This window comes from Microcaecilia unicolor, chromosome 10 (assembly GCF_901765095.1).
Source record: "Microcaecilia unicolor chromosome 10, aMicUni1.1, whole genome shotgun sequence".
Classification (NCBI taxonomy): Eukaryota; Metazoa; Chordata; class Amphibia; order Gymnophiona; family Siphonopidae; genus Microcaecilia; species Microcaecilia unicolor.
In genome coordinates, this window is record NC_044040.1 from 210,682,126 (window position 1) to 210,970,483 (window position 288,358).

Sequence of the window (288,358 nt, forward strand, 5' to 3'; positions counted from 1 at the left end):
TTTAAAATCAAACCCTCATCTGTTTTCTATAATTACTCACAATCACGTTAGTACAATGAGAATCAGCTACAGATCCACTGTATTCTGGGAGCTGTAAACTACTTACCCATGAGTATCTGATATCAATAAATAAAATGCAATTGAAATAAATAATTGCAGCCAATACATCTCCATTCTGGAAATTGAAGAAGATGTCAGAGCATTGTAGTGGCCTCTTTCATGTTTCACTTTCCATACTCTTCAGAGAAACAGAAATGAGATTATACCCTGTGACTATTTATGAGGACCGGCCAGGGGAGGAGTGGCCCATAAATACATTCTTTTTACAGCCCTGGACTTTTCAGGAAGTTGAACTGATTTTCCAAGATATGGCTGTAAAATGTAAGCCAAGGTAGAGAGAACTACTTAAAAATGAATTATACAACAGAGAGACTGGTAGTCATAATGAAATGTACTAGCACTTGAAGAGTGGTTTCTCGGGCCTGTCAAATCAAATCCTATTCAAGAAATGTGATCAGCAGGTTATCAATTGGTTATACCTCCTGTTTTAAGAAGGAGGTGAAAGCCTGGCTCCTCTCCCAAGCCTTTAATACACCACTACTTAGTCCATACCTGGACTAGCTCATTGAACAAATGTACATATAATTCAACACCCATCCATTTATCCCAATGACTCTTTCTTGTCCTGTCTATATATATATTGGCAGCATGTATCCCCTTGGTTAACTATTAGGATGTTTCATTGTATTGTACAAACAATATTACAATCATATCTGTGTTAATTAAATGTTCTAATGCATATATGTTAATGTGTTTCATTTGTGTTTGACATCCTATCATACGTATGCTATATGAATGTTCTTCCACACTGTCTATTATGGTATCATTTGCATTCTGATTACATTTAACATATTTCTGTTACATGATTCGTTTTACTGTGCAGTGAAGAATGATTATATTTCTTTTTTTTTTTTTTTTTATTTTATTTATGAATTTTAACAAGTTTATTACAAGAACACTTGTAAATGAAAAAATGGAGGAAAATATACATAACTTTCATAGGAAAATCAAAGTATAAGGAAATTACTTAATCTCATCCATTTCAAGTCCACAATATGGAGAAAAAAACAAGGTACAATTCCAGGAAAAATTGTTTCATTAATACAAGATCAGGAAAAAAGGAAGAGAACCTAACATGCCTGTTATAGTCCTTTACGGAGTAGAAGAGAATGATTATATTTCTGATGCTGTATCATGTTCATCCTATTATTATAATTCAATTTGCCATCTCCAAATTTACCTCACTGATCATATTTTTCCTTATTTGGTCATTTTATTCCTAATACTTGGACGGTTTTCTGCCATAATAGAACGAAACAAAAACATCCAGGGCTGTAAGTTGGACGTTTTGGTCTAGACCTGTTTACTAATGAATAAGCCACAAAAAAGTGCCCTAAATGACTAGATGACCACTGGAGGGAATCAGGAATGACCTCCCGTTACTCCCTCAGTGGTCACTAACCCCCTTTCACCATCCCAAAATTGTGATTAAAAACATTACCTACCAGCCTCTATGCCAGCCTCAGATGTAATACTCGGGTCCATTAGAACAGCATGCAGGTCCTTGGAGTAGTTTAGTGGTGGGTAGGTGGACCCAGGCCCATACCTCCCTCTACCTGTTACACTTGTGGTGAAAATTGTGAGCCCTCCAAAACTACTCACCAGAAACCCAGTGTATCCACATATAGGTGCCTCCTTCACCTATAAGGGCTACTGTAGTGGTGTACAGTTAGGGGTAGTGGGTTTTGAGTGTGTTTTTTTTTTTTGGGGGGGGGGGGGGCTCAGCAGACAAGATAAGGGAGCAATGGTGAGATGTGTACCTGGGAGCATTTATTTGAAGTCCACTTCAGTGCCCTCTAGGGTGCCCCATTTTTCTCCTGGGATGTCTGTATTGCCAGTCTACTAAGAATGCTGGCTCCTCCTACATCCCAATGACTTGATTTTGTGTGTTTTTCACTTGGACTTTTTTTTTTAATGGCCCAAAAAGATAAACAAATATATCTAGCAAATAGCCATTTTCAGAAAAAAAGATAGACTTTTTTTCTGATTTGAAAATAGCTATATTCCCTACTTGAATTTTGGATGTTTTTAGCAAAACATCCAAAGTTGGCCTTAATCATCACATCGAAAATGCCCCTCCACGGAACGTCTTCAAATGCCCAAATGTACATTCATATGCTTGAAACATGCAAATCCCAATCTTGCAAAGGCAGAAAAGGGACATCCAACATTGTAGAATGTCCAAATAGCAGAGGGGCATATTTTGGGCAGGACTAGGGAGGGCCCACAATCTGGTCGTCCAACAGCAATTACCAAATGGGAAGGCTATTAAAGTGGTGTATATTCAGGTACAGTATGTATTTTTATCTTCCTGGAGAGCTCACAATTAAAAATAGGATTTCAACCTGGGTCCCTTGGTTTAAAGTCCACTGAACTGATACTGGGACACGCCTCTGCTCTTCACGGACGTCTGTGTGGCTATTTTTTAAGAATGCTGCCAGACAGATTACCTTGTCCATGCTTTTTGGCTGTTCATTTGTTGGACATTCCAGTTTGTTAAATGGCTGTTCATGCTGGGTATCCTCAGCACATGGACTTCATGTCATGTATTTTCGAACAGGAAATTCTGGCACATTTCCTGTTGGAAACTACATATTGAAATGAAGGTCCATGTTGGACATTATGAGCTGGACGTCTCTATTCTGACTTGGATGTCCTTTCAAAAATGCCCTGTGTTTACATAGTGTCAGTAAGTATCAGTGTACACTTAGGACTTTGACCTGAGCATGCATAAGAACATAAGAGTAGCCATAATGGGTCAGATCAATGGTCCATCTAGTCCAGTATCCTGCTTCCAACAGTGGGCAAGAAACCCAAATCGTGGCAACATTCCATGCTACAAATCCTAGTTGCTTCCCCATGTCTATCTCAATAGCAGATTAGGGACCTTTCCTTCAGGAACTTGTCCAAACCATTTTTAAACCCAGATACGCTAACCACTGTTACTACAGCCTCCAGCAAAGAGTTCCAGAGCTGAACTATTCATTGATTGAAAAAATATTTCCTCCGATTTGTTTTAAAAGTATTTCCATATAACATCCTTGAGTGTCCCCTAGACTTTGTACTTTTGGAGCAAGTAAAAAATTGATTCATTTCTACTCATTCTACACCACTCAGGATTTTGTAGACCTCAATCATATTTCCCCTCATCCGTCTCTTTTCCATTCTGAAGAGGCCTAACCTCTTTAGCCTTTCCTCTTACAAGAGGAGTTCCATCCCATTTATCATTGTGGTTGCTCTTCTTTGAATCTTTTCTAATTCCGTTATATCTTTTTTGAGATAGGGCGACCAAAACTGAATGCAGTACTCAAGGTGCTGTCGCACCATGGAGCAATACAGAGGCATAATAGTATTTTTGGTATTATTCACCATCCCTTTCCTAATAATTCCTAGCATCCTGTTTGCTTTTTTGTCTGCCGCCGCACACTAAGCGGAAGATTTAAGCATATTACCTACAATGACACCTAGATCTTTTTCTTGGTTGCTGACCCACAAGGTGGAACCTAGCATCAGGTAACTATGATTTGGATTATTCTTTCCAATATGCATCACCTTGCATTTGTCCACATTAAATTTAATCTGCCATTTGGATGCCCAGTCTTCCAGTTTCCTAAGGTCTTCCTGCAATATTTCACAGTCCACAAGTTTCAACAACCTTGAATAGTTTTGTATCATCTGAAACTTTAAGCACCTCAGTCGTCATTCCGATTTCCATATAATTTATAAATATGTTAAATAGCACTGGTCCCAGTGCCGATCCCTGCGGCACTCCACTGTTCACCCTCCTCCATTGACAGAAATGACCATTTAACCCTACCCTCTGTTTTCTATCCATGCAGAACTCAGGAGCCCTATTGAATTATTTTTTAGTGGATTCTACTAACGTGAATACAGCTTTTATCCTTTGCTGAGTTTGCCCAGAAGAGGCTGGTTTATTTGTAATACTGGTGAGAGGACAGCAAGAGAGAATTTGTTTTACCAAAGTTATGTCTTTTGCATGGTTTATGATTGTCTTTAAACATTTCTGCTCATTAAATTAAGCTTCCTCTACAAAGTGACTGGGTAAAAGTCTCAGAGAAGCTTATGAGCTGTAGCACTACAGGAAGTGAACTGTGCACTAGCCTAAACTCTGTCCATGCACCCTACTATGAGATGTAGGTGGGAGGGGAGCAAGGAAGATGGGAGCTGCTCCCATATCTTCTAAGGTGGACCCCTCTGCTTTCTAAACTTGTTGCTTAGGAGACCTTAAATTGAACTTATCCCCCTTGGAAGCACAGGTGGTCTTGGTGGAGATTTGGTTGTGTTGAAACCTTGTGGCATATTTCTTGTGTACAGTGCTGAGTTTGTATAAATCAGGTGAAAATAGATGAAAGCATGCCCTAAATTATGTAGAGAAGACATCTGTTCACATCTTCCCTTCCTCGTCCTCCACCTTACCACATCTTTTTGAAGTATATCTTAATGAAGTGCCTTTCCTTGGCATATGCAACCTTTGATGTTAAGCTGATTTAGCTGAGCAAGGCAAATGGCTGCTGATAACTCCCACTGCAGATAAAACCTCCCTCTCTTCACTCCTATACTGCCCAGGTGGGGGACTTTGGACTTGACTAAGATGAGAGAAATAATGTGGCGAATTTTAGAAAGTGTTAAGAAACACAGTGACCTTTCTCCTTTTCCACACATTCCAGATTTACATATAAGCTAGACAAGCTACAGCTTAAGACTTCACATTACAAGAGGCCTCACCCTTCACTTAAAAAAAAGTAAATGCATTTGTAAATAATGAAAATTTCCCTCTAAAATCATCTTAAGTATTGTTTTTATTATCAACTATTGTTAGTTGTTTTTATAGTTTTTTTTAATTTATCATCCATTAAATCTAAAATTTACTTCCTACATCGAGGGGGTTTCTTAAATATTACAGCTAGGGCCCACAATATGCATAAATAGAACCCCCCCCCCCCTTTTTTTTTTTAATAAACTGACCGGTCAGTGTAATGAACTCTGAAAAAATATGTTACATTCCATGGCGAGAATCCCTAAACAGAGAAGAGCCCCACAGAACAATTCAAACCACTGAGAGGTTCAGATGGTGGTGTGTGGGGGGGGGGGGGGGGGAGACTGAGTTTACTGTATGGAAGGTGGGTGAAAATCTCAGGCCATTTCTGTGTTCACAGTGTGTGCAAAAGTGTGACTGCTCTAAGGAATGTGGGAGAGACACAGCTTCAGACACAATTCTCTTATCTATGGCCTTGGACAGGAACTTTACTGTACCTGGTATATCCCTGCTATAGCACAACCAGGTGCCCCAGAGTGTTTTGGGGGTCCTGCTTTTAAAATATTGCTGTGTCTTTAAGCCCTCACCAATCAGTTTAAGAAACCCATTTGGGCTGATATTCAAAGGAAATTATACATTCATTGGCACCATAAGGATACTATAGGGACAAAAATCCCTTTGACAGGTCTGACGCTATCCATATAGTGAACAAGCAGAAGGAGTGTCGAGTAAGGGAGGAGCCACAATATTATCTGGATGGGGCAATGTTCAGCTGCTATACATTAGAATCTGTTGAATAACAGGCCTGAGCTAAACGGATAGTGATGGCGGTGGTCAATGTTCCATCTAAGTTAAGTGGGAGTCCTCCACCTACAGTCCTGCCAGTAGGTGGTGCTGTTTCACTATCGCATCTTCAAGAGTGAGGGACAGGCAAGCTCTGCAGGACTCCAGGGAACCTGCCTGTCTCTAAATATGGAACACATAATATTGAAGCACCGCCCCTCACTGGTAGTAGTGCAGTTAGAGGAACTCCCACTCAGAAGGAACACTGGTGGTGGTCACTGCACTGTATGTATGTTCAGCACTGCTGACCATAAGAAGAATTCTATAAACTGATACCTAGACTTATGCACCACTTAAGCTTATAAATGCTGACTTAATAGGCACCAACGCATGCGTGTGCACTAGGCACTATTCTATAAGATAGCATGCAAGTTCTATGGTATGTATTATCCCCTGGTAAACCGAGTTTGGAAATTTCCTTGGAGGATTACTAGACCGCTGTAGAACTTTCCAGTCACTGGGGGGGGAGGGAGAACAGAGTCAGTAGGTGGGAGTAGAGTCCAACCCAGAGAGAGGATTTACAGAGAGTAACTGACAATAAATGTCATCAGTGGGGTGGAGCTGAGAAGTTATAAAAGTGATAGGATTAGTGAGCACATGGTCTTTCATTGCTTTCACCCCTGCCAGGACCCGTGAGGAGAAGGGGTGACCTGGATAGGTCCAATAACCTAAGGCTGAATCAGTGGCGTACCTTGGTTGGCTGCCACCCGGGATGGGTTGCTGCTGTGCCCCCTCCCCCGACACGCATCACCCATATCCCCCTCCTCCGAAGCGCATCATCCTAACCTCCTTGATCCTCACCACCTGGGGGGTGCACGGAGCAGTCGTGTGGCTGTCGCCTCCGCCAGTCCCCTTCCCCAGAACAGGAACTAATGTCAAAGGGGGTAGGGAACCGGCGTAGCCAACAGCCATGAGACTGCTCCGTGCAACAACTTGCTGGCTACACCTGGGGAGAACCGCCCCCAATGTCCAACCCTTGGTACTCTAGAGGGCTGAATTAAGAGGAAGCTTTGCCAACAAAAGCATTAACTGGAGAGTGAGGAGTGTGCCGGAAGGGTACAAAGGGTTAACCCAGGAAAGAGCCTGTTCGGTGCTAGAGGCAGTAGCTCAAAGAAGTGCACCTTTGGAGGAAGGACAGACAGGGAGATCTGATCCTGAGTGGGTCTGGGAGCTGGATAAAGCCTTGGATTATTCTACCCAAAAGGATGGATATTGGACGGGTGGTGCTGTAAATATGTATATACCTTAGGATTTATAAATAGACTATTAAGAATTGGATCTGTTACAGCAAAAGTCTTGGTCTGGCATGAAAACCTCTTTCAGTAAAGTGAACTGTTTAGATACAGATTGAACTGTTTTGTTACAAGAAAGTATGATGGTTGTCAGTGGCGTACCTAGGGGGGCTGACACCCGGGCTGGATCGCCGATGCGCCCCACCCCCCGGGTGCAGCACCCCCCCCCCCAATGCAGTGCCCCCCATGAAAGGACACCGCCCCCGCGAAAGAACCCCCCCCCCGGATGCACGCCGCTGGGGCGGTGCCGCGCACACCTGTCCTTCGTTCGTTCCATGCTCCCTCTGCCCCGGAACAGGAACCTGTTCCGGGGCAGAGGGAGCATGGAACAAACGAAGGACAGGCGCACGTGGCACCCCCCCAGCGGCGTGCACCTGGGGCGGACCGCACCCACCGCCCCCCCCCTCCCCCCAGGAACGCCACTGATGGTTGTATATCTGCCTGTTGCAGCGTTCCAGTAAAGTTTTGCATTTGTTTCATAAATCCTGGAGTGGAGAGTTTCTTTGGAGTGAGAGTGGTTAATTTGCTCCCAGACTGAGAAAGAAAGAAAGTAAAAGTGAGGCTTAAAACCCTACGGCCTATCAGGATCAAGCCCAACCCTGGCCTGCGCCCATCTCAGTAAGAAATACAACTTTTGTAGTGACCTTGGTTCAGGTGCTGATCCCAGGAGCTAGCTGGTGCCCGGATCTTTGTGGTGAGACCAGGGTTACAAGTTAAACTGCAAGGGGGTGTACATATGGACAAAGCATGGGTTGGCCTTGGGTGTGCTGCCAATTTACATGTGTAACTCATAGATTACTATGCTCATTGCATGGTGCACTGGGCACATTCATATAGGTCAGCCTTTGACCTGGTGTAAACGATCGTGCCTAAATATCAACATGCCAATGTAGCTCTGCACTAGCATTTGATTATAGCTTAGGCAATGCCCAGACACCATTATAAAATTGGCACTAGTTTTCATCTAAAGGCACAAAGTTATAGAATGTAGAATCATGAGCATAGGTCAGCACCCCAGCACAGGTCAAAAAGGGCAGAGGCTAACAAGCCGGTGCGACTCTGGAATCTATCAGAGATTGAGAAGCCTGCAATTTATTAAAGAACATGAGCCTGTGTAAACTCAGGAATTTATGGTCTATTATGATATCCTTACGGAAACTAGTATAAACAACAAGAGAATGTGATTTAGCAACTTAAGGGAAAATAGATGATGAGAACAGAGAACAGAATGATATCTGAGGAAGATAAGTGCTGAAGTAATGTGAAGCATTGCTTAACACAAAAGGTATAAAAACAGCTGTACCAGAGCAGTACATTGGAAGAGACAGTCACAGATTACATTTCTATGTAACAGTGCTGCTTTCCCATATAAGAAAATACTAATTTGTAAGTAATAAAAGAATTGTTTTTCTCATACGCGTGGCCTTCCTAGTCTTTTATCTCTCTAAATTGTGGGTGGCTGGTGAGTACTAATTTGGGGAGATGGTAAAAAGACTAGTGATTTAAAACAAGAATTACCCCCCTATCACCTGGATTCTTTATGGCACCCAATGAGCAATTAATTTCATTGACTGGTGTTGATTGGCGCTCACTTGGGTTTATGCCTGCATCTGCCCTGCAATACTATTCTGTAAAGCGCCCACCTAAATGCTATAGTGTGCAGTTCATAAGGGAACTTGGCCATGGGCAGGGCATAAGCAAGTCAGTGGTGTTTCCAAAGATTAGGCATGATGTTACAGAATAGGGTCATTTACATGCCCAACTGCCATAAAGTACCTCGCCCAAAGTTAGGTGCAAGATCCACACAAAGCTAGGGCACGCACCCTTTGCAGAATAGTAGTTTAGCGTCACTCTTCCTGATTCCTAATTTTAATTTCACCATCTATAGTGTGTCAAATATACATATTAATTAAATGCCGACACTGCTGAACATCAGCCTCGTTATGTCTTATTTATTTATTTCTTCTCGGTACTTGTAATACTGCAATTTGTCTATGAAAGCGACTATGCAGATTACAACTCTAAAAACAGGGTTCTGAGAGACAAAAGGGGAGAGGAAATGCAAACCAAAGGCTTCTTTGAATAGGAAAGTTTTAAGTAAAGACTTAAACTTAGGATACGGAGGTTCTAGGCGAATGTGAGCGGGAAGAGAGGTCCGGAGGGATGGTCCTTGAAAGCTAAAGCTGGTCTCTCTTGAAATGGAAAAGCGAAGAGAGTGGACCGATACAAGATTACCAGATGAGGCGCAAAGAAAACGAGAGGGTGTATAAGGGGTGAGGAGAGATATTGGGGGTGGGGGGCAGAAGGAAGACGGGACTTGAAAACAAGACAGAGCTGTTTAAACTTAATCCGAGAGGAGATCGGTAGCCAGTGCTCAGTGCGAAGGAGGTGACATGATCAAAGCGGTGTGCTGAGTAAAGACAGCGGTTGTTTTGTAAGCCCGGAGGAGGTCTCTCCCTTCAAGATCTGCAAGAGTTCAGCAGGATTTAGGAAATTAGTAAGGTCACCTCTTCTCTAGCACTAGGCTCTAATCTATTCAGGAAGGACAGGGCTAAGAAAAAGAGGAGTGGCATATATATTAAAGCAACCAAATTGAAGGATTTATGAACTAATTAGGAAGTACTGTGGGTTAATCTGGAAAGAGGGAATGGAACACTATGTACGATGGTGTGATATAAAGGCCTCCTTTGCAGGCTGAAGAAGTGGACAGAGATTTGATTGAAGACATTCACAACATTGCTATGAAAAGTGAAGCACTATTGATAAGTGATTTCAATATGCTGGATGGTGAGTGGGACATTCCTGCTTCAATGTCATCTAGAGACAGAGAACTGTTCCAGCCACAAGTAATCGGGGAGGACCATACTGGGTGACCATCTAGCATCCAGTGATCACCAAATAGTTTGGTTCAATGTTAGCACACACATTGAGAGGGTTCATTCAAAAATGAGGGTATTAGACTTTGGGAAAACTAACTTTACTCAAATGGGGGAATACCGTAAGGACTGAATAGTTGAATGGGAACATCTGGGAGAAGTTGAAAATTGGTGGACAAAACTGGAAGGAGATATTTTAATAGCAACAAACTTCTTTTGTTAAGAAAGTGTATAAAAGTAATAGAAAACGGAAGGAAAACAACTGAAAAGGTAAAGAAAAAGAGGTTAGTCTTCATAAACAACAAGAGATCACAGAAAGAGGAAAACAGGTGGCAATACCTGAAAAAGGTAGAAGAAGTTGGAAATCAGGAAAGTAAAGATGCAAATGAAAGAAAAAAATAGCCTACATGGTAAAACTGTGGGGCATGACTTTATATGTTAGTGCTAGGAGGAAGTGCAAAAGTGGCGCTGTGAGACTCAAGGGTGAAATATGAGGAAGCTGATAAGGATAAAGCAGAATTGCTTAACAAATATTTCTGTTTTGGATGAAAGACCAGGAGCAGGACTACAGAAAATAAACTGAGATAGGAATAGAAGTGAGGTAGACCCTGAACAATTTTCAGAAGACTGTGCTCATGAGGGGCTATTGAAACTAAAAGTAGACAAAGCAACGGGCCAAATAGCATACATCTGAGGGAACTGAAGGAACTTAGGAAGTTCTGGGGGCTCTGCTGTTTGACCATTTCAACGCTTCTTTAGTGTCAGGAGTGGTCCCAGAAGACTGGAGAAGGGCAGATGTGGTCCTTCTCTTAAAAAAAAAAAAAGGAAGTAAGGTGGAGAGTGGAAACTACAGGCTGGTTAGTCTGACCTCTGTGGTGAGTAATTTGGCGGGAATGTTTCTAAAACTGCATTAGTTTCTGGAATCCAATGGGTTGCTAGCGAAGGCAGCATGTGGTTGTGTCAGACAAATCTGACTGATATCTCTGACTAGGTGACCAGACAGTTGGATTGAGGGGAAGTGCTAGATGGGGTGTATTTAGATTTTAGCAAAGCCTTTGACATGGTACTGTATAGGCAATTTATAAATAAACTGAAAGCCCTCAGCATGGGCCCTAAAGTGACTGACTAGGTTAGCAACAGTTGAGTGAGAGGCAACAAAGGGTAGTGATAAATGGGGTTCACACTGAGGAAAAGAGTGTCGCCAGTGGTGTGCCACCGAGATCAGTCCTTGGTCCAGTTCTTTTTGACATTTTTGTAAGTGATATTGTGAAAAGGCTGCTGGAATGGTCCACATTTCATCCTCTTACCCTCGCAGCCCTTGAAAAACATTTCAGTACCCTTCATCCTACCTCCTCTCCCTTTGGTCCTTGGCCAACTCTTGTTACCATCAAATTTGCCTTACTAGTCCTACCACTCTATTTTTCAATAATAAAAAAATAGCCTATCCACTAGTTTGGTGCCCTCTTTACGGAAACATGCCATTGTTTCACTGATCTTCAAAAAGTGTAACCTAGACCCCTATCTCCAACCTTCTCCTTATGTTTAAGCTTCTTGATTGAATGCATCATGGCCTCCAAACTCACTTAGTTCACTTGTTATTTCACCCACGTCCATCAGGATTTAGCTAATCACACAGTACTGAGACTCTCCTCACAGCACTATACAATGAGATTTGGTGCACTCGTGACCAAACACATTCTGTAATTTTTGTTTCACTTTGTTAGAAGATCTGATTATACCTTATTAGGTATTACCTGAATAACCTCCCAATGCTATGCTTTATTTAAGCGAGAAGTGCTCAGTGAATAGAACTTTGCTAGGGAATTAATGTATGGCTTTTATTTAGCTCAAATGAATAGGTACACAGATTAATTAACAAATGTGATTAAGGTCTGATTTAAAGAAATACATAGAAACTTACAATCTCTGTGTTTCATTAAAATGTTATATTTAATGTTTCCACACAGAGTCAATACCACATATTTACTCTAGCTTACACCCAGTTTGGTTAATGGACTTAGACTTTGCCAGCTGTTGTCAGGCCAGAACTGTTTCAAAAAGTGCCTAATTTTAAAACAGAATTTCACTGTAGCAGCATTTCTGATGTTAGCTCAATCTGAATAGAAATGGGAGAGATCCTTGTTCCATTTAGCTATTACTGGTAGTGTCCTCTCCTGGTTTCACTTCTGTCTCTCTGAGATTCTACCAAGTGTGGGCACTTTTCCTTCAAGCTTGTCTTCTACTTATCCTTCACTCTGTGGTGCCCACCCTATTCTAATACTTACTGACAATTGGTTGACAATGCTCTTCCTTCAAAAAATGAACTTCAGCAGATAAGGAACATCAAAGCTACAGATTATTTTTCTCTGGAACAATTTTTTTAATCAATTGTCATCTTTCACGTTACAGTCGCATGTATGTTTTTTGTGCTTCTGGAAAGACTTATTTTGTATTTTGTTGTCTCATCCTTGAATCCGGCAAGATTAAAAACAAAATAGACTTGGTTTGGTGCCCTTCACCTGTTCTTACCTGTCATTCCCAGCAAAGTATCTTGATCTATCTTTAGAAAGAACAGGTCACAAGGCAATGAACTTCTTTTCTATAAATGTAGGACCTAGCTGGCTCCTGAACATTTTACTTCTTAAATCATCTGCATTTTTAAAGAACCCTATTTGATTTTTTTTTCTTTGTGAAAGACAAGTGCTATGTGAGTCTTGGAAGAAGAGGGAGTGGAAGTAACTTGCACAAGATTCTAAGAGTCAATGGCCAAGAATGTCTCGTAACTTTTGAGTCACAGTGGAACAGTCTAATTGAAGCTACACTGCAACATTTTATCTACTCCACACCCCCTCCCCTTTATTCAGTGTATTTTATCCTGAAAATCTATTTACCTAGTAAAAAGGGATGCAATAGGTACCACACAGTAGTATCTTGGAATCGCCATGATGAGGACAATTGTGGAAAAGATTTAACTGAGAATTACGAAAATCTCCAGCTAGATTGCATGTCAGAGTGGCTAAATGTAAGCTGCTTAGTTTAATCAGGCAGGTAAATTTAGAACAAGCAAAAATGGGTCACCCCAGGTGTGGTGATAGGTTGTGGAAAGGAAAATACACATTCAAATTTGATTTTCAAATCTAGACACATACTTTCAAGCATACAACTGACCCACAGAAACAGCTACTGGGCAAGAACACATTGAATCTTCTTTCCCCAGCCCCCATTTCTTTCACCAGGTTCAGGATACCCCCTTAGCTTCTAGGGTTTTTGTGGAGGTTGGGGCTACCAAAGACCTTGCGCAGGTTCCTGCTAGCCTTTTTATTACCCAGACCCCACCCCCAATTTAATAACACTTGTCACTCATCTTTTGCCATAACAATATTTACTGAAGTCAATTATAGCTTCTTCCCCTCTAAACCACTGGGCTATTCCCCAGAGGCATAGTGAGGCTACTGCCATATCTAGTAACCTCCAGGGAAACCCATCCCTTAATCCATGAGCCCGCCAGGGTTTCTCTGAGGGGGCTACATCCATTTTGCACTTATACTGTAACCTAATTGTTACTTTTCTTTGAAATAAATAAATTGTAGAATATTCAGTGATGAATATGAATTTTACAGTAAAGCCATTATCCCCCGGGCTCTAAATATGGTGCCCGGATTGGCTAACAAGCAATACTTGGGCGCTAATAACAAGTTATTGACACTAATTGGCACCAATTGAGATTTGCGTGTGCATCTGGCTGCACTATTCTATAACGCCAGGCATTCAAGTCCAAGATTGTGGAAGTCCAACAGGGGGCGTGGCCATGGGAGGTGCAAGGGTGTGTCATTCCAAAAAGTTGCCCACATTTTTACTGAATAATTGGTCAGTGCACCCGACTTGGACACCAGCATTTACAACAGGTTTCAGCAGGTTTAAGTCTGGTACCCAACGTTAGGGCACAGGAATCGCTGCTAAGCACGATTCAGTATAGAGTTGCTTTTAGCAGTGATCTTTTCCGGTACCCATTTTTGAATGCTACATATAGAATCCGGCCCTAGACTTGTGAGTACATATGAACTGACATTTTGGATATAACCATCTGTCCACCAGGAAACCAAAGACCGGGGCCTCATCTGAGAATCCCAGACCACAAACAGCTATAGCAAATGCAGATAAAGAATGACCAGTGGTCTTCTGCTGTCCATAGCCTGTTCTTCAAAAATGCTTTACATTCCTGAGTTGTTTTTTTGTTAGCTACCCCAGGCTTCATGCAGATGGAAAATCCTTTTACAATAAATAGCAAAACAACCTTTACAAACGAGACTGCCCTTTGAGCTTATCGGGTTCCATAAATTTAAACACTAATAAAAATGTTTCTATCTTATCTCTAACATTGTGAAACAAGAATTTTATTCAATTCTAAAATTGTTTCAACTTTTCAGGAGAGAAAAGCAAGCACTTTTTATTGAATTGATATTAGGCACATCTACATAGGTCTAGGAGCACTGTTTATTGAATAATATTTACATTACACATGAAATGCATCAGAGCTGAAAAAAAACGAAATTAATCTTGCCTTTTATTGCCATCAACTGTGCTCTTTTCCATGTAACCCTGGTCCCACTCAATGCAGTTCGGGATGCCAGCTATGCTCTTTGGGGTGGTACCTGGACCAGGATTCACAAATATCACAAGGTGCCTCTCTGTCCATCTTTCCACAAGCAAGTTTGTTTGCACATGTGTAGACAGCCGGAGACATATATGGAAAGCCGGGAGCCATGGGGAGTGGGGGTGGGGTGGGGGAAGACCAGGTTCCACTAACTATTGAAGAGAAGAATTAGCAGCAAAACAACTAAGAGGTTGCAGGAAGACTTTGCCACCCAGAGAAGTGGCAGAATGGTAGCCAGCTGAGTGACTTCAAATAGAGCCGTGGCAGGCAGAGCAGCACAGAGTAAAGGTTGAGAAGTGGTAGATGAAGCTAAGGAGTGGCAAGAAGACTAGCCAGCTTATTTTTGAAAGAGATGGGCGCCCATCTTTTTTGACACAAATTGGGAGATGGGTGCCCTTCTCTCAGGGGCACCCGAATCGGCATAATCAAAAGCCGATTTTGGGCGCCCTCAACTGCTTTCCGTCGCAGGGACAGCCAAAGTTCCAGGGGGCATGCTGGAAGGGTAGCGAAGGTGGGACAGGGGCGTGCCAGGTGTGCAGACCCAGGCCCATTCCCCCCTACCTGTTACACTTGTGGTGCTAAATGTTGAGCCCTCAAAATACCCCCAAAACCCACTGTACCCACATGTTGGTGCCCCCTTCACCTGTAAGGGCTATGGTAGTGGTGTACAGTTGTGGGGGTGTGGGTTTGGGTGGCTCAGCACCAAAGGTAAGGGAGCTATGGACTTGGGAGCATTTTGTGAAGTCCACTGCAGTGCCCCCTAGGTTGCCCGGGAGGTGTCCTGGCATGTGAGGAGGACCAGTGCACTACGAATGCTGGCTCCTCCCATGACCAAATGCCTTCGATGTGTTCATTTTTGAGATGGGTGCCCTCGGTTTCCATTATCGGCAAAACTGAGCCCGCCCATCTCTAAGGTCAACGATCTGAGCATAGTCAACCTAAATGTTGGATTTGGGCGTCCCGAACCATATTATCGAAACAAAAGATGGGCGTCCATCTCGTTTCGATAATACGGTTTGGTCCGCTCTTTTTTGCGCCGTCCCCAGAGATGGGCATCCTTAGCAATGGGCGCCCCCGTTCAAAAATGCCCCTCCACGTGTCACCAGCTGAGGACATCCAAGCAGCAATAGAGAGTGAGGCCTCAGGTGGTGAGGAGTCCAGACCCTACCAACCAAGTAGAAGATGAAGTTGATTGGATTATAGTGACAGCAGAGTGAAGGGAGGGGGAATAAAAGGGAGTACATAAGTACATAAGTAGTGCCATACTGGGAAAGACCAAAGGTCCATCTAGCCCAGCATCCTGTCACCGACAGTGGCCAATCCAGGTCAAGGGCACCTGGCACGCTCCCCAAACGTAAAAACATTCCAGACAAGTTATACCTAAAAATGAGGAATTTTTCCAGTCCATTTAATAGCGGTCTATGGACTTGTCCTTTAGGAATCTATCTAACCCCTTTTTAAACTCCGTCAAGCTAACCGCCCGTACCACGTTCTCCGGCAATGAATTCCAGAGTCTAATTACACGTTGGGTGAAGAAAAATTTTCTCCGATTCGTTTTAAATTTACCACACTGTAGCTTCAACTCATGCCCTCTAGTCCTAGTATTTTTGGATAGCGTGAACAGTCGCTTCACATCCACCCGATCCATTCCACTCATTATTTTATACACTTCTATCATATCTCCCCTCAGCCGTCTCTTCTCCAAGCTGAAAAGCCCTAGCCTTCTCAGCCTCTCTTCATAGGAAAGTCGTCCCATCCCCACTATCATTTTCGTCGCCCTTCGCTGTACCTTTTCCAATTCTACTATATCTTTTTTGAGATACGGAGACCAGTACTGAACACAATACTCCAGGTGCGGTCGCACCATGGAGCGATACAACGGCATTATAACATCCGCACACCTGGACTCCATACCCTTCTTAATAACACCCAACATTCTATTCGCTTTCCTAGCCGCAGCAGCACACTGAGCAGAAGGTTTCAGCGTATCATCGACGACGACACCCAGATCCCTTTCTTGATCCGTAACTCCTAACGCGGAACCTTGCAAGACGTAGCTATAATTCGGGTTCCTCTTACCCACATGCATCACTTTGCACTTGTCAACATTGAACTTCATCTGCCACTTGCACGCCCATTCTCCCAGTCTCGCAAGGTCCTCCTGTAATCGTTCACATTCCTCCTGCGACTTGACGACCCTGAATAATTTTGTGTCATCGGCGAATTTAATTACCTCACTAGTTATTCCCATCTCTAGGTCATTTATAAATACATTAAAAAGCAACGGACCCAGCACAGACCCCTGCGGGACCCCACTAACTACCCTCCTCCACTGAGAATACTGGCCACGCAATCCTACTCTCTGCTTCCTATCTTTCAACCAGTTCTTAATCCATAATAATACCCTACCTCCGATTCCATGACTCTGCAATTTCTTCAGGAGTCTTTCGTGCGGCACTTTGTCAAACGCCTTCTGAAAATCCAGATATACAATATCAACCGGCTCCCCATTGTCCACATGTTTGCTTACCCCCTCAAAAAAATGCATTAGATTGGTGAGGCAAGACTTCCCTTCACTAAATCCGTGCTGACTTTGTCTCATCAGTCCATGTTTTTGTATATGCTCTGCAATTTTATTCTTAATAATAGCCTCCACCATCTTGCCCGGCACCGACGTCAGACTCACCGGTCTATAATTTCCCGGATCTCCTCTGGAACCTTTCTTAAAAATCGGAGTAACATTGGCTACCCTCCAGTCTTCCGGTATTACACTCGATTTTAGGGACAGATTGCATATTTCTAACAGTAGCTCCGCAAGTTCATTTTTTAGTTCTATTAATACTCTGGGATGAATACCATCAGGTCCCGGTGATTTACTACTCTTCAGCTTGCTGAACTGACCCATTACATCCTCCAAGGTTACAGAGAATTTGTTTAGTTTCTCCGACTCCCCCGCTTCAAATATTCTTTCCGGCACCGGTGTCCCCCCCAAATCCTCCTCGGTGAAGACCGAAGCAAAGAATTCATTTAATTTCTCCGCTACGGCTTTGTCCTCCTTGATCGCCCCTTTAACACCATTTTCGTCCAGCGGCCCAACCGACTCTTTGGCCGGTTTCCTGCTTTTAATGTATCTAAAAAAGTTTTTACTATGTATTTTTGCTTCCAACGCTAATTTCTTCTCAAAGTCCTTTTTTGCCCTCCTTATCTCCGCTTTGCATTTGGCTTGGCATTCCTTATGATCTATCTTGTTACTTTCAGTTGGTTCTCTTCTCCACTTTCTGAAGGATTGTTTTTTGGCTCTAATGATTTCCTTTATCTTACTGTTTAGCCACGCCGGCTGACGTTTAGTCTTTTTTCCCTTTTTCCTAATACGTGGAATATATTTGTCCTGAACCTCCAGGATGGTGTTTTTAAACAGCATCCACGCCTGATGCAAGTTTTTTACTCTGCGAGCTGCTCCTTTCAGTCTTTTTTTCACCATTTTTCTCATTTTGTCGTAATCACCTTTTCTATAGTTAAACGCTAGCGTACTTGATTTCCTAGTTTCACTTCCTTCAATGCCAATATCAAAACCGATCATATTATGATCACTGTTATCAAGCGGCCCTCGTATCGTTACCCCCTGCACTAGATCATGAGCACCACTAAGGACTAAGTCTAGTATTTTTCCTTCTCTTGTCGGCTCCTGAACTAGCTGTTCCATGAAGCTGTCCTTGATTTCATCAAGAAATCTTATGTCCCTTGCGTGTACAGATGTTACATTACCCCAGTCTATATGCGGGTAATTGAAATCCCCCATTATTATTGTGTTGCCCAGTTTGTTTGCGTCCCTGATTTCCTTTAACATTTCCGCATCCGTCTGTTCGTCCTGGCCAGGCGGACGGTAGTACACTCCTATCACTATCCTTTTCCCCTTTGCACATGGAATTTCAATCCACAGTGATTCCAAGGAGTGTTTTGCTTCCTGCAGAATTTTCAATCTATTTGATTCAAGGCTCTCGTTAATATACAATGCTACCCCTCCACCAATCCGATTCACCCTATCACTACGATATAATTTGTACCCCGGTATGACAGTGTCCCACTGGTTATCCTCCTTCCACCAGGTCTCCTTATGCAACACCTCCCTTCATCCTGTGTGCGTACTTGCATATGTCTCCACACATAAACCCTCGGTACAAACCTCATAGACACATTCAAACATCACTCCAATATCCTGTGTGTACAAACACACATACACACACACCGTGGTACATACTTGCACACTCACACATACACACAGAGCCTTGACACCTAACTCTAACTTTTCCTTTCTGCCCTCTACAAACACCCTCATGATTATCAAACCCTTCAAATATGTTTGCCCAGAGGGGAGAGGAGAAGCCTTCCACCCTGTGCCTCCACCACAGAAGCTGCAGAAGTACTATTCAGGGCTGCCAGTCCACAGCGTGGATTTTTCCCGGAGCACCGACAACATCACCGTCCAGCAGAGAGATACTGCCACCCTCAGAGGTAATCTATTTGACTCCTGAATCAGGCGCTTAAAGCACTGAAACGCTGGACTGCGTCAGGTCTGTTTTTAATAAACCTCCTCTTTTGGAAACACATTGGTCTACCCCCTTCCTTTTCTTTTTTACCCCCTCTTACTTCCAGGTACAGACATGTACAAAAAAACTAAACACACCATTTCTGAATCTTCAAATAGTAAAAAGAGAATGTATCGTAGTATTCCACTTGTGGAAGGTAAGTCTCTAACAAAGTGCTTAGCTGTCAAGGCGTATAGTTGTATATTCTTAAAAAGGCCCGAAGCAAAGCAGGCACATGCATTTATATGTGCACCAAGACACGTGTAATCGTGTGTGTGTGCCTGTAAGAACAGCTTCATATGCAAGTGTTTTATAAAATGTGCCCCCTGATAATCAACCAGGAAGTGTTTTCAGAGAAAAGTTCAACAGACTGAAATTGCTTTGGCAAGGTGGATCATTATGCAAATTAGAAGGAGCTCTAAGGAAGACACTGTCACATAATAAACCCTCAGATATTCTCCTGCTGAATTATCTACAGGAGTGGCCTAGTGGTTAGGGTGGTGGACTTTGGTCCTGAGGAACTGAGTTTGATTCCCACTTCAGGCACAGGCAGCTCCTTGTGACTCTGGGCAAGTCACTTAACCCTCCATTGCCCCCATGTAAGCCGCATTGAGCCTGCCAAGAGTGGGAAAGTGTGGGGTACAAATGTAACAAAAATAAAATAAAAAAAATATTAACCCGGAGACTCAGACTGGAATCATTGCATCACAAAAGGCAAAAGGTTTTGTCAGGCTACCGTACATGCTAAAAAGAAATTATAACCAGATTTTCCAGAACTGACTCTTTTGCAGTCCAAGGGCCAGCCCTACTAAATCTGATTCCCACAGAGAAAATGAGAAAAAATTTTTAATAATCTGCCCAAGATTCTTTCATGGCAATGTTGAAAGACCATGAACTAAACAAGTTCATCTGTCCATCCCAATTTGGAAATAGGGATGGGCAGGCAGAATGTTTTAAATTAATTTTGTGTCAGTCCCATGTCGTTTCCCAGAATTTTCATTTCAATCATTTTCGTTGAATAATTTTGCTTCTCGAGAGCAAAGTCATTGGTGCGCACTCTTTAGAAAGAGGACTCACTATTTGGAAAAAGACGCAATCTTTCTGAAACAGCACTCGCTCCTTTCCTGATAGCACACACATGCACGGTCCCCCAAATTCTAAATATGGCGCCTTAAGTTGTGCACACTAATATGGCCGCATGGCCAAATTGCATGCACAACTTAATTGATTAACAAGCCAATTGGCGCCAATAATAGATACTTAACCAATTAGCTGCACTAATTGGCTTTAATTAGAATTTATGTACAGAGCTTTCTAGGCGTATTCTATAATGTGGTGCACGTAAATTACACACTCACCATGCATAGTATTATAGAATACATCCAATCTGCACCTATCTTAAGTGCAGGTATTTGTGCTCCTAAATGGGTGCGCCTAAATTTTAGTCGCAAGAACGGCATGTGAGCATATTCTATAAACTACATGGAACTTTAGACATAGTTTATAGAATCATGCTAACCATGTGGTTTGTTGGCGCTGATTTTTAAAGGCCAATGTTCACACATGCACAATGACATGCTGGAGAAGCAGGGCAGGGGAAGTCATTGTAAAAAAACAGCTTAACACATGTAACCCGGGTCTCACCACTACCACTAGCTCATTTCCACTCTCCGACCTGGGTCACAGAGATATACCACTTTCTCTCTATTCTCTATGCACCACATTCTCGCTCACTCCACACTCTCCATTCAGCATAGTCCTTCAGGTTCGAACTTGGGAGTGGATCAAGGTTGGGAATAGAGATCTGGGGGTTGGGAAAGTTTAAGCGAAGACCTTTCAGTGTTTACCAGGGAGCAAGCGTCCTTACTCCCACTTCCAGGAACCAAATGGTATTCCAAGGATGTTGATTTAATGCAAACTCAACTTTACTGAACATTCTGCAACCAGCAGTTAAATCAATGTCTTTATAACTCCATATGTACAGAGGAACTCCTCCTGTCTTTTCAAGACTATGTATTCAGTGATGTTCCTTGATCAGCTGCCACCTGGGGCAGATTGCTGCTGCGCATCCCTCCCCCCTGGGTTCAGCGCCCCCCCCCCAGGTGCAGCGTCATCATCCCCCCCCATGCAGTCATCCCCATCCCCCAGCACAGCGTTGTCCCCACTCCCCCAGTGCATCACCTCCACCCCCCACCCCCCCGCATTGCTGTTACCTCCTGCCCTTGGTACGTAGCTGTGTTTATTACAATCTCAACCCACGTTTTTACCAAACGATCTTCCTAGTGACTTTAGTATTTACACATTTACAGATACTCCTGTCCTTTACCCATTCCAGAGGCTGATAATGATCCAAGGCTGCTCCTGAACTTCTCTGATTTCAATCCACTTCCCTTGGGCACAGATCCTTTAGGCTATCCTCCTTCCAGAGATGTCCTTCTGGAGCTGTACCAACTGGCTTCCCCTGCTATAGTCCTGCTGTTGGGCTGGATTCCTCTTGCCCACCCAGCAGTGGCGTACCATGGGTGGAGCGGTGGGGGCGTCCCACCCCGGATGCACACTGCAAGGGGGTTCAGGGAGCAGCCGCGTGGCTGTCAGCTCCACCTCTGACATTACTTTCTGTTCCGGGGCAGCCACACAACTGTTCCCTGCACCCCCGGGGGCTGGGGGGGGGGGGGGTGGCTCACAGTGGTGGGTGGCAGCCGACATAGGAACACCACTGCCACCCAGAGCTTCACACACGTCTCATTTGCCAGTTGTATAAGCAGGAACTACTTCTCACTTTAGCCTGAGCTTATTTAGTAATTTTGGGATCCCCCTTACCACCAAGGATCCAGGCTGGGGTACAAACAACCAAAGACCCCGCAAGTCGGAGCCTTTATTACCACCAGCTCTACTTCCCCTGTCAATCAAACAACAAACTCACTTTCTTTCTGCAGTTTATTTCAACACCACACCTCTTGGGCTGGGCTTCCTTCCTACCCAGGGACATCCCATGCTCTCCCCCCAGTGACTCCCGGGAAAGCTCTCATCAGTAATCCCCATACAATGGGGGATTCCAGGCATATGAAATCATGTTCTGCACAAGAAAAGAGCCTTTCCTCAGATAACACACAGGATGCAGAGCGAGCAAACCTACAGATCATTTTTTTTAAAGGGATGTTCCCAATGTCAGAATTGGGTAGAGTTTAAGGTTTAGTTGTATAATTTGCTAAATAATCACAGAAGATACATACGTGTGTATTTACACTGCTCCAGATTAAACAAAAATATACAAATGTACCCAGGGCCACCGAGAGACAAAGCTGGCCCTGGGGCAAACAATCTTCTGGGCCCCACCGCTGACCCCCCCCCCCCACCACCACCACTACAGCCACCACTTCCCTTGCCTCCACTGCCATCCCCCTCCTGCAGCAACGAACGAGAGTCTGCCGGCTATAGGTCCTACCTCCTTTGAAGTAACTTTCTGTTTCCGCAGAGGCAGGACACGGCAGGAAGAAGGACCTGTGGCTGGCAGAGTAGTCTCACCTGATTGTTGGTGGTGGACCCTCCTTGGAGGCCGGGCCTGGGGAATCTTGGCCCATCCCCCCCCCCCCCCCCCCCCCCCAGCAGCCCTGAATGTACCTTGTGCTATTAGATATGTGTGAGTGACAGGTTGGAAAGGGAAAGCGTTGGTGAACTTCCCCTTTCTAAACTGCTGCTAGTTACGGACACTGGTTGAATCCACTTATGCAGCCAGTTCTACAATTTCCCTGCATGATGTGTTTCCTCATGGACTGGCAACACAGTATAGTGACTGGTGCACTGGGAAATGCCACTTCAGAGTCCATGTCTGGATGAGGTCTTTGGCTGTGTGACCTGGAGTTCAGACACAGGGTGTAAGTGTAGAAATCAAGCTGATCTACCGATAATTGTGAATCAGCAACCAATTCCTATCTTTTGACTCCATCAGTCAAGAATTTCAGTGTTTTTCAGCAGCTGGTTTCAAAAGGAAAGCATGTGGGCACTTTTTCTGAGAACTAGTGCAAAGCCTACAGGTAAAAAAGATGCACCGTCTTTGTCCCAGGATCAACCACTACTACTACTACTACTATTTCTAAAGCGCTACTAGGGTTACGCAGCGCTGTACAGTTTAACAACCGCCTCATCTTTAGCCACGCTTTTTCACACCTTCAAAGAAATGAAACAAATTAATAAGGCAAGACTTCCCTCAGCTGAACCCATGCTGACTCTCTCCTATTAAACTATGTTTATCTATGTATTCTGTAACTTTATTCTTCATAATAGTTTCCACTATTTTTCCCAGCATTGATGTCAGACTTATCGGTCCGTAATTTCCCAGATCACCCCTGGAACCATTTAAAAAAATCGGCGTCACATTGGCCACCCTCTAATCTTCAGGTACTATGGATGATTTTATCGACAGGTTACATATTACTAACAGCAAATCAGCAATCTCATGTTTGAGTTATTTTAGTATGCTAGGGTGCATACCATACGGTCTAGGTGATTTCTTACTCTTTAATTTGTTGATTTGGTTTAATACATTTTCCAGGTTCACCGAGATTTCTTTCAGTTCCTCTGCATCATCACCCTTGAAAAACATTTCTGGTAAAGGTAGATCTCTTGCATCTTCTTCCGTGAAGACCGAAGCAAAGAATTCATTCAGTTTCTCTGCTATGGCCTTGTCCTCCCTGAGTGCCCCTTTTGCTCCTTCATGATCTAACTACCCTATGAATTCCTTTGCAGTCTTTCTGCTTCTGATGTACCTGAAAAAGTTGTTACTATGAGTTTTAGCCTGTGTGGCAAGTTTCTCCTCATATTCTCTTTTAGCCTTCTTTATTTATGCTTTGCATCTGACTTGCCAGTGCTTATGTTGCTTCTTCATTTGGGTCATTTTTCCATTCTTTGAAGGACATTCTTTGGCTGTAGGCTCTTTCACTTCACCTTTTAACTTTGGGTTCTGGCCCCCTCCCACCGTGAGGTCTGGCTACGCCCCCGGCACCCACACAACAGGATTGTAAGTAGGTTCCTGGTTGGCCTTAATGGTTGCAAGTCCCTATTGTCTGTTGTTTTTTGTGAGCCTGGTAGCTAGGAATTTCTATATATGGTAAGTAGTGTCTTGCTGGTCCTCAGAGAAAGTGAAGTAACTCAGCTATAGCAGGTGTTCTCTGAGGACTGCAGGACACACATTACCACATAAAGGAATCCAGAAGGAATGGATCCTCATGAGCTTAGCCGAGATTGGGTGGCAGAGCCAGTGGTGGGAGGCGGGGCTGGTGGTTGGGAGGCGGGGATAGTGCTGGGCAGACTTATATGGTCTGTGCCAGAGCCGGTGGTGGGAGGCGGGACTGGTGGTTGGGAGGGGGGATAGTGCTGGGCAGACTTATACGGTCTGTGCCAGAGCCGGTGGTGGGAGGCGGGGCTGGTGGTTGGGAGGCGGGGATAGTGCTGGGCAGACTTATACGGTCTGTGCCCTGAAGAGGACAGGTACAAATCAAGGTAGGGTATACACAAAAAGTAGCATATATGAGTTTATCTTGTTGGGCAGACTGGATGGACCGTGCAGGTCTTTTTCTGCCGTCATCTACTATGTTACTATGTATGTTACCACGTAATCTCCTACCTCCTCATAGGAGTTGTATTCCTTAAGCTTTTTTTTCTTTTTACTGTACTCCTGATCTCACACACTCATATAGGGTGGGAAGGTATGCGTACATGCATGGTACAGTACTGCGAAGGGCTTCAAGAAATATGGTTAGTATGATGTATCAGTGCTGGGCTTCGTCAGATGATGTTGCCCATATGTAGTAATGTGTGTCCCGCTGTCTTCGGAGAACACCTGCTTCAAATGAGTAACTTTGCTTTTCTCACATTTCTTGATCCGTCTTATATTTAAGAGATTCATATATTTTTTGTCTATTGTTATTTGTTTGTTGCTTGAAGAAGAGGCATTCTCTGGCTTCATCCATCAGACATTAGCAGCAGATCAAAAAGATCTGGTCTGTTCTTATCTGTTTGTTTTTCATGCCAATACTCCAGCACCTAAGTTTTTTCTAGCACTTTACATGAAAAGTCCTGACCTCGAGACAGCAGTGCAAAACACTGGCCAACGTTAGTTGGGGGACTTTTCTGTTGAGCTGGAGAAGGCCAGATAAGTGCACCTTATTATTGCTATAACATTGAGAAACTTATAAATTTTGATTGCACATTAAGTTTGAAGTTAGTTTTTGCATTTATATATGTGATGTGGGTTTTGCCAGTGATGAAGAGTTTTCTTGAGCTCTGAAAGGGTTTCCCTGGAGCTCTTTGAGGCTTTTTCCACCAACTGTAATTATTCTGATATTTATAGACATCTGCACAGATTTCTATTTGATTGAGGATAGTATATCTGATTATATTCTTTGGACTAATCATGAATGGGTCCTTTAACTAAGGTGCACTGAAAAATGTCCTACGGTAGTGTAGATGCGTGTTTCGTGTGTGTGCAGAATTATTTTTTAGCTCATCTACAAAAGGGTCTCACGTGGTAACCGAGCGGTAATGGTCTACGCGCATCAAATGCCATGCGCCAGAAAATAAAAAAAATATTTTTCAGACGCACATAACGGATGCACACCAAAATCTGAAATTACCGCAAGGGCCACGCAATAACCGGGCAGTGACACCAATTTGGCACAGGTTGGGCGCACGTAGGTGCCTACGTGGCATAGTAAATGGGCCCCAAAGAGACCTGTTCCAAGTAAACTATCTCACAATCTACTTGTGAACTGCATTACTCAAATAATTTGTGGTAGCTGGTTCCTAAAAACATTCCTACTTTTCCTAACAGAGCTGCTTTTATACAGAGTGACCAGAGGATGGCAGCATTCTACTTCCAGTGCAATTACCAGCTCATTTATAAAGGAGCTATCTGAACAGTCATTGAAATCAGGGAGCAATTTTTTAATAGGCCTGACAGGGTTGCCAATGTATCTGAGCACTTTTAGTGCATGTAAACTGGAAAATTTGCTGCAGGTCCATATCTAAAACCATCAGATCTACAAGAAAGCACTACTACTACTACTATTTAGCATTTCTATAGCGCTACAAGGCGTACGTAGCACTGCACAAACATAGAAGAAAGACAGTCCCTGCTCAAAGAGCTTACAATCTAATAGACTAGGTGTAACCATCATGAAGCAGTTTGAAAGGCTGAGTGAGGGACAGAGTGGATTGAGAAGTGGGTATTGGGTTCCATATGGGAATCTGATTGCACACAAACCCAAAGTGGCCAAAAGGGCTGCTGAGTGGATTGGATTGGCCATTTTACTCTTTTATATTCCAACAAAAAAGTAGCGAGATCAACACGACACTTCCAAAACACCGTGGAGGCGAGTAATAAATAAAAAATGCTTTATTAAAAAAGTTAAAAGAACTCAAAAGACTCGACACAGAGTCATGTTTTGGCGGAAACTGCTTGCTTCAGGAGTCTGTTTATTGTGTAAGCCAATGAGTGAAGCACCATTAGGGAGGAAACCAAATCAGGCCTTTAAAAAGGCTGATGATAGGTGATTGTACAAAGCACAAGCTTAGAATGACAATAAAGATTGAGAGGAAAGTCAACTGAGGAGGTGCTTAACAAAAAGCACTTGGACAGCAACCTGGGTTCAATTCCCACTGCAGCTTCTAATGACCTTGGGCAAATCACTTAACCCTCCATTGCCCCAGGTCCAAAAACATAGATTGTGAGCCCTCTGGGGACAAAGTACCTGAATATAATGTGTACAGTGCTGCATACATCTAGTAGCACTATAGAAATGATTAGTAGTTAGATCTGAAGCTTGTGAGCACCTGTGCTAGCTGTGAAGGCTTTAAGCCTGGCTACCGTCCATTCACACATCTTTCATACACATTCATGCTATGTTATGTTAGGCTTTTCTAACCCACTTTATTATCCCCCAAAAGGTTCCAAACAAGGTGAAAGAAGGTGACTAATCAATACATAAGTACATAAGTATTGCCATATTGGGAAAGACCAAAGGTCCATTGAGCCCAGCATCCTGTTTCCAACAGTGGCCAATCCAGGTCGCAAATACCTGTCAAGATCCCAAAAATGTACAAAACATTTTATACTGCTTATCCCAGAAATAGTGGATTTTCCCCAAGTCCATTTAATAACAATCTATGGACTTTCCCTTTAGGAAGCCATCCAAACCTTTTTTAAACTCCGCTAAGCTAACCGCCTTTCCCACATTCTCTGGCAACAAATTCCAGAGTTTAATTACACATTGAGTGAAGAAACATTTTCTCTGATTCATTTTAAATTTACTACATTGTAGCTTCATCGCATGCCCCCTAGTCCTAGTATTTTTGGAAAGCGTGAACAGATGCTTCACATCTACCCGTTCAACTCCACTCATTATTTTATAGACCTCTATCATATCTCCCCTCAGCCGCCTTTTCTCCAAGCTGAAGAGCCCTAGCCGCTTTAGCCCTCCTCATAGGGAAGTCATCCCATCCCCTTTATCATTTTTGTCACCCTTCTCTGCACCTTTTCTAATTCCACTATATCTTTTTTGAGATGCGGCGACCAGAATTGAACACAATATTCGAAGTGCGGTCGCACCATGGAGCAATACAAAGGCATTATAACATCCTCATTTTTGTTTTCCATTCCTTTCCTAATAATACCCAACATTCTATTTGCTTTCTTAGCCGCAGCAGCACACTGAGCAGTTTCAACGTATCATCAATGAAGATACCTAGATCCCTTTCTGGGTCCGTGACTCCTAACGTGGAACCTTACATGACGTAGCTATAATTTGGGTTCCTCTTTCCCACATGCATCACTTTGCACTTGCTCACATTAAACGTCATCTACCATTTAGACGCCCAGTCTCCGAGTCTTGTAAGGTCCTCTTGTAATTTTTCACAATCCTGCCACGATCAGCAATAATACATAATAATACATAATTGTATAATCAAAAAAGAAATGTCTTCAATCATTTACAAAATATAAGATAAGATGTACTGGCTCGTATTGCTTTTGGTAAGGAATTCCATATCCCTTCTGATTGATAGAAAAAAGAATTTTCATGAAAACCTTTACGCTTCAGACCTTTTGAGGAAATGATCAACATGGAGACACATATGACCAGAGCTTAACAAATCTTCAGAAGAACATTCATTTGAAGTTTTGAAAACCAGACAACAGATGTTAAACAAAATATGAGCCTTCAATTGAATGAGAATATCTCGCTCAGAGGCCCTTATAATAAGCTGCAGTAAAAAGTGGCCTGCGGTGGTCTGGACACATGAATTTGGCGTGCGTTAGGCCATTTTTTACTGCAGCTGGGAAAAAGGACTTTTTTTAGTGGGGCGGTAAATGGTCATGTGCTAAAATTAAAAGTAGCGTGTGGCTATTTACTGCCTGAGCGCTTACTACCACCCATTGACCTAGCTGCTTGTGCAGTAATCAGTTAGCATGCACAAATGTATGCGAGCTACCGATTACTGCCGGGAACACACCCTGCGGTAGAAATTAGAAAAATATTTTCTACCACGGGAAATAGCACACAACAACTTCGAAATTACCACTGGGCACCCACACTACCTGGGCAGTAGTGTCGATTTGGCACACGCTACCCTGCGTTAGCCCTACCACAGCTTAGTAAAAGGCAGTGGCGTAGCCACAGGTGGGCCTGGGTGGGCTGGGGCCCACCCATTTAGTGCTCAGGCCCACCCAACAGTAGCACACATTTAGCAGTAGCTGATGGGGATCTCAAGCTCGGCCAGCTGAAGACTTCCTCCTGGTGGTAACAAAAATTCTACTCTCCATGATACTGGCACCTGCACATGCTCAGTTTTCAGCACATGCCTGCTGCAGACTGCCAAGGTGGAAAGAAGCATTTTCCCGCCAGTTGAAATATATTTTTGGTGGTGGTTGGAAGGGGGGAGAACACTTGGTGCCCACCACTTCTTGCCTAGACCCACCCAAAATTTGTTGTCTGGCTACGCCCCTGGTAAAAGGGACCCTCACATAGGAGCCAATTCTGTGGGTGCTTGAGCTGAAAATGAGAAATATATAGAATTGGGTTAACCTGCACCTAAGTTAAGTGCTTTTAGCAGGCGTAAGTTTCATGCCCAACAATTAGGCGCAGATCCAATTCATAAAGTATGCACCCGCCTTATAGAATCTAGCTTTGTGCCGATTTTTTTTTTTTTTTTGGGGGGGGTGGAATTTTGAGAGCCATTTACTGAATTCCCTCTATTATTTGAAGTGTCTTGAACTTATTCAGTTTGAACAGAGAAAATACCCTGGGCATTTGTGTTGGAAGGTCGAATGCCAGATAGTTCTCTAACAGTAAACCTAGGGTAGATAAATAAAGAAATGTTCTGCAATTTAGTATTAAGGAAAAGTTGTGTATTAAAGTTCAGTTAATGAATTCTTGCCTGATATTGCTGCTCATTGTAATACAAGTGAAAGAGGGCTCTGCAAAAAATTGTTTTGGGAGACAAGAAAGAATTGTATTTCCCAAGTTTGTGTAACATGTTTAACTTTTTAACATCTTGGAGCTGATGATAATACCTAGTTTCAATAATACCTTCACTATAGAAATAAAACCCAACAAAATAACATAAATAACCATAACTCAACAAAATAAAATAATCATAAATGTATTGCTACTTAGTGTCCACAACTTATTATTTATACTATAATCATACTGATTTCAAAACAGTAATTTACACTGTCCTACCCTACCTCTGGGGAGAACCTTGGTTTCACTGTTCCCTCTAAACTGAGTGGGAGTCCTCCAACTGCATTGGGGTATTTTCATTTGCTAGGGGCAAGCAGATTCCCTGGAATCCTGCAGAGCTTACCTGTTCCTCACTATTGAAAATGTGATAGTGAAACAGCACTTCCCACTGGCAGGGCTGTAGGTGGAGGATTCCTGCTCAGCTTAGAGGGAACAGTGCTTGGTGTTTGTTAATAATGATAGCATGAGACCAGAGTTGAATGAGAACAGGAGTTTTTTTTTCTTTGTTTTCTTTTCTTTTTTTCTTTTTTGTAGCTACTGCCCTGACCTTCCTCTGAAGTAAAATTTTGAGCTTGGCTGTCAGAAGGTGATCAGGTATGCATTGAAGGTTGACTGTAAGGTGGCCTCTTCTAAAACCAGGCTAAGCGAGGCTTACGTACAGAAAGAACATTCTGGGTCTCTGCTCCAGAAATAGTGCCAGTCAAACCTGGATCGGAGGATATAAGTTTGGGTAGTGTGTTTTGTCATCTTTTTAAGTGGAACAGACAAATCTTTTATTTTGTACACCATCTTGATATCTGTTGAAAGGCGGTATAACACATTTTACTAAATAAATTCCTGAGAAAATGGCTGAATAACATTTGAGCTTGAGCTTTTGCAGGAAAATATAAAACACCAGTGTCTTCCCCTAGAGAGTGTCCAGCAATGAAGACATAGAACAGCAGTAGGTCAGATACCCCACCTAGAGACCCAGCAGAACCTTAGCTCCCTGATCTAGGGACTAAAGTATAAAGAAGGAAGGAAGGAAGGACTGCCAATCTGACTCATAGCTGTCCCCTGGTGAACTATGGAACAACATAGATTGTTCCCAAACTAATCTCAGTAGTGGTTGCCAGGCTGATCCACAGTTGCCCCTGAAGGCCAAGGAAAAATAGATCTTGTTGCAGGGAGACTAGATCTTGATTCTTCATCAGGAAAAGTCAAGCATGAAGCTACTGACAACAAACCAAAGGGGAAGAGAGTGGGAAACTGCCAGTGGAGCAGTGAGTGGAATAAATCACCCACCCTGCATCCTTTCAGTTAACACGTTTACATATAAGAAGATCATAGCATTTGAGGAACATAGAGTCCTATGACGGAGACAGAAGGAAAAGAGCACAGAAAGATCGCCTTGCCATCTGAGAGACAGAGACCCTAGGTTGAATCTTGCCTCCAGAGATACAACCCACCTGTGGAAAGGAGATGAAGGCCTACAGAGTAACAGGGACAGGGAAAAGAAGAATGAATGAATAATGTTGACTTTGAGGTACCTGATACTGAGCAGAGGAGATCAAAGTCTACAACAATTATAAAACTGTTTGGCTTCTGTTGCAATTGTTTTATTTCAATTTGAAGGACATTCTTACTGTACAGCGCCTTGAGTGCATTCCTTCAAAAGGATGGTAAATAATTCCTTTGCCTTTTCATTTGCCTTTTTCTATGTGTACTGGTGCCTTACTGGAGAATCTATTAAAGGGAACTTATGTTGTTGTTGTTGTTTTTAATGTAAAATGGTCTCCTGTCCTTTACTGTACCTAAATGCCATCTGTCTGTGTGCCATGAAGAAGATTGTTGAGTTTCAATGTATTTTGGCCATAGATACTACTGATTTGATTATGTGCTCGCCTCTGGGGTAACCCTCAGCAGGGAGTTGCTGAAGGTATATATACACGTAAAAAGGGAAGCTTTTATGAACTGTTTTCATGTGAAAAGGCCGCTTATAAAATTAGTCATGCCTAAAAGTATGAGTGGTGCAAGATGACACATGGTATCCCCAGAGAAATTGTTTGAGCAGAATAGAGACAAAGTCACGATTTACTGTATATGAATACTTTATGCAGTAACCATAAATATCAGTGCCCACAATCTATGTGTCATTATACAATAGATTAATAAAGCAGGAAGGTGCCTATTTTTTGCCTACTTGCCCTCCATCAGGGCAGTTTCCAAAAGCTATCTATCTGGTCAACTGAGTTATCTGTAAACTGGACTCCTTCCCTGTATACAAAAGTGCATGCTGATGGTTCTTTGAGATATCTAGCTGTCAGGATCTCTTGTTTTGCTTTAATTGAAGCTGCTCGGTGCCACTCTGCAGTAATGGTGTAGCCACTTTGGACTCAGGCCTACCCAAAATTCTGGCACCCTTGTGGGATTCCCCAGCCCTGCCAGCTAAAGAGATCTTCCGGTGGCCAGAACAAATCACTCCGCTATTCAATGCAGTCATTGTGCCAGCCTCTTTCCTCCTGTACATGCTCAGTTTTCCTGTATATGCGAAAGCCAAGCATGCAATGTGTGTGTGGGGGGGGGGGGGGGGGGGGAACAGTGCCACTAGATGTATCGATTAGGGGAGCGACTTCTTCTGGCCATCAGAGGATCTCAGGATCTCTTCAGCTAGCGTGGCTTGGGGAGGCATAAATTGTGTGCCTACCCACTTTGGACTCAAGCCCACTCAAAATAGCTTGTCTGGCTATGCCACCGCTCTCCTGAAGCTGCTGTCTTATATAACTACTTGGTTTGCCTTATGGTTAAGCTGATTCTACCCGTTTCCTTCAGGGAAGAAGGAAAGGAAACAGAGAGATTTCTATATTTTATACATGTAGTATTCAAGGTTAGGGTGGCTGAAATAATTAACTTATTATGTTTTGAAAAGCACAGCATAGGGTGGAGGCTGGAGTGCAGTTGTGAAGAAGTAGCCTTGTGTGACTAGAACAGTAAGCCACAATCCAGGATTGGTAGCCAATTTCTGCTAATACACCTTGTGAATTTGGGCAAGTCACTTCACCTTCCTCAGGTATCTGCTTAGATTGTAATTTCTTGTACCTATTTTTAATTGTGTTGAAAAATACCCTGTGGAAATGTTATTTGTTTCATTTGTATCCCACATTTTCCCACCTATTTGCAGGCTCAATGTGGCTTACATGGTACTGCAACGGCATTCGCCAGTTGTGGTATGAACAAATACAGGTGTTATTGTGGTAAAAGAAGGTTCGTGTTTGGTAGATACATTGGGGAAGTTAGGGAGGGGGGTGAGGGTTAAGGTATGTCCATTACAGTCTTTGGTTTTGCAGTGTCGCAGGAACTTGGGTTTTTATGTTGGGTCGGTGGGGTACGCCTTTTGAACAGGTTTGTGTTTAGTTCTTTCCAGAAACTGAGGTGGTCATTCGTTGTTTTTATTATCTTTGGCAGAGCATTCCATAGTTGTGCGCTTAAGTAAGAAAAGCTGGATGCATAAGTTGATTTGTATTTGAGTCCTTTAGTACTTGGGTAGTGGAGATTTAGGTAAGTTCATGCTGATCTTGTTGTGTTTCTGGTTGGTAGGTCTATGAGGTCTGTCATATATCCCGGGGCTTCGCCGTATATAATTTTATGAACCATGGTGCAGACCTTAAAAGCAATGCTTACTTTGATTGGGAGCCAGTGCAGTTTTGCTCGGAGGGGTTTGGCGCTATCATAACGTGTTTTTCCAAATATAAGCCTGACTGCTGTATTCTGGGTGGTCCTGAAGTTTCTTTATAATTTGTTCTTTGCATCCCACAAATGCCGAAAGAAATCAACAGTTTTTTTTTTTTTACATTTGTACCCCACACTTTCCCACTCATGGCAAGCTCAATGCAGCTTACATGGGGCAATGGAGAGTTAAGTGACTTGCCCAGAGTCACAAGGAGCTGCCTGTGCCTGAAGTGGGAATCAAACTCAGTTCCTCAGGACCAAAGTCCACCACCCTAACCACTAGGCCACTCCTGCACTTAATGAGTTTGTCTACTAAACTGCTTTTAGCCTACTGGTTAGAGTAGAAAGTTGAGCGTCCGGTTTTTTTTTTTTTTTACTTATTTATTCATTTACCTCAGGTCGTCTATGGAGCTTTGTGCATTTCTGCTTCTGGCATTAAGTAATGCTGTGACCTTGACATTCATGCAACCCTCTGTGTATAAATGTTGTCCTCCCCTGATCTACAGTGACATTTTTATGGGGTGGGGGTGGAGAAGTAAGAACCAAACTTAATATCCTCACTAAGATATCCTGAAATTCTTTCTTGCTGCATAAAGAGAAAACACAATGAACCCCATTTGTGTGACTTAGGAATTCTTGCAGGTTTAAAGTCTACATTCCTTTTGTACTGGTGTCACAAACTGAAGTGGTGCTGAGAGCAGTCATTAAGTACATAATAAGGACTGAAATCTGAGAGGACATTTCCTGGCAGTTAGACAGTATCACTCTGTGCTTGTCTCAAGAGTTTCTCACCTTCTGTTTTGGTGGGGAAACAATTCTGATAAATGAGGCTGCAGTCTCCTGCTGTAGCAGATTTTCCTGTTGCTTTTCTCATATTTAACTATGAATCTGTTCTATTGTCAGTATGGGTCCTGTCTTCTGACTATAGACATATGTTACAATAGCAATCAAAGAATTCAACATCACCTATAGTAGCCCTAGGCTGATACCCAGGAAAGCCCGGTTCAAATCCTGCTGTGTTCTTTGGCAAGTCACTTAACTGTCCATTGCTTTAAGAACAATTTTGTTTGTAGGCACAGAAAGGCAGTATATTGAATAAAAGTAACAACATTCTGCTACCTCTCACTTAAGGGGTAATGAAACCCAGTCTATATAGAATATAAAGTACAAATAAAATACAATCAATGCTGGGGAGGGATGGGCTGAACCAGGCCGAGGGTGCTAGTGAGAGCCATAGGAGACAGAAGGCTTTGTGTAAATTCCTACATGTAAGGTGTAGCTCCCAGGGTGGAGGACAAGAAATGAGGAGGAGCTAATACGCCATCTGCACAGATCATCCTGTTGCTGCTGGAAGCTGCCCCAGTCCAGAAGGTGGCAGCACTGTGGACTCCCGTCCCTTTGCAAATGCTGGAAATTATCCCTATACTCAGGGCTGTTTTTGAGGGGGTACTCAGGGGTACTGAGTACTGGCACCTTTTCCAGTGTCTGCTAAAATTGACCCATGGACCACAAGTTTTAATGAAAGAGCTCAGGCCCAAGACACCAATTCTGCCTTGTCATAGATTCTGTGACTGGTTGCAGGGGGCCTGGCTATTGTGGGGTGGCTCCCTCAGTGATCACCCCACCCCTGAAGGGTGGCCTTAGCATTTGAGTACCGGCACCTCATTTACTAGAACAAACGCACTGGATAAAGGGACCCACGTGTAGGTGATCAGGCCATTGTGACATCACTGATGAGGTTGGCTGTTAGCCATTGGTGGAATGAGGCATTATGACATCACAGTATCAAAAGTGAGCCAAGTATAGAACAATCAAGCTAATTACAAGTTAACAGTAAAATAACCTGTCTTAACAATAGCTCATGTTGATAAGCCTCTAAATGAATGAAAAAAGAGATGCCTGTAGAAATCAAAATCAACTGCTACATGTGATAAAAGCAGGGCTTTTTTTGAGGGGGTACTGAGTACCGGCACCTTTCCCACTGTCTGCTAAAATTGATCCCTGATCCCCAAGTTCTAATGAAAGAGCTCAGGCTCTACACACCAATTCTACCTTGTCATAGATTCTGTGATTGGTTGCAGGGGGCCTGGCTATTGTGGGGTGGGTCCCTCAGTGATCACCCCACCCCTGAAGGGTGGCCTTAGCATTTGAGTACCGGCACCTCATTTGCTAGAACAAACGCACTGGATAAAGGGACCCACATGTAGGTGATCAGGCCATTGTGACATCACTGATGAGGTTGGCTGTTAGCCATTGGTGGAATGAGGCATTATGACATCACAGTATCAAAAGTGAGCCAAGTATAGAACAATCAAGCTAATTACAAGTTAACAGTAAAATAACCTGGCTTAACAATAGCTCATGTTGATAAGCCTCTAAATGAATGAAAAAAGAGATGCCTGAAGAAATCAAAATCAACTGCTACATGTGATAAAAGCAGGGCTTTTTTTGAGGGGGTACTTGGGGGTACTGAGTACCGGCACCTTTTCCATTGTCTGCTAAAACTGACCCGTGGACCCCCAAGTTTTAATGAAAGAACTCAGGCTCTACACACCAACTCTGCCTTGTCAGAGATTCTGTGACTGGTTGCAGGGGGCCTCAGTGATCACCCCACCCCTGAAGGGTGGCCTGGCATTTGAGTACCGGCACCTTTTTTGCTAGAAAAATTGCACTGCCTATACTGGAGGCACCGCTCCAGTTTAGGAGACAGTGGTGCTGTGGACCCATTCTGCCACCGCCACTGGAGGTCTCCCTGGACTGGAAGAAGGCAGGGTCGCTGACTCCATCCCATTTGCAATGCCGGAAGCTGCCCCCAGAGGGACAGAGGAAGCACAATGGAGTCTTTTCCACTGCTGCTGCTGGAGGTTGTGCTGAGACAGAAGAAAGCCTGTCCTGACATTGCCAGCAAAGGCTGTCCTTGTCCTAGAGGAATGAACACATGAAAAATAAATATATAAATAATGAAAAGGCAGGAGAGAATTCCCCATCCCCGCCTGCAAAGATTGACCTGAACTGCAAAACATAGTAACATAGTAGATAACGGCAGAAAAAGACCTGCACGGTCCATCCAGTCTGCCCAACAAGATAACTCATATTTGCTGCTTTTTGTGTATACCCTACTTTGATTTGTACCTGTGCTCTTCAGGGCACAGACCGTATAAGTCTGCCCCGCACTATCCCCACCTCCCAACCACCAGCCCCACCTCCCAACCACCGGCTCTGGCACAGGCACAGACCGTATAAGTCTGCCCAGCACTATCCTCACCTCCCAACCACCAGCCCTGCCTCCCAACCACCGGCTCTGGCACAGACCGTACAAGTCTGTCCAGCACTATCCCTGCCTCCCAACCACCAGTCCTGCTGCCCACCACCGGCTCTGGCACAGACCGTATAAGTCTGCCCAGCCCTATCCCCGCCTCCCAACCACCAGCCCCGCCTCCCGATCTTGGCTAAGCTCCTGAGGATCCATTCCTTCGGCACAGGATTCCTTTATGCTTATCCCACGCATGTTTGAATTCCGTTACCGTTTTCATTTCCACCACCTCCCGCGGGAGGGCATTCCAAGCATCCACTACTCTCTCCGTGAAAAAATACTTCCTGACATTTTTCTTGAGTCTGCCCCCCTTCAATCTCATTTCATGTCCTCTCGTTCTACCACCTTCCCATCTCCGGAAAAGGTTCGTTTGCGGATTAATAGTCAAAAGGAGATCCTGGGGGGGTGGGGGGGGGTGAAGAGTAAATGGAAAGAAAGGGGATAGGCCTTGGATAAGAGGGGGAAAAAAGGAGGCTATACATACAGCCCTTGAGGTCTACAACCCATCCTGATTTTCAGGATTTCCACAATGAATATGTATGAGATCTATTTCATGCAATGAAACCAGTGAATACAAATAGACTTCATACATATTCATTGTGGAAATCCTGAAAACCAGGCTGGGTTGTGAACCTCAAGGAATGAAGTTAAGGACCCCTGGAGTAGGTGGTTGAACTCACACACATTTGCATACATATCCCCTGAACTCACGGACACCATCCCCCGTTCCCACACTGCTGCATTTATAGTCCGTCACACAGCTATCACACCCAAGCCACACTTTCTAACATCATCCCCCGCAGTGATATACAACTCATATCCCTCTGCACTCATAGCCGCTAACGCCTTGCCTCCACTCACTCTGTGAAATGCACCTTTGTACCAGGCTCAGAGCAGGCACTTTTCAACCTGTTAATGTTTTATCTTGGAGAAGATTTTTTTTTCTTGTTTCTGGTCTTATAATTTAAAGCAACATTTCAATGCGAATTATTAGAACTATGAAAATGTTCATCAGAACAAATTGGAATTTCATATGGGTTAATTGAAAGAAGCCAGCATTTGGTGCAGATTAATAGCTCAGATACACACAGGCCGCTATTTTTGGCTTTGTCTGCTCCTAATTCAAGCATCCCTAGGAAAGGCAGCAGTGCATCACTGCTGCCTACAAGAACTGCCATCTAGAAATCCAAGTGCGCCAGATCTCAGTAAATGTCATCAAATCACTCTAAAGAAGCTTTCTAAAGCAGAAACCTCTTTCCAGATTAATTGCATTGATAGCAGCACAGAGCTACAGTACAGTAATGCACAAGATAGCAGATAAAGACCAATTGACACCTCCAGTGTACTCAGTTATACTGCAGATATATCCCTGCTGCTAGTCCTCACTTATATGAGTTTAGTTCTGCATCTCCTTCTTTGTGGAATTTATTTCCTGCTCAGCTTGAGGTGGAGCTCTTCCTTTAAGAAGTTTAAATCTTCTCTTAAACCTAGGGACAGATGCTCAAAACCTAGGAGTGATTAGCACCGGAAATGCACACATTACTGTACGCAACATGCACAAAACCCTCCTGCGAGCATGCTAATCTGTGCACTGAAGATCTGCTCAAACCCTGGGATTCTATATATGGCGCCTTAATTTCCGCATGGAAATCGAAGCGTATTCTGTAACAACGCATGCATCTTAATTGGTTAACTAGTTGATCAGTGCTTTGCACTTCCTGTTTTGCCTGGCGCATAGGCACAGGAGTTTCATGGTAAATGCAGTTCTTGTGCATCAGTCACATACCTCCCCCTTGATTTTGCTGTACTAGCGCACATAAAATTTGCATCCCATTTGGGGAGGGAGAGCTTGTTTTCAGCGCTATTCTTGCACTATGGGATGTGCGGCTTAGCCTCTAGCACCAGAGATTTGAACAGGCCCTTGTTTTTTTTTTTTTAATCATGCATATAGGGCTAGATTCTATACATCATGCCTAAAAAATCAGTGCTGAAAGAAAATACACCTAGGCGCATTATATAAACCGAACCTAAATTTAGGCATGGTTTATAGAATATGCCTAAATCTAGGCATAGTTTACAAAATACGCCCAACACCCATTTTCTGTGATTATATTTGGTCAGAGCCATTTGCGCCAATGAAAACCTGGTGTAAATGCCGACACCTAAATTACACATGGAACGGGCCAATTCTATAATAGCACATGCAAATTCTAAGAACACCCACGACCTGACCATTACCCTTCTGTGGCCACGCCCCTTTTCAGAGCCACTTCTTAAAATTTACATGCATCGCTTTACAGAATATGCTTAGACATTTGTGCATGTAAATTCTAATTAATGCCAATAATTGCTTAAGTCCAATTATTGGCAGATTGGCTTGTTAACCTTAAGTTGCATGCACAAATCTAAATACGACCAAATTTGTGCATGCAACTGAAGCTGATAATTCCTTATTTATCTGGCAATTTTCTCTTAGTCATTGCCTGGCCGGTTTCTCTAACCCTTATGGTTTAATCTTTTGTATTCCATTTGTTTGTTTGCAATTTGTATCTTGTTTATTAATATTCCCTCCCTGTTTGTTTGGTTATATGATTTTATTTTTGTTTCTGTATTGTTCTGTTCTGCTTTTTATTATTATGTACACTGACTTGATATGCTTATGAAAGATGGTGTGTCAAATCATTCTCAGTAACTAAATACTGTTGGAGCTGATTTTGAAGAATAAGCCAGCAAAGCACTGGCCCAGGGCATCTCACCAGTTCACCTTTTGCAGTGGCGGGAACTTGTTCCTTTGCTCAGGTCTCTCTTTCCTTCTTCAGCCAGCTCTGCTGCCAGCACTGTGGGAGGATTTGAAATGTGAGAACAGTCACAGTAAAATAGTACAACAGAGAAATGCAGATTCTGTAGCACTGAAGTAGAAATGGTTGTACATCTCCTTGCATGGTTTGATGTGCTAAGGCCTGTGTACAGAAATGCATAATAAGATAGCCCAGCTCATCAACTGTAAGCCATGTAAACGCTACGATGTTGCTGTACCACAGTTTTAGTGCAGGATAGCAATGCAGGAAGTGTTTCAGCAGGAGTGTTAACTCGCACAGAAACCCTTAAGATAGACTGCATTAACATGCATTTAAATGCATGTTAATGTGGTCATTATCTATCCTGTGCCCATGCAAAAAAAAAAAAAAAAAAAAGGGTTTTCCTATGGGAAATTATGTGCCAGGTATGGGGGAGCATAGAAAGATGGGTTGAGAGTGACTTCACTCACTCCTGCCCTGAGTGTAGAAATCTCCCTTCCCCCCTCTGCCCACCACACCCCCCCGAACAGAATATATATATATATATGGTGGTCTAGTGGGCTCCTCACCCATCTGATCTGACCCTCCACCCCCTCCTTCAACCCCAACATCTACACAAAAGTCCACAGTGGTCTAATGCTTCCCTCTCCGGTGAGATCCTGTCTCCGGTTTTTAAAAGTAAAAAATCCCAGGTGTCTAGCAGTGTGTCCCCCAACTCCCCCAGAAACCATACCTCAAAAGAGGCAGAAGCAATGCCCACTCGTTCCTGCCTCTGACATCACTCTCTTCAAATTGACAGTACCTGCCCCAATATGGTGTACCAAGTGGGGCCAGTGTATCATGTAAGAGAATTTCTTTCTTATGTCACACATTGACGCTGCCCATTACATCCCAGGATGCATCATGTGGGGGCTGGGTGCTGCCATTTTGAAGATGGTGGCATCAGAGGCAGGAACAAGTGGCCATTGCTCCTACTTCTTTTGAGGTATGGGTCTGGGAGGCTCGGAGGGAAGGGTTGGAGGGGTGCCATTATACAGCAAGGATTTTTCTTTTAAAAATTTAGGACAGGGATCTGGACAGGGGGGTGGGGGACACTAGACCACCAGGGACTTTTGTGTAGATGGGGTCAAATCAGCTGGGTGGAGGGCCACTGGACCACCACGTAATTTGTTCTTTACTGTTGGGGTATGGGGAAGTCATGTTGAGTTGGATATAGGAGAGAGAGGGAGAAAGGCCAGGGCTCTGCAGAAAACAGAGTTGGGGTACAAGCAGTTCTTGTTTTCTTCTCTTCAATGCCACTCTTCCTGTCAATGCCTGAGCCACTCACGCACTGACAGGAAATGTGATCAACTATGGATTATGCCACGATTTTAACACAGTGGTAATTTGATTATAAACATGCTGTGGTAATTTTGTGGTAGAGTGTCAGTTCTACTGCAAATCGTATGAGTTTCACTGGCCCGGTTTAAAGGAATCGACTCCAGGTCTTGCCTTTAGCTGTAGGCTACCTCTGCGGGAGTCCCATGACAGGTAGCACTGTCCCTGCCTCTGGATTTTACTCCAACCAAGCTGAAGGGGACAAGATATCTAGATATCCTCCTATCTAAGCTCCAGCTTCTCTGCCTTCAGGCAATAACCAAGATTTCACTTTGTTCTTGAAGATTAGGCACCACAGTACAGATGGGAATGCAAGCAAGAGGCTGTTCCACAGAACTGGAGCTGCCACCAAAAAAAAAAGCCTCATATAATGAAACTTTTTAGTTAAATTTTAAAAAAATATAATATAATTAAAAATATAAGAAGGGCAGAAGTCACAGAATAAAGCATTTAAACATAATAAAACATAAGTATAGTATGATGGATATTGGAAAAAGAATTATATTGATATAAAATTAGAATAAGATGAAGTAAGATAAAATATATGGTAAGCCATATTGTAGAAAACCTTTAGCACCATATCTCTGTTAGCTGAATGATCTAATGCTTCTTAGGCATATCATTAGTATTATGCTGACATTGTATTATATCTGGTATTTGTATTCCAGTGCTGTTAAATGTGTGTATTTTTTATACTGTTTCATGGTAGTTCTATTACTAGGTTTCAATATATTGTTTTCAAGTTTACTTAATTTATAGTATGTTTATTCTTGGTTATTTTGCTATTGTTATGATGTTAACAAAATTGTAAGTTTTATGTTAAACTGTACCTGCTGTACACCACCTTTGGCGGTTAATAAATCACAATAAATAAATTAAATTAAATAAAAGTGAGGTTACATTGAGCCTGCAAACAGGTGGGAAAATGTGGGGTACAAATGCAGCAAATAAAATAAAAAATAAATGAAGTCAATGGGAGTTAGATTGAGCCAAATAAAAGTCCACTGGCTTCCGTGTCTTTACGGGCCCTTTTACTAAGTCGTGTAAGTATCTATGCACGCCCAATGCGTGCCAAAATGGAGTTACCGCCCAACTACCGCATGGCTCTTGTGGTAATTTCATTTTTGGTGCGCTTCCGATATGTGCGTCTGAAATTTTTTTATTTTATTTTCGGGCTTGCTTAATGGATGCGCACCAAGTGGTATTTGGCGCACATAGGTCATTACCGCCTGGTTACCATGTAAATCTTTACCACTAGGTCAATGGCTGGCAGTGAGGTTTCAGACCCAAAATGGACGTGCAACAATTTTGATTTTGCTGCACGTCTATTTTTGGCAAAAATTTTAAAAAGGCCTTTTTTACAGGCAGGCTAAAAAAGTGGATTGGTGCGTGCCCAAAACCCACGCCTACACTACCGCAAGCCATTTTTCAGTGCGCTTTTGTAAAAGGACCTCTAATTTTGTTATATCTGAAAGGTTGGCAGATGGAGTGCCACCAGAATGTAGAATTTAGACTGGAAGCATGTTTCATAAATACATAAGTATTGCCATACTGGGAAAGACCAAAGGTCCATCGAGCCAAGCATCCTGTTTCCAACAGTGGCCAATCCAGGTCACAAATACCTGGCAAGATCCCCAAAAAGTACAAAACATTCTATACTGCTTACCTGAGAAATAGTGGATTTTCCCCAAGTCCATTTAATAACGGTCTATGGACTTTTCCTTTAGGAAGCCATCCAAACCTTTTTTAAACTCCGTAAGCTAACCACCTTTACCACATTCTCTGGCAAGTAATTCCAGAGTTTAATTTCCAATTACCTAAAATCATTTGAATGGTAACTGTGATTAAAGTATCACATAGAATGTGGTGTGTGGAGAATAATCCCAAATCTGCGACTAGGTATTACTGTAATATTCATTTTTTTTGTACAATTTGCCATATTTTTTCCGGAATTTGTGGACTATGTGACATTCAAACACCCAAGGGCCATCATTTGTTCGAATTTGCCCAGCGGGGAATGTTGAATTCAGCCCAGGTCAGCTCTTTGCAGATGGCACAGCAGGTCCAGAGTTCGGAGTCTTTTTCCCGTATGATCATGCTACAATTCGTTTACTGTCATAGTGCCACAGTTAATTTTGGAAAACAGGTGAATCGGTTAAAATCACAAAAAAATTTCCCTCCAATTTGGAACGATTCTGGGGGCAAAATCAGTTGTTAAATTTGTCTATTGCCACCTTAAGAACCACAGGAAATCAGGGGGAGAGGACGGGTCGTGCTGTGCAGAATTTCATCGTATTCTCATACAGGGGTTACCTGGGTACATTTTAAAGAAACTTAACAATGCACAAAGAAAACGATAATCCAGGAATAAAAGATGCACATTCAATGAAATTCAAAACTAGAAGTATAAGCAATACAATGTTACTAATGTGAAAACCTGCAAATAAGAAACATGACGGCAGATAAAGGCCATATGACCCATCCAGTCTGCCCATCCTCTGGAACCCCTAATTCTTCCTGTTCCTCAGCGATCCCACATGCTTATCCCATGCCTTTTTAAATTCTGGAACAGTCCTTGACTCCACCACCTCCACTGGGAGGCCATTCCACACCTGCACCACCCTTTATGTGAAATAAGCCTAGTCCCTCTTACTTTGTCGTATGCCCCCTCATTCCAGAGCTCTCTTTCATTTGAAAAAGGCTCTCTTCCTGTACATAAATGCCCTTGAGATATTTAAACGTTTCTATCATGTCTCCTCTCTCCCTCCTCTCTTCCAGCATATACATGTTGAGGTTCATAAGCCCAAAAAAAGAGAATTGAGGGGACCAGGCAATGTGCCCTTTGGAAGAATGTAGTGAGTACTAGTATTACATACCTCAAGTCACAGAAGCCAATGTTTCATAATAACCAGGGGTGCTAAACACAGAAGAAATAACACCTCCCAGGACACAAAGGGGGGAATGGGGCTTGATATACCGCCTTTCTGTGGCCTACAATCAAAGTGGTTTTACATATTATATACAGTGCATTAATTTTGTTCCTGGGGCAATGGAGGCTTAAGTCACAAGGAGCTGTAGTGGGAATCGAACCCACTTCCCACGATCAAAGTCTGCACAATGAAAGAACTTGCTCAGTATGGTGGGGGGTGTCTTTGCAACTATACCACATTTAAGGGGACGTCTGACAGAGGCTGCAGAGTTTAGCATACATTGAACGCATTTTTCTGTAAAAATTCAAATTAAGCTACATTCATGTCCTGTATATCCCTATCCCTAAACGTAACCTGGCCAGTCTAAGATCACTAAAACAATCTTGCACCCCAGCTTCCCTGATACCCAGCCCACTGCTCTGTTAAGCTGGTCCTTCGCTGCAGAGGTGCAATTTTCAGCTATTTCGTTACACGCGCATCTTTTGCTGTCGCGCAAAAGTAGCTAAAGTATTTAGATTCACGGTAAATGTAACACTTTGTTGCAAGATCCCTCTTTTGCTGCCCAGCTGAAAGAAATGTCACGGCAGCCGCGGGACCGAAGGCAGGACTTCCTTCCCTGGCTGCTCTGGAATGGGCTTTTCTCGTAGCCCCGGGCGCGGGTGTCACGTGGCTCGCCGGAGAAAAGGGCGGACGGGTGCCCGTTCGTGCAAAACCTGCCCATTCCCAATGCACGGCTAACGGGGGTCGGGGAGGGGAGCCGAGGAAACGCTGGGGTGGGGTTAAGGTCCCTTTAAGTGCCCCTCCAGCAGCTTGTTGATCATTGACTCCCCCCCCCCCCCACCTCCTCCACTGCCCCCGCCTGGTGTGGTTCTGCACATTCACGCCGGGGATCCGGCGGCGGGTTGCACGGCCGCCCCCTGCCCGCCGATCGCTCCCGGGTGAAAGATCGGGAGAGGGAAAAGGAGGAAAAAGCAGCGGCTGCAACGAAACAAAAAAGAAAAAGGGGGCTCGGGGTGTGTGTGTGATTCAGCTGAAGATGGCGGCTCCCACTGTCTGCAAAGCCGGAGGCTCCCTCGGCGGTGGTGGTGGCGGCGGTACCGGCACCAAACCGGCCTTCCCGGAACTGGACTTCAGGTCGGGAGCCCGGATCGAGGAATTAAACAAACTGATCCAAGAATACGCCAAGCACGACCAGCGCGAATACGACGATCAGAGGGCCCTGGAGATCCACACGGCCAAAGACTTCATCTTCTCCATGCTAGGTAACAACAGGCTGCTCCCGGGGGGAGGGAGAGACCCCCACCCAAAACTGCTGCTTTTGGACGGGCTGTAGGAGGTGTTGGAAATGTTGCATGTGCGATGCACGTTGGGATCTGCTCGAATCTATCCGTGTATATAACCTCAGCTTGCTTTCCTAACTTGCTAAGTAGAGTGCACAATGGGGGGAGGGGGGGGGGGTTGCAGAGCCCCTGGTTCATGGGATCAGATAACCCTACGTTACCAGTCTGTCCTCAGTCCACCCCGCAGACAACAACCACCGGCACCTGAAAAGCTGCCTCCTTGGCTTGCTCTCGCTTCTCGCCATGTGCAGCAGGGTCACTCGCTGTGGAGATCGTAACCCAGGGGTGAAAGGTGGCAGGCTTAAGGGGGTGCCCTGGAAGAAATCGGGGTGGCCCTCATCCAGCTCAGTTTATGGCACCTGTGCAAATAGATTCTGTTTCTTCAGCGTAAAATGATAGTACTGTTTTTTTTTAATTATTATTATTATTTATTTGTAAATAAGCTTTGGCTGGATACAGAAGGCCCTTCCGTTTCAGGCAGACTATTATTCCTCTAATAAAGCCAATCTGGTAGGAAGGATATGAAACCAATTTGACTGAATGGACGTCAGTGATTTTTTTTTTTTTTACAGAATGCTTCAGAGGAAGGTAATTTGCAGAACTGTCTTTCTGGTGAGCTCAGAGTCTGCCAGTCCAGGACAAATCATGAGGTTTAAACAGGGACACTAAATATTTGAAGGAAAATCAAGGCAGTCCAAGGCCAAACCCTGTTACTCCAGTAGACAACATATGTGTGTGTATATTTAAGGAATTTGCTGTCTTCTTGCATGAAGGGGAAGATGAGACTTTTGTATAATATCTGGCTCCTTTATGTTGTACGTGCATGCATTAAATACTTTGGGGGTGGGGGGGTCCTTTTACTAAGCTGCAGTAAAAGGGGACCTGCGCTAGCATCGACGCATGTTTTTGACACGTGATGAGCAAAAGAAATGGACGTGCAGTAAGTCAACGACTTACCGTACGGCCATTTTGCTACAAAATTGAGATGGCAGTAGGGGCTCCCATGCTAGCCTGCCGGTAACCGGTCAGTGCGTGGCGCTGCCCAGATACCTCCAGTTAAGTTCTGGTGCTACAAAAAATTTTTTTTTAAATTTCCTGTAGCGCCGGAAATGGCATGTGCTGGAGGTGGGAGATAACACTGGGCTTTTGCGGTAGCCTGGGAGTAGTTCCGGAATGGTGCGTGGCAGGCCCATTGCTGCACACAAACCCTTTGGTAAAAGGGCCCCTTGAGTTTTCCGATCTCGCTTGATCCAGTACATATGCCTGTTAACATATTGCCTTGCTATCTTTGTATTTAGGGCACTGTTAGTATAGTCAAATAGTTTTGAGCCTTCAGGGCTAAGCTAGAGTTCTGTCCTTTCCCCCCTCCTCTTTGGGGTTTTTGGTTCGGAATCCTAAGTCCATAGAGGTCAGAACCAGAATTGGTTTGGCCTATCCTTGGTGACCCCGGTATATAAAAGGAGCCCTCCCATAACATTGGAAGGGACCTTTCTCATCTTTTATACATACACAGAAGAGGAACAGGAGAACAACAAAAAAAATATGTAGCCGGCCAGGGGGATAATAATGTTACTGGAGCCACACTTTGGTTATAAATTTTATTATTGACCCGACACGGCTGTGTTTCGGCAAATGCCAGCATCAGGCATCCTTGCTTTTCAACGTAAGCTCTATTTGTTCACAAACCAGGGGGATAATGATATTACTGGCCACACTTTGGTTATAAATTTAATTGTTGACCCTACATGGCCGTGTTTCAGCAAGTTCCAGAGGTCTTTGCTTTTCAGTGTAAGCTCAATTTGTTCACGGACCTTAGCCTCTCATGTAATCAGTCAGTCTAACAAAATACTGTTAAAACACCATTCAGAATGGCTTTGAGGTGGATCATCCTCACAAACTCATTCCTTAATGGTCTTTTAGCTGTATTTTGTTGGACCGACTAATTATACGAGAGGCTAAGGTTTGTGAACACATTAAGCTTACTCATGTTGAAAAGGAAGGACCCCTGACACAGGCAGTGTGTAGGGTCAACAATTAAATTTATAACCAGAGCGTGGCTCTAATAATGATGGCATCCCCCTGGCTGTTTCCGCTTTTTGCTGCTTTTATACATACATTCCATTATATAGCTTAATATGTTACCACAGGTGTGTATTTGAACATATATTTATTAGAGAGATGTATTTGTACAGTGCTGAATTCACTTGTAGTGCTCTGTAAGTATTTAGTAGGTGGTGGTTAAACAGGTTTATGGTATCTTTGTAACTGCAGAATTCTGCATGGTTTTAAAATCCAGCTGGCTGTGGGGTCCTCCGTGAGCCCTGGGGTAGAAAGTGTTAAATAATGTTTAAATGGAATATGTAGGGGGTGTGTAGAATCATTTAACACCATTTCCATTGGGAGGCACATGGGGGGTGTCCTTTACAAAGGTGCAGCAGTGTTTTGGGCACTAAAATGCTAGAGACATCCATAGGAATATATGGGTGGCTCAAGTGTTTAGCACACCCTTATTTTCAGTGTGTGTTAAAAACGCTAGCACACCTTTGTAAAAGGACCCTATAGGAAGAGTTAGATAGCAAACCATTTTCAAAGCTGATTTTTTTTTTTAATTTCTTGCCTATCCTAATTGAATGTGTAATGGTTGGAAAGTTCTATGGTATTTAATTTTTATTTCCAAATTACTTGCATTAGAAAGTTAATTGGAAGCCTTCTGTAACACAGATTTGGCTGTAGCATTTAATCACGTTGGGGTCCAATCTGCTTGCAGACGTGTTCCCAGAGACCTCAATACTGAAGGAGGGGTTTAGTCTGTTTCTGTGTAGTTTTTCTCTTTATTCTCTTACTATGTTAAGAAAATTCTTCCTGCTTATCATTCAGTCAAATGTAAGTTTCCATGGTTAACAGGCTTTGAAGCTCATGCGTTTTTGGCCCAGTGTTTTTGGAGATCGGAGGCCAGAAAGGGCTGCAGGAGGTGCTGTGGGAGAGGCCAAACTAGTGAGGATTGAAGGGAAAAGGGAAGGAGAGAATGGGTTGGTGGGGGTGGAAGAAGAGATGTGAGGAGGGTTGGGCAGTGACGGTGAGAAAGTTGTGTGGGGTGGGGGTTGTGCATTCACTGTGTACTCCAGCCATCTCCTCCTCTTCAACAAATTAATGGGGTGGGCGGTCAGGGTTCATCAGCTGGGCATACTTAGAGCATATATAATCCAAGCATCAAGCACACTTATCTTGTACTCCTAATGGGGTCCCATTTTGCCCAAAGTTTTCTCGTGGGAAAATGTGCCCAGCATAATCTGAATATCCAAAATGTAGATAAACCTGTGACAGTGTATCTATGATGGCTCAAATCCATTTCAACTTTGACATATTTGCAAAAAACTAATACAGAAAAAATATTGAAGTAGTTGAATGTTGAATCTCAACACAGCATTTAGGGGCCCCTTTACTAAGCCACGTAAGGCTCTACGCATGACAAAATGGAGTTACCATCCAGCTACCGTGTGGCTCTTGCGGTAATTTCATTTTTGGTGCGTGGCCGATACGTGCAGCCGAAAAATAATTTTTTGGGGGGACGCGCGCCAAGTGGCACCTGACATGCGTAGGTCAATACCGCCCAAATTCTTTACCACAAGGTCTATGGCTGGTGATAAGGTCACAGACCCAAAATGGACACGCAGCAATTTTCAGCAAACAATTTTAAAATGGCCTTTTTACAGACATGGATCGGCGTGCGCCCAAAACCCACGCTTACACTACCGAAATGATTTTACAGCATGCCTTTGTAAAAGGACCCCTTACTTGCCTCTCTCCGCCACAGATATCAAACATGGCGCCCACATTTAACTAAGACTCTCCCACATAGCTGAAGCATGACATCATACAATTATGGTATGCAGTAAAGGACAGAAAGTCTCGTATTACGCACTTTGTTCTATGCTGATGACATAACGATTTTGTTGCCAGTAGCTCAGACTGGAAAAAACTGCAGCTAGGACAAAAGATTGTATCTCCCTCTTCGAAATGTGGATTAATTACCACTCTCTGAAACTAAACAATGATTAAAAAAAAGTTTTTGTTCTTAGGGCAATTAGATGAAATATGGAATAACGGTCTACTCAAGCCAAATGGTCTGAATTTTGTTTTCGAGGAAGCTATTAAGATATTCGGAATTACTTTTTCTGATTCTCTTACTTTAGCATCACAAGTTAATCCTTTTATTAAGAAGTCTTTTCTCCTACTAAAAAATCTTAGAAAAATCCGCAATATGTTGGACACCCGTATGTTGACTCGTTCAAAGTTTACTTCTCTCAACCTTGGATTATAGTAATAGTGTTTATGTTGGCTGTCAAAAAAAAAATCTTCTGAGAAAAATTCAAACAATTCAAACTACAACTGCACATTTGATTTTTTTTTTCAGCTCACAAAAGTGATAGTTACGCCTTTGCTGTTAGACCTTCATTGGTTGCCAGTGGAGGTATGTGTTCAGTTTAAGATGTGCACGATGGTTTTTAAGATCTTCCTTGGAGTAACTCCAGCCTATTTGTCCAATTGGGTCCAAAGTGCTACTAAAATGAAGGGCCTCCGAGCTAATTTCCAACTTCACTATCCTACTCCCAATAGGATTAAGTCCAAGACCAGTTTTTCAGCTAGTCTTTTATATTGGACGCCTGCTATCTGGAATTCAATTCCATTAAATATTAGAAGAATGACTAATTTTATGCTGTTTTTAGGAAATGTTTTAAAAACATTTCTTTTAAAGAAGTCTGTAGCCTAATAATTGTGTATGTTGTACTTGATTTTTGCATTTCTTAGTCGTAGGGTATTCCTGTCCTCCTTCATCCTGGTCCGCACTAAACTCTCAGGGTAGTTGCGGACTACAAGAATCGATGTGATGTAATGAGCAGGTTGATTAGTCACAACATGGAAGCAAGTGACACTGGAGCCGGAGCATTCGAAATAGTCAATAATAACGTTTTGATTTGAATTCTTCTTTTAACTGAGAGCCAGTGGCGCTCGCTCAAAATTGGTGACATATATATGACTAAAATCTAGATGATCCAATTAACAAACATGTTGCCACCTTCTAGTAAATGTGATGGAGAACATAGTGGTAGTCAAAATGTGGGGCACTATTCCTGTGACAGAATCAAAGGTACGAGAAGGGAGTGAGGGGGCCACTAGACTACGAGGCTGGGGCTGGAGGTCCACCGGACCTCCAGCCCTTTTCTTCTGGCTGAGAGGGAGGGATTGAGTCAGGGTAAGGGGGTGTTGTCCTACTGTCTATGTATAAATGAACAGCTTTTCTACTTTTTTTTGTATGGCGTTCCTTTCTTTTTGTAAAATTATCTGTGTTATACTTTTTATGTGAACTGCTCTGTTCTGCCTTGGCAGTTGAGTGGTATAGTAAGTTTTAATAAAGCATAAACAGTGAGGTCTTTTCTGTCGAGGGGGGGGGGGGCGGGTTGGGGTAAGAGGGGGGTGCTAGACCACCAGTGAGGTCTTTTCTGTCATGAGGGTGGGGCAGTCATCGGTGGTTCTTCTGTCAGGGGGAGGGTGGTCAGGTCTGCTCTGTCCGTGGGGGAGGGGGGAATCCCTTCGAATGTTTGACAAGTCTAAGCTTTTTTTTTTGACAGTCCGGGTCTGTCAAACAACTTCTGAGATAATTGTGCCTTGGGTGCGTGCCCAGGCACAATCTTCCCGCAGACGTACCCCTATGATCTGAGCTGATAGCATGCCTATACTTGCATGCTATTCTTTCTGATCGTAGGGGTGGTATAGCCCTGTGCTGTTCCGGTGCTAATTTTAGAGCGCTGTTTGGAACTGCGGGGGCTTCTGATCATCTGCCTGTTAAACCTTTATCCAGGGAGGAGGGAGGGGATACAGTCTTTAAACCATAGCTCGAAGCTCAACAAAGAGGTATGATCTGCTTGCATACAAGCAAAAAATGTGGCTCAGAGTTTACCTAAAAGAGTTTCCAGCTTGCATTTTGCAGTTAGAACTCAGAGAAGCCTATTGGATCTTCCTTTCCCCCTTGTTTAAGGGTGGAGGTACAGATGAAAATGACGGCGAAAGGGCTTTCTCTGGTTCAGGTTGGAGCAGCTGCGGCTGTGGCACAGATATGGCCAGTCTTGTGTGCATGTGCTGGGCATATCTGCCCCTCCCCCTTATTCCCCAATACTCAGCGCTAACCACATGCATAAAATTTGCATGCCGTTAGCACTGAGCATTGGGAAGTTCTTTTGCCGCGTTGTAATGGCGGTATTTTCTCTTGCTGTTTTGTATAGCGCTGGAGTTATTAGCATTTGGCCATGAATGATTTGTTCTTCCTGCTCTGTGTTTGGTTCCTTATCTTCAGTGTTTGTGGTCGCAGTCAGTGGCTTCTGAACCCCAGGTGGTTCTTTGTGGCTCTCTGTTAACTATTTCCCTGCCAGCCCCAGCAGAAGGGGGGACCATTAGCTTATGATCATGTCTGAAGTGCTAGCCTCCTGTGAAACCAAGTTGCAAATAAAACCCAACACTTGAGGCTAATTTAAACAGCAGGAGTATAACCCACAAAACAGACCCAGACCGACGTGGTCCATGTTTCGTGAATCTGCTTCAGGGTCTGGTAAAAGCATTAGGGCCAGACCCTGAAGCAGGCTCACGAAACGTGGACCGTGTCGGTGTAGGTCAATTTTTGATTCTTTAAAGATTACAGCAAAAGCACCTATGCATCAACTTTCTCCTACACTAGCGCTCCTCTCTGGAATGATCTGCCTAAATTGGTGAAACTTACTACTGACCCTCGAGACCTTTCTATTTGGCAAAGCGTACGCACCACTCCCGCCAGGCATCTCTACTTTCTGTCACATTAATCACCGCTGCTCTTTCTCTTTACCTCGCGTTTGCCTTTTCCCCATTATACTTCTAGGACATTAATTGTTTGACCCCTGACTTGCTGTGTGTTTATGGAGATTGTTGTAAGCCACACTGGGCATGCCCATGGGTGGGAAATTGTGGGATATAAATGCTGTAAATAAATAAATAAACCAGGCTAAGCAGCATTTTGTGCTCTATAAGAAATTTAATTTGCAACATAATCGGAAATTAGAACACGTGATTATGTGAATTGATAATATAAATATTTAAATATATACCCACCTGTTATGACTGATGACGTCTGAAATGAGTCACTGCTGAGATCATTTGTGGGTCATACTCCTGTTTAAATTAGACTCAAGTGTTGGATTTTATTTGATGTAGTCTCCTGTGAAACACTTGTCTGGGGCTACAGAACAAAGTCCCAGGAAATTACCCTCAGTTTGTTGGGGTGGCCCAGGGCTCCCATCAGCAGCTTGTGCACAGAGGAGTAGCTGCTAGTCTGCTTGGGGTGGGGGTGGGGGGGGGGGGACCTCAAACAAAAAAACCCTTGCTTGGTCCTCAAATGTACCTCTGTGCATGATTCAAATAAAATTCAGGCACTGTGGGGCTGACCTTTGTCCTGGAAAATGTTGATCCTAATTTACAAACTCTTTTGAAATGTACATAATCAAGGCCTCATCCAAATGCAGCAGAACTACTTTGGCTACAGAGGATGTTTAATAGCCCTATGATAAGGTTTTGACCTGGAGCTGTATCTTTCTGTATGTTGAATTAATGTCCTAAGACCCAATCTGCATTTCTTTTATTTTTATTTATTTATTGCATTTGTATCCCACATTTTCCCACCTTTTTGCGGGTTCAGTGTGGCTTACAATATGAGATGAATGATGGAAGTACAGTTGTTACAAATTGGTTATGGATTACATTGTGCAGAGTTATGCGAGACAATCGAAGTGTCCTTAAGGAAAGTAACGATGGAACACAAACATTGAAATGATGGAAGGAGACAATGGGAGCTTAAAGGGGGGGGGGGGGGAGGGAGGTGGTGGTGGTGGTGACTGATGGTCAGGGGATGCTTGTACTTCACCTCTTCAGACTGGAGTTGGTCTGCAGTTCTTCATGTCCCTCACCCTGCCTGTGTCTGCCACTATCATTTTAAAAGGAAAATAAAGTCCTACGTTCCCCTCTTCACCATCGATCCTGTGTTTGCTAACCTTTTTATTCAAACTCATTCACCTACGCTCCAGGCTGCACTGATAAACATTTCAGTTTTTCTTTCCTGGACTAGTCTCCTGGGTTTGCAGTGAAAGATAATAAACCTGTAGGTAGTCTTTGGCAAGATTTACTTGTCAGAGGCATAAGGATGTTAATCTAATGCTTTCTGTGGACTCCTTAATCATTTTAAAACATTCAGACTATGTTCTGGTGAGTTCTAAAGTCCAGTGAACGTTTCAAATAGTTACAGGCTCATCCATACCAGTCTGCCGTGACTACCCCCGCTAATAAGCGTGCCGTGCCGCCTGTGCTGGTGTTTTGTCCATGATTGAATCATAGTTGGGCTTGCTTTTTTTATTATTTTTTATGAGGGTTAATTTCTTTCTGAAAGTGTGTGTGTCCATGTTTTATTCTTCTTGAAATAAACTATGAGAAAATAAAACAGTGGAAGAAAATGACTTGCTCTTTTTCCCAGTAAATGTTAGAGGTTGGTTTTTTTTTTGTTTTTTGTGGAGAGCTGATAACATGTACTTTGAAACAACTGTTATACTTTGGTATTCTGTACACTAAATATGGTTATCTCTTGCACCAGTTAGGTAGGTCATCTTAGTGGTTTAAGTATAGGCTCTGTATATTAAGCATTTTCCCAAACTGGGGACAAGGGATAGAGCTGGGTCCTGATGACCGTAAAAAGTATTTTTCTGGGACTTGATGGGGTGCTGCTGGCACTCATTATTCACTCACTCTCCTAGCTTTGAGACGCTTGGAACTGCATGCTGTGCCCATAGTAATGAGATTCTGCCCACTCTTTCCAAGAAACAGAATAGTATATGGCTTTGTTTGTCTGAGCCCTGCAGAGCGGAGAGTCAGCTGTCTGTGCTTCACTCAGAAATGCTGTTTTTTTTTCCTCAGAGAGAATCTGGTCTGGGGTTGGGGCTATGATTATGAATTTTAAAAGGCAACTACAAGGGCAGGATTATGGCATAGGCAAACTAGGCATGTGTTTAGAAGAAGCCCTCTAAGACGTTTTTTTTTATCTCAAAGAAGAATGGGGACAGAGGGAGCTAGAGCCAACACTGCTGGCAGAGATCAGTCTGTTCCCCACCCTCCCTGCATTATCCGCAAATCAACAGGAGAAGTTGGTGAGCAGTGCTGGGGTACATATTATGCATGTATTGCCTAGGACCCTCCCAAGGGTTAATCTTGCCCTGGCAGCTATTGTGGGTGATTATTAGGACAAAAACTGATTTCAGTGTAAGCCAAGCTTCTGTGCTTGGAGTCCAAAGGCATTTTGTAGACTGTGAAAGCTGAGAAGGGGATATTTGTTCTGCAGCTCTTTTGTGCAAGAAGAGATTTCACAGTCTGCAAAAATGCCAGTTTCCCTTTTTTTAGGACCCAAAATAACCGCTGAGAGAACTACACCCAGCTTGGGTGGACCAGATTCAGTCTCAGCCCTCCCCTGCACCAGCTGATCACTGAGCCATCCAGGACTTTAACACTTTACTTTGACAGGATGTCAACAGTAGCCTGGTCATTCTTCTTCCAGCTGTAATAAATAGGTGTGCGGGAGGTTTTATGCATTTAATTCAGGCAGCTCTGTATTGATTCCACTGTGCTTCCTTGAAGCTGAAGGGATCGAAATGTCTCACAGGTTCTTCTACTAACCATTAGAAACCCATCTCCTCCTAGGTCTCTGCCGTGGAAACCAAGAACATCTGAACTAAATTACCATAAGCTGTTTGCTTCTGATAATTATGTGATATAAACATTAGAATGTATTTTGGACATTTTGAGTCAGTTGCCCTGGTATTTCTTCAGAGTGAAGGAGCTTCACGTACGCTGTGTGGGTTAGTGCAGTGGGCTGAGAACCTGGGGAACTGGGTTCAATTCCCACTGTGGCTCCTTGTGACCCCGGGCAAGTCACTTAATCCTTCATTGTCCCAGATACAAAGATTGGGAGCTCACTAGGACAAGTATCTGCATATAGGACCAGATTCTATATATGATATCTAAAAAAATCTGCATGGTAAACATTTCTGCCTAGGTATATTCTATAAGCAAGCAGTTGTGGAATGCATTGCCACTTAACTTAAAAACAATTTACGAACTAATTAACTTTCCGTAAATCTCTGAAGACCTATCTCTTCAACAAGGCATACCACAACGATCAATAATTGTAATTGTAACACATCACCACCTTACCTTATATTCTGAATGTTTTCTTTCTATATCTGTTTGCTTAATTCTATTATGTCGTCCATGTTCTCTGTGTAACACGAATTGTATCTTTTACTCTGGAATGGCGAATGCCATAACGGAACGTTGTAAGCCACATTGAGCCTGCAAATAAGTGGGAAAATGTGGGATACAAATGCAACAAATAAATAAGCGGCACCTAAATTTAGGCATGGTATGGACAATACGCCTAGGTGGAATTCAGTGCCTAAAATTACGTGCATCCATTTACACCAGTGAAAATGTGGCGTAAAATGTACACACACTAGGCCATATTGTATAACTGCATGTAAATTTTGGAATGTGCATGAAATGCCCATTTTCCCACCTATAACCAAGCTCATTTTTGCCTGCATGCGTTAGAATTTAGGGGCAGTGCTTTACAGAATATGTGTAGGCATGTTGTGTGTGAATTCTAATTTGTCCTAATTAGTGTTCATTATTGCTCGTTAAGATAGAAAACAGAGAGTAGGGTTAAATGGTCAGTATTCTCAATGGAGAAGGGTAGATAGTGGGGTTCCGCAGGGGTCTGTGCTGAGACCGCTGCTTTTAAACATATGTATACATGATCTAGATATAGGAATAACTAGTGAAGTAATTACATTTACTGATGACGCAAAGTTATTCAAAGTTCTTAAATCACAAGAGGATTGTGAAAACTTATAAGAGGACCTTACGAGACTGGGAGACTGGGCAGCCAAATTGCAGGCGACGTTTAATGTGAACAAGTGCAAAGTGATGCATGTGGGAAAGAGGAACCCGAACTATAGCTACGTGATGCAAGGTTCCACGTTATTGGCTGGACAGAGTTTTTAGCTGTTAAGGCGATGAAATGCCACTGGAACTGGAGGGGGTACCAGAGTGTAAGAGGTGGTTTATGCTTGTGGCCTGTTTCTTGGTGAAGAGATGTATTTTATGGTTCTGGGTACAGTAAGATTTATTTATTTATTTATTGCATTTGTATCCCACATTTTCCCACCTTTTTGCGGGCTCAGTGTGGCTTATAATACATTATGAATAGTGGAAATACAATTTGTTACAATTCAGGTTATGGATTACATTGTGAAGAGTTGACGAGATGAAATCAAAATCATTAAGGAATCAATCAATGAGAAGAACAATGATGCACCCCTCCCCCCCAATATGTGTGTGAGGGGGGAGGAGGGGAGGAGGAGTTTTAGATATGGCAGAGTAACATAAGAATAGCCATACTGGATCAGACCAATGGTCCATCTAGTCAAGTATTCTGCTTCCAACAATGGCCAATTCAGGTCACAAGTACCTGGCAGAATCCCAAAATAATGGCAGTATTCCATGCTATGAATCCCAGGGCAAGCAGTGGCTTTCCCCATGTGTGTCTCAATAGCAGCCTATGGACTTTACTTCCAGGAACTTGTCCAAACCTTTTTTAAACCCAGATACACTAACCGCTGTAACCACATCCTCCCATAATGAGTTCCAGAGATTAACCATTCTTTGAGTGAAAAAATATTTTGTCTTATTTGTTTAAAAAGTATTTCCATATTATAATTTCATTGACTATCCCCTGGTCTTTGCGTTTTTTTCAAAGACTGAAAAATTAATTCACTTTTTCATCCGTTCTACACTAGTTAGGATTTTGTACACCTCCATCATAGCTGTGTATTTAGCACTAGTAACAAGCTGGAGAGAATGCAGTACTGTGCATTATAGAAAAGGTGTAAGAACATGTGTTCCCTCTAAGAGTTGCAGAGTTGAACTGGGTTAGCTATTTTCTATAATATGGAAGAGTCTCTTTTTGAGAGCATACTCTTATCGACAGATTCCCCCTGTCTGTTTACCGGTATCTAAGTTCTGTATATGAACTCAGATTTGTTATGCCTCTGATGAAGATTTTCTGAAACATGGCCACGTTGTTTTGTTTGTTATTTCTTGCGAAGACTGGTTTCTTCTGTTTTTTGCACTCACGTTGAGCATTATGCATCTATAAGATTATAAAGTCTTTTACACATCCTGCTGTTTATGTTAGTTTCTCTTTGGGGTTTTCTATTGTTCATATGTCATCAAATGTGGCAAGTTGGTCAAATTTTGAGACTTTTGAGTTTCTGTTACCGACCTTGAACCATTTTCTCTGCATCTTGGAAACTTTGAATCCATATTTTTTTTTGCTTAACATCTTTGAAACGTTCTGATGTTCTTTGAACTTTTGTTCTAGTTGGGTGGTAACCTGCTAAGAAATCATTAAAAAAAAATGAAATTCTTTCAAGACTTGCTTCAGTTGTCACATTGGTGTGATACAGAAAAAAAATGTCAGGTGGACAGATCAGTCAATGTTTGTCCACTGAAACGCTCCACAGTTACCCTGTCCTGTTCTGAACATGCATATGTAAAATTCAGACACTGAAAATAGTGGAACAAGGAATGCTTTGTTTGAAGGGAAGAACATTTTCTCACCTGCAGAGCAGATCAAAAGGCTGTTGGCATCTGAATTAAGCATAATAGTAGAGTGTGATCTAGGATAGGATATTGACATACCTGTTCTAGGAAGAAATTGTGGTGAGGTTGGATAATAATTCATTCCAAAGGACAAAAGAATTCTGAATTATTGTGGTTTATCAGCTGCAGTGCGTTTATTCTACCAAAAAAGGTGTCGGTACTCTTTAGGACTGGGGAGATCACTGAGGGACCCACCCCACAATAGCCAGGCCCCCTGCAACCAGTCACAGAATCTATGACAAGGCAGAATTGGTGTGTAGAGCCTGAGCTCTTTCATTAAAACTTTGGGTCCATGGGTCAATTTTAGCAGACAATGGAAAAGGTGCCGGTACTCAGTACCCCCTCAAAAAAAACCCTGATCAGCTGAAACCTAAAAGAGGGGAGTAAAAGTGTGGCAGAAAACAGAGAGGATTAAACCAGTGCTACTGCTTGGTTCCTTTAAAAAAAAAAAATCTTTAATTCTATCAGAAAATAAGATAATCAGGATTGCAATATAGGCATAGTCAAAGACTTAGTTTTAAGTGAAACGATCTTCTCAGTTCAAGACCCAGAGCATCGGAATAAACTACCATAGCCCCTCTGTCTCCAAATCTGAGCTTTAACCCTTACTTAAAACGCTTTTCCCTCCCTGAAGTGAGCCCGAATGATTCCATCCCTCCTGTACCACCCTTTCTGTCCTATCGCTATTGTAGTTTTACAATATTCCCCTTTATTCCCCTTCCGGTCTTTGCCTCGCTCTCCCTCTCCTTCCACACTTTTAGATTATAAGCCGCCTAGATATTTTTATGATGGGGAAGATAGCAAATCTCAGAATTACAATAGAGATGTAAGACCAAATTTCAGTGATTGAAAGGAAAGTGACTGAAGAAAAGTTGAATCAATAAAATTTAAATAAAAAGGATTTTTGGACCAAATAATGAGACATAATCACAATTGATGTTGATAAATGAGCAACTTGCATGACATTAACAGCGGTGGTTTCTGAGTTCCTTTCCCTATATAAAATAAAAAATAGTGTTTACTGCTGTTTTTAGTGAGACCTTTTTTGTTTCGCCATTGAAGGTAATCAATAGAAATCAAACAAAATTAAAACATGGAAAAGAAAATAAGATGATACCTTTTTTATTGGACATAACTTAGTGAATTTCTTGATTAGCTTTCGAAGGTTGCCCTTCTTCATCAGATCATAAATACGCAAATGTGGTAGCTGACAGTGTATATAACAGTCTCTCATAGACAGTCTAGCAGGGTGGGTAGGAGATGTGCATGGGGACTTCAAAGCATTCCATAGATAGTCTAGCAGGATGTTTGTGGGGAGGGGAGGGTGATAAGCAGAGAAATACAACTTTATGGTTTATAATGGACTAGAAAACCCAGATCCTTATTAAGTCCTGTCTGTTGGGTGTCGAAATATTCAATCATTCTGACTTCAAAGGTTTTGCGTTCCTGTATTGTTTTAAAGTTACCTTTCAGCAAAGGTTGTGTCTAATAAAAAAGGTATCATCTTATTTTCTTTTCCATGTTTTAATTTTGTTTGATTTCTATTGATTACCTTTAAGAGTGGAGTAACACGGCTACCACACCTCTCTACTTCACCATTGAAGAAAGCAAATCCCAAATAAATGAACGGTTGCAGCAGACATGGGTGCTAACATTTCAAAGTGATGGGAGGTGCTAAATACAGTAGTAACATAGATGATGGCAGATAAAGACCTGCATGGCTCATCCAAACCGCCCAACAAGATAAGCTCATAGTATATGATAACATATGAGCTTGGTGGGAAAGCCATTCCACACAAAAATGCAATTATACTATGTAGTCACGTTTTTCAATGCATAAACAGAATTGTACAATACTCGTGTATCCATAGCTGTGTTTCATGGGGCTCGGTAACGCAATTCAAAAATGCATGGGATAAACATAAAGGAATACTGTTTAGAAGAAATGGATCCTCAGAAGCTTAGCAGAGATTGGGTGGCATTACCAGTGGTTAGGAGGTGGGGCTAGTGCTGGGCAAACTTATACAGTCTGTGCCCTGAAAATGGCAGATACAAATCAAGGTCAGGTATACATATAAAGTAGCACATATGAGTTTATCTTGTTGGGCAGACTGGATAGACCGTACAGGTCTTTTTCTGCCATCATCTACTATGTTACTATGTATATTTGATCCTGATCTAGTGTCTTTAGCCTGAAAAAGGCAAGGATAGAAGTGGGCCCAGCACTAGCTTAATTTTTCCCTCCCTGGACATGGTGAAGGGACTTCTTCAGCACCCACCAACATCCACACAGCTGGTTTCATGATAGGAAATTATCGAAGGTGGAATATCTCAGGCGAACTAGAAAATTTTAATAATAGAGAATAGAAAGGAGTCTAAGGAGATGACAAAAATTGAGAAGATGAAGGAGTAGTGTGATCAACAAGACACTTCCAAGCTAAACCAAGGAGACGAGAGATGGAAAAAATGTTCTTTAATAGTGGATAAGACTCAACACGGCACCGTGTTTCGGCAAACAAGTCCTGCCTCAGGAGTCTGTATATGGTGATTGCTTGTAGATGCAGCTGAAGAGCGAGCAAACCAAATCAAGTCTTTAAAAAGACTAATGATTGGTAAATGTGCAAGTGACGGTACTTAAAAGCACAAGGGAAACTTAAAAAGAATCGAGTCCCATAAGAACCGAACAGAGAAATCGCTTGAGATCTGAAAACGCAAGCAAATTAGAAGAAAGCTGAGCACCATGATTCCTGACCTTCATGTTAAAGACGTCGCCTGATGATGGTGGATTCCGCTTTGCTTGGGGTTCTTGGTTTTTAGGTCTTCCTAAGTTCCCATCTTCAGTAGGTCATAGTACAGCACTGGATACACGTCGCCTGATGATGGTGGATTCTGTTTTGCTCGGGGCTGTTGGTTTTTAGGTCTTCCTAAGTTCCCATCTTCGGTAGGTCATAGTACAGCACTGGATACTTCAAATGAAGGCACCGATCAGCACTGGCAAGAGCAAGTGGTGGTTATTCTGTGTGTGAAAATTGTAAACTGCCTAGAAAGTTTGATAGTACGGTACAGAAACTGTATAATAAATACAATAAATAAAGTATTGAGACCGATGAAGGTATCAGTGCTTGCAAAGTTTCTCTTCCAGCACTGCCTCTAGTGTAGAGGATCATCTGAGTGCGAAGTTCTGGGGACACGGAGATGGCTGCATTCTTGGCCAAACTTTTTTAAAGCTATGGAACAGAACCCAAAAATATCACCAAGGATTGATTATTTTGTTCTAGCAGAAATAACGTTGGGTAAAATGATTGGATATGAATGATTTTTGTTTAATAAGATGCCTATAGAAGCTTTAAGAAGACATTGGCTAGACCTTTCCCAAAAAGTAAATAATTAATTTGTGTTTAGTGTGTTGCAGTTTATCAGAATTCCTCATTTGACCTGCCTCTTTTCTGACTCTCTTCCTTTCAGATATCCGATTAAATCGTTGGGAATTTTCCATTATCAAGTATTTCAAACTATAAATTGTCCCCTTGTTTGGAGTGTAGGGGTAAATATCTGGAGTCCAGGATTTGTGCTTTCTGCTGTCACTGCTAAAGCCTCAAAGAACAGAATTTTTTTTTTTGTTACATTTGTACCCCGCGCTTTCCCACTCATGGCAGGCTCAATGCGGCAGGCAATGGAGGGTTAAGTGACTTGCCCAGAGTCACAAGGAGCTGCCTGTGCCGGAAATTGAACTCAGTTCCTCAGTTCCCCAGGACAAAAGTCCACCACCTTAACCACTAGGCCACAATGTTTATTTAAAAGGGCAGTTTGTTTTTCAGTATTTATTAAATAGTGTACCTGGCAATCCCCCACCTTTCCCCCCCCCCCCCCCCCCCCAAGAAAAAGCCACATTTTTAAAAGAACATCCAGCAATATCCAGTATCTTGGGTTTCTGCAAGGTCCTTGTGACCTGGCTTGGCCACTGTTTGGAAAACGGGATACTGGGCTAGATGGACCATTGGTCTGACCCAGTATGGCCACTCTTATGTTCTTATAGGCATCACAGAAGTAGGTGTGTTTCTCAGAGAAATTGGAGTTTTTAGATTATGGATCCAGTATTGGAAACCCAGGAATAGCTCAGCTTTTCAGGATAACATGGAGCTAACTGGTAAACCTAATATTCTTTGTTTTCTTAAGCCTTAGAGGATATCTCGCCAGCTCAATGCTTTCAAGATGTTTGCATGCAACAGCCTTTTTCTTTAATGATTCTTTTTATGCAAACTTTTGTCAGACGTATACGAGATGTGTTCAATAGCATACAATAACAATTATGGGAAAAACAAATAGGTATGGAATGAATTACATGACACTGTGTATTGATATGTAATGTTATAACAACAGCCTTTTTCAGGTGCTGTGTGATGCTACTCAGTAACAACTGCTAGTTAGGTGAAGTACTGGTATTTTAGACTATGTAATGTCGCTGTAGGGCATAGCCAGCTTTTAGCCTGAACTATTAACATGGCTGGTGCTCTCTTACTCTGTGGCCTGTTCTATTAATACGGTAGAAAAATGGGGATATGGCTGTGATTGACAGCTGTTCCCACTAACACCTATTGGTCTTTTCCATAAACTGACTTGCAGCATATGTAGAAATATTATGTGGCATCTGGCTGCACAATGGTTTCTCAGGCTGTATTGAACCCATGGGGACAGTTCAGCGTAAAGTACAATAAGATGCTGACGGGGGTCAGATGAGCGAGCCCTTGAAAACTCACTTGTTTCCTATTTGATAAGCTTTTTAAAAAAGTTAAGACTGGGCCGGGTCTATGCAGAGCGGTGCCCTGGGTGGTGCTTGTCAATAGCCCTTCTTGCTGGAGAGACAGTTGCAGGTTGTTTCAGTTGGATTTTACATAGCTGAGAGGCACTCCTGGTTTCTGTGCACTCAGGATGGGCGAAAGGTCTGTCTGGTGCTCTGGTGACATCCCACCCCCCCATTCTAATGCCAGTCCTAGGTTAAGCTGGTGAGCTGGATGTAGTGTTCTCTTATGTGGCGGTTAACTTGTAGGTTGACTGTTGGGTATGGTGCCTTCTTTTTTTTGTTGCTGATTTGTGTGGTATTGGAAATTTAATTATTTTTTTTTTGTTTTATGTAATTTTGTTTGTACTTTATAAATTTGTTTTTTGAACCCTCTCTGAGTGTTTCAGGAGAGTATGATAAATAATTGTTTTTTAGTGCCATAGTCTGTATGATCACTGCTAGTGTCGCAGTCGGCAACTTCCTCAATCACCATCTCATCCTCTGAACAGAGGCAGAATTTACGCACTCAGCTTTTCCCGTATGGTGTTCTTTCCTGCTGTACTTATCAAAGGTCTCTTTTTATTGAGAGGACAGTTGATATGAGAAATGTGAGAGTTTGTGCACCCTGTGGGACTTGTCACTGCCTCTGCATTTATTGCTTTTTTGATCCTTTGAAATACTTGGAGTGTAAGGCTTAATTTTTCTCTGCGTTGGGGGTTTAGCTTCAGAACTGCAGAAATGAAAGGCAGGAAAATGCACAAACGGAAACAGGATTGCATACACTTGAAACACTTGGTATCCATTTTGAGAAACATACACCTGTCTCGAAGCTGCATTAGCTTTCGGCATTGAGCAAGGTCTATACAGTTCATCCATCTCTATCTCCTTTGTTTATCAGACATGTAGCTAAGATATGTTGGAGAACTCTCTTTCCATTAGCCTAATACTTTTGTTCAGTGCAAGACTGATGATGTGTTGAGTTCCCCTGTCACAAATTTTGGCTCTGGAGGTTACAAATAAAAAGCCCATTGGCTCAGTTATTCTAGTCCATACTTCAGGCATTTGTCCTGGTTGCCAGCCATAGATGCGCCTACTCAATCTGTTTTGGTAGTCCACCATCCTTGGTCCTCTACCATTCCAGATAAATGAACCTAGACAATCCGCGTTCTTAAACTCCTAGAGTTTCCCCACTGGTGAATGTGCTGAAAACTGGGGACGATGGAGGAGTTTGAGCACAGCAGTTCCCTATTAATAGAGAAATTATAAAACAAAGACAGCCCTTATTTGGGGGTATGTCAACTGAGAATACGTTAGTCTATTAATGATTATTGTTATTGAACTTGGTATTTAGGCATCAAGTAGCCAACTTTCATTAGTTCCCTTTAATATTTTTGGGGAGAAGGGGTGTTCTATTTCTGCAGTTTTAAAATATTCCAAATAAACAAAAAATCTAAAATAACTGGTAATATATAATACCCCAAATGCAAAACCAGTATATAACAGCGTCACAAATAATGTTCTATCAATGAAGACAAAATTTGTTTTATCTATATCTATAAAAAGACTATACATGCTAAAGTATAGGCTATAACATTGGCTAAGCAGGAGAGAGCACTGTTGGAAACAGGATACTGGGTTAGACGAAGCCTTAGTTTGACCCAGTAGGTCAACATTTAGCCAACAAGCCTTTTTGTTACTGAGCGACTTCTTATTTTCCGTTTTTACCTTCAGGTCCTCTAATTTTTTAAAATTGTAATGAGATCCTGGGTCCCATTTTACTGCACCTGCCAGATGCTGCTTTTTTTTTTTTTCTGGATTTCCCTTCTGTAGCTATTTACTGAGTAGGTGTTGGGGAGGAGGGGAGCTGCCTCTTGACACATGCTTTGCCGCAGTGTGTTGCATCTTTGCTGAAACGTACTCGCTCTTAATGAGAATTTCACAAGAGAGGACAGGAACTGAACTCCTTGGCTTCCAGGCTATATTAATTTATAACCTCCAGCATGGCAGAGTTGACCAGGGGAGCAGGGTCTGTTTGCTAATCTGCTTTTTTAGCTGTTGGTGAAGCAATATTTTGAATGTTACTGTCTTTCACCTTTGGAAGTAGATTTTATCTTCTTTTAATTCCAGAAGCTGTTTCAGTAGATAAAACAACAGGGTCCTAATTTATGCTCCTCTCAGACTGGGAAAAGACTCTTAGCTAAATCGAAACCAGGATCAATGGCTTGAAATTCACAGAACTAAATTTAAAATAAAAGATATAGCAGTCTAAGAGCATCAATGGAGAAATAAAAAAATAAAAATGTAACGAGGGTCACTCAAGAAAAGCTGTTCCGGGCAATCGATGCTCAATGCACTGAAAGCTGCAGACTTCTGATCTTTTGGTTTTCTTACTAATGTGTCCATCGTCCACATTGTATTTTATTTACCTTTTTAGAAAATTATTTTTATAGTTAATAAAAGTAGTTAAATTTGGTAATTTAAACAAAATGGAAAATAACAGTTGTAAAAAGTAGCAGATTAAGAAAGTGGGGCGTTTGTTATACTTCTTTCAATCGGTGGCCAATTCCAAAAGAGCAGAGAGTTTGTTTCAACCAAAGACTATGTTGAGGGGAAATTTAGTTAAAGTATCTGTGCTGCCTTTCTGGGATTAAACAGTCTCCCAACTGAAGTAAACCCTGATGCACTTGTAGCATTTGGAACATAGTCAACCAATTGTTTTGATCTTACAACAAATCCCAAATGTCAACATTTGGCACTTTGGTAGGTTCTCATCATAGGGGAGGAAGTGGAAACAGTGATGATGGGTCTCGCCTATATATAAATGTGTGTAGCTGACCCCCAACCCCCAGTGCAGTCTGAGTGATTAGCAAACCAAAGTACATGAGCAAATTCAGGCTTTTCCCCAAGGGACAGAACATTAAAACATTCTGTGCCATCTTATGATTTGCATCAGCTAGGGCATAAGAATAGCCATACTGGGCCAGACCAATGGTCCCTTTAGCCCAGTATCCTGTTTCCAGTAGTGGCCAATCCAGGTCACAAGTACCTAGCAGAATCCAAGGGATAGCAAGATTCTGGAATCCCAAATAGTAGCAACGTTCCATGCTACCAATCCCAGGGCAAGCAGTGGCTTCCCCATGTCTGTCTCAATAACAATGGGCTTTTCCTCCAGGAACTTGTCCAAACATTTTTTTTAACCCAGATACAGTAACTGCTCTTACTGCATCCTCTGGCAGTGAGTTCCAGAGCTTAATTATTCATTGAGTGAAGAAAATTCTTCCTATTTGTGGAGGAGTGGCCTAGTGGTTAGGGTGGTGGACTTTGGTCCTGGGGAACTGAGGAACTGAGTTTGATTCCCGGCCCAGGCAGCTCCTTGTGACTCTGGGCAAGTCACTTAACCCTCCATTGCCTGCCGCATTGAGCCTGCCATGAGTGGGAAAAAGTGTGGGGTACAAATGTAACAAAAATAAAACAATAAAAAAAATAAATTTCCATGCAACTTCATTGAGTGTCCACATTTGATCTGTGATAACTTCTTCTCCCTCTCCCTTTCCCACCAATTTATTTACACCTGATCATTTGTAAAATAGTTTTAAAATCTATGTGAAGTGGTTAAATTATGTTCCATCAGAGGAGCCTTGATCTGATATAAGTTAATGCAGCTCTGATGCTCCACTGCATGGTTCCCAGGCCTTGTCCTGGAGACACCCCAGCAAGTTGGGTTTTCTGGATACTCCTGGTGAATGTCCATGAAAGAGATGTGCAGGCACTGCCTTCACTGCATGCAAATGTCTCTCATGAATGTTCATTGTGGATGTCCTGGGGGCTTGGCTGGCTGGAGTGCCTCCAGGACCAGTTTGGAAACCCCTGGCTTTAACCATGTGTGTCAGATTGCAATCTGTGTGACCCCCACCCCCTCTAGGCCCCATTCAAAAATATTTCCAGTTCTTTGATGTTGAAATTGGGCAAAGTAGACTGTAAGCACCATTGAGCAGCACCTATGTTTGCCATGCAGGACTAGAGGGATTTGCTTTGAAAAAGTTAATATTCAAAGCAGGCGTTGATCTGAATACTTTGGCTGGAAGAAGACCTTTTTTTTTTTTTCTAGTTTTCTTTGGTTTCAGCAATCTAGTGGAATGGTCAGCCTTGTTTACCCTGTCTTTAACCCGGTTCACAGTAACATCTGTGGTGCTGATTATTCTGTCTGGATGTTGACTCCCTCATGTGTGATTTAAGTGTTACAACATTTGCTGTGTTTTATCCAGTATAATAGCTTAGGGAAATAAAAGTGGAAAAGGGGGGGGGGGGGGGGAGTGCTAGGTCAACCCCTCTCTTTCCGAGGCCATGCGTAATGAGGGTAAACAAAATTAATATTGGGTGGGTGTTAAGATCACCTTTCCCTTCCCACAGGAAAAAAAATAGTGTTTACTAGACGATTTACGGTGATGTGATGCTAGTATTTCTTCTTAAGAAATCAGTTTGCCAGTTACTTGTTACAGTTCAGCCCACCTGATAGGAGGCCTGGGGGATAGAGATTGTGTTACCCTAATGCTAACCAGGCTTCATTGGCTGCTGGTTTTGAGGGATGTTAAACACTGATGGGACATATGTAGAATGGCAAAATCAGGCTGTAACTGAGCAATAGTGCTGTACCCAAGCCAGCAATGATCAAAACCTTAGCCTCAAAATCTTGAGGCCAGCAATTGGAGTCAGCAAGGCTGCTGTGAGCGTAGGGCCCTCCCCTATGGAGCAAGGAGGCTTGTACTGAGCAATAACCAGGCCCAGCCTGAGCCTTCTCATGATACGGGGGTTCTCCAGACTGACATGGCAACTCTTATCCTCTATAGGTTGCCCTCATCACTTTAAACATCAGTAGTTGATCCAGAAGATTCAACTCTGGCTCAGGTTTTCCTACAGCTGGGGCAATCCACATACAAGCATCTCCCTAAGTACATGGGGGGGGGGGGGGGTGGAAAGCATTGTAAAAGACGTCTTCTCCTATGTGATCTGGACTTCACATGCAGTGGCTGGCCTACTTGACAACAGACTCAGCATGCTAGGGACCCGGTCATGGCAGGAAGTGGCAACCACAGCTCCTGCGATACATGGGAGTTACAAGCTTGGGGGAGGGGGCAAAGTCATCTTGGAAGGATATGTTATGTGTACCTTTTGTAGGGATGTTTGCCACAGGTTACTAAGAAAAGGGCTTTCACTGTCTTCACAGCTTTGGAATAATTTGCTGGCGTCTCCATATGGCAAGAGAGACTATTTGTTTTTGTAAGGTGGTGAAGGTATGATGATTAGTGGCGTACATTTGAAAGTAATCGACACGGATGCATTGGATTGCTTTAACCCAAGTCCCTGAGAAAATCTTTGAAACCCGCGGAGTCGGGCGTCTCCAGGGGAAGCCGTTTGAGCAGTTATATTGCGAGCTGAGCATTCAAAAACTTCTCAAAAAAACATTTTCAGATAAGTTCACGTTTTTATTTTTTGACACTAGATTATGTTTTAGCACTTTTGATTCAGGCATTAGCACTTACACTTATGCATAAGAGTGGCCCTATGAAAGATGTGCTATGCCACTCGAATAAATGATTGAGATACATAAGGTATTATTGCATGACTATACCAAAGTTGCGTTGTGTTGACATATATTGTTGCTAGCCTGAACTGTTCTTTATATAGCAGTTTATATCTTTGGTTCTCTATGGTATATGTACATTTGAAGGTGGCATAGAATAGCTGGGGGAAATAGGATAGTATAAGATTCGGGTGATTGCATTAGGCCATGGGCTTTTATATTTTGAAATATTTTATATTTAATATGTATTGTGTGTTTAAGTATTGAGTTTTGTTTATTGTTCAAAATCACTTTGTTTGTTGTAGAGGCAATCAATAAGCTTTTAAATAAATAGCCAATCTCATTTCAATATGCAGGACCCTCATTGGCTGGTCTCAGCTACCCAGGGTATCTGTCCTGACAAGGCCAACATCTGGAGTTCAGAGGAAGAGAAATGCTAAGCATGCTGCCACCCAGGAGTCAGATGGAACGTAGGCAGGAAACCAGAGCCACTTGACCACACCGTCAAAATTCAGCTTCATTTAGATAGGCTCAAAACAACCTTTATGACCCAGCTCCTTAGAAGCAGTGAGAGAGAGAGAAACAGAATGCTTTCTTTCCTGGTGGGAATAATCGAAGCTTTATTTAGAAGAGGGTTAGATGTTTGACAAATGCGCAGACATCCAGGCTATGAAAATGACATCTCTTCATCCCATTTACACACTTGAGCAATTAGGGAAAAGAAATCTTTTGCACCCGAGAAGGGGAAGAAGAAAGACTTTAACATTCTCTCTCCTGGGTTAAGACCCTTCTTGAGTTAAGGTAGAAATGCAGAATGGGCCCAGGATTGCTGCAATGATCCTTGCTTGATATATATCTTTTAAATTCTTGCAGTGAGCTGTGGTAGTGGAGGCCTTCTTACAGCCTCCACACAGAATGTTGACTGTAAACGATACTTTCTGAGCTTGCTGTTCTCACAGAAGAAATATTTCGCATTATCACGTCTTCCCTCTGACAGCTCCAGCGGATCGATACCTGCTGTTCTGAATTCTGGTAGCTGTGACCGCATTACAAGGAGATGGGGAGGGAGCTGGGGGAAGGTTGATATTTTTAGATTTGCCTGCACTGCAAAAATGTCTTCTCCGGGTAATTTTTAAGCCTGTATATGTATGAGTTCAGGACCTGAGCGTTTTTGATGAATTACTTCATTATAGTGGGTTGATAGGTTTATTCTGGCTGGTAAAACCATGCAGAAGGATCCTTTGCATTGCTGAATTAAATATATAGACTTATTTTTCACTCATTGCATGCATTTTCGTTAATATATATATAGCTCTGTAGCTGATGGGATCATGTCCTCAGCCTAGGAATATGGACCATTTTTTAATAGTGAGATTTCAGTTTTTACATAGAGTAAATATTAGCATGAATTAACAAACTTACCATGTTGAATTAACCCTCAGATTCTACCCTAGAGGAGAGGAGGGACAGGTGAAATATGATAGACGTTTAAGGTATTAATATAGAAATGTTTTTCCAGAGAAGAGAAAATGGTAAAAAAAAAAACTGGCGGAATTCAAAAAGGCATGGGATGAACACAGAGGATCTCTAATTGGAAAATGAATGGTATAAAAAACAAAACTTAAAGGATTGCGTATGTGTTTGCATTTTACATAGCAACTCTGGCTGTATCAACTAAGGCTGGTGCTGGACTGGCTTGTACGGTCTGGTCTGAGTCCCGCATATGGCGATCCAGTTTAGGATGGGCTGGAGGGGGCTTTGACAGAAACTCCAGTAATTTGGAACATAAGGACAGTGCTGGGCAGACTTTTATGGTCTGTGTTCCGCAAATGACAAGATGGATTCGGATAGGCTGGAGTGGGCTTTGATGGCAACTCCAGTAGTTGGAACATAAAGGACAGAGACGGGTGGACTTCTGTGGTCTATGATCAAGTATATAATATAATGTTCATTGTTTGATTTAATCTTGAATTGAGAATGAAAGTGACTGTTGGGTAGACTGGATGGAGAGTTCAGATCTTTATATGCCATCATTTATTATGTTACTATATTACTGTGTAATCCAACTGCAGTACTGAAGCTAGTCCGCCACTAAAAGGGGGTCAAAAAACCTAATCAAATTCAAGATGAGGGATGTGCATAGGGAGGGGTCTGGACCTAAGATACGAGTGTGCTCAAGATCAGATAATATGCACCCTTGAGTATGCTGTACCCTGGCTAGACCAGCTTCCGGCACCATTAGTTCCCAGACAATGGCCTTGTGCATCAACCCCATCCTTTCCAACACATAGCCTCAATTCCAGGGGCAGATGCAGGGTAAGTTGCAGTTGCACCTGCAGCTGCCTCTAGAACTGCCAGAGCCTCAGCTCTCTGTGTTGAAGAGGAGGGGGAGAAGATTCAGGAGGCCGTTGTCCTCTCCCTGAGAGCTACCAAGCCCATCTTGAGGCTGGTCCAACTGTTCCTGGAGTGACACATGGGGTCCAGGGTGCCAGATGGTGGTGGGAATTTGTGCTGTGGGGGCAGTTGAGATGCATCCATCCTCCTCTTCCTGCTCCCTGCTCCTCCTCCTCTGGTCCTTCCTTAGTCTCCACCATGACCATCTACTCTGGTCCTTCTCCTGTCTCCTCCTCCTCCTCTTCATTCTCTACCTCTTCTTCTTCTGTTAAGGCTGCTGGGCCTGGTACAGCTGGTGACTGAGCTACAAAGGTGGGAAACATTGGTTACAGTCATTCTCTCCATCACCTGCACACATTACATATTCTAAGGTGGTTTGGGAGTTGACCATGAGGATTAGGGACCAACCTTTGCCTGTTGGTTATACATTGGTACCTATACGTTGTGGTGCCATAGCTGACTGCCATAGAGATGAGCAAGAAGTGAAGAGGGTCATTTGATACTGTAGTGGTACTCACCTGCCTGGGCCCATAGCTCATCTCGCACCCCCTGAAGGAAGTCCCAGTTGTGCTGCTGTAGGTACCTGCCCTATTTCCTCAAGCTCTCCATCTGTATGGAGACAAGGGTTGGAAGGGGAGAGGGAGAGGATGGTTAAATACTAGGTACATGAGAGATGTTTTATACTGCTGTTTAACATGACATGCCCGCTCCTACCTCCACCTCCCACTCCCAAAGTGTAGCATGCCATGGATAGGCTGTTGTGATGGCTTCAGCAATCTTATTTTCAGGTTGTGATATATATGCTCATTTATGGAATTCCATACCTTGTACTTTTAAGGAGAATTAGTTTGTATTTCTTGTTTAGGATGCACCTAAAGACTTTCCTTTTTAATAAACAGAGTTAAGAAATTTGATATTTTTCTTTTTACATTTTTCACTTATTATTTTGGTTTTTACATTTCTATAATACTAGTAAATAAAAGCCCTGTTTCTGATGCAAATGAAACGGGGGCTAGCAATGTTTTCTTCTGTGTGCATGTGGGAGTGTGTGTGTCCCTGCCCTCTGGCCTCTCTCCCCTCCCCCCTCTGAGTCCTTCACTGTTACAGAGCCAGCGATTTGATTTCGTGCTCTGCTGTTTTCCTTCACTGACTGTGTTACAGAGAGGGCGGGGCAGACACTCATAGGGAAACCAGATATCTCGCCCTCTTCACACTTCCGGCTGGAGGCTTCATAGAACGTTGGTGTTGCCTTTTATATAGAGAGATGTAATCCCCAAAAACTGTTCGGTCTCTTATACTGTCAGTCCACATTGAACCTTGCACTATTTGTATAAGATTAATTTCCATTTGACAATCATACACTCTGCCATGAACACGCTGCCCTCCTAATGGATCATTAAAGATACCGGACACATTGCAGAGGAGGTGGCATTCAGGAGATAGTGTAATGGTTAGAGCACTTGAGTTATTCAGGGGTGGTAGGTTCCTTTTAGATTGTAAGCTCTTTGAGCAGGGACTGTCCTTCTATGTTTAAATTGTACAGCGCTGCGTAACCCTAGTAGCGCTTTAGAAATGCTAGTTAGTAGTAGTAGGTTGAAATTACATCACAAACACCTATTGCCCTGATCTGTTCACCTCGCCCTCCATCAGCACAGGAACATAATTAGCATGCAAACAGTGCTTTTTTTGTGCTGGGGGACTGATTGCTCAGCCCTGTAACCTGCTTGCATGTTGCACTTGTCTCCCTAGGGAAGGAGGCTTCCCCATTCTAAGAGGCATTGCTGTGAAGGGCAGGAGGTAGCCTATGTAGAGGAGGTTATACTACTACTACTACTTATCATTTCTATAGCACTACTAGATGTACGCAGCGCTGTACACTGGACATGAAGAGACAGTTCCTGGTTGACAGAGCTTACAATCTAATCGGGACAGACAAACAGGACAAATATGGGATAAGGACATTACTAAGGGTGGGATGATAAAATAAGGGTACTGAACAAGTGAGTAAGAGTTAGGAGTTAAAAGCAGCATCAAAAAGGTGACCTTTTAGCCTAGATTTGAAGACGGCTAGAGATGGATCTTGACGTACCGGCTCAGGAAGTCTCTTCCAGGCATATGGTGCAGCAAGATAAAAGGAACGGAGTGTGGAGTTGGCATTGGAAGAGAAGGGTGCAGATAAGAAAGATTTACCCAGTGAATGGAGTTGGGGAGAAGTGTTGGGAGAGATGAGAGTGGAGAGGTACTGAGGAGCTACAGAATGAATGCACTTGTAAGTCAATAAGAGGAGTTTGAACTGTATGCGGAAATGGATAGGGAGCCAATGAAGTGACTTGAGGAGAGGGCTAATATGAGCATAGTGACGCAGGTGGAATATGTCATGCAGCAGAATTTTGAATGCTTGACTGATCAAACAGGGGTGGCCTGTCTAAATCCCAGCACTGGTTCCTGTCACCTTGAGCCCGTTCACCTTCCCCTGCACTGCCTCAGCTACAGCTGACCAATGTAATCAGAAGCTTAACTTGTGCACAGTACCCTACTTAGTTTTTGTGCTGACATCTCTGGGGAAGGAGGCTTGTGCATTATATTGTACTGTCAGCTGCTCCCAGGCCTTCCGGTATCTCAGGTAGGATCTCTTCCTGTGGCTTGGGAGGATGACATACAGAGCCTGGCCAACAGCAAGGTGTCGGCATTGTTGAAGTTTGCCTACTGACATCTGGATGCCATTTTTCTCGCTATTTTCTTCACGTGTAACATCATTAAACACCAACGTTTAAATCAGTGCCGATACTTCAGTGGATTATATAAACAATGCAGAAATTGCCGCTAAGCATAATTCTGTAAATGGCATTTTATAGAATTCTGCTTAGCGACTATTTTTTTTCCATGCTGATTTTTCTGTGACTTTTGTGGAATTCAGCCCTAAAAAGGGTGATTCTAAAAAAAGGGAGGGGCCTATATTTCGATATGGCTAGAAGACACCTATTAAGGAGTCCATTTCTTAAGGAATGCTATGCAGATTGCTAGTGTAACTGGGTGTTTACACACACGTGCTTAGGCTGGTGTAAACTCTACTACTACTTAACATTTCTAAAGCGCTACCAGGGTCACGCAGCACTGTACAGTTTAACAAGGAAGGACAGTCCCTGCTCAAAGGAGCTTACAATCTAAAGGACAAAGTATGCAGTCAATCAAATTGGGGCAGTCTAGGTTTCCTGAATAGAGGTAAATGGTTATGTGCCGAAAGCTACATTGAAGAGGTGGGCTTTGAGCAAGGATTTGAAGATGGGCAGGGAGGGGGCTTGGTGTATGGGTTCGGGAAGTTTATTCCAAGCATAGGGTGAGGTGAGGGAGAAAGGGCAGAGCCTGGAGTTGGCGGTGGTGGAGAAGGGTACTGATAGGAGGGATTTGTCTTGTGAGCGGAGGTTACGGGTAGGAGCGTAAGGGGAAACGTGTGTAACTTAAGTTCGCAAAGAACAAAAACCAGGAAGTTCCTCTATGATGATCCAAAGGCAACAGGAAAGTAGAGGATGACACATGACTCACAGACTGGGAGTTGCAGAAAACACTTTATTGTAACATCAATAAATAAAGTCCCAACATGGGTCTGTATTTCAGTGGAAAAGCCGCCCGCTTCAGGGGGTCACATACAAGCAATCTATTATGGTTGTAGTGTGTTGTACTGGTGCAATACACTGGATGTTCAACAGAACAATCTGTCAGATAAACAGCTATGATCCAAAAACTGGGCAGTACAACACACTACAACCATAATAGATTGCTTGTATGTGACCCCTGAAGCAGGCGGCTTGTCCGCCGACACGTGGACCCATGTCTGTGCTACAATGAAGTGGGTTTTTTTCTGCAACTCCAAGCCTATGAGTCGTGTAACTTAAGTTTGCGCGCTGCCCAGACTCAAGCCATTTGTATGCCTACCTGTAAAATACACAGAATACCCGGATTTTATATACAGTGCTGATATTGGTGCTGAAATTTAGGCACGGCATCGAGATGTGTGCACAACTAAGCTGTCAAGTGTGAATTAAAGAGCCTTAACAATCAATAATTGCACTTAATTGGCACCAATTGGAATTTGCACGCACATCTTGAACGTTATCATATAACAACCAGTACCTAAATCCTCTAGCGTGCAACTCAGAAGGGGCGTGGTCATATCAAAAAGCTGTTCTCACTGTTCTAGAACAGCGCCATTTACATACTGAAATGCCATGGGCTGCTGCGGTTTCCCAGCGATACTTCCTGTATAGCAAGCAGCCCGCATTGGGCTTACCGCCATTTAGTAAAAGGAGCCCTTATCTAGCCACCTTTTATGAAGAGATTTATCCAAGGCTTATTTAGCAGGTAGAGTTTAACATAAAACTTCAATTTTATTAACAGCATAACAATATTAAAATGACCAAATTAAAACAGAAATGCAATAAATTGAATTGATCACAACTGAACCCTTCTCCTTATTCCCTGATGTGTTTATCCTACACAAACCTTCTACATTGTCACTCTGTATCTGCTATACCAGAACTGGCGATCGCCATCATGGTTACTATCCAGCTTATAATCGAAAGAGAAAAACGCCTATATTTCGACCCAAATCGGGAGATGGGCGTTTTTCTCGCAAAGGCGCCCAAATCGGTATAATCGAAAGCCGATTTTGGGCGTTTCCAACTGCACTCCTTCGCATGTATGCAGGTCCCTGGAGCACTTTTAGTGGGTACCGCAGTGCACTTCAGGCAGGTGGACCCAGGCCCATTCTTCCCCCCCCCCCCCCCACCTGCAACACTTGTGCTGGTAAATGGGAGGCCTCCAAAACCCACTGTACCCACATGTAGGTGCCCCCTTCACCCCAAAGAGCTATGGTAGTGTTGTACATTTGTGGGTAGTGGGTTTTGGGGGAGGGGGGTTGGGAGCTCGGCACCCGTGGTAAGGGAGCTATGCATGTGGGAGCTTTTTCTGAAGTCCACCGCACTGACCTAGGGTGCCCAGTTGGTGTCCTGGCATATCAGGGGGGGGGCAGTGTACTACCAATCCTGGCCCCTCCCACGGCCAAATGGCTCGGATTAGGACGTTTTTGAGCTGGGCGTATTTAGTTTCCATTATCGCTAAAAGAAACAAACGCCCAGTTTAAAAACGTCCATTTTTTCGAAAATACGGTTCGGCCCGCCCCTTCACGGACCCGTTCTCAGAAATAAACGCCCATGGAGATAGGCGTTTGCGTTCGATTATGCCCCTCCACGTAAGCCACATTGAGCCTGCAAATAGGTGGGAAAATGTGGGATACGAATGCAATAAATAAATAAATAAATGAGGTAAACTTGTAATAGAGCAGTTAGGAACATTTTACTTTTTACTTTTCAAAACTGCCCTTTCCTCTTCAGGTCCTAGATTCTGAGTGCTTCAAGGGAGGGGAGGGGGGAGTCTGGGGGCCTGTGCATTGGTATTTCCAGGACAGGGATCAATTTGCTTTAGATCCTGGTATCTCAGGAATGCTACTTCTGGCCTTGGACATGAGATTGTGGGATTACAAAGAAAAAGAGCAGCTGCATCAGGGCTAGTAGACTTGGTGATAAAGATCCATTGTAATTGTTTCCAGCATTAATTAATTAAAGATTTATTTGCATTGTGGAGTTTCCATTAGAACAGCAGGGGCTAAACATTAAAGCAACTCAATCAGAGGGTCCTTTTAATTTTTGTAGTGCTTGTTAAAAGCCACTAAAATTTAGTGATTAGGTTATTAAGAAGATCTGTTAACATTTTGCGCTATACTAATGAGAGACTACTTTTAAGTATGCAATTTTTTTTGTATTAATCTGTTTTCTTCTAAGTGGATAGAAAAGAAAAAAATAACTGGTTCCTAGAAGCTGAATTTGACCCTGGAAATTCATTTCCAATTCTTCTTTGTCAAGCTTTATTCCTACGTTTTGTTTGCAGCTCTGTCATATCTGGGTTTCTCAATAATTACATATAAAGATGACAAATCAAAGTTTCTCAATTGTCGTATTCTTCCGTTTAACATTTTAAAAAAATTAAACGTTTGAGCTTTGCAAAATCTCTTTCAGAATGACCAACAGTACTATAAATTGATGCACACCAGGGTGCGTGGGGGGGAGGGGGAGGGGAGGTCCAGTTGCCCCGTTTGTCATAGAAAATCTGTGGCTAACAGCCCAATAGATCCAGCACTCTAGTCAGTATAAAAGGCAAAAGTATGGCTTTAAAACAGGGAGCATGAAGTACTACTGATCTTCCCCCCCCCCCCCCCCCCCGCCATCATAGGCCCTAGCCTTGTTGCCAACGGCAGGGGTCAGCAAATGGTCAATCACAGAAGTTCCCCAAGTTTGTGACCAAAAAATTCAATAGCTATACTCTCTCACTCTTGGGCCCTGGCTTATTTCAACGTCCACTCACTTTCCTCTCCACCCTGGTACTTGCTGGTATTTGTGCGCTAGCCAAAACAAACAAGGGGAGGAGTAGACATGGGCGACCTTCATCCCTTATGTTGTCGGGGACGTACAGAGATCTCGAGTGGGGCAATGTGGTGTGTAGTAACATTTTTTTTTTTTGAGAGGCGTGTGTGGGGTTTTTTTTTCCTCAGCTCTCTCATTGCTACCTGCAGTTAAGAATGAGCACATAAAAAACAGTGGCGATGTACCATTCCATTACACTGTGCATGATGGTTCCTGCCCTGCAAAATCAGTCCAGTTTAGACTTACTAGTAATGAAAAAAAACATTTCTGACAAATACATTTCTGTTCGATCTAGGTTAGATTAAAAGTTTGAAAGTAGCACTCTACACTGAAACATAGGCCGATCCCTGGCCTACAGGGTAGCTGACTTTTCGGGGTCTTACTCATTCATTGGCCTAGAAGACGTCCCCTGCCAACTTCAGTGCAGGTGGCATGCCCCTTTTTTTCATGTGTGTACTCTTTCATCTTGCTGCTGTAATCCCCCCCCCCCCCGGTAGAAGGTCACGGGGGGGGGGGGAGGGGGGGAGAGTATCCTGTAGGTCCCTGGGTGGGGAGTAAGCCCAGCCCAAGGGGACGGGTCAAGAAATAAAATACAACAAGATGGTGCAGAAAGAGATGAGTGACATGTTGGTAGGAGTTAGGAGAAGATAACAAGGTTATGTGCTTGCACCTGGTGTTTTGGTGGTCCAGGTTTCCAGGAGATCAATGAAGAGAGAAAGGGGATAACCCTGGTTAAGAACCGGAAACCCATGGCTGGAGGGAGAGAGAAGTCAAAGGACAGAGACTGTCAGCGAGCTCTGGCAAATGGATCAAGGGGATCACTTCCAGGAGCGGGAGTTGGGAAATGGGGAGAGTTCCCATCTCGTAGAGGGATCCGGGACATTGGAGCCCGGGACCTGCGTGAAAGAGGAGTATAGCCCGTTTGAGGTTGATGCCATTTTGAAGGGATGGACAAGGAGAGGCGTTTGTATAAAGTGTACTTCTTTTAGATATATTTTGGATCTGTATTCCTATAAATATTCTGCCAAAATCAATTTATCTTGAACTATTTCTTTGGTTTGAATAGACTGAACTGCTGGTTGCACAGGTTAAATTCCAGTTAATTTTCATATAAACTGATGGACTGTGGAGTGATTTAATCTTGGAAAGTGTTTCAGGAATCAGTGGCCCTCTGGGGTCGTTCTAACTGCCAGCTTGCATCCCACAGAGGGTTTGAACCCAAGACTGAACCCAAGAGTGAATTCCTGGGAGGAGAAGAGGGTCTCTGAACCCACTAACCACTTGTTTTTCCCAGGTGAAGGCACCAAGTGTCAACTGTGAAGTGAAAGGGTCTGAAGGAGTCTGCCCGTTGAGGAGGCTCCCCGCCCGCTCGGACCCCAGACCCATTTCACTACACGTTACGTGTTTCTTGAGGAGCCCTCCAGGCTAGGCTAGATCCTCTTTACCAGTGTATGGATATAGTCTGGAGGTTTGTACGCTCCCTTCCCACAGTGCCCATCTGTTCTCACAGCATCTTCTCTCCTGGAACATGCTGACAGCGCGGGTGCAGCAGTCTCGCCACCTCGGCACAAAATGTGGGAGCTGCCGTGGTCTGAATGCTAATTGAGCTGGGGCCTCCACTGTTGCCTTGCTAGGCACATGCAAATGTAGTCATTAAGAACTCACTTCAGTTAATGAACACTATTTAAGGCTGTTCTGTGTGAGGGTATAGGGCAAAGTTGAATGCTGTAGAAACAAAAGGCCATTTTCTTTAATGCAAGTTACAAAGCTCGAACTTGATGCTTTTTTTTTCTGAGGTGGAATTGTACATGGATGATACAGAGTGAAAAACATGGTCTCTTATTTCCATTTAGTATTGAGACAACTCCAGCAGACTACTGTCAGCTTCCTAAACACACAGGAGGTGTCTGTGTTTATCAGGGTAGCAACTGTGTACAGCCATTTCTGGGTGGAGGTCCTCCACAGGGTTCATCTCATAGGGACTGCTTGGATGGTAGGGTGGGGCACGGCAGAGACATGCAAAAGAATTGTAGCTAAGGTTGCAGGATAGGGAACCAACAGTGGCTGGCATGAGGCTACACACAGAGGTTCTGAAGCCAGTCCCTGGAGACAACCAGCCAGTTGAGTTTTCAGGATATCCAAAATGCATGATGTAGATTTGCATGCATTATTTCATGCATATTCACGAGAACCACTGAGCTACGGCTGCAGATCTGTACGGTGTTCATAGGTCAAAAGGTTACAACATATTCAAAATGGGACAGTGATGCTAATTTTAAATGGAAAGGAAATTTGATCACATCCTACCTTTCCTTGTCATCAAGCAGATGCAGCCATTACAGATGGGTTGTGTCCATCAACCAGCAGAGGGAGATAGAGAGCACACTTTTTTCAGTGCCTCATACCAGCTTGCTCCACTGCCTCTCTTCAGTATTCTCTACCTCCCTAGCAGAGTGGCTGCAGCTTCTTCGAGCTCCATCTAAAATCTGCCTGGAGGTTGCTCCTGTGCTTTTGCCAGTTGTTAGCAGGGGTGTTGGAGGCTATAACAGCTTCACTTTAAAGGCACATAGGTTCGCCCTTTCCCTGCCTTACTCATACCTCCGTGGATGTGGACACATTGCTTAGCTTTCCCTGTCCTTCCCCACCAACAGAGGATGCAGGCACATAGGTTCACCCTTTCCCTGCCTTTCCAACTCACCTGAGCCTCCGGAGTTCTATTTACCTCTGCTTTCCTCACAGCATTAAAAAAAAAAAAAAAAAAAAAGCGCTTAGACGCTGGAACAGAGGTTTTTCCTTGCCTTTTTCTGTGGGACCGGAGCTGTGATACTCGGTCCAGTGAGCTGTGATACTCGGTCCTCCGGGGTGGGATGCTCGTAGAGGATCCCCTTCAGTTACCTCTGGTTCCCAACCTGTTGTCACAGGGTCCGGTGACCATGGAGGACGCCGGCCGATTTGGTCTTATGGCCTGGCGATTGAGAGGGCGCAATTGAGAGGCAGAGGCTATTCCAATAAAGTAATTACCACTCTCCTGCAAGCCCGCAAGCGTTCCACTTCCGTGGCTTATGCTAGGATTTGGCGCCAGTTTGAAGTCTGGTGTGCTTCCAGAGAGATCACACCCCTGCAGGCTCCTGTCTCGCCGATTCTGGACTTTTTGCAGGATGGTGTACAAAAAGGCTTGGCCTATAATTCCCTGCGGGTGCAAGTGGCAGCGTTGGCCTCCCTGCGTGGCAAGGTTGAAGGCGTGTCTGTAGCTGCTCATCCGGATGTGGCACGGTTTCTTAGAGGGGTGCTTCGGCTCCGTCCTCCCGTGCGTGCACCTTGTCCAGCTTGGAACCTGGGGCTAGTGCTGAAGGCCCTTCAGGGTGCTCCCTTTGAACCGCTTCGGTGTGCTTCAGAGAAAGATTTGACACTGAAGGCCGTCTTGTTAGTGGCCATTACTTCGGCGAGTCGGGTGTCAGAGCTCCAGGTGCTGTCCTGTAGAGACCCTTTTCTGCAGTTTTCAGAGTCCTGGGTCACGGTTCGGACCATGCCTTCCTTCTTGCCTAAGGTGATTTCAGCATTTCACCTAAACCAACCTATTTTCTTGCCCTTCTTTGTCGAGGAGGAGTTTCCAGAATCTTTTGGGCAGTTGCACCTGTTGGACGTGCGCAGGACTCTGCTGCAGTATCTGCAGGACCTCTGATCATCTGTTTGTTTTGCTATCAGGTCCTCGCAGAGGGTCTCCAGCGTCTAAAGCCACTATTGCCCGCTGGCTTAAAGAATCTATCTTTTCAGCTTATTTGCTTGCCGGCCGGCCTCCGCCTGATGCCTTTAAGGCGCATTCCACTAGAGGAATTTCCTCTTCTTGGGCTGAAACTGGAGCACTCTCTCTTCAAGAGATTTGTAGTGCAGCAACATGGGCTTCTAAGCTCTCCTTTGCCCGACATTACAGGCTGGATGTGGCTGCCAGGAGGGACGCACATTTTGGAGCGCAAGTGCTGGTGCATGGTGTGGCTTGTTCCCACCCTATCTAGGGATTACTTTGATACATCCCATCTGTAATGGCTGCATCTGCTTGATGACAAGGAAGGGAAAATTAGGTCCTTACCATGATAATTTTCTTTCCTTTAGTCATAGCAGATGCAGCCATGATCCCTCCCTGTCTGATGCTATCTGCTGTAAATCTATTTCAGGTTCTGTTCGTGTTTCCTGGAGATTCCGTCCTTGGGAGAAAGTCGGAAAACAGTCTTCAGGATTCTTGTTCAATTAAAGGAGGATGACTTAATTCCCTCCAGTTTCATGTTTTGGAAGATGAGTTTATTCCCTCCGGGAGGATGAGTTTATTCCCTCCAGTTATGTCTCAGTGGAGGATGAGTTTATGCCCTCCGGGAGGATGTTTCATTCCCTCCATTCTGAGTTAATGCCCTTTGTTGTAGGGCCATCGTTCGCTGTGAGGAAAGCTCATGTTATTCCCATTGCGGTTTGCCATACTGCTTTGGAAGCTTCAAATACTGAAGAGAGGCAGTGGAGCAAGCTGGTATGAGGCACTGAAAAAAAGTGTGCTCTCTATCTCCCTCTGCTGGTTGTTCGACACAACCCATCTGTAATGGCTGCATCTGCTATGACTAAAGGAAAGAAAATTATCACAGTAAGAACCTAATTTTCCCATACTGGCAGAGTTGCATTGGCACCCAAATTTTATGCAAATTTAAAGTACTATGCTTGGTTCATAAGTCGTTATAAGAGCAAGTCTATAATGTGCGTAAATGCAGAGGCCAAAAAAGCAAACAGAATGTTAAGAATTATTAGGAAAGGGAGAGAATCTTTTGATGCCTCTGTGTCGCTCTATGGCGAGACATGTTGAGTGTTGTATGCAATTGTGGTAGGAAGCAGAAGAAGTAGGAAGTGCAACACGATCTGTAGCATAGGGAGAATCCAACAAAGGTTCCAACACAGGAATGGTTTGGATTTCACCTTTATTAGCACCAAACAGGATGACCCGACGTGAGGCCATGTTTCGGCAGGGCAAACCACCTGCGTCAACTCACACAGGTTGGTGAAAAAGAACAATGTAAACAATGAAGTATACTGATTAAGGGAACAGTTGCAACGGGTCACTTTGTATCGCAAAAAAAAACAAACCTAGGTTCAAAGAAGAATGACTAAAATGATATGGAATTCCTCTCGTATGAGGAAAGACTGAAGAAGTCAGGGCTCTTCAGCTTTGAAAAGAGATGGGTGAAGAGACATATGATTGAGGTCTACAAAATCCTGAGTGGTGTAAGAAGTAAATCGATTTTTAACTCGTTCCAAAAGTACAAAGACTAGGGGGCACTCAAGGAAGTTACATGGAAATACTAAATACTACTTGCCCTGGGATTGGTAGTGGAATGTTGCCACTATTTGGGAGGAGTAGCCTAGTGGTTAGTGCAGTGGACTTTGATCCTGGGGAACTGAGTTCTATTCCCACTGCAGCTCCTTGTGACTCTGGGCAAGTCACTTAACCCTCCATTGCCCCTGGTACAAAATAAGTACCTGAATATATGTAAACCACTTTGAATGTAGTTGCAAAAACCTCAGAAAGGCGGTATATCAAGTCCCAGTTCCCTTTCCCCTTTCTGTCAGGTACTTGTGACCTGTTTGGCCATTGTTGAAAACAGAATACTGGGCCAGATGGACTCTTGGTCTGACTATTCTAAAGTTCTTATCTTGAAAACTGTTAAATGAGGTGTCCAGTTGTAAAATGGCCTCCCACTCTATAGACATTCCATCTTATCTGTCAGTGTAGTTGTTGCAAGGGAACATACTTGTCTGTTCTTCCCAGCTTCTTGTGCTTTCAGCTTCCAACACTGGCTACAGTAGGGTGTGGACCACTCTGCCTTATAACCTGCACATTGCCACAACTACCCATGTCTTAGGAAAGCTTTAACTGATGTGGGATTTGGATAATTGTGCTAGTTTAATGTTAGATTTTGTGACTTCTAATTGCACAATGTATTTTATGAATTGTCTTGTGTTTGTAATTTACCATGTTTTTGTAGTGCTGTATTGGAAAGTGATATATGAAGTTAATAAATTCATTCAAATCATTGGCCCCTCCCACCAACCCCCAATAACTTTTTCATTTTTGATGTCTCATCTGTGCCGGTAGAGGCGTCTGATCCTGACAGAGTGTTAACAGTCTATTTTGTGTTTTTTGGGGGGAAGAGTGAATCCATGTGCATACTGGTATGTCCTGGAAAGCAGCCTGCTTTACTTCTAGTGAACCTTCTTGTTTTCTTATTGCTTAAGAGACAAAATCCAGGCTGGTAGTAGCTTGCACACTGATGGATGTGTTGAGGCATGAGCTTTGACAGACAGGAATACACGTCTCCAGGCGAGGTATTGTAACAGCCGCATCCTCTTTGCTGGTGCTTCTGCTACTTTAAGGATGATTGTATGAAATGGTCATTCACATTGGTAATGGAGAATAAATTGAACAGCATAGTGATGGGATTTCTCCTCCCACCCCCAGATGCCACCTTTTAGATGCCACCAGGAAGATTTCACTGTACCTTTATTTGGATTAGGTCACATCTTTTTCAGTGGTATCTGAGGATGAGTTGTATTCAGGTGCAGTCTGTATTTCTGTGTCCCTAGAGAACTTACAATCTAAGTTTGTACCTGAGGCAATGGAGGGTTAAGTGACTTGCCCTAGATCACGAGCAGCTGCGGTATTTGAGCCACATGAACCCGATGCTCCAAGCACTAGGCTGCTCCTCCTTGTCGCCTGGAGCACACACAAACTGATGGGGGAAAACTCAGTGGTGTAGCTAGGGGGGTGCAGGGGGAGCGGTTGCTCCCCTAAACAGGTATTTTGAAAAAATGGCGCCTATGCGCCACATCCAAAATCTTTCTCTCCCACCTCCTCCCACACGAGTCATGCATCTGTTGTTCTCCTGTCTCTTCTCCTGCTCACTCTCCTGTCCACAGCGCGTGGTCGTTCTTACTGCCCTGAAGTCTTCTCCCTCCGGCACTGGCGATTGACACAGTCTGCTGTTTGCCAGCGTCGGGGCCTCTCCTCAGGCGCGTCCCACCACTGTGGAAAACAGGAAGTTGCTTAGAGTGGGCGGGACGCGCCTGAGGAAAGGCCCAGATGCTGGCAAACAGCCGGTGCAGCAAGAGGGAAAAGGCTTCAGGGAAGTAAAAATAACCAAGCAGACGGGAGAGAGCGGGCTGAAGAGAGGGAGGTGGGGGGTAGAGAAGGGAGAAAAAGCTGGCCAAGGAAGTCGGTCGGTGGGTAGGGGGTGGAGAAGGGAGAAAAAGCTTAATAGACAGGAGTGGAAGTGAGCCATCTAGTCCACTGTAAGCATGGAAGCCAGTTTAACCTCCGTTCACAGGATAAATCCCTCCTCTCAGTACCCTTCTCCACCACCGCCAACTCCAGGCTCCGCTCATTCTGCCTCGCCTCACCCTACGCTTGGAACAACCTTCCTGAACCCTTACGCCAAGCCCCCTCCCTGCCCGTCTTCAAGTCTTTGCTTAAAGCCCACCTCTTCAATGCTGCGTTCGGCACCTAACCCTTACCGTTCAGTGAATCCAGAATGCCCCAATTTGACTGCCCCTATCGGACCGACCGTTCACTTGTCTATTAGATTGTAAGCTCTTTGAGCAGGGACTGTCTCTCTTTGTTAAATTGTACAGCGCTGCGTAACCCTAGTAGCGCTCTAGAAATGTTAAGTAGTAGTAGTAGTAGTAGTAGTTTGGTTGATTTGTTTCCACTCCTCTGCGCAGCCTTCATTGCCGTTCACGTGAGACAAAGCAAGTCAAATGTATGAGCAGCTGTGTATTCATGTTGTTCTTTATTGTTGGTCCATGTCTGTAACAAGTCTAAAGTTGTTTCAGTTCGATAGGCAGTGCCTTAAAAGCTGGATGAGAAATGTAGATGTACTAACAATTGAATATCACTAAAACAGCTTAAAAAATTATTGTAGCTGTTAGAAACTGCAATTATAAACTCTACAGTTTGATTTTTCTTCACTGTGCTTCTATATAATACAGATATCCAGGTTTCAGTGAGGATATCCTGTTTTCTGATGGGTTCATCATCTTAACTGTTGTTGTAATCTGCCATGGGAAGATAGAATATATTGAAATTAAATGGAGGTAGAATTAAACTCTCCTTTCATTAGGGCACATGAAATCACATTTTCATCTATTTTGTAGTTTACCTTTTAGGTACACAAATGGATTATTCCGTTTTGAACATGTTTCAGGGGCAAGTGGTTTTATAAATCAAAATAAATATTTTGTTTCATGCACATCTCTTTTGCTTAAACATAAATGGGTTATAAATCCCTAATGCAGCCCATTGGTTTTCTTATATTTTGTTCTTGTGATGACTTATACTGTGTCAAAACTAAAAACTCTTTATTTGGTCGATAATAAAAGGAATACTATCTACCCTGAAAAGTTGTTTTGTGACTGTACATGAGGAATTGTGGTATTGAATAAATAAGTGTATGTTTGTGTCCCTAGTCAAGAAATCCAGTTAATCGTTTAACATTAGTGGAACATAGCCACAGAGGCATGGTACGGTCGCATTTTTAATATGGTAATACTAGGGCCCAGCTAAGGAACAGGGTATTTTGAGTTAGTCTTCACTGGACCAAACTTGCTTCCCTTGTGCCATCACTATCTAGCAGGATAAGTGTCTTAAAAGGTGGAGGATAAAGGATTTTGTTGTTGTTCTAATCTGCCATGGAAAGATAGAATATATTGAAATTAAATGAAAGTAGAATTAAACTCTCCTTTCATTGGGGCACATGAGATTGCATTTTCATCTGTTTTGTAGTTTACCTTTTAGGTACACAAATGGATTATTCTGTTTTGTCTCAACCTAATTTATGTTTAATGTAGGGTATAAATGTAATAGAGAGAAACTCTGAATGTTGAGCACCTGATTCTCATAACATGATGTCTGTTTTAGTGGCCTTGACCAGGAGAAAAAAAAATCTCTGCACAAATATAACACGTGCTATGGTGTCCCTATAACCAGCCCCTCCAGATGAAACACTGGGGAGCGCTGAAAGAGACAGGGGAAAGGGTTAACATGGGGAGAGAGAAGGATATAGTAAATGCTGGACAGGGATGGAGAAGGACACAGAGTCAATACTGGACAGGGAGAGGGCAGGGGCATTGAAACACAAAGAAGCAGTGCTGGAGAAAGAAGAAATGGGGACACAGGGGGCACTTCTGAAAAGGGGGGAGATGGATGCTCTACTGAAAAGGAGGGGGATAGGGACACAGGGGCACTTCTGAAAAGGGGGGAGATAGATGCTCTACTGAAAAGGAGGGGGATAGGGACACAGGGGCACTTCTGAAAAGGGGGGAGATAGGTGCTCTATTGAAAAGGAGGGGGATAGGGACACAGGGGCACTTCTGAAAAGGGGGGAGATAGGTGCTCTACTGAAAAGGAGGGGGATAGGGACACAGGGGCACTTCTGAAAAGGGGGGAGATAGGTGCTCTACTGAAAAGGAGGGGGATAGGGACACAGGGGCACTTCTGAAAAGGGGGGAGATAGGGACACAGGGGCACTACTGGAAAGGGGGAGATAGATGCTCTACTGAAAAGGAGGGGGATAGGGACACAGGGGCACTTCTGAAAAGGGGGGAGATAGATGCTCTACTGAAAAGGAGGGGGATAGGGACACAGGGGCACTTCTGAAAAGGGGGGAGATAGATGCTCTACTGAAAAGGAGGGGGATAGGGACACAGGGGCACTTCTGAAAAGGGGGGAGATAGATGCTCTACTGAAAAGGGGGGGGATAGGGACACAGGGGCACTTCTGAAAAGGGGGGAGATAGATGCTCTACTGAAAAGGAGGGGGATAGGGACACAGGGGCACTTCTGAAAAGGGGGGAGATAGATGCTCTACTGAAAAGGAGGGGGATAGGGACACAGGGGCACTTCTGAAAAGGGGGGAGATAGATGCTCTACTGAAAAGGAGGGGGATAGGGACACAGGGGCACTTCTGAAAAGGGGGGAGATAGGTGCTCTATTGAAAAGGAGGGGGATAGGGACACAGGGGCACTTCTGAAAAGGGGGGAGATAGGTGCTCTACTGAAAAGGAGGGGGATAGGGACACAGGGGCACTTCTGAAAAGGGGGGAGATAGATGCTCTACTGAAAAGGAGGGGGATAGGGACACAGGGGCACTTCTGAAAAGGGGGAGATAGATGCTCTACTGAAAAGGAGGGGGATAGGGACACAGGGGCACTTCTGAAAAGGGGGGAGATAGATGCTCTACTGAAAAGGAGGGGGATAGGGACACAGGGGCACTTCTGAAAAGGGGGGAGATAGATGCTCTACTGAAAAGGGGGGGGATAGGGACACAGGGGCACTTCTGAAAAGGGGGGAGATAGATGCTCTACTGAAAAGGAGGGGGATAGGGACACAGGGGCACTTCTGAAAAGGGGGGAGATAGATGCTCTATTGAAAAGGAGGGGGATAGGGACACAGGGGCACTTCTGAAAAGGGGGGAGATAGATGCTCTACTGAAAAGGAGGGGGATAGGGACACAGGGGCACTTCTGAAAAGGGGGGAGATAGGTGCTCTATTGAAAAGGAGGGGGATAGGGACACAGGGGCACTTCTGAAAAGGGGGGAGATAGATGCTCTACTGAAAAGGAGGGGGATAGGGACACAGGGGCACTTCTGAAAAGGGGGGAGATAGATGCTCTACTGAAAAGGAGGGGGATAGGGACACAGGGGCACTTCTGAAAAGGGGGGAGATAGATGCTCTACTGAAAAGGGGGGGGATAGGGACACAGGGGCACTTCTGAAAAGGGGGGAGATAGATGCTCTACTGAAAAGGAGGGGGATAGGGACACAGGGGCACTTCTGAAAAGGGGGGAGATAGATGCTCTACTGAAAAGGAGGGGGATAGGGACACAGGGGCACTTCTGAAAAGGGGGGAGATAGATGCTCTATTGAAAAGGAGGGGGATAGGGACACAGGGGCACTTCTGAAAAGGGGGGAGATAGATGCTCTACTGAAAAGGAGGGGGATAGGGACACAGGGGCACTTCTGAAAAGGGGGGAGATAGATGCTCTACTGAAAAGGAGGGGGATAGGGACACAGGGGCACTTCTGAAAAGGGGGGAGATAGATGCTCTACTGAAAAGGAGGGGGATAGGGACACAGGGGCACTTCTGAAAAGGGGGGAGATAGATGCTCTACTGAAAAGGAGGGGGATAGGGACACAGGGGCACTTCTGAAAAGGGGGGAGATAGATGCTCTACTGAAAAGGAGGGGGATAGGGACACAGGGGCACTTCTGAAAAGGGGGGAGATAGATGCTCTACTGAAAAGGAGGGGGATAGGGACACAGGGGCACTTCTGAAAAGGGGGGAGATAGGTGCTCTATTGAAAAGGAGGGGGATAGGGACACAGGGGCACTTCTGAAAAGGGGGGAGATAGATGCTCTACTGAAAAGGAGGGGGATAGGGACACAGGGGCACTTCTGAAAAGGGGGGAGATAGATGCTCTACTGAAAAGGAGGGGGATAGGGACACAGGGGCACTTCTGAAAAGGGGGGAGATAGGTGCTCTACTGAAAAGGAGGGGGATAGGGACACAGGGGCACTTCTGAAAAGGGGGGAGATAGATGCTCTACTGAAAAGGAGGGGGATAGGGACACAGGGGCACTTCTGAAAAGGGGGGAGATAGGTGCTCTATTGAAAAGGAGGGGGATAGGGACACAGGGGCACTTCTGAAAAGGGGGGAGATAGATGCTCTACTGAAAAGGAGGGGGATAGGGACACAGGGGCACTTCTGAAAAGGGGGGAGATAGATGCTCTACTGAAAAGGAGGGGGATAGGGACACAGGGGCACTTCTGAAAAGGGGGAGATAGATGCTCTACTGAAAAGGAGGGGGATAGGGACACAGGGGCACTTCTGAAAAGGGGGGAGATAGATGCTCTACTGAAAAGGAGGGGGATAGGGACACAGGGGCACTTCTGAAAAGGGGGGAGATAGGTGCTCTATTGAAAAGGAGGGGGATAGGGACACAGGGGCACTTCTGAAAAGGGGGGAGATAGATGCTCTACTGAAAAGGAGGGGGATAGGGACACAGGGGCACTTCTGAAAAGGGGGGAGATAGATGCTCTACTGAAAAGGAGGGGGATAGGGACACAGGGGCAGGAGATAGATGCTCTACTGAAAAGGAGGGGGATAGGGACACAGGGGCACTTCTGAAAAGGGGGGAGATAGATGCTCTACTGAAAAGGAGGGGGATAGGGACACAGGGGCACTTCTGAAAAGGGGGGAGATAGATGCTCTACTGAAAAGGAGGGGGATAGGGACACAGGGGCACTTCTGAAAAGGGGGGAGATAGATGCTCTACTGAAAAGGAGGGGGGATAGGGACACAGGGGCACTTCTGAAAAGGGGGAGATAGATGCTCTACTGAAAAGGAGGGGGATAGGGACACAGGGGCACTTCTGAAAAGGGGGGAGATAGATGCTCTACTGAAAAGGAGGGGGATAGGGACACAGGGGCACTTCTGAAAAGGGGGGAGATAGGTGCTCTACTGAAAAGGAGGGGGATAGGGACACAGGGGCACTTCTGAAAAGGGGGGAGATAGATGCTCTACTGAAAAGGAGGGGGATAGGGACACAGGGGCACTTCTGAAAAGGGGGGAGATAGTGCTCTACTGAAAAGGAGGGGGATAGGGACACAGGGGCACTTCTGAAAAGGGGGGAGATAGATGCTCTACTGAAAAGGAGGGGGATAGGGACACAGGGGCACTTCTGAAAAGGGGGGAGATAGGATGCTCTACTGAAAAGGAGGGGGATAGGGACACAGGGGCACTTCTGAAAAGGGGGGAGATAGATGCTCTACTGAAAAGGAGGGGGATAGGGACACAGGGGCACTTCTGAAAAGGGGGGAGATAGATGCTCTACTGAAAAGGAGGGGGATAGGGACACAGGGGCACTTCTGAAAAGGGGGGAGATAGATGCTCTACTGAAAAGGAGGGGGATAGGGACACAGGGGCACTTCTGAAAAGGGGGGAGATAGATGCTCTACTGAAAAGGAGGGGGATAGGGACACAGGGGCACTTCTGAAAAGGGGGAGATAGATGCTCTACTGAAAAGGAGGGGGATAGGGACACAGGGGCACTTCTGAAAAGGGGGGAGATAGATGCTCTACTGAAAAGGAGGGGGGATAGGGACACAGGGGCACTTCTGAAAAGGGGGGAGATAGGTGCTCTACTGAAAAGGAGGGGGATAGGGACACAGGGGCACTTCTGAAAAGGGGGGAGATAGGGACACAGGGGCACTACTGGAAAGGGGGAGATAGATGCTCTACTGAAAAGGAGGGGGATAGGGACACAGGGGCACTTCTGAAAAGGGGGAGATAGATGCTCTACTGAAAAGGAGGGGGATAGGGACACATGGCTCTACTGGAAAGGGGAGGCGATAGGGACACAGAGAAGGCACTACTGGAAAGGGGGAGGAGGTAGGGTCACAGAGTAGAAAACAGTAGAAAAAGGTATTTTATTTTCAATTTGATATTAGGAATATGACTATTTGAAAATGCACATCTCCGATACCCTCAAATTAGCAACTCTGCAGGGGTCTGAGTGCATTTTCTTAAGTCATTTTGGATGTACTGCAGCACAGATTTTGATGGGTAGAATGAGAGACTGCAAATCCCACATGAATTTGGGATGTGAGTTCACACTAGGACTTGTTGAAAAATCTCCCTTCTGTAACTGGATCACTTGGCAGCTCTATACACAGCTATTTGATACTGGAGACATAAAACGAAAGATCAGTGCCAAACTGATGTAGAGAAGGAAAAGAAAAAGACAAAAGGAGAGAGAAGAAATGGAAAGGCCAATCTTACTATTCTGTGGGAATCGGCATGGAATGTCGCTTCTCTTTGGAGTTCTGGAATCTTGCTGCTCTTTGGGATTCTGGAATCTTGTTGCAACTAATTGGGTTTCTTCCAGATACTTGTGATCTGGATTGGCCACTGTTGGAAGCAGGATACTGAGCTGGATGGACCATTGGTCAGACCCAGTATGGTTGTTTTTGCTGAACTAACTTAATCCACACATATGTATCCACATATATTATATGTGGAAATAATACGGGATTCCAATCTCTGTTAGGTGGAGTTGTTCCTTTCTTTAATGCTTCTCCATTTTTACTGAGGTTATAAGTGTCGATACATGTGCAGGTTCTGTAAATACATATTTCTTCTCCCTAAGCCGTATTATGCACTTGCAGGGGTATCTTAAAAAAAAGGTGCCCCCCAAGTGGCCTAAGGAGCAAAAATTGTTTCCTCCGTCGTCTTGTCTCCTTAGAGACATCAGGAAATAGCAGTACTTTGAAACTTAAAAAGGTTTTATCCTTATTTCGGAAAAACAAACGGAAAATCCAATCTTTGTCAGGCAATAGTGCAACCGTTGCTACCAAGGTGGCGGCTGTTGCTAGTTCAGTGTCAAAAGTCTCAAGCAAAAGAGAAACATCTATAGGATTTTCAACTACTTGATTCAGGTTCTTCCCTGGGATATAATATACTTGGGAAAACGGTGGTAGATTCTGTTCCGGTATATTCAAAACTTCCCGGAGATAACGTTTTAACATTTCAAGAGGAGCAACATTTGGTATTTTGGGAAAATTAACAAATCTCAGGTTATGATTTTTAGTATAATTATAGAAAATCTCCATTTTTTTGCCTGAGGTTTGTCAAATCTTTTATCATTGTGGGTTGTAACGTTTCAAAATTCTTAATCTTATGATCCATTTTTTCAACTTTCTCTTTTAAAACCTTGATTTCTTCCTCTTTTTTTTTGTAAATCAGTTTCTAAAGTCTTTATTTTTGGTGAAACATCATTAATCTGCTTCAAGAAAGTCTGTCCCAGGTTAGACACTAAATCCCATAAAGCATCTAAAGTCACTTCTTTTGGTTTGGCTACCAACTCTTTGGGAAGTACAAACGTTTCAGAAAACTGCTCATGGCTCACACTTTGTCCCTCAGCTCCTCTCCCCTCATTCCGCGGCGGTTCTATGGGCAAACTGCCCTCCAGTCCCTCCTCAGATGTAGTTGAAGCTTCTCCACGACGTTCTTCTGGGCCCATAGCACCTTCCAAGGGGGACCCCGTTGATTCAGTGAGGAAGGAACTCACACCAATCGGCTGGGGAGGCGGAGTGCGTGCAGCGGGGCTCAGAGTAGTTTCAAAGCCGGGGGAAGCCGAAATCTCCCGATCGCTGGCGTTCCGCCTTCATGAACAGCTCCTTGTGGTCGCAGATATCGATCCATTGGACCAGGTAGAGAGGGGGGTAGCGGTGAAGCTCTGACCGCTGTTCTCCCTCGTCGTTTCGGCATTTCTTAACAACAGGAGAGACACGACCCACAGCGTCTTAACAGAGCGCGGCCATCTTGGATCTCTAAACATTTTTTCTTTAGTGCATGTATGTGTTGAAATGTTGTGCGTTGAAACCTATTGCAAGGTTGTAATGCGCTACATTGAGGCTGGAATGTACAGGAAGAACAGTAAAATGTAAGCTGCAAAAAATATATACAAAAATGGACAATCTGCTCTATTTTCTGTGTTTAGTTGCTGCTGAAGTCAGAATTAATGAAGAGAAGGACTGTATTTCCTAACCCAGTGATCTTTACAGGTTTTGTTTTTGTTTTTTTCAAATGCGAACCACTTTGGAAAAATAAATAGATAAAGTAGTTTGCATCCTAGGTAGTGGAGAAAAGTCTCCCCCCCCCCCCCCCCCCCCCTCCGTGATGCAGCTAGTTTGGCTACTTGGCCATTTTCAGCCTATTTCTCCCAACTCATCTCCCCCAACAACCCCCCCCCCCTTTCAAAAAAAGTTAAAAACACTCTCTTCCACTTACTATCATCTGTTCCCCAGTGTGTACTGTCCACTGCTGTCCTTGCACCACGCCCCCAGGTCATACTGTCTCTACTGTCAGCTGTCCTCTCCCCCACACCCAGCTTCTTTGTCCCCCCTCTCACTTTTTTTGGAGATTTGCTGCTGGTGCCACCTCCACAACAGCTGTCCTGTTCTCTTTCAGCCACAAAGTCCTCTGGGCTTCCTGGTGCTTAACTTCATTGTTTGCACAGTCTTACAAAAGCTCTGGAGTTCCAACACTGCACATCACTGAATGCAGCAGTAAAAGGGAACAGCTGCTGTACTAGCTGCAAGTCTTCGGATAAGGTTGGGGGGGGGGGGGGAGTAAGCATGTGTTTGGGGAACAGGATCCAGGAACCAGAAGCTGCAGCTAGCCTTTGGGCCTTAGAGTAAAAAAAACTTTGCTAAGATCTAATCCTGGTAAAAGGTAGGTTGTTGCCTTTCTGCTCAAGGGACAAGGTTTAAATTTATCAAATCCAGGGGAGTGGGGGGGGGGGGAGGATTTGATTGCAGTCCAATTTCTTTTGGGAAATGCACCCCCCCCCCCTTAAATTTCAAGTCAGGAACCTTGGAAAATAGCTTGATTTCGGGGGGTGGGGGAGGGGGGGGAAATTAGTGTAACTGTTGAGTCTAGCTATCTTCAAGAGCCGCTTTTGGCACAAAATGTTCCCCCAGCGCTTTCCGCCTCCAATCAGGAAGTTGAGTCACGAGGGGCAGGACAAATCAGAGAGACTGCTGTGGGTCAAGAGGATCACTGCACTGCTGCAAGAGACAGCATGAGGTAAAAAAACTGAAGCTGTCTCCTCTGGGCTGCCGCCATATTGGTGTACTTAACTGATTTTATATATATATATTTTTTTTTTTTTTTTTTTTTTTTTTTTTTAACAGTTACCAAGAAGAAAAATCTAAATACCTAACTCCGCAAACATGAAGAATAGGTATAAAAAAGAGAAAACATCTTTAACTTCTTAGATGAGACACTGCCTGCATTTAGTTCCATCTAAGCACTTTCCTACCTGCTTTTTCTCGCCTCCATTTTGGTGCATGGGCACCTCATCCACTTCGATGTTCGTCTCTCCCGGGCGCTCGGTTTATAGCTGAAACGCCAACGATAATTTTTTATGCTGTTTTACTGATTTTAAATTTTATTTCATGGTATATATGTACCGGAAGCCTTCAAATAAATAGAAAAAAGCTGTCAAATAAAAAAAAAAACCACACAGATAGGCAGTTATAGTTTTTATATAGAAATATCTTTATTGTTATCTTAAGCAAGAATAAAGGCATATAGTGCAGCACTGAAATCCACACTACAACATTGCAGATAACAAAGCAAGCTGTGGAGAACTGACCAAATACATTTTGAATAAAACCCTCTCCCCCCCCTTCACAGACCCCCTCAAACTCCCCAACTTACCTTACATATTCCCCTCCCCCCAAGATCCCCTCCTAACAGAAACCATGCAAAAAAACAAAGGAGGTTTACTAAAATAATATAAACCTCACAAGTGTCTGCGAATGTTTGGGGTCACTCAATATGGTAGTAAGCTCCACCCACTGCCTTTAGCCCAGATAATGGGGCAGATAGGCTGATGTCATCTGCTGTCATTAAACCTTCTTGACTGCGTCTCTACAACAGCTACTTTTGAAGGTACGCAACCAGGGCAATGGGGATTGATACTCTGGACCTGCAACTGGTGGAGGGAGAGAGGGAACAGTTTTGGACCGTGGAGGTGAAAGGCAGGGAAAGAGAGGGAGGTGCTGGCCCAGGTGAGGAACAGAGGGGATCAACGTATGCAAGGATGATGGGATTTTTGGCCATTTTTAGATCTAACACGGCCCTCGACTCGTTCATGGGATTGACTTGTAGAGTATATATGGTACATCCCATGGTTTCCTGATCCTGCGCATTCAATTCCGATGCTGCAAGTCCCAAAATGCACCAGGATGAGTTAGTCAGAAATCTCCAGTCTAGAACTGGGAAACTTGGCATATCTGGCAAGGAAGAAATTAAACCTGTATGGGACAGTACTTTTTAATTAAAAAAACAAAACAAAAGTGTGGTCTGTTTTCTACACTCTGTTTCCCCCCCCCCCCCCCACACACACACCAAGCATTATTATTATTAGCATTTGTATAGCGCTACCAGACGCACGCAGCGCTGAACACCTGACACAAAGAGACAGTCCTTGCTCAAAAGAGCATAACTCATTCTGCTGTCCTGGGACATATTCCCTAGACCAAGGGTACAGTCTTGTTGTCTTGTTCACATAAGCACCGTCATACTGGGAAAAGACCAAGGGTCCATCAAGCCCAGCATCCTGTCTCCAACAGCGGCCAATCCAGGCTTCAAGAACCCAACAACCCCCCCCCCCCCCAAAAAAAAAAAAAAAAAATTATATATATATTTAATAATGTTCAATGGACTTTTCCTTCGTCCTCTCCACCCCTACACCCTCCCCTCCAATTCTCTGTTAAAGGCCTGATGCCTTAGGTCCAATATGGAAGAAAGCTTTTGATTTAATTGGAGTGCATTAAATGATTCTGACTAAAGGTGGTGTATCAAATTTTAATAAACTGTGAATGAAAGGGGTTTGGACTGGCTCGAGGGCTATTTTTGGCTCAGTCCTGTGGAGACCTCTTTCTCTGAACAATTTTCCTTTCACATACCTCCTGAATTTTGCAGATTGGGGGCAGAAGCAGCAGTTTTGAATGGCCTGGTTTTACCTTTGTGAAAGAAGTGTTCACAAGGACAGAGTTTCCAGGGAATTTAGCCAGGTAAACAGGTTCTTACCCAGAGGCATTGCCTTTGGGGAAAATTCCCTCCCTCAGAGCAGCTCACATGTCTTAGCCAGATTAGAAAAGATGTTTGCAGTGGTGCAGTAAGGAGGGGGGGGGGGGGGGGGGGGGAGAGAGTAAATTGCACATATAATTTTAAATTTTCAAACAGGGCATGTTGTTTCAGCCTTCTTCAACCACCCACCAAATGAGAGGCTCAGAGTATCTGTGCACCTAGCATGTACACTGCTGTAGCACATTTTAAAAAAGAAATAGCTACATAATTTTCTTCTTGTAAATAGCTACAAGGTTGGCACTGAGCATGGTGCATATTCAAAGCTTGCGAGTCCCACTGCAGCTCCTTGTGACTCTGGGTAAGTCACTTAACCCTTCATTGCTCCAGGTACAAATAAGTACCTGTATATACTAAGGAAACCACTTTGAATGTAGTTGCAAAAACCACAGAAAGGCAGTAGATCAAGTCCCATTTCCCTTTCTTTATTTGAGATACTATTTGAGGTTCTACATGGAATGTTGCTAGTGGAGGAGTAGCCTAGTGGTTAGTGCAGCAGACTTTGATCCTGGGGAACTGGGTTCAATTCCCACTGTAGCTCCTTGTGATTCTGGGTAAGTCACTTAACCCTCCATTGCCCCAGATACAAATAAGTACCTGTATATACTAAGGAAACCACTTTGAATGTAGTTGCAAAAACCACAGAAAGGCGGTATATCAAGTCCCATTTTTTTTTTTGTTACATTTGTACCCCGCGCTTTCCCACTCATGGCAGGCTCAATGCGGCTTACATGGGGCAATGGAGGGTTAAGTGACTTGCCCAGAGTCACAAGGAGCTGCCTGTGCCTGAAGTGGGAATCGAACTCAGTTCCTCAGCTCCCCAGGACCAAAGTCCACCACCCTAACCACTAGGCCACTCCTCCCACACCCCTCCCTATGTCAGAAAATTAAATGCACACAGACTGCAGTGTTGGACAGAGCCCTTTAACAAATTGATCTTGTGTTGGTTAATGTTAGAAGGACAAAAAACATGCTGGTAATTTAGTAAGTTAGCTTGGAAGGGCTCTTATCTTCTGATGTGAATTTCAGTGTTTTTGTGTTGACTGCACGTAGAGCCTGGGTTACAGCTGCAGTTTAAGAATACTACTACTTATCATTTCTATAGCGCTACAAGGTATACGCAGCACTGTACACCATACACAAAAAAGACAATAGCCTTACTGGGTCAGACCAGTGGTCCATCTAGCCCAGGATCCTGCTTCTAACAGTGGCCAACCAGGTCATTAGTACCTGGCAGAATCCCAAAGAGCAACAGGACCCATGGATAAGTAGATTGAAGCAGGGAAATCTACAACTTTTACTGCTTTCCAGACATACTTTATAACAAGGGAGAGCGATGGTGTTGGAGGGTCAAGCTGTTCATTTGTATGCATATGTTTGTGAGTAGAAGAGGAGCCCAGGAGCAGGACCAGGGAGCAGTGGTAGTTGGGATGTAGACCGCTTGGATATGAAAAGCTGGGAGGTTCCCACTTCTCATGGCTTTAGACACAACTGACCACGGCGGGCCCATAGACATAAAGAATTGGTGATGAGTGTTGGGGAGCTTTGCTGGCTGGAATGGCCCATCCGCCCCAGTACAGTAAAGAGGTGGCCAGAAGACAGAGGGTAGGGGGAGAAGAGAAAGAGGTGGGTTGATACACATAACACCTGTAACTTCCATCCTCATACTGTCCTACTTGCCCCACCCACCATACAAACCCCAAACTGCTCTGCATTCAGCCATTTTGTCTAGGAGAGAGGCACACACAATATTTAATTTGTGGATAATTTGTGTTTCAAGACCTAGTTTTTGTTGGATTATTTGTAGTAAATAATTAGCAGATTTTAGTACACACAGCTTCAGCTTTAGAAATGTTAATTTCTTTCTTCATCTCTCTCTCATTCACCCCTGAATAATTCACTGCTGAGTCACTTTAAAGTTGAAGTAACAAAACATCTGTTTACTCACAGTTTGTAGTTAGATTATAATCAGACAGACTTATATATACATATTACTATACATTTGTATTATCAGCTCCTTCCATGTGCTTAGATGGTAATGGATGCTCACACCACCATAGATCCTCTCAGGTTAGGAGAGATCATGAGCTCCATGTGCTCCATGTGCTGCATCTGCTGCATCTAAACCCCCACAGGAAGTTGCATAGCTGTGTGACCTCTCTAAGTAATTCACATCAGAGGTCACAGAGTAATCACAGAGAAATAATAGGTGACAGGCAATGCATGTAAAATACAATAAATTCCAACAAACCCCTTCTCATGCATAACTGTCATGCAATTATTTATTCATACAAAGTCCAAGCTTTATACGCAGATTCACAAAATGTTCTCTGGGTAACGGTTTGGTCATGATGTCAGCTGTCATCTCACTGGTGTGACAATAGTGTAGACTGATGACCCCTTCTTTTGCCAACTCCGCACGTTGTGGTATTTCGTTGCGATGTGCTTGGTGCGTGACTGAACCTTGTCATTCTGTGACAGTCGGATGCAGCTCAGATTATCTTCCATTATCGGATTGGTCTCTTTTCAGCTATTCCGAAATCCAGCATAAGTTTTTCAATCCACATCAGTTCTCTGCACGCTTCCGATACGGCCACGTATTCAGCTTCTGTAGAAGACAAACTCACAATACTTTGTTTATGACTGGCCCATGAAATTTGTACATTTCCATACATAAACACATATCCACTTGTGGATTTATAATCAGAATGATCCCCTGCCCAATCTGAATCACAGTAACATATTAGTTTTGGATTACTATTGGCTGAAATCTTTAATTTACAATCAATGGTACCCTTTAAATACCTTACCATCCTTTTAACTGCAGTCCAATCTGATTTGGTAGGTGAGCTGACCCTTCTGCTCAAAATTCCTACTGCATTTGCTATATCAGCCCTGTATGTGGTAGCTAGATATAAAAGCTTACCTATGGCTGATCTATATTGGATGTTATCTGGTAAAGGTTCTCTTACTGTTTCATCCTTCAGAAAATCAGTGATCATGGGAGTGCTTACAACTTGGGCATCTTGCATACCTAAACTTTCAATAAGCTCATTTATTTTCTGCTTCTGGCTTAGAAGATAAGAACCATCATTTTGTTTCTCAATTTCTATACCAAGATAGTATGACACATTACCAAGTTCTTTTATCTCAACATTCTGGTTTAAACACTTTACAATGTCCTTGTACTCTTGCTCACTTTCGCTTGCAATGAGCAGATCATCAACAAAAGCTAAAATGTATGCATATTGTCCATTTGTGCACCTAGTGTACAAACATTTATCTGCTTCACCTTGCTTAAATCCTAAATTTGTCAATATTTCATGTAATTTTTCATTCCAACATTTTGCACTTTGCTTTAATCCATAAAGACCTTTGTTTAATTTACACACTAGCTGTCTTTGTTTTGTATTTATGAAACCTGTTGGCTGTTCCATGTACAAGTCTTCAGTTATATCTCCGTGAAGAAATGCTGTTTTCACATCAATGTGTTTGACTTGCATGCCTTTTGAGACTGCAATGCTCAGAAGTGTTCTTATTGTCGTGTGTTTCACTACAGGTGCAAACACTTCATCAAAATCTTCTCCATATTTTTGAAGATATCCCTTTGCCACTAATCTGGCTTTATACCTTTCCACTTTTCCTTGTGCATTCCTTTTTAACTTGAATACCCATTTGCATCCTATAGCTTTCTTGCCAGGAGGTAATTTTGTAAGAATCCAAGTATTATTTTTATCCAATGCATCAATTTCTTCTTGTGCAGCTTTATGCCATTCAGCAGCTTCTTCTGCTGGCATTTTCTCAATCTCATCCCATGTTAAGGGCTCTTGAGCTTCTGCTGACTTTGTTAGGTAAGACAGTCTTGGGGGTGGAACACCTTTGTTTTCCCTGGATGAGCGTCTGACAACAGGTTGGTCTGACCTTTCCGCATCCTCTAAATCTGAGAGTCCTTCTCCAATTGATTCCCCTTCTCCAACTGTACTGTCTTCTTCAATGATCCTTTCTGTGTCTGTTTCCTCTGCCTGTTTCCTCGTTAGATACAGATGAGTTGCTTTCAGACATCTGCCTTGGTATGGCATTTATATACACTGGCATGTCTATTATGGTTCTAGTTTCATATTCTGGATGATAAGGCTCATCTGGGATAATCCAGCCTTTATCAACCCTTTTGTTTTCATCAAAATATGTAACATGTCTTATGCCAACAATGCCAGTTTTCAGATTCAAAATTCTATATCCTTTGTGTCCTGGAGCATAGCCAACTAAAATGCCCCTTTCTGTTGTGGAATCCAGCTTATGCCTTCTTTGCTTTGGTACATGAGCATATGCTGTACTTCCAAATGTTCTTATGTGTGACAGGTTTGGCTTCCTACCATGCCATGTCTCATGTGGTGTGCGCTCAGCGCCTTTAGTTGGCATTCTGTTTTGTAGGTACACTGCTGTGAGAATGGCTTCCCCCCATAGTCTTTTAGGGAGATTGCTATCTGACAGCATACATCTGGTCATTTCCACAAGTGACCTAAATTTTCTCTCTGCAACAGAATTTTGCTCTGGTGTATAAGCTACTGTTGTGATATGTTGAATGCCTTCCTGTTCTAGAAATGTGCGCATGCTTTGTGAAGTGAACTCACCACCATTGTCGGTCTGAAGAACCTTTGGTTTTCTTTCAAATTTATTGCTCACCATGGCTACGTATTTCTTCAGCATGTCTGTGACTTGACTTTTTTCTTTCAGCAAATAGGCCACACAGTATCTAGAGAAATCATCCAAGAATATTAGCACAAATCTGTTATTTCCCAATGATGGGATATTAAACGGTCCACATAAGTCACTGTGTATTAAGTCCAGCACTTTATTACTCCTATTTCCTGTGTATGCAGGAAATGAGGGTCTCACACCTTTTTGAGTAACACAGTCTATGCATTTCTCCATTTTACCAGCATCTGCACTTATCTGAATGCCAGTGGCTAGTTGCTTACTGTAAAGATCCTGGATCACCTTAAAATCACGATGTCCCAGGCGGCGGTGCCAGATTTCCAGACTACATTTACCATCATTCTTCCTTACTTGCGCCATTTGTGAGGCTTCACCTGAAATGCTCAGTTTATAAACATCATTATGCATAAAAGCTTCAGCATACACTTCATCATTTTTAGAGATTGTGCACTTACTGTTTTCAAAATGAATCACAAATCCCTTCTTATCTAATGTAGATACACTAAGCATATTGCAAACTGCTTGGGGAATATACAAGACATCACTTACAGGAATTTCTTTAACTTCATTAGACACTTTGCATTTTAAGAATCCAATACCTTTTGCTTGGATCTTAGCAGTCCCTGCGTTTGCAGTTTTAAGAATACCTTCCTCTGGACACATTTCCTGAAAGAAATTCTTACAATTGGTTAAATGGCATGTGCTCCCTGAATCCAAAATCCAAGTACTTTCATTTGAATTATTATTTACCATAGTCAAAGATTTTTCTGCCATTAGATAGCCCTTGTGTTTATCTTTGTCCTTCATACATTTCCTGGTTTGAAAATTCTTTAGTTCCATTGGCTTAGGTGAGCTAGAGGGAGTGTTTTGTGTTTCCTTACACCATTTAGATACATGTCCCTCCTTTCCACATGAGTAGCAAATCAGCTTGCCCTTGGGTGGAGTTTTCCCATAGCTCCGCCTTCCTCTGTTCTTTGCCAAGAAATTTGTTTCATTTCTCTCTGACTGACTTTGAGAACACATCTCCTCAGAATCATTTATTATGCATTCCTGCCTTAGTTTTGATGTTGCCTGTTCAAAAGATTGCCCTTCAATGGCCTCATTTACAGACCTAAAAACATCAAACTTCTTTGATAGTGAGGTAAAAAGAAATGCTCTTTTCAATGCATCACACATGGGAATTCCAGAAAGTTCTAGCTTTTGAAATGAAGACATAAGATGCATAATGTGATCATTACATTTACTTTTATCCCTTAATTTGGTTTCATTCAACTCTGCTAGCCAAATTGGTTGCTGCTTTGCATATGTAGTTGCATACATAGTTCTCAGTTTATATAAAATGTCCTTTGGTGTATCTTTTCCCTCCACTAATATGGCTTGTTTCTCTGAGAGAGCTTCCAAAAGCATGCACTTCACATAATAGTTTGCATTGTCCCATTCAGCCATATTTTCAGCTGTTCTGTCTTGGTCTAAGCATATATTTAATCTTTTTGCTCGAAGGAGACATATGAATCTTAGTTCCCACTGCTGATAATTAAACTCAGTTAATTTAGGCACCTTGAGAGAATAGAACAATGGTGAATTTCTTCCCTCAGCCATTTTCTTAGCCTTCTGTCTGCTGTGTGGGGGGAGAGAGAGACAGACTGAATCTTTCCTTTAAAACTTAAGAGAAAAATGTGGCCTTTTTTTCTGCCTGGTAATATTTCTCTTCTTTTTCAATTCCTGGACCCTGGGCCCATAACCCTTTTGTTGGATTATTGTAGTAAATAATTAGCAGATTTTAGTACACACAGCTTCAGCTTTAGAAATGTTAATTTCTTTCTTCATCTCTCTCTCATTCACCCCTGAATAATTCACTGCTGAGTCACTTTAAAGTTGAAGTAACAAAACATCTGTTTACTCACAGTTTGTAGTTAGATTATAATCAGACAGACTTATATATACATATTACTATACATTTGTATTATCAGCTCCTTCCATGTGCTTAGATGGTAATGGATGCTCACACCACCATAGATCCTCTCAGGTTAGGAGAGATCATGAGCTCCATGTGCTCCATGTGCTGCATCTGCTGCATCTAAACCCCCACAGGAAGTTGCATAGCTGTGTGACCTCTCTAAGTAATTCACATCAGAGGTCACAGAGTAATCACAGAGAAATAATAGGTGACAGGCAATGCATGTAAAATACAATAAATTCCAACAAACCCCTTCTCATGCATAACTGTCATGCAATTATTTATTCATACAAAGTCCAAGCTTTATACGCAGATTCACAAAATGTTCTCTGGGTAACGGTTTGGTCATGATGTCAGCTGTCATCTCACTGGTGTGACAATAGTGTAGACTGATGACCCCTTCTTTCGCCAACTCTCGCACGTTGTGGTATTTCGTTGCGATGTGCTTGGTGCGTGACTGAACCTTGTCATTCTGTGACAGTCGGATGCAGCTCTGATTATCTTCCATTATCTGGATTGGTCTCTTTTCAGCTATTCCGAAATCCAGCATAAGTTTTTCAATCCACATCAGTTCTCTGCACGCTTCCGATACGGCCACGTATTCAGCTTCTGTAGAAGACAAACTCACAATACTTTGTTTATGACTGGCCCATGAAATTTGTACATTTCCATACATAAACACATATCCACTTGTGGATTTATAATCAGAATGATCCCCTGCCCAATCTGAATCACAGTAACATATTAGTTTTGGATTACTATTGGCTGAAATCTTTAATTTACAATCAATGGTACCCTTTAAATACCTTACCATCCTTTTAACTGCAGTCCAATCTGATTTGGTAGGTGAGCTGACCCTTCTGCTCAAAATTCCTACTGCATTTGCTATATCAGCCCTGTATGTGGTAGCTAGATATAAAAGCTTACCTATGGCTGATCTATATTGGATGTTATCTGGTAAAGGTTCTCTTACTGTTTCATCCTTCAGAAAATCAGTGATCATGGGAGTGCTTACAACTTGGGCATCTTGCATACCTAAACTTTCAATAAGCTCATTTATTTTCTGCTTCTGGCTTAGAAGATAAGAACCATCATTTTGTTTCTCAATTTCTATACCAAGATAGTATGACACATTACCAAGTTCTTTTATCTCAACATTCTGGTTTAAACACTTTACAATGTCCTTGTACTCTTGCTCACTTTCGCTTGCAATGAGCAGATCATCAACAAAAGCTAAATGTATGCATATTGTCCATTTGTGCACCTAGTGTACAAACATTTATCTGCTTCACCTGCTTAAATCCTAAATTTGTCAATATTTCATGTAATTTTCATTCCAACATTTTGCACTTTGCTTTAATCCATAAAGACCTTTGTTTAATTTACACACTAGCTGTCTTTGTTTTGTATTTATGAAACCTGTTGGCTGTTCCATGTACAAGTCTTCAGTTATATCTCCGTGAAGAAATGCTGTTTTCACATCAATGTGTTTGACTTGCATGCCTTTTGAGACTGCAATGCTCAGAAGTGTTCTTATTGTCGTGTGTTTCACTACAGGTGCAAACACTTCATCAAAATCTTCTCCATATTTTTGAAGATATCCCTTTGCCACTAATCTGGCTTTATACCTTTCCACTTTTCCTTGTGCATTCCTTTTAACTTGAATACCCATTTGCATCCTATAGCTTTCTTGCCAGGAGGTAATTTTGTAAGAATCCAAGTATTATTTTTATCCAATGCATCAATTTCTTCTTGTGCAGCTTTATGCCATTCAGCAGCTTCTTCTGCTGGCATTTTCTCAATCTCATCCCATGTTAAGGGCTCTTGAGCTTCTGCTGACTTTGTTAGGTAAGACAGTCTTGGGGGTGGAACACCTTTGTTTTCCCTGGATGAGCGTCTGACAACAGGTTGGTCTGACCTTTCCGCATCCTCTAAATCTGAGAGTCCTTCTCCAATTGATTCCCCTTCTCCAACTGTACTGTCTTCTTCAATGATCCTTTCTGTGTCTGTTTCCTCTGCCTGTTCCTCGTTAGATACAGATGAGTTGCTTTCAGACATCTGCCTTGGTATGGCATTTATATACACTGGCATGTCTATTATGGTTCTAGTTTCATATTCTGGATGATAAGGCTCATCTGGGATAATCCAGCCTTTATCAACCCTTTTGTTTTCATCAAAATATGTAACATGTCTTATGCCAACAATGCCAGTTTTCAGATTCAAAATTCTATATCCTTTGTGTCCTGGAGCATAGCCAACTAAAATGCCCCTTTCTGTTGTGGAATCCAGCTTATGCCTTCTTTGCTTTGGTACATGAGCATATGCTGTACTTCCAAATGTTCTTATGTGTGACAGGTTTGGCTTCCTACCATGCCATGTCTCATGTGGTGTGCGCTCAGCGCCTTTAGTTGGCATTCTGTTTTGTAGGTACACTGCTGTGAGAATGGCTTCCCCCCATAGTCTTTTAGGGAGATTGCTATCTGACAGCATACATCTGGTCATTTCCACAAGTGACCTAAATTTCTCTCTGCAACAGAATTTTGCTCTGGTGTATAAGCTACTGTTGTGATATGTTGAATGCCTTCCTGTTCTAGAAATGTGCGCATGCTTTGTGAAGTGAACTCACCACCATTGTCGGTCTGAAGAACCTTTGGTTTTCTTTCAAATTTATTGCTCACCATGGCTACGTATTTCTTCAGCATGTCTGTGACTTGACTTTTTTCTTTCAGCAAATAGGCCACACAGTATCTAGAGAAATCATCAAGAATATTAGCACAAATCTGTTATTTCCCAATGATGGGATATTAAACGGTCCACATAAGTCACTGTGTATTAAGTCCAGCACTTTATTACTCCTATTTCCTGTGTATGCAGGAAATGAGGGGTCTCACACCTTTTTGAGTAACACAGTCTATGCATTTCTCCATTTTACCAGCATCTGCACTTATCTGAATGCCAGTGGCTAGTTGCTTACTGTAAAGATCCTGGATCACCTTAAAATCACGATGTCCCAGGCGGCGGTGCCAGATTTCCAGACTACATTTACCATCATTCTTCCTTACTTGCGCCATTTGTGAGGCTTCACCTGAAATGCTCAGTTTATAAACATCATTATGCATAAAAGCTTCAGCATACACTTCATCATTTTTAGAGATTGTGCACTTACTGTTTTCAAAATGAATCACAAATCCCTTCTTATCTAATGTAGATACACTAAGCATATTGCAAACTGCTTGGGGAATATACAAGACATCACTTACAGGAATTTCTTTAACTTCATTAGACACTTTGCATTTTAAGAATCCAATACCTTTTGCTTGGATCTTAGCAGTCCCTGCGTTTGCAGTTTTAAGAATACCTTCCTCTGGACACATTTCCTGAAAGAAATTCTTACAATTGGTTAAATGGCATGTGCTCCCTGAATCCAAATCCAAGTACTTTCATTTGAATTATTATTTACCATAGTCAAAGATTTTTCTGCCATTAGATAGCCCTTGTGTTTATCTTTGTCCTTCATACATTTCCTGGTTTGAAAATTCTTTAGTTCCATTGGCTTAGGTGAGCTAGAGGGAGTGTTTTGTGTTTCCTTACACCATTTAGATACATGTCCCTCCTTTCCACATGAGTAGCAAATCAGCTTGCCCTTGGGTGGAGTTTTCCCATAGCTCCGCCTTCCTCTGTTCTTTGCCAAGAAATTTGTTTCATTTCTCTCTGACTGACTTTGAGAACACATCTCCTCAGAATCATTTATTATGCATTCCTGCCTTAGTTTTGATGTTGCCTGTTCAAAAGATTGCCCTTCAATGGCCTCATTTACAGACCTAAAAACATCAAACTTCTTTGATAGTGAGGTAAAAAGAAATGCTCTTTTCAATGCATCACACATGGGAATTCCAGAAAGTTCTAGCTTTTGAAATGAAGACATAAGATGCATAATGTGATCATTACATTTACTTTTATCCCTTAATTTGGTTTCATTCAACTCTGCTAGCCAAATTGGTTGCTGCTTTGCATATGTAGTTGCATACATAGTTCTCAGTTTATATAAAATGTCCTTTGGTGTATCTTTTCCCTCCACTAATATGGCTTGTTTCTCTGAGAGAGCTTCCAAAAGCATGCACTTCACATAATAGTTTGCATTGTCCCATTCAGCCATATTTTCAGCTGTTCTGTCTTGGTCTAAGCATATATTTAATCTTTTTGCTCGAAGGAGACATATGAATCTTAGTTCCCACTGCTGATAATTAAACTCAGTTAATTTAGGCACCTTGAGAGAATAGAACAATGGTGAATTTCTTCCCTCAGCCATTTTCTTAGCCTTCTGTCTGCTGTGTGGGGGGAGAGAGAGACAGACTGAATCTTTCCTTTAAAACTTAAGAGAAAAATGTGGCCTTTTTTTCTGCCTGGTAATATTTCTCTTCTTTTTCAATTCCTGGACCCTGGGCCCATAACCCTTTTGTTGGATTATTTGTAGTAAATAATTAGCAGATTTTAGTACACACAGCTTCAGCTTTAGAAATGTTAATTTCTTTCTTCATCTCTCTCTCATTCACCCCTGAATAATTCACTGCTGAGTCACTTTAAAGTTGAAGTAACAAAACATCTGTTTACTCACAGTTTGTAGTTAGATTATAATCAGACAGACTTATATATACATATTACTATACATTTGTATTATCAGCTCCTTCCATGTGCTTAGATGGTAATGGATGCTCACACCACCATAGATCCTCTCAGGTTAGGAGAGATCATGAGCTCCATGTGCTCCATGTGCTGCATCTGCTGCATCTAAACCCCCACAGGAAGTTGCATAGCTGTGTGACCTCTCTAAGTAATTCACATCAGAGGTCACAGAGTAATCACAGAGAAATAATAGGTGACAGGCAATGCATGTAAAATACAATAAATTCCAACAAACCCCTTCTCATGCATAACTGTCATGCAATTATTTATTCATACAAAGTCCAAGCTTTATACGCAGATTCACAAAATGTTCTCTGGGTAACGGTTTGGTCATGATGTCAGCTGTCATCTCACTGGTGTGACAATAGTGTAGACTGATGACCCCTTCTTTCGCCAACTCTCGCACGTTGTGGTATTTCGTTGCGATGTGCTTGGTGCGTGACTGAACCTTGTCATTCTGTGACAGTCGGATGCAGCTCTGATTATCTTCCATTATCTGGATTGGTCTCTTTTCAGCTATTCCGAAATCCAGCATAAGTTTTTCAATCCACATCAGTTCTCTGCACGCTTCCGATACGGCCACGTATTCAGCTTCTGTAGAAGACAAACTCACAATACTTTGTTTATGACTGGCCCATGAAATTTGTACATTTCCATACATAAACACATATCCACTTGTGGATTTATAATCAGAATGATCCCCTGCCCAATCTGAATCACAGTAACATATTAGTTTTGGATTACTATTGGCTGAAATCTTTAATTTACAATCAATGGTACCCTTTAATACCTTACCATCCTTTTAACTGCAGTCCAATCTGATTTGGTAGGTGAGCTGACCCTTCTGCTCAAAATTCCTACTGCATTTGCTATATCAGCCCTGTATGTGGTAGCTAGATATAAAAGCTTACCTATGGCTGATCTATATTGGATGTTATCTGGTAAAGGTTCTCTTACTGTTTCATCCTTCAGAAAATCAGTGATCATGGGAGTGCTTACAACTTGGGCATCTTGCATACCTAAACTTTCAATAAGCTCATTATTTTCTGCTTCTGGCTTAGAAGATAAGAACCATCATTTTGTTTCTCAATTTCTATACCAAGATAGTATGACACATTACCAAGTTCTTTTATCTCAACATTCTGGTTTAAACACTTTACAATGTCCTTGTACTCTTGCTCACTTTCGCTTGCAATGAGCAGATCATCAACAAAAGCTAAAATGTATGCATATTGTCCATTTGTGCACCTAGTGTACAAACATTTATCTGCTTCACCTTGCTTAAATCCTAAATTTGTCAATATTTCATGTAATTTTTCATTCCAACATTTTGCACTTTGCTTTAATCCATAAAGACCTTTGTTTAATTTACACACTAGCTGTCTTTGTTTTGTATTTATGAAACCTGTTGGCTGTTCCATGTACAAGTCTTCAGTTATATCTCCGTGAAGAAATGCTGTTTTCACATCAATGTGTTTGACTTGCATGCCTTTTGAGACTGCAATGCTCAGAAGTGTTCTTATTGTCGTGTGTTTCACTACAGGTGCAAACACTTCATCAAAATCTTCTCCATATTTTTGAAGATATCCCTTTGCCACTAATCTGGCTTTATACCTTTCCACTTTTCCTTGTGCATTCCTTTTAACTTGAATACCCATTTGCATCCTATAGCTTTCTTGCCAGGAGGTAATTTTGTAAGAATCCAAGTATTATTTTTATCCAATGCATCAATTTCTTCTTGTGCAGCTTTATGCCATTCAGCAGCTTCTTCTGCTGGCATTTTCTCAATCTCATCCCATGTTAAGGGCTCTTGAGCTTCTGCTGACTTTGTTAGGTAAGACAGTCTTGGGGGTGGAACACCTTTGTTTTCCCTGGATGAGCGTCTGACAACAGGTTGGTCTGACCTTTCCGCATCCTCTAAATCTGAGAGTCCTTCTCCAATTGATTCCCCTTCTCCAACTGTACTGTCTTCTTCAATGATCCTTTCTGTGTCTGTTTCCTCTGCCTGTTCCTCGTTAGATACAGATGAGTTGCTTTCAGACATCTGCCTTGGTATGGCATTTATATACACTGGCATGTCTATTATGGTTCTAGTTTCATATTCTGGATGATAAGGCTCATCTGGGATAATCCAGCCTTTATCAACCCTTTTGTTTTCATCAAAATATGTAACATGTCTTATGCCAACAATGCCAGTTTTCAGATTCAAAATTCTATATCCTTTGTGTCCTGGAGCATAGCCAACTAAAATGCCCCTTTCTGTTGTGGAATCCAGCTTATGCCTTCTTTGCTTTGGTACATGAGCATATGCTGTACTTCCAAATGTTCTTATGTGTGACAGGTTTGGCTTCCTACCATGCCATGTCTCATGTGGTGTGCGCTCAGCGCCTTTAGTTGGCATTCTGTTTTGTAGGTACACTGCTGTGAGAATGGCTTCCCCCCATAGTCTTTTAGGGAGATTGCTATCTGACAGCATACATCTGGTCATTTCCACAAGTGACCTAAATTTTCTCTCTGCAACAGAATTTTGCTCTGGTGTATAAGCTACTGTTGTGATATGTTGAATGCCTTCCTGTTCTAGAAATGTGCGCATGCTTTGTGAAGTGAACTCACCACCATTGTCGGTCTGAAGAACCTTTGGTTTTCTTTCAAATTTATTGCTCACCATGGCTACGTATTTCTTCAGCATGTCTGTGACTTGACTTTTTTTCTTCAGCAAATAGGCCACACAGTATCTAGAGAAATCATCCAAGAATATTAGCACAAATCTGTTATTTCCCAATGATGGGATATTAAACGGTCCACATAAGTCACTGTGTATTAAGTCCAGCACTTTATTACTCCTATTTCCTGTGTATGCAGGAAATGAGGGTCTCACACCTTTTTGAGTAACACAGTCTATGCATTTCTCCATTTTACCAGCATCTGCACTTATCTGAATGCCAGTGGCTAGTTGCTTACTGTAAAGATCCTGGATCACCTTAAAATCACGATGTCCCAGGCGGCGGTGCCAGATTTCCAGACTACATTTACCATCATTCTTCCTTACTTGCGCCATTTGTGAGGCTTCACCTGAAATGCTCAGTTTATAAACATCATTATGCATAAAAGCTTCAGCATACACTTCATCATTTTTAGAGATTGTGCACTTACTGTTTTCAAAATGAATCACAAATCCCTTCTTATCTAATGTAGATACACTAAGCATATTGCAAACTGCTTGGGGAATATACAAGACATCACTTACAGGAATTTCTTTAACTTCATTAGACACTTTGCATTTTAAGAATCCAATACCTTTTGCTTGGATCTTAGCAGTCCCTGCGTTTGCAGTTTTAAGAATACCTTCCTCTGGACACATTTCCTGAAAGAAATTCTTACAATTGGTTAAATGGCATGTGCTCCCTGAATCCAAAATCCAAGTACTTTCATTTGAATTATTATTTACCATAGTCAAAGATTTTTCTGCCATTAGATAGCCCTTGTGTTTATCTTTGTCCTTCATACATTTCCTGGTTTGAAAATTCTTTAGTTCCATTGGCTTAGGTGAGCTAGAGGGAGTGTTTTGTGTTTCCTTACACCATTTAGATACATGTCCCTCCTTTCCACATGAGTAGCAAATCAGCTTGCCCTTGGGTGGAGTTTTCCCATAGCTCCGCCTTCCTCTGTTCTTTGCCAAGAAATTTGTTTCATTTCTCTCTGACTGACTTTGAGAACACATCTCCTCAGAATCATTTATTATGCATTCCTGCCTTAGTTTTGATGTTGCCTGTTCAAAAGATTGCCCTTCAATGGCCTCATTTACAGACCTAAAAACATCAAACTTCTTTGATAGTGAGGTAAAAAGAAATGCTCTTTTCAATGCATCACACATGGGAATTCCAGAAAGTTCTAGCTTTTGAAATGAAGACATAAGATGCATAATGTGATCATTTCATTTACTTTTATCCCTTAATTTGGTTTCATTCAACTCTGCTAGCCAAATTGGTTGCTGCTTTGCATATGTAGTTGCATACATAGTTCTCAGTTTATATAAAATGTCCTTTGGTGTATCTTTTCCCTCCACTAATATGGCTTGTTTCTCTGAGAGAGCTTCCAAAAGCATGCACTTCACATAATAGTTTGCATTGTCCCATTCAGCCATATTTTCAGCTGTTCTGTCTTGGTCTAAGCATATATTTAATCTTTTTGCTCGAAGGAGACATATGAATCTTAGTTCCCACTGCTGATAATTAAACTCAGTTAATTTAGGCACCTTGAGAGAATAGAACAATGGTGAATTTCTTCCCTCAGCCATTTTCTTAGCCTTCTGTCTGCTGTGTGGGGGGAGAGAGAGACAGACTGAATCTTTCCTTTAAAACTTAAGAGAAAAATGTGGCCTTTTTTTCTGCCTGGTAATATTTCTCTTCTTTTTCAATTCCTGGACCCTGGGCCCATAACCCTTTTGTTGGATTATTTGTAGTAAATAATTAGCAGATTTAGTACACACAGCTTCAGCTTTAGAAATGTTAATTTCTTTCTTCATCTCTCTCTCATTCACCCCTGAATAATTCACTGCTGAGTCACTTTAAAGTTGAAGTAACAAAACATCTGTTTACTCACAGTTTGTAGTTAGATTATAATCAGACAGACTTATATATACATATTACTATACATTTGTATTATCAGCTCCTTCCATGTGCTTAGATGGTAATGGATGCTCACACCACCATAGATCCTCTCAGGTTAGGAGAGATCATGAGCTCCATGTGCTCCATGTGCTGCATCTGCTGCATCTAAACCCCCACAGGAAGTTGCATAGCTGTGTGACCTCTCTAAGTAATTCACATCAGAGGTCACAGAGTAATCACAGAGAAATAATAGGTGACAGGCAATGCATGTAAAATACAATAAATTCCAACAGTTTTTAATTGCGTAATAATTTTTATCCAGTTTTTGTATTGTGTGCGCTGAAGCTGAGTTCGGAGATCACCTGTTGTATACAGCATTCCAATAAGAATTAAACGGGGCAAAATGCGTGAGCTTAGCTCCTTACCTTCCATCTCTGAATGGGCTCTAAATGTCATTGCTTTCTGTATCAGATATTTCCTCACTGTGATCTCATCCTCATGGACTTTCTAATTGCCTTTATAAATAAAATTATCCATTGCAGCCAAATCCCATGGTCTGGCCAGAGGTCATAAGAACATTTGGATTGGATTCCTTTATTTGGGTCTGTGATCCTGGGTTTGGTGGAGGCTGTGTTCATGATATGCCCCTGGCTCAGTCATAGCTGGCACCCACAGGGAGACCCATCTGTGCCTCTCAGTTAAGAGGACTGTCACCTGCAGTGGTCAGGCTATACGAGTTTTTTTTTTAAGCTAGGCCTTTCCCTATACTCTTGTACATAGCTCTTTTTCATTACGTCCTTGCCTGCCTCCCAACTGTTATGACCATGTTCTTCTTCTCCAAGGATAGAATTTATTCTAGATTGTTCTTCCTCCACTTTAGTGATTTATGTGTTTTGTATCTTTATTTATTATGCCCATGTACCATACAATCATGCTACCCAGTGTACTTGCTTCATTCCTGTGCTCAGTACATTTGACTTCATTATTATTAATAGCAGTATTAATGGTTTGATTGGATTTATTGATTTTATACTGCATTTATGTTTTTAGCATCAAAGCGGTTGACAAATAATTGGTAATACAGTAAACATACTGTTCCATAATGATGAAATTAAAAAAAAAATTAATTGAAACAACCATGTTTTTAACAGTTTGTGAAAACTGAGGTAGGAGGAAGCATTATGAAGTTGATCAGGCAAAGAGTTCCAGAGTAAAGGTCCTGGTATGATACTGTCAGATTTGAAAATTAGAATAGTGGTTTCAGATCACCCAATATCAGTATATAGAACAATCTTTAAAAACATTAAAAGAAGCACAAAACACAATCCAAACACACATGGAGTGGAGGAATAGCCTAGTGGTTAGTGCAGCGGGCTTTGATCCTAGGGAACTAGGTTCAGTTCCCACTGCAGTTCCTTGTGACTCTGGGCAAGTCACTTAACCCTCAACCCTCCATTACCCCAGGTACAATCAAGTACTTGTATATACTATGTAAACTGCTTTGAATGTAGTTGCAAAAACTACAGAAAGGTGGTATATCAGTCCCATTCCAATAACAATAACAACCACTCCTCATCAACTACCCAAGTTATAAAGAACTACCATAGGCAAGAGAAAAAGGAGACCAATGTGGTTCTTCAACATAAAGGCTAAAGAGATAGCATTCATGAAATACAGAAGAACACAGACACAAATACTGGATAAAACTCAAAAAAGCAAAGGGAAAAATATGGTTGGCAAAAGCAGATGTGGAAGAAAAAATTGCCTAGAGATGTAAAGACAGGTGACAAGTCTTTTTTTCTGGTACATTAGAAAAAGGAGCAGCTAAAATGAGTCTGAAAGATGCTACTATGTGGAGAGTGATGAGGAAAAAGTGGACAAGCTAAGCAAATACTTCTGCTCCGTGTTCACAGGAGGAAATCCTAGAGAAGGTTCTTGGTTGGCTGACAAATGCACATATGGAAATAGAGTAGATATTGCACTGTTCACAGAAGAAATTGTTTATGAAAAACTGAAAGTGGACAAAGCTATGGGATCTATCCCAGGTTATTGAGGGAGCTCGGAGAGGTTCTGGGGGGTCCTCTTAGAGAATTGTTTAATAATTCTTTTGAAACAGGAGAGGCTCCACCTCATTGGAAAAGAGTGCATATAGTCTGTCTTCACAAAAGTGGTGACGGAGGAGAAGTGGGAAACTACAGACCAGTAAACCTCACTTTTGCGGTTGGAAAAAGAAAGGATAGTGGAATCCAATGGGTTATAAAATCTGAGGCAATATGGATTTACTAAAGGAAAATAATGCCAAACGAAGCTGATTTCTTTGATTGGGTGACAGAGAATTGGATGCATGCTAGATGTAGTCTACTAGGATGTCAACAAAGCCTTTGACACAAATCTTGATAGGAAGCTCATGGATAAACTTAGTGGGCTGATATTAGGACCCAGGTGGTGAACTGGATTAAAAACTGCTTGGCTGACAGACAACACAAAAGAAAGAGGTTAGTACTGGAGTGCCTCAGGGATCAGTACTGGGGCTGATTCTATTCAATATGTTTGTGAGGGACATTGCTGAAGGGTTAGAAGGAAAAGTTTGCCTTTTTGCAAATGACACACAGATTTTCAACAGAGTGGACACTCCAGAGAGAGTGGACAACATGACACGTGTTCTATAAAAATGAGAAGAATGGTCTAATGATTTTACTTCTTTGTATTAAATGTTAAATTGCCAAAGTGATGCAGGGACTAGACATCTAAAGGGAGTGAGAGGCTAGGCTAATATGCATGGATAGGGAAAGGGACCTTGGAGTGGTAGTGTCCCAGGATCTCAAGGTAGTTAAAACAATTTGACAAGGCTGTGGCCACAGCTAGAAGGATGCTAGGCTGCATAGAGAGAGGCATAATCAGTAGAAGAAAAGAGCTGTTAATGCCCCTGTATTATGTAATTTGAGGCCCCACTTGGTGTATTGTGTTCAGTTTTGGAGGCCATATCTTACTAAGAACATAAACACTTGAAGTGGTTCAGAGGAAGACAACAAACAGTATGGTATGGTGTTTGTGCCAAAAGATGTATGAGAAGAGACTTGAAGACCTGAATATGTATAGTGAAGTGCTTCTCAACCTAGTCCAGCTGGATGTGCCCCAAGGTCAGATCTTCAGGATATCTACAATAGATATGCATGGAGTGGAGGAGTGGCCTAGTGGTTAGGGTGGTGGACTTTGGTCCTGGGGAACTGAGGAACTGAGTTCGATTCCCGGCACAGGCAGCTCCTTGTGACTCTGGGCAAGTCACTTAACCCTCCATTGCCCCATGTAAGCCGCATTGAGCCTGCCATGAGTGGGAAAGCGCAGGGTACAAATGTAACAAAAATAAAAGAGATACTGTTGGAGATTCTACATGGAATGTTCCTACTATTGGAGATTCTACATGGAATGTTGCTATTCCACTAGCAACATTCCATGTAGAAGGCTGCGCAGGCTTCTGTTTCTGTGAGTCTGACATCCTGCACATATGTGCAGGACGTCAGACTCACAGAAGCAGAAGCCTGCGCAGCCACATTGGTGATCTGCAAGGGCCGACTTCTACATGGAATGCGCGGCCACATTGGTGATCTGCAAGGGCCGGCTTCTACATGGAATGTTGCTAGTGGAATAGCAACATTCCATGTAGAATCTCAAATAGTAGCAACAGTGGAGGAGTGGCCTAGTGGTTAGGGTGGTGGTCTTTGGTCCTGGGGAACTGAGTTTGATTCCCACTTCAGGCACAGGCAGCTCCTTGTGACTCTGGGCAAGTCACTTAACCCTCCATTGCCCCATGTAAGCCTCATTGAGCCTGCCATGAGTGGGAAAGCGTGGGGTACAAATGTAACAAAACAAACAATAAGAGATTTGCATACATTACCACCTTTGGAATGCAGATCCCTCCCATGCATATTCATTGTGGATATTCTGAAAACCTGACTGACTGGGTGTGCCCTGAGGACTGGGTTGAGAAGCAGTGCCCTAGAGGAAAGCAGGGAGGTTAGTATATAAAGAAATGTCTGTATCATACCTTTGAAGTATTTGAATCTTTTCCATAGATGGGGAAGTGGTAGAACTGGAAGGTGTGAATTGAGGTTGCAAGGTGGTAGACTTAGACATAACATTAGGAAATCCTTTTTTCCAGAGAGGATGGCGGATGTTTGGAATACCCTCCTGTGAGAGGTGGTGAAGACAAAAACAGTAAAAATTCAAAAATGCATGGGATAAAGGCAGAGGATCCCTAAATGGAAAGAGGGTGATATTAAAACAAAATGGCTTCATGGCTTTTGATATATCTGTAGTGGCAGGAGTGGTGCTTTGATGCCAACTCTAGCAGAGGGGGAAGTAAGACCAGTACCAGGCAGACTTCTACGGTCTGTATCCCAAAAATGGCAAAGGAGTGTTGGGATCTGCGTATTTTTATATTGTATTCATATGAAATGCTATGAGCGTGGGTACTGGGTATCTGAATTTAGTGAGTAAAATGTTAATAATATTGTTGGCTTGTTGGTTAAATTATGAATTGATAATCTGACTTGGGCAGACTGAATGGACTGTGCAGGTCCTTATCTGTTGTCATCTGCTATGTTATCAAATCACAGTTGGTCAATGCCAGCATACAAACCCAAATCTATACATTATTTTTTTGCAGAGCATACTTCAGATCTGTTGTGTAACCTGCCCAGTGTCTTTAGCCTAAGAAAATGGAAATAAAATAGTGAGCTAGTCACTGCCGCCAGTTACTTTCCTAGCAGACCTATGCTACTGAGATATTTTGGGCCGGATATTTGAAAGGTTTTAACCACGCATGAAAGGCTCCTGCCTGGTGAAACCACGCTGCGTGGGCAGGGAAGAAATATTCAGTAGCACTTAGGGCCACTTGGTATCTCCTCTGACTGCTCTGATTTTACCCAGGTAGCAGCAAAAATCAGTCTGCTGACTGCTGTCCTAACTTTATCCACCAAGTTATCCAGACACCAGTCTGAATATGGACTACTGCATGGGTAACCTCCTTCTCCTCCTCTGTTTCTATAGCACTACTAGACGTACGCAGTGTGGTACATAAAATATGTATTGGACAGTCCCTGCTCAACAGAGCTTGCAATCTATTCAAGACAGGCAAACAGGACAAATAATGGATTAGGGAATTGCTTATTGGAGGAATGATTAAAACAGACTTAAGTACCCAGGGTATCCGTGCTGACTAGATATTCAACACTGTCCAGGGTTTAATTCAGCCCACCCACGGCTGTCAGTGGCTTAAACTTACTGGCCGCCATGGGCTGAATTTTTATTAATATTGTTTTTGTGTCGGTATAATTGATTTGGTTATTAGTCTGTAGTTTGTTTTTTCTAATTTTAATATGTATGTAAATGTGTACTCCATTTAGAATTATTAGCTAATGTGGATTATAAGTAACATTTTATTATTAATATTGGCAGATGGAATGTGAGTAAGAATTCAGGGAGCCATGAGGAAAGCCAGTGATACTGTAGCCTATTTCTTCCCTAGATTTCCTGTCGTAACTTATATGTAGAGGCTGATTGAATTTTAGCTTCTTTTTCTGAAACCAGCTCCCAGATTTCGGTCATGCTTCAGTTTCAGCTAAAACCAAAACTCCCTACCCCGGCAACTACTCTGTGCCACCCTCCATCACCTGTAAGCCTTCTTCGAGCCTACCTTCAAAGCCTTAGTGGTTTAGTGGCTTCTTTGGACAGGAGTGATCTCGAGCTGCTCCTACCCCCATCAGCTCCATAGTCAAAATGGCTGCCACGATCTTCAGTGGGAAGTTGTAGCAGCCATTTTGACTGTGGAGCCGGCAGGGGCAGGAGTGACTCGGAATCACTCCTGCCTTAAAGAGGCCACTAGACCACCAGGGCTTTGAAGGTAAGCCTAGGGAGAGCCTGTGGGTGATCGGAGGATGGCACAGAGTGGTCACAGGGGCGAAGGGGAGTCTAGTCCAGGGGGACAGGCTTTCTGCGAGGAGATGGCTAGGGCGACTGCTGTGGTTTTGGCTTAAAACCAGCAAATTTCAGCCTCAAATTCTATTTTGGCTGAAACCGAAATACCGGGTTTCAGTTGCCCTCTGCTTCTATATGAGATCTTTTTACTGGACAAACTTAGTACATCCCTTGTCAGGTTTTGGAGAGTTATGCCACACTTCATCAGATTGGTGACTGAACAGTGCTGTTCAGCTTTCTGGCGAAGGGAGAAGCGTTCTCCAAAGCTAGCCACAGCTGGTAATTAGTTAAAGGTCTCGCCTGCAAATCTGTGAACTGCATACTGCAAATGGACTAATGTGCCATCCACAGTTTTTCAGTTACAGCTTCAAATTCCCTTGTCTTTTCTCTGTTATGCATGCAAATAACAAAGTCAAATCATTTCTTTTTATCAGTAACTTTATGAGAAACCTGTGGTTAGCGGCCAGAAATATCTATAATTAATTAAGGCTGGGAAACATATTTCATCAGTCACTTCCTTCTCCTTAATCATTTTTGCTAATTACTTTACAAAGACTTTAAAAGGGATAATTAGAGAACCCGTCACTTCAAATTTATCTCCAGTAAGGTTTGCCCAGGGTCCTGTAAGGAGCATTGCACTGGAGATTCAACAGAGCCCAGCTGAAAGACAACCAGCTGCAGTGCATCCTAGTATCTTGCTGAGATGTAGAGGTTTTATTTTTTTTATTTTTTTGTTACATTTGTACCCCATACTTTCCCACTCTTGGCAGGCTCAATGCGGCTTACATGGGGCAATGGAGGGTTAAGTGACTTGCCCAGAGTCACAAGGAGCTGCCTGTGCCTGAAGTGGGAATCGAACTCAGTTCCTCAGTTCCCCAGGACCAAAGTCCACCACCCTAACCACTAGGCCACTTGCGACTCAGCAGAAGAGATGAATAAATGCTGTAGATAGTGCCAGGCAAAATAGTTGAAACTATTAAAAAGAATACATTTACAGATCACATAGATAAACGTGGGACAGAGTCGGCATGGGGAAGTTTTCCATCCGCAATTTGCTTCATTTCTTTGAAGGCATAAATAAACATGTGGATAAAGGTGAGCCAGTTGATATAGTGTATCTGGATTTTCAGAAAGCTTTTTGACAAAGTTCCTCATGAGAGACTCTGAGAAAGTTAAAGAGTCATGGGATAGGTGGCAAGGTTCTGGTGTGGATTAGAAATTGGTTATTGGACAGAGGTTAAAGGGCGACAAAAATGATAAAGGAGATGGGACAACTTCCCTATGAGGAAAGGCTATAGCGGCTAGGGCTCTTCAGCTTGCAGAAAAGATGGCTGAGGGGAGATATGATAGAGGTTTATAAAATAATGAGTGGAGTGGAACGGGTAGACGTGAATCGCTTGTTTAGTCCTAGTATTTTTGGAAGGAGTAGAGGGGACACAATGAACCTACAAAGTAGCAAATTTAAATAAATCATAGAAAATATTCCTTCACTCAGTGTGTAATTAAACTCAGGAGTTCGTTGCCAGAGAATGTAGTAAAAGCAGTTAGCTTACGGGGTTTAAAAAAGGTTTGGATAGCTTCCTAAAAGAAAAGTCTATAAACCATTATTAAAGTGGACTTGGGGAAAATCCACTACTTATTTCTAGGATAAGAAGCATAAAATGTGTTGTACTGTTTTGAGATCTTGCCATCACTGCCAAATCCAGGCTCCGCTCATTCTGCCTTGCCTCACCCTACGCTTGGAACAATCTTCCTCAACCCCTACGCCAAGCCCCCCTCCCTACCCATCTTCAAATCTCTGCTTAAAACTCACCTCTTCAATGCTGCTTTCGGCACCTAACCTTTCGTGAAATATAGTATGCCCTATCAGACGGACTCTACACTTGTCTTTAGACTGTTTAGATTGTCTTTAGATTGTACACCTGTCTTTTAGATTGTAAGCTCCTTGAGCAGGGACTGTCTTTCCATGTTAAATTGTACAGCGCTGCGTAACCCTAGTAGCGCTTTAGAAATGTTAAGTAGTAGTAGTACTTGTAATCTTGATTGGCTACTGTTGGAAATGGGATGCTGGGCTTGATGGATCTTCGGTCTGTCCCAGTATGGCATTACTTACGTACTTATGGACAGAAAACAGAGGGTTGGGTTAAATGGCCATTTTTCTCAATGGAAGAGGATGAATAGTGGAGTGCCACAGGGATCTGTACTGGGACTGGTGCTATTTAACATATTTATAATTTATCTGAAAATTGGAAAGACAGGTGAGGTGATTAAATTTGCAGGTGAAACAAAACTATTCAAAGTTGTTAAAACGCATGCAGACAATGAAAAATTGCAGGAAGACTTTAGGAAATTAGAAGACTGGACATCCAAATGGCAGCTGAAATTTAATGCAGACAAATACAAAGTGATGCACATTGGGAAGAATAATCTGTATCATAGTTACCTGATGCTATGGTCCACCTTAGGAGTCAGCAGCACCCAAGAAAAAGATCTAGGTGTCCTTGTAGACAATATGCTGAAATCTTCTGCCCAGTGTGTGGTGATGGCCAAAAAAGCAAACAGGATGCTGGGAATTATTAGGATAGGGATTGTAAATAAGACCAAAAATATTATGATGACTGTATCCTTCCATAGTGCAACCTCACCTTGAGTATTGCATTCAATTCTGGCCACTGTATCTCAAAAAAGATATAGAGGCATATTTTCAAAGCACTTAGACTTACAAAGTTCCATAGGTTACTATGGAACTTTGTAAGTCTGAGTGCTTTGAAAATGAGCCCCATGGTGGAATTAGAAAGAATTCAAAGAAAAGTGACAAAAATGATAAAGGGGATGGAACTCCTCTCATATGAGGAAAGGCTAAAGAGGTTAAGGCTCTTCAGATTGAAAAAGAGAGAGGTGAGGGGAGATATGATTGAGGTCTTCAAAAACCTTGAGTGCTGTAGAATGGGTAGAAGTGAATTAATTTTTTTTTTCTCTTTCAAAAAATACAGAGACTAGGGGACACTCATCGAAGTTACATGGAAATATTTTTTTTCTCAACTAATAGTTATTCTCTGGCAATGAGTTCCAGAGATTGTGGTCGTAGCTTTTAGTATATCTGGGTTTTGCAAAGGTTTGGGCATGTTCCTGGAAGAAGTCCATAGTCTGCTATTGAGACAGAGATGAGGAAGCCTTCTTGCCCTGGGATTGGAATCATGAAATGTTGCTACTATTTGAGTTTCTGCCAGACACTTGTGATCTGGATTGGTCACCGTTGGAAACAAGATACTGGGCTAGATGGACCATTGGTCTGACCCAGTAGAGCTATTCCTATGTTCTTAAATTTTTATCTCTAGCTGGAGTTTCTCCTGCTTTTTCTTGCCCCCACCCTTGGCTGTAGCTGCTCCTGCTGAATCTATGGTTTACTCTGCGACTGGTTAGTACAGTATACCAAAATAATGAATATGGTTTATATCATTGAGTGCAAAAAAATGGTATGTCAGAGGGACAGGCCCAGATACTAAAGACAAGAATCAACTTAACACAGGCACCACATTAAACCCACAAAGATAACTACGTTAAGACAAGCCAGGAACGTATGACCTTTCAAGCTAAAATTATGAAATATTTTGACACCCACCACAAAGAATTTACAGAGATCTGGGTTTCATATTGCATTATAGACCATAAAATTAAACTGCTTTGTCGATCTCTGATCACCCCTCCTCCATCCCTTACCTTTTTTCCTGAGATTGTCATTGAAATGCTTTTATGTTTCACTTGTGTGTTTTGATATTTGTCATCTTTTGCTCATTGCCTTCAAAAGCTAGTCCAATCATTATTAAGTTAGTCCAATTAAAAAGGTATCCTTAAAAAAAAATAGTTTCTGTTTATTACCAAACAGCTGTTACAAAAAACAAAAAAAAAACATTGGCATATACCCAGAGATTCCTGAATAGAATAGTGGTCCGAACCTGGATGCAGAGGAGTCTGGGTAGATGATGCTGAATTTTTCACTTCCACCTACGGACCTGGGCTTGTAATTCCCATTGTATTCAGAGACACTAGAAGTCCACAGACACTGTGAGAAGAAACCCAGGACAGATTCTCCTGCCCCTTAGGACTTGGGGGTTTGTTGGCAAGCCCCAAAAGGAGAGGCTTGAAATTCAAAGTATTTTTTATACTGTTGCCTTTCCAGACTGCAGGAGGTTTACAGAATAATACAGATACATCGCTCAAAAAAACCCCTCACCATAAGAGCAATAGATTCTTATTTGGAATTAGGAATGGACAGGGAGAAGTGGTCCCTGCTGAGCTGTCCGACTGGTTACCATCTTGGTGAAGGTTTTCCTTCGTCTCCCTTATACTGAGAAACCAGGGGCCTAATTTTGGAAGCTTCGGCCTGTAGGGGCTTCAAAACACAATCCTCAAGGACCTCCCCCTCTCCCTTGGATTTTCAAGAGGTACAGTGAATGCTTCTGGGGTGTATTTGCATGCATTGGTTGTGAGGGCCAAGCTAATGTGTGAAAACTGTAAGTTCCGAGGGGGGTGAATTACTATTTCTGCAATGTGGCCTCTTTAATCTGGGAACAGCAGGTTTATGAAAGGTTGGCCACCTCTTTGCTTTGAGTTCATTTCTCCTGGTGTCTCTTTCTTACTTTTACTACTTCAGGTTTACTGCAGTTATAAATCCTGAGTACTTTAACCCTAAGTCCAGAGCAGACAGCTGCACAGGGGACAGAAATTTCATCCATCTCCGCCCATCCTCATTGGAATTTAACCCATACACACCGGTATCTGCTAAGATCCATTCCATCCCCACCTATGTCCCTTGGAGTCGGCACTGTTATTTACACGCTTGCAGTCCCCTGTGTCTTCCCAACCCCAACAACCTTCTGTGGTTTATTCATTGTTTAACCAGAGTTCAAGCTTCAGTCTGCTGTTCTGGCTGCCTCTCTGTGCATTCCAAGCCTCACTCTGGAGTCCTCAGAGATTTTTGACTACAGCTCCAGGAGAATCCAAGGGCAACTTCTACCATCCCTGCAATAGTCCCATGGCAACCTGGGGTTCCTGCAATTCCCATTCCCCTCTAGCTGTGTACTCCAGAGTAATCCAGGTTAAATTTTTACAGCATTAACCTTGTGTGAGCTGTGTATCGTTAGTTCTCCGAGGACAAGCAGGCTGATTATTCTCATCATTGGGTCGTCGTCCGCGACGGCCCATGAGACCGGAAAAAACTTGAGAGCAAACGAAGAAGTCTCGAACGCTCCGTCACGCAGGCTGAGCGCACTGCGCTTGCGTGAATGGCTTCCTGCCCGCGGCACGAGCGCAAGTCCCTCGGTTTCTTTTTGACCGTATCTTGAGTGACACGTTATTTCTCAACGGCACTCAGTTTTCGGCTCCGGAGACGTTTCACCGCTCCCCTCTTTTTTTCTTTTTCCTTACTAGTGGTAGTTCTTCTAAAAAAAAAAAAAAGTTATTTCCTTTATTTTGTTAGTTTTCTTCACTTGTTTAAGTTTCTTTTCTTTTCGTCGCAGCCGCCTTTTAGGCTGCTCAGCCGGGTCTTTTTTTCCCATTTTGTGCCTTTTTATTTGGCACGATCGAGTCCTTTAATTTTGCAGCCGCTATTTTTCCGTCCATGTCATTGAGGACTCCCAGTAGCTTGAAGCGTTGTACTTGCTGCAACCGGACCATCTCGGGTACCGACCCCCACGCGTGGTGTCTCCAGTGCCTTGGGCCCGAACATTTGCCAGCTGCTTGTAAGCTGTGCTCTCATGAAAAAGTGGACCCAAGTGTCTCGGGAGGCTCAGCGTGAAAGACTTTTTGCTGATTGGTCCGGTCCTTCGACATCGGCGACGACTTCGAGAGCGCTGGTAATGGCTGCCAAATGACCACATCGCGCTGGGAGCAGCGAGCGAGGCATTGAGTAGGTCTCCACCTGTCTCGAGGCCTACTGCTTTGCAGGCCCCCCCGGGACCGTCCTTCGTCGGACCCGGCCCTGAGGAGGCATGAGGATTCCACGTCCTCCTCTTCGGTATCGAGGAGTCTCAATGACGGGCGTCGAGTGAAGGCTAAGAAGCACTGTCATCGATCTCCTTCCATGCACGGTACCAAGAGCTCCAGGGAGCTGAGGGATTCGGCACCGAGAAGCATCGGCGCCGAGAGGACCGCTCACCCTCTATACAGGAGGTGCCGATGTGTCTGTCTTCTGGCAGCTTGGTACCGGCTGTCGAGCCCCCTCAGATTCTACCACCGGCTCCTACACCGGCCCCACAGCTTTTTCCGATGGAGGCTCTTGATGAGTGCATCAGGGCCCTTCTTCCAAAGCTTCTGGAAGGATTGCTGCGCCAGTCTGCTTCGGTGCCAGGGGTGCTTGCGCCTTCTGCATTGACTGTGGAAGCGGCATCTGGCCCTTCGCCTGTGGTGAGGTCCCCGTCCTCGGTGCTGCTTGTGGCATTGGCGTCAGCCGCCAACCGGGTTGATTCTCCCTCAACGTCGGTGGAGGAAGCTTCACCGCAGTCCAGGCAGGGGTCGACTTCTTGGCATCCCCCTCGAGGCCGTCATTCCTCGACGTTGAGACAGGCTCGGATTCGGGCTGCTCTTTGCTTCTGTCCGACACCGTTGATGAGTGCTCATGGGAGGAAGAGGAAGATCCCAGATACTTTTCGGAGGAAGAGTCATATGGGGTCCCCTCTGATCCTACTCCGCCTATTGAAAGAAGGATGTCTCCCCCTGAGAGTCTTTCTTTTTCCTCCTTTGTTCGGGAAATGTCTAAGGACATTCCTTTCCCTATGGAGGTTGTGGATGAGCCCAGGGCCCAGATGCTCACGAGGAAGGGGGGACAGGGGAGGGAGAGAGGGATGGGGGATGGGGGGGGGGGGTTGGGGAGAGGGAGGGGATGAGGCGAGGGGGGAATGCACCACCTGTTAAAAAAAAAAAAATCAGCACCCCAATCATTTTGAAAAGTTGGCTCCTATGGCCGGCGCTAGAGAACAGCGCAGGAAAATACCTCGGGACCACAATGCACAATAATAACTTCCCAATGTCAACGTTAACAGCATGCAAATTGTATGCGGACAAGAGTTTTGCAGTAAGCAAAGCTGCTCCTGTGCGCATGTCCATTCAAACCTGGAAGTGCAGACACACATCAGTGCCGCTGTTCTTCTCTTTTAAATATAAGCTTTTCAATTTTTTTTTCCACTTGAAGCTTATATTTAAGCACAGAAAAAGGTACCAATGAGTGCATCCATTTTCGGTTTTGCTCGGACTCGCGCACATTGTGTTCCTTACCATTGGAGCTCAGAGGCTTGCATGGGCTTCTTTTCTCTATCAAATAAAATCAAAACTGGCAGATTATAAAAGGAAAATCATGAGACGTCCTTTTTTCTAACCCCTCAACGAAACCTCAGAGCTGGCAGTAGGGTTCCAGTGTTAGGGTAGGGTTTCTCTGAGCATTGTGAGGGGATAGCTAATGGTCTTATTTACATCTGTTTGCCTATATTTAAATGCAATTTGCGCTAGTATTCGGGCACGTGTTAGCTTGCACGCTGGAGCTTTTTGTGCATCCTGTGCATGTTAATATGCTTGTGGTTCCAGCGCTAATCGCCTCTAGCCACCAGCATTAGGATTTTGAGCATCGGCCGCTGGAGAGATTATAGGGTTGATATTCATTGGCAATGCTAAATGTTTTACTGACTGTCACCAGTGCTATGTCTGAAAATTCAATCCTGGGCCATGTCCGAGCTTCAACGTTGGATTTACAGGTTTCCAGAGTCGACTAAACCATTGCCAGTTAAGTGCAGTGTTTAACATTAAACAGGCTATGCGACACCACATAATGATAGGACTGTGTTTTATGCAGTGACCTTGGCTGGTTAAGTGCTGGATATCAGCACAATTGGCAAAGTACCGACTTCACCCCCAAACTAGCCGGTTTTACTTTAGGCACTACTGGGTTATTTTCAGAAGCATTAACTATTTAAGCAATTTTAACTGGCCAGGTGCCGTATCTGGCTGATTGAAATCGCTTTGAATATCGACCCCCCCCCCCCCCCTTCTCCCACACCCTTAATTTTCTTTCTTTCTTTGTGGGACCTCGTCTTGTCGTCTTATTTGGAAATGTGCATAAGAAAGTCCAACTGACTAAAACTGGGTCAGACCAAAGGTCTATCTAGTCCAGTGCCCTGTGCTGTGGACTGACACCCACAGCTCGTAACCCAAGAATCCTATGTACAATGCAGCCATCTGGCCCTTTCAGGCTGCTGGCAGATTTATTTCATAATAAAACTCTGCTGAGGGTGGGAGGCCCCATGGCAGAGGCTGTTAATCAAGGATTGTTTAAACACCTATTGAAGGAGGGATCCTTAGCCTTTGCTTGTCTTCACCTCTTCAGAATATTTATAGAGTTTGGCCACGGGGTGCTTACAAAGGCAGAGAGTTTAGTCAGGATCAGAGGGGGGGGGGGGGGGGCTGCTTTGTTTTTCATTTGATTTGATTTTAATCATTGCCTAACTAATCTAGCAAATCCCTTTGTTTTGTCTAAAGTACCTGAAGCCTGTTGGGGAGCCCATGATTGGAAGTAAGCAAAACTAGTATGTAATCAAACAACCAGCTTATTCAAAGCAAACTACAGGCAGCTGGTTGCAATGTGCTCAGCTGACAGGATCTCCTACTAAGATGTCATTTTAAAGGGACGGCTGCGTGGCGACAAAGCCAACCCAGATATTTGTGTTTCAAATTTACCTTCTGTGCCTTCAAACTTTGCTGAAAAGTGCTTGAACATGACCTGCAAAAGTCAGCCGTATATTTAATTTCTTCTGTGGATTTGCTCAGTGCAGTGTATCTGCCCCCACAGAATCCTGCTGGAGCAAGTCAGAGGATCCAGCAATGAGGCAGAGAAAAAGTCCGAGGGGTGTGTGGTTTCATATAGTCTTACTGCATTCACAAGAAGTTTGATATCTACAACATTTCTAGGTTTCTTGAAAATTTCTTGACTTGTTTGTAGCTCACGCGTGGTAGATATTTTCTATAGCTGTTCGTATAGTGTGTATTATTTAAGATAAATTAATTTAATAGTTTAGTATTGTTTATTCATTTACATTGTGCCTTTACCAAGGCAGATTATTAACAAGAAAATGTATTGATTCAGAATTCCTGGATTAGTGTTTTGTATTTCTGAGCTCAGTCATCCTGGTTTTAACTTTCCTGATTACTGGTTGTGGAATGAATTGTACATTTCTTAATAAATGGAGAAACATTCAATAAGGGGGGGGGGGGGGTGGGATGAGGGAGGTTCCAGCGTCTGTCCCACTGTGTGCTGGTACAGAATGGAATGCAGGAGCATGGAGGGGGGGGCGTGTCGCCCAGGTCAGTGCTCTGATTGGCTGAACACTTCCTGGTGTATTGTAATACATTCACTTGCATTTTTTTTTCTTGTCTTCCCAAAATAACTCAGCTGGGCTTGCAAGTTTCATTTACTGTACACTGGTTTTAGCCAGTCTAAATGAAACATAATTGTGTGCTTAATGCCCAAAGGCTTTCGATGCTGCTTTTACCATGCACAGAAGCAGCAACCAAATGTCCTAAGCAGACGAGTTCACTAGTATTAAAATGAAGCCATTAGCGATTCCCTCCAATGCTCAGAGAAATGGCGCACAAAACTCCTCTTCCCTAACAACTAAAAACTACCAACAGCTCCCGAGCAGGCATTGGTTGAGGGATGGGGGCACTCCCAAGAAGCTCTGAATGAAAATCGCAGAGAGCCAAACACCACAGTGTTCTATTTCCCCACCAGTTTGCTCTCCGGTTTCATGCACATTATAATGCGAGGAAAAAAAACCCATAATGTACGCTCCCAAGAATGCAAATGTCCCAACAGCAACCGCTGAGTTGTTGAGCCCTGTAAGACACAACATCAGAAACTTCCAAAGCGCATTCTTTCTGTTTAGAAATACAGGCATCTTCGGTGTTAAATTAAACTGGCCAGGAGCTCCGCAGACCACAGCAGTATCCTCTACGGGGCATGCATTCCTCCCTCTTTAACGTCCAATGCTAACAGCGGACATATAATTTGCAGCTAGAGCTACGCACATCCACTCACACCAAAGAAAACATGGTGTAAATTTAGGCGCAGAGAATTCTATTACACTGTGTGTAACTTTTGGAATGTCACAAAACGCCTATTTCCCTACCTATAAGCATGCCCCTTTTTGGCTGTGCGCATTAGAATTTAGGCGCTGTCATTGCAGAATATACTTAGTCAGTTGTGTGTGTAAATTGTAATTACTGCCAATTAGTGCTCATTAAGTGCTGTTAAAAACACTGATTGGCTTATTAAGCCAATTAAGTTACGTGCGTCTTATAGAATGCGCTTGGATTTTGGCTTGGAATGCTAGACGTGATATATAAAATCTCGGGGTTGATGTTAAATCTTCAAGGGAAGGGTTTTATTTTCCTTTTAAAAATGGATACATTTATGGTGATGTTTGCAAAGTGCAAAATATTACTTTTAATGTATGTTTGCTTGGGATGCTACAATAGATTGGAAAAGTGATGAAGGGACTAATGTGGTAGGAGAATGCTGACAAATGGCTCTCAGCACCTCCCCGCTCCTCTCGGTATCTTCGGACCATTCCTCTTGTGTCGGTGTACCAGCTGAGTGGCACTTCAGATACAGCCCATCTGGGAGATAATGTTCTAGCCTCTGTAATCCGAAGAAACAGACCGACCATAGTGCTGAATGTGATAACGTTTCTTATATGTGATTGACGGCAGGAACGTTGGTCCTACTCAGTCATTTTCAGAGATTGCAGCCGTGTCTCCTTTTTGTGCCGAAGATTAATTTGGCAGTGGGGATGGGATGGTAGGTAGAGAAGAAGTAGGAAACAAATACAGCATTTCTCAGGAAAGGAGGTTAAATTTCATAATCGCTTTTCTTTGAGTCCTGATTCAGGTCTTCTGCTCCTTAGATACAGCTAGAAGTAATTTGGTGGTGCCTCATAAGCAGAATTGAGAGCTCCCAGGGGAGCCATGGTTGTTGCTTGAGAGTGACACCTAGTGGCCGGATTGAGGGCCTATGATTTCAGGGTTTGTTTATTTATTTATTTATTACATTTGTATCCCACATTTTCGCACCTATTTGTAGGCTCAATGTGGCTTACATAGTACCGGAGAGGCCTTTGTAAGCTCTGGTGTGAACAAATACAGTGTGATGTTGTGGTAAGATCAAGTTCATGTGGAACAGCCACATTAGGGAATTGGAGAATGGAAGAGTTGTGTTATGTCCATTACGTGCTTTAGTTTGGTTGTGTTGCAGAGATTAGGCATTTAAGTTGGATCGGTAGGGTATGCCTTTTTTAACAGGTTGGTTTTTAGTGATTTCCGGAAGTTTAGGTGGTCGTATGTCGTTTTCAAGGCTTTTGGTAATGCATTCCACAGTTGTGTGCTTATGTAGGAAAAACTAGATGCGTAAGTTGTTTTGTATTTAAGTCCTTTGCAGCTTGGGTAATGCAGATTTAGATAAGATCGTGTTGATTCGGATGTATTTCTAATTGGTAAGTCGATCAAGTCTGTCATGTAACTCGGGGCTTCTCTGTACATGATTTTGTGAACCAGGGTGCAGATTTTGAAGGCGATGCGTTCTTTGATTGGGAGCCAGTGTAGTTTTTCGCAGAGGGGTTTTGCGTTTTCAAATCGTGTTTTACCAAATATAAGCCTAGTTGCCGTGTTTTGAGCGGTCTGAAGTTTCTTTAAGGTTTGTTCTTTACAACCCACATAAATTCCATTGCAGTAATCTAAGTGGCTTAGTACCATTGATTGTAGCAGGTTGTGAAATGTTCCCCTCGGGAAGAATTGTTTCACGCGTTTGAGTTTCCACATTGAGTGGAACATTTTATTTGTTGTGGATGCCACTTGGCTCTCTAGTGTTAAGTTACGGTCCATTGTAACGCCGAGGATTTTCAAGCTGTGTGAGATAGGAAGGGTGTGATCTGGGGTGTTGATACTTGTGGGGTTCAAAAAGGAACCTTGGTGCGTTCCTCCACCACAATCAAGGACTGGCACTGCAATAACTGAACTCAAGTGGGAGGGTAAATAAAGTAAGTGGACCGTTGTGAATGAAGGCTAATGGTGCCAAATTTCTCTTTCATAATTATGTACACGCATTGATGCTGATAATAGGTGGTCTTTCAGAAACATTATTCTTTAACAATGGATCTGTTTGTTGATGAAATTGTATTTTATCCAATTTTTCTCATGATAGTTTGAGGCAACTAGTCCAGGCTGTGATACCATTGATTGTCGATTATTATAATATTTGCTGTTTAGGATTTGCTGATTGTAGATTATGCGGAAGGTGGCAGAAAAATAGATTTTTGAATGGATGGGTAGAGGCCCACATTTTGTTTAAGCTTCTGAATATTGTTTTTAACATTTTGTAGGGGCTGGTACATTACAGCAGTCATCCCCTACTAGATTGATTAGATCAAGCCACCTGTATAAAATATACCTTCCTGCTTCAGATACTTCTTCAAATCTAGTTTTAAGGAATCTGTAGAGAGAAGTGGTGAGTAGAATAACCTACCATGGCTTTAAGTGTGAAGACACATAGAGTGTATTTTATGAGATGGCCTGATCTAGGCTTATTTTCTGTGTATTTATTTTTGTTACACATCAAACTCATAACAGAAATTATTCGCTGTAGCTTTATTGTATTATATTTGTGTTTTATTATGACCTACCTGGAACTCTGTAGGTATGGGCAGAACAGAAATGATGGAATTGAATTAACTAAAGCCCAGCTCTTGTTTTGATAGAACTGGGAAGTATAAAGAAGCAGGAGAAATCCATTAGGCTCATAGGAAAAAGCATGAATAATGTTCCTGGATTGAAGAGCCCCCCTCCCCAACCTCTATTCTCATCTATTCAGTTATTATCTGCCATACCTCTGATAGCTGATCCAAGTGGCATACATCACATCTTCATAAAGATTGTGACAAGTGTGCGGTGGAGTATACTGCCCTAAAATCATATGCGAAAGCATAAAAGCAAAACAATCAACATTACACCCCATTACCTTTGTAAGTCGCTATCTGATACTTCTGTTCCAGCTTTCTTGCTCTGCCCTCTGCATTTTGTTTTCTTTTTAACAACCTGGATGAAGTGTCTGCTCCTCTTCTCCATGAACCCTCTTCCTCCATATTGCAAATTTTACTCTGTTTAGTAGTTGGAGGTCTTGCTGCTTTAAGGAAAGGGGAGCTGGAACGCTGATGGCTTGGTTTGCCTAGAGAAGGAAACAGTCTTCTCAACATACATATGAAGTGCATTTTATTATTCTGTGCTGCGTAAAGAAGGGATGTCTATTAAGGGATTTCTCCTCCAGAGCAATTCATCTCTTGTTCTTTCTCTTTCCTTGTTTAGTTTGCCACTGGTGATTAGTGGTCTAGAACAGGTCCCTCTGCTGGACACAATTGTAAGACTATGATTCACAAACCAGCTGGGCTGTTATGCGAGAGATTAATTTTACTTGGAACATATAAATCCTGCTTCCCACTTCAGTGATGGTTACAATTTCCATTGAGATCATTTTGGAGAGGAAATAATGCTTGTGTTTTTTTTATAAAGATCTGATAATCTCCCTAATTTTCTATTTAAATCTTTTAGCGTATTAAAACGTAGATACATGGTTCAGCTTTTCGAAAATTACCAGCTTCATAATTTGTGATCTGATTATGCAGATTACACTTTTTGAAAAACGTATGTAGCAGGAGATGCAGACAGATGAGTGTCATGAATCTCTAAAATAGCTTTTGGATGTTTCCTCAGTAAGTGGCTGTTTGCAGGAATGTGTGTGTGGGCAATAATGTTTTCTGTTCAGGATGGACTCTCTGATGTCCCTTTTCAGCTCAGGGCAGTAGGGCTGTGGCTTAATTTGTAGACCAAAAGGAAGTGGAACTATGTTGGGAGGAAATGGAAGGAAGAGGATGGGACCGGGGTCAGAAGTGATTTGTCTATATTTGCAAACGCAGGCAGTGCTAAATTTGTACAAGGCCAGACAGAGAAGAGCATGAGGCATCAATGCAGGAAGACAGTGATAAGTCTGTGGTGCAGCAAGGTGGAAAATGCAGGGTTTGCAATTGGAGGCACAGTGAACTGCCTGATGAGGAAAGCTTGCTAGGAGGGGTGTACAGAGAGAAGGGATAGTGAACAGCTGCAAAATTAATATATTTGCGGTTTAGTAAGACAGGCTTGAACTGGAGACCAAAATGGATAGCGAAGCAGTGAAATGATTTGAGAAGAGGAGTTGCCTAATCATGGGAACATGCACAAAATAAGTTGTACAGTTGAATTTTGGAGAGACTGTAGTGAAGAGAGGAGGACCTTTTGAGGAGCAGGAGATGATACAGTGGATAAGTTTAGAAACACCATGTTTTGGCAGCATTTTGGGTGTGTGCAGAGAATGGCTGGAGAGGTAAAGAAACCTAAAGATGGAAGACTGATAATTTGCAGTTCAGAACAGTGGATACAAGAGTTCACAGACATATGTAGATTCTGTTGCATGAACTGGAAAGGTGCAGAACTTGTTGCTGGGGGCAGCATGCTGACATCAGACAGCTGTGGACAGAGGCACAATAAGGTAACCTGGCTTGTCCACTGGAAACTTTAAATACCAGAAACCCACGGGAATCACTGCCCTGACAGAACTGCAGAGAAGCTATAATCACCCGGGTCATGCCTTTTTCCAAGAGATGAAAAGCTTGATGCATGAAATCTTATTCAAGGCTTGATGTAAAAAAAAAAAAAACAAGATTCTTTGTTAAAAGGGATAAATACAAGAGCAGTATTTAATAGAAGTCTCTGTACCAAGTGACTTTTGAACTAGGTATAGAGAGAGAAATACAAAATTATGCAATGTAAAGACCAAGAAATAGGGGAGGAGTCGAAATGGGGCATTTTTGTTCCAGGCCTCACACCACATCTGAAGCCAGTGAGGCTGAGCTGAAGTGACAGGAGCTGTCCACAGTTCTCTCCCGTCCACTCATGGGACTGTGTTTTGTGGCATCCTGACCTGTTTGACACTTCTGGGTTCATGGTCTCCATCTGCTGTTCCTTCCAGCTGCAACCTAGAAATAAACTTAGGACTTGACCAGGGCCTTGTTGTCCCTACTATAAAACATTAAAAAAAGAAGACATGAAATGGATAATGCTACAGCCATGGGACTTTCAAAAAGGACAGAGGCTTCTTAAATGACACTGTATAAGGCAGTCTCTGCTCCTTAACCTGCAGGGATGCTCTTCAACCTCTAGGGGGCTCTACTTGACAGCTCTTTCCTGACTCACTCAATTTCCTCTGCTCCAAAGTCATTTTCACTGTTCTTCAGTAGCATGGCAGAACCTAAAGATGAAACCAAGAGAGATGGGATGCATAAAATCAGAGCCACTTAGGGCAGAGGTAGACAGCCCTAAGGGGCCCCCAGAGGGTCACACGAATGTCGGTACTATCCCTAGTGGGATGCACACTGAAAATTAACAAATGCACCATATAATTCACTGCCAACAAAACTCAATATGCTGACCTGGGCCTTAAAATCATCTTTGCTCCAGTCTTCATTCAGGCAGTGGCAATGGCACTCATAGACCACCTGCACAGCTACTTCTTCTGATGCAATTTCCTGTTTTGTGAAGGGCGGGACAGTTCAGAGAGTCAGTCCCAGTGCAGGCAGCGGGCAGCCTATGAGTGCCAGTGCCGTCGCCGCTGCTGCCCAGGCAAAGACTGGAGTGGAGATTATTGTAAGGTATAAGGGACGGGCGCAGGAGACACACCCTCTTTAAAAAAAAATTCCTGGCTATGCCACTGGACTGGATGAACTTAAATTATTACCAGAACAGTTTGTGACTGTATATTCCTGTCATTACTTTAAACGTTTAATAAGATCTTATGCTATTCTGAAATATTTTCAAAATACACTATTTTAAAATCTCCAAAACTCTGGTTAATGACGTTTGTGCAGGCTGTTTTCTGTGGATATTTCCCACGGTCTCACAAACTACATAAAATTGAATGGGGAGATGAAGTTGCCCACCCCTGCCTTAGGGAGAATCCTAAGAAACAGGTAAGCAAGCGGTCTGCAGGATCCAGACAGGTAAATAGGTGAGCAGACTAAAACGTAGACTGAACTAATCCAAAGTAGAATTTATTTAAAAAAGCAACACTCGGTCAAGTTAGCCCTTGCTGGGCTGCCTCAGGGGTGTATAGTAACTGCAGAGCCCAAGCTTGATGAAACTCATCTCCCTTCTTCTCGGAAGCGGATCCTGCCGCAAGCTGCAGGGCACTAAGCAGCAATTCTGTAAAGGCATCTGGGCGCCAGATTCCATTATAGAATACTGGTGGAGGTCTGCATTAGGCGCATCCACTTGTCAGTAGCAGGCGTGAATATGCGCACCTAACTGTGACACTGTAGCGCATAATTTAAGGGTTCTGGAAGTTACAGAAATGTGCACCCTAAGATTTACATGCAAAGTGTTTTGCTTGCTACAGGATACAGCTTGGTACTTAACTAGCATTTAGGCATGTAATTGTAACACTCTCACATGTAAGTGTTAATATTCAGTAACTCGTGTGCGCAATTGTCCCGGATTCTATAAACAGCTACTAAAGTTGCTTGCGCAAATCAGGGCACTTAGAAAGTTGCGATGTAAATTCTAATTAAAGCCAATAATTGCTTGTTAATGGCCAATTATCAGCACCGACTGGCTTATTAAGCAATTAGGTTACGCGTGCAAATTGGCTAAGCATATTCTGTAAAGTTGTGCACATAAATTCTAATGTGTGGCTCAACAAAAGGGGGTGTGACTATGGGAGGGGCATAGGTGGGTTGTGGGCATTACTAAAAATTACACGCAGTTATGAAATATGCCCAATCCACACTTAACTTAGGCATGGGCATTTAAACCAGGGTCTCATCGGTGTAAGTGGTTGCGCCTGAATCTTAGTCACGGGGCAGATACTATGTGTATTCTATAAACTGCGCCTGAGTTTATGTGAGGTTTATAGGGCACCTCGACATAATAGACCATGACAAAAAAAAAAACAACAAAACAGACTAAAACCAAAACAGACCATGACAAAAAAAAAAACCAAGACAAAATAGACTCTACACAAAACAGGGCAGGGAAACCTCCTTAATCGAGCTGGATTATCTTGTCAAGCAGATTTATGATTCTCACTAGATACCAAGTGTGGCTAGGTGCCAGGACTTTCAAGTGACAAGCCGTGGACTTTCTCAGTAAATCTATTTCATCAGGCCCTTTTGTCCGGAGTCTATTTAGTCAGGGACTTTTATGTCGAGAACTTTTTTTGTTTGGAACTTTTTTGTCTGGTTTCTTTTGACAAGGTGCCGGTTTATAGAATAGCGCTGTGTAGATTTTTCAGTTGATTTTTTTTTTAGGTGCCATTTACAGAATTTGGTCCTTGGTGCCCAACTTTAGGAAACCTGCTAGAAAGCAAGGGGGGGTCATGTGCGATTGACTGATTTGTGCCAGCGCCTGTGTACCCTGAGAGGACATTTTTTAAACTGCCAGGAATATGCAGGTGACTCTTGACTTGTCTCCCAGACGGGTGTGGCACTGGTATGCTGAGCTGAACTTTTACCTGCCCTAGGCTATGAATCCAGCTAGGTGCTGCTGTGTGTCTGAGGTGCCCTTATTACCCAGTGCCAGGTAATCCACAGATTTTATTGCAGCAGGGTCAGAGGGCAAAGATAGAGCAACAGGTTTCATTACATGTGCAATAGCTAAAAAGGGAAGATCCTACGTGTATTAGCCTTTATAGGTTTTTGATCTCCATGAATTTTAATTGATATGGGATGACAGCTGTGCTCCTGGCTGAGCAGTGACGGTTTCAGGTTTACCTAGGCAGAAGCCATCCCTGCCGCTTACTTTGCTGAGTTTTTTTTCAGCTCTGCCTTGCTTGGGTTCACGTGGTTTTAACCACAACACTTGCAGCCTGGAATGTAGTTAAGGGGATAGCGATAGTGCCAGTCAGTACTGAAACTTCCCTTTTTAGTGAAATCCATTCTGTGCTGGGTGAAGGCCACACATTGCCTTAGATTGTACCACCCGACCTCTTCACATTTGACCTGGTGGATCAGTCCCATTTACTAGTGTCACATTTGGCTGAAATTGATCTAAAAGTCTATCTATCCTTGACCCCCTTCCAGCCAGTACCCAGGAATTGTCATAGATTCAGAATTCTCATTTAATTCACGAGGTTATAATACCACTAAAAAAAAAAAAAAAGGTTTTCTGGCCCTATGACTTTTGCGTTCATTTCACAACTAACCACGATTATTCTTAGTCATTCATGCATTGCTGACCTCTAAGCTTCATTGTTGCAATATAGCCTACGCTGGTATCGCCCAGTCTCATATTAACCCTTTAGTGTCCAATGTTCCCGTAATAAGCCATATGGGAACAGATTGATGGGAATATTGGACACTAAAGGGTTAAGTGGCCTCAGTCTTTGCAAAATACAGCAGCTTCTTTATTATGCCATTCCAAAACGTTTAACTGCGTTACCCCTTTATTCAGTTCCACTGGCTTCCCTTCCCGTACCACACAGGGTCAAATTCAAGATCCTTTCATTGACTCATCAGGCACTGCACACAGGCATCTTGGTTATCTCTCTGCGGTCACTATTTATACTCTAGGATGCGTCATTCGCTACCTCAGTGAACGTCTTTGGACCTTCCAGCTCCAGCTCCATGTTGCACTAGTTTTGAAGCTACATGTCATCCAGCCTTTTTGGTTGCCTCATTGTGGAATGACCTGCCTTTGTATTTGGCCACTGAATTCTCCTTCCCAAAATTTAAAACTGGCCTGAAGACATATCGTTTTGAACAGGCTTTTTGGTGTTCGGCCACCAGGATTTTGAGACATGGTTCTTCCTTCTGCTAAACCCTGCTTAATTTCTTTCTGATGTTATCATATACTCTCTAATGAGTGTTTGGATATCTGTCCTATCAAATGATTGGTGTTCCTTTCTAGGTCAGAGTTTTAGTCGGTAAACTGCTCTGACCTGCCTGAAATATAGAGTTGGATGTTACATTTTTAAATAAACATAAGCATACTGGAGGAGGCCTTATGGCTGTGAGGTTGCTAATTGATGCCTGTTCTGATGTAGCTTGAAGGGATAGAGGGTGTATTGGTACAGAGGCAGACATTTCTGAGACAGCCAAATCCTCCCTTTGGTGACATAGTGTGCAGATAAGCTAAGCCCTGCTGATTACAGGGCCTTTGATTATATCTTTTCCTCATGTCTTGATCTTATTTTGTTCCATTTGTGAGTTGTATAACAAAACCATGGGGAGGGGGAGGGACAGTGGGGCGAACTCAGAGCTAATAAACTTCAAGTGTTGCTGATTAACTATTGGTCTTTGTAGTGTCTTTGGTTCTTGATTAATGGCCATGCTTCTATTTGCAAGCTAAGCCCAGGTAGACTTTTGGACATTAATGTCCCCTCCTCAGGGTTACCAGGTATGTCGCTTTGTCTTTAAGCTTCTATTTACTAAGTTTAAAACTCTTAATCTATTGTATGCATGTTGATAAGGCTGTGGAGCTTTGGGCTTCCAGTTCAGTTGGAACCAGTCTCTTGGTTCATTGCACCATGAGCCTCCATTCACAAGTACCTGGGCAGCCATAGCCCTTGGCTAGGGAGTAATAAAATGGCTGCATTCAGAACTCTGCAGTCATGGGTCTTAAATCCATCAACCAAGTGTCAATATTGTGTGGTGATTGGATCCTTTCTTCTGGGAATGTGTTGTACACAGTGGTAATTTTTTGTCTTTCCATATGGAATCTAATAGAATAGGTTGGCCAAGCAACGTCTTATACCATTTTTAAATGTTAAAAAGCATTTATGCAGAAGTATCTGATAGGTCATGAGGAAGATACATCGGCATCATGAGAACGTAGCTCATTAGTAAGGGAATAGGAACGTTCACTGTGACAATTTTGGAATGGTTTCTAAAATGGATTTGTCAGCTATACCCTGGTTATCCCAGTATAATGGCCTGAGTTTACTTATTTATTTCCTGTTGGGAAGCGGGTTGAAAATTTTCACCCCACCCCAGTCAGTCATAATGCACTGGGAAAGCACCTTTGAGAGTAGAGCAGATGTTAATAGTAAGAAAAAGTGAAACCAAACAGCTCCTGACTGATACATGATGGAAGTTTTCTGCTCTCTCAGCTCTGTGTCCCAGCCATTTGAACCCATCAGTGCAGGGAGATCTGGTTTCATCGATTTTGGCAGAATTTATTTGAAATCCGATGCACACGTTTCTATTCTTGAAATGCCTGTGGATGCCAGCTTTCTGACCCAGTAGTGTAATATGGTTTTCTGTGCGAGCTCTGCTTACGTTGAAACAAACCCTCTGCTGTGAAGCATGAGATGCTGGGATCCTTGTTTCCATTGTACACACTTTTCGTTCCCTTTCATCCTGTGTTTGGTCCTAGGCCAGGCTAATAATTTCCTGCTTGTGGTGTTAACGGCCTGCCATGGGCCTCTTTCCAGCGTATTCTTTATTCCAAGAGCGGTGTCTGTGTCTGGTGCTTGATGTTTTTGGAATAGAGTCTCCTTTTCCTTCAGATCTTCACCTTTCTAGTAATTTGAGTTCTCCACAAACAGTCAAATATAGTCTCATCATGTATATATTGTAATATACCCTTTACATTGCATTTTGTAAGTACAAAAGAGCATTAAAATCTAATAGAAATTGGCAGATGGCTATTAGACTATGAGTTCTCAGATTGATGTTATGAGCTGGATCACTTGCCTTGCACAAAAGATATGTTCAACCTAAAGCTTCTGGAAAACTCTCATTTGATGGAGGCCTCATATGGGGTATTGTATCCAGTTCTGGATGCCAGGTAGGAGTTTTCAAAATGGCACAGTATCTGCATGAAAAACCCAATATGACTTATACATCCTGAGATGTCTCTAGAAATTCAGTCAAAGTTGTGGTTTCCACCTCTCCTTGTGTCTCTACCTGCTTCTGAAAATAAACATAAGTACAAGTTATAAAGGTAATTAAATCTGAATCTTCAGAAAGCAAGACTTCCTTAAGGTATTGAGAGCTTTCCAGGGCCAGGAAGGGAAGGGAGAGATACCAAGAATATAAACAAGGCAGAAATTTTGTGAGCTTTGCGAGCCAGAATAGGAGAAATACCGGACCATAAACAGAGTAGGGGGGTTGTGGGAAGAGAGGGAAAGAGGAGGAGTGGAGGAGTGGCCTAGTGGTTAGGGTGGTGGACTTTGGTCCTGGGGAAATGAGGAACTGAGTTCGATTCCCACTTCAGGCACAGGCAGCTCCTTGTGATTCTGGGCAAGTCACTTAACCCTCCATTGCCCCATGTAAGACGCATTGAGCCTGCCATGAGTGGGAAAGCGCAGGGTACAAATGGAACAAAAATAAAATAGATACTATTGGAGATTCTACATGGAATGTTGCTACTATTGGGAATGTTGCTACTATTGGAGATTCTACATGGAATGTTGCTATTCCACTAGCAACATTCCATGTAGAAGGCTACGCAGGCTTCTGTTTCTGTGAGTCTGACGTCCTGCACGTACGTGCAGGACGTCAGACTCACAGAAGCAGAAGCCTGCGCGGCCACATTGGTGATCTGCAAGGGCCGACTTCTACATGGAATGTTGCTAGTGGAATAGAATCTCAAACAGTAGCAACAGTGGAGGAGTGGCCTAGTGGTTAGGGTGGTGGACTTTGGTCCTGAGGAACTGAGTTCGATTCCCACTTCAGGCACAGGCAACTCCTTGTGACTCTGGGCAAGTCACTTAACCCTCCATTGCCCCATGTAAGACGCATTGAGCCTGTCATGAGTGGGAAAGCGCAGGGTACAAATGTAACAAAAATAAAATAGATACTACTGGAGATTCTACATGGAATGTTGCTACTATTGGAGATTCTACATGGAATGTTGCTATTCCACTAGCAACATTCCATGTAGAAGGCTGCGCAGGCTTCTGTTTCTGTGAGTCTGACGTCCTGCACGTACGTGCAGGACGTCAGACTCACAGAAGCAGAAGCCTGCGCGGCCACATTGGTGATCTGCAAGGGCCGACTTCTACATGGAATGTTGCTAGTGGAATAGCAACATTCCATGTAGAATCTCAAATAGTAGCAACAGTGGAGGAGTGGCCTAGTGGTTAGGGTGGTGGACTTTGGTCCTGGGGAAATGAGGAACTGAGTTCGATTCCCACTTCAGGCACAGGCAGCTCCTTGTGACTCTGGGCAAGTCACTTAACCCCCCATTACCCCAGGTACAAATAAGTACCTGTATACAATATGTAAGCCACATTGAGCCTGCCATGAGTGGGAAAGCGCGGGGTACAAATGTAAAAAAAAAAAAAAGAGGGAGATTTAATTAGTGGTGTAGCCATGTGGGGAGGGGGGCAGTCTTGGGGGATCTGGCCACATCATATGGGCTGAGGCCTCCTCCAAAGCTGCAGTACCTGTTCAATGGCTGGTGGAGTAGCCGAAGCACTGCTACCCAATGAGGTCTGCTACCTCAGTCACCCCCTTCCTCCACGTACTGACTCATGAACAAGAAAGTTGGCAGTGTGCCGGCACTTGTTGGCGGCTGGAGGCACACTGCTGACTTCCTCACCCCTGAAGCAGTATAAGGAGGAAAGAGGCGGCTGAGGCAGTAGATTTCTTTGACTGGCAGGACTTCAGAATCCCCTACTACTACTGAAAATTTCTACAACGCTACTAGGGTTACGCAGCACTGTACAGTTTAACAAAGAAGGACAGTCCCTGCTCAAAGGAGCTTACAATCTAAAGGACGAAATGTCAAGTTGGGGCAGTCAAAATTTCCTGAGTACAGGTGTTGTGATTAGGTGCCGAAGGCGACATTGAAGAGGTGGGCTTTGAGCAAGGATTTGAAGATGGGCAGGGAGGGGGCCTGGCCAATGGGCTCAGGGAGTTTATTCCAAGCATGGGGTGAGGCGAGGCAGAAAGGGCGGAGCCTGGAGTTGGCGGTGGTGGAGAAGGGTACTGAGAGAAGGAATTTGTCCTGAGAGCGGAGGTTACGGGTAGGAACGTAAGGGGAGATGAGGGTAGAGAGGTAAGGAGGGGCTGCAGATCGAGTGCATTTGTAGGTTAGTAGGAGAAGCTTGAACTGTATGCGGTATCTGATCGGAAGCCAGTGAAGTGACTTGAGGAGAGGAGTGATATGAAGCAGTATAAGGAGGAAAGAGGCGGCTGAGGCAGTAGATTTCTTTGACTGGCAGGACTTCAGAATCCTCTGCCAGCAAAGGTATGATACCTAATGTGGGGAGAGGGAATGCTTGACCTCCCAATCCACCTCTGTGCTTCCCCCCACCCCCAATGGACCTCTGGCTGCACCCCTGCCTTTAATTGCACATTTAAAAATTTCAGTCGATAAACAGCCCTAAATAAATAGCAGAGACTACATTCATGTTTCTGGACTACATATGCAGCCAGCTCTGGGCTGGTGGGTCTTCTGTACTGCAGGACAACTTCCTGACAGGAAAACCGCCACATTATTATTCTCATCCAGTGCCCTGTGGTCCAAAACCTCCTACAGAGAGCTACTGCAAAAGTCGCAAGTCCTGGGGCAAGGTCTGGCCATGGGAGTCTGCTTCATCCTCATCTTTTTATCTCTGCTAGAACTGTACATAGCTGTGCAGGAAATAACCTTGAAAATGTGTGCTGCACTCGCAAGGTTTTTCCTTCTATACTTACAACCCATTTGTATAATAATCACCTTTTTTTGAGCTAGCATTTACTGGTTTATTCAGTGAGGCCTTGTGTCACTCTGCAATGGGAGAGTGTGTAGGTGTATAGCCTGCCCCACTGTTTTTGGAATGACAATCTTGGGTGCTTGATTTCTCTCCTATTTTATAGTGCTGTTCTTTTCTCAATTTGTGTTAATTTGTTTTGTTGCGTGAAAAAGGCAGCATTAGGAAGTTCTAATAAACATAAACATACTAAGGGCCTCTTTAATCAAGCCGCACAGCAATGCCAATGGAGCCCATTCAAAAGGCTGTGTCGACATCACCGCATCAGGAGCTACTATCGCCAGCTTGATAAGAGACCCTAAATTAAATTTAATGTATGATGAGAAAACAATAAAAAAAAAAAAAGAGTACAACTCACCTTGAGCATCTGTAAAAAGGCATGAACAAAATCACTAAAAATAAAATAGGAAAGCAAAATGAAGCTACAGTAAGGAAAAGGTTTTTATACTGGGTTCTTGATGTGGTCCCAACCCTCCCTCTCTTTTGTATTCTGAGAAACCCAAAACCCTGCTCCCCTGCAGCTAATGCACAGCAATAAACATTAATAAGCAAAGCAAATAGTACCATTTTTTACTCTGTACATCCAAATTCCATCTGTCTCTCATCCCCATAGCTCTTACCTCTCTGTATAAAAAAGGTGTGGGAGGAAGGAAGGGATGATGGTGATAGTGGTGTTGGTGGGTGGGGGTGGGGGTTAAATAGTTAAGTAATGCAACCTAGGTCAGACAGTGCCCTGCTCCTAATTCACACCTTTAAAAACTTGTAAGTAAAAAAAAAAAAAAAACCCTTTGTATTTGCATTCCTATGTGTTGTCTGTGGTAGCTGAGGCCAGACCTGCTGGTGGCTCCAGTATTTAAGGAGGTTTTGTCCATTGTGTTAGAAACCTGTGCCCTCTAGTGGCTGTGATAAGTGAAGCAGCCGCTACATCTGCAGATGTTTGTCCCTGTGTCATTCTGTAGCTCCTACTGCAAAGTTTGTCTCCCGCCCCGTCCCCGTGGGTTCTGTCTCCATACCCGCCCTGTTCCCATGGGCTCTGGCCTCATCTGCAGAAGCCTTGAACACTTATGATTTTATATTTAAATCTTTTTATTAACGTATGAAAAGGAATAATATGCTGTGCAACTGATGTGTATAAATTACAAATAGAGAACAATAATAACAGCGAGCAGTTATAATAACCCTCCTCACCACCACCCTTCCAACCCCAAAAATAGGTGATTTCTACTACATCAAGGAATCCTAATCCACATTGTTAAAATGTCCAGGGGTATAAAATACAACCCGTTCTATATGCCCTGGTGAGGGAGAAATATGCCCTACGAAGCACTGTTATGGTTTTTTAATCTGTGGATAAATAAGAAATCATCAACAATCTCAGGATTCAGTCTAGCTCTCCTGTCTTCCACAGTCCTTCCTGGAATAGAAGTTGCCTTCTTAGAAGATGTGCTGGTAGCAGAATGTACAGGATCCCCCCCATGCAAAGTTTGCTAGTTGTGGCCACATGTTTGCTCGTTTTCCCAAGAAATCAAAATATCTTTGTAGGCATCACTTAAACATAAATAACAGTCCAGTTCATTAACAGGCTTCAAAGTAGAAAATGACACAGGGAGAAAGTTTGTCCCCATCCCCACCCCGTCTCTGTGGTCTCTGTCCCTGCCCTGTCCCCGTCCCCATCCCTGTGTCATTATCTAGTACAAGCCCAGTGAATTCAGTACCTGTGTGTGGCACAGGCGAGACCTGCCTTTGGGCCCTGTTTACTAAGGTGTGCTAGCATTTTTACCGCGTGCACAAATTAGGGCGTGCTAACTGGAATATTGTGGGCGCCTACACAGCGCGCGCTAAAAGCACTAACGTACCTCTAGTGTGGCTTAGTAAATGGGGCCCTTTGAGTCTTAAGAGTCATTTGGGGAGGAAAATAATCCTGTCGCAACTGGTGGAATTTCTTTTACCTGCTATACACAGAACATTTTCCACTTGATTCCAGGGGGGATTCTTTTCTCAAAAAATATATCCTATGGATTCCCAGAAGAAATCATCCTTCTGGAAGCTTCTTGAGAGCGTACACTCCTCATCCTTCTGGAAGCTTCTTGAGAGCGTACACTCCTCTCCCAGGATTATAACATCTTTTTGGCACCACCGGCTACACTAATACAGGAAGTAGGATTCGGCATCTTTTCTTCTTCCAGACAATATCCAGGCACTGATCACACACGTGAGCTGGGACCTAGAGTTGCAGTCTAGATGTTAACAATCTGTTGGACAACACTGGGACACACATTAAATCACATAAACTAAGTTAAGGGATATGCTGTTTTTAAAATGGGGCTTTCCCTGATGGTCCACCGAGCGAGTCGGTACGCTCATTAACTGTTATATTGGATAATTCGCTATTATTCCACATATTTCTAGTGATACCAAAAAAGCTTTTTATGCACAAGGCTCATCAGATCACATCACGGAGCTCCTGCCTCAGTAAGAAGTATTGAAGATCCTGCTTCATGCCCTTATCTTAAATCAGCAGGATTATTCCAGCAGGTGCTCCTCTCTATAGCTTAAAATGCCTCCAGTTTCGGCAGAATGCAGTGGTTGTATCATTCAAAGCGCTTTGATCTGTCTACCTTTCTTTTTCAGCAACGCTGGCTCCCTGGTTTTTGTAGAATAAAATTTAAGGGGACAAGGTTCAGCTGGCGGCAGTCAGTGCTTCGTTAAACGCAGGCTGCCACTGGCTAAATTCTACCCGGATATTTAGTGCTGGCCCCTAGCCAGGTCTGGGTTGGCCGCTGGGAGTTGCCCAGATATCACCAATACCTTTAGCTTTCCTATGATTAACCATATATTTAGCTGTGGCACCTGGGTAACTTCCGGCTCTGTGCGGACTTCACCCTTGGACCCCACCCTGGTGGATAGTGCAGTGGTGATCATACAGGATTTGTGGCACTATCTAGTTTATTTATTTATTGGGATTTATTAACTGTCTTTATGAAGAGATTCACCCAAGGTGGTGTACAATTGGTAAAGTTTAACATCAAACTTACAATTTTGTTAATAGCATAACAACAGTAAAATGACCAAATAATAAATACAATGAAAGAGGAAAACTTGAAAACAATAAATTGAAACCTAATAGAACTATCGTGAAACAGGATCAAAAACGTACACATTTAGCAGCACTGAAATTCAAATAACAGAGATAATACAACGCAAGCACAGTAGTGATGGAATATTTAATAAGCACACAATTAGAACATTTAAATGTACTTTAGCCCCTCATCTATATGGTAAGATGTATCGTAGAAAAGCAATATTTTCATAGCAATGTTAAGTACACGTCTGAATATCCAGTGGAGACCAGTCAATACTAGTTAACCGGATAAGAGTCTCACCTACCCAGTTCACTAGCGCTGAAAATTGCCCCCTAAAATAGAACTCCTGCGTGTAGGGCCTTCTACAGGGCTGCCAAGAGGGGGGGGGACAAAAGTCCCCAGGCCTCCGGGGGGGGGGGGCGGCACCACTGCAGTCCGGCCCGCCCTCCGTAGCTCCCGGAACTAACCTGAAGCGCCTTCACGTTCGCATCGCAGCAAGCAGCAGGGCAGGCCACTCCTTCCTTCCGTGTCCCGCCCTCGCCTGATTGTAACATCCATGAGGGCAGGGCATGGAAGGAAGGAGAGGTCTGCCCTGCTCTTGCTGCGATGCGAACGTGAAGGCGCTTCAGGTTAGTTCGGAGGGCCCGGCGACTTCGGGTGGGGAGGGGCGTGACGCGACCTCGGGTGGAAGGGGGGCCCGGCGACTTTGGGTGGGGGGGCGGGGCGTGATGCGACCTCGGGTGGGAGGGGCCCGGGGGCGGTCTTGTCCCGGGCCCGGCTCTCGGCGGCCCTGGCCTTCTACACAGGTCTACCGCTGTATTTGAGCTCTTACTGCCCATTGAGACCATTAACATTATCACAGACAAAACTTGCCACCGCCCACCTGTAGCGCAGCTTTATATTTTTAAGCCCTGCCTTTTGGAGCTCCCCACCATTTGCTGTGTGCCTGGAGAGCGTTAAAGCTAAGGCAGGTGTGAAAACCTGGCTGTTTCCTCCGTCTAACCTGATGAACTGGTAACATATTTCCTTAATGTGACAGCTGAAGAGCATCTGCCCCTTTTCCTACTGTTTCACTAATTCATGTGCTAGGTTTCTGCTTCTCTGGTTACTATGACCTCCCCTCCTGTCATTTCCTGATTAAACTTGTGGATATGTTCCTTTTTTACGATCCAAATTCGCCAGTGCTGTAAACTGCTTAGCTGTGCATTTTATTGATGTAAATGCTGGTTTATCAAATTCATCCATCCAGTAACAGCTGGTCACTGTTTTAGATGATGGATGTTGTCACTCAGATACTAACAGAGATTATTACACCCTGAAGAGCCCAGGTCTGGCTGCTGAGCATGGCACATCAGATACTTGGGAGGTGGCACAGAGGGTTGTTCCTGAACTAGCAAATTTTTAGATGCCTTTCGCTGTGTGTGAGGAACTGAAGCTCCGTCTAAAAGACACAAGTTTGAGACACCATCTTTGTTTTTTGTTTTTTTTTTTTAAATATTGCTTTCCAGAGGCTCTGTATGAACGAGCTACACATGGTCCCTGCATTGGGAGTGGAGAGCAGTACTTGAATATTGGAAAAGGACAATGGGAGTGGCCTTTGGCAGGCATTTGGGGCTCTGCTGATACCTTTATTAAAGAGTGAGATTGAAGTCTGAGCCGCTTTGCTTAGCAGCATCCAATTCCCTTTTTATGAGAGCTTGTCTTGACATTCTTCTATCTCTTTATAATAGAGAGAAACACTGGATCCTAGGAGAGAGCTAGGCAGGGCCTATGAACCACACTTTCCCAGTCTTTGTTTGGCAGGCTGTCACGTGGCTAACATGGCTACAGCAGACAACCTTCTAATACCACGTTAGCAGGCTGATCTGATAAGTTGCGTTAAGCGTGCTGGTTTATTCCAGTTTAGTGCTACTCTTTTTGTATGATATGGTTACGTCCTGTATAGCGAGGGTTTTAGGATGCACAAATTCTGTCCAAACCAGGCAGTAAACCCAACTTTGAATAGTTTTGTGTCATCTGCAGATTTAATCACCTCACCCATTCCGATTCCCAGATCATTTACAAATATGATAAATAGCACCGGTCCCAGTACAGATCCCTTAGGCACTCTCCACTGAGAAGAATGTCCATTTAACCTTACCCTCTGTTTTCTGTCCAGTAACCAATTCCTAATCCGCAGTATTTTACATGGGTGGACACTTGTTTACCTACATAATCATATTTTGATTAAAGGGCCTGACTAACTTCATGCTGTATGTTTGATTATTTCCTCCTCTTCTCAACCGCCCCCCCCCCCCCCCCCCCCCCCCCCCCCCCCCCCCCCCCCCCCCCCGGAAGTACAAGTTTCAGCCACATATACAGTAAAAAGGGGAAACAAAATACATGCAGAAGTTTCATATTTAAGCTGTGCAGATATTTTTTGCTTTGTAGTGAGTTAAGTGCCCTGGCTCTGCTTGTCAAAGGGTAAACTCCCAGGAGGCTGCAAGCCTGAGGGCCAGATTTACATATAAGTTAGACAAGCTATGGCTTTGGGCTTCCTATTACAATGGGTCTCAAGTTTCAGTAGCATGGAAATTTATTAATCCTAAAATTCGATTGAGGGCACCTCTTAAGTATTACAGCTTAGGGGCCACAATATGCATAAATCCAGGCCCGGCAAGCCCTGTGGTCAGATGAGACATTTCCTTCTTGCTCCTTGTACACAGCTGTTTTTGAGTATGAACAAGTGGGGTCTGCCTTACACAGCCCGTTTGGAATCCCAGTTGATTACCTTCAGATGGACTTGCTCTGGACTTTGTGCAGAGGTTGGTTTGGGCTGCATCTCTTTCTTCATGATACAAATTGTTTTCATGCTAACGTTGTTCCCTTCCTGCACTGTACATTTTTTTTCTTTGTTTCTTTTGTGACATTGTTTTCCATAATGAGCACAAGACGGAGAAATGATACTATTTCAAATTGTGGGTTTCTTTGATTTTGTTTTAAAAGCAAGCCTACATCTTAACAAGCAGTGAGATGAGCCCAATTTAACAGCAAATGTATGGGATGTTAATACATTTAAGAATCAGATTAATCAGACTTACAGGGCTTTTCCTCCCTTTTTGATCTTCTCAAGAAAGTCCCTCAGTTGTTCAGGATCAAAGAGCATTCAGATATTGAAATATGGTTCCCTAAAGAGAAAGACTACCTTAATTTGAAACATGTCTTTGTATAACTCTAAAATCTTGTCCCCTTTGATGGATGGAGGACAAACAACATAAGAATAGCCATATGGAGTCAGACCAGTGGCCATCTAGCTGAGAATCCTGTTTCCAACAGTGACCAATCCAGGTCACAAGTACCCGGCAGATACCCAAGGAGTAGCAGCATTTCATTCTACTGATTCTAGCGCAATCAGTGACTTCCTCTGTGTCTATCTCAATAGAAGACTATGGACTTTTCCTCCAGGAACTTGACCAAACATTTTTAAACCCAGATACACTAACCACTGTTGCCACATCCTCTGGCAAAGAGTTCCAGAGCTTAACTATTCATTGAGTGTCCCCTAGTCTTTGTACTTTTTGAAAGAGTAAAATATTGATTGACTTTTACCAATTCTACACCATTCAGGGTGTTGTAGATATCAATCATAGTTCCCCTCAGTTGTCTCTTTTCCAAACTGAAGAGCCCTAACCTCTTTAGCCTTTCCTCATATGGGAGCAGTTCATCCCCTTTATCAATTTGGTTGCTCTTCTTTGAACCTTTTTCTAATTCCACTAGTACCTTTTTTTTTTTTTTTTTTTTTTTTTTTTTTTTTGAGATACGGTGACCAGAATTGAATGCAATACTCAAGGTGAGGTCGCATCATGGAGCGATACAGAAGCATTATAATATTCTTGGTCTAATAATTCCTAGCATCCTGTTTGCTTTTTTTGGCCGCCACTGCACACAGAGCAGAAGATTTAAGCGTATTGTCTGCGATGACACCTAGATCTTTTTCTTGGGTGCTGACCCCCAAGGTGGACCCTAGCATCAGTCAACTATGATTTGGATTATTTTTCCCAATATTCATCACTTTGCATTTTCCACATTAAATTTCATTTGGATGCGCAGTCTTCAGATTTCCTGAGGTGTTCCTGTAATTTTCAATAGCACTAGTCCCAGTTTAGATCCCTGCGGCACTCCACTATTCACCCTCCTCCATTAAGAAAAATGGTAATTTAACCCTACCTTCTCTTTTCTGTCCAGTTCTTAATCCGCAACAAAACGCCTCCTATCCCATAACTTTTTAATTTTCTCAGGAGTCTCTCATGTGGAACTTGGTCAAAAGCTGTCTGAAAATCTAGATACACTACATCAATTGGCTCACCTTTATCCACATGTTTATTCACGCCTTCAAAGAAATGAAGCAAATTGGTGAGGCAAGTCTTCCTTGGCTGAAACCATGCTGACTGTGCCCCATTAAACCAGGTTTGTCTGTGTTCCTTAATTGCATTCTTTATAATAGTTTCCACTGTTTTGCCTGGCACTGAAGTCAGGCTTACCAGTCTGTAATTTCCAAGTTCACTCTTTTTAAAAATTGGCTTTACATTGGTCACCCTCCAACAAATCTTCAGGTACTATGAACAATTTTAATGACATGTTGCAGATACGAACAGCAGATCAGCAATTTCATGTTTCAGTTCTTTCAGTACCATACAGTTTAGGTGATTTCCTACTCTTTAATTTGTCGATTTGGTTCAGTACGTCGTCTTTCAGTTCCTCCGCATCATCAGCCTTGAAAACCATTTCTAGTACAGGTAGATCTTTTGCATCTTTTTTTGTAAAGACCAACGCAAAGAATTCATTCAGTCTCTCCACTATAGTCTTGTCCTCCCTGAGTGCCCCTTTTGCTTCTTGATATTTAACACTCATGGATTCCCTCCTGGCTTTCTGCTTCTGATGTACCTGAAAAAATGATTGCTGTGAGCTTTTGCCTCTGTAGCAAGTTTCTCTTTGTATTCTCTTTTAGCCTTCATTATCAATTTTTTGCATCTAACTTGCCACTGCTTATGTTGCTTCTTATTTTCTTTATTTGGATCCTTTTTCCGTTTTTTGAAAGATGTTCTTTTGGCTGTAATAGCCTCTTTCACTTCACCTTTAACCATGCTGGCTGTTTGCTCTTCTTTCCACCTTTGTTAATACGTGGAATACATCTGGTCTGGGCTTCCAAGATAGTTTTTTGTTTGTTTTTAACAGTGCCCATGCCTAATTTAAAGTCCTAACCTTTGAAGTCTGAATAAGATCTGGGAAAATTGTCAACTTTGTGATGCAAAGATGAGTTTGTTCTTTGGATTAAAACCAAATTCTCAGGTCAATGATTTCCCTAAACATCTTTCTTCTTTGACTTACAACTGCTGTGTCAGGTTTACTGAAGCTAGCTTCTTAGTCCTGGTATCTGTTCCTGCAAGGGGGAAAGGAGGTCGCTGTAACTGGAGGCAAACCTTTTCTGGAATCTGCATTTCTTAAAATAGGAAAGTAATTTAACCCTGCATTCTTGACAATTTCACAGTATTCATCACCTGCTCTGATGCAAATTGCCCTTTACCTTCAAAGTTGCATGTGTTATGTGTAAAGTTCTGTGATACAATGTTTTCATTGTTATAGGCAGATATATAAGAATTTTAATGAATTTTTGTCCAAATTGGAGTCCACTTTTTAGTCTGAGCAACTAAATTGGTTTCCAGAAATTGAATTACCAGGATAGGGCTGTCCCCATGGCAGATATCCAAGTTTCCATTTTCAGTGACTTCTCCACATGTTTTTCAGCCTTATGGATTGGAGATCTGAAAATAACAGAGACCGCAGATCAGCACAGACTGCAAGACCCACTGTTTAACCACTCCTGGCACAAGATTCCATGTTAGAGTTTTTGGAGAAGAGAAATATGTCCAAGGTGTTGGGGGGGGGGGGGGGGTTGCTCAGCTCCGCATTCAGAGGTGCAGAAGCAAGGGTTGTAAGATTCATCAAACCCTTTCTAGTCCTGACCTAGACTGACCTCGAAACAGGATATTGGGCTAGATGGACCCTTGGTCTGACCCAGTAGGACAACTCTTATGTTAAGATGCAGGAGATGCTCCTCCACTGTTTGCCACCAGTATTTCATGGCTGTTGAACCAGAAAGAATTGATGGCCCGGGATCTCATCGTGGGTAAATATATATTTTACTCTCTTCCTTCCACCTGTCAACAGATTGAAAATGTAAGGTGCTTGAGGCCAGATTTCAAAAATTGGAGGGTTAAAATCGAATCTCTACTACTTAGAACCATCTTGAATCGATTTGCAGCTCCTTGGTAACTCAGGTAACTTCATGCACACGCTGGCCACCACAAGACATGTACAGCTAAGAAGCACCATTACATGCTACACGTGTGTGTTGCGCTTCCTGTTGGTCACTCCAGACATGATTTGGGTTTCAGTGTTCTCCTTCAGGCTACTGAATGTGGGTAGACAAAAAGTCTTGTTAGCTGGGTCCTTACCGATTGGGGAAGGAATGGCAATCTCTCTCTCTCTCTCTCTCTCTCTCTCTCTCTCTCTCTCTCTCGCTCTCTCTCTCTCCTTGTTAGGGAGGGGAAGAAAAGAGGCTCCTTTGTCAGCCACATTGATGTGTCTCTTGGCAGCTCCTAGGGACATTGGAGCCCTCCCAAGTGACAGGAAAAAACCTGCCAGTTCTCCACACGGTTCTGTCTATTGTATATGTGAGAGCATTTACAACCCATATTTTGTTTTTACTTTTTCATTTTTGTAATATCCCTGAACCCTTTTAGTGCTCTGTGATGACAGGCTATTACTTGTGTACATTTTGTGGCGCAGTAGCCTAATGGTTAGAGCAGCGGGCTGGGAACCAGGGAAGCCTGGGGTCAAATCCCACTGGGACTCCTTGTGACCATGGATAAGTCACCTAACTCTCCACTGTCTTAGGTACAAATTTAATTATAACACCTCCTCCAGGAACAGGACGACACCTGCCATGCGTCGTACCTGAATGTAACGCGCCTTGATCTACTACTGAAAGAATGAGCCAAATATAAATGAATCTGTTGTGGCCACTGGTGTAGCTGTTGCATATTTCCAGGGCTGAAGACATTGGCAGCTTTGGGCTAAGTTTACTGGAAACCTGCCTGTCCTCACCCAACGTCCCTCAAGTGAAATAGATAGAAATTCTCACAGCTTTCTCATTCAATGAGCGACTGCTCAGTGCACCTTTCTGGAAAACACTTCAGGTTTCAGCCTTCTTACTTCATGGTACAAGTGGCTTCATTCTGTTAACAGTTGGCTTCCAGCTGTGTCTCAGCAGCTGCCTGGTGCAGATAGCACAGCTGGGGTACCTGCTTTTTTTTCCAAGATCTGGCTTTTGTTCATTCCCCTCACAGACTTTCTTTATTCTACCTTCTTGCTATGGCTCAGGTTGCCCAGTGCTTAACAGATGATAAGAATAACATTTTACTCCTATTGGGTTATACTTCATTGGCATCATTCACGGATGACAGAGGCTATAAAAATGCAAATCCTTCATGTTTGGTTTTATTATCTGTCAGCTGGTGTCTAGAATGATTGTCCTGGAGCGCCCTCTGGTGTTCACAGCCAGAATCTCGACAGAGTTATGAGAGCTGATAAAGATGGTAAGTCTGCCTGGATTTCCTCCCAGCTGCATCAGTGGGAGAGCACTTTGCAAGACCAGAGCACTGCACCAGTACTAAGAGGAAATTTTAAACCCATCCAGGAATATAAGACCTTTTAAAGTTAAGATGATGTAATAGTGTGACATATAGAAACAGAGAAAAATGTAAGTAAAGACCCTGTTGCCTATCCAGTCTGCCCATCCATGCCATCTACTCTCTATATTACTCCCTTAGAGATCCTATGTAGTTGTCCGAAGCGCTCTTGAACTCAGATACTGTTTTTGTCTCCAGAACGTCCACCGGGAGGCTGTTTCCATGAAGAAGTATTTTCTCAGGTTGCTTCTGAGTCTATCCCCTTTCACCTTTATCCTATGTCCCCTCATTCCAGAGCTTCTTTCAGTTGAAATAGACTCGCCTCTGGTGCTTTTATGCCACAGAGTTATTTAAATGTCCCTATCATTTTGCCCCCATCCCAGCTTTCTTCCAACGTATACATATTGAGATCGTTAAGTCTGTCCCCATTCGCTTTATGATGATCACTGAACATTTTAGTAGCTGCCCTCTGGACCAGCTCCATCCTGTTTATATCTTTTTGAAGGTGCAGTCTCCAGAATTGTACACAATATTCTAAATGAGGTCTTGCCAGAGTCTTATACAGAGACATCATCACCTCCTTTTTTTTTTTTTTTCCTACTGGCCATTCCTTCTAGCTTTCACTGTTGCCTTTTCTACCTCTTTTGCCACCTTAAGATCATCTCATATAATCGCACCAAAGTCCCGCTCTTCTTTTGTGCACAAAAGTTCTTCACCCCATAAATAAGTTTTTGCAGCCTACATGCTTGACCTTGCATTTTGTACCATTAAATCTAAGTTGCCGAATTCCAGACCATTCCTCTAGCTTCACTTTCCTCATCCACACCATCAGTGATGCCTGCCCTCATTCTAGATGATTTTGAGATTATCCGCAAAGAGGCAAACCTTATCAGGCAGTCCTTCAGCAATATCACTTACAAAAATGTTAAAAAGAACCGCCCAAGAACCGAATCTCGTAGCACACCACTGGTAACATCCTTTTTCTCAGAATGAGCTCCATTTACCATTACCCTCTGTCATCTTCCACTAACCCAGTAAGTCACTTTAGGGCTCATACCGACGTTACTCAGTTTTAGTTATCTGTGTGGAACAGTGTCAAAGCCTTTGCTAAAATCTAAATACACCACATCTAGTGCTCTCCCTCAATCCAACACTCTGGTCACCCAGTCAAAGAAATTAATGAGATTTGTCCAACAAGACCTACTGCTAGATAAACCATGTTGCTTCAGGTCCTGTAATTCATTGGATTCCAAAAACTTTATTGTTCTCTGTTTTTAAAACATTTCCATTAATTTACTTTCCTCCAAAGTCAGACTTACCAGCCTGTAGTTTCAAACCCTTTCCTTACTTCCACTTTTGTGGAGAGGGACCACATCTGCTCTTCTCCAGCCTCTGGGACCACTCCCAATTCTAGAAAAGGTCAGCCAGCGGGGCTGCTAGAAGTTCCCTAAGTTTCTTCAGTACCTTTGGATGTATGCCATCCAGCCCCGCTGCGTTGTCCACCTTTAGCCAGTTCCTTAAGAACACAGTCCTCTGAAAATTATTCAGGGACTCTCTATTCCTATTTGAGAGTGTCTTCTGTGGTCTTGCTCCCAGCCCTTCAGCTGTGAACACAGAACAGAAATATTTGTTAACAATTCTGTCTTAATTTTATCAGCTTCTATATATTTCTCCCCTTCACCTTTTGAGGCTCACAATGCCACTTTTGCACTTCCTCCTATCACTAACATATCTAAAAAAATAAATAAATAAATGTCTTGGTCCCCCATTTTACCATATTGGCTACTTTTCTTCCATTTGCATCTTTGACTACCAGCTTCTCTTAGCTTTTCCAGATTTTGTCGCCTAGCTCTTTCTGTGATTCTTGTAGTTTGTAAAGGCTCACTTCTTTTTCCTTACCTTTTCATGTACTACTTGAGAACCAAAACGGCCTCCTTTTCCTCTTACTTTTATTTACTTACAACAAGGTTTGTTACCCTTACAATAGCTCCTTTCAGTTGTGCCCTGCTTTCCAACTTCTTCCAGACAGCAGTTCCTTGAGGTAATCCCCCATCTTTACAAAGTTAGCTTTTTTGCAGTCTAGAACCCTCTCCACACCTATCTTAATATTAAACCACACCATCAGGTGATCACTGGATGCCAGATGATCACCTACTATAACATCAGAAACACTCTCCTCATTAGTAAGCACTAAGTCCAGTATGATTCCATCCCATGTGGATTCCATTACCAACTGCTGGAATAGTTCCCCTTGTAGAGAACCCAGGATCTCCCTGCTTCTAAAAGACTGCAATAGGGATACCGCAATCAACATCTGGCATATTAAAATTCTGTTAGTTGTACTTCCCCTTTGGCAGCTATATTTTGGATGTCTTCAATTAGATCTCTGTTTCTTCTGTCTGTGAAGGAGGCCTGTATATCACACCAATGTAAATACATTTACCTTTCCGGATTGACCCACAGTTTAATTATATTGAAATAGGAAACCCAGACCTCAGCTAAGACTACTTTTGCCAGGATATAGTTATACTAGGCTATAATCTGTTCAGGAAAGACAAGGTAGGAAGAAAAGGTGGGGGAATGGCATTAATGCTTGAGATTATTGAGTGCATTATATCCCTCTTTTCCTCTTAAGTCTATCTATTTAGGTTCTTAATTTCTTATTTTTTTTTTTTTTTTTTTTGGGGGGGGGGGAGTCTGGTGCAGACTCTGCATCATTATGGGGCAGCCTTTGGTGAGATTTCTTTAGGGCACATACTCCAGATTTCCTCCAAATTTGTCAAGAGGCATGACGGTTCCTTGTGTAACCTGCTTAATTCCTCTGGCTGTGCCCTTGTGAATGCTGTTTAACAAACCTGAGATCATAGGTCACGATCAACTGAGATCTGTGGTACATCATTCCCTCCACCTCCGTGGGTTTCTTCCCCTTAGCATCAGCCATTTGAATCACTACGGTACTTTTTTGATTGGTATTTATTGATGTATAAAACGTTAATATGCTGTCAATCTGGAACCAGTGAAGGTCGTTCAACATGCTGTAAATAAAATAGAAAAAGTAAAATTGTCAAATTTAGAGAAAAACCAGTACGAAACGCAAATGCCAAAACAACTGATAGTGGAAAAATACTTCACGTCTTCTATATCCAGAAACCTGTAGTAAATATGTATAAGGAACAAAAATGGAGGAAAAAAGACCTCAGCTGGCGGTGATCGTTTCTTGTTTGAATTGAAACTGAAGTGTTGCGTATGATTGAGCAATGAAGTTGAAGCATATTTAAACTTCAAAATATTTACAAGGAGGTGTTTGACCAATGATCGAAGCTGTGAACTGTGCTTGGGAAAAAAGTGATTGTATCCTATTGCAGGACCAGTAATAATGTTGTCAAGAGACGATCGCAGCCAGCTGAGGTCTTTTTTTTTCTTCCTTTTTGCTCCTTATACATACACATATTTACTACAGGTTTCTGGATGTAGAAGAAGTGAAGTATTGTTTCACCATTAGGTATTTAGGTAAATAAAATACAGCAGTATTAGAAGAAAATAAAATATAACAACAATATCAAATAAGGCAAACGGAAAATATTTCAAATCTTTCTGGAAACAATATAAAGAGGTTGCTTTTCCTAAGTTCATTGGGATTTTATTCCATAACTCCACTGCATCTATTCCAGAAGCTTTGTTCTGCCATTGTACAAAACAAACCTCTTTAATAGGGAGGACCCCTAACAGTTTGACCAAGTCTGCCTGGGATATACTTATTCCCTCACTTGGGCTCATGGTATAGGTGTGTGTGGCTTCTACCGCTAGCGAATATAGCAAGTTAATTGTGGCAAAAATGGGGGTATTATGCCGGATGCATGAGCTCAAGGTTTCGTGGTACGTGTGGCTTCTTGTGCACATGTCTGAACCAAAACTGAAAATGTCGATATACATCGACACCTGTTCTTCAGCGGCAAAATATGAACCTTTGAAATATTGCAGTTGAACTTTCTGAGAGGCTCAAATTTAGATGCAGGACAGGCACCGATGTGTGTGGTTTTTGTTTTGTTTTTTCACTTTCATTTGTGTTCAAACACCCGCACGTGCTTACTTACCATCTGCCTTTAAAACTTCTTCAGTCTTCCTTCCGCTTGCATAACAAGACAAAACCAGCAAAGATGGACAAGAAATCTTCTTGGCAAAACCTTCTGTGCTACCTTGGACCCTCACAGTACTACTACAACTACTTATCATTTCTATAGCGCTACTAGACGTATGCAGCGCTATACACTTGAACATGAAGAGACAGTCCCTGCTCGACAGAGCTTAGAATCTAATTAGGACAGACAAACAGGACAAACAAGAGATAAGGACAAAGAGCAGAATGATTCCGGAATCCCAAAGAGTAGCAAGATTCCGTGCAGAATCTCAAACAGTAGCAAAGATTCTGAAATCCTACAGACTACTACTACTACTACTTATCATTTCTATAGCACTACTAGACGTACACAGCACTGTACAGTTGAACATGAAGAGACAGTCCCTGCTCGACAGAGCTTACAATCTAATTAGGACAGACAAACAGGACAAATAAGGGATAAGGACAAAGGGTAGCAAGATTCCGGAATCCCAAAGAACAGCAAGATTCCATGCAGAATCTCAAAGAATAGCAAGATTCCATACAGACCCTCAGAAACAGTAGCAAAGATTCCGGAATCCTACAGACTACTACTACTTATCATTTCTATAGCGCTACTAGACATACGCAGCGCTGTACACTTGAACATGAAGAGACAGTCCCTGCTCGACAGAGCTTACAATCTAATTAGGACAGACAAACAGGACAAACAAGAGATAAGGGAATATTAAAGTGAGGGTGATAAAATAAGGGTTCTGAACAAAGTGAATAAGGGTCAGGAGTTAAAAGCAGCATCAAAAAGGTGGGCTTTTAGCTTAGATTTGAAGACGGCCAGAGATGGAGCTTGACGTACCGGCTCAGGAAGTCTATTCCAGGCCTATGGTGCAGCAAGATAAAAGGAACAGAGTCTGGAGTTAGCGGTGGAGGAGAAGGGTGCAGATAAGAGAGATTTACCCAGTAAATTTATTGTGTATGTGTCAAAAGTGGGCAGCGTACTCTCTACATAGCACAGAATACCTAATGTAGCTCATCAGCATATATGTTAATGCAACTATCGTGTGAGTTAACACCTGCATACAAGTCCTCTCTGCATTGCTTGCAGTGTAGAACCAGTGTTCATCTTCAATAGTCCTGTGGCTAAGCCCGTGGTTGCTTTCTGCATCAGTCCCTTGGCGTTGTAAGTGCAAATCATTCTGGCCAGGAGTCTGAAAAGGAAGTGCAACTTTTTCTTAAAATTTCCATTGTGAACAACTTGTTAACCACATGTTGCACCTTCTGGAAGTCAACAGAGATGGGGTGGGGGTGGGGGGGGGGGAAGGGTGCATATATGTGTGTTTGTGATTAAAATTACTTTGCTTTGTAAGTCTTATGTACAGGGTGTGGAAATCAGCAGAGATTGGGGGAGGAGGGTGTGTATGTGTGTGTTTGTGTTGTAAATGTACAATATAATCTCATATAATCTACCCAAGCTTCCACCCAACTACCACCTCTCTTACCTCTGCTTTTGATCAATTGTATTTAAATTAGGCACTGTCTTCATCATAACCTACTCTGTAAGCCACATTGAGCCTGCAAAAAGGTGGGATAATGTGGGGTACAAATGCAATAAATAAATCAATCACTTTATAAGGATTGTGTGCAGGTTGTGGCAGATCAGCATCTCTTGAAGTAGAGAAACTTTATGTCCTGCTCCTCCTTAAATTGCAAATTGTGATCAGGGACATAATCTGCCATTTGAACCATTGTCTTGGTCACAGGTGTCCTCTGATCCCAGTGAATATGGGGACCATAAGTTGAAGGTGAATCCCATTTTGCTACCCTGCACAAGAGAGATCCTGGAGATAGGTAGTAGACTGGGAGAGGAGTGATCTCAACCTTAAACTGAATCAAGGGGTAGATTGGATTTAGTTTGTGGGAATGTTACCAAAGCCCTTGTTTTTGGTTGTACAAATATGCCCACTATTGTTTGTTTATTATGCTAGTTGATATACTGCCTCATTTGAAAACAAGTGTAAGCAGTTTACACAATTCAAAGTAATAGTAATAAAAGGGAAAAGAACTCTGGCAGTATGACAAGAATGACACAAGTGCACCAGGAACCATACAATTAATCTAAAAAATAAAAGAATAACAAAACAGTAAATCAATAATAATAATATTACTACAAAGACCTCAAACCAACTTGGTCCAAGGAGTCGTTTCGATCAAGTCTGTCTCCTGCCCGGGACCCCACTATGTCTCCGAAAGATAATTGAAAGTGTGTTTTTAAGGCAGTCTTGAAATATTGTTATGTTCAGAACAGAGTAAGAGGGAGGTTATTCCAAAGGGAGGGAGCCAAGAAGAAAAAAAGCTGTATTTTTAGTACTCCCCCAGTTCATGTTAGCCTATGATCATTAATGGAATGTGAAAAACGTGTTGGAACATATGGTATGATTGTACATCAATGACCGGTCTACATGAAAAATAATAAATGTATAAATAATGAAAAACATAAATCAGAAAATTGATAAGGGAACCACTAAAAACAAATACACATGTGAAAAGATCCAGTATGATAACATAAATATCATAAAAATGTGTCTGACATTAATACATATATCATAGAAAATATATGTATAATACAAGGTATATTTAACAAAAAGTGTGATGTGAAAGTTTGAGTGTGCTTTGTAAATTGTGATGCATCAAAAAATAAGAGGTGTGACGGCAATAAATCTGATCATGGATTAGACTGAAATAGCTCACCTTTTGATATCAGTAGTCCGAGGTGAACACGCCCAGCATCACAGCTGGAAACAAATAGGAACCTTGTCCTTTAAAAGCAATAAAATGAAAACCTGAGCACACTTTTCTTCCAAAAGTAAGAAGAATTAATAAGCCATAAATTTAAACAAATCCAGTGACAACCCTAAGTAATCACACAATGAATATAAAACCTTTAGTGTGAATAAACATGAAATCACACAATGTACTGCATTAAATGCAATGTAAACACTTGTTGAGCTGCACAATGCAAATGGCAATGTTTTAAACTCATTACGTTCTGATCTTGATGTAACATACATCTCATTATGGAACAATAGAGGCAGCGATCTACATGTAGATAATCCACAGGAGAACAAAGCAGACCAGAGTGAAAGTAGAAATACACTCTTTATTAAAATCAGTTGCCGTTTCACCTCCCAGAGGCTGCGTCAGGTGCTTATCATTCCACTGAGCATATAGGCTGGCAGATTCCTGGAAAACCCAGTTACTGGAACAGACAGAGCTTGTGTTGATTGCATATTGGGACATTCTCCTTATAGCAAGTCTATTGCCAGTATATATTATTAATCCAAGATCAAAACAAGCCAAAATGCTGGTTGACATCTTAAAAACTGTCCACTCACTGTGTTATCTAACAACTTGTACAACTTCCAGAGAGGTGATTTACTTAAGGCCCCTAATCAAATAGAATGTAAATTGGTTAAAATCTGCACGGAAAGGTTTTTTTGACACCTTGTTTCTTGCTTTGCTTTCCTAGGAATGGTGCAGAAACTTGACTTGAAGCTACCTGTTGCCAATGAGTACCTGCTGCTTTCAGGTGGAGTACGGGAAGGTGTTGTGGACTTGGATCTCGATGAGCTTAGTGTGTATGCCCGAGGAACGGACTATGACATGGACTTCACTCTCCTCGTGCCGGCCCTCAAGCTCCATGACCGAAATCAACCAGTCACACTGGATATGCGCCACTCCGCACTGTGTCACTCCTGGCTCAGTCTTCGTCTCTTTGACGAGGGGACCATCAGTAAGTGGAAAGACTGTTGTACAATAGTGGACCACATCAATGGTGCTACGAATTATTTCTTCTCACCTACGAAAGTTGCAGACTGGTTTCATGACTCTATTAGCATCGTGTTGTCTGAGATTCAGAAAAAGCCCCAACGGGGCATGCCTAAGGTGGAAAAGGTTGAAAAAAATGGGACTATAATATCCATTATTTTGGGGGTCGGGAGTAGCCGTATGTTGTATGATATCGTTCCAGTGGTGTCTTTCAAAGGCTGGCCAGCAGTGGCTCAGAGCTGGCTTATGGAAAACCACTTTTGGGATGGTAAGATTACTGAAGAAGAGGTTATTAGTGGCTTTTACTTGGTTCCTGCTTGTTTCCATAAAGGGAAAAAGGAGAATGAGTGGCGGTTGTCCTTTGCCAGAAGTGAAGTTCAGCTGAAGAAGTGCATCTCTAGCAGCCTCATGCAAGCCTACCAGGCTTGCAAAGCCATCATCATTAAACTGCTTTCCAGACCCAAAGCCATTAGCCCTTATCATCTCCGGAGCATGATGCTTTGGGCTTGTGATAGGCTTCCCGCCAACTACCTAGCCCAAGAGGACTATGCTGCCCATTTCTTACTTGGACTTATTGATGATCTGCAGCATTGCTTGGTGAACAAGATGTGCCCCAATTACTTCATCCCCCAGTGCAACATGCTGGAACACCTCTCAGAGGAAACGGTCATGCTCCATGCCAGGAAGCTGTCCTCTGTCCGATCGGATCCAGCAGAGCATCTTCGAACCGCCATTGAGCATGTGAAAGCAGCCAACCGCCTCACGATAGAGCTCCAGAGACGCGGAAGCACCACCAGCATCCCCTCTCCTCAGTCAGATGGAGGCGACAACAGCCAACCCGATGACCGGTTAGCCAAAAAGCTGCAGCAGTTAGTGACTGAGAACCCTGGGAAATCCATTTCCGTCTTTATCAACCCCGATGATGTAACCAGGCCCCACTTCCGAATTGATGATAAATTTTTCTGATATTTTGCTGATCATTCGCTCTAAGACTTTCCGAGGTGTAGTGTCTTGTGATGTCTTGTTTTACGTATCCAGCACAAATTGGATCTGTCAAGAAGAATGTTAATGAATTGACACTGGTTCTGCAGGACCGTGTGTAACTTGAAGCCCTATATTACGAACACCTGTGCAAGAGCAGCAGGGACCTCACATCTGCACATAGTTCACAGTTCATCTCTTGTCTTCTTATAAATTGGGAGGTGGATGGGGTTAGCTTCCTGCTCCTTGAGAGAATGATAAACCTAGTCACTTTATCTCTGAGTGACCTACTCAGATCATGGACCCAGCTGACAGGACTGACCTCTAAGGAGGACAGGCCACCACTATGCTCTTTGTACAGAGTAAAGGAAAAACTAGATAAAATGTTTCTATACCCCTTTCTTATTTGCTTACTGTATGAGCGTACTTGTAACCTACTTTTTTTTTAATCAATACCTTCCTTTAGGTTCTTCCTGTGGCTTGGGGCTTACACATCACCATGAGTTGCAATGCCACACCCTCTTGCTGGCCCCTGTCAGCAAAGAGAACAAGGAGGGGAAACTTCTTTAAAAAGTCAACATATAGCTTTTTCTGACCCTTTTTAAGAGTGTAGCTGGGGGCCCAAGGTTGGACATTGCTGTCAAGGAAGGGCTTCCAGCTGTTGCACATACAGTGACAACTACTGGCCAGTCTCATAGTGCACAAGTACAAAGTTCCACTGGGAGCCGCCATCTTGATGGGCTTTATAGATAGAATTTTATTTTTGAGAGAGAGAGAGAGGAAGTTAGAAGGCAGAGGCGGCAGTGACCCTGTGGGATAAGGAATAAAATAAAGTGCATATAACACTCTGCAGTATTAATATACCCTTTATAGGATGAACGCTTCCCAAAAGTTGAGAAATGTTTCTGGCTTCCACAGACGAATCATTTTATTACAGATTCCTGTCAGTCATCCACCTGTCTGCATGAGGTAAAATGTAATGTTTGGAATCCACTGAGAGTCTGGCAACTGTAGCCATTTTATTTTTAAAATGTTTGTGAAGATTTTGGAATCTCCACCTACCTGGTATTCAGCAACGTAGTGGTTAGCTGAATCCTGGCACATTTCCATCACGCCTGTCATGCCAGAGAGCAGGATGCAGTGCGGTGGGGTTTGCATAGCCAGGTAGAAAGGATCTGCACGATGACTATGTATGTGAGAGATCTGCAGATGCTTCTTCTATCACATGACATTTCTCGTACATAGAGACCTAAATAAACCCAATGCAACATTCACGTTTAAACAGCAGAGTGATCAATATTTTGTGAAGACCTCGCTGCCTCCTCATGTAACATTTTTAGATACTATTCCTTATCCTTTCTAAAATGACATCTTTCATCGTGAAGGACTAAATGCCAACATGCACCATATTTTGCTATTTGCTGCTTCAGGGTGTGGTCCTCAGCCAAAGGCAAACAATCACTCATCTTTCACATCTTAGTACCTACGGGTCTATAAATAAAAGACCTACGAGGAGGCAGGTGAGTCATGGGCTAAGTGTTACCCATGTGAAAGGAGTTGCCGCTGAGGTCTTCATAAATATTGATTTATTTATTTATTGCATTTGTATCCCACATTTTCCCACCTTTTTGCAGGCTCAATGTGACTTACAATACATCATAAATGGTGAAGATATAATAGAAAAATAGACATTTAGTCAACAGAAGAATCATGATAACACGCTGTTTAAAAGTGAATATAGCGTTGGGGGTTTATTTATGTCTGTCCAGTGATTGGGCCTTTCCAAGTGATTTCTTATGCATAGTCAGTGTGTAAATGTCCTGGATCTCCTCCCCTTCGCCCCAACCTAGGCAGGTTTGGGAACCACTGCTTTGGAAGAATCACAGTTTATATTTAGGGTTTTTTGATCTGTGGCTTCCACCTCAGTGAGAACCAGGGCTGGGATTGAAACCATGCACCAGGGCTCTTGTACCCCCTGCAGTCAGGAGCCTGACATCTGCCCCCCCCCCCCCCCAAAGGGACTGTGAACACTATCTGGTGTAGTCTCTGCTCTCCATGAGCTTACATGCATCTCAGCCGTATCTTTATGGGACAGGGAACCAAAGTATCTCAGTGATGAGTTTTGGGTTAGGACGTCATTTTGTAGGTGATCAGTTCCATAAAATGATGTGTTACCCACTCAAATGGGTGTTTACAGAATTACCTCAATGTAAACACACAGAAACATAGAGCACATTTTTAGGGTAAGGGCAGCCCTTACATTTTTTTGCTCTCATTTCCCATGTCATATGTACAGCATTGTTCATTTTGTTTTCATTTTGGAGGCAGTGTCATTCATCATTCATGGGGGTGGGGAAAAAGCTTAAAATGTGTTTTTTCTACTCATTTTCATTTGTTAATGACCTGAAATAACACGAGATGTGTGATTGCAAATGACAACTAAGCCCTACTAATTTGGGAGCCCTTTGCTAAAGCTTAGCATGCGCTAACGGACAGAGCTTGTGCTAAGTGGCACATGGCCTATAGGTATAAAGTAGGATGTGTAGCGTTTAGAGCTGGATTCAGTGAATGGTGCTGAAAACTAGGCACCGGGAAAAGCCAGCGCTCGGCGCTGTTCCATAAAGGACACTCCGGGATGAGCACCCTTTATCGTATACCACATAGTGTGGATTCCTGTGCCCAACTTTGAGTGTGAGAACTTACGCCAGCTGAAATTCTCTAATGCTGCGTTTATCTCTCAAACACCCATGACCACCTGTGGCCACGCCCCCTTTGGGTTGTGTGCTATGGGACTTGGACATCAGGGCTTATAGGATAGTGTGGAACCAGATGCACACACAACCTGCAACTGTTGGCAGTTAGTAATTGTTAAGTGTCCAATTATTGATGGTAATTGATCTGATAATTAGGTTCCATGCGCTTCTCTAGATCTTGCTTAAATTTGGGCACCCTTCCTAGTATCCGAGAGTTAGTGTGTGCTAAGCTTTAGGAAAAGGGCCCTTTATGCAGTAGATATAGATCTGGGGGGGGGGGGGGGGGAATCAGCATGTATTTGGTAAAACAGCACACCAGCAGGTACACACACAACTAATTGCTAGGCACATGTGCAGGATTTCTAGATGGAAAAAACATTCCCAACCCACACCCAAAAAGGAGGCCAAAAATAGCCCAAGCTGCCTAACAGACTATCTGAGGAACAGGGAGGGGGTCCCCCACCCCACCCATGCAAGCACGCTTGCTCTCTCTGCCTCCTCTTCCCACATTGTCACTGACTGGTCTCTGTCAGACTCACATTTGCAGGGCTGGTGATGAGTCATCACCCGCCTCACCCTCCTGTTGGTCAACTTTGGAACTGAAATGAGGCTTGAGATGTACCAAGCCTCATTCCGGCACTAAATTTGATCAATAGAGTGAGCACTACAGACAGAGCCAGAACCAACCAATGCAGCCCGTGCAGACTCCCAAAAGTCACAACCCATGACTGTGGAAAAGCACCTGCAGAAACTTAAAAAAAGCCACCCAACTCCACGGGAAACCACGCAGTTGACAACCCTGCACTTGTGTTACCTTTTATACAAGAGGTGTAACGTACATTCCTATGTGTGTTTACAGTCTAAAATTACACTCCCCATCCACAGAGGCTCTGATTTTAGACAGCAGCATTCCTTATAGGTGGTAACAGTAATAATTGGGGTTTGAGGAGCCAAACAAGGAGTCTACAGTTGCTAAACAGGGAGGGACTGTCATCTTACCAGTGTAACGTTCCTTTACCTGGGGCGCTTGTCGATTCGGGATCCAACTCGGAGCTCCCTGAAGGCAGGTCTCCATCGGACCCTTCACTCATTTGGCACTTGGTGCCTCCACCTGGGGAAAGAAGCATTAGTGGGTGAGATCAACCTCTTCTTCCCCAGGAAACTCATGCACGCCTGAGAGGAAAAGCAGTTGCTTAGCAGGCAGTGGGCAGAGTGAAGAGCAGCACTGGAGGAAGACGTGCAGTGTCTGCTCCTCTGGTTCCTGCCCAAGGGGGCCCGGCACCAGAGTTTTCTCTCTCCTGCTCCTGTCGAGACGCAATCACCTGGGTCCCGTCAGGAGAGAGAGAGGCCCAGGCCTGGGGAATTTTGCCCACCCCATCTCAACGGCCCTGCTCCCAGCCACTCCCTCCAGTGACTCTCAACAGGGACGCTCTCCTAGTAATCCCAGCCTAACAGGGAATTACACTAGCTATAAAAATTAGCCTCATTTGGAAGTGCATAACCAAGCCCAAAGAATGTTACGTTACTTCCGGGAGGTCTGTGGGATGCAAGAGAAAAGTTTGTGGCCAATCGTGGAGTTGGCGTAAGGCAGAGTTTCCCAACCCGGATCCAGGGACCCCACAGCCAGTCAGGTTTTCAGGATATACACAATGAATGTGCATGGAATAGACCTACATTCACTGTGTCCAGTGTTTGCTAATCTCATGTATATGCATTGTGAGTATCAAACCCTGACTAAATTGTGTGGCCACAGGTTTGGGAAGACATGTAATAAGGAAACCAGGGTCTGTTAAACTCGTCCAACTTCTGAGGAAGAAGGACAGGAATGTTACCTTGGTTTTGCAGTGTAATAAATAAATTGTATTAAATTTGATTCTGAATCAAGGGTCATTTTTGCCTCCTTTGGTTAGGATGTTGAATGTTATTTCATTGAGGGTTTTTTTTTTTTTCATGTTTGAAGCATTCTGGAAGGTGTCCTCCAGCGATAAGCCAGTGTAATGTAAAGGGAAGATTCTTTCTGCAGGTAATAACAGACAGTAGAACTGAATGTGAACTGGGCTAACCTTTCAGATAAGTTAGTCATTGCCTGAGGGGCCACATTCAAATTCCATCCCAGGACAGGACCCTCAATGCTATTTGCACAAACAGTGGGGCATAGTGTAATCCCTGCTAAGGCAAAATGATTTTCACTATAGTGCGAAGGGCAGCTCTGGAATCCAAGTGGGGACAACTTCAGGTACAATCCTGAACACTTGTTCACAGGGCCGGACCACCATTAGGCAAAACAACTTTGGTCAAAGCAAAATAATCCTGACAGCACACAAATTCAAGGATCCATCAATGTGTATTTTTACTTGTAGGAAGGATAGGCAGTTTTCAAATAACTCATTTATTCAGGTAAATCACTTTTGGGAATAGCCCTGATTATTGGAGTGTGTATGTGTGATTATATATAAACACACACACACACAGAGTTAATATTTAAAAGCATGATAGGCCAGGATCTGAAGTTTAATGGGGGTGGGGAGGAGGGGCTTATGTACCCTTGCACTGACCCTGCTCATTTGTCCATAGCACTATTGTTAGAGGCTGCTAGAACAACTTCTTAGGCTATTGTTTCACTGCCAGATAATGCTACATTCCTGCTCCCGTTTTCAGTAATGGCTTTGATTCCATAGCATGTGCAGGCTGGAGATATCCACTGAACGAGGCTTGTGCATTCAATTTCTTGGTCTGACATTGTACGGGGTAGAAATAGCAGAAGAAAGCATTTGTACATCTCACAGTACATCAGAGTCGCGTGCCCATAACCAAGCACATGTTTTAAAAATGCACGCAAGGAATGACCTGTAGAGAGAAGCATTACAACCCTTTTGAAGCCATCGTGCAAGCTGGCAAAAAGTGCCATTACACCGAAAGGAGGAAAGGAATCCCGTTCTGACTGTACCCCCTTCCTTCCTTCATTCTACCCTTATTTGCATTTTCTTATGAAAACCTTTCTTTTCATGTTAATTCATGTGTATGTTTTAAGTTTGACACGTTGTGTGATGCTTTTCTCCCTTACATAATTGCACTCGGTCTGTGTAACATTCCTAGTTTCTGACGTCTGTGAATTTATTCTGTCGTATGCAGAGCAGATGTAAGCTGAAGAGGTCTATATGCCATTGTATGGATGTGCTGCTATTAGATTTAAGATGTACACACACACCTTTCTGCCTTATATAAGGAGAAATACAGAATCTGAAACGTGTGTACGCTGCACCTTGTCTTTCACCTTCTGCGGTGGGTTTCAGATTTATGAAAAACGAGACGGAAAACGCATGTGAACTGTGGCAACCTGGGACACTTGCGCAGAGAAAAATGCCAATGACAGATCTGCTGTGAGGTGTCCCAGTGGGCTTTATTTTAATTCAAGAACCTAAAATCACTTCTAATGTGTTGTCCTGCTTAATTGGTGTGGAGGAAAGGAAAGGAAGGGAAGGGGATTTGAATTTAACTTGCACCTTTTGGGGGGAGTAGTTCAAGGCAAGTTGTATTTTATTTTCCTGTCTCCAGAGCATTTACAGCCTTAAGCTTGTACCAGGGCAATGGAGGGTTATGTGGCTTGCCTAAGATCACAAGAATTTGTACCTTGTCTTCCCTGGTTCTCAGCCTGCTGCTCTAACCAATAGGCTGCTAAGAGTTGGATCTTGGTTTTAGCTAGTCACCTTTCCAAACCCATGCTAGAGACGATTTAATTTCAGAATTGTTCTGCCTTTTGGGACAGGCATTTCCTTCCGTGTATGGTAGACGAGGGTTCCCATCTAGTTTAATATTTCAGTGTTTATTCATAATGTACAGGGTTTTGCACAGCTGAGAGTTAATCTAAGGTAACTAGTCTATAACCCTATTTATGGACATTAAAAAAATAAAATAAACAACAAAAATAACATACTGTAGCAAATGAATTTCCGTGGCTTACTGTGTACATTTACCAGCTGCATCCCGCAGCGCTGGACTGCAGTGGAGCTGTAACACACTTAACAATAACCAATTCCACAGTTACTTCATGAATTCTGTCAATGAAACAAACGTGAAAATTTTATATTACAAACACAGAAATAATAAAAGGATTTGTATCTAACCTGCAGTCTGGCGTCATTCGTTAACAGTGAAGCACCTTGGGGCAGAGTTTGCGTGCGCTGGTGTAAAGGTGTGAAACTGCTTTACTAAAACAGTCTGTAGTCCACATTAATGTCCAATTTTGGTTGTGAATTTGCTGTTGATCTCCAAAGATGTTTCACTGGCATTGCATATGAGAGATTGGTTATCGGAGGCAGCCGGGATTGGAACCCTTGTTCCCCAAGTCTGTCCAGATATCATCAGTTGGTGCTTTTTAAATTAGACTCTGAGGCATATTTTCAAAGCACTTAGCCTTCCAAAGTTCCTTAGGTTTCTATGGAACTTTGGAAGGCTAAGTGCTTTGAAAATATGCCTCTCTGTTCTCCTATTTATATAAATAGTTGCTTTCAGTCATCATGAAAAAAAAAAAAGAAAGAAGAAAGTGGAATAATGTTTTACACAGCATAAATTCAGTCGGGAATAACATGCAGTAATACTAGTACCAACCCTACTGCATTTTCCAAATCTTTGAGCATTTAGATCAAAGTACTTTCCGAGCCTTTTCTGAGAACAAAGATTTTTTTTTCTCATTAATCCCACACTAGTAATTCTTTTGTGTGTTTTATCACATACAGCTGCACTAATATTGCAAAGTTCAAAGTAATACAGGCAAACCCCATTAATCAAAATTTCACAGGTTCTAGGAATTACAGCAGAACTAGCTTCTAACTAATTGGGGGCGTTTTAGTAAGGTGGACCGAGCCCTAATGTGGACATAGTGCACCAAAAAAGCAGCCTATGGTAATTTCCCTGGAACATGGTAATTATTTGTTTCTTATTTTTCAGAAGGGGCACGGCATGGACAGAGGATGGGCATGAAAGCGTTAACCAGCTAGCGCACTCACATTACCAGGCGTTAACTGGTTAAAGCAGACTTACCATGGGAGAATTTACTGCCGCCACATAATATCCAATGGCACTTAAACGATTAGTGCTACTGAATATTGTCGCTAACCAACAATCTCCTAATGGGTTAGGTTAGGGGTGGGCTGGGGGCGCAGCATGGGCCGTTAGCACCTAGTTAGCCAATTACTCCCGGATTCTATAATAGCGCGCCTAGCGTTCCACGCTGAAATCCAAGCATATTCTATAACAAAGCGCATTACGTAATTCGCTTAACAAGCTAATCAGCATTGTTAACAGAACTTAAGCAATAATGAGCACTAATTGGAAATAATTAGAATTTACACGCACAAATCCCTAAGCGTATTCTGTAACTCGTTGTGCCTAAATTTTAATGTGTGCAGGCAAAAGAGGATGTGAAAATGGGCATTTGATGGGAATTCCAAAATTTACATGTGTTATAGAATATGACCCTCTGCGCCTAAATCTACGTACCAGGATTTACGCCACATTTTCGTTGATGTGAATGGGTGCACATAGTTTTTAGGTGCTGGGATATCGACCAAGCGTATTCTATATACCGCGCCTAAATCTAGGCACTGCTTATAGAATACGCTTAGGCGGAAATGTTTTCCATGCTGATTTTTTTTTTTAAGTGCCATATATAGAATCCGGCCCTTAGTGGCAATTTTCAGTCCGCTAAGTAACCGCATAAAGTTAGGACAGCAAAAAGGCTGTCCTAACTTTGAGGTCCTTTTACGAAGCTGCGACAAAAGACCTGTGCTGGCATATTATACACAAATACATCCTCCATATATAAAAAGGTCCATTGAAATTTCTTACTCTCTGAATGTTCTACCGCACATACAGAATTATTGTTAGTAATATGTAATTTATCTTTAATATCGAGCATGGTTCCGGAAGATTGGAGGGTGGCCAATGTAACACTGATTTTTTTTATTTTAAAGGTTTAGGAGGAGATCTGGGAAATTATAGACCGGTGAGCCTGACGTCTGTGCCAGGCAAAATGGTAGAGACTATTATAAAGAACAAAATTACTGAGCATATTCAAAAGCATGGATTAATGAGACAAAGCCAACATGGATTTAGTGAAGGGAAATCTTGCCTCACCAATCTATTACATTTCTTTGAAGGGGTGAACGAATATGTGGATAAAGGTGAGCTGGTCGATATTGTGTATCTGGATTTTCAAAAGGTGTTTAACAAAGTACCTCATGAAAGACTCCGGAGGAAATTGGAGAGTCATGGGATAGGAGGTAGTGTCCTATTGTGGATTAAAAACTGGTTAAAAGATAGAAAACAGAAAATAGGATTAAATGGTCAGTATTCTCAATGGAGAAGGGTACTTAGTGGGGTTCCCCAGGGGTCTGTGCTGGGACCTCTGCTTTTTAACATATTTATAAATGATCTAGAGATGGGAGTAACTAGCAAGGTAATTAAATTTGCTAATATAAAGTTATTCAAATTTGTTAAATTGCAAGAGGATTGTGAAACATTATAAAAGGACCTTACGAGACCTGGGTATCTAAATGGCAGATGACGTTTAATGTGAGCAAGTGCAAAGTGATGCATGTGGGGAAGAGGAACCCGAATTATAGTTATGTAATGTAAGATTCCACATTTCTAGGATAAGCAGCATAAAATGTACTGTTTTGGGATCTTGCCAGGTACTTGTAACCTGGATTGGCCACCGTTGGAAACAGGATGCTGGGCTTGATGGACCTTCGGTCTGTCCCAGTATGGCAACACTTATGTACATATGACTTTTCTTCCAAGAACTTGTCCATACCTTTTTTTTTTTTAAACCCAGGTACCCTGTTTGACCCCCTCTAAGTACCAGCACTCTGTTTGGGGGAGGGGGGGGCATTGCTCCTCCATGCCCCTACTTTCCTCTAAAATTAACCCACGTATACAGTCCATGACAAAAGGTTCTGGCCCTTTAGTAAAATGAGCAAATTAGGAACAGAGAGAAAATGGGTCTATTAAATAAGATGAAAATCCCCAGAGAGTTGAGAATGAAGGTCACGTTACCACGATCCCTGCAGTGGTTCCAGCTGTTCTGCATGGAACTCCTGGGCCAAACAAAAAGATTGCTAAAAATATAAGTCTTTACCTGACCTTACCTGTCCAGTTCCTGATGTATTTTTGGAAGGTTTCAAATGAGCATCTAGGAAGTGAGTCAGAATTTTGGAAATAAGCCATGTTAGCAGCTGCACTTATTTAAAAGTCCAGACCATGACTGCATTGTGCTGGCATGACCCATCGTTAAGCCATTTATTTAAACTCGCTCTTAAGGAGCCAGGTTTTGGTTGGGCCTGGTTCATCTTCCTTCCTGTTTGGTTTCAGTCAGAAGTGTTAACATTGGCAGGTCAGACTGAACAGGTTGGTTGGCTCATGGGTTTGCCCTCTGAACTATATGATGTAATCCTACAGTTCTCAGAGAAATCTGAACTGCAACTAGGGGAAAAATCTGGACTGGACAGATCTTGGCTAGGCCTGCATGAATTGGCAAGCCTGGTGTATCTGAGAGAAATGTCACAAATGGGGAATATTCAGAGTGCCAAGAGGGAGGGGTGAACCTTACATAGTAGATGACGGCAGATAAAGACCTGTATGGTCCATCCAGTTTGCCCAACAAGATAAACTCATTGCATATAGTATGTGATACTTCATATCACATACCTGGTATTGATTTGTCCTTGCCATTTTCAGGGCATAGACCGTAGAAGTTTGCCCAGCATTGTCCTTGTTCTAAAATTTCTAGTTAATGTCGAAGCCCCTGAAAAGCTCCACTCCAACCCATCCAGATCTATTCAGCCACAATTAGGGCCCAGCCTTACACCTTAATTTTCAGGTCCCTATGCTGAAAAGTCAGAAGGATACGTGAAAACTGTGACCATTTGGAAACCTATGGATTATTTGGCAAAGAATAAGGTTTCTTAAATCTGTTAATGTTTTTGTTATGGGGCTCTTTTGTTTTTGTTCAACTGTATCTGTTTACAGAGATGGGTTTGTTTTTTAAAGGACTTAAGCAGTGGTGTTCCTTGGTCCACTGCCACTCAGGGCGGATTGCAGCTGCGCACCCTCCCCTCCCCCCTCACAGCAGCTGTACGGCTGTCGGCTCCGCCGGTTCCCTGCTCCCTCTGCCCCGGGACAGGAGTAACATCAGAGGGAGCAAGGAACTGGCAGAGTCACTGCTCCCTCCACCCCCCTGCAGCGTACACCGGGGGCAACTTGCCCCCACAGCCCTGCCCTTGGTACGCCGCTGTACTTAAGTAAAAAGTAAAAGTACTGCCTTCAAAAGTAGTGAAGTAAAAGCAGAAAGTCTTATCCAAACAAAATACTCATGTGAAAGTAATAAAGTACAGCTCTTAAAACTACTTTTTTTTTTTTTTTACTGCAAAGTAAAAAGTATTCTTAACAAGTTGTGCCACAGAATCTACTAAATTTACAAGTAGCAGTATTGTATTGTGAATATGTACATATCAACTTGTAATCTGTCTAGATCTCTGAGGCTACAACGGAACAGAAACGTAATAAGTGAGTATAAAAGAAAACCAATACAGGAGCAAAATTAAGAGGAGACATTTAAACTATAGAAACAAATTTAATAACAGAGATGTAATGATATACTAAACTGGCATTTTAACTATCCTCACTGCAACTATAAGCAACAATTCACAGCTGAACAAAGCATGTCTCAAAATATTTCAGAGAGTAACACAACTTTCCTCCACTGCCAGATACTCTGAAGCATCACAAAAACCTGCAACTATGCCACTTAGAAACTATATAGCAAACGGAACGTAGGGATAGCAGACGTGCAACATTTTAGCCCACCTCTTCAATGTCGCCTTTGGCTCCTAACCACTATACCTCTATTCAGGAAATCTTGACTGCCCCAACTTGACATTTTGTTCTTTAGATTGTAAGCTCCTTCGAGCAGGGATTGTCCTTCTTTGTTAAACTGTACAACGCTGCGTAACCCTAGTAGCGCTCTAGAAATGTTAAGTAGTAGTAGTAATAATAGTAGTAGTATGTCTTCCTGAAAAGCATTACCCTGCATCCCCTCAATATCATTAATGGGAATCTGACTGTTGATCCAGAAAGCTGAGGCTCCTAAAGCTGCACTAGAGACAAAGCCAAAACCTAAAAAGTTAGGACAGCCAGCACAGAACCCACAGCGTCGCGGAATGGAACCCTTCCTTACCCCACAGTCAGAACACACAGCGCTGAACAGCGGGGCTGTGCCTGAGAACCCTGATCCTGCTATGGCCCACAGTCCTGCCTGAAGGAGAAGGATGTCATTGAGTGATGTCAACCAGTTATTCATACCTCCTTTCCCTATGGTAAGGTGTGCAGGCAGCTGGGGCTGAATTGTGGGGCTCACCTTAGCAGTCAGCACTCATGTTAGGGCAGGCAACACTGCACCACCACCACCACGACGAATTTGTCCAAACCTTTTTTTAAACCCAGATACGCTAACCGCTGTTACCACATCCTCCGGCAAAGAGTTCCAGAGCTTAACTACTCGTGAAAAAATATTTCCTCCTATTCGTTTTAAAATTATTTCCATGTAACTTCCTTGAGTGTCCCCTAGTCTTTGTACTTTTGGAATGAGTAAAAAATCGATATACTTGTTCTACACCACCACTGGTATTTGTGGCTGCTGTGGCACTGTGTGCAAATGGAAAGAGGGCAGGGCATGCACATAGGTGTGGGATTTTTAAACATCCATTTGGGAGAGCAACTGCTCCCCCTTGCCAGCAGGGTGATGTGACATCTGATGCTGGCTTGAATCTGATTGGGCCCAAACTCAGCTGTTTTGTTACTAAGTACAAAAGTACAGCTTATTTATAATGAGTTACAAGTAAAACGTATTGAAAAAAAATATAACTCGTTACGTACAATTGTCAGTACTTGTAAGTACTGCAACGCAGTACAAGTACTTCATTACTACCCATCTCTATGTCTGTCTTTTGTGTTGTATTTTTTTGTTAAGCTTATTAATTTAATAAAAATAGATTAAACCTGCATAAGAAAAAAATTCAGCTACTTAGCCTGTTACCACCCCCCCCCCCCCCCACACACACACACACACAGTTTGCTAATTAAACCATTGTATTTTTAAAAAATCATAATTGATCATACTTTTAAATATTAACACTTTTTGAGTAGCTGAAAGTACAGATGTTTAGTTTAGTGGCTGTTTTGCTTTGATTGCAGCTGCTTTTAGGCCCCCCCCTCCCCTGAAGTTGCTGCCCTAGGCAACTACCTAGCTTTTACGTTACGGTCAATATTCAGCTTGCAGTGGTCAGGGTTTTTTAAAAATTCTTATTGCCGTGGACAGAATTCGCCCAAGATATTCAAGGCCAGACTATGTCCGGGTACCAGCGTTAAAAATCTGGGATAATTCTTTAGATGTTAGCCTCTGGGTCTTATGCAGGTCCTGGCCAATCTTCAGCCAGGGTTTGCATAACACACTGGTGTTAATAGTTGAATACCTGAAAAATGTATTACATGACCTTAGAAATCTTACTCTTTCACATGCCTTTAACGGTGTGAATAAACCAGCACAACATGTAAGATCCAGAATCCAGTGTGAGTCACTGTTTTATTTAGCAGGAGCACCTGACATCAGCAGAGCACTGGTGAAATCCCTGGATGCATCTTGCACCTGCAGGAAGAGATGGATTGACTCTGCATGCAGAACCAGTTTTAGGGGCATGTGAAAAGGAACATTACCCTACATGCCTTTTGGGCTGGTTTTGGAAGGGTGGGGCCCAGGGCAGAAATTTAGGGGGGAGGCCCAAGCTCAACCAGTATTCTGTATCTCATTTAGCTCCAGTCAGGTATGGGAGCCCCAGAGAAATTGCCCTGGTTGCAATCTCTCCCTCCCCCCTCCAGTAGGCCTGCCTGCCACTGAAGAAAATGGGGTGGAGGAGCAGCCTAATATTTAGTGCAGGGGCTTGAGAACTTGCAGAACTGGCTTTGATTCCAATTGCAGCTCCTTGTGATTCTGGGCAAGTCACTAAACCCTCTGTTGCCCCAGGTACAAATAAGTACCTGTATATACTATGTAAACTGCTTTGATTGTAACCACCGAAAGGAATCCCACCCCCCCCCCCCCCCTTTCCCGTAATATACTATGGATGTGCTATTGAGTGTGACAAAATGTCATTCATGGATATTACTTCACTTTCTTCATTGCCCCAGGTACAAATAAGTACCTGCATTTACTATGTCAACTACGTTGCATAAACCACAGAGAGGCGGTATATCAAGTCCCGTTCCCTTTCCCTTCTTAAAAAGTCTGTACTATGTGTAAAGAGGCTGCACTCGCCTGAGAGTGTGCAATTTGTGAGAAATCTACACCCTATTTACAGATACACACTCTCCTGCGAGTGTGCACAGCATGGGGAAAAGAGCGTGCAATCGTAAGAAAAGTGCACCCTCTTTATATATGCACGCTCTCGTGAGAGTATGCCCTGCACTGGGAGAAGAGTGTGAATCTGTAGGAAATCTACACATTCTTTACACAACACTGTGCATTCCTTTGCAAAAAGTGTGCACTTTTGCGTCAACCAGCTCAATTAAATAAGCTGATTTGGTAATGGCTGTACCCCATTGCATGAGGTATGGAGTTATAGTTCTGCTTTTCTTAGGCAAATCAATTGGGAACTACAAATCCATGCATGCACTACGGTAACACTAGCGTTGGCGCAGGGGTGCCACGTTCGCCCAGTTTTCCAGGACCCTGTGATCCAGTCCTGGTTTTAACCCCGCTGCACAATGGGACTGGTAGTTCAGATTTCCCTGTTGCTTCCCCGGCCTAAGGCTACAAAATCCACGCATGGGATGCAGTAAAGCCAAGACTGGGCTGCTAACTCTGCTTGCCCTGAGAATCTGGCTGTAGCCTTCCAGCTCCTTCCTGATTGGGCCCTCCAGGCAGGTTCCGCCCTGAGCAATGAGCGATTTGTGCTGATTGGCCAGAGCTCAGGCCAGTGGAACGTTGCCTGGGAATTTAAAGGTGGAGACTGCAGACGAGAAGGAGCCAAAGAGGAGAGGAGAGAATGAATGAGTGATGCTGAACTGCGCGCAGTCGGCTCGGGGCTGGGTGTGCGCCTTCATTCCCATACAGTGCACGTCTGGCAGCAAATCTCGGACTGCAGACCTGCAAGAGGAGGCAGCATCCGGATCGCTTTATTGGAGACGATTTAACAACAACAAAAAAAGGACATAAAACAATTTACAAACTGTAGCATGAAGCACCCAAAGGGTTTTCATGTTATCAGGGTGGGACGAACGGAGTTTCTTGATTCAGTGCACTTACTAGGCGGTGGGTGGGTTATTTATTTATTTAGTGACGAAAGAGAGGGTGGGAAGATTTCAGCTGAAATGCAGACTGCAAGGTGCAACCCAAGTGATCATTAATACACCTCCTGGGTTTTGAAACGCCGCTTGATTTCTATGACGCTGTTCAGAATCAGAACTACTGTGCAGTGCATCGGTGTTTTTTGAGGGAGACTTTGTGCATCTTAAATGTGGCATTTGCACACCTGTAAAAAACCAAATCTAAAGTGTAGCTTCCTGATTTTTAGTGCGGTTTATGATTGTCATTTTTTTTTCCTACCCAAAGCCAGAATGCATCATCTTTCTCCACGAACTCCATGAGTACGGAGACGTAATGTTTAAAATAAATAAATAAACGTTGTGGCTGAACTATCTATATTCCTCAAAATGTCAAGCTGTCAGTTGTTTGTCTTCATGTGTTGTTGTTGGGTTTCCTTTTTCTTGTGCTGAGATACATGTTATTTCTTACTGTGATTCTGCAGTTTACATCATGACATTTTGTGGAATTTACATAGTTTACTGATGACTAACAGCACAGTTGCACCCTCATTTCATTCCTGATGATACAGTAGCTCTGAGAGAGAGTATGTGTGTGTGTGGTGCTAACAAAATATGAACAAAAAGAGGACCTTAATTCATTTGTCAGTCAAAACTGAGTAATGTCTTTATCTTGAAAAAGATTAGAAAGGGGGGGGGGGGGAGAGCATGTCAGTGTTGGAAGTCTGCTGTCTTCAGAGATGCATGAAAGTCCTGTGGTACTAAAAGCCAAAAGGCCTGTTTCAATCCACTTTTCTAGGGTTTTCGCTTGAGAAAATCAACAGTGTGTGTTGAAGCGCTACCCTGTAGCAGATGGTGGATTTGTAAGTGGCCTTCCAATGTAGTCTTGGGATTATCACCTATGATTGTCACTCCTCTCTGCATGTCAGTTTTATGTCTATTCCTGTTTTTCCCCCATGGCATATAAGCTGTATGTGCTAAGTCTCAACTTAGTTCTATGTGGTTTACAATTAAAGAAGTTGGGCATATCCAGGAACTACAATTTATAATTAGAAAAGAATTTAACAATTATTAAAAAGTTAAGTTTTAAGAGCTCTCCTATCGGATTTGTAATTGGTAGACACCCTTACATTTAACGGTAGAGCATTTCACCACTGAAAAGAAAAGAATCCATTAAATACTGTTCTATATTTTACACATTTGGGACTAGGGTATTGTAGCAATAATGGGAGCCTATTTGACAATGCCCTAACCAAATCAAATACTCTGGGGAAGACCCTTGCACAATTAAGAAAGTCATTGCACATAATTTAAAATTAATGTGAGTTTTAACCAGGAGTGGCCTAGTGGTTAGGGTCCTGAGGAACTGAGTTCAATTCCCACTTCAGGCACAGCTCTTTGTGACTCTGGGCAAGTCACTTAACCCTCCATTGCCCCAGGTACAAATAAGTACCTGTATATGTAAGCCGCATTGAGCCTGCCATGAGTGGGAAAGCGTGGGGTACAAATGTAACTTAAAAAAAAAAAGCCAGTAAAGGTTCAATAGCAATGGAGAAGCTGATTACAAAATACAGCAGTCCAATTAATTTATAGATTATCTAGATTTGAAAGTCTGTAGTTTTTACATCAGCCCTTCAGATAGCCCTACAAACACAGTGTTACAATAATCAGTATGGGCTAAAAGTAATGATTGAGAAATAAAGCATTACAATTTAAACTAGATCTAATCCTTAAAATATTTCTTCATTGTATAAAATTCCTTCTTGATTACTAAGTTGACATGTGATTCAGAAGTAAGATGTTCATCAAATATAACACTCAGAATCTTCAACTGTTTTTCTAAATTAAATGTCACATTGTAAATCATAAGAGTCTTTTTCCAAGGAAGGCTTGGAAGAATTGCCTAATGTTTTTTCATTGTTCAGTTTTAATCTATTCAATTGATTTCCCAGAAAAATAAAATCAGAATTACAAACCCATGCACACAGGAGGGCAAAATCAGACCTGGATACTCTGTTTGCTTGATCAGGGGTGAGATGGCAACCACACACACCCAGCACGGGGAGGCCAAGCCGCCAAAGACAGTTTCTGAAGAAAGGTTGTTCCCATCTGGAGTGGGGCCAGACCTGAAGTCTACTCCTTGTTCTATGATCCTGTTCTCACCCAGTGCTGTGGGCAGGCAGAGATTTGTGAGGGGGTCCATAAAGCCTACAGTATGCAGAAGTGGACCTTGTCTGATCCACCCTCATTCCACAAGCAGGACGTCTGCTGGTGCATGCCCTGCCACCCAAGCCTGGGGATAGCAGCGCTTCTTGTGACATGCACTCACTACCAGCTTCTTCATTCAGCGATTCTTTACCAAGACCATGGTGCATCTGGGCCTCAGTCCTCCTTTCCCTGCTTTTCTCTCTCCCTCAGTCTCCAGATTCCCTCCCTTCCTCCACCCTGAGATGTTTGCCCCTTGCCTTCCTTCCTTCAGGACTCTGTGCATTCTCTCTATGCCCTCTGTGTCTTTCCCCTCCCCCTCCCAGCAGGAGCAGAACTTGGTATCATGTCTGTTTCATTATACTGATAGACTGGCACCATGTGACCCGATGAGCTATTATCACCTCTCCTGCAGACTATGGGGAAAGGGCCAGAGGAGATCTAAAGTATTGAGAATTGGGAAAGGAAAGGAGAGGGGTTCAGGAAGAGGGAGACTTACATCATATGAAGTAGTGAGGGGCAGGGAAAGGGCGACAGGTGAGTTGGTGAAGGAGAAAGACATGGGGAAGGGACAGATATAGGGAGACTGCACATTGGGTGAAATGAATTGGTCTAAGGATAAGGAGAAAGGACACGAGACAGTGACATAAAGCAGGTTGAGGTAGAGGGAATGAATGAGAGATAGGGAGGGCTGAGAGAGTACAGAAGAGGGGAGAGACCTAGGGCTGGTGTGAAAGAGAAGGAGAAGGTCTAAATTTTGGTTGGAGGAAAGATTGACAGAGTGCAAAGGAAGTGAGTGTATGTGTTTGGGGGGAGGGGTGAATACATCAAATTTGAAGAGGAGTGAGGATGTGAGGAGCACATGGGGTTGGAGGGAGCTGGGGTGAAGATTAAGACTCAGGCAGTTAAGAGGGAGAAAGAATCCAGAATGGAGGGAAGGGAGGACCTGGGAAAGGAGAATTAAAGTGACTGGAGTCAGGGGAGAGAGTGAATGACATGGAACAGATTAAGCCTGTGGGAGGGGGGAGGGGATGATGAGCAGGGCCAGTCCCAGGGTTTCAGATGCCCTAGGCACATGCCTAGTTCACCTAGTGGCTGGGTCAGTGAGAGGATGAGAGGAAGAACCTAGATGAGGGCCACGGAAGATGGAAATGGGAGATTAGGGACAACAAAGGTAGAAAACATTTTGGAGTTAATGTTCAGCCAGCAGTGATCAGTGTTTCGCTAACTTCTGCCTGTCGTTAAACCCTTGTCCCTTCCTCCCTTCTCACCCATTACTTCCCTCACCCGTAACTGTCTTGTCTGTCTGTATTATTTAGATTGTAAGCTCCTTTGAGCAGGGACTGTCCTTATTTGTTAAACTGTACAGCGCTGCGTAACCCTGGTAGCGCTCTAGAAATGTTAAGTAGTAGTAGTAGTAGTAGTTATTCAAGGCCATGTCCAGGCTTTGGCACTACATACCTGGTTTTGCAGAGCCGGCTAACACAAAGCCAGTTAAGTGCGGTATTCGGCACTTAACCGGCTATGGGTTACCGCATAAAGATAGGACTGACTTTTATGGGGTCCCATTTATGCAATTAACCTGGTGCTGAATATTGGCACTTAACTGGCCAATTGCAAACCCTGCCCCCAGAATGCCCCCAAAATAGGGCCAAACTGCACACCAGCTATTTTTGGCGCATTCTGGGGGCAGAATTCTGGTTTGCCGTTTGGCCCTAACTGGTTATTTTCAGTGGCACTAACCCCCGGATTCCATTTGTGTTGCGCCAAATAGCACGTGTTAAATTGTGCATGCGGCCAATTTATGTGCACTACTAACTTAGTTAACGAGCCTATTAATGTTGATAATTGGCTGATAACGACCAAATAATAAACACTACTTGACAATAATTACAATTTACACGCGCATCTTTTTAGGTGTATTCTATAAAGAGGCACATGTAAATTACAGCACACACGGTCAAAACTGGGATGTGGCAATGGGAGGAGTGGGGGCATGTCAGGGCCATCCATCTATGCACGTGGTTATAGAATTCGGGGGAGCGCACCACCAGCTTTTCACTGGCGTAAATGGTTGCACCTAAATCTAGGTGTGTCCACCTGGTCTATGCGCTATTCTATAAACCACATCTGAATGTAGACGCAGTGTACAGAATACCACTAGGTGTGTAAATTGGATGTGCCTAGATTTTAGTCACCATATATAGAATCCAGCCCTAACTGGTTAAGTGCCACTGAAAATTAGCAAATTAACTGGCCAGGATCAATTTCAGGCCAATTAAATGGCTTTGAATATCGACTCCTTTGAGTTTAATGATTGGAGTAAGTTGGAAATGTGCATCTCTCATATCTTTGTATATTGTACAGTACAGGAGGAAATGCATTTCTGTTTCTGCAGAGTCTGGTTTCTTGAGGGTTTCAAGTTCATTTCTGCCTATTTATTCTCTATTAGGTGAGGGTGTGTGTGTGACAGAAGCGAGGTATTTAACCAGTGTTTTGTTTCTGTACAGGATCTCTGGCAGATTGACTTATTTTATTTTCACAGTAGGAGGTGTAATTATTTCCAGTGCTGCCTTTCATAAGTAGATTTTTGGTGTTTCAGTCCTGGAAATTAGCACAGTGTTTGCTATGGCAGATTTGCTAAACAGGTCTCCATTGTGGGGTGATTTTTTTTTTTTTTTTTTTTGCAGGGTTTTGTGTTCTTTCCAAAGTTCCTGGTCGTGAGGACTTTGTGTTGCTGTTACTGAGGTGACTCCAGAATTAGTATGTTACTACTAACATTTGTAGCTGATACCTGGTAAAATTCACTGGGAGAACCTCTCTCTTTCTCTCTCTCTCCCCCCTCCCCGCCCAGCAGTCACTCTTACTTTCTCTACCTCATCTATGTTATGTTAGTATGTTAGTAGAATCCACTAAAAAATAATTCAATAGGGCCCCTGAGTTCTGCATGGACTCAGGAGCCCTATTGTATTAATCCACAAATGAACCTGTTCCGGAGACGGGAAGGCAGTAGAACAAGAGGACATGAAATGAGGTTGAAGGGGGGGCAGACTCAAGAAAAATGTCAGGAAGTATTTTTTCATGGAGAGAGTGGTGGATACTTGGAATGCCCTCCTGCGGGAGGTGGTGGAGATGAAAACGGTAACGGAATTTAAAAATGCATGGGATAAACATAAAGGAATCCTGTTCAGAAGGAATGGATCCTCAGAAGCTTAGCGGAGATTGGGTGGTGGAGCCGGTGGTGGGAGGCGGGGCTAGTGGTTAGGAGGTGGGGCTAGTGCCCTGAAAATGGCAGATATAAATCAAGGTCAGGTATACACATAAAGAAGCACATATGAGTTTATCTTGTTGGGAAGACTGGATGGACCGTACAGGTCTTTTTCTGCCATCACCTACTATGTTACTTTATGTATCTCCTGGCTCCACCAGCCACTCTATCTCTCACCTTCCCCTAATCCTAGCAGTCACTTTCAGGCTCTCCACCTCATCCCAACATCCTCCGACCCAGCATTCACTTTTAATTTCTCCAACCACCCTCACCCCCCCCCCCCCTCACCACCACCATCCTTTTCCCTGAGGCTGACACACACAATAACTGCCTGCCTCCATCCACATTTCTAATTCTGGCCAAACTCCTCCTAAAGGCAATGCCCTGGCCAATGTGCACAGAAACCGCATGAGGCCCTTTTAGTAAACTGCGTTAAGCAGCTAACACGGGGTTTTCAGCGCAGTAGACAGTAACGTAGCCCTTACTACTGTCCTACTACATTAAAAAAGGAGCCTTTGCATTGAAAATCCTGCATTGGCTGCCTAATGAAAGAACGGGTGGGAATTTATAAACTTCTTAGAACTAAGTGGTTTACAGTTTCATTTTACAGGTACTGGGTCTGTCCCTAGTGGGCTCAGAATCTACCATTGCCCCAGGTCCTACTGTTGTGTACCTGGGCAACGGAGGGTTAAGTGACTTGCCCAGGGTCACACGGAGCTGCAGAGGGAATGGAACCTGTTTCCCCAGGATCTCAACCCACTGCTGGCCATCAGGCAGCAGCGGGAATTGCACCCAGTTCCCCAGGTCCGCAACACTAACCATTAGGCCACTCCACTCCGTAGGGGGCGGAGGTGTAGTCGATTGTGACAGCTAGTGCACAGGTCTGTACTTTACGATAGCTGTCGTAACTGCCAGTAGTGCAGATGAGTTTACCATCACCTAAAGGGCAGTAGTTTCATCTACAGGGATATGATGAGTGCTACATTGGTGCACCCCACCTCCCTTGAGCACATCCCCTCCTGATCCAGTACTCTCCCCCGATGACGGATTCCCCCTTCCAAAGCTCTCCAACGAGAGATTCTCCCACCTGCACATACCTTCTTAGAGCTGATGCCCACTCCCAATCCCCTTTTACAGCCGTTCTCTCCCCCTGGCCCCTCATAGTTAAATGATGCTAGAATCCACCTTAGGAGTCAGCACTCAAGAAAAAGATCTAGGTGACCTCGTAGGCAATACACTGGAGTCTTCTGCCCAGTGCAGAAAGCAAACGGATGCTAGGAATTATTAGGAGAGGGATGGAAAATACGATGAAGAATATTATAACGCCTCTGTATCACTCCATGATGCGACCTCACCTTAAGTATTGCCTGCAATTCTGGTCGCCGTATCTCAAAAAAGATACAGTGAAATTAGAAAAGTTTCAACGAAGGGCGACCAAGATGACAAAGGGAATGGAAATCCTCAAAGAGGTTAGGGCTCTTCAGCTTGGAAAAGGGACAGCTGAGGGGGGATATTATAAATGTCTACAATATCCTGAGTGGTGTAGAACGGGTAAAAGTGAATCAATTTTTTTACTCTTTCAGAATGTACAAAGACTAGGGGATACTCAGTGAAGTTACATCGTAAAATATCTTTAAAACAAATAGAAGGAAATATTTTTTCACTCAACAAATAGTTAAATTCTGGCACAAACTCATTGCTGGAAGTTGTGATTACAGCGGTTAATGTATCATGGTTTGAAAAAGATATGGATGGGATCAGTAGCATGAATCTTGTTACTCTTTGGGATTCTGGAATCTTGCTATAATTTGAGATTTCAAGTACATAAGTACATAAGTATTGCCATACTGGGAAAGACCAAAGGTCCATCAAGCCCAGCTTCCTGTTTCCAACAGTGGCCAATCCAGGTCACAAATACCCGGCAAGATCCCCAAAATGTACAAAACATTTTATACTGCTTATCCCAGAAATATTGGATTTTCCCCAAGTCCATTTAATAATGGTCTATGGACTTTTCCTTTTTAAAACTCTGCTAAGCTAACCGCCTTTACTCTTTGGGATTCCAGGATCTTGCTATTCTTTGGGATTCTGCATGGAATGTTGCTACTATTTGGATTTGTGCCAGTTACTTATGACCTGGATTGGCCACTGTTAGAAACAGGATACTGGGATAGATGGACCATTGGTCTGACCCAGTATGGCTATTCTTATGTTCTTAAATTCAATCTCACACTGTATGTAACATGATGCCTTTGCATTAACCTGTTACCCTGTCTGGTAAATGCAGGGCAGAAACAGGACGTGCCCCCTTCATTTACTGCACAGCCTGTACACTGACTGCTTGTTAATTTTTGTGTTAAACATGCGTAAGTGCAACATTTACTTCATTTTATTAAAAGGGTTCCTATATATATATATATATATATATACCTGACCTATCTATATAAATAATTCCCACCTCTGAAGCTCACTCCGTGCCAGACTGAAGCCCCCCTGAAGCCTGCCCCTGAAACCCCCCACCTGTAGTGTTCGTAGGGTGCCCTGCCCTCAGCCCCGCCCACCCCTACATAATTCGCAACTCCAACGTTCTGAAGCTCACTCCGTGGCTTCAGTACAGGGACCAGGGTTCGTGGGTTCATCGTGATGTAGACTTCTGTCTCTGGCCATTTGTCTCTGCCCCGCCCTCACGTCACAACGTGATGATGTCGAGGGTGGGCCCCGCCCTCGCGTCACGTCAAAACATTATGGCGTCGAGGACGGGTAATCACACAACACGACGACACCTCCTCCAATGTTCGGAAGCTGACTGTGGCTTCACTGAACTTCGCACGGCATCTTTCAACACTCGGACATTAAAAAAAAAACCTTTCAAAAAAGAACTCCATTTCAAAGGTCACTTTTGCTGCTACACCACGCTAGCTCTTAGCGCCCGACGGAGGGAGGGAGGGACTCCCTAGAACTGGCAGGGAGAGGAGAAGGGGGATGGGGATGGGGACCCTGGAACTGCAATTGGGAAGGTGACTTTTAACACATCTTAGGAGGCAAATAAAACGGGTTCGTCCCTAACACTGCTTGATAACCACCCTCCCAAATTTGAGAACTAAGTTGATTGATCATACAGCAAAGTCAGGCAGCAAGTGAGCAAACAGGAATTTGAACCTGTAACACACTGGACTCTGGGAGGCACTTGCCACAAACAGAAACCCTAGATCTTTGCCACGGGGAATTTACTGTTATACTGGTCGATATTCCAAATGATTGAACTGGCCAGAAATGGCTGCTGACCAGTTAAATCGTTTTTGTTTGGAGCTATCCACTAAATTTCAGCGACACTTAACAGGTCGTCGCCACTGAAAATAGCAGTTAGTGCCTCAGTGAAAACCGTCTCTTTTGGGGGTATTTCCAGGGGATACATTGACACTTCTTATTATTATTCCAGTTCTTGTATTCTGCTTTAATCTATTCAGTTCAACGACGCATCACAGTTAACCAAGAGCTGGACTAATAATCAGTCCAGGAATTACAGATGGATGGAACAACTACTGATGTTTCTTAACATCAAATGCATCCTCTTCAGTAGATAAACCTGGGGCAATGGAGGGTTAAGTGACTTACCCAAGGTCACAAGGAGCTGCAGTGGGAATCGATCCCAGTTTCCCAGGATCAAAGTCCGCTGCACTAACCACTAGGCTACTCCTCCACTAGCAAAATTCCACGTAGAATCTCAGTAGCAACAGAATCTCAAATAATAGCAACATTCTATCTAGAATCTCAAATAGTAGCAACAGAATGTCAAATAGGGAAAGGGAAATAGACTTGATAAACTACCTTTCTCTGTTTTTTGCAACTACATTCAAAGCGGTTTATATAGTATATTCAGGTACTTATTTGTACCAGGGGCAATGGAGGCTTGCCCAGAGTCACAATATAAAATGGCTCTCAAATGTCTACTGATATACACTCACAGTTCACCACAAAAGTAGATAGGTCTCGTACATCACTGGGATATGCTGCCATGTGCTGGCTTTAAGTGTAAACAAATCCCACTTGTGATTAAAATAATCATAGACCAAAAAAAATCCCTCCTTCCTCGATCTGTGCACTTGTGTAAACATTTTTTATAGAACTTTTTTCACTTCTTTTTCTATGTGAAGATACTTTATACCTTTTCATGCTAAACTGCAGGTCCTTCTGATTTTATTTTTAAGCACAAGAGAGGATAATCACACTTATCCGAAAGCTCAGTTGATCCCACCAGGCACCTGTTTCGCTGCTGCTTTCTCAAGGGACCTGAGCTGGAAAATACCTGCCAAAAATAATGCATATCATTCTGTATAGACTATAGTGAACAACAGAATCCAAAAAGTGACCTTGGCTTTGGGCTCACTCATAGCTATCGTGCGATGTACTTCTGTCAACAAAGTTTAGCAAAAACAGCAGCAACGGCATTTTTAAGCCATGTAACCGGAAATTTCAAAAGACTAGTGATATTGATTCTGACTTCCGGATAATTTAAGTACATAAGCATCACCATGCTGGGACAGACCAAGGGTCCATCGAGCCCAACACCCTTTCACCGACAGCGGCAAAAAGAACAAGCAATTTGTCCCGCCCATCCTAGAAATACTGTATTATTCCCTCGTCCATTCAATAACATTCTATGGCTTTTTCGTCCAGGAAGCCGTCCAACCCTTTTTTTGAAGTCCGCTAAGTTAACTGCCTTAACCACCTTTTCCGGCAGCAAATTCCAGAGTTTAACTACTTGTTGAGTGAAGAAAAATGTCCTCCGATTTGTTTTAAATTTACTACACTGCAGCTTCATCGCATGCCCCCTTGTCCTAGTATTTTTGGAAAGCGTAAACAGACGCTCCACATTGACCCGTTCCATTCCACTCATTATCTTATAGACCTCTATCATATCTCCCCTCAGCCGCCTTTTCTCTAAGCTGAAGAGCCCTAGCCGCTTTAGCCTTTCCTCATAGGGAAGTCGTCCCACCCCCCTGTATCATCTTTGTCGCCCTTCTCTGCACCTTTTCTAATTCCACTATAACTGTTTTGAGGTGCAGCAACCAGAATTGAACACAATACTTGAGATGCGGTCGCACCATGGAGCGATACAATGGCAGAATAATATCCTTATTTTTGTTTTCCATCCCTTTCCTAATGATACCCAAAATTCTATTTGCAGCCCCAATGCACACTTGTATCCAAACCATTGTTTGGTTTTATTTCATAGACTCCTGAAGAAAGGCGTCTGTAGCGCCGAAACAAGGCTGTGTTGAGTCGAGTGTATATTTAAATAAAGAGACTGTTCCTAACCTACGTCGCCTACTAGTGTTGTTCAAGAGCCTACTCCTCCTGCTCCCCCTTTCCTCAGATTCTACTTTTCGTAGGAATTTGTGTACCTCCACCCTTGTGGTGGTTTGGCTCACTTGTATTCAGACCCAGGGGTTCAACAGAACACAAATGATATATCCATTAGTGCCCAGACATGTAAAAAATGTACCGTGGGAGTACTTACTGTCACCCATTTTGTGGGCAGTATGGTTTCCTGCGTTATCTGTGCGCTAAGCAGTTAGCACATAGTACAGTAGATTAGTGCAGGAATGCTGAATCTCTGCCCCTGGCAAGCCCCCTAAAAAAGAAAAGAAAATATTTTTAGCACGCAGATTGCAGTTACTGTACATCACCTGAGTGCGTCCTGCAGTGCTCACTTTTTGCTAGGTTAGGCCCATCATGTTAGCACTCAATTATTATTATTATTATTAACATTTGTATAGCGCTACCAGACGCACGCAGCGCTGAACACCTGATACAAAGAGACAGTCCCTGCTCAAAAGAGCTTACAATCTAAGTAATACAGACAAACAAGACAGCTCAATGCAGCTAAAGGACCGGTAAGGAAACAGCTCTCAAGGTTAAGACCATCTCCTGAGTGGCCTTGACATCAGGGTAGTGTAAGGGAATTTCAGAAGCATAGAAAGAGCTACAACATTTGAAATTAAGAGGATGAAATATTTTGCAAACAGCAGAAAAGGAGGCAGTGGCTTTCTCCTGCATTATCAGATGTAGGTGTCCTGGAACTGTAAAGTGCTACTGTCCACTGTCTTCCCTGTCAATCCTCCCCCCCCCAAAAAAAAAAAATACATTTATTCAGCTATAATCCTAATGTATCCTGTAATCTCCTGGTATATAAATTCTGCATGGCTAGAGGATTTGGTACTATTTATTCCAATAGGGGATTTGCATTCTTAGTACCTCATAAAAAATTTAGTGCATGCAAAATCAATTAAGTGTGCATTAGCTTACAAACTAACATGTGTAAAGTCAATTTGCATGTATTGAAAAGTTGCAGTGTGCATTAACAAATGTATTAAAATAAGTGGGAAGCAAACAGAAAAGCTTTGTAAAATCAGGGGGAAAGGCCACGAGAATTTCCCACCTCCCCCCCCCCCACACACACACTCACACACATCCCCAATACCTAACCTAATTGCATTTCTCTTCACCCATCCCAGAGGAAGTGCAGCACTCAAAGCTAGTGACAGGTGTATTCAGTTAGTCCAGCTAAACGCTCACCTGTTACTTGTTTGATCTACAAATTCAGGTGGACTTTGCTGTGGGTTATCCAAATAGCTTTACGTTTCAGTAGGACTGTAAAACAGAAAACTGAACCATGTGGTGTAAAACCCAACCTAAAACCACACAAAGAACAATCTGGGTAGCAGACCATGAAATAATCCTAAACTCTGAAGGGGAAAAAGTTGATGTGGAAGGAGATGAGGGGGTACGGGGAAAGAGGTAGGTATGCCCGCTGCTCCTGAGTGAGTGGCTCAGTGGTAGTGGGGCAGGAAAGTGTGGGGATCATTCCTGCCCTAAAGAGGCAATTAGACCACCAGGATGCACTGAGGTACGTTCAGAGAGGGCACCCTGACTCAGTGCTGGAGGGGAGGTGGGTGGGTGGATGGATGGAGTCATGGGTTGGAGGGGCTTGTAATAAAAAGGTGGATGGTGCAGGAAGGGAGGGGGCTGGAAAAAAAGGGGACATACACAGAGGAGGGAAGGCAAAAGGGGGAAATAGAGCATATGGGACAGAAGGGGACGCAGAGGACAGGGGGGGACATGCTGCTCATGGATGTTTGCTTTTTTTGAACATGTACATCTTTTTAAATTTTGTGTTTAGCAGAGTATGGAAAAGAAAATAAGATGATACCTTTTTTATTGGACGTAACTTTATACATTTCTTGATTAGCTTTCGAAGGTTGCCCTTCTTCATCAGATCTTCGAAAGCTAATCAAGAAATGTATAAAGTTATGTCCAATAAAAAAGGTATCTTATTTTCTTTCCCATGTTTTATTTTGTTTGATTTCTATTGATAACCTTAAGAGTGGACTAACACGGCTACCACACTCCTCTACCAGAGTATGGAAGAAATGTATGTTACTTTTACCAGTATTTTCAGTGCTTATAGAATCTAGCTTTCTTGGGGTGGGGACAAGGTGACTGTATGGTGAGGGCTGGTTGGGATGGGCAGATACAGGTTAGATTTCTGTCCCCGTCTAGTCCTGACTTTACCCAGTTGCAGGCAGGGCCTTGTACTTTTGATTTCCCCATTGCATTCGGTAAGAAAAACAAGCCTACAAGTTCCAGCATGCACAGCACTGAATCAACCCTATCCTGCAATCTGGATCCAATTGGCAGCCTTAATATAAGCCTGAAGCGTTTATGACTAAGGCAGTGAATCCATACTTAATTACTGGCTTTTAGACCTTACACCTTTAAAGTATAAATAACACCAAAAAGAGCAATAAAAAACCTGAGTACATTATTATATCTAATTTAAACGGTCAAAGGGCAGAAGAAGGAACAGGATGAAAACACTGTCAAAACAAACTCCTAAGCGCGGAATTTTCCACATTTGCACACAAGTATTCCACAAATTGCAGTTCATCCAATTTCCACTGATGGGGGAAGAAGTTCTCGAAAAAAAGAGAGCGTAAAGGATTTGAGCTCCGATCCGTTCCGGCTTTTGCTTGCAGCCTGCGATCCAACCCACAGCTTCCTGCCGGCACGGTGCCCCTTTCGTCTCGTGCTATATTGAAGCTGCACCGCGTGGCAAGGTAGGGCCGGCAAATAGGGGAGGGGGGGGGGTGGCGGCGAGAGTGGCGCGTGCGCACCCCGGCCCCCCGTGCAAATTCCACCCCCTGGCTCCGTCTTCCGAGGGAGCAGCGCCTGAGCTCCACCTTCAGCACCAGGCTCGGAGGACAGCTCCCGATCCGGAGCCAGGTAAACGCCGGCAGCCCCCGCTCACCGGTCCTTGATTTGCAGCCGCAAGATTTTGGGGAACCCGCCCTCCCTCGCCCACCCACGGTCCTAAGAAGAGAGAGAGAGTCTGGTGGTGCAGATACCACTCGGGATCGGATCTTGGCCTCTGGGGTGAAGAGACAGCAAGCCAAAACAAAAGACTAGGAGAGAGAGAAAGAGAGACACCCCCTGCCCACCTCTGCAACTTCCCTAAACTTCCTGACACCTCGCAAGGGCGGACATGGAGAGCAAAGGTAAGGGGCGAGGGGTGGAGGCTGGTTCCGGGCACACTGCAGTGGCTGAGCCTGGGCATGCAGCGGGCGAGGGGAGGGAGCGATGCAGGAAGCCACTGCACGCTGCAGCAGCTGGAAGCGAGCGCCCGCTCCACTGGCACATTCACCCCAGGCTGGCATGGGCAGGTGCAGGAGGAGACCCGGAACTCCAGGCAACTCTTCTGCTCACATCCTTGTGCCTCTGGGCGTTATTTTCGGAAATGAGACCTACATTCCTGGTGTGGCAGCCGATTAGAAGACTGTATAATTTACAAATTGCTCTGTAGGTTGCATATTAATGATCCATAATTTAGATTATTGTGTCAACACGCATTTCCTGAATATCTGTCTATAGAAAGATATAGATAATATTTTCCCATTTGTTCAAAATTCTGGAAGAAAAATGTGAGCTGTACGGGAAATGAGATAGCCATTTCTGTTCTGTGTGCTACGTCCCTAACCCGGAGGAGATACATTTTAGGCTGTCTTACGTTTCCATTGCAAGCTTTCCAACTGATTTTATAATTCTCTATAACATACTTCTGCTGTTTTGAGAAATAGGCAATCAAACCGCCTGTCTTTAACATCGCGTTCAATTTCCAGCATGCACGGTAATCCCTAGGATTAGCAGTTTTGCAGAAACGGGTGTGTGTTTAAATACAGAACTCCGAATTATCAAGTCACCCCAGGAGATCTGTTCACAATAACTGACTTAAGAATGCTGCAACTGGAGTATCCGCTGATTCTGCCTGGCCAGTCTGTCTTATTTGTAACACATTCTTCCTTCAACCAAAGGTTTGCTGGTGAAAACGAACTGCAAAAAAAAAAAAAAAAAGCAATCGGGATGCGGTCCCCCAGAGTGTGCTAGACTTTGAAACCCAAAGGTCATTTCTTCCGATCCAGAGATAGAAACCTTCGGCCTTTAGATTTGCACCATGGAATGGCCAGAGCAGATTGTACCCTTTCTGGAAAGAGGACAGTTTGACGTTCATATTTCCAGGCCAGTGGCAAAAGAGAAAAAAATTAGTAGTCAGTGATACCCGGTTATCCAACCTCTTGCCTCAATTTATTCCCAATGTAGCAGGGGCACAGCCAGACTTTGGCGGTAGGGGGGGTCCAGAGCCCGAGGTGAGGGGGCATATTTTAGCCCCTCCTGGCGCCGCTGACCCCCGTGCCTTATTTTGGAAGTCTTAGCGCTGTCTACTCTTTGCTACATTTGAATCTGACTGTGATAATGAGGGAACAGTGTCTTGTAATGGAACACTGGAGATGTTTAGGGTGGCAAACTGGAGGTTAAACTCCAACATGGTGCCAGCATAACTCTATATCAGGGGCGTCGCAAGGTGGGGCCATGGGGGCATGGGCCCCCACAGATTTAGCCCTGACCTCCCTGCTTTCACCTCTTGCCGCTGCCCCTCTCCCACCACATTCGACCCCCCCCATCCCCCCGCCGCTGTTGCCGCCGTCAGGTACCTTTGCAGGCGGGGGTCCCCAACCCCCGCCAGCTGAAGTCCCCTTCAGCGCCAGTCTCCGAGTCCGGCGCGTTCGCTGATCTGGGTTCTGTTTCTGTGAGTCCTGACGTCCTGCGCGTTCCTACCTGCAGGACGTCAGGACTCACAGAAACAGAATCCAGATCAGCAACGCGATGGAGACCGGCGCTGAAGAGGACTTCGGCTGGCGGAGGTTGGGGACCCCCGCCTGCAAAGGTACCTGACGGCGGCAACAGCGGCGGGGGGATGAGGGGGGTCGAATGTGTGGGAGAGGGGCAGCGGCAAGAGGTGAAAGCAGGGAGGTCAGGGCTAAATCTGTGGGGGCCCATGCCCCCATGGCCCCACCTTGCGACGCCCCTGATATAGAGTTATGCTGGCACCATGTTGGAGTTTAACCTCCAGTTTGCCACCCTAAACATCTCCAGTGTTCCATTACAAGACATTGTTCCCTCATTATCACAGTCAGATTCAAATGTAGCAAAGAGTAGACAGCGCTAAGACTTCCAAAATAAGGCACGAGTTCTTTGTAACCGATAACGCCAATGGAGATCTGGTTAGAGGTCAAAACACTGGTTTGTGTTATAAGGTGAAAAATAAAATAATATGTGAACCAGAATTGGAAATGTTGCCCAGGTAGGCAAGGGAGTAGCCAAACCTCGAGGTGGGAGGAGGCCAGAGCCTGAGGTGTGTCTGAGGGGGCACATTTGGTTGCTGCCCTGCCGCCACTCCCGCTGCCTCCCCTCTGCCGCCGCTGTACACCTTGGCTGGCGGGGGTCCCTAACCCCCACCAGCCAAAGGCTTCATCTAGCTCTGGTCTCTGGTGCCCCTGCATTGCCTGCCCTGCTCTCTCTTCCCCTCATGTCTGGCACGCTCCTTTTAGTGAAACTGAGCACACTCAGTTTCACCAAAAGAGCGTGCCTGACGTGAGGGGAAGAGAGAGCAGGGCAGGCAATGCGGCGACGCCTCTGCAGACCAGCGCTGGATGAAGGCTTCAGCTGGCGGGGGTTGGAGACCCCTGCCAGCCAACCAGGGGCCCAGAGCAAATTTGGGGGGCCCAGGCCCCCGTGGCCCCACCTAGCTACACCACTGCAGGCAGGGTTCAGAGCCCCTGAGAGGAGGGAGTCTGGGACATTGCCCAACAGTGACACCTAGTGGCCAGATGTAAGGTCTACAATTGCAGGGTCCCAGAAGGAGCCCAGTATGTGACCCCTGGTGGAGGCTGTTGCAGCTGTATCTGAGTTAAGTAAGTTGGAAGAAGGTATTAATTAAACAGGAGAAAATATCTCCTAGTAGTTCACACTAAAGCTCAATGTGCCAAATTCCTGCCAAAGGTGTAGGGGGTGCGCAAAGAAGCTGTAAGAAAAAAAAAATGATAAAATGTTTCTGGCTGCTCGTCCCTATTCTACTTCACCTGTGAGACACGTCCTCGGAGGGGGAGCATCAGTGCGCCCGTCTGCCCATCCCAATCCCCCTCCCCCATTCTCCTCTGCTTCAACCTCCAAACAATCAAACAAATACATGTTAAAAGATCTGACCTCTTCTTCAAGAAATAATGGAGCTGTAGGAAGGCTGTTCTTCATTGAAAGTTCTGACCGCAAGATTACATTTAAGTTACAAGGACCTGAATTTATCGTTATGGAGCCTTTTACCAAAGGTGCATTCACCAAATGCCAAACCCATGGGCCACATGGCACCAGTGGCGTAGCAAGGGCGGGGCGGTGGGGGTGGTTCGCCCCGGGTGTCAATGGGTGGGGGGTGCGTCCGTCCACCCCCCCCCTGGCGCAGCACCTCCCCCCCGACACGGTCCCCACCTGCCTAGGAGCTCCATCCATCTGCAGCGCTGCTGTAAAGAAGAAATCGCTTCGTCGGCCCTTCCCTCACTCACTGTGTCCCGCCCTTGAGGAAATAGGAAGTTACGTCAGAGGGCGGGACACAGTGAGTGAGGGAAGGGCCGACGAAGCGATTTCTTCTTTACAGCAGCGCTGCAGATGGATGGAGCTCCTAGGCAGGTGGGGACCGTGTCGGGGTGGGGGGGGGTGTCGTGTTGCTCTGCACCTGTGGGGGGGGTGCAGCGGCGATCCGCCCCGGGTGGTAGCCGCCCCCGCTACGCCACTGCATGGCACTTAGCACATGCTAAAGTTTAGTAAAAGGGCCCCTCAATTATTACTATAAAGGATTATTATAATGAATCTGTGACAAATTTGTATCTTTCTACATGGCTGGGGAAATCTGATCATCATTCTATAGGTTCAACTTTACAGCAAATAGTTCCATCAGGTATTGAATGTTAAGTCCTGTCCAGTCTAGAAAACTCCAGTCAGGCAGGTATTAAGTGTGTCTCAAGATTCTCAGGGAATGATAAATTGTTCAGAGATTTCTTTTGGGGCTCACTCTTTGATCCCCTGAACGTTCATTTCGCGTTGCCTGTGTAACGGCAGACTTAGAGATAATCATGGCCTCACGGCAGTTTTTTTTTCCTTCCTTTCGGTAACACAAAGGGGCCCTTTTAGTAAGGTGCACTATGAAATGGGCTTAGCACATCTTAACGTGAGACTTTCCCATGTGCTAAGGCCATAAAACGGGGCTTTTTAACTTTTTTTTTTTTTTTTTGCAGGTAATGCACCAATAAATGTCATTTAGCATGTGGAAACTGTAAATAATTAAATGTGGGAGTACTTTCCACCTCCTGCATTAACCAGTTAGTGCATCTTAACGTGAACAAAGTAGCTGTTTAGACCTTCCAGTCCTATTCCCCCGACTGCAGCCTCTCTTCCTTTCTGCCTGGGCTGGCTACCCTGGTGACCCTAATCCAAGGAGGAAGAACACTTCATAGTTTACAGTGTGAGCAACAAGGTTGTGGGATCTTGAGCTTCCTATTAGAAAACTGACCCTGTACAGAAGACAGCGCTATTAAGTGCCCTCCTCCCTGCCAGCTGTGGAGGCTGAGCCATCATGGTAAGTCCTGGGGGTAGGGCCTCAGAGAGGGCGAGAACCAAGAGAGAGAAGGGATTTAAATGACTTGTTCATTATTTTTGATGCCCTAGAATTTCAGCACTGTAGGCCAGAAGTTCTCAATCTAGTCCTCTCAGGACACACCAAGCCAGTCTGGTTTTCAAAATATCCACAGTGAATGTGTGTGGGATAAATTTGCATGCATAGCCTTCATGGTATGCAAATCTACCTCATGCATATTCATTGTAGATATCCAGAAAACCTGACTGGCTTGTTGTGTCCTGAGGTTTGGCTTGAAACCCCCTGGCGACTGCAAATGCCTGATTGACTTATTGGAAGTGCCAGCCCTGCCTGGCTTGGTAAATACACTAGTAACACAATGGAAAGTAACATCCATCAGCGCAGAGCTTGGTGAAACCTGGTTCGGATCTAGGTAGGGGTCTATGCTTTGGGGCTGACCAGTAATTCAGATGGTAGGTGCTGTGCACTTTAATGCCGAAGGTTGCTGGGTCAGGTCTTCTATTCTCCAGGTCAGCCAGCACCAGGGAAGCTGTGATGGCAACGTTTACAGCCCCAGGGGATGGGAGAAGGCGTGTCCTTTGTGCAGAGTGGCTCAAGTAAATCATATGGGATGGGGGAGGGGAATACAGGAACAAAGGAACATAAGAGTAGCCATACTGGGTCAGACCAATGGTTCATCTAGCCCAGTATCCTGTTTTTCAAACAGTGGCCAAACCAGGCCACAGGTTCGTGGCAGAAACCCAAACTGTGGCAACATTCCATGTAGAACCCCAAAGAATAGCAAAATTCAGGAATCCTAAACAGTAACAAGATTCCATGCAGAGTCTCAAAGAGTAGCAACATTCCATGTAGAACCCCAAAGAATAGCAAAATTCTGGAATCTTAAAGAGTAACGAGATTCCATGCAGAGTCTCAAAGAGTAGCAACATTCCTTAGAACCCCAAAGAATAGCAAGTTTCTGGAATCCTAAAGAGTAACAAGATTCCATGCAGAATCTCAAAAGGTAGCAACATTCCATGTAGAACCCCAAAGAATAGCAAAATTCTGGAATCCTAAAGAGTAACAAGATTCCATGCAGAGTCTCAAAGAGTAGCAGCATTCCATTAGAACCCCAAAGAATAGCAAGTTTCTGGAATCCTAAAGAGTGACAAGATTCCATTCAGAATCTCAAGAGTATCAACATTCCATGCTACCAATCCCAGGGCAAGCAGTTGCTTCTCATGTCTGTCAATAGCAGACTTGGACTTTTCCTCCAGGAATTTGTCCAAACCTTTTTGAACCCAGATACACTAACCACTGTTACCAGAGTTCCAGAGCGTAACTATTTGTTCAGTGAAAAAATATTTCCTCTTATTTGTTTTAAAAGTATTTCCACATAAGTTCGAGTGTCCCCTAGTCTCTGTACTTTTGGAACAAGTAAAAAAATTGATTTACTTCTACTTGTTCTACACTACTCAGGATGTTGTAGACCTCAATCATATCTCCCCTCATCCGTCTCTTTTTCCAAGCTGAAGAACCCTAACCTCTTTAGCTTTTGCTCATACGAGAGGAGTTCCATCCCCTTTATCATTTTAATCGCTCTTCTTTGAAAGGAGGAAACTCTCTGGGTAGTGCTCATGAAGGCTCATGGCTCCCGATCCCCAACTTGTTCTAACTGGCCTGGAAGAATTTATGGGATGATATGGATGATACCAAACTCTGTAATAGGGTGGACACTCCGGAGGGTACGGATAGCATGAGGACAGATCTAGTGAAGCTTGAAGAATGGTCCGATAATTGTAACAATACTCTGTTCTTCTCATACCGTTAATGACGATTGTCATTGTGGCATAATGTAAGCCACATTGAGCCTGCAAAGAGGTGGGAAAATGTGGGATACAAATGCAGCAAATAAATAAATAATTGGCAACTAAGATTAATGCTAAGAAATGCAGGATCATGCACTTGGGTTATAAGAATCCAGGGGAATGGTACAATATAGGGGGTGAGGTGCTTCTGTGTATGAAGGAAGAGCGGGCCTTGGGGGTAATTGTGTCTGATGACCTTAAGGTCTCCAAACAGGTAGAAAAAGTGATAGTCAAATTCAGAAGGATACATTGCTGCATAAGGAGAGAGATGACCAGCAGGAAAAAGGTGATAGTGCCCTTGTATAAGTCTCTGGTGAGGCCCCATTTAGAGTACTGTGTGCAGTTCTGGAGACAGCACCTACAGACATAGGAGCCAACTTTTCAAAATTATTGGGGGTGCTAAGCCCAATGGAAATAACCCCTCCCTGGACCCATACAAGGAATTTTCTCAGTATTGGGGGTGCTCAAGCACCCACAGCACCCACAGAGTCGGCTCCTATGCCTACAGAAGGATATAAACAGGAAGGAGTCAGTTCAGAGGGCGACTATGAAATTGGTAAGTGGTCTCGGTCATAACACATATAGGGACAGGCTTAGGGACCTCAACATGTATATGCTGGAAGAATGACAAGAGAGAGGGGATATGATAGAGACGTTTAAATACCTCAGTGGTGTTAATGTACAGGAGGTGAACCTTTTTCAAATGAATGAAAACTCTGGAATGAGGGGGCCTATTATGAAGTTAAGAGGAAATAGACTTAGGAGGAATCTAAGAAAATACTCTTTCACAGAAAGGGTGGTGGATGCATGGAATGACCTCCCGGTGGAGGTTGTGGAGACGAGGACTGTGTCAGAATTTAAGAAAGTGTGGGACAGGCATGTGGGGGATCCCTTAGGAAAAGGAGGAGTTAGTGGTTACTGAGGATGGGCAGACTAGATAGGCCTTTTGCCCCTTATCTGTCATCATTTTTCTATGGGATAGGACGCTGGTGCAAAAAAAAAAAAAAAAAAGAGCATGAAGTCCTTAACATGAAGTCCGTATCAGTCTTCTCGTGTTTTCATTGATTGTAAAAGTGCCATAACATTATTAAAGTGGCATATTATTTAAATCAATGAATGTACATTAGGGAATCCCACCTTTAGAAGACATGAACTTTCTCACTGCCCTGTGCCACAAGCCTCAGACTTCAATGGGGTACAATGTACCTTGGTTTTGTCCTGCTATTTTCTAAGTTCCAAGTGACAAATCCTGGAATTCCTGAAGGGGTGGGGGAAGGTTTACTGCTCTCTCTGGATCAGTTACTCAATAGAAATCAAACAAAATAAAACATGGAAAAGAAAATAAGATGATACCTTTTTTATTGGACATAACTTAATACATTTCTTGATTAGCTTTCGAAGGTTGCCCTTCTTCCTCAGATCGGAAATAAGCAAATGTGCTAGCTGACAGTGTATATAAGTGAAAACATTCAAGCATTACTATGACAGTCTGACAGGGTGGGAGGATGGGGGTGGGTCGGAGGTATGCATGGGGACATCAAAGCATATCATTGATATTCTAACAGGATGGGTGTGGATAGGTGAGGGGTGGGGTGATCAACAGAGACATACAGCTTTATGGTTTATAATGGGCTAGGAACCCCAGATCCTTGTTAAGTCCTTTCTGTTGGATCAGTTACTGAAATTGAGGAGAAGGGTTGGAGAAGTCTTCCCCAGTGACTTTTAATTCATGAATTCTTTTTCTTAATAGTCTAGGTGTGCAACTTCTCAGGGCGTTTCTCTACATCAGCAGCTTTTGTTGATAATTAAAATGTCTCTATTAGCTTCCTAAGTTACTCTAGCTATATTTGAGATGTGAATATGGATCGTTCTGATTCATTCTTCTCATGAATACGAAACTGCGTTCAGATGAATAAACTCACAGAAGGAACTGCACCTCCTTAACGTGTGACTCCTGAAATATGCAGGAGGAAAATGAGACTGTTTCAAAAGAAAGGGCTTTATCCTGCAGTTTGTGTATGGCTGGCATTCCAGATTGTCCCACCACTAGGAAAAAAAGAATTTTATTTTCTCTTGTTGGATGGAGTGCAGCTGGCATGAGTTTTATGTCGGTGCACAACTGTGGAAACTTGAGGAAGGGGAATGGGTCCTAAAGACAGCAGAAAAATGGAGCTACTATGAACAATTACATGTTCTGTACTGTGTCTTTAAATTATAGAGTAATTAAGATGCATAGTTTTCTTGAATTATCACCAAATGGTAGATCACTAATGGTCTTGATGATATTGCCATAATTTCAAGGGATGTAAAGAGCCCAAACAGTTTTGGTTTGTTTTTGGATTTTTTTTGAGCCTTTTCCCTGATTTTTGGGTGGTTTGTTTCAGAGTTTTGTTTTATTTGTTTTAATAACCTTTTTAAGTACATGCTTTGAAATATTTTAACATGTGCCTGCAATTAATTCATAAGCGTATATTCATACAATCGAGTGTGTGTGTAGTAAAATTCTTGAGAATCCAAAATGAAGCAAATGCAGGCTAACAAATACACATCCCTAGCAGCTTTTTCAGAAACAAATGATTCTTGTACAGTATCGCAAGGATTGATTGGATAGAATGCTTGGCTGAGACTTTTAGCTAGTACTGGGTTTTTGATATCCACTATCCCCAATTAATCATGGTGCTGGTTCTGATAGGTGCATATACGTGAGACAGTGTTATTGGGCTGAAAGTTCAGCAGTTAGAAATCGTGTGGAAGGGCCTGAGTTGATCCTTGAGTCGGGTCTTCGCAGGTTAGCAGGGGGTAGGGATGTTATGGAGACAGCACTTACTGGAGTATGAGTGAGGGGAAGTCATTGTCATCGCACAACAGTGACACCTACTGGTTGAATTTGGGGCCCATGATCACAGGGTTTCAGCCCTCCTGGCTGAGCACTGCCCTGCAATGACTGGACTAAAGTAAGGGGGAAGGGTTATAAAATAGGGAGGGGGGGGGGAAGTCTACACATAGCTGTGAATAAAGGCTCACGGTGCCAGATCCCAGTCCTGGTTCTGAATGACCTTCTCAAACCTCCCTGCTTGTCTCTCATGTTTGCTGCCCACGACCTCTGCAGTCTCTCTTTCTCTAATACATCATGTCATTGGTTTCATTATTGATGCATGCTGAGACCCTTGAGCAATAGCTGGCTCTCCACAATCAACTGAATTACCCATCCTTATGTTATCCATGAGATTGTGAATCTTATCTTTAATTCATGTCTGAGAATGATTTGTCTAGTTTTGCTATGGGACGAAGGCAGGGGACCCACTGATGTGAGTCCCTATATTAGCTTTCTGACTCCCAGCTTTCATCTACCTCATTTTATTCTTTATGCATCTTATTATTTCTTGAACTCTTACAGAGAGAAAATGCCATTGCAAGCTCAGGATGGGTTCTCCTGAGCTGCCAGCATAAGTCAGTAGAACTTGAGGTACAGAGAGAGCAAGTAACTCAGCCCAAGGTCATTCAGGTCTGTAACATCAAGTATAAAAAATTAAGGTATGTGGGCATCTTGCCCCATTTCCTTTTTCCAAAATCTAAATTTTCTTAACAAGCAAAGTAAGACAGACCTGTGCCAGCTGAGCAGTGGCCAGACTCAACAGACAAGGTATCCTTGTTACTTTATAGCAGGGGTTCTCAACCCAATCCCTGGGACACACCTAGCCAGTCAGGTTTTCAGGACACCCATCATGAATATGCATGGAATACATTTGCATGTGCTTCCTGCATTCTATGCAAATCTATCTCATGCATATTCATTGTGGGTATCTCAGAAACCTAACTGGCTAAGTTGTCCTGAGGACTGGGTTGAGACCCCCTGTTCTATAGCATTTGTCATGGGTGAGGTGGGCACACTGAAGCCATTGTGAGGCTTAGCGATGACACTGGGCAATGACAACCTATAGTGCTGGGAGATTGGACTGAACATGAGTGAATGGCTCTCCCTGTAGGATCTTCCAAGGACTGCTTCCAATGAGCCAAGCATTCTGAGATTGCTTTGATCATGCTCTGGCCGAATGTAGCACATCTTGTGTGCTTCTGTTATGAGAATTTTCCCTTACTCACTTACCAAGGTGTTTTGCTAAGAGCAAAAGAAACATACGTGTGGGTGGAAGGATTATGCAGGAAGTAGTCCTTGAAATACAGCATCAAAGACTGAAATGAAAAGGGTTCGATGACCACCAACTTTATAAAACGCTCATGGTTGCAGAAAGTTGGGTAATATTCTTTCGTATGTTGATGCCCTGATACAAAGTGATTTTTCCCTCATATTGATAAGCTAAAGAAGTCTTTGCACTCCTCTGTCTACTTTTATTAAATGGACACTTCATGTCAAAGTGTCTCTGATTCAGCTCTTTAGACTACTACTACTACTACTACAATTTAGCATTTCTATAGCGCTACAAGGCATACGCAGCGCTGCACAAACATAGAAGAAAGACAGTCCCTGCTCAAAGAGCTTACAATCTAATAGACAAAAAATAAATCAAGTAAGCAAATCAAATCAATTAATGTGAACGGGAAGGAAGAGAGGAGGGTAGGTGGAGACGAGTGGTTACGAGTCAAAAGCAATGTTAAACAGGTGGGCTTTCAGTCTAGATTTAAAGGTGGCCAAGGATGGGGCAAGACGTAGGGGCTCAGGAAGTTTATTCCAGGCTTAGGGTGCAGCGAGACAGAAGGCGCGAAGTCTGGAGTTGGCAGTAGTGGAGAAGGGAACAGATAAGAAGGATTTATCCATGGAGCGGAGTGCACGGGAAGGGGTGTAGGGAAGGACGAGTGTGGAGAGATACTGGGGAGCAGCAGAGTGAATACATTTATAGGTTAGTAGAAGAAGTTTGAACAGGATGCGAAAATGGATAGGGAGCCAGTGAAGGGTCTTGAGGAGAGGGGTAGTATGAGTAAAGCGACCCTGGCGGAAGATGAGACGGGCAGCAGAGTAGACATTATTAGTAGGCAGCCAGTTGCTCTGCAATAATAACATGGAATTTCACCTCAAGACAGTTAATAGGTTGAAGACCATCTTTATCATTTCAGTAGGAAAACCTTGTTTCTATTTATTAGATTCTTGATACACTGCCTTTCTGTGGCACAACCAAAGTGTGCAACTGGCTGTATGAACTAAGGCCGGTGTGGGCTGGCTTGTACGGTCTGAGTTCCACATATAGCGATCCAGTTTAGGATGGGCTGGAGAGAGCTTCGATGGAAACTCCAGTAATTTGGAACATAAGGACAGAGCTGGGCAGACTTCTATGGTCTATGTCCCAGAAACAACAAAGAAAGACTATGATCAAGTCTGTAATATTTATTTATTTATTTATTACATTTGTATCCCACATTATCCCACCTCTTTGCAGGCTCAATGTGGCTTACAATTCGTCATGGATACTGGAGATAGAAGAGAATATACATTTGGTTTTACAGAGGGTTATGGATTACCTGGTGGTAAGATACCACAGGTAACCCATAATATCATGTTCATTGTTGATTTAATCTAGAATTCAGAATGAATGTGACTGTTGGGTAGGCTGAATTGGCCATTCAGGTCTTTATCTGCCGTCACTTACTATGTTACTGTGTTACACATTGCCCCCAGCTTCTATATATCATGTCCAAATTTCCATGCCCAACTTTGTGCTTGCATCAGAATTGACTAATGAGCTCAGAAACACCAATAATTGGGTTACAACAACCAATTATTGATGTTAATTGGCAGTCTGAAAAATTTGCATACTATCTCGCTGTGTGCTATTCTTTAAAGCATGGTACCTAACTTTGTGTGTATCTGAAAAGGGGGAATGGCCAGGGGCATTCCAAAAAGTTGCACACGGATTTACAGAATTTGCCCAAAGCACGTCTAAGTTGGGTGCTGTCATTTAAGTACGGCACCCAAATGTTAGTTGCAGGATCCACGCTAAATGCTATTCTATGAAGGGCGTATTCCCTTTATAGATTGGCGCTTAGAACTCAAGAGTTTTGGTGCCGAATTATCAGTGCCATGTATTGAAGTCCCTCCTGTATGCACTTACTTTCTCTGTCTCTAGTAGACTCACAATCTATGTTTTGTACCTGGGCAATGGAGTGTTGTCACTTGCCCAGGGTTACAAAGAGTCACAGTGGGAACTGAGCCAGTTACCCCATTTCTCAGCCCACTGTGCTAACCATAGGCTACTTCTCCGCTCCATGTTCTTCTGGGGATCACTTTTCAAAATTATTGGGGGTACAAAACTCAACACAAATTTACTCCAACCTAGACACAGTGAAGGAATTTGCTCAATTTTGGGGTGCTAAGCACCCCAGAGCTGTGTGCTATGCTTGGGACAATGGGCATTTAGATGCAAAGTTGAGGTCATATTGGTATAGTAATGTAGCCTTTGTCAGAGCTCAGAAGGTGCTGATATAAGTGTATTTCATTTGATATAATGCCTGGTCTTATTGCTGGACGTAGGTGATGCTCTTCCATGAAAATAAGTATTTAGGTGTGGTAAGCCCCTGCCCGAAGTACTTCTAGTCTGTGGGTGGCTGAGACACTGAGAACTTAACTTACCCAAGGCCTCAGGAAATGGCAGTGGTAGATGGAAGATAAATTTGAACCGTGGCTTTACTGGTTCTCAGCCTATTGATCCAGCTACTAGGCCAAGCACTGTCCACAGTTCTGAGCAGGTTTGAACAGTACATGCATAATTTTACAAAAAAATACAATACACTCAAGACAGAACAAAAACTGAAAAAAAAATCACAAAGCATAAATTAGCATAATAATAGAAATAAAACAAAGCAAAACAAAAGAAAGGAAAATAAGGTGATACCTTATACGTTTTTTGACAAGCCTTTGAAGGTAGAACCTCTTCTTTAAGTCGGCTCGTACATAATTTAGAGGAGACTGTCAACTTGCAATAAATATGAAAGACCACTTTCTTCCCAGGCATCCACAGCAGTTTACACCCAGTTGCATCCCTCCATGTCCTAGAAAACCATCATTGTACCAAGTAGAGGATCTGAGAGGATCCTTTTCAAATGTTTGTGTCTGCCTGATTCAAGGAATTTTTTGTAGCCTGGCAGTTCTCTCCCGTGTCTTTGGGTGGACACTTCATTTGAGCTACAGAGCCATGCTTCTTCATTTGGAAGTATCGTGGAGGTTCCCCTATTTTATATCCCCTTCCCATCTTTCATAGTGCAACCGGTGCAGTGATAGAGAAAAGCTAAAATGCTTTTTTCAACAGGTGTTCAATTTCAGATTTCCTTTTTCTGCACCTTTTCTGTAAGTTTTGGTAAACAAATATTTGCTGGGATAGTGCTTCCAGCCTTCTTCATTGATTTGTTTTATTTAATTTGTGGTTCATTGGCCTTTTCTGACCTTTGTGTTTCATATTTTTAATTCTTGTTGTCCAAGATTTTTAGGACCAGCAAGTAAAAAATCAAATTTTATAAATTTGTGTGTTCCAGGGTTCCCTTGTGAAGCCTACGGTCAACAGCTTAGCTATATGGACAGCAGATGAATACGTTTCAATTCATATAGCTATGGATTTACACCCACAATCCACTCTAGATCTGCCCTGGCACTACATGGAAAGTGTTAAAGTGGTTACAGCAATTTTCACTGGCACATGGTGGCAATGCTGGAAATTAGCATCTAGATTTTTCCCCCCCAAACCCACCTCCCCACTCCCCCCGTTTTCTATTTCTGTTGATGGCGCTCTCATTCTCCCTGTCTCCTCAGCTCGAAACCTTGGGGTCATCGTTGACTCTTCTCTCTCCTTCTCTGCTCATATCCAGCAGATCGCCAAGACCTGTCGTTTCTTTCTTAAAATCCGCCCCTTTCTTTCCGAGCACTGTACCAAAACCCGCATCCATACCCTTGTCACCTCTCGTTTAGACTACTGCAATCTGCTTCTTGCTGGCCTCCCACTTAGTCACCTCTCCCCTCTCCAATCGGTTCAAAACTCTGCTGCCCGTCTCGTCTTCCGCCAGGGTCGCTTTACTCATACTACCCCTCTCCTCAAGTCGCTTCACTGGCTCCCTATCTGTTTTCGCATCCTGTTCAAACTTCTTCTACTAACCTATAAATGTACTCACTCTGCTGCTCCCCAGTATCTCTCCACACTCATCCTTCCCTACACCCCTTCCCGTGCACTCCACTCCATGGATAAATCCTTCTTATCTGTTCCCTTCTCCACTACTGCCAACTCCAGACTTCGCGCCTTTTGTCTCGCTGCACCCTACGCCTGGAATAAACTTCCTGAGCCCCTACGTCTTGCCCCATCCTTGGCCACCTTTAAATCTAGACTGAAAGCCCACCTCTTTAACATTGCTTTTGACTCGTACCCACTTGTAACCACTCGCCTCCACCTACCCTCCTCTCCTCCTTCCTGTACACATTAATTGATTTGATTTGCTTACTTTATTTTTTGTCTATTAGATTGTAAGCTCTTTGAGTAGGGGCTGTCTTTCTTCTATGTTTGTGCAGCGCTGCGTACGCCTTGTAGAGCTATAGAAATGCTAAATAGTAGTAGTAGTATTTAGGTGCCCTGATGCCATGTGCTTATTGCCAATTCTATAATGGCATCCTGGCACCAAGATTCTATTATTGAATGCTAGAGTAAGTGAGCATTGGTACACCTAAAGTTAGATGCCAACAACTGTGCCAAGTCAATGGCAGTTGTAAGAGCTGATGCCTAATTATTTATTTATTTGTTGCATTTGTATCCTACATTTTCCCACCTATTTGCAGGCTCAATGTGGCTTACATTGTTCCGTAATGGCGATCGCCATTTCCGGAGTGAGAAATACAGAGTTATATTGCATTAAGGTTTGTAGGTGACAGAGAGGGGGATAATTGAACGGGGGCACCCATCTTTAAGGATGGCCCCATAAAGGGGCGGGGCAACCCATATTATTGAAACAAGATGGACGTCCATCTTTCATTTCGATAATACGGTCGGGGACGCCCAAATCATGAAATTTAGGTCGACATTAAAGATGCCCTGAAGAGTTCATATTCTATGATCCAGGTGCAACTCTATCGAACCCATCCTCTGCCCATGTTTGCAGCACCTCGCACTTACACAATTTTGGCATGTGTGTTATAGACTAACACCTAGAACTTACGTGCATAAGTTCTATTGTTCTTCATGGTGTCTGGAATAAATGGAACCCCCAACATTTTTCCAAATTTATTTATTTGTTACATTTACATCCCACATTTCCCCACCTGTTTGTAGGCTCAATGTGGCTTACATAGTACCGGAGAGGCATTTGCTGACTCCGGTGTGAACAAATACAAAGTGATGTTGTGGTAAGATAAAGTTCATGTGGCCCAGCCACACTAGGGAATCATACAACGGAAGGGTTGTGTTATGTCCATTACGTTCTTTAGTTTAGTTGTGTTGCAGAGATCAGGCAATTATGTTGGATCGGTGGGGCAGGTTCGTTTTCAGTGTTTTCCGGAAGTTTAGGTGGTCGTTCGTCGTTTTCAAGGCTTTTGGTAATGCGTTCCACAGTTGTGTGCTTATGTAGGAAAAACTGGACGCGTAAGTTGATTTGTATTTGAGTACTTTGCAGCTTGGGTAGTGCAGATTTAGGTACGTTCGTGTTGATTCGGATGTGTTTCTGGTTGGAAGGTTGATTTTGGTTGATTTTTTTACTTATTTCAAATATTTCTTACTTGCTGGTCCTAAAAACTCATAAACAAATGTTGTTGCTGTAAAAACTGGATGATCCCCTGTTTTCAAAATGACATCATTCAGGAAATGACCACTAAGATCCGTTTTAGCAAAATTGCGTTTAGCCGATGGCGTCAAGTTTGATGGAGGACACTTTGAACATAAATTATGAATTAACTAAGAAGAAAACCCATTATACTAATGTATTTTCAGAGGTCATACTAAGCCCCCCTATTTACTAAGCTGCGCTATTCACTTTGAATGGGCTGTGTTGGCATTGCCGCGCAGCGGCCACTAGTTCAGCATAGTAAATGGGGGGATGGGGGGGTAAATGTTGAAACAATTGCAAAGTATTTTCAAACAATGGAAGGGATCCTGTTTTTTTTTTTCCATACACTCGTGTAACTTTAGGCTAAAAATCTTTAAAAAGTTGAGGAGCGAAAGGCATGAAACCCTTTGCACTACAAAGTGGCCGGAGCGTGCGGGAAACCCACACGCTATAACTACCACTGGCCACTTTTTAGCGTGGCTTAGTAAAAGGACCCTATAATGCCCCCCCAAAGCAAAGAAAATATGCAGATACTCAATTGTGAATCCCAACTCAAAAATCTTAGCACATGTTCAAGTAATAATAGTAGTAATTGCATCCTATGTGGAAGCAATGATGGAGCAGTAGATATCAATTCTGACACTTGACACCAGCTGTAGTCTCACCATCTTTCAGCACTCAAAACTTCGGGCATTTCGGCGGCCTTCCTCCCCCCCCCCCCCCCCCATCTACTTCCGGGATTGTCGCACACAAATACTAGTTGTCAAAACACTCAACAAATCTAAATAAAATGTACAAAAAATGAAAAATAAAATTAAAAAAAAAATACTAAAAAATAAAAGAACAGGTCTCACACTGACGAAAAAAATGTATGGTCTATCTTTAGGTACCAGTTTATACTACTACTACAAATCATTTCTATAGCGCTACCAGTCGTACGCAGCGCTTCACAATTGAACATGAAGAAAAGACAGCCCCTGCTCAAAAGAGCTTACAATCTAAATCAGGACAGACAGACAGGACAAAGAAGGGATAAGGGCAGGACAGACAGATAGGACACATAGGAATGATTCTAAATGGAATGTTGCTACTATTGGAGATTCTGTTGCTACTGTTTGAGATTCTACATGGAATCTTAATGTTGCTATTCCACTAGCAACATTCCATGTAGAAGCCTGCCCTTGCAGATCAGCAACGCGGCCGCGCAGGCTTCTGTTTCTGTGAGTCTGACGTCCTGCACATACGTGCAGGACGTCAGACTCACAGAAACAGAAGCCTGCACGGCCGCGTTGCTGATCTGCAAGGGCAGACTTCTACTACTACTACTACAAATCATTTCTATAGCGCTACCAGTCGTACGCAGCGCTTCACAACTGAACATGAAGAAAAGACAGTCCCTGCTCAAAAGAGCTTACAATCTAAATCAGGACAGACAGACAGGACAAATAAGGGATAAGGGAAGGACAGACAGATAGGACACATAGGGAAAAGGGACTATTGAAGAGAGGAAGACAAGATAAAGGTTACGAGCACAGGTGACAAGTTAGGAATTAAAAAGCAGCATCAAACAGGTAGGCCTTTAGCCCGGATTTGAAGGCGGCCAGGGATGGAGCTTGACGCAATGGCTCAGGAAGTCCATTCCAGGCATAATGTGCGGTGAGATAAAAGGAACGGAGTCTGGAGTTAGCGATGGAGGAGAAGGGTGCAATTAGGAGAGATTTGCCTAGTGAACAGAGTTATAGAATTGCCCTGCGCCTATATACTGCTGTTGAAATTGAGCAGCCAGGGTACTTATTTACCAGCTGCCTGTAAATGTGTTAAGTCCTTTGGAATATCAGGCTCATATGTTTTAACTGAGCAGTTTCCTGGCAGAGGTGGCAACAGTCAACACTGTGATAGAATTGGAGCATGCTTGGGATATATACGGTCTGTGCCAGAACCGGTGGTGGGAGGCGGGGCTGGTGGTTGGGAGGCGGGGATAGTGCTGGGCAGACTTATACGGTCTGTGTCAGAGCCAGTAGTGGGAGGCGGGGCTGGTGGTTGGGAGGCGGAGATAGTGCTGAGCAGACTTATACGGTCTGTGCCCTGAAAAAGACAGGTACAAATCAAGGTAAGGTATACACAAAAAGTAGCACATGTGTGTTTATCTTGTTGGGCAGACTGGATGGACCACGCAGGTCTTTTTCTGCCGTCATCTACTATGTTACTATATGTTATGATACAGAGGACAGTGGCAAGAATAAAGTTAGAAGTGTGGCAAAGTACTCCCTCATTTCCTCAAAATCAGATGCAAGAGAGGAGAAGAAATCTCATGCAAACCAGCAGGCCTCAATTCCCAAGAAACCAACCAGTTCATGTCAGCAGGTTGTCGGTGGCTGAGCGCCATTCAGAAAGACCACAGAGGATGGCTGGATGTTAGAACAGTGACCTCAGTGTATAAATATGGTAAAGACTGGTGCTAAGACATTAGGGTGTTTGAGGGTCTGGGTTTTTGGACAACCTAACAGAACTTGTACGTTTGTATGTCCTGAACTGGAGAGATCATGAGAAAAGGTGGTATAGGAATTGCAGGCTGGTCAGTCTAGCAGGCTACGCCGAGAACCCTGAGGCCTGAGGGGGATCCCAAGGCAGAGAGGTAAATTTGGGGCTGTTGGCCAAAGCAACCTCTGCAGCCCTTGCCATATTTCCTCATGTTTCCTTTGACCCTTCAACTTCAGATCATGACCTTTGATTACCTCTCTATGGAATATCTTGCCTTTCTTATTGAAATGTCAAACATTTCATTGCTTCTGTCTTGTCTCCTCTTTTCTTCCAACACACACATTTTAAGTATCTGTAGCGTTTCTTTGTAGGCTACAGCTCTGTGCAACAGTTTGACTGGGAGATTAGATTTAACAATTGACATATTGAGGGTAATTTTATGCGGGCACCTTTTTAAGGTGTCTGTGCGAACCCATGTGAATTCCAGGAGGGTAGGCACCTACTTCTCTTTATAAAATACTAGCCTTTGAGCCCGTAAAAACGGGCTATTATAGGAAGGGGGGGTTGAAAGGCCCGCCCCCGCCACCGAGTTCGCCGCTGCCCCTCCCCCTCCGAATTCGCGCCCCCCCGAGCCGTCACTACCCACCTTCCACCCGGCTGGGCCCTCGCTCCGCTATTGAAACAGCGAGGGTCCGGGAACGCAGCACTGAGCTCTGCTGAGCTGCCAACGTCGGTCTTCCTTCTTCTTCTCTGCCTGTCCCGCCCTCGTGTGAAGTAACGTCGTCGAGGGCGGGACAAAGGCAGAGAAGAAGAAGGAAGAGCGATGTCGGCAGCTCAGCAGAGCTCAGTGCTGCGTTCCCGGACCCTCGCTGTTTCAATAGTGGAGTGAGGGCCCGACCGGGTAGAAGGTGGGGGGAGCGTTAGACGGCGGTGTCCCTCCCTCAGAAATAAGCAGTACAGACCCTCTCTGTTCCGTCCCCGTCATCACGTATTGACGCGGGGGCAGGGCAGAGAAGGTCTCTACTGCGCATTTGCGAGTGAGTACGACACTCGCCTTTTATATATATTGACTAGTGTAAGTCATTTTGATCAGACTTAGAAATGGTGTCATGGCCTGTGCCAAAATTTGTAAACTCCACATGTAAATTAAAGTATAATCTTATGTACACACTTGTGCATTCTTCTCATGCTCTGCCCAAACTCCAGCCCTGCACACACCCAAAGTACATCCTATCCTCCAAATCATGTACTTTTGTGCCAGTTAGTATTTTATTAGATGTCATTTGTATGCATATGTGGCCACGTCTGTGCATCGGTGTACATAAGTATTGCCATACTGGGAAAGACCAAAGGTCCATCGAGCCCAGCATCCTGTTTCCAACAGTGGCCAATCCAGGTCACAAATACCCGGCAAGATCCCCAAAATGTACAAAACATTTTATACTGCTTATCCCAGAAATAGTGGATTTTCCCCAAGTCCATTTAATAACGGCCTATGGACTTTTCCTTTAGGAAGCTATCCAAACCTTTTTTAAAACTCCGCTAATCTAACCGCCTTTACCACATTCTCTGGCAACGAATTCCAGAGTTTAATTACACGTTGAGTGAAGAACAATTTTCTCCAATTCGTTTTAAATTTACTACATTGTAGCTTCATTGCATGCCCCCTAGTCCTAGTATTTTTGGAAAGAGTAAACAGACGTTTCACATCTACCCGTTCAACTCCACTCATTATTTTATAGATCTCTATCATATCTCCCCTCAGCCGCCTTTTCTGCAAGCTGAAGAGCCCTAGCTGCTTTAGCCTTTCCTCATAGGGAAGTCGTCCCATCCCCTTTATCATTTTCGTCGCCCTTCTCTGCACCTTTTCTAATTCCACTATATCTTTTTTTGAGATAAATGACTAAAATGCTACCAGTGTGGGTGTGTACTTTACCGCTTAAAGTATGCATCCCCTCATTTTATGGTGGTGTTGACTTGGCTTTTCTCAGTCTGAGACTGTGCTCCTGTTCGGTAGGGTCTGTAAGACTATTTATTCAGGACTTCACTTGACTTTACATTCTAGCTCACAAAGTGATGCCGAGATCGAGCCTGCAGATCTGTTCCTTCCTAGACCTGCATCGCAGGCTGCTCGGTTGTGTTATTCTGGGAGTCTGAGGCTTTAAGGACGCATGTGTTGGTGCATGTTGCAGAGCCCAGAATGACAATGCAGTCTGGATAACTGTAATTTAGCCGTGTGGGTGTGTGTCTCAGACGGAGGGTCTTGTTGTGCTCTCTCTCTCTCTCTCTCTCTCTCTCTCTCGTCTGATTTCAGCTAATGCTGCATGTTGAATATTTATTCTTTGTCTGAGGTCTCTCTTTTCTGGTTTTCTTTTTCAATGCGATTTATCTTTTGCTCCATGTCAGGCAGTGATATATGAATCTCGTTGTGTGGAAGGTTGCTGACTTAAGGATTTACTGAAAACGAGCAAGGTGTGTATTATAAGAAAGAGAAAAGAACGCTCGTGGTTGTAATTAGCAGGCCCTCTGCAATAACGTTCCACATGGATATGAAATGATCTTTTTCCCAGTGCAGATGCTGGTACTGCATGTGCTGAATTACACTGTCCATTTAATAGTGATGCTAAATGACTGGCAGAATTGATTGGGTCCTGATTTTCCTATAGTAATTTAGGGTTTTTACCATTAAGTGAAGGATTAAAAGTCCCCTAAAGCTGATAGGGCAGAAGTAGGGCTGAGCATTTGCAGGGACTGAAAATGGCTGATTTCCTTGTCTGGGCAGGGCACTGCCGTCAGCTCCCTTGGAATCCCTGTGCACATCCGGTCCTATTGGGCTGCGCATGTCATTACATAGTGAGCATATTTCAAAGACACCAAAGAGCAGGATGCAGCAGGAATCTGAATCAGGACTTTAAAGTATAAAGGAAGTCATTGAGAAGCATCTACATGTGCAAATGGTGACATTTAGCAGTGTAGTTATCAATGTGGGCTACCGTTAAGACGGGATATTTTACAAGCGACATGCTATTCTAGCACTGGTCGCATTTTATGCAGTGACACCTAGTTACTAATAACTGGAGTTAACAGTATAATAATATGTCTTAAATAACGGTAACCCACACTGATGACTTCTCTTCTTAATTAAAGAAAACAATAAATAAATAAAAAAAGAAATGTCTGTAGAAATCAAAATCACTGCTCTATGTAATAAAAGTGAGCCAAGTATAGGACAATCAAGGCATTGTGACATCACAGATGAGGCTGGCTCTTAGGCATTAGTGGAATGAGGCATTATGACATCACAATATCAGAAGTGAGCCAAGTAAAGGGCAATCAAGCCATTGTGACATCACTGATGAGGTTGGCTCTTAGGCATTAGTGGAATGAGGCATTATGACATCACAATTTCAGTTCTGGTTACCAGAGATTGAAACTCCTCACACTAAGCAGGTAGTTAAGAACTGCTATTTTACCACTAACTCATGCTATTTTAGCCCAGGTCCAATTTTGTGCAGTGAGATCTATTTACTAATAACTGGGGTCAACAAATAAAATAACACATCTTCAATCGAAAGCCCTGCTATATGTAATAAATGAATTATGTGGAATGAAACATTATGACATCACAATATCAGCTCTGGTTACCAGAGACTGAAACTCTTCAACTCTTCACAATAAAGGAGGCAGTTATCAACATGGGCTACTGTTAAGGTGGGTTATTTTACCACTAACCAGGGCTGCCGAAAGGGGGGGGGGGCAGGGGGGACAAAATTCCCTGGGCCCGGGCCTCCAAGTCCCTGGCGCTGCAGTCCCTGATCATTTGCCCGCCCTTGGCTCCATTGACAGCCCCCCTCCATCTGCCACCAGGCTGGGCCCCCTATATTCAAATCACAGCGCCTCACCTCAGTGTGAAAAGTGCAGCGGCAGATCGCCTGCCTTCGGGCCTTCCCTCCCTGTGTCCCGCCCTCGTCTGATGTAACTTCCTGTTTCTGCGAGGGTGGGACACAGGGAGGGATGGCCTGAAGGGAGGCGATCTGCCGCTGCTGTGCTTTCATACGGTGGTGAGGCGCTGTGATTTGAATGCAGGGGGCATGGCCTGGTGGTGGAAGGAGGGGAGCTGTCAACGGGGCCGGGGGTGGGTGGGTGGAGACTGGAGACTGCGGCACGGAGGCCTCAGGGGGGGGCAGGGCCCCGGGACCAGCCCAGTCTCTCTGTGGCCCTGCCATTAACTCATGCTATTTTAGTACAGGTCCCATTTTATGCAATGAGACATAGTTACTAATAACTGGGTTAACAGTATAAGACATCTTAACAGTAGATCATATTGACAACTCCCCCCACCCCCTACATGTGTAGATGTGTGAACCACTGGCGTTTCTGGCCCAGATGGCACCCGGGGCGGAGCGCCGATGCGCACCCCCCCCCCCCGCTAAATGACACCTTCCCCCCCCCCCCTCCGGCAAAATGACCCTCCTCCCTCGGTGCATGCTGCTTGGGGGGGGGGGGGTGCCGCGGCGCGCGCCTGCTCTGAGTTCGCTAAACTTCACTTCGCTGCAGCTCCCTCTGCCCGGAACAGGAAGTAACCTGTTCCAGGGCACAGAGGGAGCTGCAGTGAACAAGCGATGAAGTTTAGCAAACTCGGAGCAGGCGCGCACCGCAGCAGCCCCCCCCCCAGCAACGTGCACCCGGTGGGGGTGTCATTTTGCCGGAGGGGGGGGAAGGTGTCATTTAGCGGGGGGGGGGGGGCGCTGCACCTGGGGGGGGGGGCACATCGGCGTGCAGGACATCAGATTCACGGAATCAGAAGCCTGCGCAGCCTTCTACATGGAATGTTGCTAGTGGAATAGCAACATTCCATGTAGAATCTCCAATAGTATCTATTTTAATTTTGTTACATTTGTACCCTGCGCTTTCCCACTCATGTCAGGCTCATTGCGGCTTACATGGGGCAATGGAGGGTTAAGTGACTTGCCCAGAGTCACAAGGAGCTGCCTGTGCCTGAAGTGGGAATCGAACTCAGTTCCTCAGTTCCCCAGGACCAAAGTCCACCACCCTAACCACTAGGCCACTCCTCCACTGTTGCTACTATTTGAGATTCTACATGGAATGTTGCTATTCCACTAGCAACATTCCATGTAGAAGTCGGCCCTTGCAGATCACCAATGTGGCCGCGCAGGCTTCTGCTTCTGTGAGTCTGACGTCCGGCACGTATGTGCAGAACGTCAGACTAACAGAAACAGAAGCCTGCGCAGCCTTCTACATGGAATGTTGCTAGTGGAATAGCAACATTCCATGTAGAATCTCCAATAGTAGCAACATTCCATGTAGAATCCCCAATAGTATCTATTTTATTTTTGTTACATTTGTACCCTGCGCTTTCCCACTCATGGCAGGCTCAATGCGGCTTACACGGGGCAATGGAGGGTTAAGTGTTTTAAGTTGGATATCTGTTGTGGTCTATAACATATGTGACTGTCTCTGGGCAAAGATAACTAAGGGACCCTTTTACGAACTGGCGATAAGCTCAACACAGGCTTACCGCTCGCTAAAAGGGAAGTACCGCCCGGCTACTACAGCAGCCCAGCAGTAGGTTCCCCAGCGTACGCCATATCCGGCACTGCAAGAATAATTCAATTTTTGTAGCGCCGGTGTGTACCCGGTGGTAATTGGGCAGTGCCGTGTGCTGCCCGGTCATTGCCAGTTTAGCACGGGAGCCCTTACTGCCATCTCAATGAGTGTCGGTAAGTGATCCCCCCCCCCCAAAATGGCCGTGCGGCAAGTACTTCTTGAAAAAAAAAACCCAAAGACCTGCCTTTTACTTGTTGCGGTAAAAGGAGGCCTCGGCGCGAATGAAAAACACCCTTTTTGCCGCAGCTTCCTAAAAAGACCCCAAAAGTAGCAGATCCCAAATATTGAGAATGGCTGATTTTCCATGTCACAGGTCCATAAGTAGTCTGAAAAAGTTACAGGTTTGAAATTCTGTAACTTTTTTTTTTTTTTTTTTTACATAAATGGATAGTAATGGGTAGACTTATACGGTCTTTGCCAGAGCCGGTGGTGGGAGGCGGGGCTGGTGGTTGGGAGGCGGGGATAGTACTGGGCGGACTTATACGGTCTGTGCCAGAGCCGGTGGTGGGAGGCGGGGCTGGTGGTTGGGAGGCAGGGATAGTGCTGGGCAGATTTGTACGGTCTGTGCCAGAGCTGGTGGTGGGAGGCGGGGCTGGTGGTTGGGAGGCGGGGATAGTACTGGGCGGACTTATACGGTCTGTGCCAGAGCCGGTGGTGGGAGGCGGGGCTGGTGGTTGGGAGGCGGGGATAGTACTGGGCGGACTTATATGGTCTGTGCCAGAGCAGGTGGTGGGAGGCGGGGCTGGTGGTTGGGAGGTGGGGATAGTGCTGGGCAGACTTATACGGTCTGTGCCAGAGCCGGTGGTGGGAGACGGGACTGGTGGTTGGGAGGCGGGGATAGTGCTGGGCAGACTTATACGGTCTGTGCCAAAGCCGGTGGTGGGAGACGGGACTGGTGGTTGGGAGGTGGGGATAGTGCTGGGCAGACTTATACGGTCTGTGCCCTGAAAAAGACAGGTACAAATCAAGGTAAGGTATACACAAAAAAGTAGCACATATGAGTTTATCTTGTTGGGCAGACTGGATGGACCGTGCAGGCCTTTTTCTGCCGTCATCTACTATGTTACTATGTTACTATGTTTGGACCTGCTATATTACAAATAGTTTGCTCTAATAGAATTCACTAAAACATAATTTTTTTTTTGTTTCTGGTGACTTCAGTTACCTTTTTTTCAGAGATGGTCACATATATAACCACTCTGATGTATTTACATATAGAAAGACCAGCTTACACGGGGCAGGTTATAAAGCCATGGTTAGATCTGGCTGAAAAGTATGTGGTAGATATTCAGCCGGCGGCAATCGGTGATTTTTTTTGTCCGCCACTGGCTTTATGTCCAGGCACCGGCATTGAATTTCTGGTCATACATAGCTGGATGAAACCTAGCTGGTTAAATGTGACATTCAATTACCTTAGCGGAGGAGTGGAGGAGTAGCCTAGTGGCTAGTGCAGCGGACTTTGATCCTGGGGAACTGAGTTTGATTCCCACTGCAGCTCCTTGTGACTCTGGGCAAGTCACTTAACCCTCCATTGCCCCTGGTACAAAAATAAGTACCTGAATATATGTAAACCGCTTTGAATGTAGTTGCAAAAACCTCAGAAAAGCAGTATATCAAGTCCCATTTCCCCCTTTCCCTTATGACATCACAATATTAGAAGTGAGCGAAGTATTGTGCAATCAAGCCATTGTGACATCACTGATGAGGTTGGCTCTTATTGGTGGAATGAGTGGAGGAGTAGCCTAGTGGTTAGTGCAGTGGACTTTGATCCTGGGGAACTGTATCGGGCAATCAAGCCATTGTGACATCACTGATGAGGTTGGCTCTTATTGGTGGAATGAGTGGAGGAGTAGCCTAGTGGTTAGTGCAGTGGACTTTGATCCTGGGGAACTGAGTTCGATTCCCACTGCAGCTACTTGTGACTCTGGGCAAGTCACTTAACCCTCCATTGCCCCTGGTACAAAATAAGTACCTGAATATACTATGTAAACCGCTTTGAATGTAGTTACAAAATACCACCGAAAGGCAGTATATGAAGTCCCATTTCCATTTTCGTCTCCACCATCTTCTACAAAAGGGTATTCCAGGCATTCTCCGCACTATCTGTGAAAAAGTACTTCCTAACATTACCTCTAAGTCGACTCCCCCCCCCTCCCCTCCATAACTTGCTCTCTGCATTGCCACAGTCTGATATCTCTACCAAGTTGGGAGCTCAGGGTTTTGCAATCTGCTGCCTTCCGAACTAGTCCATCCCCTCTCACTGTGGCCAAGTTGCTCATATTTGTCTTCTCACCTTTACCTTGTTACTGAGCGGTTAATCAGAATCAGTTTGGAGTTCAGTGTTTTTGGTACTTTTACTTAAAATCCGTAGTATTTGCGTGCACGGACGGCGATCCCTCCCTTTGTGTTTTTTTCATTCTGAGGGGAATGGAGAGCTAATGGAATTGGTTTTATTTATTAATCATTAATCAGATTCATCACTCAAATAAATTTATATCAGCAAAGACCAGCCTCCAAGTGGCTCATTGTTTATTCATAGGGGATTTTGAAAGTACATTTAGAGATAACAACCCTACCCTCCTCTCTTTACAGCTGAGGTCACTACAAAGAAAGCATTTGTCATCTAAATTCATCTTCCTATCTTCATTTCCCGTAACCTGGTGCTGAAATTTGTTTGCAATTCTATAGGTCTGATGTTATGCCCTGGATCAAGCATTCTTCCTAAGTCGTCAGTCTAATTCTGGAACGCGACGGCCGTGTTATGGCACTTAGTAGCATTCTTTGCAGATCAAGAAAATTAGTTTTAGCTTTACGAACCACAGCTGACTGGTAATTCCTGCCTTGATCCACTGAAAGGAGCCTTTATGAGACCCTATACATGAAATGTAGAAAGGTTCTGTAAGACTATCCTTTCATTATAATAATAATAAAAAAATGCATTCCTCCACCTAATACTCATAAATTATATCGGCACAAAAAGGCTGAATCTGGAGCATAAATCATTTAAAAACATCTATGGATGTGCTGGCTCCAGAGCGCTGAACTGTGGGCATCTGTTTCTCACGAAATGCAACCTAGGAGGCTGTGTGGACTTGAAGGACTTGAATTTTCTACCAGATGCGGTTGCATCTGACTGATATTCCCTTTCTGCAGCACTTACAGGTTTTCTGACCAACTGGTGCATCAAATCCTGTCTAAGCCTGTGGGCAAAACTAGAGTTGCATGAGGTTTGCATAATAGGTTTGGAAATTATTGTAGCTGGAAGCAAAAAAAGGAAACTTTTAGGTGAGAGAGAGAGAGAGAGAGAGAGAGAGAGATCAGAGGGAATAGGAAGAAGCCTTTAGGGGTCAGGAGAGTAAAAGTGGAAAGTAGAGATGTGGATGTGGGAGAGATTGAGGAATGAGGTCAGCGAGCAGAGAGAGATTGAGGGAGTGAGCGTGGCAAGCAGGGAGAATTTGGAGAAGTGAGGATGGAGTGTGTGGAGGAGATTGGGAGTGTGAGAATGGAGACAAGGAGTGTTTGGGGAATGAGAATGGAGAACAGGAAGAGATGGAGAGACTGGGGAGTGAGGAAGGAGAATGGGGGAGAGACTGGGGAATGAGGATGAAGACAACAAGAGACCGGGAAAGGAGGATGAAAAATTGGGGAGAGATTGAGAGAATGGAGACAAGGAGAGACTGGGGAGTGAGGATGGAGAATGGGGGAGAGATAGGGAGAGTGAAGACAATGAGAGACTGGGGAATGAGGATGGCGAGCAGGGAGAGTAAGGATGAAGAGTGGGGAGAGACTGGAGTGTGATGACAGGGCTGGAGAAAGTTTATTAGTTGCTCTAGGTAAAACTTCAGCCATGCACTGTCCTCAATATTTAAGCCCCCTAGATCCCTCCCATTCCCAGGAGATTTTGATAATTAAACCCAGTGATCATGGTAACATTAACAATATCCCTTCCAGAATGATCCTGTAGAAATGCATAATCCACACCATGGGGTTGATATTCGCAAGGGTGTAACTGGGCAAGAGAGCCTCCTGCCCAGTTAGACCATGCTGAGCTAGCTGTCCACCCATATTCAGTGGCACGTTAACTGGGTAGTGCCACTGAATATCACTGCCAACTGGCCATCCCCTAACTGACTGGATTAGGGGCAGGCTGCAGGCAGAGTTAGGATGGAGTGCCAATTTAACTGGTTAGCAGTGATATCCAGAAAGTTAGAAGAACACAACAGCTGTCCTAATTTTATGTCCTGAGTTAACCAGACACCAGTCTGAATTTCAGCTGGTGCCTGGTTAACGTCCAGGCCAGTGATCATGCCAAGATATTTAATACCAGGAGCCGCACATGCCCTGGCATTGACTATCTGGGGTTAGGTCAACCCGTGGCTGGAACAGGCTTGCAAGCTGTTTTCCACCATATGTACATGTGTGTAGGTATATGAATTCTATAGGTATAGATATGTCCCCTGGATTCTATATTGCGTGACTTAAGTTGCATCCACAAATCCAGTTGTATTCTGGATTTGCGCGTGCAACATAATTAGTTAAGCCAATCAGCACTGATAATTGCCAATTAACAAACAATTATTGACACAAATTGGCATTAATTAGAATTTACGTGCCCATCTGTCTACATGTATTCTGTAACGTGATGTGCGTAAATTCTAAGTCGCATAGTTGAAAAGGGGGTGTAACCACGGTCGTAGAATGAGCAGGCCATGGGCACTTCTAAAATCTATGCGCGTTGTTATAGAATACACCCGGTCGGTGCCTAATTTAGTCACGTGGACGGCCGCTTGGTGTATTTTATAAACCACACCAAAATTTATTTATTTATTTGTTACATTTGTATCCCACATTTCCCCACATATTTGCAGGCTCAATGTGGCTTACATAATACCGTGAAGGCATTCGCCATTTCCGGTATGGGATTAGTACAAAATATTGTATTGGGATAGGGAAGATAAGACTCAATCAAGTTGGGTTGAAGTAAAAGAGTTTGTCAATGTCCAATACAATCTTTGATACTGAAGTATTGCAGGGTTGAGTCACTTAAGTTGGGTCATTCAGATATGCATTTCCGAACAGGTGTCTTTAATAATTTTCTGAATTTTAGGTGATCATAAGTTGTTTTCATCACTTGTGGCAATACACCTAAATCTCGGCGTACTTTATAGAATGTGCCTAGGTGTATTTTTTTTACACACACATTTTTTTTAGAATCTAGCCCTGTATGTGTACATATAAGATCAGTTTCCAAAAGCTATTTAATTGGGTAAATGGCTACTTGAAAACTGAACTGCCCATCATCCCTGCAGGTAACAGTATGTGCTACTGATTTTAAGAGGTTTTTTGATCCTCAGGACCTGGTGTTTTGGTTTGCTTTGACTGCATCAGCCCTTTGCACCCTCCCTCCCCCCTCCCCCATCTCGAGAAGCTGCTGACCTCAGCAGTTAATGGTTTGTGTAAAGTTGGAGAACAGGCAGAGCTGGGAGACTGAGGCTCCTGAGCAGGAGAGAGACTAAGGCATAAGGATGCCAGCCTTGGACTGCGGTTGCCTTCACTAATGTTGTTGTGTAATGTAAACTCTTTATTAGGCATCCCTTTGCCAAGAGGCTATGAGAGAATTTATTGCTGCCTGGACTCCAGACCTCTTTCTACCTCCCTCTCCTCTAACTCTGCATAGAGACACTTTAGAATGTATTCTTTTGCCCCCCTTTCTATACATTTCCACACAGAAATGATTTTCCATTTGCATTTCTGTATATGTGCCAACATTTCAAAGCTTTTAAGAAATGGAGGGGGAGAGAGTGGAAATTTCTTGCTCTCTCAATGAAATGTGTTATAGCAACAACAGAATTTTTAAGCGTGGAAACAATGGGAAAGCTGCACATTATAATTTTGCCAAATTAGGATGTTGGCGACTCTGCTCCCTGCTACGTTATGCTGCTCCTTCCATTCTCTAATTTTAGAATAGCAGAAACAAGGAAAATATCAGCAGCTGAAAAACATTTAGGGGTCCTTCTACTAAGGTGCACTGAAAAATGGCCCGCGGTAGTGTAGACGCGTGTTTTGGGCGCGCGCAGAATCATTTTTCAGCGCACCTGTAAAAAAAATGCCTTTTAAAATTTTTGCCGAAAATGGACGTGCGGCAAAATTAAAATTGCCGCGCGTCTATTTTGGGTTGGAGACCTTACCGCCAGCCATTGACCTAGCGGTAAGGTCTCACGCAGTAACCGGATGGTAATGGTCTACGCATGTAAAATGCCAAGTACCACCCGAGCACCAGAAAATAAAAATATTTTCTGGTGTGCATAGCGGACAAGTGTCAAAAATGAAATTCCCGCAAGGGCCACACAGTAGCCAGGCGGTAACTCAAAATTGACGCTTGTTGGGCGTGCGTAGGCGCCTACGCGGCTTAGTAAAAGGACCCTCTAGTTCCCTCCATTCGTGCCTGCCTAGTGTGCCATCACAAGTCTGTGGTTTTTCCCTCCCTCCTCGGCCACTCGGGGGGGGGGGGGGCCTTGATAAGGAGCTGCCTCATTTTGGGCAGCAAGAATGTACATATTCTAGTCATTTCCACGCCTGTTTGAACATATATGTGGGCTAATGAGTATAGGGCGAATATTTTGTGGGTGATTGTTACAGTTGTCCGAGTCTTGCCATGGCTGAGTAAGTGGAACCGACGTTTCGGCCATCATGCTGTGTCTTTCTTCAGGGTGTGCTGTGAGGTCTGCAGTTTCACTTTATATATAGCGGGTTCTCAAGCCTGATTAGCTGGGGTTTGAGTTGGGTATTTTCCTCCGGAAGGAAAGAGATCGAGGCAGGAAAGTCCATTGGTTGCAAATTTGAATTTTGGCAGGAAAGTTCTTGGGTTACAATTTTTAATTCTGGCAGGACTGAGGGGTAAGTATTCACGTGGGTGGAGCATGGGCAGGATGCATTAAATTTTTGAACTTGCACTAATAATTTTAACGCAATTAATCGCGTCATGTTTCTCTCTCCTACCACTGCCCTGCTCCCTCCCCGGTGCTCCTGCAGCTTGTTCTCTCCTACCCGCCACCGTACACCGGCAGCCTTTTCTCTCCTGCCACCCCGCTCTCTGGCATCTCATCCCACCCCGCTACCCTCCGAACTTGCCTTGCACACACTGTGGTATGAAGCACACGCTGCTCCACTCCTCTCTGTAACCGGAGCCCTCCCTCTCTAGCGTCCCGCCTTCTCTGATGAAACTTCCTGTTTCCTGTTGGATGCTAGAGAAGGAGTTCTCCGGTTTCAAAGAGGAGTGGAGCACAGTGTGTTGTAGAGATGAGTGAAAACAAACTCCTAATTTAATGCATTCTGAGTTTGGAATTTTTAGACAGCAGAATGTGTAAAATATACGAGGGTGTGAAACGTTTATAAATAAGACACTATCTATACTTAAAATTAATATATCACTTTTCCCAAAGGTATTTTCTTGTAGAGAAGGAATTAACAATGGTGACAACCTCATTCTAATGGTGCTATTTCTAACAGGAACTACTGGAGATTGCTTCTACTGCAGAGAAATTTGCCTTGCAGTCACAGCTGTAGAGTCAGTACACCAAACCTTCGATTCCGACTCCGACTCTGGTTGATATTAGGCTTTAAGGGGGTCTTTTACTAAAGATTAGCTTGAGTTATCTGCAGCAGGGCCCATATTTATCAGTACTTTAGGTCCAGGTTAAAATATATCTATATCTATCTCTATATATGTATACTGACCCCTAAACTTTGTATACGGTGCCTTAAGTTGTCTGCGCTAATTTGGTCACATGGCCAAATTGCGTGCACAATTTAATTGATTAACAAGCCCATCAGTGCTGATAATTGCTATGTAACAACCAATGTGCACAGTCAAAAAGGAGGTGTGGCCATGGGTATGGAATGGGCAGGTTGTGGGCATTTCAAAAAAACTACGCGCACTGTTATAGAATACACCCAATCTGCACCTAACTTAGATTCAGGTATTTAGGCCTGGTTTTAGGTGGCTTAAAGGGGTGCATCTAAATTTTAGACGCACGAATGGCACTTGACTGTGTTCTGTAAACTATGCCAAAGTTTAGGCATAATTTACCGAATCACGCTAACCGCGTGGTTATACAGTGCCAATTTTTAAGGTGCTGTACATAAAATTTCCCCCTGTATCCAGAAAAGGTGAGCCCCATAAACATTTTGCAATAAGAATCACAAACCTGTACCGAATTAATTAAAAGTTTACATGCACAAAGTGGCATCTACTTCAAACAATGGTGTTTGATTTTGCAGTTCTCCACCTTAATGTTATTGAGATGTCAAATTTTAAATAACACTCCCCAAAAGTTAGAGTTTCTAACACAGTTAATGTCAGCCTGTGAATTTGACTGATTTCTTAGAGGCTTCTATATCTGAACAATCTGAAAGGATGACTTTGATGGTGACGTTTGTATTTGAGCAAGACCTGGATGCAATTAAACGTCTATATTTTAGAAATTCAAAGACACTTTTCCTGGGTAAAAAGATTTGGATGTTTCCAGATGTAACTAGAGCTACCCAGGAAAGAAGGAGAGCTTTCCTAACTCTTAGGGCCGGAACTTTGGCTCTGGGAGCGTTATTCTATCTTAATTATCCTTGTAAATGTGTGATTAAATTTTTGGGGATAAAATATATTTTTTTTCAGCCCGAACATCTCAGTGAATTTATAAAAATGAAGAAATTGGGTGCTGGCTAGAACCAACTAATCGGGCATATTTAGTTTGGATAGATGAGTGCTAAGCTATATTGTTTTCTTTAATGTTTTCCTTAGTATTTCTCCATGCATTTTCTTTCATGTGGCCTTCCTTTCTTTTTGTGGTCTAAAGAGGGGGGGGGGGGGGGGGGGGGGGGAAATGATTTTCTTATAAAAATATAATTGTGTTTATAATTTAAGTTCCGTATTGCCTGTTCAAGTTTGTATATGACTTGTAAAAATTTAAATGCATTAAAAAAAAAAAAAAAAAAATGTCAGCCTGAATGGTCCAAATGTTTATGTTATATTTGTTTATTAATATTTGTTTAACATTACAAGATTAACTTGCAAGTTGCAATACAGAGAAAATCGTACTATGAAAAATTATACATTAATAAAATTATTATATGCTGTCTTTCTTAGACCACAATAATGAAAGGGAAAAGGGGGGAGGGGTATATTAGATGGGGAGATCATAATTTAAAGAAGAAAATGTTAAAGAGTATGTCTAGCCTGAATTTTCCATCTTTTTCAGTTACTTAATCAGTTAACATTCGTACATAAAGTCTATTTGGTCACTTTTTTTTTAAATCATTTTACTTAATTACATTCACATTTATCACATAAATGTAAGGAAATTCAGAAATTAATATAAAAAGGAAAACATTTTCTCTCAACAATATATGTTTACATAATTGTCCACAATTGGAAGATCCAAGATCAGGAAAACAATCTTAAAGAAAATAAGAAAAACTGAAAATGGTTAATCTTACACTTCACATTTTCTGAGGGAGGAAGGTTAATCGGTTATTGCAGCCGGTACAGTGGTAACTGAAGGAAGTTGCTGCAGAGGATTCTTCATCTGTTTCCACAAACTCTTATAATTTCTTAGGTTCAAACAAATAAGTAATAAGGAAATAAAACACTTACAAGGGAATCGCGCTAGGAAGGTCCCACCTAGGGCAATGATTCCTGGCTTAAAAGCCAAGACTTCACACCTCCCAGTCTGCGATTCCCTTGATGTGTCAGGAAATATATGCATCTTTGAACCCAAAAAACTATCAACCATGTATCAGAAATACAATTTCAAAACATTGTTCCTATCTAAATCAAAGACGAAAGTCACTCATAATAACTCTATCTAGTTATTTGGTCACTTTTTTCATCTCCAGAGAAGTTCGAAGTTGTTCTGGCTCAAAAAAATACATATTTATTACCCATGAATCTTATGCGGCATTTATATGGATATGCTAATAAGAATGACACTCCTAGTGCCTTAGTCTCTTCCCTAAGAGCCAGAAACCTTTTCCTTCTATCTTGTATTATCTTAGTAACATCCGGGTATATCCACATTCTGGAACTACAAAGTATCTTTGACGAGTTCTTAAAGTATAACTTCAAAACTGTGTTTAAATCCTGTTCAAATACAAACGATACTATTAAAGTTCGACGTATTTTCACTTCCGATATGGACTCTTCAAGTAAAGCTGAAATATCTTGAATTCCCAATTCAGGAACATTAGCTGAAGGCAAACATTCAGTAAGTCCAAGTCCCTTTCCCGCTTGTAAAGGTAATGGAAGGTTGGTCCGAATGTTTAAATCCACATCCTTTTTCAACTCTGATTATTTTAATTAAAACTCAATCTTCTTTTGACAACATTTTCTTTGTTTATCAATGCCCAATGACATCACGGATGATGTCAGCGCATAAGTAAATAATTAAAATGTCGGAAACTGAGATGTGTGACAGCACTTTGTAAAAAATTAAAAATCTCTTAAATGGGACAAGGGATTCCTATGTAATTTGGCGTTGCTAATGCAAATAGATATCACTTGTGAGCATAAAATATTAATGAATATGGTTCAGGTTCAAGGGTAGGGTTAAATGATGATTTTTCTTAATGGCGGAGGGTGAATAGTGCAGTGCCACAGGAATCTGTTCTAGGACCGGTGCTATTTAACATATTTATAAATGATCTGGAAAATGGAACGAAGAGTGAGGTGATTAGCTCACGGTAGGAATCAGCTGGCAGTAAATGCTGAGATGCCGATTATATTCCTACTAGCCGTTAAGCCCGTTAAAACGGGCGCGTATTGGAATGTTTTTTTTCCCAAGGCCCCCCTCCCGTTGCAGCTGCAAGGCCCCCTGCCATCCTCCTTCCCTGCCAGCTCCAAGGACCCCTCTGTCCCTCCATCCCAGCTCCAAGGCTCCAGTCCTCCCCCCTTCCCAGCTGCAAGGCCCCCTGCCCGCCCTCCCTCCCTCCCTCCCTCCCAGTTCCAAGGCCCCAGGCCCTCCCCCCCAGCTCCCAAGGCCCCCTTCCCTCCCTCCCAGTTCCAAGGCCCCCTGCTCTCCCTCACAACTGTAAGGGGCCCCATTCCCTCACAACTGTAAGGGGCCCCCTGCCCGCCCGCCCGCCCTCCCTCCCAGTTCCAAGGCCCCCCCCCGTGCCTTCTTCCCAGCCAGCTGGAAGGCCCCCTTCAGTCCAGCCCTCCCAGCTCCAAGGCCCCCCCTCCTTCTGAGACCTCCCATGTCCCCCCCCCCCAAGGTAGCCGCTACCGCCCCCCCACCCCGGAGTCGCCCCCGCCCCCCCTTCACCCGGCCCGGGCCCTCTCTTCGTTATTCAACTTACAGCAGCGCCAAAACAGCAGCAAGCAGCAGCTCCCGTTGGCCTTCCTTCACTGCCTGTGCCTCGCCCTCGTGTGACGTCACGTCGGCGAGGGCGGGGCACAGGCAGGGAAAGAAGGCCGACGGGAGCTGAAGCTGAGCTGCTTGCTGCTGTTTTCGGCGCTGCTGTAAGTTGAATAATGAAGAGAGGGCCCGGGCCGGGTGAAGGGGGGGGGGTGGAGACTCCGGGGGGGGGGGGGGGGGTGGGGGCGGTCGCGGCTACCTTGGGGGGGGGAGCGGTAGCGACGTCAGCGGTTCCCTCCCTCCACTTCCGCGCAGTTTCCCTCTCTGTCCCGCCCCCCTCCCCTCGTCATCACATCTTGACGCGGGGGCGGGACAGAGAGGGAAGTCTCTACTGCGCATTTGCAAGTGAGTACGGTCACTTGCCTTTTATATGTTTGATTATACATCTCGGTGTTTACCACCAGCTGACTTTAACCACGAGCTAAAAATGCTACCGTGGCTTAGTAAAACACCCCCTAAATTTGCGGATGACACAAAACTATTCAAAGTGGAGAAATGCAAATTGATGCACATTGGGAAGAATAATCCGAATCATAGTTTCTAGGGTCCACCTTAGGAGTCAGCACTCAAGGAAAAGATCTAGGTGTCATTATAAACAATACACTGAAATCTTCTGCCCAGTGTGTGGCAGCAGCCAAAAAAGAAAAGAGGATGCTAGGAATTATTAGAAAAGGGATGCAAAATAAGACTAGGAGGCATATTTTCAAAGCACTTTGGGAGGCTAAGTTCCATAGGTTTCTATGGAACTTTGGGAGGCTAAGTGCTTTGAAAATAAGCCTCAAAGAATATTATGATGCCCCTGTATCACTCCATGGTGCAACCTCACCTTGACTATTGCATTCAATTCTGGCCGCCGTATCTCAAAAATGATATAGTGGAATTAAAAAATGTTCAAAAAAGAGCAGTCAAAATGATAAAGGGGATGGAACTCAAGCTTGCTGCAATATCTTTGATGGATAAGGGTTTGAGGGAATAGGTGTTTGGTCAAAGGCCTCCCAGGAATTTGTTTTGCTATTGGGTAAAAGAGTCCCATGTCTGTGTAAGAACAGGGCAAGATTATGCACTTCTGGCTAACTGGGTGAGACTGCTTCTAGGTCCAGGTGAAGAATTATAATCTTGTTGGCAAAGTATGCAGCAACGTCATTGGAATTTATTTTCTACATGTTTTTGGATTATTTGGGGCTTGACTTTCATTGAACTGTAAACTGCTTAGATGCTATTTGATGTTAAAATAAAGCTGAAACTTGATCTGCAGGTTGGAGGAACAGCACTGGTTCATCTTACAAAAATCCATGAGCACTGTAAAACAGTGAGCAGCATGGCACACGGCCATGTGAAGGACCTGGTTTCATTTCCTGGGTCTAATCTTTCGTTCTTTGTAGAGGCTGGGACTGGGGATGCTGTGGGGCAGTTCCAGCAGCCCTGGGGAGGGAGAAAATCCCAGCCATTGCTCTGACACCCACTGGCGGATTGCACATGTATCAGATTCTGGAGGGAGTCTATGACCGCTGCTGGCTCAGTGTTAAACATGTGACTATTTAGGGGTCCTTTTATTAAGGTGTGCTGAAAAATGGGCTGTGTTAGTGTATGTGCGTGTTTTGGGCGTGCACAGATCCATTTTTCAGTGCACATGTAAAAAAATGCCTTTTTAAAATTTTTTACCGAAAATGGACATGCAGCAAAATGAAAATTGTCGTACGTCCATTTTGGATCTGAGATCTTACCGCCAGCCATTGGCCTAGTGGTAAATTTGCACACGGTAACCGGGTGATAATGACCTGCAAATTGCCTTGCATCCATTTTGGGTCTGAGACCTTACCGCCAGCTATTGACCTAGCGGTAAAGTCTCATGCGGTAATCGAGCGGTAAAGAGCTACGTGCGCCAAATGTCACTTGGCGTGTGTCCGATGCGTGCGGCAGAAAATAAAAATTATTTTTCAGATGCATGTATCAGACACGCGCCAAAAATGAAATTACCACAAGAGTCACGCAGTAGCCAAGCAGTAACTCCATTTTGGCGCACGTTGGCCCGTGCATAGACGCTTACGTGGCTTAGTAAAAGGGCCCCTCAGATATTTAGAAGTACCTCCCCCACCAAAAAACTCACCAGCAGGCTGAACCATTTTCAGCTTTAGGTGGGCTCGGGGCCCCTTAAGCTTGGCGGTCAAGGACAGTTGCTGTGTTTCCACCCCTCAAATTCCAGCCCTTGACCCCTGGCCAAGGACATCACTGGTTTGGCTGAATGGGGAACGGGTGTATGAAACAAGGGAAAATTGCTGCGTAATCGCTGACGAAGGCACATAAGAAACCAGTTCTGATTGAGCTGGAAGTCCAAAAAAAGCAGGAAGAAATTGCTGGACCGAAAAACCAAAATCCCCACTCTAAAGCGAATAAACATCTCTGTGATACACATGAGGATTCAGTCTGCTGCAATGAGAAAATGAAAGATGAGGCACATGAAAAACTAGAACAAAGCTTTACCAAGAGACGGAGCCCAGCTAGTCACAAATATATTGTTTGCAGAATACTAAACCTGTTCCATTTAACTGCAGGGATGCTGAAAGTCCTTGGGATTCATCTCACAGTCCAGGGCAAAGTGGGGTAGTCTCTGCTCAGAAAATGCTAAGGACCTAGGGCATCTTCATTTTTGTTTCAGAGAAATTATCTTGGCTCCCAAGCGCAAGCTAAGAGTTTTCTAATTCCGCTGGCTGGCTGTGAAGGTAGCTTAATTAATCACGTTAGCATAGGACTGTTGTGATATGCAGGGCTACAAGAGCCTTTACGATAAACAATACAAAAGGCTCTTTTACTAAGCTGCGCTAAAACGCGACCTGTGCTATTTTTAGCGTGTGGATTTGCCACACCCTGAGGCCACTTTTACTGTGGCGGTAAAGTGGCTGCAATTTTATTTTTTTCCATTAATGACCACACGCTAATTTCCCAATTAGCGCACAGCCACTAGCGCGGGAGCCCGTAACCACCATCTATTTACTAGGCGCTAAGCACACAATGATTTGCTGGTTAGTGCAGGGCGCGTCTACTCTCCATCCCCATGCACACCCCCTGCACGGGATTAGTGGGTGCCGATCCCAGAACTACCACAGAATGCCTGAGTGTGTCCCTCGCAGGGGCATAGCTACGTGGGGCCACAGGAGCCTGGGCCCCCGCCGACCCTTTCAACCCCCCTTCCTGCCACTGCTGACCCTCCCCAACCGCCGCCATCGGGTACCTGTGCAGGCGGGTGTCCCCAACCCTCGCCAGCACAGGTACCTGGCGGCGGCGGGGGACTTGGGGGAGGGTTGGCAGTGGCGGGAATGGAGGTCAAAAGGGGAGGGGCGCCAGGGGGGTCAAAGGTGGCGGGGGAGTCTGCGCCGGGGAGTCCGCGGCACCGGGGGGGGGGGGCTAAATTGTGCCCCCTCACCTTGGGCTCTGACCCCCCCTCACGCTGAAATCTGGCTATGCCCATGGTCCCGCGGTAGTGCCTTTTACCATGCAGTAAGCACTTGTTGCTCACTGCCGCTTAGTAGAAAAGGCCTCAACATTTGTAGGAAAAGGCTGTTTAAAAGCAACTAGAGGTTCAAAGGATTTTCTGCATTAATCCAGCGCTCACCTGGCAGTAACTTCGATCATTTTTCTGTTGTCTATGTGGAAAGTGTAGAGATCAATATTCAAAGCAATATAACCGTGCAGGAGAAAACTCGCTCGTGCAGATCATTGGGGGATATTTATCGGCCCTTAACTATATAGTGCTGTAGAATTTACCCTCTATCTGCCTAAGCCAAAACTGACTAAGTTGTGGGCGGTCCAGGGGTGTCTGATAGTTGTGGGCTTAGGGAGGAGGTTGCTTCATGACCTTCCGTACCAGTGGCATAACTATGTGGAGCCACGGGGGCCTGGGCCCCCCCCCCCCAATTTCCTCTGAGCTCCCTCCCACCGCGAAGTCTGGCTACGCCCCTGTTCCATACTCAGACTGAGATGCAATGGGGGGGGGGGGGGGCTGTATGATAGTTGTGGGCTTAGGCAGAAGGTTGCTTCATTTTTTAAATTTTATTTATTTATTAGGATTTATTTACCGCCTTTTTGAAAGAATTCACTCAAAGTAGTGTACAGTAAGAATAAATCAAACATAAGCAATAGGCAATTACAGCAGTAAAAATACTCAATTAACAATATAAAGTATGGCATGGTACACTACTTACAATGTCAACATCATATGTAATAGAACATTTTAATAGTCAGCGTAGGATATAAGCAAAGATGGAACATATAGATAGGTAAGAGAGTAAGGGGTCCTTTTTACTAAGGTGTGCTGAAAAATGGCCTGCGGTAGTGTAGACGCATGTTTTGGGTGCACGCAGAATTATTTTTTAGCACACCTACAAAAAAAATGCCTTTTTTTCCTGCCAAAAATGGACGTGCGGTAAAATAAAAATTGGCGCGCATCCATTTTGGGTCTGAGACCTTACCACAAGCCATTGACCTAGCGGTAAGGTCTCACGCGGTAACCGGGCGGTAATGGTCTACACGTGTGAAATTCCACTTGACGTGCGTAGCTGCTGCGCATCAAAAAATAAAACATATTTTTCAGACGCATGTAGTGGACACGCGCCAAAATTGAAATTACCACAAGGGCCACATGGTAACCGGACAGTAACTTCAATTTGGCTTGTGTTGGGAGTGCATAGGCGCCTATGTGGCTTAGTAAAAGGGCCCCTTAGAGAGTTAGAAAATAAGGTGACTAATCTAAAGAAAGTTGTACATGAGGTCAGAGAGATGATTAAATGTTATCTCAGCTAGGGTAGAAGTGGCTAAACGTGTCTTTCTGTAGTTTGTGTAGCCTGTGTCACTCCTTGTGTGTGAGACTTGGAAGTTAGTTACTTCTTCCATTAAAGGCCCAGTTGAAGAACCAAACTTTCACCTGCTTCCTGAAGTAGAGATAGTCTTGTGTTAAGCAGAGCCTTTCAGGGAGTGCATTCCAGAGTGTGGGGGCTACTCTGGAGAAGGCTCGCTTGCGGGTATCTCATCATGTAATGTCTTTTGGAGAGGGTGTGGTTATGGATACCCCTTGGGAGGACCTTAGTGTCTTTGATGGTGTGTAGAAGGTCATCCTGTTCTTCAAGTTCTCAGGGACATTTCCTTTAAGGGCCTTGAAGATCAGACATAGAGTTTTAAATTTAGCCCTGTATTGTACTGGTAGCTAATGAAGTTTTTGTAAAAATGGTGTGATGTGGTCACTTCGCTTGCAACCTTCTACAAGTCTTGCTACAGCATTCTGAATCAATTGAAGCTGGCGCAGGCCCTTTATAGTGCATTGCAGTAATCCAGTCTTGATGTTACCATGGCATGCACAACTGGGATAAGATTTATCTTCTCGATGTAAGGAGAGAGGCAGCATAGCTGTCGCAAATAGTAGAAGCAGCTCTTGAAGGTTGCTTGGAGTTGGGAATCAGGGTATGTGTTGAATCTAACTGTATTTCAAAGTTCCTGACTTATGATTTGAGGGGAGGTTGTACTTCCCAAAAGAGATTTTGATGTCAGGTTTCGTGCCACTTGTGTTAGGGACCCATAGAAACTCGGTTTTACTTGGGTTCAGGCAAAGTTTGTTGTGTTTAGCCCATTCTTAAATTGATGTTAGACAGGTTATCAGTTTATTCAAGGCTGTGGGTAAGTCAGGTTCAATGGGTATGAGTAGTTGCACTTCATCCGCATAGATGTAGACCTGAGGGTCCATTGACCGAATCAACTCAGCTAGTGGCTTGAGGTAGATATTGAACAGAATAGGTGACAGTATCGATCCTTGTGGTACCCCGCAGGTCAGTGTCCATGGTGGTGATGAGTTGTAGCCAAACACTATGGATTGTTGCCTTTCTGATAGATAAGGATCTGAACCAGGCAAGTACTGTTCCATTGATACCTGTTTCTGTCAGTCGTGCTAGCAAGATATCATGATCCGCAGTGTCAAAAGCTGCTGAGAAATCTAGCAGTACTAACACCGAGGCGAATCTCCTGTCTTGGTTTCTGTGAAAATCATCTTGTAGGGATACGAGGACCATTTCTGTTTCATAACTGGATCTGAATCCAGATTGATGTGGATCTAGCCAGTTTCTCATGTCCATACTCAGACCAAAGTGCACTGAAGGGGTTGTGTGATAATAGGCTGGGTTGGTGGGAGGTTGTTTCATATTCACACTCAGGCTGAGGTGCACTGGGGTGGGTGTGATAGTTGTGAGTTGATTTAAGCAGGCGGTTGATGCATGTCCACACTCAGACGGAGGTGCATTGGGAGAGAGGAGGGGGCTGTGTGATAGTTGTGGGCTGATTAGGCAGGAGGTTGTTGCATACTCACTGAGGTACATTGGGGGAGGGGGCTGTGTGATAGTCCTGGGCTGATTAGGCAGGAGATGGCTGCATGTCTGCAGTGCACTCAGACTGAAATGCATCAGCAGAGCTTCGAATGGTATCTACTTTCCGCATATTCCCTAGCAGGTGCTATTCTTAGTCTCTCAGTTTTAAGACATCTGCAGAATATTACAGCATGTGTTTACGTGAAAGCAAAGCCTGAAACAGGAATTCTGCAGAGCACATTTGAAGCTCTTACCTTCAGTACTGATTTTAATGCAGATGTGTATTATCAGCAGTCTTTGAAAGTTTGTACAATAATGAGTTTCCCCATGGAGCTTGCAGTCCCAGAGATATGAAATAGCAGCAGTGTGCACAGCATGGATACAAAGGATGCGTCAGGAAGAACAAATGAAAATGTGGTTATCTGTTTCCTTACATAAGTTCTCTCTCCCTCCAATTTACCTGCCCTCTATTTTTGGTGGGGCAACCAGGGCTTTTATGCAGCCGGTACAGTGCATTCAGCCTTGTGACCTAGAAAAGATCTATCTGGAAGGTGGCTGTCTCTGAATCTGAGGGTCACAGATTTGAGGCTGGCTGATCCACCAATAGTGATGGTGGTGGTGTGTGTGTGTGTGTGTGTGTGGGGGGGGGGGGGGATCCAAGCTAGGCGATTCCAAATGAGAAATGCAATGGGGTGGAGGGGGGAAGGCAGGTTGTACCTGTTGGAAAAAAGCCCTACTTTTACTCCAAGAAAGAGCGTAACGATAATCCAACCATATTTCTATAAAACCCATTTAAACTTGGCTGGTAATTGTTCCGTTACTATATCATAAAACATTCACATTTACGATATATATTTCTAGAAAAGAGTTGCACAATTATTTGCAAAGAGGACACACTCTTTTCCCAGTCAAACCATTGCGCTTGTGTGAACCGCTGCTCTTAGGAAAAGAGTGTACACGCTTTCCAAACGAGTACATGCTCTTTGCAAACAGCAGGGCCGCCAAGAGACTGGACCAGGCCCGGGGCAAGGCCACCTCCGGGGCCCCGCTGCCCCCTCCCCGAGGTCATCATCATCGCCGCCCCCCTCCGCCACCACTGGGCCGGGCCCCCCTGAATTCAAATTATAGCGCCTCACCTTGACCTCGCTCCGTGTGAAAGAAGCGCAGCAGCGGCAGTCTGCAGATCGCCTCCTTCGGGCCTTCCCTCCCTGTGTCCCGCTTTCACGCAAGTTACGTCAGACGAGGGTGGGACTCAGGGAGGGAAGGCCCGAAGGAGGCGATCTGCAGACTGCCGCTGCTGCGCTTCTTTCACACGGAGCGAGGTCGAGGTGAGGCGCTATAATTTGAATTCAGGGGGGCCCGGCCCAGTGGTGGACGGAGGGGGCGGGTGGAGGGGACTGCGGCGCCAGGCCCCCCCAGCAGGCAAACAGTACATGCTATTTTGAGGGAGGGGGCATGCAATGACTTTGCTCCTGTTACGACACAATGGCCAAACAACAGCAAATAAAACTATCATTCCCAGAAACAACATAGGAAATGACAGAAAACCCAGTCCTCTCTTTTATATTACCAAATAATTTCCCTCCTAGTGAGGAAGAACAACAGTAAAGAAGCTACTTATAGAGCCCAGGACTTGCGGTAAGGTTCAGATAAACCTTATATACAACAGTATGCGATTATTGTGCAGTTCTTATGAAGGATATGAGCTCCGTTTTCCATATCATTTATAAATATGTTAAATAGCACTGGTCCCAGTACAGATCCCTGTGGCACTCCACCATTCATCCTCCTCCATTGAGAAAAATTGGCCATTTAACCCTACCCTCTGTTTTCTGTCCAATAACCAATTCCTAATCCTCAGAAGGACATTGCCTCCTGTCCCATGATGTTACCAAAAGCTTTCTGAAAATCTAGGTACACTAGAATTTAGCTTTGGAATTTCCAGACCTGTGTGATCTGGAAAACGTTGGCTACAACAATTTCCTTTTGGTTAGCCCTTTAAAAGAATCCACTAGAGTGTTTCATTGCCACACTCTGACTATGCACAGGTTTAATTACAATAATGCAGAAAGCTCCATGCTGTCTCAGATATAAGCAATCATCTGAGGTCCAGCGCTTGACAGATCAGCATTTTGGCACCTTTGTTGCATGCTTGTCCTTCCCTGGTGCAGCCTTATCTCACTGACTCAGTTCCTCCTGCCTTTTGTTCTTGAACAAAGCTCAGCTTCAAAGAAAGCAGAGGGAAGAAGTCAAGTATCTGCTCGTGTTCTGGGTCCACCAGGCTCTGGTAAAGCAGCTTCTTCTGATCCATAAACCAAACCCTAGTTAGGGTCTGCTCATGGATTTGGGGAAGGAAGGGTGGGGTCACACTTCAAATATCATTGCTTATCGCAGTCTTGGCTATATGATACTCATTTCATCCTTTTCTCTCTCCCCTTTCTTTCTGCCAAGCACTTCCCCCAAGGTTCTATAAAGGTCGCTGAAATTTGCTTGCCAAATTTTGGTCACAATCCTGACCCCCAATTATTGATTTTAATTGGCAGTTATTTGGATTTACTTGCGCTTCTCCCTACACGCTATTCTATCAAGTTGTGCCCTGAAATTGTCTCACACCCAGAAGGGGGCGTGGCCATGAAAGGGGCGTGCCCTTAATTGCATTTGTTACTCCCTCCCTTCTTTTTCAGGTATTAAATATAAAAAGATTCTGGAGTCGTCCTTATGTTATCAAGTCCCTCATTTTTGGCTTTCACTTCCGACTGAACTTCAAAACTTCTCTAGTTATTTTCAGTTTCGTAAGAACCTAAAAACTTCTTTATTCCGATGATTTATGTCATGATCATGATATTTTCCCCTTTTCTTTTCCCTTTCTTTCTCTAGTTTTGTTAACCACTTTGACAGCACAACAAAGAGAGGGTACAAAGTACAAACCAAAGTCCAAACAGCAAAAGAAAGCACAAAGAGCCTTCAAAATAGGGACAGAATTCCTTTAATCACACAATTGAGGGGAGGGTTGGCGGTGGGGGGAAGAGGGGGTAGAAAGGGTTGGCGCTGGGGGGGGAGTCAAAGGTGGTGGTGGCAGCGGGAAGGTCAAAAATGGCAGGGGTAAAAATGGGGGGGGGGCTAAAATGTGCCCCTTCACCTCGGGCTCTGGACCCGCCTCCCGCCAAAGTCTGGCTATGCCCCTGCTTGGCGGTAGTCTCGTTTTGGTGCACACTGCACGCGTGTAGAGCCTAACACGCTTTTGTAAAAGGGTCCCTTGATGCTTTAACGGCAAAGATAAGATTGCTGTTATCAAAGCATCATAAAGCAGTGTCGCTTCAATTCCACTTATCCTCAGCATTTGATCTTGTTGATCATCACTTCTTGTTATATCTATTGGGTGAAATAGTTAATTTAGGAAACCTGTTGAAATGGTTTTAAGGTTCTTGAGTCTTAGGTCTTAGAGTAAAAAAAAAAGTCAATCAAGGGTCAACTCTTTGGCACTTCCCACGTGGGGTTCTACCAGGCTTGCCCCTATCCCCTATTCTTTTTAATATTTTAACTGGTCTGAAACTTTTCACGTATCCGGATGATATTACATTACTGCTAATGGTCCCTCAGGAGCATTGTTCTTTCTAAGCTGAGCGGGAGTCCTCCACCTACAGTCCTGCCAGTAGGTGGTGCTGTTTCACTATCACACTTTCAATAGTGAAGGACAAACATGCTCTGTAGGAGTCCAGGGAACCTGTCTGTCCCTGGTGATTGAAAGCACAATATTGAAGTGCTGCCCCCCACTGGCAGCAATGCAGATGGAGGACATCTACTCAGCTTAGAGGAAACAGTGCTCAGGAGTTGGGAAGAATTACTTATGCTGGTACAAAAGTAGAACAATTGGATCGGAAACACATACTTTCAATAAGGATAAAAGAAAATTCCTCTGGAAAGGTCTATCGCCACCTGTTATACAACTGATGACTGGTGATATGAAATTAGTGGAGGAGTGGCCTAGTGGTTAGGGTGGTGGACTTTGGTCCTGAGGAACTGAGTTCAATTCCTGGCACAGGCAGCTCTTTGTGACTCTGGGCAAATCACTTAACCCTCCATTGCCTGCCGCATTGAGCCTGCCATGAGTGGGAAAGCGCGGGGTACAAATGTAACAAAAAAAAAAATTAACATTTCATTCTTCTTTAAAAATCCTAGGCTTTGCTTTAGGTGTTGATTTATCAATGGATAAGCAGCTGACTTGTTTAACTAAGGTCTTTTATACCCTAGAGGAGAGGTGGGACAGGGGAAAAATGATGTGGAGGGGCATAATCGAACAGGGTGCCCAGGTTTTCCTGAGGACGTCCTCGCAGAACGTCCCAGCGAAGGGGCGGGGAACCGTATTATCGAAACAAGATGGGTGGCCATCTTTTGTTTTGATAATACAGTAGGGGACACCCAAATCTCAACATTTAGGTCGCCCTTAGAGATGGTTGTCCCCGGTTTTCGGTGATAATGGAAATCGAGGACACCAATCTCAGAAACGACCAAATCCAAGCCCTTTGGTCGTGGGACGAGCCAGCATTCCTAGTGCACTGGTCCTCCTGACATGCCAGGACACCAACCGGGCACCCTAGGGGACACTGCAGTGGACTTCAGAAATTGCTCCCAGGTGCATAGCTCCCTTACCTTGGGTGCTGAGACCCCCAAAACCCACTCCCCACAACTGTACAACACTACCATAGCCCTAAGGGGTAAAGGGGGCACCTAGAAGTGGGTACAGTGGGTTTCTGGTGGGTTTTGACAGGCTCACATTTACCACCACAAGTGTAACAGGTAGGGGGGGATGGGCCTGGGTCCGCCTGCCTGAAGTGCACTGCACCCACTAAAACTGCTCCAGGGACCTGTATACTGCTGTGAGGGAGCAGGGTATGACATTTGAGGCTGGAAAAAAAAATATTTTTTAAGTTTTTTTTTTTTTAGGGTGGGAGGGGGATAGTGACCACTGGGGGAGTAAGGGGAGGTCATCCCCGATTCCCTGTGGTGGTCATCTGATCAGTTCAGGCACCTTTTTGAGGCTTGGTCGCAAGAAAAAATGTACCAAGTAAAGTTGGCCAAGTGCTCATCAGGGACGCCCTTCTTTTTTCCATTATCGGCTGAGGGCGCCCATGTGTTAAGCATGCCCCAGTCCCGCCTTCGCTATGCTTCCGACACGCCCCCATGAACTTTGGTTGTCCCCGCGATGGAAAGCAGTTGAGGATGCCCAAAATCGGCTTTTGATTATGCCGATTTGGGCGACCCTGGGAAAAGGACGCCATCTCCCGATTTGTGTCGAAAGATGGGCGCCCGTCTCTTTCGAAAATAAGCCTGATAGACACTTAAATACTTGAAAGGTATTAATATAGAAACAAATATTTTTCCAGAGAAAGGAAAATGGTAAAACTAGAGGACATGAATTGATGTTAAGGGGTTGCAGACTTTGGAGTAATGTCAGGAAATTCTTTTTCAAGGAGAGGGTGGTTGATGCCTGGAATGCCCTCTCGAGAGAGGTGGTAGAGACAAAAACGGTGATGGATTTCAAAAAGGTGTGGGATTAACACAGAGGATTTCTAATTAGAAAATGAATGGTGTAAAAAACAAAACTTAAAGGGTTGCATATATATTTGCATGTGAAGTGATGCTTAGATGGCAACTCTGGCTGTCAAAACTAAGGCCGGTGCTGGGCTGGCTTGTATGGTCTGGGTCCCTTACATGGCAATCCAGTGTAGGATGGGCTGGAGAGGGCTTTGACAGAGACTCCAGTAGCTGGAACATAAGGACAGAGCTGGGCAGACTTCCGTGGTCTATGTCCAAGAAACATCAAAGAAAGACCACGATCAAGAATATAATATCACGTTCGTTGTTGATTTAATCATGAATTGATAATGAATGTGACTATTGGGTAGATTGGATGGACCGTTCAGGTCTTTATCTGCCGTCACTTACTATGTTACTATAAGTTGAGGTTACTTTGTTGAGTTTGTAAGTCTTTTTACTTGATCAATTTAAGATGTTGGTACAGGCTTTTATTATGACCCCTATTGGATTATTGTAATATTTTATACATAGGCCTGCTCTTCCAAACAGAGGAAATATTGCAAACGCTGCAGAAATACAACTGCAAGCTTAATTTGTTAGGCCAAGAAATATGATACAGTACCTCTACTTTTCATCTGATTATATTGGTTACCTATAGGGGCTCATCTCATTTTCAAGCTATGTACATTTGATTTCAGAATTATTTATGGCTGTGCTCCAGCATATCTGACGGACGTGTAGGGAATTCATTCCTTCAGATAAAGCCTCTTCTAAACGTAGATATTAGTTACTTCATTTCCTATCTGTGAAAAGGGTCAAATGTAAAATATCTTTTCATCATTAATTTGTTACCATCCTGCTAATTACATAGTAACATAGTAACACAGTAGATGACGGCAGAAAAAGACCTGCATGGTCCATCAAGTCTGCCCAAGATAAACTCATATGTGTATACCTTACCTTGAATTTGTACCTGTCCCTCTCAGGGCACAGACGGTACAAGTCTGCCCAGCAGTATTTCCTGCCTCCCAACCACCAGTCCCGCCTCCCACCACCGGCTCCGGCACAGACCGCACAAGTCCGCCCTCCCCTATCCTAGCCTCCCAACCACCAACCCCTCTTCCCCCCACCTGCTCCGCCACCCTATTTCAGCTAAGCTTCTGAGGATCCATTCCTTCTGAACAGGATTCCTTTATGCATATCCCACGCATGTTTGAATTCCGTTACCGTTTTCATCTCCACCACCTCCCGCGGGAGGGCATTCCAAGCGTCCACCACCCTCTCTGTTGAAACTCACTTCTAATAAATATTAGGAAAGACATTAATTATATGCAGATTAGAAAGAAACTGAAGACATATTTATTTCGAAAGTCTTGAAATGTTACCACATTCAGTTTTAAAATGTTTAATCTCTTTATACCTTAATTCCTAATATTGTGCTACTTGTCTGTACCCTGCATTGAACCAAATTGCTAGTTAATTGCGGTTTACAAGAAACAGTATTGTTTTCTACTGTGTTGTACTTTACAAAAGGTTCCACATTCAGCAGAGCCTTTTGTAAAACATGGCAGAAACTGAGCATGTCTTGAGCTGGATGTCTGAATTCCTATCTCAGCGTTCCGTGTAAAATGGGTTTCCATGTGGCTGGTATGTGTTCTTGATTCTGATTTGTTCATTAGAAGTTTGCAGCATTTTCCTGCTCGTGCCGGCCTAACTTGAGTCAGCACAGCTCCAGTGCTATGCTATCCACCAGAGGGCAGGTTGGCTTGGGCCAGCGCGAGCAGGAAAATCCCCGGCTGTGTCGCAGCGGTGGTTCCTTTGACATTATTTTCCCCGTTTGCGGCCCGTGTACTAAACATTATTTCCCACAGATGCCAGAAACAGGAAGAACTTTTGAGGTTTCTTAGGTGATTAGCCTGTTGGATGTTTGATTCATAGGCACCCTTTGAAACATACAGTGCTTTATATGAGCAACATGCAGAGAAGGAAGCAAAAAGTTCTTGTGATTCCTGAAACAGGCATTTTATGTGGAAACATGGCTCTATGTTGAGTCTTGATTTAGCTTGATGGTTTAATAAAGATTGACCTCTGTTCCAGTCAGTGACATATTTATTCAAGGTGCATGTGTTGTGTTCACAGCCCCGGTTAGACCCATCCTCCTGCCCCTCCCTCCCCCCCGCCCATGGCTTAAAATCATCTCTGCTTCAGTCTTTGTCTGGGCAGCAGCAGTGGCACTCACAGGCTAATCGCACCCTACACGGGGACTTTCTCTCTGAACCATCCCGCCCTTTCTGATGCAACTTCCTGTTTTGTGAAGGGTGGGACAGTTCACAGTGGTTCAGTGCAGATCGCAGGCAGCCTGTGAGTGTTGCTGATGCTGCCCAGGCAAACACTTGAATGGAGGAAATCGTAATGTACTGGGGGGGGGGGGGGGGGCACGGGAGATGGGCGGCACAGGAGACGCACCACCTGTTAAAAATTCCTGGCTACGTCACTGGTTCCCATCCTCGGAGTCATCTTCTGGACCTTACTTGGAAGGCTTTGTTGTTTTGCTGGCAAGCCTGGGATGACAGCTTTTTACACTTTGGTGGTAGATCTAATAAGCTGAGTAGGAATCCTCCAGCGGCTTAGCTACAGGTGGGCCTGGGTGGGTTGCCATGGTAGTTCTGCCCCAAGCGTGCGCCATTTCTGGGGGGGAAAGAACCCCCCCCCCCCCGGAAATAGCTTGTGCGGTGGTAACTCGACAGTAATCGGGCATCGCTGCGCATTGCCCGATTACTGCCAGGTTACCGCAAGAGCCCTTATCGCCATCTCAATGGGTGGTGGAAAGGGCTTCCCATCTCATGGCCATGTGGTAGGAGTTCTCTTACCGCATGGCCATGCTTGTCTGGCGGCTTTTTACCCACTGCGGTAAAAAAGACCCTGGCACATGGGAAAAGCAGCCCCCTGCTGCAAGCGCAGGGCCCTTTTTCCTATAGCTTGGTAACAGGACCCCTTAGCCCTCCATTGCCCCAGGTACAATATATAACTTAGATTGTGAGCCCATTAGGGATGGTACAAAGTACTTGTAATAGAAATTATAAACCGCATAGTTGCCTCAGGGATCACTTGCAGTATATCAAGCATTGAATAAAAAAAAAAAAATCAGTCAGATCCTAAGTCATTTTATGGCTTGTTTAAACATACCTTTCATCTTAGTCTTGTTGAGAAGTAGCTGGTCTCCTGTCTTCCAGAAACTTCAACAGCATCTCCCTCCAACCACACCATTCACCTCCATAAACTTCATGGCATCACCCTCCCAACCACATCACTCACTTCACTAGTTCTTCAATGGTATCACCTCCTTAAGCACAGCAATCACCACCCTAACCTTCAATGGTATTGACCTACTGGGGGGGGGGGGGGGGGGGGGGGAGTGGTGCTGTGTTAGACTGCAGTAGCAAAAATGACAGAGACCGGTGGCATCTTATAGATGAATCTATCAAAATATATTCTTGTCCTTGAAAGCTTCAGACCTCAATACATATGTTAGTCTATAATCAGGGGTTCTCAACCTAACCCTCAGGATGCACACAGCCAGTCAGGTTTTCAGGGTATCCATAATGAATGTGCGTGAGATAATGTTGCATGTCCTGCCTCCATTGTATGCATCTCTAATCTCAGGCATTGTTTTGAGGCTCCTTAAACACTGAGTGCAAAACCATTATCATTCATCATTTTTATTAGTTTTTCAATGCACTTAAATGGATACAAATCTGATAAGTAAAATACAGCCATAGAGACAATATTATTACATAACCAATTCATATCCATATCTAATATTGGCTTCATTAGACCTCAATACAGTGAAGGGGGGGGGGGGGGTAGGAATTAGTGAAGATTTAATAAATTTCGGTTTTACTTGAAAGAAATTATGGCACCGTACTTCTCATTTACTGTTTTCTCTCTCTCGTTGTTTTGAGACTAGAAAAGACTGGAACTGATCAGGCAAATAAAAAACATATTTTAACTGATTTAACCTTACAATACATTTACATGGGTATGCCAAGAGGAAGGATTCTCCTAGTTCTATTGTTTTTAACTTCATTGACGGAAACATTTTCCTTCTTTGTTGAGCGACTTTTATCACATCAAGATAGAGCCAAAGTTTTTCTCCTCCAAAAACATGGTTCGCTGATTTAAAGTATAGTCTCATTATTGAATTTAAATCTTGCTGAAACACAAAAGAAACTATCAGCGTCGCCCTTTCAGTGACATTGTCCAAAGTCTGCTCCAATATAGCAGTAATATTATCCATATTTATTTCGTTGTCATTTCTTTCTCCGTCTGCTTTTTTAATTGTATTAGGTATAAAGTAGATTTTGTTTAAGGGTGGAGTTATCTCTTGAGGCTAATTCAGATTTTCTCTCAAAAATCTAATAAACATTTCTACTGGGGGAACCCCAAAAAGTTTAGGAAAATTAAGCAGACGGAGATTTAATCTCCTATTATAGTTCTCTATTTGTTCAACTTTTCTTCTTATTTCTGCATTGTCCTTTATTACTGCCACTTTAAATTCACTCAACTGCTTCATCTCCATTTGCAAACTCTCAGTTTTTTTGTGAGAAATCCTGCTTCACTATTGCTATTGAACCTTCAATTCTTGGACTTTTTGAGTTCACAATTTTAACCTCTCCTGAGGATTATTGTAAGGTTCTTTCCATATCGAGTAACTTCAGCCATATCTTCCCTAGGCTTACCTCCGATTCTGTCCCCGAGGCCATAGGTGGTAATGCTGAGCCAGTCACCCCACGAGGTTCACCAACATCCACCGTTCCGGAGTCTGATGGTTTCACTACCCGGCTCGCTGACAGCACGGGGCACGGAGGTATTGAGAGCGGCGGGGGAGACAATGACGTTTCTCCTTCCAGCGGGGGAGGCGCTTCACCGGCTCCACCCGCTAAGGAATCTGCCCCGCTTACTGAAGGAGAAAGAGCGGGGAAGTAGCACTCCAGCCCTGGTCTCACTGGCGTGGACGTCCCGGTAGGTGGGGGAACTAGTCGGACAGTCCCTTTCCTTTTAGAGTGAGGCATTTTTGATATCAAGAAAAAGATTTTAGCGAGATGCACTGGAGCGAACTTACAACACGGCCGCTCTCGGCGCCATCTTGACACGCCCCCCTCCCCGTGCAAAACCATTATATAGAGCAAGGGTTCTCAACTCAGTTATTGGGACACACCCAACCAGTCAGGTTTTCAGGATATCAGCAATGAATATACATGAGATGAATCTCATACATATTCATTGTGGGTATCCTGAAAACCTGATTGGCTAGGTATGTCCTGAGGACCACTGCTGTGTAATGTGCCACCAGCCTCTTTCAGTTTTCCTCTCCCAAACTCAACATTAATTTCCATAGGCTTCAGTGTTGTGACTGAAAAATCTGGCACTCATAATCTCCCTCATGTGTGGGTTAGGGGTGTCATAATATTTCTTTTAACATTGTCAGTGGAAAAGCAACATCTGAAAGTTAACCAGCTGTCATAAAGCTTCTGTGATTCTAGGATCAGAGGGACATAGTTAATTTTCTGACCGATGTTCAAACCAAGAATTGCCCCTTATCATGCAGTGAAGGTGAGGTGCATTTTAATTCTTTTAAAAATAAGCATTCTATCTATGATCAGCAAAACCCTCAATCAAATCAACCTCATTCTGTTTAGCTCCTCTTTCCATGTTTAATAAAAGTGTAATAACGCGCCTCGGGCTTCAGCTGGGAAACTGCAGCATGTTCAGCCTTGCGTGGCTTCCTCAAAGCAGCCTGGGATGAAACTGCTGATAGAAGCAGTTGGACCATGCCTAGGGGAACAGCATAGGAACATAAGCAGCTGATCTGGGGCTGAAATAAGAAACCCATAACTCATGTCTTTGTTGCAGAAGTAAGAGAATTTCTGATATTTCCCCTGCTGGCAGCTCTGGGTTTTTTTTTTTTGTTTTGTTTTCAAAAGTGTCTTCAAGCTCTTTCCCTCCATCTTCCGTTTATATCATCATCTCCTGACTCCTTGCCTTTCTGTTATTTCTGTACAAATACGTGAGCCATCCTGGCACGTACAAATACCTACTGTACCTGAATTTATAAGACACCTGCGTGATGGCTATTGTAGTGGTGGACATTTAGGTACGGTAGGCTTTTATCTGTTCCTGGAGGGCTCACAATAACATTTAAAGGAATTAAGGTGGCATGGAACATCCGGTTCCAGGTGTGACTGTCCTGCTTATTTTCAAAAGAGAAGGGCGCCCATCTTCCGACACAAATCGGGAGATGGGCGCCCTTCTCTCAGGTGCAGCCAAATCGGCATAATCGAAAGCCGATTTTGGCCGCCCTCAACTGCAGTCCGTCGCAGGAGCAGCCAAAGTTTAAGGGGGTGTGTCGGGAGCGTAGCGAAGGTAGGAATGGGCGTGGTTACCACATGGGCGCCCTCGGCTGATAATGGAAAAAAGAAGGGCGGCCCAGACAAGCATTTGGCCGACTTTACTTGGTCCATTTATTTTCAGGACCAAGCCTCAAAAAGGCGTCCGAACTGACCAGATGACCACCGGAGGGAATCGGGGATGACCTCCCCGTACTCCCCCAGTGGTCACCAACCCCCTACCACCCTAAAAAAAAATTAAAACATTTTTTTCCAGCCTCTCTGCCAGCCTGAAATGTCATACCCAGCTCCGTGACAGCAGTATGCAGGTTCCCTGGTCCCTGGAGCAGTTTTAGTGGGTGCAGTGTACTTCAGGTAGGCGGACCCAGGCCTATCCCCCTCTACCTGTTACACTTGTGGTGGTAAATGGGAGCCCTCCAAAACCCACCCGAAACCCACTGTACCCACATATAGGTGCCCCCTTCACCCATAAGGGCTATGGTAGTGGTGTACAGTTGTGGGGAGTGGGTTTTGGGGGGGGGGATTTGGGGGGGCTCAGCACCCAAGGGAAGGGAGCTATGTACCTGGGAGCAATTAATGAAGTCCACTGCAGTGCCCCCTAGGGTGCCTGGTTGGTGTCCTGGCATGTGAGGGGGACCAGTGCACTACAAATGCTGGTTCCTCCCACGACCAAATGGCTTGGATTTGGCCGGTTTTGAGATGGCCGGCCTCAGTTTCCATTATCGTCGAAAACCGAGGCCGGACATCTCTAAGTCCGGCGATCTCAACATTTAGGTCGACCTTCTCTAAGGTCGACCTAAATGTTGAGATTTGGCCGGCCCCGACTGTATTATCGAAATGAAAGATTGCCGCCTATCTTGTTTGATAATACGGTTGGCTCCGCCCCTTCCCGGGGCCGTCCCTGGAGATGGCAACCCTTAGAGATAGGCGCTCCTGTTCAATTATGCCCCTCTGTGGCACCTTAGCCGGCTAAGGGGTCATTTTACAAAGGCGTTGCTAGCGTTTTTAGCGCTCGCTAAAAATAAGTGTGCACTAAAATCACTAACACGCCTTTGTAAAAGACCTCTAAGCGAATATTCAGCCCTAGCTATTTAAGGGACCATTTTACTAAGGTGCATAGGGGGCTATGCGTGTCCAACGTGTGCCAATGTGGAACTACTACCTGGCTACCGCCAGCCCTGGGCGGTAATTCCATTTTTTTTACGCGTTCGATACGTGCATCCGATTATATTTTTTATTTTCTACCGCGTGGCGTTAACCGGGCGGTAATCGGCAGTGTACGCACGCTGACGATTACCGCCCAGTGAACGCATAAGTCAGTGGGTGGCGATAAGGTCTCAGGCCCAAAATGGACATGTGCCAATTTTTATTTTGCCACACATCTGCAGGCACGCTGAAAAATTAACTTATGTGAGCCCAATACACGTGCCTACAACAGCACAGGCCACTTTTTGGTGCACCTTATGAAAAGGAGCCTTAAGTTAATAGCAGTTAAAGATAGGCTTGCTATTTAAGCTGTATATTAGCACTTAGCCGACTAATTGCGTGACATAGCTGGTTAGCAGCTAGCCGCTAAGCTTAAGGGAAAAGGAATGGAGGCATTGTATTGTGCTGAACTAGGTTTCTAGTAGAAATTTTATCATTTTTGGTTGTCCAAGGCAGGGGCGTAGCTACGTGGGGCCACGGGGGTATGGGCCCCCGTAGATTTGGCCCTGCCCCCTTCCGCTGCTGACCTGTTCGACCCCCCTCCTGCCGCCAACCCTCCCCCGCCACCGTCGCCGTCGGGTACCTTTGCTGGCGGGGTCCCCAACCCCCGCCAGCCGAAGTCCTTTTCTCCGATGCGGCTGCCCCAGCCAAAGAGGACTTCAGCTGGCAGGAGGTTGGGGCCCCCACCAGCAAAGGTACCTGATAGCGGTGGGGGAAGGTTGGTGGCGGGAAGGGGGGGGTTGAAAGTGGTGGTGGTCAAAAATGACGGGGGGGGGGGGGGGGCTAAAATGTGTCCCCTCGCCTCGGGCTCTGGGCCCCCCAACCCCTGCCAGCCAAAGTCTGGCTACACCCCTGGTCCAAGGATAGTGGACTAAGTTGGTCACCAAATGGTTCTTCAGTCCTTTTTTTGTGAGACTTTATATATCAAGGGGCCTTTTTACTAAGCCACGTAAGCATCTATGCGTGGCCAACATGTGCCAAATTAGAGTTACCGCTCGGCTACCACGTGGCTCTTGCGGTAATTTCATTTTTGCAATGCATCCGATACGCGCATCTAAAAAATAATTTTTATTTTTGGACACGTGTGTCAGACACACGCCAAGTGGCATTTGATGTGCGTAAGTCATTACCGCCCTGTTACCATGTGAGGCTTTACTGCTAGGTCAATGGCTGCCGGTAAGGCCTCAGACCTAAAATGGACGCGTGGCAGTTTTCATTTTGCTGCACGTCTATTTTCATCAAAAATTTTAAAAAGGCATTTTTTACAGGTACGCTGAAAAATGATTCTGCGCGCACCCAAAACACGCGTCTACACTACCACAGGCCATTTTTCAGTGCACCTTAGTTTTATTATATTTATTAGGTTAAATTTTTTTTACCAAGTGTACAACTTGAATAAGGCAATACAGGAATAAGAACAGTAAAACATATAATTTGATTTAAGTAAACCTTTTTCCTTCTTTAGACCACAAAAAAAAGTGCACCTTAGTAAAAGGGCCCCTAAGAGAGGCTGGCAACATTTCCATAATTTTGGGTTGCGATTGCAATGTGCTACTAAATCTTACTTTAGTTAAGCAGTGCAAATGTCTGGCCAGGCAATTCAGATCATGGATGAAACTGCAGACCGTAATAGAAGAGCAGGGTCTCTGCATTCCTTTGTGGCCCTAAACTAGAAGAGATTTCACGTGCTACTGAATCCCATATTGTTCTTACTCTCAGACTGATTTTTTTTCTTTTAAGTCTCATTTCCCTAATGTTATTCACTCAGATATAAAAATACACACACATTATATATGTAGCCATACTGGGTCAGATCAATGGTCTGACTAGTCCAGTATCCTGTTTTCCAAACAGTGGCCAAGCCAACACTCCATACTACAAATCCCAGGACAAGCAGTTGCTTCCCCATATCTGTCTCAATAGCAGACTATGGACTTTTCCTCCAGGAATTTATCCAAACCTTTTTTAAACCCATATACGCTAACCGCTGTTACCACATCATCCAGTAAAGAGTTCCAGAGCTTAACTATTTGTTGGGTGAAAAAGTATTTCCTCCTATTTGTTTCAAAAGTATTTCCATGTAACTTCCTCAAGTGTCCCCTAGTCTTTGTACTTTTGGAATGAGTAAAAAAAAATCGATTTACTTCTACTTGTTCTACACCACTAAGGATTTTGTAGACCTCAATCACATAGTAACATAGTAGATGACGGCAGAAAAAGACCTGCATGGTCCATCCAGTCTGCCCAACAAGACAAACTCACATGTGTATACCTTACCTTGATCTGCACCTGCCCCCCCCCCCCCCAGGGCACAGACTGTACAAGTCTGCCCAGCAGTATTTCCCGCCCCCCAACCACCAGTCCCGCCCCCCCCCCCCCCACCGGCTCTGGCACAGACCGCACAAGTCTGCCCTCCACTATCCTCGCCTCCCAACCACCAACCTCTCCTCCCCCACCTGCTCCGCCACCCAATTTCGGCTAAGCTCCTGAGGATCCATTCCTGCTGCACAGGATTCCTTTATGCATATCCCACGCATGTTTGAATTCCGTTACCGTTTTCATCTCCACCACCTCCCGCGGGAGGGCATTCCAAGCGTCCACCACCCTCTCCGTGAAAAAATACTTCCTGACATCTTTCCTGAGTCTGCCCCCCTTCAATCTCATTTCATGTCCTCTCGTTCTACCGCCTTCCCATCTCCGGAAAATATTTTTTTGCGGATTAATACCTTTCAAGTATTTGAACGTCAGTTATTAATGTGGGTTGCCTTTAAGATGTGTGATTTTAGCACTAATTCATGCTATTTTAGAAAATTTAGGGCTAGATTCTGTATATCACACCTAAAAAAATTGTTGCCAAAAATATACCTAAACTTAAGCATACTTTTTAGAATATGTCTAAATTTCCATGCGGGTTATAAAATACGCTGAGCCATCCACTTGACTAAATGTAGTCACAGGCAGTTCTCCTCTCATTCATCTCTTTTCCGAGCCCTAACCTCTGTAGCCTTTCCTCATACAAGGGGAGTTTCATCCCCTTTATCATTTTAGTCTTCTTTGAACCTTTTCTAATTCCGCAGCAGTTGAAATTGATATTATGTGCTTTGATATGGATTTCGGCTTTTCACGCTGGAAATCTAATTCCCGTTTCCTGGTGGATCATGAGCTCCAAGATAGCGCGAAGCAGACCTGCAAGGCGCCTTGCGACTCTGTGAAGTTCACGTAAGAAGTATTGCTACTGAATGGTGAGAATAATTCCCCGATGAAGCCAGTTCCACGGTGAAATGTGTCCTGTTGGGATTTTCTAAGAAGCTAAATGAAATTTAAAATGTTCTTCGTTCGCTGCGTGTTTTTTTTTTTTAGAAGGCAATACGATATATAACGCTGGAAGCAGTTTCAGATAAATGTGAAATGTATTCGCTTTGGCAAGTTTTTGAATACATAAGATTATCAATAGAAATCAAACAAAATAAAACATGGAAAAGAAAATAAGATGATACCTTTTTTATTGGACATAACTTAATACGTTTCTTGATTAGCTTTCGAAGGTTGCCCTTCTTTGTCAGATCGGAAATAAGCATATGTGCTAGCTGACAGTGTAAATAAGTGAAAACATTCAAGCATTACTATGACAGTCTGACAGGGTGGGAGGATGGGGGTGGGTAGGAGGTATGCATGGAGACATCAAAGCATATCATTGATATTCTAACAGGATGGATGTGGATAGGTAAGGGGTGGGGTGATCAACAGAGACATACAGCTTTATGGTTTATAATGCGCTAGGAACCCCAGATCCTTGTTAAGTCCTTTCTGTTGGGTGTTAAAATATTCAATCATTCTGACTTCAAAGGTCTTACGTTCTTGTATGGTTTTAAAGTTACCTTTCAGGATTCTCACTGTGAAGTCACTGGTACAGTGTCCTGGTCCTGTAAAATGTTGACCAACAGGCGTGGGAACCCTACTGGCACCAGTATTGTTAAGGGATGTTAAGGGATGTTAAGGGAAAAATATAAAAAAAACACAAAAAAGTAAAAACAAGTGCTGTACAAAAATAACGATATAGCATTTCATGTGGATATTTGATTATTGAAGAGTGTGCGTTTCCCATTACTTTGGTGATTAGCGAAGCTTTGTCTATGGGACTTGGTTCTACTATTTATTTCAACGTTGACATTGTAAGTAGTATACTATATATTTCACCAGCACACTATATATAAATGCAAATTTGTTTATTTATTTGTTACATTTGTACCCCACACTTTCCCACTCATAGCAGGTTCAATGCGGCTTACACAGTAGTAGGATTACAAAGCATAATGCAGAGAAAGTAGGCTAAGCTTAGCAGAGTAATGGGGATGTGTAGATAGTAACATACATAGTAGATGACGACAGAAAAGACCTGCACGGTCCATCTAGTCTGCCCAACAAGATAAACTCATATGTGCTACTTCTTGTGTATACCTTACCTTGATTTGTGTCTGCCATTTTCAGGACACAGACCGTAGAAGTCTTGCCCAGAACTAGCCCCATTTTCAGGACACAGACCGTAGAAGTCTTGCCCAGAACTAGCCCCACCACCCAAACACCAGCCTCGCCTCTCAATCTCGGCTAAGCTTCTGAGGATCCCTTCCTTCTGCACAGGATTCCTTTATGTTTATCCCACGCATGCTTGAATTCCGCTACTGTTTTCATCTCCACCACCTCTCGCGGGAGGGCATGTGTAGATAGGTAATATTATAAGGGAGAGGAGGTAGGAGGAGGTGCTGGTTTTAGGCTAGATTGAGATAATCAGGGGAAAGGGTCAAGGTAAGTAAAGGGAGAAGTTGGAGGAGGCGTGGTCTGAGTCATTGCCGTTGTCGCAGGATTAGGTGATAATAGGTGGGTTCGTAGGGTTTATTCATCTACTTTTCATATCATATAAATCTGAATATCACATGATTTAAAAACTCAATGAATCGCACTACTCATACTCACTCAACACACATTCTTGCCCATCTGTTCATCCAACTATTCACACCTCTCTTAAATCATTGACCAACTGTTTCATCTTCAATATTGTATCATACCGGGTTACACCAAAACGCTGTGAATACACTCTTATAGTTCTAAACCCCACCAAACATTAAATTCCTGCAGAGTCGCTACTATTCACGTCTCTGTGTGTAGCCCTACCACTTCTCGTTATTTATCCATATCCATATACACTGCAGAATGTTCCTGAAGTTGGCGTGGGTTCAGTGGTTCGATCGGGCACATATGTGCCAGTTCTTTCAGGTTTTAGTAGAATTATATATCTATTCTTTTCTGATGTTCACCAATCACAGCGCTTCTGGTAGTAAGCCCGCCAACTCGCTTGCGTAGGTCTTGTCGCTTACGAATATCCCATATCGCTTCTATTGATCTTTTACGACCTTACACGGTGCCGTGTTTCGCTCTAAAAGAGCGTCATCAGGGGTCTCTATTCGCTACTACCGAGCGTCATCAGAAATCTGTGTAATTGGAATACAATTGTTGTAAAACCTCTTTTAGTCATAAACACATACATCCCTTTCATGCTGGCTAATTACTAGCCAGCCTAAACATTTCACTCACATATTATACCCAAAATTTCTACTCAGAAATCTAATCAAGTTCACTGACATTCACTGATTAGATGGGCAAGAATGTGTGTTGAGTATGAGTAGTGTGATTTATTGAGGTTTTAAGTCATGTACTCACTGTTCATCAATGCATCATAAATCCACTTCTGATCTCTCAACCCCTGTAATTCCACATCACTCATACATTTACTCACAGAAATATGTACACCATATGTCTTTGTGTCTTAATACTGCCCTTTATGCTTCCCATTGTCTCCTTCCAATGTATCAATGTTGATGTCCCATTGTTATATTCCTAACGATACTTCGATGGTCTCGCATAACTTGTACAATGTAACCTATAACCAAGTTGTAACAAATGTATTTCCATCATTCATATCTTATTGTAAGCCACACTGAGCCCGCAAAGAGGTGGGAAAATGTGGGATACAAATGCAATAAATAAATAAATGTGATATTCAGATCTATATGATATGAAAAGTACATGAATAAACAAATTTACATTTATATATAGTTGTGTTGGTGAAGTATATTGTGAATTAATTTGCAGCTATATTGGAATTGTTTCAACCCAACGTTTTGTATATTGTAAGTAGTATACTATGCCATGCTTTGTACTGTTATTTAAATACTTTTACTGCTGTTATTCTCTCTTGCCTATATTTGACTTATTCTTACTGTATACCGCTTTCAGTGAATTTCTTCAAAAAGGCGATAAATAAATAAGCGTTAATATTCAACGGAGATAACCAACTGAATATTAGCATCTAAGAGTCCTTTTACTAAGCCATGATAAAAGGTGGCCTGCGGTAGTGCGAGCACATCATTTGGGCGTACACTGAGCCATTTTTTAATTGCATTTAGGAAAAGGGCCTTTTTTTTTTTAAGGGACTGGAAAATGAATGTGAGCTAAAATTGAAGCCAGTGTGCGTCCATTTTCGGCCTGAGACCGAAAATGAGGCCATCTATTGACCTAGCGGTAAGGTGTCATGCGCTACCCGTGCAGTAAGCATGCAGCGTGCGCCAACTGCTATTTACCGCTGAGTAAGCAGCCTGTAGGAGAAAACAGAAAATGATTTTCTACCGCAGGATTCGGTGCATGCCAAATTTGGAATTACCGCCAGGCTCATGCACTAGCTGGGTGGTAGTGCTGATTTGGCGCATGCTGCACGTGCGTAGGCCCTCCCGCGCCTTTGTAAAAGGGCCGCTAAGCTGGCTAAGCGTTATTTAAGCAGTCAGGAGCCATTCCTGGCCAGTTAAATATACCGGGCCCTAAAAATATTTGAGTACTGGTGTTTTACAGTTTATTAAGACTTTAATATACCGCAAATGCAAATTGATCAAAACGTTAACAATTAAAATGCAATATGTAAAAGTAGAAAACAGAAAAAAAACCCGCCAATAATGATAGGACAGAATTCATGCATCCAATGAAAGAAGACATAAAAATGAAGTATGAAACTAAAACTGAAACGCCAGGACTACTCATGTGGGCAGGGACATGCCAGCCGAAAAAAATGCATCTCCAATAATTGCTTAAACAATGGAAAAGAGACCATGGACCTAATTAGAGGGGGAAGATCATTCCAAAAAATGCGGAGCGGAGCAGTAAAAACCCCCAAATGCCAAGGAGTCCTTCTACAAAGCTACGGCAGAAGGAGTCTTGCGCTGGCATTGGCACATGGTTTTGACATGCATCGAGACTGCCTTTTACCACAGCGGTTAAAAGGCAGGTCTTTGGTTTTTTTGCGGTGTGGCCACTGGCTCCCACTAAAAGAACGTATTACGTTCAAAATCTGCACACTGGTTCATAAAATCATTTATGGAGAGGCCCCAGTCTACACGTCAGACCTCATAGAAGGGGGGCAGACTCAAGAAAAATGTCAGGAAGTATTTTTTCACGGAGAGAGTAGTGGATGCTTGGAATGCCCTCCCGCGGGAGGTGGTGGAAATGAAAACGGTAACGGAATTCAAACATGCGTGGGATAAGCATAAAGGAATCCTGTGCAGAAGGAATGGATCCTCAGGAGCTTAGTCGAGATCGGGAGGCGGGACTGGTGGTTGGGAGGCGGGGATAGTGCTGGGCAGACTTATACGGTCTGTGCCAGAGCCGGTGGTGGGAGGCGGGGCTAGTGCTGGGCAGACTTATATGGTCTGTGCCAGAGCCGGTGGTTGGGAGGAGGGGCAGGTGGTTGGGAGGCGGGGATAGTCCTGGACAGACTTGTACAGTCTGTACCAGAGCCGGTGGTTGGGAGGCAGGGCTGATGGTTGGGAGGTGAGGATAGTGCTGGGCAGACTTATACGGTCTGTGCCAGAGCCGGTGGTGGGAGGCAGGACTGGTGTTTGGGAGGGGGGGATAGTGCTGGACAGACTTGTACGGTCTGTACCAGAGCCGGTGGTTGGGAGGCAGGGCTGATGGTTGGGAGGCGGGGATAGTGCTGGGCAGACTTATACGGTCTGTGCCAGAGCCAGTGGTGGGAGGCGGGGCTAGTGCTGGGCAGACTTATATGGTCTGTGCCAGAGCCGGTGGTTGGGAGGAGGGGCAGGCGGTTGGGAGGCGGGGATAGTGCTGGACAGACTTGTACAGTCTGTACCAGAGCCGGTGGTTGGGAGGCAGGGCTGATGGTTGGGAGGTGAGGATAGTGCTGGGCAGACTTATACGGTCTGTGCCAGAGCCGGTGGTGGGAGGCAGGACTGGTGTTTGGGAGGCGGGGATAGTGCTGGACAGACTTGTACGGTCTGTACCAGAGCCGGTGGTTGGGAGGCAGGGCTGATGGTTGGGAGGCGGGGATAGTGCTGGGCAGACTTATATGGTCTGTGCCAGAGCCAGTGGTGGGAGGCGGGGCTAGTGCTGGGCAGACTTATATGGTCTGTGCCAGAGCCGGTGGTTGGGAGGAGGGGCAGGTGGTTGGGAGGCGGGGATAGTGCTGGACAGACTTGTACAGTCTGTACCAGAGCCGGTGGTTGGGAGGCAGGGCTGATGGTTGGGAGGTGAGGATAGTGCTGGGCAGACTTATACGGTCTGTGCCAGAGCCGGTGGTGGGAGGCAGGACTGGTGTTTGGGAGGCGGGGATAGTGCTGGGCAGACTTATACGGTCTGTTTACAGAGCCGGTGGTTGGGAGGAGGGGCAGGTGGTTGGGAGGCGGGGATAGTGTGGGCAGACTTATACGGTCTGTGCCCTGAAGAGCACAGGTACAAATCAAAGTAGGGTATACACAAAAAGCAGCAAATATGAGTTATCTTGTTGGGCAGACTGGATGGACCGTGCAGGTCTTTTTCTGCCGTCATCTACTATGTTACTATGTTACCACCCAGGAACACCAAAAGATCAGCACGCACATTCCTGAATCTCCACTATCCTAGCTGCAAAGGTCTAAAATATAAATTAACACATGCTTCCAGCTTCCCTTACATAAGCACGCAGCTATGGAATGCCTTACCACTTGCTGTGAGAAAAATCCGCGACCTAACTCATTTTCGAAGACTACCGAAGACCAACCTGTTCAAAAAGGCGTTCCACAATGATACAGCCTAACTACTAGTCCACAAAACTCACGCCTGAACTAGATAAAACCCAACTCTCTATGCCAGACTACCCAAGACTATTTTACCTCGAATGAACTTTCATGCATTACCACCCTATCCCTAATTCCGAATATGAACTCTTTATACTTGACTGTTTAATCAACTATGCCAATCGTGATCTCTAATGTAATACCACTTGGATCTCTCACTCCGGAAATGGCCATCGCCGTGACGGAACTATGTAAGCCACATTGAGCCTGCAAATAGGTGGGAAAATGTGGGATACAAATGCAATAAATAAATAAATAAGGGAGGTTGCGGCAAGGGCTTCCACGCTAACCCAGCGGTAACTGGGCAGCATGTGGAACTGCTTGATTACCCCTGGGTACAGACCGGCACCACAAAAATTGAAATATTTTTGCAGCGTTGGAAATGGCACATGCTGGGGGAGGGAACTAGCGCTGGTCTGCTGGGGTAGCCCGGTGTTACTTCCCTTTTAGCGAATGGTAAGCCTGCATTGGGCTTAGCACCTCTTCGTTAAAGGGCCCCGTGGAGGGGCATAATCGAACGAAAACGTCTATCTCCATGGGCGTTTATCTCCGAGAACGGGTCTGTGAAGGGGCGGACCGAACCGTATTTTCGCAAAAAATAGACGTCCATGTTTTATTCGACAATTTGTGAGCTGGGCGTTTTTGCTTTTCAGCGATAATGGACAATGAAAGCGCCCAGCTCAAAAACGAATAAATCCAAGGCATTTGTTCGTGGGAGGGGCCAGGATTCGTAGTGCACTGGTCCCCTTCACATGCCAGGACACCAACCGGGCACCCTAGGGGGCACTTTTACAAAAACAAAAAAAAAGGTAAAAGAGCTCCCAGGTGCATAGCACCCTTCCCTTGTGTGTTGAGCCCACCAAATCCCCCTCAAAACCCACTGCCCACAAGTCTACACCATTACTATAGCTCTAAGGGGTGAAGGGGGGCACCTACATGTGGGTACAGTGGGTTTGGGGGGTTGGACGACTAAGCATTAAGCAGCACAATTGTAACAGGTAGGGGGGGGGATGGGCCTGGGTCCACTTGCCTGAAGTCCACTGCACCCCCTAACAACTGCTCCAGGGACCTGCATACTGCTGCCAGGGAGGTGGGTATGACATTTGATGGTGAAAATAAAAAGTTGTGAAACATCATTTTTTTGTGGTGGGAGGGGGTTAGTGACCACTGGGGGAGTCAGGGGAGGTCATCCCCGATTCCCTCCGATGGTCATCTGGTCATTTAGAGCACTTTTTTGGGACCTGTTCGTGTGAAAAAAGGGTCCAACAAAAGTGTCCTAAATCTTCGCTAAAAACACCTTTATTTTTTCGATTATCGCCCTAACGCGTACATCTCTCCTCGGCCGATAACCACGCCCCAGTTCCACCTTCGCCACACCTCTGACACGCCCCCATCAACTTTGTCCGCATCCGCGAAGGAGTGCAGTTGAAAACGTCCAAAATCGGCTTTCGATTATACCGATTTATTCGTTTTTGTGAGATAAACGTCTATCTCCCGATTTGGGTCACAATCTAGGCGTTTTTCTCTTTCGATTATAAGGTGGATAGTGTGCCAGTCTGGGAGAAGGTAGAGACAGCCAGTTGGCATCCAGTGATCTCAGGTTATGCGCAGGTTTACTGTCTGTTTATTAATAGTTAAGAGGTTTTTTTTTGTTGTCCTCAATTTCCATTTCCAAATTCTTTCTAAAATCTGCCTTCATGTTTATTATTCTGGGAAAGTTTAATAAGGAGAATAATTTGAAAAGAATTTGATAGAAAAACAAGCTTCATTATTTTCAGTCTCTGGAAACTGCTTCTGGTTGCTCTGTTTACTGCCTGCGAGCACAGCAGGTATTAAAAAAAATGTTTTTAATAACATGAGGCTCCCAGAGAGACACAGAACATGTTACAAGACAATATTGTCAATGGAGAGAAATTTGGAGAGGATTTATTTAATGAAAAATATGTTATTCTCGTGACCTCTGGCTATGCATTCTCCCAGCATTACACGGGGAAGCTTCTTCTGTCTCGATGTAGGGTTATGCACGTGTCTTTCTCCTGTTTGCCTCCATCACCTACTATTAATCATACCACACTCTGCATCCTACGGCATGAAAGCACATCTGAGCCTCCGCCTCATGTTCTCTTGCTCTGGGATTTTTGATTCAAGGGGGTCCATTGAACCTCCAGGGATTTTCTGGAAGGGAGGAATCACTAGACCGCCACATAGTTTTTTGAGTTACATGGGGGGGAGGGGGGCTTGAGAGGGAGGCTGCTGGACTCTGGTGGACCCTCTTTCAAGCCTCCCCCCCCCCCAGTGCAACTCAAAAAACTCCATGGTCATCTACTGCCAGTTGCATTTGACAGCAGTGTCAAATGTATATGATAACTTTGAATTACAAACAGCAACTGATGCACAAAGGGGGATACATGCATCTCATTTGCATGCCATTTCCTTTGTGCATCGGTCACTATTTGCGACTCAGTAAGTTCTCCCACGGCAGCCTTTGTGCATCTGGCCCTAAGTATCTAGTTTAGAATTTTCACTGTGCTGATTGGATTTAACTTGTGGATAGTTTTTTTGTTGTTACATTTGTACCCTGTGCTTTCCCACTCATGGCAGGCTCAATGCGGCAGGCAATGGAGGGTTAAGTGACTTGCCCAGAGTCACAAGGAGCTGCCTGTGCCGGGAATAGAACTCAGTTCCTCAGGACCAAAGTCCACCACCCTAACCACTAGGCCACTCCTCCCTTCCTAAGTTATGTTAAGCAGAGCAGTTTGTGTGGGTTTTACTGAGTGGTAGCACTCAGTAAAACCCACACAAACTGCTCTGCTTAACATAACTTAGCAAAAGGGCTTCTAGTTTGTTCATTTAAATCTGGAAGACATTTCCTAGAGAGATGGGGTGCCCTGCAGGCTCCCCTTGTACTAACAGCTTTTATCTACCAAGTTAGAAAATTGACTAAAGTGGCCATCGTGATCACAATGTGATGATATCTTGCTCTGGATCTTTTTTTGCCCACTGCTCGGCTACTGGTCTGAATTCTGGGCACAGGTCCATGCTTTCATTGAGCAGGGCTGGGGCTGGGATGGAGAGATAGTGAGTACAGCAGGCACTTATGTTGAATTGCAAATGTCACGGTTACTTTCTGTGTCTGTCAGCCTCAGCATTTTCAAATGTGAACAGAGAATGGCTTGGAAAGTACATTTTGTTTTGGTGGTTATGTCACAGCATCTCACAAATTCTGTGGGAAAATGTGGACTAATCCCCAGATTCTATAAATGACACCCAAAGTTGCATGTGCAAATTTCTACGCACAATTTGAGTAACGAGTCAATTAGTGCCAATAATTGAGCGTTAACAATTATTCAGTTCAATCCATTGGTTCCCAAACCTGGTCCTGGAGGCACCCCAGCCAGTCAGGTTTTCAGGACAGTGGCGTAGCCACAGGTGGGCCTGGGTGGGCTGGGGCCCACTCACCTTGGACTCAGGCCCACCCAAAATTGTGACACTCTTGCAGTGGCTGATGGGGATCCCCAAATCTTGCCAGTTGAAGATTTTCTGTCCTTGGGCAGTCCCCACTCTTCCAAATGTCAGCCAGCAGCACTTGCCTTGAACGGAGGCTGAGACTGGCCCTTCTGCACATGCTCAGTTTTCGCACATGCAAAAGCACTGAACATGCACGGCCTTCCGGCAACAGCATCAATTTGAAGCAAGTGCTGCTGGCTGCCGTTTGGAAGAGTGCTGGCTGCATGAGGAGGAGGAGGAGAAGGAAATCTTCAGCTGGCAGGGTTTGGGGATCCCCGCCAGTTCAAGTATTTAATATTTGGGGTTTGTGGGCAGGGAGGTGTGGAGAGAGGAGGGGGGGGGTGAATTCCAGGCCCACCCACCTTAGGCTCAGGCCCACCCAAAATTGGCCATCTGGCTACGCCCCTGTGGCGTAGCCAAGGGTGGGCCCAGGCCCACCCACTTTGGCCCACCCAGTAGCAGCATACCTATGATGGATCCCCTAGCCCCACCAGCCGAAACTCCCAACAACTGTCCCTCCTGCATACCTTGAAAATAGCAGATCTTCGCCTGCAGCAAGCAGCGATTGATACATACTGCTCACACTAGCCCCACAGCCTTCCCTCTGATGTATTACCACCTATGCGGAAACAGGAAGTTGCATCAGAGGGAAGGCTGTGGGGCCAACATGAGCAGTGTGTATTAGTTGCTGCTCGCTGCCAGTGAAAATCTGCTATTTAAAAGGTATGCGGGGGGGGGGGGGGGATGTTTGAGAGACCATATGGCATGCAGTCAAGAGAGGGAGAGACCAAATCACTTGTGGGACAAGGCGGAGTTCTTCTGCCCACCCAAAATTAGGTGTCTGGCTATGCCCCTGGGGGGGGGGGGGGGCGGGGAGGAAATACTTTTTTGATTTGGGTCAAACTTGAAACAGGTACTAGCTGTGATTTACAGCATTTTCCCCTAGATGGTGTTTCATGTGTGTGTTTGAGTAATAAAGGTTCTTTTATTGAAATGTACGGGATCCGTTGAAACTCCTGGGAGTGATTATAGACTCTGAAATAACTTTTGGACCTCATATTTCTCACGTGATCCAGTGCTGTTTGCTGTCCAGATATGTGGCACTAAATATTGATAGTATATGGAAACATTACAACTGGCAATTTTTCAAAAATACTGATCACGGCATTTGATTGTTGACCCAATGGATTTCCTTACCTGATTGCTGCGTCATATATTATTATGGTCATATTTTTTTTCTTTAGTAACTGAATCAATAAAACATTGTTTGTGGCAATATGACATTTCTCTGATTGCTCATTCTGTGTAGCGCAAACATGCTTTCCTCTTATTATGATAAGTGATATTACTATATTGCCCCTCTGTTGCTTTAATGACATCCCGTAGTATCTCTGATGCTGTAACTACATTGTCATTTAATTGAAAGTAACTGATCATTGCCATTTGGACTTGCTGTAGAGAATTTTCATCCTCTAATAAACATCCATTGAGTTACCACAGAGGACTTGTCTTAGTTCCATTACATCCTGGTGGGTAATATAGCTGGTCACATAATGAACGGCTTTTGGGTTCTGTCACAGATGGAAGCAACGTTTTGGAAGCCCCACAAAAAAAAAAGAAACCTATCCATCCACAAGTCTGATGTACAAGTGAGTAGACAGTGAATTGTTTTACAGTCGGCTGAAGAAACCTCCGCACACATTTCTTCTAAGGATTCTGTTGCGTTTCAGGGTAGTGAACCCTTGGGCCACGGTCGCAGGGCCGACTGTGGCAGATGGATCATCGCCAAGGCCTACACAGAGAGACAAAGGCAGGAAGCTGATACAGCTGAAACTAAGGCATTGGGCCAGGCAGGAACTCCGGAGCGGGACTACAGCGGGAATCAGGAGCAAGGCTTAAGCAGGAACCAGGAACAAAGCTCTGGAAGGAACCAGGAATAGGGCTTGGCTGAGCAGGAACCAGGAACAAGGCATAGCTTTAGCGGGAACCAGGAACAAGGCTTGGCAGGAACCAGGAGTGCAGTTTGCCAGAACCAGAAACAAGGCTTTCAAGAACAACGCTAGCTTGTTGCGAAGGAATGGTAAGTGACGCCCCTCATCTGAGGCCCTGCCGCCAGCCCTGGTTGGCATACGTACCCCAGGAAGCGGGCGAACATGGTAACGGGAGACGTAATTCCGGGTCGGTGAGCATCAGTTACTGTAAGACTGTGACGGATTCATGTTGGACTTGGCAAATTTCACATAGAGGACCAGATTCAGTAAATGGTGCGCAAAATTGGGCAGCAAAAAAAAAATTGGCACTAAGGGCCATATTCTATATAAGGCACCTAAAAACTCTGCATGGAAAACATTTCCGCTGAAGCAACACCTACATTTAGGCGCGATATATAGAATACACTTAGTTGATATCCCAATGCCTGAAACTAAGATCCTCCATTTACACCAATGAAAACTTGGCATAAATCCTCATGCGTAGATTTATCAGCACTGGGCTATATTCTATAACAATGCAGGTAAATTTTGAAACACCCATGAAATGCCATTTTCCCCATAGCCATGTCCCTTCTGAATTGCACGCTTAGAATTTAGGCGCAGTTCATTACAGAATCCGCTTAGCGAGATATTTATTTATTTGTTACATTTGTATCTCACATTTTCCCACCTATTTCTAGGCTCAATGTGGCTTACATAGTACCAGAGAGGACTGGCTCCGGTGTGAACAAATACAGGGTGATGTTGTGGTAAGATCAAGTTCACGTGGCACAGCCACATTAGGGAATCGGAGAACGGAAGAGTTGTATTTTTATTTTTGTTACATTTGTACCCCGCGCTTTCCCACTCATGGCAGGCTCAATGCGGCGGGCAATGGAGGGTTAAGTGACTTGCCCAGAGTCACAAGGAGCTGCCTGTGCCTGAAGTGGGAATCGAACTCAGTTCCCCAGGACCAAAGTCCACCACCCTAACCACTAGGCCACTCCTCCACTGTTGCTACTATTTGACATTCTACATGGAATGTTGCTATTCAACTAGAAGTCGGCCCTTGCAGATCACCAATGTGGCCGCGCAGGCTTCTGCTTCTGTGAGTCTGACGTCCTGCACGTACGTGCACGACGTCAGACTCACAGAAACAGAAGCCTGCACAGCCTTCTACATGGAATGTTGCTAGTGGAATAGCAACATTCCATGTAGAATCTCCAATAGTAGCAACATTCCATGTAGAATCTCCAATAGTATCTATTTTACTTTTGTTACATTTGTACCCTGCACTTTCCCACTCATGGCAGGCTCAATGCGGCTTACATGGGGCAATGGAGGGTTAAGTGACTTGCCCAGAGTCACAATCAGCTGCCTGTGCCTGAAGAGGGAATCGAACTCAGTTCCTCAGGACCAAAGTCCACCACCCTAACCACTAGGCCACTCCTCCACTGTTGCTACTATTTGAGATTCTACATGGAATGTTGCTATTCCATTCCACTAGAAGTCGGCCCTTGCAGATCACCAGTGAGGCCGCGCAGGCTTCTGCTTCTGTGAGTCTGACGTCCTGCACGTACGTGCAGGACGTCAGACTCACAGAAACAGAAGCCTGCGCAGCCTTCTAAATAGCAACATTCCATGTAGAATCTCCAATAGTAGCAACATTCCATGTAGAATCTCCAATAGTATCTATTTTATTTTTGTTACATTTGTACCCTGCGCTTTCCCACTCATGGCAGGCTCAATGCGGCTTACATTGGGCAATGGAGGGTTAAGTGACTTGCCCAGAGTCACAAGGAGCTGCCTGTGCCAGGAATCGAACTCAGTTCCTCAGTTCCCCAGGACCAAAGTCCACCACCCTAACCACTAGGCCACTCCTCCACTATGTTGTATTATGTCCATGACGTGCTTTAGTTTGGTTGTGTTGCAGAGATTAAGCATTTAAGTTGGATCGGTAGGGTAGGCCTTTATAAACAGGTTGGTTTTTAGTGTTTTCCGGAAGTTTAGGTGGTCGTACGTCGTATTCAAGGCTTTTGGTAATGCGTGTAAATTCTAGTTATTGCCAATTGGTGCTCATTATTGCTTCTGAAGTGCTGTTAAATGAGCTGATTGGCTTGTTAAGCCATTTAAGTTACGTGCGCTGTTGTAGAATATGCCTGGATTTCAGCGCGAACCTCTAGGCACGCTATATAGAATCCAGTAGTTAGTGTGATTTGTCAAAGGGCACGTGCCCTTTATATAACCGCATTTAGCCCTGATTCTGGCACTTAATATTAGGCCGCGTTTGAGACTCAGCAGTCTGGACACAGGAGTAGAACTCCTGATGCAGCTCTGGCGAAACGGGGAGACTCCCTGTTGGGTTTTGTGGATTCAACTTGGTGAGCGATTGGAGCAGCGCAGCGCTGGATGGACTGGAGACACTGGATAAGTGCTAGGGTCCGCTGCACCAAAGTTGTTTATCTGATGTATATTGGCAATTTAGTGATGGGAGTGAACATTGTATGAAATTACATCACTTTTTATTATCTGCATTCTGTGTTCTGCATATGTGCACAAGTTTGTCACTTGGACTTGTTGGTGAACACTCCAAGCATAAGAAATTCTGGAGTTTTTTTAGGCCACATGATGGTACACCGGGCCCACGCCTTATAGCTGGAAAAGTACTGGCTGGCTGGGTGGTATTACTGAGGCCTTTTTTTTCTCCACCATCTGGAGGCTGGGTGATGCTTGAAAGTCGCAGTCACATCGGGTGCATGCATAATTGTAGTACACTTGCAGCATTTGAGCTGTAATTCTTGATTTTTGTTTATAATTTTGGATACTTTGGTACACTTTGATTTAATATTAGGTGCCAGACTTACACCTAAATAGTGGCGCCCAAATTAGGCCTGTTGAGACCGTATTTTGAGATGCCCCTGACGCCCGTGGCTGCTCCCCCTTTTGAGTTACACGCTTGTAGAGTTAGACGTCCTGCCTCATAGAATAGCGCACAGCCAGAGGCGTGCGTAAATTTTAATGAGTGCCAATTAACTTCAGTAATTGCTTGTTAGCAACAATTATTGATAATTAAGGGTTCATTACTCAAATTGCGTGCGTATCTCGGGCGTGTAAATCTGGGCTCCATATATAGAATCTAAAGACTGATTAATGCTGCAAGACTTATCTGCATATCAATTTGCTTTTTTAAAATTGTGCTTGTTTGCAAGAATTGAGGGGAGTCAGATGTCGGGGCACAGGCATTAAATAACGCCAGTTCTTTGCTTCCCATTTGAGCTATAGCTTCAATTCTTCCACCCTCCAAATCAGTGATATAATGTGAAATCCTGAACGATTGCTGAACTGACTCCTTTGGGTTTTTTTTTAATGTTTGGTTCCGCTTTTAATGTGAAGGATTCTCTTTGGAAGAGATGAATTTCTTGTGATATGATAATTATATCCTTTTCCTACTTAAGATGATTCAGTAACTTTGTAAGATGCTTTATAATTGGGGAAAACTCTGACAGCTTACGCAATCGATCAGGCAACTCATTCCATAAAGACGAACCAGTAACGGAAAAGGCTTCTTCCCTTGTGATTGCATAATTTACGTGCTAGTCATTGTAACAGACAGGTATTTTCCTCAGAACTGTGTCTTAGTTCTGATTTAAAAATGTGAAGTAGTGTTCACTGCAAAAAAAAAAAGAAAAAGAAAAACTGAACTGCCTTTTAAAATATGAAGGAAAACCGGAATGAGTAGAGATGCAATGAAGAGCTTTGGTATTCTCAAAGCTCCGTCTCTGGATCCTTCAGTCCAATCACACAATGAAACCCCCAAGCGTAAACCTGTTATAAATAGCTCTGCATTGACACAGCAAACATTCGGGCCCGATATTCAGCTGGCAGCACTAAACCTAAAAATCCAATGCCAACCCACAGGTTACCAAGTAAAGATAGGACTGAGTTTTATGTGGTCTTATGTAGGCAGTTAAACTGGCCGGTTAAATTCTGAATATCAGCACTTAACCCAGGGCCACCAAGAGACTGAGCCGGGCCCAGGGTAGGAACACCGTTGCCAGGCATGGGGCGGGGCTGCCGCCCCCCCCCCCAGGATCACCACTGCTCCCCCAGGATTGCCGCCTCAGCCGCTGGCTGGAACAAATACCATGGCTGGCGGGGATCCCGAGTCCCCGCCAGCAGAAGAGGTCTTCCTCCAGCGCTGCTCTTTCCTCTGCCGCATTGCCTGGCCCTGTGGCTGCTTTTTCTCCCACGTCATGCATGCTCAGTTTCAAAACCAAGCATGCGCGGCCTGAGGGGAAAAGCAGCCATTTGGCAGGCAGCGCAGCAGAGTGAAGAGTAGCACTGGAGGAAGATCTCTTCTGCTGTCAGGTCCTGGGGGGGGGGGGGGGGACCCCCGCCAGCCAAACCAGAGGTCCTGCTGTGTCTTCTCCTCTGGGTCCTCCCCAGCCTCCAAGGGGGGCCTGGTGCCGAAGTCTTCTCTCTTCTGCTCTTGTTGGGATGCGATCACCCGGGTCCCATCAGGAGAGAGAGAGAGAGAGAGAACCCGGCACCCGACCTGGGGAATTTTGTGCCCCCTGCTTGCGGTAAAAATCAGCTGGCGGTAAACAGGGGTGTAGCTACATGGGGCCATGGGGGCCTGGGCCCCAGTAGATTTGGCCCTGGAACCCCCCTGCTGACGACCCTCTTGACTCCCCCTCCCGCCGCCAACCCTCCCCCGCCGTCGCCGTCTGCTACCTTTGCTGGCGGAGGACCCCAACCCCCACCAGCCGAGGTCCTCTTCTTCCTTCATTTTGTTTCTGATGCAGGACGTCAGACTCAGAAACAGAACGAAGGAAGAAGAGGACCTCGGCTGGCAGGGGTTGGGGTCCCCCGCCAGCAAAAGTAGGCGATGGTGGGGGAGGGTTGGCGGTGGGAGGGGGAGTCGAGAGGGTCGTCGGCAGGGGGGGGGGTCAAAGTTGGTGGTGGTGGCGGCGGGGGGTGCTGGCAATGGTGGGGGGGGGGCTAAAATGTGCCCCTCACCTCAGGCTCTGGACCCCCCTTCCGCCGAAGTCTGGCTATGCCCCTACGGTAAACGCTGAGATGCCCGTAGGAATATAATAGGCGTCTCAGTGTTTACCGCCAGCGGATTTTTAGCACGAGCTAAAAATCCTAATGTGGCTTTGCAAAAGACCTATCGAGTGGGGTAATATAGGGGTGGGATGGGAGATACACCAGGAAGAATATTTCGTTTTTTGCTGTGGGGGCCGAGTTTGTAAAATAAATTAAAACAAAGTAAATTTTGTTCATTTTCCCTTTGTTTTGCAGTTAAGTGAACTGAAACAGGAAATGTCTTTGAAAACCAGTGAAAGCGCAACCCTAATTGTTTGCCCTCGCTTAAGGTGGAGATCAAACTCGTTACAGTTATAAATTTGAACAAACAGAAACAAAAAAAAGGCAAAGATCTGTCACAGAAATGGCAAATCAAAAGAAAAAAAGCAGATCAAAAAAGACAAAAAAATAGAACAGGAGGGTAACAGAAGAAGTGGTTTATTACAAGTTACCCGACGTGGCCATGTTTCGCCCTCAGGCTGCGTCAGGGGTAAAAAAACTAATAGGGGTAAAAAGCACAGTGAACCCCTAAAAGTAGTCATAAGTGCTTCCCAAGCTTACTCAGCAAACTTCACAATGCTATGTTGACTGGCAGCTGACGCAGCCTGAGGGCGAAACGTGGCCACGTCGGGTAACTTGTAATAAACCACTTCTTCTGTTACCCTCCTGTTCTATTTTTTTGTCTTTTTTGATCTGCTTTTTTTTCTTTTTATTTATTATTTATTATAAATTTGAACAAGGGATTTTTGTAATGAAAGATGCAGTGAGGAGGGCAGCAGGACTTTGCTTGCTCGTGGGGGAAACTGAATTCTCCTTGGGGAAAAAAAAAATCCCTTCAAGCCAAACGTGAAACTGAGTTTGATCCGCTGTTCGGTTTCAGGACTATAACACATGACTCCCCCTCCCCCAAGGAATATCTATTATTTGCTATGAAACAAGCTGTCGTTCCTACTGCCCTTCCTCAGATATTAATTACTGTATGTTTTGGTGTCATTTGTTATGTGGTGGCATTGTGCAAAGTCATTTGCAAAGTTCAGGGGCAGAACTAAGAGAAATGTCCTCGTTCTATGTGGAAACACAAAGCAGATGCCCCCTCCCCCCCCACACACACCATCTTCTGCTCATCCTTGATTTTAGAAGGGCACAACCTTCTTACAATGTTCAGCTCCACAGTGGGCAAGAGGAGTAGTCTTTAAACATATTCCTTTGTTAAAACTGTGCATTTCATCTTTCCAGCTGAAGGATCACTGCCGCCTCGCACCTCATAAATACCTAAGTATTGCTATACTGGGACAGACCAAAGGTCCATCAAGCCCAGCATCCTGTTTCCAACAGTGGCCAACCCAGGTCACAAGTACCTGGCAGAAACCCAAAGAGTAGCAAGATTCCATGTAGAACCCCAAAGAGTAGCAAGATTCTAGAATTCTAAAGAATAACAAGATTCCATGCAGAATTTCAAAGTGTAGCAACATTCCACGTAGAATCCCAAAGAGTAACAAGATTCCATTCAGAATCCCAAGCACATAAGTATTGCCATACTGGGACAGACCAAAGGTCCATCAAGCCCAGCATCCTGTTTCCAACAGTGGCCAATCTAGGTCACAAGTACCCAATAGTAGCAACATTCCACGTAGAACCCCAAAGAGTAGCAAGATTCCATTCAGAAAGCACATAAGTACATAAGTGTTGCCATACTGGGACAGACCAAAGGTCCATCAAGCCCAGCATCCTGTTTCCAACAGTGGCCAACCCAGGTCACAAGTACCTGGCAGAAACCCAAATAGTAGCAACATTCCATGTAGAACCCCAAAGAGTAGCAAGATTCTAGAATTCTAAAGAATAACAAGATTCCATGCAGAATTTCAAAGTGTAGCAATATTCCACGTAGTATCCCAAAGAGTAACAAGATTCCATTCAGAATCCCAAGCACATAAGTATTGCCATACTGGGACAGACCAAAGGTCCATCAAGCCTAGCAGCATCCTGTTTCCAACAGTGGCTAATCCAGGTCACAAGTACCTGGCAAGATCCCAAAAAATTACAATACATTTTATGCTGCTTATCCCAGAAATAAGCAGTGGATTTTCCCCAAGTCTATTTTAATAAAGGTTTATGGACTTTTCCTTTTGGAAGCCATCCAAACCTTTTTTAAACCCTGCTAAGTTAACAGCTTTTACTACATTCTCTGGCAACCAATTCCAGAGTTTAATTACACATTGAGTAAAGAAAAATATTCTCTGATTCGTTTTAAATTTACTACTTTGTTGCTTCATCGCGTGCCCCCTAGTCCTAGTATTTTTGGAAACCTTAAACAAACGATTCACGTCTACCCGTTCCACTTCACTCATTATTTTATAGACCTCTATCATATCTCCTCTCAGCCTTCTTTTCTCCAAGCTGAAGAGCCCTAGCCGCTTCAGCTTTTCCTCATAGGGAAGTCGTCCCACCCCCTTTATCACTTTTTGTCGCCCTTCTCTGTAACGTTTCTAATTCCACTATATCTTTTTTGAGATGCGGTGACCAGAATTGAACACACCTCGCCCTCACCTTTAGTGAATCAGCAGCCTGAGAGTTTATAGGACCAGTTGAGATGCCCTGGTCTCTATGGTGGGGATTCTATATGTGGGCACCCTGATGCCCCACAGGGAGGTCATATTCTATTACAAAATCTGGGCTTCCAGATTCCATTATAGAATTCAAGGGTAACCAATCGAAGTTGGGCGCTGATCTACTCTGCGCAATACTCTATAGCTTGGCACTTAACTTTCCTTGCGCACAAGCCAAACTGGGATGTGGCCATGGGAGGGGAATAGGCGGGTCATAGTCATTCCCAAAAGTTAGGCCCCAAGTTATATAATTTTGCTGATTCGTGTCCAACTTTGTGTGCCGGACTTACACAAAGTTAGGCGCAACCAGGGGCATTTTATAGAATAGGGGCTCAGCACTGTATAAAGAATTCCCCCCCCCCCCTTCACCTATAACAGCTCTTTCCTTTCAGGTTGATCCCTCTAGTACTTGGAAGTTGTTAGGACTTGGAGCTTGAGTCATACCTAACAACTTCCAAGTACTAGAGGGATCAACCTGAAAGGAAAGAGCTGTTATAGGTGAAGGGGGGGGGGGGATTCTTTATACAGCGCTGAGCCCCTATTCTATAAAATGCCACTGGTTGCGCCTAACTTTGTGTAAGTCCGGCACACAAAGTTGGACACGAGTTTGGCTTGTGCGCAAGGAAAGTTCAGTGCCAAGCTATAGAGTATTGCGCAGAGTAGATCAGCGCCCAACTTCGATTAAGCACCAGTTATCACCGATCATGTGGCCAGTTGGTGACCATGTCCTTATTAAGTTGATTCCGACACCCAACGTTGGGTGACCCTCTATAGAATCCCGAGGGAAATGCACGCCTAAGCCCAAGGATCCAGATGTTCTTTGTGGTGCCTGATACAATCATGACAACAATATATGGTATTCAGCAGGATTTAGTCGATGGCTCCCCATGGGTAAATGGGGTTTTGTGTGGAATAGTTCTGCTGACATAGACTGGAAGAAGGCTAATTTACGTCATTAGAACCACAAGAATCAATTCCAAAAGGCTTATTCAGCAACCAAGTATCCTCTTGGGTTTTCCTAACATAGATAACGGGGAAATATCTGAAATGCAGTCAAAAAGGAGAGAGAAAGGGGGGAGGGGGTGCACTGTGAGCTAGAAGTGTGCGAGAGGGTTTTTAAATTTCACAAACATGACAGGGTATCCCCTCTCTTGATTGCACTACACTAGCTGCCAACAGAGGTGAGAGCTGGCTTTAAAATGCCTGCCTGATTTATACAGGCTTTGAAGGTTCTGCTCCAGAGCAACCTTCACATCAATTGCTATGATCGACCTCTAAGAGGTCTAATCGTATTAAAAATAATTTAATTTTCTGTTTTCCAGCTGTAAAGTCTTTGTGCATTAAATGTGTTTTAAACACTGCTTTTAGATATCAAATGGCTTTATTTTGGAATTATTTAAGGATTTCAGACTTACTGCCTCTTATTCTGTCTTTCAGAGAAAACTGAATACTTTCTTATTTGAAAAGTTCTTTGGTCGATCTATAAATTTCTTTACTATTGTATGATATTTGTATTAGATTTCAGATTATATTTATTCAAAAATCAAAAAAGCAAACAAATATTTCTGCAAGGCGCACAAGACAAGACAACAATGATAATACTTTAGGGGGTCTTTTACTTAGGCACTTGCGTTTTTAGCGCATGTTAGAAATTGCTGCACGCTAAACGCTAAAGATGCCCACAGGAATACATTGGTGTCTTTAGCGTTTAGAGCGCACCTATTTTTAGCATGCACTAAAAATACCAGCGCGCTTTAGTAAAAGACCCCCCTTAATGAACCAATTGCAAACAGTGGAGAAAAAATATCTCAGATTTGTTATTAGCTGCAAACATTCAAAACGGAGCACCAACCACACCATCATTGAACAATACAAAACAATAAAAAAATAACTCACATTCTCAATCCTATCAGTTATTGTTGACTAGGTACTTGCATGCACCAAAAAAAGAAAAAATTTTGAAATTCTCCAGTGGCTAATAATTGTATTTCACTCAGTCATCCAAAATCCGATGTTCTTATGTCCAGTGTCAAAACCTTCTCATTCGAAGAGCTGATCTTTTTTCTCCACTGTTTGCAGTTGGTTCACTTTAATATTACTACTACTACTATTTAGCATTTCTATAGCGCTACAAGGCGTACGCAGCGCTGCACAAACATAGAAGAAAGACAGTTCCTGCTCAAAGAGCTTACAATCTAATAGACAAAAAATAAATAAAGTAAGCAAATCAAATCAATTAATGTGAACGGGAAGGAAGAGAGGAGGGTAGGTGGAGGCGAGTGGTTACAAGTGGTTACGACATGAGTCAAAAGCAATGTTAAAGAGGTGGGCTTTCAGTCTAGATTTAAAGGTGGCCAAGGATGGGGCAAGACGTAGGGGCTCAGGAAGTTTATTCCAGGTGTAGGGTGCAGCGAGACAGAAGGTGCGAAGTCTGGAGTTGGCAGTAGTGGAGAAGGGAACAGATAAGAAGGATTTATCCATGGAACGGAGTGCACGGGAAGGGGTTTAGGGAAGGACGAGTGTGGAGAGATACTGGGGAGCAGCAGAGTGAGTACATTTATAGGTTAGTAGAAGAAGTTTGAACAGGATGCGAAAACGGATATGGAGCCAGTGAAGCGACTTGAGGAGAGGGGTAGTATGAGTAAAGCGACCCTGGCGGAAGACGAGACGGGCAGCAGAGTTTTGAACCGACTGGAGGGGGGAGAGGTGACCAAGTGGGAGGCCAGCAAGAAGCAGATTGCAGTAGTCTAAACAGTAGTCTTGCATGACTCAAACAAACATTTCTTTGCTTTTTCGCTTTTCAGATATTGGTGTTTCTTACTCGCATAGATTTTTGTTTAGATTATATTTATTGTAATCCAATAAGGAAGTGATTAGCTGATTGTAACAAAGTTTAACTGATTTTAGTATCCACTTTGATAGGCCCTACCATAAGCAATTTGACAGAATACAAATAGACTAGATTAGAAGGGGAGAGGTGTGCTCAGATGAAAGATTGTGTAGAGATGGGGGGTATGGGGGAAGAGGTGCACACAGATGATGGGTAGGAGGGGAGATGTGTGTACAGATGGGGGTAGGAGGAGAGAGGTATGCACAGATGGGGTAGGAAGGGAGAGGTGTGCACAGGTGGGGGTAGAAAGGGAGAGGTATGCACAGGTGGGGGTACAAAGGGAGAGGTGTACACAGATGGGGGTAGGAAGGGAGAGGTATGCACAGATGGGGGTAGGAATGGAGAGGTGTGCACAGATGGGGGTAGGAAGGGAGAGGTATGCACAGATGGGGGTAGGAATGGAGAGGTGTGCACAGATGGGGGTTGGAAGGGAGAGGTATACACAGATGGGGGTAGGAAGGGAGAGGTGTGCACAGATGGGGGTAGGAATGGAGAGGTGTGCACAGATGGGGTAGGAAGGGAGAGGTGTGCACAGGTGGGGGTACAAAGGGAGAGGTTTACACAGATGGGGGTAGGAAGGGAGAGGTGTGCACAGGTGGGGGTAGAAAGGGAGAAGTATGCACAGGTGGGGGTAGGAAGGGAGAGGTGTGCACAGGTGGGGGTAGGAAGGGAGAGGTGTGCACAGGTGTGGATAGGAAGGGAGAGGTATGCACAGGTGGTGAGGGAGGAGGGAAGAGCTGTGCACAGATGAGAGATTGTGCAGAGATGATGGGTAGGGGGAAGAGGTGTGCATAGATTAATCCTGCCAGAATTCTGTGCCACTGCACAGCACGGAATTTGCCAATCGTACAGAATTTACCGTGCTCAATCTTTACCGTGATGCCTATTTCCAAAGTGCAGTGCAGTACAGTACTGTGAGAATGAGGACTGAGGTAAAGGCTGGCAAGCCACCCCGTTCCTCAACCCTGGGTGGTAGGCCCTCTCTGGGCCTACCTAAACACACCCTGGTGGTCTAGTGGCCTTTTCGGGGGCAGGAAAGAAACCTACTCTTTCCTAGGGTTACCATATGACTCCAGAAAAAGGAGGACGGATTGAGCCAGTCGGGTTTTACTTCCATTGCTTTCCAAGCAATGGAAATACAACCCGGCTGGCTCAATCTGTCCTCCTTTTTCTGGAGCCATATGGTAACAATCTCTCTTTCCTACCCACTGCCGCTGCTCTTGTCAGTTCTACCACTGCTTCTTCAAAATGGCCGCCAAGACTTCAAGCAGCAATCTCGTGAGGCTGTCGCAGGAAGTCACGGTGGCCATTTTGAAGAAACGGACACCGGCCAGAGCAGCGGTAGTGGTCCGGAAAGATTGGGGTTCTTTCTTGTCCTAAGAGGTACTCCCGATGTGTGACTCTGCAGCTTCTTCCACGCTGGACCGGCGAGTGCAGGGGTAGGGGGCTGGAAAAAGATGAATGGTATTTGTGTACAGGGAGGAAGGAGGGGGGCTATAAGGTAGGTGAAGTGTGGGTGCAGGGCTGGAAAAAATAAATATGGATGGTATCTGTACAGGGAGGGGGGGGGGGCTGTAAGATGGATGAAGTGTGGGTGCAGGGAGAGGGGGGCTTGGAACAAAGGTGGATGGCTGTGGGTGCAAAATATTGTTTAAAGAAACTTGCAGAATTTCACATTTTTTTGGCACAGAATTCCGGCAGGAGTAAGTTTAGTACTCATTTTCCTGTCTTTGGAGGGCTTATGATCTAAGTGGGTCCATGAGCCACTGGAGGGATGAGTGACTTGCCCAAGGTCACAAGGAGTGTCAGAGGGATTTTTCAGATCTGATTGGATTTATTAAACTAATATCTTGCTTCCTACAAAGATACATCCAAGCAGTTGATATGAAATATGTCTAAATAAATAACATCTTTTCTAAAATATATCTCTAGATGAAGAAGTTGACTCAAAGTACACAAAGACCAGGTAATTCAATATGGTAAATTATTCAACATTCATTTGTACTTAATTACAAGGTAGAAAAATATCTGAGCAGCTCAGATGTTCTCTTTAACAATGAGACACCACTGTGAGAAAATGTGCGTAACCCGGTCTAATTAGCGACCTAAGGGAGTCCTTCTCACCAGGACCATACTGAGCTATAGTTCTGCCCTGTGAGACTTGCCCACTGGTGCCCTCCCCATACCACCCACTTCGCCCTTGTGTGAGAAGAGAGGATGGGCTGGAAGCATTTCTGTGCCCCTCCATATCTGTGCCTTGTGCTGCCTCGTTGTTCGTAAGGCATTGCTAGCTGCCAAGCCCTAGAACAGCAACTCTTGCCTGTAATTGGCATTTTATAGAATACTAGAGTAATTCAGTGTCAACGTGCTAACATTTAGGCGCTAACATTTACAACAGGTTTATGACTGGGTTTGAAAAAGGTTTGGACAAATTCCTGGAGGAAGCGTTCATTGTCTGCTATTGAGATAGACATGGGGAAGCCACTGCTTGTCCCTGGAATCAGTAGCATAGAATATTGCTATTGTTTTGGATTCTGGAATCTTGCTACTGTTTGGGATTCCGGAATCTTGCTACTCTTTGGGATTCTGGAATCTTGCCACTCGTTGGGATTCTGTATGGAACCTTGCTACTCTTTGGGATTCCGGAATCTTGCTACTCTTTGGGATTCTGTATGGAACCTTGCCATTCTTTGGGATTCCGGAATCTTGCTACTGTTTGGGATTCCGGAATCTTGTTACTCTTTGGGATTCTGTATGGAACCTTTGGGATTCCAGAATCTTGCTACTCTTTGGGATTCTGTATGGAACCTTGCTACTCTTTGGGATTCCGGAACCTTGCTACTCTTTGGAATTCCAGAGTCTTGTTACTGTTTGGGATTCCGGAATCTTATTACTCTTTGGGATTCTGCCTGGTATTAGTGACCTGGATTTACCACTTTTGGAAGCAGGACACTGAGCTGGACGGACCTTTGGTCTGACCCCGTATGGCTATTCTTATGTTCTTAAATGTTATACCTAAATGTGATATTTACACGTGTAATTCACAATATTCTGTAAATTAAGCACATAAATGTCAGCCTCACCCGTGCCCCGTCCCCTGTGAATGCCCCCTGACAATTATGCATTAAAAGCCATTTTAGTGCATAATTATAGAATTCTGGTTAGGCATGTTCTTGTCATTTTATGCACACAAATGCACACTTAGGCTTGTACATGGCTGTATTAAGTTAGGCAACCTGCTAAAGAACGGGGGTGGAGGTGGAAACCTAGATGCACCAACATTTTGTCCCATTTACATAAAACGGGATAAAGCCATTAGTACATCTGGTGCAGAGCGACAAAGGTTGGAGAAAGGTGACCAGTAGAAAGAGAACTAGGAAGTGATGCTGAGCTGGGGCTCAGAACAGGAACCTCTGCATATACAGCTCTGTGAGAGCCAGGGAAGAAAGAGCACTTCAGCCTTTATTGATCTGCAGGAGACAGTGCAGGCTGTGTTGTGCCCTTAATGGTCTGGGATTGATCACTCCCACCCCACTGCATCCAGAGCAGCAAGGTCTAGTTTCAAACCTCATATATGTAATAAATGAAGTGAGCTCAGTAGCTCTTGTCAACACCATTCCCAGAGGAGATGTACAGGATCACAATGCAACGGCAGAGCTGCTGGGAATCTGGCTGGGGCATTTTTCAGTCCGTACTACATAGCTTGTCGTCTATTTATCTCAATTGCATTTGCCCCCTCAGCTACCTTTTAACATAGGCAACCGAGACCCTTGGGCCCGGAGTATTAGTTACAATGCACAAAATAATCACTCAAGACACATGGTCATTTCTTAAACATGGCAAAACTTGGCCGCAGCTTTATTTTCAATTCAAATATCTTTATAACATAAATCCCCAGGCCAATCAGCTCGCGGCTTAGTAGCCAACCCAGTCCGCCGTCACAGCAAGACTGACCAATCGTAAACCGAGCTCCCCGCCGTGCAGCAAGGGATCTCAACCGTAAGCGCAGCTATCCCAGCTGTCTAGCTTACACTATCAGGCTTGGGTACCAGCCCGGGGTAGCGTAGCTTGCCCCGGGCCCTCCCCTGGTGCTCGGACGCCGAAGAGGCCGTCCGAGCTCAGCCCAGGGGTTTTAAACCCTCCTCTTTGTGCCAGCCCCTCGCAGCGGGGAGCACCTGTGAGGTGGGGTCCTGGCCTCTCCCCTTCGCTCGCCCCCCCGCTGCTTAGAGCCTGCGGGCCCATCGGTGCACGGCGCCATGTTAATGTTGGCTCCGTGCACCGGGGGGCACTTCGTCTCGCTTTGAGATGTGTCGTATTGCATGAACAGGGTTGGCATCTTGTCTAAGGTTCTAATGGATGCACTAAAATGATTCATATAACATAGATATGCTACTCCCGGTCAGCACAATACAAAGAATGTTCTTCTGCGCTGTCTATCATAATATCATTCATATTCAGCAGGCATATTTCTGTTATGCTTGTGTTATAGTTCTGTTAAATGTTTATATTTCTGATACTGTTTCACGTTAGTCCTGTTACTAGGTTTTATTTCATCATTTACAAGTTTGCCTCACTGATTGTATCTATACTCAGGAGCGGACAGAGGGTAGTCTGGGCCCCCTGCCCAGCCACTGTCTGGCACCCCCGCTGCCCTGGTCCTACCTGAGGGGTCCTGGCAGTTTAGTGGCCTCTGCAAGGGGGGGGGGCGTGTTCTTTCCTGCCTTCTGCACTGCAGCTATTCCCCCACCCGCCGGCGCCGCCAGGTTTTCAAAATGGTGGCTGAGAGTTCTTGCAGTACTCTCGCGGGTCTTAACAGTCTCGTGAGACTTCCGCAGGGAGTACATAAGGACATAAGTATTGCCATACTGGGAAAGACCAAAGGTCCATCAAGCCCAGCATCCTGTTTTCAACAGTGGCCAATCCAGGTCACAAGTACCTGGCAAGATCCCAAAAAAGTACAAAACATTTTATACTGCTTATCCCAGAAATAGTGGATTTTCCCCAAGTCCATTTAATAACAGTCTATGGACTTTTCCTTTAGGAAGCCGTCCAAACCTTTTTAAAACTCTGCTAAGCTAACCGCCTTTACCACATTCTCTGGCAACAAATTCCAGAGTTTAATTACACGCTGAGTGAAGAAAAGGTTTCTCTGATTCGTTTTAAATTTACTACATTGTAGCTTCATTGCATGCCCCCTAGTCCTAGTAGTTTTGGAAAGCGAGAACAGACACTTCACATCTACCCGTTCAACTCCACTCATTATTTTATAGACCTCTTATCATATCTCCCCTCAGCCGCCTTTTCTCCAAGCTGAAGAGCCCTCGCCGCTTTAGCCTTTCCTCATAGGGAAGTCGTCCCATCCCCTTTATCATTTTTGTCGCCCTTCTCTGCACCTTTTCTAATTCCACTATATCTTTTTTGAGATGCGGCGACCAGAATTGAACACAATATTCGAGGTGTGGTTGCACCATGGAGCGATACAAAGCCATTATAACATCCTCATTTTTATTTTCCATTCCTTTCCTAATAATACCTAACATTCTATTTGCTTTCTTAGCCGCAGCAGCACACTGAGCAGAAGGTTTCAACATATCATCAACGACGACACCTAGATCCCTTTCTTGGTCCGTGACTCCTAACGTGGAACCTTGCATGATGTAGCTATAGTCTCGGCCGCCATTTTTAAAATACAATGGTGCCAGGCGGGGGAGGGGGGATAGCGGCAGTCCAGCAGGCCAGGCAGAAAAAAACATGTTCCCCTCCCTGCTGAGGCCACTAAATTACCAGCAGTGCGCCAGGCATCTGGGCAGAGGCTCTGGGCCCTCGAGCACTGCTCAGTTGCCCGAATGGTCAGTTCACCCCTGTTTATACTTATATTTGGTCAATTTACTGTTGTTACCCTGTTAAAACTGTAAGTTTTATATGAGGCTGTACAGCTTTAGACCATCTTGGGTGAATCTCTTCATAGCGGCAGTTAAATTCATATAACTATACATATCTGTATCTACTTATGCTGACACTGATACAGAATGAACGGTGTACAATTTTTATGAGACATGTTGCCTGATGAAACGAGGTCCCAAAAGACAGGCAATAGGATAAAGAAAGAAACCCAGTGTGGAGCAACCAGGAAATCCTAAGGAAGATGAAAAACAGCAGTATGGCAACAAAGGAAAATTATTCTAACGCCATCTGAACCTGACGTGGCCACGTTTCGGCAAATGCATGCATCAGGCTTACACATCTATGATAAAAACCATAATAAAACCTACTGGTAGGAAAACTTATATGAATGAGTGGAGGAATGGCCTAGTGGTTAGAGTGGTGGACTTTGGTCCTGGGGAACTGGGTTTGATTCCCACTGCAGGCACAGGCAGCTCCTTGTGACTCTGGGCAAGTCACTTAACCCTCCATTGCCCCATGTAAGCCGCATTGAGCCTGCCATGAGTGGGAAAGGGCAGGGTACAAATGTAACAAAAATAAAATAGATACTATTGGAGATTCTACATGGAATGTTGCTACTATTGGAGATTCTACATGGAATGTTGCTATTCCATGTAGAAGGCTGCGCAGGCTTCTGTTTCTGTGAGTCTGACGTCCTGCACATGCAGGACCGACTTCTACATGGAATGTTGCTAGTGGAATAGCAACATTCCATGTAGAATCTCAAATAGTAGCAACAGTGGAGGAGTGGCCTAGTGGTTAGGGTGGGGAATTGGGTTTGATTCCCACTGCAGGCACAGGCAGCTCCTTGTGACTCTGGGCAAGTCACTTAACCCTCCATTGCCCCAGGTACAAAAAAGTACCTAAGCCGCATTGAGCCTGCCATGAGTGGGAAAGCGCAGGGTACAAAAATAAAATAATATCATGACCACTTAAATAAAAAATGACTTGTGAATAACTTTGGTTATAAAAGTTAATAGATATAATTTATATAAACAATTGCATCATTTCATGATACCTACACACCCTCTCTGGAATTCTGTATAGTGGCATCTAATGTCATGCGCTATTTCCATGCTGATCCTCTGGTGTAGAAAAGTGTTATAACGCAAGCAAGGTGCCAAAATGGGCCGAAAACGGCAGATCTGCACGGAACTTCACTTAGACACCCAGTTATAGAATAGCGCCTCGGTGCTTCCACACGGATCTGAAAAGGTGGTGTAATGATGGGAGAGACATGGGCAGGTCAGGGAGTTCCCTTAAAATGCATGCAGTGTTATAGAATTAGCGGGGATCTGTGCCCAGTTTGCGTGCCAGGATGTACACCTGGTTTCAGTTGGCATAAATCCTAGTTTATAGATAAAAGTTTTATTAAATTTACTATACCGCTTTAACGTAGAGCGGTGTAGAAGCTCATTACAGACACATATTTTTTAAGAAAAGGAGGGAAAGGAGCTACAATTTTTTGACAGACAGTAGAGGAGTGTGGTAGCCATGTTAGTCCACTCTTAAGGTTATCAATAGAAATCAAACAAAATAAAACATGGAAAAGAAAATAAGATGATACCTTTTTTATTGGACATAACTTAATACATTTCTTGATTAGTTTCGAAGCTTGCCCTTCTTCGTCAGATCGGAAATAAGCAAATGTGCTAGCTGACAGTGTATATAAGTGAAAACATTCAAGCATTACTATGACAGTCTGACAGGGTGGGAGGAGGGGGGTGGGTAGGAAGTATGCATGGGGACATCAAAGCATATCTGTTGATCACCCTCCCCTCACCTATCCATACCCATCCCGTTAGAATATCAATGATATGCTTTGATGTCCCCATGCATACTTCCTACCCACCCCCCTCCTCCCACCCTGTCAGACTGTCATAGTAATGCTTGAATGTTTTCACTTATATACACTGTCAGCTAGCACATTTGCTTATTTCCGATCTGACGAAGAAGGGCAAGCTTCGAAACTAATCAAGAAATGTATTAAGTTATGTCCAATAAAAAAGGTATCATCTTATTTTCTTTTCCATGTTTTATTTTGTTTGATTTCTATTGACAGACAGTAAAACCAATCATACATCATATAGACTGAAGGACAGCGAAACATCACAATGTAGAAACAAGAGACTATAACTGTCGCTGGGGACCCTAATCAGATACCCTCGCTATAAAGCTTCAAAAAAAGTCAGGTTTATTTATTTATTGCATTTGTGTCCCACATTTTCCCACCCATTTGCAGGCTCAATGTGGCTTACAGAGACCTGTTATGGCATCGCCATTCCAGGATAACAGATACAATTGGTGATACAAGAAGATTAGGGATGGGAAGGAGGATCTAAGCAGATAGGTATAGAAAGATGACTTTCAGGTTTGGGGTGGTGTTAGCGAGGTGGCATAGTTAAGTTATGGGTTCTTTTTGTAGGCCTTGTTGACAGTGGCGTTCCTGGCCTGGATGGCACCCGGGCGGACCGTCGATGCGCCCCCCCCCCCGCCGCTAAATTACACTTTCCCCCCCTCTGGCGAAATGACCCTCCCGGGTGCACGCCACTGGGGGGGGGTGCCGTGGCGCGCGCCCACATCGAGTTCGCTAAACTTCGCTTCGCTGCAGCTCCCTCTGCCCCGGAACAGGAAGTAACCTGTTCCGGGGCAGAGGGAGCTGCAGCGAACGAGTGATGAAGTTTAGCAAACTCGGAGCAGGTGCGCGCCGCGGCACCCCCCAGCGGCGTGCACCTGGGGCGGACCGCCCCCACCGCCCCCCCCTTGGTACGCCACTGCTTGTTGAAGAGATGTGTCTTCAGAGATTTATGAAAGATAGATATGTCGTCGATTGTTTTCAGGTCATTTGGTAGCGCTTTCCACAACTGCGTGCTCATGTCAGAGAAGGTAGTCGCATGTATTAGCTTGTATTTTAGTCCTTTACAGCTAGGGAAGTGTAGATCAAGAAATTTGCGGGAAGATCTTTTGGCATTTCTAGGAGGTAAGTCCACGAGGTTTTGCATATAGGTCGTGGCGTCACCATGTATGATTTTGTGTACAATCGTGCAGATCTTGAACGCGGTACGTTCCTTAAGTGGGAGCCAGTGAAGTTTTTCTCTTAAGGGTTTTGCAATTTCATATTTTTATTTTCCAAATATGAGTCTGGCGGCGGTATTCTGGGCTGTTTGGAGTTTCACTTTTGAGCTTTTTAAAAGAGAGCTTGCCAAGGAGAGAGAGAGGGGAAGCCCGTTCCAGATAAAGGAGCAAGAAAAAAGAAAGAAGTGTGTCTAGTTGATTCAAGTTGAGCAAACTTGGAACCAGGAAGTACCAAGTGATGATCACTGAGTGAGTGGAGACGTCTAACTGGGTAGGATGTATTCGTTGCTAGGATTATAGCTTTGATTAAATGGATACACTAGAAAGACCACACATTCCATGGAAAGCTGAGTCTAAAGTAGCCCTAATGGGTAGCACAGTGGGCTTAAAACCAGGGGAACCTGGCTCAATTTCCATTGTGGCTCCTTATGACCCTCCATTCCCCCAGGTATAAAACTTGGATTATGAGCTCACTAGGGACAGAGGGAAGGGAAAGGGAAATGGGACTTGATATACCACCTTTCTGAGGTTTTTGCAACTACATTCAAAGTGGTTTACATATATTCAGGTACTTATTTTGTACCAGGGGCAATGGAGGGTTAAGTGACTTTCCCAGAGTCACAAGGAGCTGCAGTGGGAATCGAACCCAGTTCCCCAGGATCAAGGTCTGCTGCACTAACCACTAGGCTACTTCTCCATTCCTTAGGTTTCTGCAATCTTGCTATTTTTTGGGGTTCTACATGGAATCTTCTTAATGGGACTTGATATACTGCCTTTCTGTGGTTGTTGCAACTACATTCAAAGTGGTTTACATATATACAGGTATTTATTTGTACCTGGGGCAATGGAGGGTTAAGTGACTTACCCAGAGTCACAAGGTGCTACAGTGGGAATCGAACCCAGTTCCCCAGGATCAAAGTCCGCTGCACTAACTACTAAGCTACTCCTCCACTCCTGCATATAATATATGTAAACCACTTTGAGTGAACCACAGAAAGGCGGTATATTAAGAATGTAATAAACATCATCTACTATGTTACTATATAACGAGGCCCATTCTCTATACTACACTGGCTTCCAATCAAAGAACGTATTACCTTCAAAACCTGCACCCTGGTCCACAAAATTATCCACGGCCAAGCCCCAGGATACACGACGGACCTCATAGACCTACCAATCAGAAACATATCCATATTATCTCAAACATACCACAACCTCCATTACCTAAACTGCAAAGGACTTAAATACAAAACAACCTATGCATCCAGCTTCTCCTATATAAGCACACAACTATGAAACGCATTCCCAAAAGCTATGAAAATAACCTATGACCACCTAAACTTCAAGAAATTACTAAAAAAACAACCTGTTCAAAAAGGCATACCCCACCGATCCAACATAAAGACCTACATCCTGCAACACAGTAAAACCAAAGCTCGTAATGGACAATATATAACCTTCCTCCCCTCGATCCCATTGTACCTAAAACACATGTACCATTATTCAACCACTATCAGGCTTATTTTCGAAAGTGATCGCCGGGCATCTTCCGACATAAATCGGGAGATGGCCGGCGATCTCTCAAAAGCGGTGAAATCCGTATAATCAAAAGCTGCTTTTTTGACAGCATCGCCGTTTTCCTGTCGCCGAGCTGGCGAAAGTTCAAGGGGCCGTGTTGGCAGCGTAGCGAAGGCGGGACATGAGTGGGCATGGGCGTGGCTACCAGATGGCCGGCTTTCGCGGATAATGGAAAAAAAAGCGGCGTTAAGCAGTATTTCGCTGGGTTTACATGGTCCTTTTATTTTCACGACCAAGCCTCAAAAAGGTGCCCCAACTGATCAGATGACCACCAGAGGGAATGGGGGATTACCTCCCCGTAGTCCCCCAGTGGTCACCAACCCCCTCCCACACTAAAATTATAAGAATAAAAACCTTTTTTGCCAGCCTGTATGCCAGCCTCATCCAGCTCTCTGACAGCAGTATGCAAGTCCCTGGAGCAGTTTTTAATGGGTGCAGTGCACTTCAGGCAGGCAGACCCAGGTCCATCACCCCCCTACCTGTTACACTTGTGGTGCTAAGTGTTGAGCCCTCCAACCCCCCCCCCCAAAAAAAAAAAACCCACTGTACCCACATGTAGGTGCCCCCCTTCACCCATAAGGACTATGGTAGTGGTGTAAAGTTGTGGGGAGTGGGTTTGGGGGGGGATTTGGGGGGCTCAGCACCCAAGGTAAGGGAGCTATGCACCTGGGAGGTATTTGTACATTTTTAAAACATTTTTAGAAGTGCCCCCTAGAGTGCCCGGTTGGTGTCCTGGCATGTCAGGGGAACCAGTGCACTACAAATGCTGGCTCCTCCCACGACCAAATGCCTTGGATTTCACCGGGTTTGAGATCGCCGGCATTTTTTTCCATTATCGCTGAAAAACAAACTCGGCCATCTCAAACCTGGCGAACTCTGGCATTTGGCCGGGCTAAACCGTATTATCGAAAAAAAGATGGCCGTTCATCTTTTTCGAAAATACTGTTCCGGCCAGCTGTTGCGCCGCCGCCAAAATAGATCGCCAGCGATGTTCGATTATGCCCCTCCACATCACCTTGTGTTTGTTTCTACCGGTTTAGGCGAATGCCTTCACGGTACTATGTAAGCCACATAGAGCCTGCAAATAGGTGGGAAAATGTGGGATACAAATGTAACAAATAAATAAATAAATATTTAGAAAATAGAACCAGTTTCCTTAAGCTCCCTGCAGAGGGCAGTAGATTCTGCCGTAAGCCGTTCCATTTCTGCAATATCTTTGGTAGCAGACAGAAGTAAAGAGCTCCGTGTTATCTGGCTATTAGCCATCCATTACTGTCAGCGGTCTGTAGATTGATGATATATACCTATAAGTGCTTCTTGCAACTGCTCTCCTAATGACTAGAGCAGAATCCCCAGGAGGGCAAATCTTTAATTCAGTTTTTGATGCCAAACTTTCTCTGAATACAAACTTTACGTAGAAATACTGCTGTTTTCTTATAGTTCCAGTAAATCAGAAGTCTGCATTTGCCTTTCGAGGTTGTATTGTGCAGTGTAACCATGCAGGGTGTGGTTTGCTTCATATGCTGTGGTTAGATTTTCGAAGGGCGCTGTCCCTGCAGTGAGTATACTGGTGGTGCGGCCAATCTTTTTGCTTGTGAACTGATGTAGACTCTGAGGTAAATTTATATTATTTCAGATACCAAGGGGCCCCTTTTACTGAGATGCATAATCACCTATGCGTGTACAACATGAGTCAAATTAGAACTACTCTCCGGCTAACGTGTGCCCCCCGGTGGTAATTCTAATTTCTATGTGCATCCACGGGGAAGAAAATAATTTCTACTTTCTACCACGTGGTGCTAACCAGGGGCGTAGCTACTATGGGGCCACGGGGGCATGGGCCCCCGTAGATTTGACCCTGTACCCCCCTGCCACGACCCTCTTGACCCCCCTTCCCACCGCCGCCAACCCTCCCCCACCGCTGTCGCGTACCTTTGCTGGCGGAGGACCCCAACCCCCGCCAGCCGAAGTTCTGTCCTCGGCCGCGCGGCGTTGCTTGCTGAATGATCTGATCAAGTTTCTGTGCGTGCGTCTGACGTCCTGCACGCGGCCGAGGACAGAACTTCGTCCCCCACCAGCAAAGGTACACGGTGGGGAGGGTTGGCAGCGGGAAGGGGGGTCAAGAGGGTTGTGGCGGCGGCGGCGGGGGGGGGGGGTCAGCAATGCCGCGCGTCCGAGAAGAGGACTTCGGCTGGCGGGGGTTGGGGTCCCCCACCAGCAAAGGTATGCGGCAGGAGAGGGTTGGTGGCAGGAAGGGCGGGTCGAGAGGGTTGCTGCAGCAGCAGGGGGGGTCAGCGGTGCCGGAGGGGGCTAAAATGTTCCCCCCTCACCTCGGGCTCTGGACCCCCCTCCCGTCAAAATCTGGCTACAACCCTGGTGCTAACCAGGCAGTAATTGGCAGTGTACGCACACTGGTTACCGCCCGGTTAATACGTGAGACCTTACCACTAAGTCAGTGGGTGGCGGTAAGGTCCGAGGCCCAAAATGGACGTTTGCTGATTTTTATTTTTGCCGCACGTTCATTTTCGGCAAAATAAGTCCCTTTTTTTGCAGGCATGCTGAAAAATGGGCCTGCACACATCCAATACGTGCGTCTACACCAGCACAGGCCATTTTTCAACGTACCTTAGTAAAAGGGCCCCTAAGATTGCTGTATGTGAGCTGCACATAAAGAGTTAACCATAGACAGGTATGAACGTGTATACGCAGGGCCTCAACTGGCAACAGGCAGCGCATTTACTGTTCACCACTGGCGTTAAACCTGGATATTCTATGCCAGCCCGTATCCGGCAACTGGCATTGAATATCCGGGTATATTTTGGCCACTACAGCGTTAACTGGCTATGCTGATATTCAGCGCTAACTGGTTAACTTTGTAGCCATCAAAATAGGCCTATTTTACTGCTCAACATAGCCAGTTTTGTTCTGAATATTCGTACCTAACCGGCAATGTCATGTGAGACAGCTGTTTAGTGGGAGACAACTGATTTTCACCCGCTCAGTATCTACAATTAAGAGCTTAAATGCTGTATAACTGGCCAGTAGCCATTCCTGGCCAGTTAAATAGCGCTGAATATTGGCCGGCCAGTATATATCCCTTAGGAAAATTAGCAACATAGTAGATGATGGCACATAAAGACCTTTTTGCTCCATCCAGTTTGCCCAATAAGATAAACTCATTGCATATGGTATGAAGTGATTCATCATACGTATGCCTGATCCTTGATTTATCCTTGCCTTTTTTAGGGCATAGACCGTAGAAGTCTGCCTGGCACTGGCCTTTTTCTAAAATTTCTGAACTTGTAGTCAAGGCCCTGAATAGTTCCACTCCAGCCCATCCAAATCTATTCAGCCTCGATCAGGGCACAGACTGTAGAAGTCTGACCAGCAATGGCTTTCTTACTTAACCTCCGCTAAGCTTCTATGGATCCAATCCTTCTAATCAGGATTTCTTTGTGTTTGTCCCTTGCATTTTTGAATCCATTACCGTTTTCATCTCTACCACCTCCCACAGGTGGTCATTCCAGGTATCTACCACCCTCTCAGTGAAAAAATACTTCCTGACATTATTCCTGAGCTGGCACCCTTTCAACCTCAATTCATGCCCTCTGGTTCTACCACCTTTCTGCCTCTGGAAAAGATTTGTTTGCGGATTAATACCTTTCAAATATTTGAACGTCTGTATCATATCACCCCTGTAAGGGCTATGGTAGTGGTGTACAGTTGTGGGTAGTGGATTTTAGGGGGAGTTTTGGGGGCTCAGCACACAAGGTAAGGAAGCTATGTTCCTGGGAGCATTATAGTCCACTGCAGTGCCCCCTAGGGAGCCCGGTTGGTGTCCAGGCATGTCATGGGGACCAGTGCACTAGAAATGCTGGCTCCTCTCATGACCAAAGGGCTTGCATTTGGTCATCTTTGAGATGGACGTCCTTGGTTTCCATTATCGCCGAAAATCAGAAACGACAAAGTCTACGGACGACCATCTCTAAGGACGACCTAAATTTCAAGATTTGGGTGTCCCCAACCGTATTATCGAAACGAAAGATGGACGTCCATCTTGTTTCGATAATACAGGTTTCCCTGCCCCTCCATCAGGATGTTTTGCGATGACGTCCTCAACAAAACTTGGGCGTCCCTTTCCATTATGCCCTTCCATATGGCATGCAGGCGAGGGAGGGAGAGACCAAATCACTTGTGAGATAGGATGGAGTTCTTCTACCCACCCATCTTGGGCCCAGGCCCACCCAAAATTGGGTGTCTGGCTACGCCCCTGGTCCAATGTAGGGTTTATTTAAGATATTTGTCTCTGGGTGTACCTATATAGGTAGAGTTAACCTAGGGGTGGGTGGCAGAGAGGTGGGTAGGGTGGGACTATAAAGTCAGGATAAAGTCAGTTGTGAGTAACTTAGAGGCCAGAATCCCTACAAGTGAAAAGAAAGGGGTGTTTTTTTGTGTGTTTGTGTTTTTCAGATTGAGATAAATTCAGCAGATAGGAGATACTGAGAGAAGGAAACACAGGTAAAAGCGGATTAGAATTTGACTCAAACCAACCACACAATTTGCTTATCTCTCTGGTAGGCAGACATCCAAGTATTCTCTTGTTCAGATATACCAAGGCTCTATAGACACACAGACTATGACCTCACCAGATACGAGCAAGTGACTTTGAGGGGCATTTTCGATATGACGCCTAAGTCCGACTTTAGACGTTTTGCAAAAAAACGTCCAAAATCTGAATAGGAAAGAAGTTTCTTTTCAAAAAAAGAAAAATGTCAGTCTTTCATTTTCAAAAATACTGTTTCTAACAAGGTTTTGTGCTTTGGATGTTTTGTTGTTTGACACAATTAAAAAAAAAAAAAGTCCAAGTGAAAAATGTAGAAAATCAAGCCATTGGGATGTAGGAGGGGCCAGCATTTTTAGTAAGCTGCATCTCCCAGATGTCCCAGGAGATAAATGGGGCACCCTAGTGGACTTCAAAAACATGCTCCCAGGTACATATCTCACCATTGCTCCCTTATCTTGTCTGCTGAGCCCCCCCCCCCCCCAAAGCCCACTGTCCACAGCTGTACACCACTACAATAGCCCATATGGGTGAAGGGGACACCTATATGTGGGTACAGTGGATTTCTGGTGAGTTTTGGAGGGCTCACAGTTTCCACCACAGGTAGAGGGAGATGGGGACCAGAGTCCCCCACTCCATGGTGCACTGCACTGACCACTACACTACTCCAGGGACCTGCAGGCTGCTTTCATAGGACCTGGCTCTAACATCTGAGGCTGTCATAAAGGCTGCTAAATGATATTTGTATTCACATTTGTGGGGGGTGGGAGGGGGTCAGTGACCACTGGGGAGAGGGAATTGGGAGGTCACTTCTGATTCCCTCCAGTGGTCATCTTGTCATTTAGGGCACTCTTTTGTGCCTTATTCGTTATAAAAACAGGTCTAGCGCAAAACGTTTTGTTTTGTTCCATTATGGCTGAAAAACGTCCAAGTGTTAGGAAAACCCAGATCCCACCCTTAACATGCCCCTTGTGTACCCCCTTGTGATTTGAATGCACTTCTGACAGACTTCATTAAAAAAAACATCTAAAAATTGGTTTTGAAAATACCAATTTGGACGTCTTTTGTGAGGAAAACGTCCAAATGCAGCTTTATGCCACTTTTGGGAGTTTTTCTCTCTTGAAAATGAGCTCCTTTATCTCTCATTGGATTAGGTTCCACTTATTACCATTTATAGCACTGCAAAGACCCAGACCCCAAATTTATTTTGAATATAGCATAGAAATAGAGTAATCTATGAGTCTATGCATAGGTTTGAAAGGAGAAGCACTCAGACCAGGGGATTGGCACTGTGCTCCTGGGTGAGGCAGGGGGTAGTACAGTGCAAGGGGCGGAGACGGAATTACTTGTGGTCTCTCTGGTGGTCATGCAGTGATGCTCCGGCTCTAGCTGTATTCAGGAACTAATTCAGAGAGGCTGGCCGCTAACCCTTGATGCTGACTGAGAAAGCACAAACGGCCTCACGTTGATTCACATCTGCTCAGCATATTCACTGGCTCCCGTGTCAGAAAATACACCAGCGGGATGTCGCGTCCATAAGCATTTTGGGTTGGCTGAAGCAGGGAATTATAAAATGCTTTATTCTAAATGAGATGCTGCTGGTATTATGGTTCAGTATCTGCCAGTTAGATTTAGCTGATGGTATAGCCCCATCTTCAGGGGATAGACTAATCCATTCCTGATACTTTTCTGATTTCTCCAGAGAAGTGGGACTCTGTCTCCCTGAATTGCACACAGGTAAAGACAGGACTGGCTCATTCTGTCCCTTTTGAAATAGGCGCCTGTTCGTCTTTATAAAATAGGCTAAAAATAGTCACAAGTCTGACCTCCCAGTCTAGGCGACCTATCAGAAAATGAAAGGGTATTTCTATAACTGGGCAGCCGCATTTACACATCACCGAATACCGGCATATTCACAGTCTGTTATTCAGCCTCAGCTTAAGAAACCGGCTACGGACCGTTCTTTGTCTAATTCCTGACCAATTGCTACACTTCCTTTTTTGGTTAATATGAAAGAGAAAGCTGTATGTCGTCAAGTAACAATCTGTTGGAATGCCAAAAGTCGTAAAAACAACATATGACCACCTAAGTTTCCAGAAATCACTAAAAACAAACCTATTCAAAAAGGCATACCCCACCGACCCAACATAAAAGACTGAATACCTGCAACACAACGAAACCAAAGCTCGGAATGGACATAACTTAACTCTTCCTCCATAAGATCCCCTAACGAGGCTGTCACACATGACCCTTATACTACCACAATATCACCTGTATTTGTTCATACCGGAATTGGCGAACGCCGATACGGTACTTTGTAAGCCACATTGAGCCTGCAAATAGGT

The 288,358-nt window shown here is 44.0% G+C and overlaps 1 protein-coding gene across 2 annotated transcripts; it reads left to right on the top strand.

Moving 5' to 3' along the window:
* Positions 1-44,655: 44,655 nt before the first annotated feature.
* Positions 44,656-162,398, top strand: MB21D2 (Mab-21 domain containing 2). 2 transcript variants are annotated; one of them, XM_030217043.1, is made up of 2 exons: positions 44,656-45,053; positions 160,100-162,398. In XM_030217043.1, the coding sequence occupies exons 1-2, from the start codon at positions 44,828-44,830 to the stop codon at positions 161,362-161,364; spliced, it is 1,491 nt and encodes a 496-aa protein (XP_030072903.1). In that variant the 5' UTR covers positions 44,656-44,827; the 3' UTR covers positions 161,365-162,398. The 2 variants fall into 2 exon arrangements, with proteins under 2 accessions (XP_030072903.1, XP_030072904.1); XM_030217044.1 differs by lacking the exon at positions 44,656-45,053 and adding an exon at positions 132,207-132,442.
* The last annotated feature ends 125,960 nt before the right edge of the window (positions 162,399-288,358 follow it).

Coding starts and splice junctions, on each gene's coding strand:
- MB21D2 (XM_030217043.1), top strand. CDS start 44,828: ATGGCGGCTCCCACTGTCTGCAAAGCCGGAGGCTCCCTCGGCGGTGGT. Junction 45,054..160,099: donor CTTCATCTTCTCCATGCTAG/GTAACAACAGGC, acceptor TTGCTTTCCTAG/GAATGGTGCAGAAACTTGAC.